This window comes from Vulpes vulpes, chromosome 1 (assembly GCF_048418805.1).
Source record: "Vulpes vulpes isolate BD-2025 chromosome 1, VulVul3, whole genome shotgun sequence".
NCBI classification, from domain to species: Eukaryota; Metazoa; Chordata; class Mammalia; order Carnivora; family Canidae; genus Vulpes; species Vulpes vulpes.
This window is the reverse complement of record NC_132780.1, coordinates 18,080,330-18,341,044: the sequence shown is the minus strand read 5'-3', so window position 1 is coordinate 18,341,044 and position 260,715 is coordinate 18,080,330. Positions and strand designations below refer to the sequence as shown.

The 260,715-nt window shown below is 41.1% G+C and overlaps 3 protein-coding genes and 1 pseudogene across 14 annotated transcripts; 1 reads left to right on the top strand and 3 right to left on the bottom strand.

The window, feature by feature from the left end:
- Positions 1–30,518: 30,518 nt before the first annotated feature.
- On the bottom strand, positions 30,519–168,330 carry LOC112912693 (uncharacterized). 4 transcript variants are annotated; one of them, XM_072757399.1, is made up of 7 exons: positions 166,338–168,330; positions 130,237–130,459; positions 85,198–85,318; positions 67,411–67,468; positions 52,476–52,602; positions 51,493–51,588; positions 30,519–33,797 (listed from the first exon to the last, which is right to left on the bottom strand). In XM_072757399.1, exons 4-7 carry the CDS (start codon positions 67,435–67,437, stop codon positions 31,351–31,353), a joined length of 2,697 nt encoding a protein of 898 aa, XP_072613500.1. In that variant the 5' UTR covers positions 67,438–67,468; positions 85,198–85,318; positions 130,237–130,459; positions 166,338–168,330; the 3' UTR covers positions 30,519–31,350. The 4 variants fall into 4 exon arrangements, with proteins under 4 accessions (XP_072613500.1, XP_072613483.1, XP_072613530.1 ...); XM_072757382.1 differs by lacking the exon at positions 85,198–85,318; XM_072757429.1 differs by lacking the exons at positions 67,411–67,468; positions 85,198–85,318.
- Positions 168,331–171,850: 3,520 nt separating this feature from the next.
- LOC140597765 (vomeronasal type-1 receptor 4-like) lies at positions 171,851–175,394 on the top strand (annotated as a pseudogene).
- Positions 175,395–179,390: 3,996 nt separating this feature from the next.
- On the bottom strand, positions 179,391–197,246 carry LOC140593670 (zinc finger protein 677-like). Of its 3 annotated transcripts, none has more exons than XM_072760462.1 (4): positions 196,508–197,246; positions 192,122–192,212; positions 190,621–190,747; positions 179,391–181,843 (listed from the first exon to the last, which is right to left on the bottom strand). In XM_072760462.1, the coding sequence occupies exons 2-4, from the start codon at positions 192,134–192,136 to the stop codon at positions 180,561–180,563; spliced, it is 1,425 nt and encodes a 474-aa protein (XP_072616563.1). In that variant the 5' UTR covers positions 192,137–192,212; positions 196,508–197,246; the 3' UTR covers positions 179,391–180,560. The 3 variants fall into 3 exon arrangements, with proteins under 3 accessions (XP_072616563.1, XP_072616585.1, XP_072616572.1); XM_072760484.1 differs by lacking the exon at positions 196,508–197,246 and adding an exon at positions 193,478–193,837; XM_072760471.1 differs by lacking the exon at positions 196,508–197,246 and adding an exon at positions 192,533–193,469.
- A 250-nt stretch (positions 197,247–197,496) lies between these two features.
- LOC112931419 (zinc finger protein 525-like) lies at positions 197,497–241,490 on the bottom strand. 7 transcript variants are annotated; one of them, XM_072759547.1, is made up of 5 exons: positions 214,956–215,326; positions 210,881–211,022; positions 209,532–209,622; positions 208,057–208,183; positions 197,497–204,261 (listed from the first exon to the last, which is right to left on the bottom strand). In XM_072759547.1, exons 3-5 carry the CDS (start codon positions 209,544–209,546, stop codon positions 202,724–202,726), a joined length of 1,680 nt encoding a protein of 559 aa, XP_072615648.1. In that variant the 5' UTR covers positions 209,547–209,622; positions 210,881–211,022; positions 214,956–215,326; the 3' UTR covers positions 197,497–202,723. The 7 variants fall into 7 exon arrangements, with proteins under 7 accessions (XP_072615648.1, XP_072615578.1, XP_072615528.1 ...); XM_072759477.1 differs by having other exon boundaries at positions 210,890–211,022; XM_072759427.1 differs by lacking the exons at positions 210,881–211,022; positions 214,956–215,326 and adding an exon at positions 240,849–241,490.
- Positions 241,491–260,715: the final 19,225 nt, after the last annotated feature.

The following is a 260,715-nucleotide window of genomic DNA, read 5'->3' as shown; positions in this document are numbered from 1 at the left end:
GATAGCTCCTGATGAAGTGGAAGAGCAAGATTCTTGTCTCAAGGAATCCAAGAATGAATCTCAAAGACAGAGGAGAGTGAATAAAGCCATAAAGTTTTATTAAGTAAGGATACAGAAAAAGCTCTCAAGAGTGAGAGGGGTCCTGACAGGATTGTCAACGTGAGTCTCCAAGGACAGTCTTTTATTTAGAACTGATTAGGTGGGACACCTGACTGTCTCAGCAGTTGAGTCCTGCCTTGGGCTTAGGGCATGATCCCAGAGTCCCAGGATTAAGTCTGGCATCAGGCTCCAGGCGTGGAGTCTGCTCCTCCCTCTGGCTATGTGTCTCTCTCTCTCTCTCCTCTCTCTCTCTCTCTCTCTCTCTCTCTCTCTCTCTGTCTCTCATGAATAAATAAAATCTTAAAATATGTATATATATATATATATATGTCTTATTTTCTGTAAGTATTGCTCTTTCTTGGTATAGCTGAACACAAGCACACAGCTATAAAATGAAATAGATTATTAGATTTCACTAAATGTCTGAATTAATCCTTGGCCCACCTGCCTCACATCCCTCTAATTTCAATTAAGAGGTCAGTGTGGACACTCTAGACACAACACAGGTGGAAAATTGTGATGCATATGCTGTAGCTTGGAAAGAAATTGAGGAGATACAGAAGAACTGGAGATAATTAAAAAATAAAACAAATACAATTTATCTTTGTGTACTCACAGTCAGGTATGCAACCCAGAGACAGGTTTCCTCTTTCCACATGAAGAATTCATGCAATTATTCTTCCTACGATTTTCCTCTCTCATGTCTTGCCTCATGTTGGAATATTTTCCTCCTACTTATGGGGTATCTATTACATACGCAGTTACTGCCATGTGTGGATATTCATTTAAACATCAAAAGAACCCCTCCATTCCGATGTGGGATTCAATCTGTTATTAGGATCCATGGGTAGAGTGCTTTGGAGTTCCTGGGTAAGTCCAGAATGAGCCATTGAAACAAAAACAGATTAAGTAAACTCTGTGGGGATCTTCTCTAAAGTGTGCACAGGGCAGCCCAGGTGGCTCAGCGGGTTAGCGCCTGCCTTTGGCCTGGGGTGTGATCCTGGAGTCCCGGGATCAGGATCGAGTCCCACATTGGGCTCCCTGCATGGAGCCTGCTTCTCCCTCTGCCTGTGTCTCTGCCTCTCTCTCTTTCTCTGTCTCATGAATAAATAAATATACCTTAAAAAAAAAAAAACAAACAAACACTGAGCACAGGGGGAATGCCTAGGATGCCTGGGAAGATGGTTGATCTCAAGGGGGTGGTTGAGGTATCATATCAGTAGTTATTATTATCCTGTGACTCTGCAGGGTGTTATTTAGGGAGTGCACTAGTGAAAAGGTCTTGTGTCAGTTCACGTCCCCTGCAAACCACAGAATGGATGTCAGGTAGCACTCTGCAGGGTGTTATTTAGGGAGTGCACTAGTGAAAAGGTCTTGTGTCAGTTCACGTCCCCTGCAAACCACCTGACTACACAGAATGGATGTCAGGTGCACTATGATGGAGGAGTTTACCTAAACTGCCAATAATACCTTTAAAATCATCTGTAATATATTCATCTTGTTGTCCCAAGTGTTAAAAGGAGGAGAAAATGATGCAATACTAAACTGTGGGGAAATATAGCTATGCCTTATAAAAAGTCTGAGGCCACTGCGAAAATGGATTATTAGTTGTATTATGTCACTCTGTTACCAAACGGGTGGTAGATACTGTCTGTGGTCTGCATTTTTTTTCTCTTAGAGACTTTATTTACTCATGAGAGACAGAGACACAGAAAGAGGCAGACATAAGCAGAGGGAGAAGCAGGCTTCCTGTGGGAGCCTGATGTGGGACTTGATCTCAAGACCCAGGGATCTTGACCTGCGCCAAAGGCAGATGCCCACTATTGAGCCACCCAGGCATCCCTGTGGTCTACATTCTTTTTTTTTTTTTTTTTTGATAGTCACACAGAGAGAGAGAGAGAGAGGCAGAGACACAGGCAGAGGGAGAAGCAGGCTCCATGCACCGGGAGCCCGACGTGGGATTCGATCCCGGGTCTCCAGGATCGCGCCCTGGGCCAAAGGCAGGCGCCAAACCGCTGTGCCGCCCAGGGATCCCTGTGGTCTGCATTCTTAAAGTAAGGTAGGGAATTAGTGGTGGCCAGATAATACATCATTCATTACATATCAGTGTTAACACATCAAAAACCATTATATTCTATTCATTAAAATACAGGAAGGGGCTGGGCTTTTGTGGGAAAATACAGGATGTAGCTGGTTTTGACTGGAATTGTGTCTGTGCTACCAGCTTTGTTCATCATGTTTTCAGGGTGGAACTGTTTTCCTGAAACAAAAGGCTAAGAAAGGGGAGAGGAGGTTTGCAGAACAGAGGAAAAGGGATGCTTAGTTTAAGTCCTGCTGATGTTTTAATGCAGCCATTTTTATTTTGTTCAAGTTTATGCTTTTAAGTGGTTTCAGTTTGAGTCATCAGGACAACTGTAGGAAGACCACTTCATATTTTATGGTGAGAAACCACTCAGTATTTTCTAGAATGACTAAAATGGAGAAAAAATTTCAAAGGAGAGTGTTAACAAATTAGAATTCTCATATATTGGTGGTGGGAGGGCAATACGCACATTCACTGTGGAAAACAGTGTGGCAAGTGGTGGGGACAGATAGCCAGCTGAGGACAAAGCACAAGCCCAGGGCAGCACCTTGACAAGTTCCTTGAAACAGGCAGAGGGACATTCCTCTATGGACACAACTCTCTCGGTGTTAATACTTTGCTAAGGGCAAAAGGAAATCTTAGCTTGACCCCCAGGACCCTAGAAGTCTACTTTTTTTTTTTTTTTTTTAAGACTTTTATTTATTGGGCAGCCTGGGTGTCTCAGTGGCTTAGTGCCATCCCAGGACCACCACCTGAACCAAAGGCAGACACTCAATATCTGAGCCAGCCAGGTGCCCCAACAGTTGTACTTTACAATTACAGTTTGTTTTTTTTTTTAAAGATTTTATTTATTTATTCATGACAGGCACAGAGAGAGAAAGAGAGGCAGAGACACAGGCAGAGGGAGAAGCAGGCTTCATGCAGGGAGCCTGACATGGGACTCGATCCTGGGTCTCCGGGATCACACCCCGGGCTGAAGGTGGCACTAAACTGCTGGGCCACTAGGGCTGCCCTACAATTACAGTTCTGCAAGCTTTGAAAATATACCCTCGCTGACAGATCCATAGAGAAGATATTGAGTCCAACATTCCTGTTGCTGACGGGGTCCTGGGATATCAGCCAAGGAAAACACTTGTCCTTTAGGGCCCACCTGAATGCTTATCAGCTCTGTGTAGGCCAGGAATAAGAAAACGCACAAATAAACGCTATTATATATATAAGGTCCAGGATAACACAGAATGCTCTTAAAAAAGAAGAGACTTGCTGTTTAGAATATGAAAAAGATTTAAAAAAAAAAAAAAGGAATATGAAAAAGATACTCTATTTAAACTATACTAGGTAGGGACGCCTGGGTGGCTCAGTGGTTGAGTGTCTGTCTTTGGCTCAGGGCGTGGTCCCAGAGTCCCAGGATCCAGTCCCATGCCTGGCTCCCCTCGAGGAGCCTGACTCTCCCTCTGCCTGTGTCTCTGCCTCTCTCTCTGTGTGTCTCGTGAATAAATAAATAAAAATTTTGAACATATGTAAATATATACTAGGTATTACAAGACAGTGAAAGTATATGTGACTGAAATTTGTATAAATCCACTGTGTTCTCAGAATTCAATTAATATTCTGGTTTTATATTTGAGGAGGACAAAAACATATCAGTAACAACAGTCTGATGAAGTTGATGGATGAAGCTGATGAAGTTTTGGAATATAGGTGAGGTCCAGAGCCAACAACCAGGAAAGAATTCTTGAGACGTTCTTTGGTGCTAATTGGTGGTTCTATTAAAGCACAAGGACAGGGCCTGCGGGCAGGAAGAGTCCCTGCCCTGGGCCTGTGAGGGGTGGCTGATTATACACCTGGGAGTTGGGAGGGGTTTGAGGATAGCATACTCTCTAAGGAATTTTGGAAGCAAGGTTTCCAGGACCTTGAAGGGACTGGCAATTATTGGGAAAAGGCCACGTATTACCGTCTAATAAAACCTGAGTCATGAGACCCTTCACAAGGATATATCTGTGGGTCACGTGCTGGGGGGATGATCGCCAACATCTACCTTGGGGGTGTAGAAATAAAGGACATTTCTAAAAGAAATTTCAAAGGTTAAAGTAGACTTACAGGCTCCTGGGGGTCAGGCAAAGATTGCCTTTTGCTCTACGCAAAGTGTGACCATCGAGACAGTTGAGTCCGGAGAGGAATGTCCCTCTGCCTGTTTCAAGGACTTGTCAATGTGCTGGCCCTGGCTCATCATTTGTCCTCAGCTAGCCCTCTGTTCCCCCATCTCTTTAGGCACTGATACTAGTTTGTTTCCTACAGCTAATGTTACCTTCCTTTCCTTGGCTTGCTCCTCTCTGCCAGACTTCTCCCTATAACATTCATACTTTCCTTCTTATCTTTCCTAAGGATCTTAGACAGGCTTACTGAAGGATGTGCAGAAACTATCACATTTAAAGAGGAAACTTCTGAATTCTCTCGCTTGTAGTTTCTAATGAGAACAAAAGCGAAAGAAATGTTCCCTGATAAATACTTGAGATGGGCAGAGTCTGAGAGGACTGAAGGAATTCACAACTGCCTTAACGTTAATGCTTTGTTAGAGGCCAAAAGCAACTTTTGTTTGGCAATAGCCAGACCTCTAGGATCCTGTAAGTCTTCGTTAATATATGAAATTCTCTTTAGAAATTCCCCTTATCTTTGCCCCCACCTTAAAAGTATATAATCATGGGCTTTTCAAAAGGATACTGCAGGTCTTTCTGTCCTCTAGTATGGTCCTGTCCCTATGTTTTAATACAAACAGCTTTTTGCAACAAAATATTCTCAGAATACCTTTTTGATCCTTAGCTCCAGGCCCACATCACATTAGTTTCCAGTGGACAATGAACGCACTCACGGTCATGCAGTGAGATATTTACTTCTGGGAGTGGAGGCTCTCAATCAGACCTCCATCTTGTGGGTTTCTTTCTTTCTTTCTTCTTTTTTTTTTTTTTTTTTAAGATTTCACCCATTTATTTATGAGAGACAGTAAGAGAGGCAGAGACACAGGCAGAGGGAGAAGCAGGCTCCATGCAGGGAGCCTGACGTGGGACTCGATCCAGGTCTCCAGGATCACGCCCTGTGCTGAAGGCAGGCGCCAAACCGCTGAGCCACCCGGGCTGCCCCATCTTGTGGGTTTCTATGTTACTCCATACTTAGTGTCATAGTTATCCTTCTTTTCTTTTTTTTTTTTCTAGGTTTTATTTATTTTTCATGAGAGGCACAAAGAGAGAGGCAGAGACCTAGGCATAGGGAGAAGGAGGCTCCATGCGTGCTGCAGACTCCATCCCAGGCCCCAGGAATCGTGACCAGAGCCAAAAGCAGATGCTGTAGCACTGAGCCAGCCACGCACTCCTAGAGTTAACTTTCTATTTACTTCTTTGTATTTAAAAGAAAAACAACACACAAGAATCACATAATTAGGGCATCTGGGTGGCTGAAAGTTTGAGCAACCGCCTTTGGCTCAGGTTGTGGTCCCGGGGTCTTAGGATCGAGTCCCGCATCCCACTCCCTGTACAGAGTCTGTTTCTCCTTCTGCTGATGTCTGTCTGTCTCTCTCTCTCTCCCCACTTCTCTCATGAATAAATAATAAAATCTTAAAAAAAAAATCACAAAATTAGCATGTTTGTCTTAAAAGCCTGAAAGGTAGTATAACAACAGATGGAAAATATACCAGGTGTGTTTGTCACCCAAAAGATACTTGATTTACTGCCAATGAGGAGATCATGGAGAATAATATCCCAAGCAGAGAGTCACAGAGCAAGGGGAAAGGTTTCCTGTTGATTAGGGTTAGGCTGGATGTTTAGAAAGAGGGGCCTTGTCATCATATGTAGAGCTTGGCATAAGGCCCCAACAGTTGTACACATACCTTGTGTGTTTGTGGGACCCAGGAAATCTAACAAAAAATCCCCTACCCCTGGACAAGCAGAGCAGGACTAACTCCATTTTGTGCTACACCCGCCATCTCATGTAAAACCCCCCACACGACCTGCCTATTGTTTAAGGCACTCCCTCACCCTAGTTTAGCTATTAAGTACACCCTTATCAGAAACCAGCACACCTAATTAGGAATGCGGGACCTCTGACCTTTAACCAGCCAAGGAATGAAAACCCCTCTTCTGCTCACCAAACCTGCCGGTAAATTCTAACCAGAATAATAGGCTAGTTCAAATGGTCACTATAGGGCGAATCGTGATTCAATTGGCCACCTGCGTGTGCACCATCATGACTGTGCAACTTTCTGCGTATGTTACAATCTCATTGGCCACTGGCCCCTATAACACTGCTGTGCTTCTTAGTCTCGGGGTCCAAGCCCCTGCTCTGCTGTATGGAATATACTTGGACCCAAGCTCGAACTTGTAAATAAACCCTCTTGTACTTGCATCGGTGTCGGCTCCTTGGTGGTTTCTCGGATTCGCAATCTTGGGCACAACATGTTATGTAACTGAGGTTTCTCCTCCTTGGCTGGAAATTTTGGTAATAGAATGAGGTAAAAGTAATTATAGGTTACCCCCAGAGGTTACTGTTTGTTACCTTTATAAAGAGTAAGTTAGGGGTTTAGCTCAATTGGGCTGGCTCAAGGTCTTCCTCAGGTGATGTAGTTTTACTTGATCAAGAAAGAATTCTTGAGAGGTCTTTGGTGCACAAAAGTGATTGTTTTAAAGCATGGGGTCAGGACCCACCAGTAAAAGGAGTTGCTGTTGCTGCTGCAGCCTGCTGCCCGCTGTCTGCTGGCTCCACTTGCCCAGAGACTATGAGGACCAACTGATCATATATTCTGCGGTTGGGGAAAGTAAAGATAAGGGAAGTTCCAAATGGACTTTGTCGACCACGGCAGCCCGGGTGGCACAGCAGCTTTAGCTCTGCCTTCAACCCAGGTCGTGATCCTGGAGACCTGGGATGGAGTCCCTTGACAGGCTCCCTGCATGGAGCCTGCTTCTCCCTCTGCCTGTGTCTCTGCCTCTCTCTCTCTCTCTCTCTCCCTCCCCCGCCCTCTGTGTCTCTCATGAGTAAATAAAATCTTAAAAAAAAAAAAAAAAGCACTCAACCTGACACAATGGCTTTGTTATTGTCAAAGTAAGGTTGTTTTTCTCACTAGTAAGGCATTCACCTTAAGAGAGTTGAGTACTTCCTGGAGGAACTTTATACTCTGACTTAAGTAAGTATTTGTCAATGGGTTGCATTCTTTTTTTTTAATGGGTTGGATTTTATAGGGACATTTAATGTTATACACATTTCTTTCTGCCTTTGTTTCCCACATCAAGATCAGTCCTTACCTTTCCTTGGATAGTTTCTGTTTCCATCACAGGAGACTCTGCCCATCCGTTGTTTTGCCTGAAGTAAAAGATGTGGTGGAAAGAGAGGGTAAGTAAAATGTGGGACAAAGGTTGGAGAGTACAAGCAGGAAAACAGTGAAGGTCAGGTCTTGGGGTCTAGCTGGTGACATTAATGCTGTCTTTCATCTTTAGGACCTTTGTGAACTCTGCCTACGGCCTCTTGGTAACTGTGGTATTTATTACAGGCACTGCTGACATTCAGGGATGTGGCCATAGAATTCTCTCAGGAAGAGTAGATATGTCTGAACGACACTCAGCGGATACTCTACAGGATGTGGTGTTAGAGAACTACGGACACCTCCTCCTCTTGGGTGAGGATCACTCCTTCCAGATTTTCCATATCACACAAAGAGTTTCCTTCCTTCCTTTGAAGAGTGTCTCTTGGAAGATTCCTCTTTGAATGATTGGAATTTGGATCTGGGCAGTGAAGGAAAAAAGTTGTGTTTTGTAGCGTGGGACCCAGGAAATCTAACAAAAATCCCCTACCCCTGGACAAGCAGAGCAGGACTAACTCCATTTTATGCTACACCCGCCATCTCATGTAAAATCCCCCACACGACCTGCCTATTGTTTAAGGCACTCCCTCACCCTAGTTTAGCTATTAAGCACACCCTTATCAGAAACCAGCACACCTAATTAGGAATGCGGGACCTCTGACCTTTAACCAGCCAAGGAATGAAAACCCCTCTTTTGCCCGCCAAAACTGCGGCAAGTTCTAACCAGAATAATAGGCTAGTTCAAATGGTCACTATAAGGTGAATCGTAATTCAATGGCCACCTTCATGTAGACCAACATGACTGTGCAACTTTCTACGTATGTTACAATCTCATTGGCCACTGGCCCCTATAACACTGCTGTGCTTCTTAGTCTCGGGGTCCAAGCCCCTGCTCTGCTGTATGGAGTATACTTGGACCCAAGCTCGAACTTGTAAATAAACCCTTGTGTACTTGCATCGGTGTGGGCTCCTTGGTGGTTTCTCGGTTTCGCAATCTTGGGCACAAAAGTAGTGGAGAAAAGTCTTCACATTGCCTCCTTTTCAGCTTTAACTTCTCCTTCCTTAAGGTAACATCATCACTTCTGCAGATGAATGGGAATTCTATACAGTGAGGGCAAAAAATAGTACTGTCCATAACTTAAACTCCAATTTACACCTTTTATTCTTGTGTCTAGTACTTGGCTGTGGAGGTCAATTCTGAACATTGGACATCTCTCCTGTGTGTTCTAAAGGGGCAGTTGGGGGACACCTGGGTGGCTCAATGGTTGAGCATCTGCTTTCGCCTTGGGATGTGATCCTGGAGTCCTGGGATCGAGTCTCACATCGGGCTCCCTGCATGGAGCCTGCTTCTCCCTCTGCCTATGTCTCTGCCTCTCTCTGTGTGCCTCTCATGAATAAATAAAATATTTTTTTAAATAAAATATTTTAAAAAGGAAATAATCCTTTTTTCTTAACTCCAGCATTTATAACATTAAAAAAAAATCAAATAAATCTAGACCCAGCGTGGAAGTCTAGTGATGAAAATTACCAGAAATAAACAATATAACTGATAACCAAAAAATAAAACAGGATAAAAATTAAAGTAGGAGCGGTTCCTGGGTGATTCAATCAGTTAAGCACCTGGCTTCAGCTCAGGTCACGATCTCAGGGATGTGGTGGGCTCCCTGCTTACTGGGGAGTCTGCTTTTCCCTCTCCCTTTTCCCTTCCCCCCAAACTCATGTATTGTCTCTCTCAAATAAATAAATATAATAAGAATAAAAATAATGAAAAGCTAAATAAAATTTAAAAAAATAAGGTTCTTTACGGTTTTCTATAAATTAAGTCATCTAGGAACAGAGAAAGGTTTAGTTTTTTTCCTTATTTTTTTTTTAAAGACCCCCAGGACACTGGGATCATGACCTGGGCCAAAGGCAGATGCTCAACCACTGAGCCACAGAGGCACCCTAGTTTTTCCTTACCAATTGGATTCCCTTTATGTATTTTGTTCTGACCTAATGTTTCAGACTAGAATATATAATGCTGTGTTGAATGGAAGTGGTGAAGTCACTTCTTTACCTTGCTTCTGATCAAATAGAATGTTCAGTCACTTACTATTGAATAAGTTAGACTTCACCTTTTGGTATGTACGTGGCCTTTATCAGGTGAGGGTAGTCTTCTTCTATTCCTATTGTTGAGTGTTTTTTATCTTGAACCACTGTCCCAAATGCTTAGATTCTTGTTCTGTGTGCGTTAATAGGATTATGTCATGTTTGATCTTCATTCTGTTAATGTGCAGTCTGAAATTGATAGATTTCCGTATCTTGAGACATCCTTGATTATCAGGAAGAATTACCACTTGATCATGTTGTAAAATAGTAAAATGTTCTTTTGATTCGAGTTGTTTAATTAATTGTGGACTTTGTAGGACTCCTTGTCACAGGTAGTACCTGGTCATCTTCTTTGCTTGTAGTGTCTTCCTTTGGCTGTGATAACCTATAAATGCTGATGTCACAGAGAGTGTTTGATGTTTCACTTCTCTTCACTCCTTGGAAATGTTGGAGGAGATCATGAAGTACTTTCTCATTAATTGTTTGTTTGAATTATCCGGTGAATTCATCTGACACAGGGCTTTTCTTTCTTAGGGTGTTATTTTATTTTACTTTTTTATTTTATTTTATTTTATTTTATTTTATTTCTTTTTCAAGCTACTCAGTAGTTGTAGATCAGTTGAGATTGTTTTTTTCTAATATTTCCCCATGGTGGAGTCAGGTAGGTTATACCTTTTTTGAAATTTATACATGCTTTTTTCGATACCTATTTACTGGCATAGTAATTATGGATCATCACCTCTTATAATTACTTTATTCCTATTCCTAAGGTATCACTGATACTGTGTCTGCGTTCATTTCTTCTGGTTTTAGTTGGTTTTCTCTCTTTCATTCTTACTTGATTCAGATAAAAGTATGTCATTTTTGTTGATCTTTTCTTTCAAGCAACTCTTCCTATCGTAGATATTTTACTGCTTTTACTACAACCTATTTGGTTGATTTCTATTTTAAGCTTAAATTTCTTTCTCTCTGCCAATTGTGAGCCGAAATGGTACTTTTCCTGATTTTTTTGAGGTGTAGGAAAGTAACGCATGCTACAGCATGACAACAGAAATACCTATTATGCCATGTGGTGACTACGTTGTACGCAAGTGTATTTGTTCAGGGAAGAATAAAGTCCTGGTGATTCCTTCTCAGCCATCTTGCTGAAGTTCTCTAATTTTAATTTTGCATTTTAGGAGTTTTCATTATACTCATCTGAAAGTAGTAAATGGGATGATTTTGCTTTTCTCTTATTTGATATCTTTCAGCTATATCTTCACATGCCACCCAGAGCTTCCCGCCAAAGCTGTGTGTAGACGCTTCTTTCCAAAAATTGGAAGTGTTTTCTGAAAGCTCCAAACTTATTGTACCTGAGAGTGTCCCTATGGGAGAGAATCCTCATAAATATAATGAAAGCGTGAAAGCTCTTAACCAGACCCCCCAGTGTTGGTGGTAATCAGAGAATTGATGTGTGGGGAAAAAAAACATACAGATGTAATAAACCAGCGAACACGTTTAGCCAGTCATCAAGACTAAATATACAGGACACCCGGGTGGCTCAGCAGTTGAGCGTCTGTCTTTGGCTTGGGGCGTGATCCCTGGGTCCTGGGATCCAGTCCCACATTGGGTTCCTTGCATAGAGCCTGCTTCTCCCTCTGCCCGTGTCCTGCTTCTCTATCTGGGTCTCTCATGAATAAATAAATAAGATCTTTTAAAAAGAAAAAGATACATTTGCAAGGAATGTGGCAAAGCCTTTGATGGGCCCTCAAACCCATGTTTGCTAACTCAACATCAGCAAATCCATGGTAGAGAGAAACCTTACAAATGTGAAGAATGTGGTAAAATGTAGAAGTACCTCTGATTATTATATGGACATAGGTGAATCCGTTCGGGAGAGAAACTTTACAGTTACATTTGCAAAAAGAATGTGGCAAGCTCTTTAACTATCACTCAAGCCTTACTGAACTTCAGAGAATCTACACTGGAGAGAAACCTTACAAATGTAAATACTGTGGCAAGGGCTTTAAATTCCACTCAATTCTTATTGGACATCACAGGATTCATTCACAGGAGAGAAACCTTACAAATGTTCAGAGTGTGGCAAGGCCTTTAATGAGCACTCAACTTTGATTCAACATCACAGAATTCATAGAGGAGAGAAACGTTACAAACGTAAAGAATATGGCAAGGCTTTTAGGCAGTACCCAAACCTTATTCAACATCACAAAATTCACACTGGAGAAAAACCTTACCAATGTCAAGAATGTGGTAAGGCCTTTAGTCTGCGATCAGGCCTCATGATACATTACATAATTTGTACTGGAGAGAAACCTTACCAATGTAAAGAATGTGGGAAGGCCTTTAACCGTCGCTCAACCCTTACTCAACAGAATTCATTCTGGACAGAAACCTTACCAATGCAAAAATGTGACAACGCCTTTATCCAGATCTCAGGTCTTATTCAACATCAGAGAATTCATTTGTGAGAAAACCTTACCCGTGTAAACAGTACAGGAAGGCCTCTAATCATATTTCAATACCTACTCATTATCACATAATTCATAACGCAGCAAACCTGAATATGTTTAAAATTTGAGAAAAGTTTTAAGGACTGCTCACCACTTAGTCCACATCAGAGACTTCATATTAGAGAATAACCTTAAAATGGTTAAGAATGGGGCCAGGCCTTTAAGCAATGCTAACACTGACTCCTGATCAGGGAAGGTATACTGGAGAGGATTTTTCCTGAAGCTCTCTGAAAACTATATGCAAATCATTGGATGTAAAGAAATCATCATAACAGTTCATGTAGAGACAAGCCAAGTGCTGCCCTCTATCGGCCAATGTAAAGATTACCAAAGGTATTTCAGCTGGAAGCCAGGAAGATTTGTGAGGTTGCCTGTGCTTGCCCTTACTCTATCTGAAGATCCTTCAAGACCAATAGCTAGAAATATGCTCAACTGGCTACCATTAGACCTCAGAAACTGCCTTAACATTTGGTCTAATTACTAACCATTCCCATTTAGTAACATTAATTCTATCAATGGGCTAACTTAAAAATACACCTGCATCGTCGCCTCTTCTTTCAAATTTATTCAAGTTACTTAACAAATAGTGTTTTATTCGCTCATGGGATAGAGTTTAGGGATTCATCAGTTGCATCTAACTCCCAGAACTCATTACATCTAGTGCCCTCCTTAAGGTTCATCACCTAGTTTACCCCATTCCCCTGTTGAAATGAGTTTGATTGAACTGACCTATTGTTAGGAGCAAAATACTGGATCAATGGCATGAAACAATCTACCAGGTCAACTTCTAACATGTGAGACTCTTGAAGTTTCAGATGGGGGAATTGCAGGAGTGCAGGACAGCCTCTATGCTGCCCTCATCACCACCTCCCGAATGTGCCACATTGGCCTTGTGAGGATTTTGAGTTGAAGGTACTTGGGATCCTGCAGGCTTGAGAACCTTTACTCCGTCCCTTAAACACACAGTAGATTCTAAATTGGGGGGTGATGTCTTTCCCAGAATAAGAGTTATTAACAGAGTTTATCTCAGTGACCCATCTCTAAGGTAGGACAAAGATGTCATTACCAAATATGTGCCCTTCTTATTGCCGTGTGAAATGTTTTCCTTTCCTCTGAAGCTCCAGGCCCCCAGTCCTTTTTCCTTAGTTCAGCATGACATTGGCACCTCATCTTGCCTGACAGTCTTTGGAATTTCCACATCTATGGAATTCCTGTTTGGATTCCTGTGGATTCCCTGTATGTACACCTATTAAGTTTGTCTCCTTTTAATCTGACGTCCATTTCATTCCTACTCCAGCTGGAAGGATCTTTGAAGGGACAAGAATTCTTGTTCCCAGACAGAGGATTTGATTTTAATGCCTCATTTCCGGACATCCTATAGAAAGCATAAAAAGATGGCAGAGTAGTAGGAGGTACATGTCCAGGAGTTGATATTTTTGAGCTCAGTTTTTGCCACTATTTCAGAAGGTCCCTTTTTGTTTCCTGCATGGATATTATATTGTGTTTGCTTTAAATTTTCTAAGTAGCAGTCAAAATATGTAACCCACTCAATTTGTTTAGTTGAATAGATCACTCTCTCTTGAGGAGCATATGTAAGTACACAAATTAAGTCTCTCAAGCAGTCCTCATTTAGGCCACTTGAGCATTAAATCGCCCTTCAGTAGAATTTTCTATTTATTTAGACACTTGCAAATAGGTAATCCGTATGTGTTAACATGACTCCCACCAGATGGTTGGAAGATGCATCTCCATCCCTTTTCTCCCTACAGTGATGGTTTATTTTCCATCCTAGTAGGTTGAAAGGTGCAGCACCTAAGGGAGTTTAGCTGGAAATGAGTGTGCTAATTAGAGTGATCTTACCCCTTCAAGTGTCCCTCTGGAGATGGTTGATTGTATTTTATGTTTTGTGTTTTCCTGGAGTTAGCCTGGCTAAATTCAAAGTGCTGAGAATGCTAAGTGGCTGATTCTTCTATGTTTTCCCTGATGGACCAGCTGAATTATTTGTGTTTTTTTTTTTTAATATTTTAAAGCTTGTGTGTTTTTTTTTTGAGAGAGAGGTTGTGTGTAAGCCAGGGTGGGAGGCGCAGAGCAAGAAGGAGAGAGAGAATCCAAAGCAGGTTGCAAGTCCTGTGCAGAGCTTGATGTGGGGCTCAATCTCACAACCTTGAGATCGTGATCTGAGCTAAAATCAAGAGTCAGACACTTAACATCTAAGCTACTGAGGCACCCTTTGAATCCACTTTTATTTCATTTTTAAGATTTTATTTATTTATTTGACAGAGCAAATGATAGTGAGAGAGCATGCCCAAGCAGGAGGATCGGCAGGCAGAGGGAAAAGGAGAGGGAGAAGCAGTCTCCTCGTGGAGCAGGGAGCCTGGTGTGGGGCTTGACCCCAGGACCCTTGGATCCCGACTTGGCCAAAGGCAGACACTTAACTGAATGAGTCCTTCAGGCACCGCCCCCCCTTTTTTTGGCACTCCCCATTTTTAATAACAAATATTGTACGGGTTGGGGAGTTGTACACCTCAGGCCAAAGCCATCCACACGATAGATTTATAATATTAATTCACCATTCTTCTATGTTCAAGACCAAAGCATAAGGGAGCGCCGGTGGCTCAGTGGTTTAGCGCTGCCTTCAATCCCGGGTGTAATCCTGGAGTCCGGGGATGGAGTCCCATGTCGGGCTTCCTGCATGGAGCCTGTTTCTCCCTCTGCCTCTTTCTCTCTGTCTCTCATGAATAGATAAATAAAATCTTTATTAAAAAAAAAAAAAAAAAGACCAAAGCACATAAATGCTACTGTAGTGCTCAGAGGCAAAATATATTTCTTCTGTATATTTTTTATAAGATTTTATTTATTGGGATCCCTGGGTGGCGCAGCGGTTGGCGCCTGCCTTTGGCCCAAGGCACGATCCTGGAGGCCTGGGATCGAATCCCACGTCGGGCTCCCGGTGCATGGAGCCTGCTTCTGCCGCTGCCTGTGTCTCTGCCTCTCTCTCTCTCTCTCTCTCTGTGACTATCATGTATAAATTAAAAAAAAAAAAAAGATTTTATTTATTGGGCAGCCCAGGTGGCACAGCAGTTTAGCGCCGCCTTCAGGCCAGGGTCTGATCCTGGAGACCCAGAATCAATTCCTCTGTCAGGCTGCCTGCATGGAGCCTGCTTCTCCCCCTGCCTGTGTTCTGCCTCTCTCTCTGTCTATCATGAATAAATAAATAACAAATCTTAAAAAAAAAAAAAAAAAAAAAAAGATTTTATTTATTCATGAGAGACTCACAGAGAGAGGCAATGATATAGGCAGAGGGAGAAACAGGCTCCTCACAGGGAACATGATTCACGAATTGATCCCAGGACCCTGGGATCACGACCTGAGCCAAAGGCAGATGCTCCACCGTGTGCCACCCAGGTGTCCCCCCTCCTGAGTATTTGAAGAAATGTTTCCTTTCAAGAAAATCTGAGAAATATAATAATCCTCCCTTGCTTTCACTAAAGCAAAAGGACCTCCTTCATTCTTTCATGCAGTGATTTACTGGTTCCTACTGATTTCCAGATTAGATCACTATAGTAAATTATCTTACTTTCAGATACCCCTGAAAGTAACGCCTGAGATCCATGTTTGTGTTGTGTTCTTAATTAAGCAAGAATAATAAATTTGATGATATGAAATTGGAAGTGTCAAAGGCTTTCTTTAGTGAATGAGCAAAATGATATTTATACTTTTATCATAACCCATTTTCACTATATGTGTTTTTTTTTAAAGATTTTCAATTTATTTATTCATTAGTGATACAGAGAGAGAGGGGGGCAGAGACACAGGCAGAGGGAGAAGCAGGCTCCATGCAAGCAACCCATGTGGGACTCAAACCAGGGAATCCGGGATCACGGCCTGAGCCAAAGGCAGGCGCTCAACCACTGAGCCACCCAGGTGTCCCACTATATGTGTTTTGTATATGTAATATTATTTCACTACAGATTCTTGTTCCTCCATCTGCATTTCTATATATCTAATATTTTGTTAAGGTGAAATTCTAATTGTGTCATAAAAATAAATCTAGTTTGGGGGCACCAGTGTAGCTAGGATGGTTAAACATCTACCGTCAGTTCAGGTCATGATATCTGGGTCTGGGGGTCGATATCTGGGTCTGGGGTTCGAGCCCCAGGTCAAGCTCCAGCTAACAGTAGTCTGCTTCTCACTCTGACTCTCCCCTCTGCCCCACTTATGCTCTCAATCTCTCTCTCTCTGTCTCTCAATTGAATAAACAAAAATATATTTTTTTAAATCTGTATTTAGGTAGATTTGAAAATGTTAGAAGAGAACATTTACAGGTGAAATTCAACTTTTTATTGCACTTCATGGCTTTATTAGAATAAGGTGAATTTGAATACTTCTATTGTCCTCAGCTCATCACAATTAATAGGAATGGTGTAATATTTTGATCTAAAGTGAAACTCGAAAAGAAAAATTATGGTGGATCTCTCTCTCTCAAAAAAAAAAATTAGAGGTACCACAGGCCAACAAAATCTACTCAGCAGTGAGTATCTCAATACTCTCCCCAAAACAAGCAGTCTGGGCAGCTAGTGCATGGTACCTTGAGATGCCCCCACTGGCTAGGGACGAGTGAATCATGGGAAGATTTTCCACATTGGACTGAGTTTCCTTTGTGCTTCCCAAAATCATAACTAAAGCAAATGAGAGTTTGTCTACCATGTGCAGTAAGCCAGTATAATCATACACTGAGCTTTTGTGGTGTATCTATTTAAGACATTTAAAGACATTAATTTGTATGGCCCCACCCAGGAGAAGAGGAAGCTAATGCTCAAAAGTGTTGAAATCCTCAATCGCTTGCAAGTGAAGACTTTTAAGGGGAAAATTTGGTTGGAGAGTCCTCTGATGTGATAGGGCAGGGACTAGACTGGGTCTTCCTCAACACTGAGCATGAAATCCAGCATTCTTTTGCTCCCTCCATAAGAAAGGAAAGAAAGAGAGAAAAAGAGAAGGAACAGGAAGGAATGGGAGGGAAGGAAAGGGGGGGAAGGAAAGGGTCGAAGGAAAGGGGAGGGAGGGGGGAGGGAAAGGAAATGCCTCCTGAGTAGTTTCTGTTGCAGGAATTCTTACTATGAATACTGGCAAAGCCTGGACCAAACCAAGTTGCACCATGATGGCTCTCCGGGACTTCTTCTTGGGGAGAGTCCCTGAGAACACTTTCCTTTGTGCTATCTCCCTCGTTCTCAAGCATATGCCCCAATAAAATCCTCACTGAAACTCTGATTTGCTGTTATCAATTTCTATGCTTAGAGCTCAAGGACAGGCTTAGTGTGGTGTCACTGAGAAGGTAGATGCTACTGATTAGAGACCCATGGGGCCATGTTAGCAGATGTTCTTTGATATCTTCTGGTGCTGTTTCACCTGGTACCCTGGAGGTGTATTCTATCTCATAAAACTTTGAATCAGAAAAAAATATCTTTCTTCGTCTTTATCTTAGAGGTGTGTGTGTGGTTTTTTTTAAGATTTTGGTTATTTATTCATGAGAGACACAGAGACATAGGCAGAGGGAGAAGCAGGCCCCCCGCAGGGAGCCTGATGCAGGACTTGATCCCGGGTCCCCAGGACCCCACCCTGGGCCAAAGGCAGCACCAGACCTCTGAGCCACCCAGGGATCCCCTATCTTAGAGGTTTTATTAGGTATATCTGGTAGTTACATCTGTAGGGTAGTGCCGATTAACCACTTACCTCATGAGCCTAGTCTCCATGTTCCTTATCTGGTACAGCTGGGCCTGAGGACAATATGACCTGTAGTGTGCATTTTTTCATCTGAACTGACAAGATCAATGCTGGTTTCATTAGATCAATGTTGTGTTGATCATACCAGGGAGCACAAATTTCTGTGCCCTTCAGGATACTTCTAGCTGGATTGAGAAACCCATTGAACAGAGACAGATTAACAGGACAAGATCAAATTAAATTTCATAGGTGTAGGGAACGCTCACAGACGCGGAAATTGCAAAATTGGGTAAAATGAGGTTCATATCCTGAAGTTAGGAGGAGGGCCTGGGACTTTGAAGTGGAGAAATGCACTAAACAGGGCAATAAGAATAACAGCAGATGTTTGGTAATTAGATGTTTGCCCTGCCACACAGATGGATGACTCAAATGAAATTTGTCCCTAGCAGTAACATTTATTCTGTGAAAGATGGCCAGTTAAGATTATTCTACACAGGGACGCCTGGGTAGCTCGGTGCTTGAGCGTCTGCCATTGGCTCAGGGTGTGATCCCAGGTTCTAGGATCCAGTCGCACATCGGGCTCTCCAGGGGGAGCCTGCTTCTCCCTCTGCCTAGGTCTTTGCCTCTCTCTGTGTGTGTGTGTCTCAGGAATGAACGGATAAATCTTTATTTTTTTAATGATTTTTATTTATTTATGCATGAGAGACATACATAGAGAGAGGCAGAGACACAGGCAGAGGGAGAAGCAGGTTCCATGCAGGGAGCCTGACGTGGGACTCGATCCCGGGTCTCCAGGATCCCACCCTGGGCCGAGGGCGGTGTTAAACTGCTGAGGCACCGGGGGCTGCCCTGGATAAATCTTAAAAAAAAAAAAAAAAGATTATTCTACATTATGAGGGGAGGGACAAAAACTTCTCTTCGCCCAATAGGATGTCAAGTGCCTTTAGCCCAAAAAAATGTTTATACCAAACTGTCCTATCTTGAGGCAGCCTGCCTTTGGCCGTTAGAGAACGTTGCTTTAAGGTAGTAGTCTCTGTATACAGATATGTATGTCATGTTAGATAAACTCTACATCAGATGACCTTGGTGAAAACCTAGTTCTTTCCATTTATTGGGTGGTTGGCAAAAAAATCCTTTTTTTTTTCTTTTTAAGATTTTATTTATTTATTCATGAGAGACCGAGAGAAAGAGAGAGAGAGAGAGAGAGGCAGAGACACAAGCAGGGGCAGAAGCAGGCTCTCTGCAGGAGCCTTACATGGGACTGGATCCCAGACACCAGGATTAGACCCTGAGTCAAAGGCAGATGCTCAACCACAGAGCCACCCAGGCGTCCCGGGCAAAAACTCTTATGAAAAGGAATAATGATATGTTTGGTCTCATCAATTATTTTGGTGTTTATTACTTGTACTAACTTATATAAAGTGTTATAATGCTATCTAGTACTAGCAAATGTTTAAAAAGCATTGCTGGGGTACCTGGTGGCTCAGTCTATTAACAATCTGACTTCAACTTAGGTCATGATCTCAGGGTTCCGGGATGGAGCCACCCCACCCCAGACCCTGCCACTGGGCTCCATGCTCAGCAGGAAATCTGCTTCTCCATCTCCCTCTGCTCCTCCCCCTGCTCAGGCTGTCTCTCTTTCTCAAACAAATAAAATCTTTTAAAAAGTAAAGTAAAAAAAAAAAAAAAGTAAAGCAAAAATAAAAAGGATTGTTGTTGCCGTTCTTGGTATGCTAGTAGAGCCTTTAAATTGATTGAGGGATGCCTGGGTGGCTCAGTGGTTGAGTGTCTACCTTTGGCTCAGAGCATGACCCAGGGTCTGAGGATCGAGTCCCACATCAGGCTCTCTGCATGGAGCCTGCTTCTCCCTTTGCCTATGTCTCTGTGTCTCTTTCTCTCTGCCTCTCATGAATAAATAAATAAAATCTTTTGAAAAATTGATAAGTAAATGGATTGACTGATATATTTATATATTTACTTATTTATTGATAACAGAGAGAGAGAGAGAGAGCTTGAGGGAGGAAGAGGGGCCGTGGGATAGTATCTCCAGTAGACTCTGCACTGAGCACAGAGCCCCATTTGAGGCGGGATCCCACGACCCTGAGATCGTGACCTGAGCTGAAATCAAGACACAGACGCTTAATAGACCGAACCAACCAGGCACGATAAGTAGGACTTTAAATGTCACTAAAATCATTGCATTCAAACTCATCAAATAACAGTGTTTTCAGAAATCATTTTCGAGAATTCTACATTGTCCTATCTTCTCTACTGAGACAATAGTGGGGTCAAAATTAGTGAATCTCCAACCAGACTCATATTCCTATTTTTTTATTTTTTAAAGATTTTATTTATTTATTCATGGGAGACACAGAGAGGGAGGCAGAGGCACAGGTAGAGGAAGGAGAAGCAGGATCTATGCGGGGAGCCCGATGCGAAACTTGATCCCAGGACTCTGGGATCTCGCCCTGAGCCAAAGACAGATGCTCAACCACTGAGCCACCTGGGCATCCCCACCCCCCTTTTTTTAAGTTTTGGGTTTTTTTTTTTAGATTTGTTTATTTATTTATTCATGAGAGACACAGACAGAAAGATTCTCCTTCTGCTCCCCTGGTCTTACATCATATTCACAAAGAGGGCCAAGGGACCCTTCCATGGCCTGCGAGGGCCTGCACAATCTGTCGGCTTTTCTATGGCTTTGGGGGGCCTGGGGAAATCTGTGCATATTTCTAAGAAACTCCTTGCTAAGCCATTTCTTCAGTTCCATTTTTGCCTCATAACAGGTGTTGTTACCATATTTCTTAACTATAATGATTTTCTAATTTTGTCATGTGTATATGGAGTTCCTTTGATTGTGTTCTGTTTTCGCTTTGGGATTAGTTTTTTGTGAAATTGAGCTATGATTTTAGATTCTAAAGTCTTTTTTTTTTTTTTTTTTAAGATTTTATTTATTTATCCATGAGAGACACACAGAAAGAGGCAGTGACACAGGCAGAGGTAGAAGCTGGCTCCCTGTAGGGAACCTGATGTGGGACTCCATCCAAGGACCCCAGGTCACAACCTGAGCCAAAGGCACACGCTCAACCACTGAGTCACTCAGATGCCCCAGATTCTAAAGTTCTGATAGAACATGCTTGACAGGGCAGCGGTTTAGCGCCACCTGCAGCCCAAGGTGTGATCATGGAGACCCGGGATCCAGTCCCAAGTCAGGCTTCCTGCATGGGGCCTGCTTCTCCCTCTGCCTGTGTCTCTGCATTTCTCTCTCTCTCTCTGTGTCTCATGAATAAATAAATAAAATCTTAGAAAAAAAAAAAGGACACGCTTGACGTACATGTGTTGCCTGGGGCGCTCAGTGGTTACGCATCTGCCTTTGATTCAGATCATGAGTCAAAGGTCCTGGGATGGAATCCTGCATCAGGCTCCCCATGGGGAGCCTGCTTCTCTCTCTGCCTATGTCTCTGCTTCTCTCTGTTTCTCATGAATAAATAGACTTTTACATCTTTAAAAAAAAAGAAGTGAGTTTGATAATTAGTAAATATCCCCGTATTTATTAAATGTTTTGTTCATAAATATAAATTTCCCTTGAGGCAAATCCCCTTAGAATTTTGATCTACTTTTCTCAAAATACAATTAAATTGTGGTATAATTTATACTCAACTGTATGTGCTTTTTAGTGTAGCAGTGATACTCACTATATTTTATAGCATTCGTGGTGTTTCTGTATTCAGAAATATCTTTTGTTTCATTACTTAAGTGAAATCATAGTGTATTTATCTCTGTGAATTATTTCAGTCACTGTTAGTTTTTTGTGCATGATATTTCTTTTTTCGAAGTATGTATATGCTACATTTTCTTTATCCGTTCTCGAACATTTTTGTTGCTTTCATTATTAATGGCTTTTCTGAACATTGCTGCTATGAAATCTGCTTGTGCAAGTATCTCTTGCAGATCCTACTTTGAATTCTTTTGGTTATATAGTCTCAAGTGGGATGGCTGAATCATAGGACAATACAATTTAAATTTTTTTGACAAAATCCCATTGTTTTCCATAGTGCTTGTGCCATTTGCATCTCATCTAGCAGTGCTTACGGGTTCTATGAGTTCTAAGGATTCTTGTGATTTACAACTCAGAGTAGCTTTTTTTTTGGTGTTATTCTCGTTTAATAGTGGGATCCGAAGAAGTAGTGAGGTATGACTCACTGTTTTGCTTGTATTTTTCTAATGAATACTGATTTTGAGCATCTTTCATGTTTGTCCATTTGCGTATCATCCCTGGGTTTTGCCCTTATTTATTTATTTTTTTTATGATAGTCACACACAGAGAGAGAGAGAGGCAGAGACATAGGCAGAGGGAGAAGCAGGCTCCATGCACCGGGAGCCCGATGTGGGATTCGATTCCGGGTCTCCAGGATCGCGCCCTGGGCCAAAGGCAGGCGCTAAACCGCTGCACCACCCAGGGATCCCCCCATTCAATCTTTTGTCCATTTTTTAATCGTACCAGGGTCTTTTTTGTTATCTTTTGTTTTGTTTTGTGGTTGTTGCAAGAGTTCTTTCTATACGATAGATATTCATTCCTTATGCTCTAAAGGTTCTAGAGAAAATGTCCTCTCATTTCACAGGCTGCCTTTTCACTCCACTGAATGTTTCTTTGGAATCACTTTCTCTGAATTCCATGTTTCAATATATTGAGTTTTATTTCATTAGTCTCAAGATAATTACTGGTTATTTTTTAAATTTCATTTTGACCATTGATTGTTCAAGAGTGTGTTGTATAATTTCAAACTATTTGTGGAATTTCTGATTTTCCATCTACTATTCATTTTTTAAAATTAAAATAAGTAGGGATCCCTGGGTGGCGCCTCGGTTTGGCGCCTGCCTTTGGCCCAGGGCGCGATCCTGGAGACCCGGGATCGAATCCCACATCAGGCTCCTGGTGCATGGAGCCTGCTTCTCCCTCTGCCTGTGTCTCTGCCTCTCTCTCTCTCTCTCTCTGTGACTATCATAAATAAAAAAAAATAAAAAAATAAAAAAATAAAATTAAAATAAGTAAAATTAAATTTTATTTTAGTTATTTGTCAGAGAGAGAGAGAGCACAAGCAGAGAGGCAACAGCCAGAGGGAGAAGCAGGTTCTCTGCTCAACGAGGAGTCTGATGGGGGACTCCATCCCAGAACCCTGGGATCATGACCGAGCCAAACACAGATGCTTGACTGATTGAGCCACCCAGGCATTCTTTTCTGCTATTCATTCTTAATTTCATTACGTTGTGGTAAAACAACAACAACAATGAAAAACTTCTTTGATTTTATTTTTTTAATAATGTTTTTAGTTTTTTTTTTTTAATTTTATTTATTTATTTATTTATTTATTTATTTATTTATGATAGTCACACAGGGAGAGAGAGAGAGGCAGAGACACAGGCAGAGGGAGAAGCAGGCTCCATGCAGGGAGCCCGATGTGGGATTCGATCCCAGGTCTCCAGGATCGCACCCTGGGCCAACGGCAGGCGCCAAACCGCTGCGCCACCCAGGGATCCCTATGATTTTAATCTTCATAAATTTGTTAAGACTTGTTTTGCAAACAGGTTGTCTATACTAGAAAATGTTCCATGTGTGACTGAAACGATTATATATTCTGCTCTTGCTTGGTGGAGTGGTATGTATATGTCTATTACGTGTAAGTGGTCTGTAATGTGCAAGTGCTCTCCTTGGACTTAATGTGGTCTTGCTATACAATTAAACTGAGGTATTAACCTCTGCTACTCTCATGACACCATTGAGTTCTTACTTCAGTTCTGTCTTTTGTATTTCACATAAATGGGTCCCTGTTGTTAGGTGCACATATATTTATTATTGTTATAGTATCTACAGAATTTCATTCCTTTATCTATAAATAATGTCATTTTTGTTTCCTGACACTCTATGAACTTAATGTGTATTTGCATATTAGTAAGGCTACTGGTCCCTTGTTTGGCCTCCATTTGCGTGAAAGGACTTTTCACATACGTTGGCATCTCTTGTGTGTTCTTAGATTTAATGTGACTCTCTTATAGAAAGGAGGTTCTTGATCTTGTGGTTAATCATTCAGCTAATTTACACCTTTTAATCTACTTAAAAAGTACTCACTGGATGGAAGGACCACTACTCCTGTTTTTTCATACTTTACTTCTTGTGGCTGTTTAATCCCACTTTCTCTCTTTTATTGTGCTCCATTATGTTTCTTTGACATTTCGTATTGACAGACTTTGATGCCATTCTCATTTCCTTTTTATGAGTTCTACAGGGTTTTCTCTTTTTGTGACCCTAGGGATATGATATCTAAAGCCTCTCAAAGCTATAATAAACCATTGTAACCTGGTATTGTCAACAGCATACAAAACTCTACTGTTTGTCATTTCTACTCCTTCACCCAATTTATGTCACTGATATCCCAAATTCCATCTTTTATGTGGTGTGGTCTATAATTTAGATATATCATTTTTCGCTTTAATCTTTTAAAAATCTCTGTCCCATAAGTAAAAGTGATTTGTGTTACCTCTTTACAATAGTCCACGTTGCTATATTTGTGGAGCTTTATATTTACCTGTGGTTTTAACTACTGTTTAGAACCTTTTATTGTAGGTAGAAAGATTTCCTTTAATATTTCTTATAAGGCAGGTCTACTGGTACACTTCTAGTAGTTTTTCCCCGGGAAAGTTTTTATTTCTCCATTTTTGAAGCATAGTATTGCAGATACAAAATCTTTGGTCGATATTTTCTGACTTTTCAGTACTCGAATATATTATCTCATACACTTATTTATAGAAATTCTGAAGTTCTGCTGAGAAACCATTAATATTCTTAGATGAGTCTGTTGCACAAGATGAGTTACTTTTATCATGCTGTTTCAAAATTCTTTCACTTGTGATTTTTGAGAGGTTATCTATCTATCTATCTATTCATTCATTACAGACACAGAGAGGCAGAGACATAGGCAGAGGGTGAAGCAGACTCCCTGTGGGGAGCCCAATGCAGGACTCAATCCCAGGACCCCGGGATCACGACCTGAGCCAAAGGCAGACGCTCAACCACTGAGCCACCCAGGCGTCCCCGAGAGGTTATGTTATTTATAGTGTATCACTGTGTTCATGTCTTGACATCTATCCTACTTAGAATTCACTGAGCTTCTTGAATTTGTATCTTTCTTTCCACAATTGTGAGAAGTCTAAGCCAAAAGTTCTTCATGTAAGTTCTCTGCTCTCTTTCACTCTCCTCTCCTTTGCGTGGTCCCCTTAATGTGTATATTGGTCCACTTGTTGGTGTCCCAATAAGTCCCTCTGACTCTGTCCTTTTCCCCATGTTTTTTACTCCCCTCAATGGATAATTTAAAACAAGGGATCTGTAAAGTTGTCTAATTCTTGCTTCATTTTGATTAATTCTTTTTTTAAAGATTTTATTTATTGATTCATAAAAGATACACATAGAGAGAGAGGCAAAGACACAGGCAGAGGGAGAAGGAGGCTCCATGGGACTTGATCCCGGGTCTCCGGGATCACGCCCTGGGCCAAAGGCAGACACTCAACTCCTGAACCAGTGAGGTATCCCATTTTGATTAATTCTTTTGCTGACCATTGTCTTTTCAATTCAGTTATTGTACTTTTTTAGCTTCCAATTTCTGTTTAGTTGTTTTTTTAGACTTTCTATCTCTTGGATTTTCATTTTGAACATGCATAGTTTACTGGTACCATGTAGTTACTTGTTTTCTCCTTCATGAACACTTAATGATCACTATTTTGAATTCTTTATCAGGCATTTAATACTTCTCTACTAATTTAGGGTCAGCTTTAGGGTTTCACTTTCTTCCTTTTGTTGGAACATGTTTTTCTGTCTCTTTGTTTGCCTGGTGATCTTTTGCTGAGATTTGGGAATTTAAAAAACAGCCTCTGGTCCCAGAATTTATGGACTTGCTTTGTAAAGGAAAACACAGATAGCAGCCACCTGTGCAGTAATTCTGGGACCTGTGAAACATATATTCTGGAGGTGTATAATGTCTGAGTGCTTGTAATTTCACAGTTAAACAATTGTTTGTTGTTTCATATTCACTGCATACGATCATTCCTCTCCTGATGTTCTTCAACTCTGCATTCTCTCTGGTGTTTGAACAAACACTTTCCTTTTCTCTGAGCAGACACCAGAGTACAAGAGGGTGTTCTCATTCCCTCAGCCCTACATGTCATGCATGACAGAAACAAGCCCCACCAGGCAGCTGCAGTGAAGCCAGATTATGGCTCACATAGGTCCCTCATGTTTTCTGAACAGTCTAGAGTTTTCTCACAGTCTTGCCATGAAGTTCCAGGTAGGGTGAGCAGCTATTGTGGGCAGTGTAACAAAATTTCCTTTCTTCAAACCGACTCTTCTTCACTTGTTCTTACATGAGGTTGCTGTGTTCTCCCAACTGGCTTGTGGAGCACTCAAAAAGGCAATTTGGTTAGTTCGTGTCTTCATGGTGGAGCATAGTCCTGGTGCTTCCTATTTCTGTATTATCCTAATATCCTATGTTAGGTATTCATTTTCTACATTAACATTTTATAGTATATACATGTAAGTGTAGTACGTGGGATCATTTATTGGTATCTTTCAGTTGTGGCTTCTCATTGCACCCTGGGATTGTTGACAAAGACAGGCAAAAAGATTTATTACATAAAGTGCTATTGGGAAGACATGGAAGCTGTGGCTTTGAGATCACAGTTAGTGAAAGACTAACAAGGTGATGGCAGGAAGTGAAGAGCAAAAAGAATATTATTTTTTTTTCCACGTTCCCGACATTTAATTCGGACAACAATCGCAAAAAGAATTTTATTATGGATATAACTAAACTGGGACGATTACCATTAATGGAATCCTTACGGCCTAAAGAAATAGAGAATAGAAAACATTCTGGAGGAAACCCCATTTGAAGACAGTTATGTTTGCAGGACGCCTGCGTGGCTCAATGGATGAGCGTCTACCTTTGGCTTAGGGTGTGATCCCGGAGTCCCAGGATCAAGTCCTACACAGGGCTCCCCGCAGGAAGCCTCCTTCTCCGTCTGCCTGTGTCTATGTATTTCCCATGAATAAATAAATAAAATCTTTTAAAAAAACGATAGTTATGTTTGCATAACAGTGTGTTTATAAACCCAATACCCAATTCCATTATTTAAATGTACTTATTCTCTGAAAAGAAATTTGGAACGTTACTTATTCTATGCTGAAAGTAATGATTTGAACCATTTCAATTATAGGAAGGATGGATTATTCAAACATTTATACAAATTAGAAATATTAAAATGAACATAAAAGGCTAGATATATTTGAGAGATCTCTATGAGAGTTCATTATTCTTGTAATAAAAAAGACTCCTGATTCCAAAGTCCCTAATTTTGATAAACAAGGGCTTGTCTTTATCCAACCATCACTGTTTGTTAGATATCACACAATACATAGTTTGTGGCTTTTAAAAAAGATTTTATTTATTTATTTATGACACAGAGAGAGAGAGGCAGAGACATAGGCAGAGGGAGAAGCAGGATCCTCACAGGGACCCTGATGCAGGACTCAATCCCAGACCCCAGGATCACACGGAGCTGAATGAAGGCAGACGCTCAACCACTGAGCCACCCAGGTGTCCCACAAAATTATTTTTTATTTATTTTTATTTTTTATTTTTTTAAAAGATTTTATTTATTTATTCATAGAGACACAGAGAGAGAGAGAGAGAGGCAGAGGGAGAAGCAGGCTCCATGCAGAGAGCCCGACCTGGGACTCATCCAGGGTCTCCAGGATCACACCCTGGGCTGTAGGCGGCGCTAAACCGCTGCGCCACCAGGGCTGCCACAAAATTAGTTTTTAAAACTGAGTCATATATATCCAAATTTTGAACCAATCAACAACAATCCAATGCACTGAAAGATTATGTAGCTCAGAGAGCAGAAAGCAATAAACAGAAATGTCTTATCAATACGAATACTACGTGAATATACATACTACAGCCTTAATGTAACAAAGAAATCATAACTATATGTGTTAGCTACCTTTCTGAAACATTAAAGGAGTATGCTTTATATTTTAGCAAATGCCTATGCAGTATATACAACTTTAAGGCATATGTAAGGTACACTGAAAGTCTGAACCAACTAGAATGTAAGGTTTTCTTATGTGAAGATGTAAATTTCAGAAAGAAACCAACTTGAAATAAGTCCACTATCACAAGTATTGCAAAGGTAACCCATACAAAGCCTATCATTTGCCAATTCTATACAAAGAAAAACAGCCCAGTCATAATACCAGAAATCTTATCAAAGCGCATTGTGGTAAGCTACTTGAAAGGATAAATAACTTATCTGAGGGATTACAATAGCAAATAACAATGCAAATTACATAACATGTGAGAAAAATATGCAATGTATATTAGCAAGAGGTTAGGAAGCTGAATAATGTGGGAAAGGTTTATAAGCCTGTACAAGTCGGTTTCGAAAAAGTATTGACTGCTTGTTATAGTAAATTACCAAGATTTTCACCGCAACAGTTTTTCCCCACATCAAAATCAGAAAGCAATAGGTCTTTCACCAATTGTTGTTCAGTATTTTGTTTTTTCCCCCAACCCTCAGAACACAGAAATCGATGTTTGAATGTTACTGATTTAAGGGACTCCTAGATACCGTGTCCATAAACCTTATATAAGCTGAAAGTGAGGTGCATGGACAAACACCATCAACATTTATGGGAAAAGGTGTTGTTGTTTTAAAGATTTTTATTTATTTATTCATGAGAGACACAGAGAGAGACAGAGAGGCAGAGAGAGAGGCAGAGGGAGAAGCAGGGTCCATGCAGGGAGCTCCACACGGACCTGATCCTGGCTCTCCAGGATCACACCCCAGGCTGCAGGTGGCAATAAACCGCTCTGCCACCCAGGGGGGCTGTCCTGTTGTTGTTCTTAAGTGATATTACCTGAGTTACATAATCACACTCTTCCTGTCCTTCCAAAACCAACATGTGGGAAATCCTCTTTACCACCCATGTAATTAAAAGCTCTGCACAAAGTGACCCCTTTATTTTATAAGGACTTTTTCCCACCCCTACACCTTCAATCTGCATATGCTTTTACAGCTGAAAGGAGTCTCTTGAAGACTACACAGCTCGGGTTTGTATTTTTTTCCATTCAGGCCATCTAGATCTTTGGATTGGAGAATTTAGTGCCTTTATATTTAAAGCAAGTATTGGTACAGGTATGGAGTTACTGTTGTCATTTTTTCCATTGTTTTCTGACTATTTAGAATTATTTATCCCTTTCTTATTCACTTGCTCTTTATCTTTGTTATTTAATGATTTTTCATGAGGGTATACTGCATGTTTTCATTTTATGATTACCAGGAGGCTTAAAGAAGACAGCTTAGAGCAGTCAATTTTAACTTGTTAACAGCTTACTGTTGCATACTAACACATGTTCAGGACTGTGCTAATTCTTTAAAAATACGGATGTACAGTTGGTTGTCATTTTAGGGAAGACTTAGCTACTCTCTGATTATCTGTGAGGATTTCTTCATTTCAACACATCAACTCATACTCTCTAACAATTGCTATTATGAAGATAGATCAGTAGTTTACTGAACTGCCATCTTTTTTTTTCTTTTTAAAGATATTATTTATTTATCCATGAGAGACACACAGAGAGAGCCAGAGATATAGGCAGGAGAAGCTGGCTCCTTTCAAGGAGCCTGATGCAAGACTTGATCCCAGGGCCCTGGGATCACAGCCTGAGTGAAGGCAGTCGATCAATCACTGAGCCACCTAAGTGCCCGTAGTCTGCCATCTCTTTTACCTTAAAAACTTACTAGTAAAACATTTTCTTTGAATTTTCAGAAATCTTTAAAATTTCAAATGGAGAATGATGCTGAACACGTACTTCATACCTGGAATCAATGTTATGACCACAAGCAGAATATCCATTTAGATTTTCTTCATATATTGGGATGCATGGGTGGCTCAGTGGTTGAGCGTCTTGCCTTCTGCTCAGGGTGTAATCCTGGAGTCTCAGGATGGAGTGCCACATCGGGCTCCCTACATGGAGCCTGATGCTCCCTCTTCCTGTCTCTGTCTTCTCTGTTGTCTCTCATGAATAAATAAAATCTTAAAAAATATATATTTTCTTCATATACTGCATGTTGTATGTCCTTAATGTTCCATGGAAAATTAGGTATGCATGAATCCCACTTAAGGAAGCAGGGCATCTCATATCTTTGATGCAACAAAAATCACTTACATAGTTTCACACACCCACTAGGAATAAATGAATTTTCTGAAGAGTTGTGACTGCAGAAACACAATTATTTGCAAAAGTCACAAATCTCATTTGGGTCAATGAAAACAAAAACAGGGACGCCTGGGTGGCTCATCAATTGAGTGTCTCCCTTCTGCCCAGGGCGTGATCCTGCAGGATCATCGGGCTCCCTGCATGAAGCCTGCTTCTCACTCTGCCTGTGCCTCTCATGAATAAATAAAATCTTAAAAAAAAAAAAAAGAAAGAAAAACACATGGCAATATACCCACGCAAAAATCCATCCCTTCTCTTTTAACACATAATTGCATAAACATGGTCTAACTCACTTTGTATTAGTCCCTTTTTAATGTGATGTCTGAATAGAGTGACAGATAAACTGCTTTGTACTATGAATTGTGACATTTATTGACATTTTATGTTCAACTAAATACATTTTTATTTTTACCTTTCAAGTTACTTTTCTTCTCTGAACTGTGAGGTTTCCTAAGGTGTAACATACTCTCTCCTCTTTCGTTATGTTGCTACACTTTGAACCAAGATTCTATTTTGGGATACTGAGTAAGGATTGGATTCCAGTTAAAGATTTGGCCACTTTCTTCCCACTTCAATTTTGTTTTTGTATAACTGTAATATGGAGCAAGTTATGACTTCCAGCTAGCAGACTGATTCGTTCAATTTTGTATTATTTTTCCTCAGTATGAACTCAGTGATGCTGAGTGAGGGTTGAACATCCTGAAACCTTTACCACGTTCTTTACAGTTGTAATATTTCTCTAGTATGAATTCTATAATTATGAGAGAGGCTTGAGCAATATCAAAGGGCTTGTGAATGTTTTTTTATTTTTTAAAGATTTTATTTATTTATTCATGAGAAACAGAGAGAGGAGAGAGAGAGAGAGGCAGAGACACAGGCAGAAGGAGAAGCAGGCTCGATGCAGGGAGCATGACGTGGTATTCGATCCTGGATCTTCAGGATCACACTCTGGGCTGAAGGCAGTGCTAAACCGCTGAGCCACCTAGGCTGCCCTAATGTTTATATTTATAAAAATCACTTCCACTATCCATCCTCTAATAAGGAATGAAGGTGTAACATTGCTTAAGGGTCTTGTCACATTCTTTACACATGTATTAGTTACTCTCCGACATCAATGCTCTGATGTAGAGTTAGGATTCAACAGTTCTTACAAATTCTCTCTTAAATTGGAAGAACTGCTCAGGTATGAATCCTGTGATGTCGAGTAAAGCTTGATTGATGGATAAAGGCCTTCCCACATTCTTTACATTTATAAGGTTTATCACCAGTATGCATTCTGTGATGCTGAGTAAGGCCTGAATGATGGATAAAGGCCTTCCCACATTCTTTACATTTATAAGGTTTCTCTCCAGTATGAATTATATGATGTCGAGTAAGGTGTGAGTGCTGCTTAAAGGCCTTAGCACATTCCTTACATTTATAAGGTTTCTCTCCAGTATGAATTCTCTGATGTTGAGTAAGGCTTGAGTGGTGGTTAAAGGCTTTGCCACATTCCTTACAATTGTAAGGTTTCTCTCCAGTATGAATTTTGTGATGCTGAGTAAGGTTTGATTGCTGGTTAAAAGCCTTGCCACATTGTTTACATTGGTAAGGTTTCTCTCCTGTATGAATTTTGAGATGCTGAGTAAAGTTTGATTGATGGATAAAGGCCTTCCCACATTCTTTACATTCATAAGGTTTCTCTCCTGTATGAATTCTGTGATGTTGAGTAAAGCTTGATTGATGGATAAAGGCTTTGCCACATTCCTTACATTTATAAGGTTTCTCGCCAGTATGAATTCTGTGATGTTGAGTAAAGCTTGACTGGTGGTTAAAGGTCTTGCCACATTCTTTACATTTATAAGGTTTCTCTCCAGTATGGATTCTGTGATGTTTACTAAGGTTTAAGTGGTGGTTAAAAGCTTTGCCACATTCCTTACATTTATAAGGTTTCTCTCTAGTATGAATTCTGTGATGTTGAGTAAGGCCTGACTGATGGATAAATGCCTTGCCACATTCTTTACATTCATAAGGTTTCTCTCCAGTATGAATTTTGTGATGTTGAGTAAAGCTGGATTGATGGATAAAGGCCTTGCCACATTCTTTACATTTATAAGGTTTCTCTCCTGTATGTATTCTGTGATGTTGATTAAAGCTTGATTGATGTATAAAGGCTTTGCCACATTCTTTACATTTATAAGGTTTCTCTCCAGTATGTAATTTGTGATGTCGAATAAGGTTTGATTGGTGGTTAAAGGTCTTGCCACATTCTTTACATTTATAAGGTTTCTCTCCTGTATGAATTCTGTGATGTTGAGTAAAGCTTGATTGATGGATAAAGGCTTTGCCACATTCTTTACATTTATACGGTTTCTCTCCTGTATTAATTCTGTGATGTTGAGTAAGGTTTGATTGACGGATAAAAGCCTTGCCACGTTCTTTATATTTATAAGGTTTCTCTCCAGGATGCATTCTGTGATGCTGAGTAAGGCTTGATTGATGTATAAAGGCCTTGCCACGTTCTTTACATTTATACGATTTCTCTCTAGTATGAATTTTGTGATGTCGAGTAAGGTTTGATTGCTGGTTAAAGACTTTGCCACATTCTTTACATTTGTAAGGTTTCTCTCCAGTATGAATTTTATGATGTTTAGTAAGGTTTGATTGCAAGTTAAAGGCCTTGCCACATTGTTTACATTCATAAGGTTTCTCTCCAGTATGAATCCTGTGATGCTGATTAAAGCTTGAGTGGTAATTAAAGGCCTTGCCACATTCTATACATTTGTAAGGTTTCTCTCTACTACACACTGTCTTATGTATGCGTATTCTTGATGACTGACTCAACAGGTTCCCAGGTTTAGTGTATGTGCATGGGTTTTTTCTCCCATGAATTGTCGGATGATCACCAACACTGGTGGAGTGGTTAAGATCATTTTCACAATCATTATATTTATAAGGATTCTCTCTCCTATGCATACAGTTATATACAAGGTTGGCTCTTTGATGAAAGACGTCCCCCCATGTATTACATTCAGAATGGGTCTCTGGAGAATGAGTCCTCAGATGTTTATCAACATTTGAGCCTTGATTACATTGTTCCTCAGATTCACTGCCTTGAGCAAGTCTGTCTTCACTGAAAATGGTCTGGTCATTTTGTAGGGTTGAGTCCTTGGTGAAGGACCTCTCAAATTGAAACCACCTAGCAGTTGCTTCTTCATTTATAAATCTCTGATGTTTAGACATATTTGACTGAAAGGTCGGTCTAATCCTATTTTCCAGATTGTTCAAATTATTATCTTCAGCATGGTAACTTTCCAGATTTTCTACATTATCTTTCCACAAATATGTATCTTTGAATATTTGATTTGAGCTGTTGCCTACAGAAACACTCTGCTTTATAGAACTAGTGGCCTTAAAAAGAAAGGTTTTACACAATGTTTTATATCCTTCACCATGTGGGGCAGTGAGATTCTTATTATGGGCAGTAGCCTCAATTTGGATATATCCTTTATGATCATTGTCCCAGTCTATCATTAAGTGTAACTTCTCAAGGACATTATGTTTATATGGACCCACTGACACATTTGGAAATGAAGCTTCTTTGCACAGCTCTGACAGGAAGCTTGGGGTGTCATGTGAAGATACAGCTGAAAAATATTGAATAACAGAAAAGGCAAGTCATTCCACTTACTACTTTCAGAAGAAAATACTGATGACATCTAATATACAGCCATCAAATCAGTCAGAGAATATCAGCAAGATGGTTGAGGAGTCCTCAGGACTTCATCCCTCCATGGACACATAAACTTGTACACAACATACTGACCACATAGCTTAACAGTTAATTCCATAGTGTGACACAAACCACTTTCCTGTAGCTCAAGTAATCATGAAAAGTACCATAGGAGCCCAAAATCAGCAGAGGGAAGGAATTTTTAAAAAACTATTTTACTTATCTGAGAGACAGACAGACAGAGAGAGAGAGAGAGAATGAGCAAGGGGAAGGCCAAAGGAGAGGGGCAAGCAGACTCCCTGCTCAGCAGGGAGCATGACACAAGATTTAAACCCAGGACCTCGAGATCATGACCTGAGCTGAACTCAAACACTTAACTGACTGGGCAATCCTGTCACTCTGTGGAAGAAAGGAAACTTAAACATAAAACAGAAATGAATAAAATAGGATTTAGGAAAATATCAACAATACGAGGATTTGGTTTTCAGAAAAAATAAAAATAAAAATTGATGGACCTAGAACTAAAGTAAGAATGAAAGAGGAAACCAACTAAAATAGCAAGAAATGGTATAATCAATACTACAGAAATGAAAATAATTAAAACAGGCAATGATACATATATATGCCAAGGAATAAATACCGTTGAATGGATATAAATACCCAAAAAGGGGCCAGCCTGGTGGCTCAGCGGTTCAGTGCCACCGTTGGCCCAGGGCTTGATCCTGGAGACCCAGGATCCAGTCCCATGTGGGGCTCCCTGCATTGAGCCTGCTTTTCCCTCTGCCTGTGTCTCTGCCTCTCTCTCTCTCTCTCTCTGTTTCTCATGAATAAATAAATAAAATCTTAAAAAAAGAAAAAAAAAAGATCTAACTTACCTGGACTCCATCATGAAGCAATCTCTAAAACAATCTCAACTGATCTACGCCTACTAAGTAAATTGACAAAGTAATTTAAAAAAACCTCCAAACAAGGAAAAATCCTATGCCAGATGAATTCACGGGATAATTCAAACAAATATATAATGAGAAAGTACTTCAAATATCCTCAAATATTTGCAAGGAGTAAAGAGAAGGGAGAAAATGACAACACTCTCTGTGACACCAGCATTAGCAGGTTATCAAAGCCATAGGAGAAACTACAAGTAAAGAAATCTACGAACTACTATCTGTGAGGAATGTTCATGCAAAGTCCACAATGAAATAATGCAAATGGAATCAAAAGCACACTTTACCATTTTACAACATGATCAAGTGAGAATTCTTCCTGGAATTCAATACTATCAATTTGAGACTGCACATTAACAGGAAGAGGATCATAACTAACCGGACACTTTGAAGAGATTATACAAAGATTTTACTCCATAGTAAAAGGAAGTAACTACAACAAAGCAAATAAAACCAAGAGTTGGTTATTCTCCTTCCAACCAGAAGCCTACTGTGAAAATGACATAAACTACCGAATTTTGGAAAGTATGTAGATAAACCAGAAATCTCATGTGCTGCGATGTGTGTGAAAAGTGGTATAAAGATTGTGGGATGGAGTTTCATAGTGTCTGTTAAAGCTGAATAAACCTATTTACCAAAAATTCACTCCCATACACACACACACACAGGCAGCAGATATATCTACATTTTTCACACTTAAAGACAAATCATAGATTTTACATGCCAGTAATAGTCATGACAGTCATACGCTGAGAACCATTCACTTGCCTATTAATACTAGAATGATGCAGTCAGTTGATATTCACACGATGGAACTGGATCCATCCAACTCTAATGAATGGTGCACAGCAACATGCAGTGATACATACATTTACAGGCAAGAGACAGAAAGGAAAAAAATGCCAATTACAAAAGAGGTCCCGTCACCTGATTACATTCATGTAAAGTACAAAAACGAGGACAGGCACCTATTCCTTACGTGTTAAAGGACTGTTGAGCTTTTGGGAAAATTACTAAGGACCTCAAGGGGAATTTTAGAGGACAAACAAAATAAAGTTTCTTGAGCTCAATGGATTATAGAGATGGGATTCGGTTGTGAAATCCCACTGAACTGTTCACCTACGATCTCCACATGTGACTTTAATTTTTAAAAATGTCAAGAAGAAGAGATGTATATTGAAAGATCAGCGTCAGGGCACCTGAGTGGCTCAGTGGGTTAAGCATCTGCCTTTGGCAGAAGTCATGATCTCAGGGCCCCAGGATCCTTGCTCAGCAGCAGGGAGTCTGCTTCTCCCTCTCCCTCTATTCTGTTCTCTCTCTAATAAATAAAGCCTTTAATCAATCAAACAAACAAACAAACAAACAAACAAATACTCAAATAAAAGTGTCATAATGTATGCTGACATGATGAAATTAAAGTTAGGAAGGAACTTCCAACTGTGACTAAATTTTCATGGCGTGCATGAATTTATAGCTAAAGCAATATGGTACTGAGTATACAATATTCACAAAAAAAGAAGGAAATATAGAATTATTTTCTTAAAATTCATATAGGAAAACACAAAAAAATTAAGCGGATTGAGAGTAAAGTAAAAACACGGTAATTCCAAACCCCAACATCTCCATTAGAATATTAAACATATATAAACTAAATGTTCCTGGTAACACTAAACTTTGCTTGAATATATTCCGTTGGAATTTTCCTAGAGTTGTAACTGAAACGTGAGGATGAAATTGGAAAAAAACTAAACAAAAAACAAAACCGTGTGTGATAACCAATTAAACACACTGCATGGCAAAAATAAGTATGATATCGAATAATTTTTAACACTGAAGGAGTTTGTCACTCTTCTTCATAATGTTGTTAAGTATCTAAATGTACTCCATTCTATCTCATCAATAACACATAATCAGTGTGTGCATATTTATATACACATATAAACATATACACACATACATACATGTATGTAGCAAGACATTCATTTTTACCTCACGAGATATAAAAGTATTCATCACAGAGGGTTGACATCATAAAGATGGTGACATAGGTAGATCCCACTTCTGTACTTCTCATAATAAGCTCAACTAGCAACTATACACATAAGACATCACTGGGCAATTCTCAGGACTCAGGGCTGATGCTGAGCACCCCCTGGACTACAGAGATCAATAGGGACAGCATCAGAAGGTTAAGTGGAGTCGTTTCCCTATGACCACAGTACACTTCCCCATGGGCCAGCACAGTGCCCCACCATGGGGGACCACCTAGAACTAGGGTCTTCTCCCAAGAAGAAAAGAGCCCAGAGTAGGTCAATGACACGGTGGGCATTGTGCCTTGGGGAGGATGGCTTTCCCTGAATGAATCATTATCCTTCAGTGGAACCACTTTAAAATATGAGTATAACATGATACCCAACTTTATTTTATCTGTTTTGACAACTGATAAAAATCCTCTTTCCACTCAGATCAGGAAGGGTGTTAAGGACTACCTGGGCTGTGAAACCACATAGGGATATCAAGACTAAAAACTGGGTGGGCCATTGGAGGCATCCATGGTCATCTGAAGCATCCATAACTGGTGACCTGCTCCTAAGATATGCAGTGCTTTGCACACAGTCAAGAACACAGAACTAGATTGATCATAGGGCTGAGTGGAAGTGAGGGAGGGAGGTTGTGCCAGCTGTGGGTCACCATCCCTGGAATGTCAAACATGTATAGTGAAGCAGATCTAGGTGGGGGTTATATACCTGGGATATAGTGTTTCTTCTTCTGCCTATTAGTATCCAAAAGCCTTCTTCATCATCAACATCGACTCTGCCAGATGACACCTTAAACCTATGCCCAAAATGTTTAATCATCCGGAATCCTCTCTCCACCCACTCCCACATCTGCACCTGGAAAGGTATAGTTATCTATGTCACCCAATAGCAGCTAGGTCTGAGGACCACCAGGGAATTCATTAACTCATGTGGAATGGATCTGACTGCCTTGAATCCCAGAAAAATCACCACATTCCTCAAGTCCCCATCTCTGTCAATTTATTCATCACTAGAAGCTACTTAAGACATTGCAGTGACCAAAGTGAGCTCCCGACCAGAACTTCCCCAAGTTTCAAGAGTTGTCCAGGATCACCTGGTTGGTATGGTTGTCTGGGCATCTGCCTTGATCGATCCCAGAATCATGGGATCGAGCCCCACACTGGGCTCGCCACTCATTGAGGAGTCTGCTTCTACTTCTCCTTCTCCCTCTGCCCCTCCCCTGACTCCTGCAAGCTCTTGCATGCTCTCTCTATGTCCCTTTCTCATATAAATGAAATCCCTTGGGAAGCCCGGGTGGCTCAGCGGTTTGGCGCTGCCTTCGGCCCAGGGCCTGATCCTGGAGACCCGGGATCGAGTCTCCCTGCATGGAGCCTGCTTCTCCCTCTGCCTTTGTCTCTGCCTCTCTCTGTGTCTCTCATGAATAAATAAATAAAACCTTGAAAAAAAATAAATGAAATCCCTTAAATTGTTCATACTTGCTTTCACTAAGCCTTCTCTCCCTCTCGAAGGATACCATTAGGATGTCTTATCTGTCCTAACAACTCTTAGTACCAAATGCCTGAAGTAGTCCTGTGGCCCACTGATGTGTTTTCCTGGTCTACCAAGGAAGTGGTGACAGCTTAGTATTTACATCTCAGATATGGCCTCAAATGATCCAGTTACCAACCATTTCTGACTCAATCAAAAAAAGTAAAGCTCCTCCTAAGAACCTACAACAGCCTGTGTGGCTTATGTGGGAGGGAGAGAGCAGTGACATGGGGTCTCCATAACATACAAAAGGAGGACAGCTGTGATGCCACACACTATAAAGGAGAGGAAGACATGGAAAAACTGGGAATGATTTGGAAACAAAACAAGTAAAATTTGTCTTTCTAAATTTACAGTCAGTAGTGCAGACTTGGACAGGTAGTCTCTCCCCCCCCGCCCCCCATGAAGAATTCATGTCGGTTCTTTAGCCTAGATATTTTTCATCTTGCCTTGGGCTGCATCATCACTCCCAATAAAATATTGACTTCTTATGTTTAGAACATCTACCATACCCCGAGCATTGTCCCAACTTGGTCTCTTCAAATCAATGTTAGAGCATCCCATGACTCATGAAGTCTCCACGTTTTCAACTAATCAAACTGTTATAGGAAAGTGACTAACTTGGATGATGTCACTTCCAAGAAGGGAAAAGAATAGTAAGTAAAGAAATCGTACTTAGCGTTCTTCTCCAATTAAAAAGGAAGAAATGAAATGTAGCAATTATACTACATGGAATTTAATATGCTCAGTGAGAAATTACTCCCACATTCGGATGAATTTTTGAACACCATGTTATTTCATGCAAACCATTCTTAAAATCTCTAAGACATACAAGCAGCAGTTCCTGAACATTCAAACAAGGAAAACAGACTAGATCCTACATGAGTAATAGGCAAGTAGATGAGACACAATTTGCCCGGAGAGATTTTCAAACCAAGGCATACGAAATTTAGGAGAAATAAATTCAACGCAATGTATAGAAAATTATTCCCATTAGGAATCTAGTAAACATTTTTGTTTACTAGGAAATCACGAAGTTTGAAAATAACCTTCTTTGCCCCAGTATTCCCTTTCCTTCTGGAGATATAGGTATACCCACACATATACACACAGGTACTTCTTCCTAGTTACTCTACTATTCTGAAATATATCTTGGGATGCCCGGGGGTGGGGAGGTGTTAGTGGTTCAACATCTGCCTTCGACTCAGGGCGTGATCCCAGATTTGCAGGATCGAGTCCCACATCGTGCTTCCTGAGGAGCCTGCTTCTCCCTCTGCCTATGTCTCTGCTTCTGCCTCTCTCTCTGCCTCTCGTGAATAAATTTTAAAAATCTTAAAAAGAAAAAAAAAGAAAAAAGAGATATATCTTTAGCTTTTCTTTTTTAAACGTTTTTTAAAAAGATTTTATTTATTTATTCATGAGAGACACACAGAGAGAGAGAGAGAGAGACAGAGAGAGAGACAGAGACACAGGCTCCATGCAGGGAGCCTGACGTGGGACTCGATCCCGGGTCTCTAGGATCAGGCCTTGGGCTGAAGGCAGCGCTAAACCGCTGAGCCGCCTGGGCTGCCCGTATCTTTAACTTCATATAACACTTTGCATTCTGTGGATACCAAACCCATAAATGTTGTCTTCTCTATGCTCACCAAAACAACATAAACAAAGAAAAATATAGAGTAAAATTTTATAAATAGCGATAGAAAATTCTGTAGATATGGCTTGTAATTATATGTGTATTGACTTTGTTCAGTTAACAGTTTTTAAGTAGGACCCCTGGGCATTGGATGATGAGCCAAGGTTCAATAAAAGTGAACAAAGAAAGGGAAATAAAGTTTACTACTCATAGGTACTGGAGGATGTAAATACTATGCCTTGAGAGACAGCATGAAGGGTTCAAGATTGAGTGCAGGCAGAGAAAATGACCAAGAAGTGGGGCAGATGCCATGTTTCGAGTCCATGGATGGAGTGCTTTCGAGTTCTTGGGCTAAATCTAGAATGCACAAATCAAACCAAAATGAGTAAGATCAACTGTGCAGGGATCTTCTCTAAGGGGAGCTTATGCTAAATACTGCCAGCAGACAGCTCTTTCACAAACACTATAGAGGAAGTCCTATCAAAAGTTACCTTTACTTGTGACTTGGGGCCTTTTATCTAGTGTATTTGCCACTGGGTAGAACTAGGGTCCGTTCAAAGCCCCTGCAGGCAGTGTGATTATACAAAATGCATTCCAACACAGCATTATCAAGAAATCATTTAGCCACACGCTCAATAATACATCTATATCATCCTTATTAGAAACATCATCCTGGGGTGCCTGGGTGGCTCAGTTGATTTAGCTTCTGTCTTCAGCTCAGCTCATGATCTCGGGGTCCTGGGATCAACCCTACATTGGGTTCCCTGCTTAGCAGGGAGTCTCTGCTTCTCCATCTCCCACTGCTGTTCCCCCTGCTTGTGATCTCTCTCACTCAAATAAATACATAAAATCTTAAAGGAAAAAAACCCATCATACTGCTTTAGCAGCAGTATAGTATAAGGAGGAAAATACACATCACGTAAACTTGGGGAAAATAACCTCAAATAGGGACGCCTGGGTGGCTGAGCAGTTGACCTTCTGCCTTTGCTCAGGGCATCATCCTGGGGTCCTGGGATCAAGGGATGGAGTCCCACATCGAGCTTCCTGCATGGAACCTGCTCCTCCCTCTGCCTAGGTCTCTGACTCTGTGTGTGTGTGTGTCTCGTGAATAAATGAATAAAATCTTAAAAACAAAATAACCTCAAATAATTTGAGGTTTAAGACCACAGGGAGGGATCCCTGGGTGGCGCAGCGGTTTGGCGCCTGCCTTTGGCCCAGGGCACGATCCTGGAAACTCGGGATCGAATCCCACGTCAGGCTCCCGGTCCATGGAGCCTGCTTCTCCCTCTGGCTGTGTCTCTGTCTCTCTCTCTCTCTCACTGTGTGCCTATCATAAATAAATAAAATAAATTAAAAAAAAAAAAAAAAAAAAAAACAACAACAACAACAAAAAAAGACCACAGGGAAAAAAGATTATTAGTCACAGCATCCCACTGCTCTAACAAATACAGGTGACTCCTGAATACAGCAGAGGTTCGTGCCAACACCCATGCAGTTGAAAATCCATGTATAATATGGACTCTCTAACACTTAATTTTAATAGCCTCCTCCTGGAGCAAAGGATGCTCAAAAAAAGACAATATTAAGAAGAGCAGAAGAAAGAGAAAATACATTTACAATACTGTACTATAAATAAATCTCACTATAAGTAGACCTACACGGTGTTCAAACTCCCATAGCACAAAGGTCAAGTATACTTTGTGTCCCTGTCTCCTTACCTACAACCTTGATGAAGTTGGGGCAGGCTATGGTTGGTATGGGATAAAACTTCAATCCAGGGCAGAGCCCGGTGGCTGAGCGGATTACCGCTGCCTTTGGCCCAGGGCATGATCCTGGAGACCCGGGATCCATTTCCCACACTGGGCTTCCTGCAGGGAGCCTGCTTCACCCTCTGCCTGTGCCTCTGCCTCTCTTTCTCTGTCTCTGTCTCTCTCTCTGTGTCTTTCATGATTAAATAAATAAAATCCTTAAAAAAAAAAAAAAAAAAAACTTTACTCCAGATCACTGTTGACACATTACAATCCATCCAGTGTTACTAATTAAAACATATAATTTCAAATGCACTCTAAAGACACCACTGCCACATCACCATGATTCTTAGTCAAAGTACCCATTATAAGCATTCAGACAAACAAGAATCATTCTTGTTCCTCAGAGGTAATTTTCTGTGAATTCTGTTCTCAATGCCTTTTTTAAATTTTTTTTAAGATTTTATTTACTTAATCATAAGAGACACAGAGACAGAGGCAGAGACCTAGGCAGAGGGAGAAGCAGTCTCACTGCACAGAGCCTGAGGTGGGACTCAATCCCAGGACCCCAGATCACGCCCTGAGCCCAAAGGCAGACGCTCAACCACTGAGCTACCCAGGCGTCCCTCTCAATGCTTTTTTTTTTTTTTTTTCCTCTCAATGCTTTTTAAACAGAGACCAGGGCAGCCCCCGTGGCCCAGCAGTATAGCGCCGCCTGCAGCCTGGGGTGTGATCCTGGAGACCTGGGATCGAGTCTCATGTCGGGCTTCCTGCATGGAGGCTGCTTCTCCCTCTGCCTGTGTCTCTGCCTCTCTGCCTCTCTCTGAATAAAAATAAATAAATAAATTTTTAAAATAAATAAATAAATAGAGACCAAGTATGGAGTAGAAGTGGACTTACAATAATTTTATACCCTTTACAGAATAGCTAACTATACTTTCCTCAGATGTCTGTGAAATCTCTTTATTTCAACGGGATAACTAATATTCTTGACTTCTACCAACTGCTAATATAAAGATACATCCAGATGTTTTTTTTTTTATTTTTCTTTAATTTTTATTTATTTATGATAGTCAGAGAGAGAAAGAGAGGCAGAGACACAGGCAGAGGGAGAAGCAGGCTCCATGCACCGGGAGCCTGATGTGGGATTCGATCCTGGGTCTCCAGGATCGCGCCCTGGGCCAAAGGCAGGCACCAAACCTCTGCTCCACCCAGGGATCCCGATACATCCAGATGTTAATGAACTGCCAGCATAGTCTCCTTAAACAGCTACTGGCAAATCTATTTATTTTTTTAAGATTGTTTATTTACTTAAATACCCACCATTTGCTTTGACATGGATGGAACTGGAGGGTATTATGCTGAGTGAAATAAGTCAATCGGAAAAGGACAACATTATATCGTCTCATTCATATGGGAAATATAAAAAATAGTGAAAGGGAATAAAGGGGAAAGGAGAAAAAATGAGTGAGAAATATCAGAGAGAGACAGAACACGAGAGACTCCTAACTCTGGGAAACGAACAAGGGGTGGTGGAAAGGGAGGTGGGCGGGGGGTAGGGGGTGACTGGGGGACGGGCCCTGAGAGGGGCACTTGATGGGATGAGCACTGGGTGTTATGCTATATGTTGGCAAATTGAACTCCAATTAAAAAAAAAATTAAAAAAAAATAAAAATAAAACAATTTGATGTCCGAAAGCCAAAAAAAAGGATTCCTTATTTATTTTAAAGAGAGAATGAGTGACCACGAGATGCGTAGAAAAGGATGGAATCCACAACACACTCCACCCCATGAGGAGACTATGGTGATGATGCCTGAGATGATGACCGGAGCTCAAACCAAGAATCAGATGTGTAATTCACTAAGCCACCCGGGTGCTCCTTGGTAAAACTATTTAAAATTCAGGATGTTTCTTTATCTTATGTTCCTTATATCTTAAAAATGATTTTATCCATTTATTTATCTTTTTTTTCCCAAGATTTTATTTATTTATTTTTGAGAGACACACACAAGAGAAAGAGAGAGAGAAAGAGAGGGGCAGAGACACAGGCAGAGGGAGAAGCAGACTCCACGCAGGGAGCCCAACGTGGGACTCAATCCCAGGTCTTCAGATCAGGACCCGAGCCAAAGGCGGTGACAAACTGCTGAGCCATCCGGGCTGCCCTCCATTTATTTTTTTTAAGATTATTTATTTATTTATTCATTTATTCATGAGAGACAAACAGAGAGAGGCAGAGACATGGGCAGAGGGAGAAGCAGGCTCCCCGCAGGGAGCCGGATGTGGGACTCCATCCTGGAACTCAGGGATCATGCCCTGAGCTGAAGGCAGATGCCTAACCCTTGAACCACCCAAGCATCCCTATCCATTTATTTAGAGAGAGAAAGAACATGTGGGAGATTAGCAGGGAGGGCCAGAGGGAGAGGGACAGAAAGATCCCTAGCTGACAGGGCTGAGCACTGAGCCCAACATGGCGCTCCATCCCAACTTCCCCGATCATGACCCGAGTTGAACTGAAGAGACAGATGCTTAAGTAACTAAGCCACCCAGGCACCCTTCTCTTACTTTAACGTAAATGATGACTCTCTGAACACTTACTTCATCATGATTTAGGTCATTCTTCCTCATGACCCACAAACAGCATCTCCATGTGGACTTTCTTCATAAATTGTAAACCATAGTCTCCTTCATCGTCAATGCAAAGTAGGCATGAATGAATTCCCCACCAAGTAAGAGCCCCTCATGTCTGTGAGACAGCCACAATCAAATCACCTTGATGCACCCACGCAATAAAGGCACAACACGAGATGACTTAAGAGTCAAATCAATACTATTTGCCATGCAAAAACTCTCAAATATGGTCAAAAGAAAATAAGACACACTAATACCCCTCCCCAGACATCCATCCTCTCTCGATCCTTTCAGGCATATTAGCAAATGCAGCTGACCATTGAATAAGTGGGTTTGAACAGTATGGGTCCACTTACACATAAGTTTTCTTGATACGTACTTCTTGAACAAGTACTGTAAACATGGTTTCTGTTCATTATGATTTCCTTAACATTTTCTTTTCTCAAGCTTACATTATTACAACAATGCCATATATAGGGATGCCTGGGTGGCTCAGCGGTTGAGCCTCTGCCTTTAGCTCAGAGTGTGATCCCGGGTCCAGGAATCGAGTCCCACATCGGGCTCCCTGCAAGGAGCCTGGAGCCTGCTTCCTCCTCTATCAATGTCTTTGCCTCTCTCTCTGGGTCTCTCATGAATAAATAAATAAAATATTTTAAAAAAAACAATGCCAGATATAGTACAGAAAACATACTAAGAATGGGATATTGACTGCTCCTCTTCTGGAAGGCTTCTTGTCAATAATAGGCTATTTCCATGGATAAACAGGTATGGTTTTATGTATGGGGGGTCAAAAGTGACGAGCAGATTTTCAACGGTGAAAGAGTTGACACCCCTAATACCTGCATTGTCCCAAGCTAAAATGTAATTAAGTGTTTGAACTTTGGATTTTACTCCATAATAAATACCCTAATTTAGAATCATGTGTGAAATAGACTGATCTTTTGCTTTCTACAGTGAATTCTTTGATTGATTGATTGAAAGATTTTATTTATTTATTCATGAGACACACACAGAGAGAGAGAGAGAGAGAGACAGAGACACAGGCAGAGGGAGAGGCAGGCTCCACACAAGGAGTCCCACATGGGACTGGATCCCGAGATTCTAGGATCATGCCCCTGGGCCCAAAGCAGGGGCCAAACTGCTGCGCCATCCAGGTATCCCCTCTTATTTATTTTAGAATTCACATTCCCATTACATAGTTTGACAATTATTCACATCTTCAATATTTCATCCTTCAGGAAGGCTTCCTTCTTCTGAAGTGTGTATTAAAAACAAAGGTTTTTCATCATTCATTACATTTCTAGGGTTTCTATCCAGTATGCTTTCTCCTGTATTGAGCAAGAGTTTGTTCCCTGTGAAGACTTTGCCAACATTCTTGACATTTGTACAGTATCTCCACAGGATGTATTATCTCATGTCGAATAGTTTTCATTATGAATTAAGTGTTTTGCCACATTCTTTACACTTGTAGGGTTCCTGTCATGAGACACTGTCTGATGTTCAGAAAGTTGTAGCTTCAGAACAAAGCTTAAAGGCTTTGCACATTTTTTTTACATTGCTCAGCCTTCTCACCAGCATGTATTACCTTATGACGGTAAGTTTTGAGTAGTGCTTAAAGGCTTTGCCACAATGTTTACATTTGTAAGATTTCTTCCCATTATGAAATCTCTGCTGTTGACTGAGTTTTGAAGACCAGTTTAAAGGTTTGCCAGAGTTACTACATTTGTAAGTCTTCTCTCCTTGAGGACACAATGATGTAAAATAAGATTTGAGCTTTCATAAAAGACTTTCCCACATGTATTACTGTAGACTAGTTATCTGGAAACTGAGTTTCCTGACCCTTGATTAATGTTTCTCCCCAATATATTCCACTGATAACGTTCTGTCTCGAGTATAAACACCTCAGTGATTATGGAAGATAGAAAGGCTTTTAGTGAGGACTCTAAGTGTATAACACATAAAGATAAAAAACGTGGGACACCTGGATGGCTCAGCGGTTGAGCGCTTGCTTCTGCCCAGGGCGTGATCCTGGGGTCCCGGGATCAAGTACCACATCAGGCTCCCTACATGGAACCTGCTTCTTTCTCTGCCTGTGTCTCTGCCCCTCTCTCTCTCTCTGTCTCATGAATAAATGAAATCTTAAAAAAAAGATAAATAACTTGCTCCAAATTATGTATTATCTGATAACTATTAAACATTCATGTCTGAATAAAGACCCCCCCCCCCCCCGTATTTATCTAAATTAAAGACATTGAAAAAGGATTGATTATGTATTGGTGGAAGAATAATGAACCCTCTGAAAAAGACTTCCCAAATCAGTCACATTTAGAATTTTTAAAAAGATCTTACTTATTCATGAGAGACAGAGAGAGGCAGAGACACAGGCAGAGAGAGAAGCAGGCTCCTCACAGGGAGCCCGATGCGGCCCCGGGCCCCGGACCCTGGGACCATGCCCTGAGCCAAAGGAGACTCTCAACCGCTGAGCCACCCAGGCGTCCCACATTTAGAACTTTTAGCTTTCTTTCTCCATGTCTAACTTTCAGACATGTCTCAGTGAATGACTGATCCAATCTTATATTTCAAATGGTTTGAATGATTATTTTCAGGATGGACTAGGGGGAGTTTCCAGAATTTCCAAATGTCCTTTCAGAGAACAGGTATGCATGAAAATGGAATTTGGCCCTCAGGGTCAAAGATACCCTTCTGCCAATGTGACTCACGTAAGGTGGGGTTTCCCCCCTAATGTTTTATATCCTTGACCTCTTCTGGTAGTTGAGATTTCATTACGGGTGATTTTCCTAGTTTGGTTAAATCCATCGAAACATCCTTCCTGCTTTTCCTTCCCCATCCCTTTCCCAGACATTCATTAATTATAAATACTCAGGGCCACAGCTTTTGGATCTTCCTATGTAACAATCTTCTTTGCCTGTCTCTGCTAACAAGCCTAGGGTGTTATGGAAAGACACAACTAAAAGATACAAAATAAGTTTTTCCACTTACAAAGCTCACATACATGTACATTAAAATGCTAATTTGCAAAATTAATACCTATCATAGGACATCAGCAACTGAGGAATTGGAAGCACTTAGGGCTTTGCTCTTCCATGGAGACAAAAAAGGACCAAATTACCTTTTAGAATGCTCCAGAAGCCAATGAGGAGAGCACAGCATCCCCAGGCAAGTACAAATGAAGAAAGGCGGAATCAGAGAGACAAAGGAAGTTTTTGACACTTGCTCCTTGCAGCTAGCTGCTCAACCTGTCACTCCATGGCAACATCGTGAGAAAACTCTTACAAAAGAGTGGCCTGTATGTTCAATGATCTGGCTCCATTATACCTGCCTGAGGAACTTGTTTCTGTCATGCATGACATGGAAAAAAGAGAGAGTGAGAACACCCTCTGGAAGCAGTGTGGTAGCTGCTCGGACAAAAGGCGGGCACTTGTTCAAACAATAGATAATAGGGCTCAAGGGAAAGAGCCAGGAAGATATCATGAGCTATAAAGCAGTAACTGCCCTTCTGTAACGTGTAAATAACAAAAACTCAGACATGACAAATGCCCAGCATATGTGTGACAGCTGCCAGGATTACTATTATGTGTGTTCTCTACAAAGAAAGTACATAATCCTGGGCCCAGAAGCTGCTTTTCTATTTCTTTTTTTCTTTTTCTTTTTTCTGTTTTCGTAATTCACAAATGTCAACAGAAGATCACATGACACAAAGAAATAGAAAAATGTCAGACAGCCCGGGTGGCTCAGCGGTTTAGTGCCACCTTCAGCCCCGGGGCCTGATCCTGGAGACCCAGGATCGAGTCCCACGTTGGGCTCCGTGTGTGGAGCCTGCTTCTCCTTCGGCCTGTGTCTCTGCCTCTCTCATGAATAAATAAATAAAATCTTAAAAAAAAAAAAGAAAAAAGAAAAAAGACAAATGTGTTCCAGTCACAGGAACAAAATATATACCCCAAACTGACCCTAGATTAATGAGGAACTATTAATTGGATAACAGAGAATTAACTATCATAAAGATGTACATGGAGAAATGAAGAGAAAACAGATACATGATAAATGATCCAGAAAACTGTGTGACCAAAATGTAAACAAAAGAGACAAAGTATAACTATCAACCAACCAGGAATTGGGAGCCGAAGAGTACAATCACTGAACTGAAAAATACACTAAGGAGGGATGCCTGGGTGGCTCCCCGGTTGAGCTTTTGCCTTTCGCTCAGGTCATGATCCTGAGGTCCAGGATCGAGTGGCACATCGGGCTCCCTACAGGGAGCTTGCTTCTACCTCTGCCTGTGTCTCTGCCTCTCTCTGTGTCTCTCATGAATAAATAAATAAATAAATAAATACAATCTTAAAAAAAAAATACACTGGGCACCCCAGGTGGCTCAGCGGTTTACGCCGCCTTCCACCCAGGGCATAATCTTGGGGACCCCGGATCCAGTCCCATGTCTGCCTTCCTGCATGGAGGCTGCTTCTCCCTCTGCCTGTGTCTCTGCCTCTCTCTCTCTCTCTCTCTCTCTCTGTCTCTTGACAAATAAATAAATAAATAAATAAATGCACTAAGGAGTGAGCAACACAGTTGCTCAAGCAGAAGAATGAATCAGGCTCTCCAAAGACCCTGTTTTGTTCTAAAGATTTTATTCACTTATTCATGAGAGACACAGAGAAAGAGAGAGAGGCAGAGACACAGGCAGGGGGAAAAGCAGGATCCATGCAGGGAGCATGACATGGGACTCCAGGATCACACCCCTGGCCACAGGCAGGGGCTAAACCACTGAGGCCCCAGGGATCCCCAAGACCCTTTGTTTTAAATCACCTACTAAGAACACCAAAGAAAAATCTGGAAAAGGACATGGCCTGGGGATCCATGGGACCCCAACAAGTGGGATGATATGTACATTAAGGGGACCCCATAAGGAGAGGAGTGAAAGGGGGCAGAGAGTTTACATGAAGAGCTAAAGGCTTCTACTTCACACATATGTGGAAAGAGGCAAATTCAATAAGCTCAGTAAACTCAAAGTAGGATAAATGTCAAGACAGAAACACAGTGACACATTACAATTAATCGATCAGAGATGCCTGGGGGGCTTAGCGGTTGAGCGTCTGCCTTTGGCTCAGGACATGATCCCAGGTCCGGGGAAGGAGTCCCACTCTGGGCTCACTGCGAGGAGCCGGCTTCTCCCTCTGCTTATGTCTCTGCTTCTCTCTGTGTGTCTCTCATGAATATATAAATAGAATCTTTAATATATATACATATTCATGTGTGTGTATATATGTAAAACTCATCCATCAAAAATCAGAAGTGAAAAGAGAATTTTAAACCAACATGACAAAATCTACTCATCTTCTACAAGGGAGCCTCTATAGTATACTACTGAAATTCTCCGTAGACGTTACAACATAAAACTCTGCTCATGTGAATATTTAAAAGGGTACCTGGGTAGCTCAGTCAGTTACCCATCCACCTTCAACTGGGGTAGCGATCCCAGCATTCTGGGATAGAACCCCATGTCATGCTCTCTGCTCAGCAGGGAGTCTGCTTCTCTGTCTCCCTCTCCCTCTTCCCCTGCTTGTGGGCTCTCTTTCAAGTAAACACATAAAATATTTTTTTTAATAGCATAAAATTAGAAATCTACATACTAAACTGAATTAAAGTATGGGATGCCTGGGGGGCTCAACGGTTGAGCATCTGCCATTGGTAAGGTCGTGATCCCCGGGTCCAGGAATGGAGTCCCACATCGGGCTCTCCACAAGGAGCCTGATTCACCCTCTGCCTACATCTCTGCCTCTCTCTCTCTCTCTCTCTCTCTGTGTGTGTGTGTGTGTCTCTTATGAATAAATGAATAAACAAACAAACAAACAAACAAATAAATAAATAAATAAATAAATAGGGCAGCCCAGGTGGCTCAGCGATTTGGCGCCGCCTTCAGCCCAGAGCACGATCCTGGAAACCCGGGATCGAGTTCCCACGTCGGGCTCCCTGCATGGAGCCTGCTTCTCCCTCTGCCTCTCTCTCTCTGTGTCTCATAAATAAATAAAATCTTTAAAATAAATAATAAAAAGAAAAAGAAAAATAAAGAAATAAAACTTAAAAAATAAATCTTTTAAAAAAAGAATTATTAGAAGTAAAATTATTCTATATGCAAAACATTTTTTCAATATGGGAATTTTACTATCTACTTCACTTCTTATAAAGCACATACATGCCCAAGTCATATCAGAACTTTTGATCTAGGGATGCCTGGGTGGCTCAGCGGTTGAGCCCCTGCCTTCAGCTCGGGGCATGATCCTGGAGTCCCGGGATCGAGTCTCACATCGGGCTCCCTGCATGGAGCCTGCTTCTCTCTCTCCCTATGTCTCTGCCTCTCTCTCTCTCTCTCTCTCTCTCTCTCTGTGTGTGTGTGTGTGTGTGTCTCTCATGAATAAATGAATAGAACCTTAAAAAAATAAAAAATAAAGTGCTAGCAAATAAAGGTAGAATAAATAATGTAACTGGCCAGGACTAGTATGCAAATCTTAAATAATTCAGGCAAGGATCATCAAGGGACTTTATCTGATGAAATCACTGAGTTTCTAATTTTGTATGATTAAGATTAAAGCCTCCATAACAGTGGAATGCATAAATCAGAAATCATGGGATGTCTGTCTCTAGTGTTCCTGGGATGTCTGCACCAAAACCCGTATGCCCACCACAACTCTGGCACACTTCCCACACGAGGCAAAACAGAACTTAGAAAAGAGTTAGCATCAAGTTCTTCAGAAACACGGAGATTCCCCCAAGGTCCTCAAAACGATGGAGAAGCTCTCAGATTATGGAGGCCCTCCCACTCCCATGGGAGTCTCCTGGCCCTCCCTGTGGATGTGATGGACCATAACTGGACCTGAAGGAGAATCCTTAAGAGAATAAAAGAGCATGATAATGTTGCGTAATAGATGTCCCTTGGAAGAGACAGAGAAATACAACTGGGCTTCCCCAACTGACTTTGATTCAAGGAGACCTACTGGAACTGCACTTTAGGGTCTATCGTCCTCCTTTAGATTTGGACCTCAACTTCTGTCATCTGCTTCACATATTCCCACCTACCTGGATGGATGGCTACTGTCTTCTTTGTCTGCAGATCCCAAGGTTCCCTCCTTTGCTCCAAAAAGGAGACCAAATCTGGCTTTGATACAATTAGACCTGTTTATTAGAGAAAGGGAATAGAAGTATTGCTGGAGATTCTTTCAATCCACTATTGTGCTCAATAGAGAAGAGAGGCCATTGTAAAATAACAGAAGATGATTTCCAAACACTGTGGACCAACAGCCACTTTAGAACAGGTAGGGTTTCAAATATTCACATCCTGACTTCCACTTCCAAGTACTACTGATATAATAATGAGTAAAAATTAGAGTTTAAATGTGGGCAATAAGGGCAGCCCGTGTGGCTCAGTGGTTTAGCGCCGTCTTCAGCCTAGGGCGTGATCCTGGAGACCTGGGATCGAGTCCCATGTCGGGCTCCCTGCATGGAGCCTGCCTATCCCTCTGCCTGTGTGAGTCTCTGCCTCTCTCTCTCTCTCTCTCTTTCTCTCTCTCTCTCTGTGTGTCTCTAATAAATAAATAAAAATCTAAAAAAAAATGTGGGCAATACCATTTTATGCTGCTCAATGTTCAGAATTGCCACTAATCTACAGAAATGATGTTACCTTAAGGAAGGGGAAGCTAAAGCTGAAAAGCAAATATCATTAAGATTTTTCTCTAAACCTACAACCCCAGGTTGCCTGGGTGGCTCGGCGGTTGAGCATCTGCTTGAGCATCTGCCTTTGGCTCAGGGTGTGGTCCCGGAGTCCCGGGATCAAGTCCCACGTCGAGATCCTTGCATGGAGCCTGCTTCTTCCTCTGCTCCCCCCTCCCTCTCTCATGAATAAATAAAAATAAAAACAAATAAATCTAAAAACCCCAACTTATGTTCCTTACTGCATGGACTGGATTCCAGTCATGCAATGAGGAATCACCCAAGAGACAGTCTTCAAAGGAAGGAACGAAACCTTGAGTTGGTTTGGGAAATCTCAAAGCAGTTATTCTCACCCACGAAGAGGAGGTGTCCATAGTTCTCTAACATCACATCTCTGTATAATTCCCGCTGAGTATGGTTCAGACATCTCCACTCCTCCTGAGAGAATTCTACGGCCACATCCCTGAACGTCAGCAGTCCCTGCAATAAATCCCACAATTACCAAATGGCCATTGATAAGAGTTCACAACGTGCCTAAGATGAAAGAGGGAGTTAGTGTCACCAGCTAGAACCCATGATCTGACCCTTTCTGCTTACCTGCTTATAAATGCCAACCCTAGTCTCTCACATTTTACTTAACCTCTTCTTTCCACCTTAGCCTTTACTGAGGCCAAAACACCTCATGGGCAGTCTCCAGTGGTGAAACAGAAACTATCCAATGAAGAAGGGGAATGACTGCCCCGAGGAAGTGTTTGGCCTGGCGCAGGTTGAGGCAGACAGACTAAGGTGTAACCCATGGAGTCATCTATAGTTACTTTTACCTCATTATAATACTAAAATTCTCCATGCATGGAGGACAAACATCATTTACCTAAAGTACAAAGTATTTTCTTAACGTCTATATGCAACCTTATGCCAGCTCTACATAAGGTAACAGGCTACCCTTTCTAAATATCCACCCTAACCCCCCATAATAGGAAATCATTTATCATTTCCCCTTGCACTGTGAGTCTCTGCTTTGGAAGTTATGCCCTATAATCTTATTTGTGGCAAATCAAGATCCCTGTGGGTGAGAACCCCATGTAGTGTAGTTTCCATCTGTGACTCACCAAGCAGTGAACTCATGTCATTTGAGCTATTTTAGAACTAGTTCTGTCTTACGGGCGTCTCCTGCTTTATGCAGCAAAATAGTATTTAACATGGTATTAGGCTCTAATGTACTAACTTTGAGGTCAGAGGATAGCATGTGATCCACAAAACTTATAAATACTGTGTGTTGGGGATCCCTGGGTGGCTCAGCGGTTTAGCTCCTGCCTTCAGCCCAGGGCGGGATCCTGGAATCCTGGGACCCAGTCCCGAATTGGGCTCCCTTCATGGAGCCTGCCGCTCCCTCTGCCTGCGTCTCTGCCTCTCTCTCTCTCTCTCTCTCTCTCTCTCTCTCTCTCTGTGTCTCTCATGAATGAATAAATGAAATCTTTAAATAAATACATAAATATATAAATACTGTGTGTTGATCCAATTGAAGTTGTATATTGAAAGCATCAACATAGGTATACACGTTATTGAATACTATGTTTATATCATACAGTTAAGTTGTGTCTTTTTCTTACAGGGAAAGTTTTGGGGGGCTACAAATGTAGTCATCAACTTTTTTTTTTTTTTTAAATGGTAGCTCTCTCTGCTACTCCTACTGCTTGTGCTCACACGAGCTCTCTCTCAAATAAATAAAGAATCTTTAAAAGAAACGTGACAGAGCAGCAAATTGTCATGGTGACGAATTTAAGAAACACTGTCAATGACCTGAGACTTATAAATCTCTTTGTGGATAATGTTGTTTCTTTCATTCACCCTATCTATACAAAGACATGAGATAGATACAAAACAGCTATTATTTGAGTCTAGCACAATGAGGGAATACAAGCAAAAAACGTTTGCCTTTAAACCAGAAGTGTGGGACACCTGGGTGGCTCAGAAGTTCAGCCTCGGCCTTTCGCTCCAGACGTGATTCCGGAGTCTCAGGATGGAGCCCCAGGATGGAGCCCCAGGATGGAGTCCCAGGATGGAATCCCAGGATGGAGTCCCAGGTCGGGCTCCCCTCAAAGGGTCTGCTCTCCCTCTGCCTATATCTCTGTCTCTGTGTGTCTCTCATGAGTAAATAAATAGAAGCTTTTAAAAAAAAGGAGTATGTCAGTGACATAAGTATGGAATATAATAAAAACTCACAGGACAGAAGTCTGGTTGATGGAGAACCTCCACTCCCTGAAGTCGGTATGATCAACTACATGAAGCTGAGTTTTCATTTGTCCAGTGGAAACTGCTTGGTGTGGGCTGGGAGTAAAAGGTCAAGAAACTATCCATGAGACATTTTTGGTGAAAAAAATCCTTTTCTTATTAACGCTCGGGGATATGACCCATGGGCAGAAAAAGCTGCAGTGTGATTTTGAGGAAGCACGGATTATATTGCTTTTAAGCTGGGGGGGTGCACAGTATAGATAAAATAAGTTTCTAAAGGGATTTACATCTGTTCAAGAGGACTTCTAGGATCCAGGGAGTCTGGCTACCATCAAGCTAAGGTTGCTCTTTGCCTCAAGCAAAGCATTAACACTAAGGCAGCTGTGAATTCCCTGAGAAAAGTCAGACTCTGCGTGTCTCAAGTATTATCAGTGAGCTGCAAATCTCACTATGGACGTTTCATTTTACCTACGTTTCTTTTGCTTTGTTCTCCTAAGAAACTACAAGCAAAGAGAAACTCAGAAGAAAGAAGTTTCCAGGTGAAAAGGGATGGTTTCTGCACATTGCTCAGCAAATCTAAGATCCTTACAAAGAGAAAAGGAAAATAGGATCATTGCAGCAGAGACATCTAGCAGAGCATCAAACCAAAAGAAGTTAACACCAGCTGTAATGAAACGTTGATATCCGTCCCTAAGGAACACTGAAGGACCCATTACTACTGGTGTTGAGGAAGGGACAGGCAGGGCTCACCAAAAATCCCAGAAATGGGGAGCCGTAAGAAAACCACAGATAAGGGAACATAAACAGACCAACTCGTTTGTTTTAAACCACAGAGATGAGATAGCGAAACGAGAAGTAAGAGAAGTAATCCTGGTGCTATCAGTGGTGATGTCAAGATTTAAGTCCCCGGGTCACGTGTCTACAAAAGATCAAACATAAAAGCCTTCATTGGCAACCAGTTCGAAACCCCTCTCACTCTAGACAGCTTTCTTTCTGTTCTCACCCTCACTTGGTAAACTATCACTTCACCCTTTTGTGTCCACGAGAGTCATTCTTCCACTCGGCAGACAAGAACCCTGCAACAGTGTGTTCTTCGTAGTCGCTGCTCTTAGGCAAACAGGCTTGAGCAATGGAATGCAGAAAGAGCCAGTGACCACCTGGCTGAATGCAGACAGGCCCATCAGACAACCCACCCTGAAGTGTCCAGAGGTCTGAACTAGCCAATGGGCTTCTTACAACCAGGTACACTTCCCCAAAAAAGGGAAGATTCCATTTGTTGCCATATCTCCTCATCTTCCCCCTTTAACCACAGCCCCCACGCTCTATACCTCTTTGCAGACAGCCTCTCCTCTGTGGTCCTACCTGCAGCTCCCTCCAGCTCCCTCGCTGTCTATTCAATGTGAACTTCTAGCTCCTTTGTTCTGCCTCAGGTGAATTCTCTCACTTCCTCTGCTACCAGCTTCTATCTGATGGTCGCCCTGTATTTGGGGGCCTGCATCCAATCAAGAGACGCCCCATTTAGGCACCACATTCTTGTGGCCCCTAAAGAGTAAATCAGACTTTAAACTATGAATACTCTTCATTTATACAAACTTCAGTTGTGGAGGCCAAGAAAAATTAAGGCCATTCCACCTCAAGTTTAGCATTAGCACAAGTACAGCTATCTTAGGCCCCTAGGAATAAGAGGTGAACTTTACAGGAAAAACTGCAGAATGTCCTAGGCAGGGAATCCCATATGGGAAAGACCATAAAGCCCAGAATGCCCTCGGCAGAGAATCCCGTATCAGATCTTAAGAACGCCCCCCACCCCCAGCCTTTCCCCATATTGGAAAGAAAAACAAAAATTCCTCCACCCCTTCTGAAAATCCCCTAGACCAGTCCATAAAAAAACCAGCTGTAACCCACTTCAGGGTCCAAGCCCCTGCTCTGCTGTGTGGAGTATACTTGGACCCAAGCTCAGGCTTGTAAATAAACCCTCGTGTACTTGCAACCGTGTCGGCTCCTTGGTGGTTTCTCAGATTCGCAGTCTTGGGCCCAACAGAGTCACAGACAGTTTCCATTTCCTGTAATATCTAGTATATTTTAAATATAGTACCTTCTCCATATTCTAAACAGTAAGCCTGGGCCCCTGTTTGTTCTCAGACAATATTCCCTTTTTTGGGGATCTTATATCCACTGTGTTTATTATTTAACTTGGGGGATTCCTGGGTGGCTCAGTAGTTTAGCGCCTGCCTTCGGCACAGGGCGAGATCCTGGTATCCTGGGATCCAGTCCCACGTCAGGCTCCCTGCATGGAGCCTGCGTCTCCCTCTGCCTGTGTCTCTGCCTCTCTCTCTCTGTGTCTCTCATGAATAAATTCATAAAATCTAAAGGGAAAAAAAGGATTCTTTAACTCAACACCGTCCCCGTCCCCGTGGATCTCTCACAAAGGAACTATTTTCAATACTTGCACGCAGGTCTGTAATTCAAAGTGACAACTGTTGATGGCCTACTGAGAGCCAGATTGGGGAGAAGGGATAAAAGGCTCTGGTTAATAGGGAGAAGTGGTCTAAAGACCTGATCTTGAAGTGTCATTTCTGAAAAGGTTTAAAAATTAGGTGCTAACATAAAGCAGAAACATCAGAACTAGAAAAACCAATGTTTGCAATATCTAAATCTGAGGAATTTGGGGAGAAAAAGAAGACATGGCCTCTGACCTGGGATGCAAGGCTTACCTGACAACTGGCCATTTCGTCTGTCACCTCCTTTTCTAGAGCTCTTTCTCAGAAGAGATTGCAGGAGAAATCACAGCTGCGTCAGGAAAAAATGCCTTTAAAGCCACCAGCAGAGCCTCTCGTAAGCTGCTCGCCTGCAGGTAGGACTTTGAAATGCAAAGGCGCAACTTCCTCATCCTTTGTGTCAGGAGCAATTCAGAACTGATTCTCTCCCTGGAGACCAATCTTTGAGTTTTTCCTTCTCTGCTTTTCAGGGGGCCTACTCTTCAACAGATGGAGACAGATTCCACTGGAGGCTAGGAAAAGTGTGCTGCATGGAACTGACCCTCCCAGGCTCATGTGCATTTAATTAAAACAACACTGTTGTTTCCACCCTCACGGAATGACAGAATGCGGGGGGGGGGGGGGGGGGGGGGGGCGTGAGGGGAGGGGGGCACTAGATATGATTCTTTTTGAAACTCCACACATGATCCTATTGGGAAGCATTTGGAGAGGTGACCAGGCCAAAAGGAATGACCGTTCTTTTGGTTGTTATCCAGATTTAAATCCATGTCTTCTCCAGTGATCAGTTTCTGGAATTTACACTTTCTCCCTCTTGCAGCTACGCGGAGGAAAACACCCTTACAAGTGGAGCTTTCCCTTATAAATACAAATGTGTGTTGCAAAAGGCACCTTCTACTGGGTTTCAGAGCTTTTCCTTAGTTTCTTTAAAATAATCCTTAGGTGGGACCCCTGGGTGGCTCAGGGGTTAAGCGTCTGCCTTCCCCTCAGGGTGTGATCCTGGAGTCCCGGAAACCAGGCCCGCATCCCGCATCTCCTGCATTGGGCTCCCTGCATGGAGTCTGCTCCTCCTCCCTCTGCCTCTGCCTCTCTGTGTGTCTCTTGTGAACAAATAAAATAAAATAAAATAAAATAAATAAAATAAAATATATAATATAATAAAATAAATAAAATAAAATAAAATAAATAAATAAAATAAAATAAAATAAATAAAAAATAAAATAAATAAAAAATAAAATAAATAAAAAATAAAATAAAATAATCCTTGGGCCAAAGAGACATGTTTTGTGGTGACAAAATGCTCCCCTTCCATAGGAAAGTTTATTTTCATAAGTCCCTGCCAAATAATGTTACAAATTGAATGTACTTTTTAAATTCCCATTGATGGGACACCTGCGTGGCTCAGGGGTCGAGCTTCTGCCTTCCACTCAGGGTGTGATCCCCGGGTTCTGGGATCAAGTCCTGCATCAAGCTCCCCACAGGGAGTCTGCTTCTCCCTCTGCCTATGTCTCTGCCTCTTTCTGTGTCTCTCATGCGTGAATGAAAAAAGAAAAATCTTCAAAAAAAAATAAGTAAATAAAAAGAAATTCCCATTGATGTAAAGTGTTGGGGTTTGGAGCCAGTAGCCAAGAAGGAATTCTTGAGACATCTTTAGTGCAGAAAGGTGGTTTTGTTAAAGCACAGGGACAGGACCCGTGGGCAGGAAGAGCTGCACTGGGGTTGCAACTGGTGACTGATTATATAGTTCCAAGTTGGGAGAGAAGAAATGGCCCGTTGTCAGGAAAGCCTGGTGTCCTGGGTCAGAGGCCATGTCCTCTTTTTCTCTCCAGAAATTCCTCACATTTAAAAATTGCAAACACTGATTTTTCTAGTTTTGATGTTTCTGCTTTATGTTCGGGACAGCATGAGCCTCCAAAGCACTTTGGAAACAAGGCTTCCAGGATGTCGACAGTGCTAGCTATTTTTTTTTTTTTAAGATTTTATTTATTCATGAGAGACACAAAAAGAGGGAGACATACACACAGAGGGAGAAGCAGGCTCCCCACAGGTAGCCCGGTGTGGGACTCAAACCCGGGACTCCAGGATCACGCCCCCAGCCTAAGTCAGAGGCTCAACCGCTGAGCGACCCAGGCGTTCCAGGGGCTAGCTCCTTTGAAGGAAAGGACACTTAGTACTCTTCAATAAATCCGGTCACGAGACACCTCAGATGTATATTGGTGGGCTATATGTCGGAGGAAAATTGCTAACATATATCTTGGGAGGTAGAGATAAAGGTAGTGTCTAAAGGAATTTTTATATGTTAAAGTAAACACAAAGGAGACACTTGGGTGGCTCAGTCTGTTAAATGTCTGCCTTGGGCTCACATCATAATCTGAGGGTCCTGAGATCTAGTCTTGGATGGGGGCTTCCTGCTCAGTGGGGAATCTGCTTCTCCCTCTCCCTCTGCTTCTACCCCCAGGTCACTCGCTCTCTCTCTCTTTCATTATTTATAAACAAAATCTTTACAAAAATAAAGAATAGACTCATAGATGGGGTGGGGGGAGAAAAGGACAGGAGGAGGGGTGGTGGTAGAATAATGTTATTGTACGATTGTCTTTTGCCCTAAGCAAAGTGTCAACATCCAGAGAGTTGAGCTCCCAGAGGAAGGTCACTCTACTTAGTTGAGGACTTGTCAATAGGCTGCAGGCAGTAAGGAAATTTAATTTTTTCTTTTGCCTTTGTTTCCCACATCACCACCAGTAGTAAATGAGAATTCTAATTCATCCATATTTTTATTAAAATTGGGTATTATCTGGGGCAGCCTGGGTGGCTCAGCGGTTTAGTGCGGCCTTCGGCCCAGCGCCTGATCCTGAAGACCTGGGATCGAGTCCTGCGTCGGGCTCCCTGCATGGAGCCTGCTTCTCCCTCTGCCTGTGTCTCTGCCTCTCTCTCTGTGTCTATGAATAAATAAATAAAATCTGAAAAAAAAAAAAAAAAGACCCATCTTTATAAAATAAAAAACAAAAAAAAAACCATCAGTGAGGCATGATGTTAAACCTGGTAACCCTTTTTCTCTTTTGGGAATCCTCCCCTCCTCCCTTCTTAGACTTTTTTTTTTTTTTTTTTTTTAAGGAATCTGATCCTAACTGAAAACATTATAAACTGAGCTTGTAGCACAAACACAATTCCTATTGAAACTAGATAGCTCCTGATGAAGTGGAAGAGCAAGATTCTTGTCTCAAGGAATCCAAGAATGAATCTCAAAGACAGAGGAGAGTGAATAAAGCCATAAAGTTTTATTAAGTAAGGATACAGAAAAAGCTCTCAAGAGTGAGAGGGGTCCTGACAGGATTGTCAACGTGAGTCTCCAAGGACAGTCTTTTATTTAGAACTGATTAGGTGGGACACCTGACTGTCTCAGCAGTTGAGTCCTGCCTTGGGCTTAGGGCATGATCCCAGAGTCCCAGGATTAAGTCTGGCATCAGGCTCCAGGCGTGGAGTCTGCTCCTCCCTCTGGCTATGTGTCTCTCTCTCTCTCCTCTCTCTCTCTCTCTCTCTGTCTCTCATGAATAAATAAAATCTTAAAATATGTATATATATATATATATATATATATATATGTCTTATTTTCTGTAAGTATTGCTCTTTCTTGGTATAGCTGAACACAAGCACACAGCTATAAAATGAAATAGATTATTAGATTTCACTAAATGTCTGAATTAATCCTTGGCCCACCTGCCTCACATCCCTCTAATTTCAATTAAGAGGTCAGTGTGGACACTCTAGACACAACACAGGTGGAAAATTGTCTGTGATGCATATGCTGTAGCTTGGAAAGAAATTGAGGAGATACAGAAGAACTGGAGATAATTAAAAAATAAAACAAATACAATTTATCTTTGTGTACTCACAGTCAGGTATGCAACCCAGAGACAGGTTTCCTCTTTCCACATGAAGAATTCATGCAATTATTCTTCCTACGATTTTCCTCTCTCATGTCTTGCCTCATGTTGGAATATTTTCCTCCTACTTATGGGGTATCTATTACATACGCAGTTACTGCCATGTGTGGATATTCATTTAAACATCAAAAGAACCCCTCCATTCCGATGTGGGATTCAATCTGTTATTAGGATCCATGGGTAGAGTGCTTTGGAGTTCCTGGGTAAGTCCAGAATGAGCCATTGAAACAAAAACAGATTAAGTAAACTCTGTGGGGATCTTCTCTAAAGTGTGCACAGGGCAGCCCAGGTGGCTCAGCGGGTTAGCGCCTGCCTTTGGCCTGGGGTGTGATCCTGGAGTCCCGGGATCGGGATCGAGTCCCACATTGGGCTCCCTGCATGGAGCCTGCTTCTCCCTCTGCCTGTGTCTCTGCCTCTCTCTCTTTCTCTGTCTCATGAATAAATAAATATACCTTAAAAAAAAAAAAAAAAAAACACTGAGCACAGGGGGAATGCCTAGGATGCCTGGGAAGATGGTTGATCTCAAGGGGGTGGTTGAGGTATCATATCAGTAGTTATTATTATCCTGTGACTCTGCAGGGTGTTATTTAGGGAGTGCACTAGTGAAAAGGTCTTGTGTCAGTTCACGTCCCCTGCAAACCACCTGACTACACAGAATGGATGTCAGGTAGCACTATGATGGAGGAGTTTACCTAAACTGCCAATAATACCTTTAAAATCATCTGTAATATATTCATCTTGTTGTCCCAAGTGTTAAAAGGAGGAGAAAATGATGCAATACTAAACTGTGGGGAAATATAGCCATACCTTATAAAAAGTCTGAGGCCACTGCGAAAATGGATTACTAGTTGTATTATGTCACTCTGTTACCAAACGGGTGGTAGATACTGTCTGTGGTCTGCATTTTTTTTTTCTTAGAGACTTTATTTACTCATGAGAGATAGAGACACAGAAAGAGGCAGACATAAGCAGAGGGAGAAGCAGGCTTCCTGTGGGAGCCTGATGTGGGACTTGATCTCAAGATCCAGGGATCTTGACCTGCGCCAAAGGCAGATGCCCACTATTGAGCCACCCAGGCATCCCTGTGGTCTACATTCTTTTTTTTTTTTTTTTTTTTTTGATAGTCACACAGAGAGAGAGAGAGAGAGGCAGAGACACAGGCAGAGGGAGAAGCACGCTCCATGCACCGGGAGCCCGACGTGGGATTCGATCCCGGGTCTCCAGGATCGCGCCCTGGGCCAAAGGCAGGCGCCAAACCGCTGTGCCGCCCAGGGATCCCTGTGGTCTGCATTCTTAAAGTAAGGTAGGGAATTAGTGGTGGCCAGATAATACATCATTCATTACATATCAGTGTTAACACATCAAAAACCATTATATTCTATTCATTAAAATACAGGAAGGGGCTGGGCTTTTGTGGGAAAATACAGGATGTAGCTGGTTTTGACTGGAATTGTGTCTGTGCTACCAGCTTTGTTCATCATGTTTTCAGGGTGGAACTGTTTTCCTGAAACAAAAGGCTAAGAAAGGGGAGAGGAGGTTTGCAGAACAGAGGAAAAGGGATGCTTAGTTTAAGTCCTGCTGATGTTTTAATGCAGCCATTTTTATTTTGTTCAAGTTTATGCTTTTAAGTGGTTTCAGTTTGAGTCATCAGGACAACTGTAGGAAGACCACTTCATATTTTATGGTGAGAAACCACTCAGTATTTTCTAGAATGACTAAAATGGAGAAAAAATTTCAAAGGAGAGTGTTAACAAATTAGAATTCTCATATATTGGTGGTGGGAGGGCAATACGCACATTCACTGTGGAAAACAGTGTGGCAAGTGGTGGGGACAGATAGCCAGCTGAGGACAAAGCACAAGCCCAGGGCAGCACCTTGACAAGTTCCTTGAAACAGGCAGAGGGACATTCCTCTATGGACACAACTCTCTCGGTGTTAATACTTTGCTAAGGGCAAAAGGAAATCTTAGCTTGACCCCCAGGACCCTAGAAGTCTACTTTTTTTTTTTTTTTTTTAAGACTTTTATTTATTGGGCAGCCTGGGTGTCTCAGTGGCTTAGTGCCATCCCAGGACCACCACCTGAACCAAAGGCAGACACTCAATATCTGAGCCAGCCAGGTGCCCCAACAGTTGTACTTTACAATTACAGTTTGTTTTTTTTTTAAAGATTTTATTTATTTATTCATGACAGGCACAGAGAGAGAAAGAGAGGCAGAGACACAGGCAGAGGGAGAAGCAGGCTTCATGCAGGGAGCCTGACATGGGACTCGATCCTGGGTCTCCGGGATCACACCCCGGGCTGAAGGTGGCACTAAACTGCTGGGCCACTAGGGCTGCCCTACAATTACAGTTCTGCAAGCTTTGAAAATATACCCTCGCTGACAGATCCATAGAGAAGATATTGAGTCCAACATTCCTGTTGCTGACGGGGTCCTGGGATATCAGCCAAGGAAAACACTTGTCCTTTAGGGCCCACCTGAATGCTTATCAGCTCTGTGTAGGCCAGGAATAAGAAAACGCACAAATAAACGCTATTATATATATAAGGTCCAGGATAACACAGAATGCTCTTAAAAAAGAAGAGACTTGCTGTTTAGAATATGAAAAAGATTAAAAAAAAAAAAGGAATATGAAAAAGATACTCTATTTAAACTATACTAGGTAGGGACGCCTGGGTGGCTCAGTGGTTGAGTGTCTGTCTTTGGCTCAGGGCGTGGTCCCAGAGTCCCAGGATCCAGTCCCATGCCTGGCTCCCCTCGAGGAGCCTGACTCTCCCTCTGCCTGTGTCTCTGCCTCTCTCTCTGTGTGTCTCGTGAATAAATAAATAAAAATTTTGAACATATGTAAATATATACTAGGTATTACAAGACAGTGAAAGTATATGTGACTGAAATTTGTATAAATCCACTGTGTTCTCAGAATTCAATTAATATTCTGGTTTTATATTTGAGGAGGACAAAAACATATCAGTAACAACAGTCTGATGAAGTTGATGGATGAAGTTGATGAAGTTTTGGAATATAGGTGAGGTCCAGAGCCAACAACCAGGAAAGAATTCTTGAGACGTCCTTTGGTGCTAAATGGTGGTTCTATTAAAGCACAAGGACAGGGCCTGCGGGCAGGAAGAGTCCCTGCCCTGGGCCTGTGAGGGGTGGCTGATTATACACCTGGGAGTTGGGAGGGGTTTGAGGATAGCATACTCTCTAAGGAATTTTGGAAGCAAGGTTTCCAGGACCTTGAAGGGACTGGCAATTATTGGGAAAAGGCCACGTATTACCGTCTAATAAAACCTGAGTCATGAGACCCTTCACAAGGATATATCTGTGGGTCACGTGCTGGGGGGATGATCGCCAACATCTACCTTGGGGGTGTAGAAATAAAGGACATTTCTAAAAGAAATTTCAAAGGTTAAAGTAGACTTACAGGCTCCTGGGGGTCAGGCAAAGATTGCCTTTTGCTCTACGCAAAGTGTGACCATCGAGACAGTTGAGTCCGGAGAGGAATGTCCCTCTGCCTGTTTCAAGGACTTGTCAATGTGCTGGCCCTGGCTCATCATTTGTCCTCAGCTAGCCCTCTGTTCCCCCATCTCTTTAGGCACTGATACTAGTTTGTTTCCTACAGCTAATGTTACCTTCCTTTCCTTGGCTTGCTCCTCTCTGCCAGACTTCTCCCTATAACATTCATACTTTCCTTCTTATCTTTCCTAAGGATCTTAGACAGGCTTACTGAAGGATGTGCAGAAACTATCACATTTAAAGAGGAAACTTCTGAATTCTCTCGCTTGTAGTTTCTAATGAGAACAAAAGCGAAAGAAATGTTCCCTGATAAATACTTGAGATGGGCAGAGTCTGAGAGGACTGAAGGAATTCACAACTGCCTTAACGTTAATGCTTTGTTAGAGGCCAAAAGCAACTTTTGTTTGGCAATAGCCAGACCTCTAGGATCCTGTAAGTCTTCGTTAATATATGAAATTCTCTTTAGAAATTCCCCTTATCTTTGCCCCCACCTTAAAAGTATATAATCATGGGCTTTTCAAAAGGATACTGCAGGTCTTTCTGTCCTCTAGTATGGTCCTGTCCCTATGTTTTAATACAAACAGCTTTTTGCAACAAAATATTCTCAGAATACCTTTTTGATCCTTAGCTCCAGGCCCACATCACATTAGTTTCCAGTGGACAATGAACGCACTCACGGTCATGCAGTGAGATATTTACTTCTGGGAGTGGAGGCTCTCAATCAGACCTCCATCTTGTGGGTTTCTTTCTTTCTTTCTTCTTTTTTTTTTTTTTTTTTAAGATTTCACCCATTTATTTATGAGAGACAGTAAGAGAGGCAGAGACACAGGCAGAGGGAGAAGCAGGCTCCATGCAGGGAGCCTGACGTGGGACTCGATCCAGGTCTCCAGGATCACGCCCTGTGCTGAAGGCAGGCGCCAAACCGCTGAGCCACCCGGGCTGCCCCATCTTGTGGGTTTCTATGTTACTCCATACTTAGTGTCATAGTTATCCTTCTTTTCTTTTTTTTTTTTCTAGGTTTTATTTATTTTTCATGAGAGGCACAAAGAGAGAGGCAGAGACCTAGGCATAGGGAGAAGGAGGCTCCATGCGTGCTGCAGACTCCATCCCAGGCCCCAGGAATCGTGACCAGAGCCAAAAGCAGATGCTGTAGCACTGAGCCACCCATGCACTCCTAGAGTTAACTTTCTATTTACTTCTTTGTATTTAAAAGAAAAACAACACACAAGAATCACATAATTAGGGCATCTGGGTGGCTGAAAGTTTGAGCTACCGCCTTTGGCTCAGGTTGTGGTCCCGGGGTCTTAGGATCGAGTCCCGCATCCCACTCCCTGTACAGAGTCTGTTTCTCCTTCTGCTGATGTCTGTCTGTCTCTCTCTCTCTCCCCACTTCTCTCATGAATAAATAATAAAATCTTAAAAAAAAAATCACAAAATTAGCATGTTTGTCTTAAAAGCCTGAAAGGTAGTATAACAACAGATGGAAAATATACCAGGTGTGTTTGTCACCCAAAAGATACTTGATTTACTGCCAATGAGGAGATCATGGAGAATAATATCCCAAGCAGAGAGTCACAGAGCAAGGGGAAAGGTTTCCTGTTGATTAGGGTTAGGCTGGATGTTTAGAAAGAGGGGCCTTGTCATCATATGTAGAGCTTGGCATAAGGCCCCAACAGTTGTACACATACCTTGTGTGTTTGTGGGACCCAGGAAATCTAACAAAAAATCCCCTACCCCTGGATAAGCAGAGCAGGACTAACTCCATTTTGTGCTACACCCGCCATCTCATGTAAAACCCCCCACACGACCTGCCTATTGTTTAAGGCACTCCCTCACCCTAGTTTAGCTATTAAGTACACCCTTATCAGAAACCAGCACACCTAATTAGGAATGCGGGACCTCTGACCTTTAACCAGCCAAGGAATGAAAACCCCTCTTCTGCCCACCAAACCTGCCGGTAAATTCTAACCAGAATAATAGGCTAGTTCAAATGGTCACTATAGGGCGAATCGTGATTCAATTGGCCACCTGCGTGTGCACCATCATGACTGTGCAACTTTCTGCGTATGTTACAATCTCATTGGCCACTGGCCCCTATAACACTGCTGTGCTTCTTAGTCTCGGGGTCCAAGCCCCTGCTCTGCTGTATGGAATATACTTGGACCCAAGCTCGAACTTGTAAATAAACCCTCTTGTACTTGCATCGGTGTCGGCTCCTTGGTGGTTTCTCGGATTCGCAATCTTGGGCACAACATGTTATGTAACTGAGGTTTCTCCTCCTTGGCTGGAAATTTTGGTAATAGAATGAGGTAAAAGTAATTATAGGTTACCCCCAGAGGTTACTGTTTGTTACCTTTATAAAGAGTAAGTTAGGGGTTTAGCTCAATTGGGCTGGCTCAAGGTCTTCCTCAGGTGATGTAGTTTTACTTGATCAAGAAAGAATTCTTGAGAGGTCTTTGGTGCACAAAAGTGATTGTTTTAAAGCATGGGGTCAGGACCCACCAGTAAAAGGAGTTGCTGTTGCTGCTGCAGCCTGCTGCCCGCTGTCTGCTGGCTCCACTTGCCCAGAGACTATGAGGACCAACTGATCATATATTCTGCGGTTGGGGAAAGTAAAGATAAGGGAAGTTCCAAATGGACTTTGTCGACCACGGCAGCCCGGGTGGCACAGCAGCTTTAGCTCTGCCTTCAACCCAGGTCGTGATCCTGGAGACCTGGGATGGAGTCCCTTGACAGGCTCCCTGCATGGAGCCTGCTTCTCCCTCTGCCTGTGTCTCTGCCTCTCTCTCTCTCTCTCTCTCTCTCCCTCCCCCACCCTCTGTGTCTCTCATGAGTAAATAAAATCTTAAAAAAAAAAAAAACAAAAAACCACTCAACCTGACACAATGGCTTTGTTATTGTCAAAGTAAGGTTGTTTTTCTCACTAGTAAGGCATTCACCTTAAGAGAGTTGAGTACTTCCTGGAGGAACTTTATACTCTGACTTAAGTAAGTATTTGCCAATGGGTTGCATTCTTTTTTTTTAATGGGTTGGATTTTATAGGGACATTTAATGTTATATACATTTCTTTCTGCCTTTGTTTCCCACATCAAGATCAGTCCTTACCTTTCCTTGGATAGTTTCTGTTTCCATCACAGGAGACTCTGCCCATCGGGTGTTTTGCCTGAAGTAAAAGATGTGGTGGAAAGAGAGGGTAAGTAAAATGTGGGACAAAGGTTGGAGAGTACAAGCAGGAAAACAGTGAAGGTCAGGTCTTGGGGTCTAGCTGGTGACATTAATGCTGTCTTTCATCTTTAGGACCTTTGTGAATTTTGCCTAAGGCCTCATGGTAACTGTGGTATTTATTACAGGCACTGCTGACATTCAGGGATGTGGCCATAGAATTCTCTCAGGAGTAGATATGTCTTAACCACATTCAGCAGATACTCTACAGGGATGTGGTGTTAGAGAACTACGGACACCTCCTCCTCTTGGGTGAGGATCACTCCTTCCAGATTTTCCATACCACACTCAGGGTTTCCTTCCTTCCTTTGAAGACTGTCTCTTGGAAGATTCCTCTTTGAATGATTGGAATTTGGATCTGGGCAGTGAAGGAAAAAATTTGTGTTTTGTAGCATGGGACCCAGGAAATCTAACAAAAAATCCCCTACCCCTGGACAAGCAAAGGAGGACTAACTCCATTTTGTGCTACACCTGCCATCTCATGTAAAATCCCCCACAGGACCTGCCTATTGTTTAAGGCACTCCCTCACCCTAGTTTAGCTATTAACCACACCCTCATCAGAAACCAGCACACTTTGGAATGCGGGACCTCTGACCTTTAACCAGCCAAGGAATGAAAACCCCTCTTTTGCCCACCAAAACTGCGCACAAATTCTAACCAGAATAATAGGCTAGTTCAAATGTGAATCGTAATTCAATGGCCACCTGCGTGTGCACCAACATGACTGTGCAACTTTCTGCGTATGTTACAATCTCATTGGCCTCTGGCCCCTATAACACTGCTGTGCTTCTTAGTCTCGGGGTCCAAGCCCCTGCTCTGCTGTATGGAGTATACTTGGACCCAAGCTCGAGCTTGTAAATAAACTCTCGTGTACTTGCATCGGTGTCGGCTCCTTGGTGGTTTCTCGGATTCGCAATCTTGGGCACAACATTTGGGGGCTCGTCCGGGATCCCAGAGATCCCCAGGACCCCATCCGGAGGGTTTCACGCGTGGTGAGTGCACTCAACTTTTTCCACCTTTTGCGTGCATATTCTCTGAGAGCTCTAAAGTGTACTTTTACCTGTAGGAATTCCAATCTGTATTGGGTCGGCATTGGCTTAGGCGGAAGCGCTGGTGGGCCGTCGATGGGGGATCTTGAGGAGATGTTCCTTGCCCCCGCCGGGAGGACGGTGTCCTCATCTGTAAGGAGGACTGAGATCCTCATCTGTGAGTAGGACAGGGTCTTCAGCTGTAAGGAGGATGGAGGTCCTCATCTGTAAGGAGGGCCAGCTGCCAGCCCTTTGGGTAGCTTTCTGTTTTGTCTCCGCGGCCGCACTGGAACGTTTGTCTGTTTCTGTGCTCTTGTTAACTGCACGCTGGTCTCTGTTACCGTGTTCTTGTTAACTGTGCGTTTGACTGTGTTATTTGTTAACTGTCATAACTGTGCCTTGGTGTGGACAGGGGACATAATGGGGCAGACGCAAACCACACCCTTGTTCCTTATGCTCTCCCACTTCTCGGACATCATGAAAAGGGCTCACAATCTGAGCACAGACATATGGAAAGGGAAATTTCAAACTTACTGCGCGTCAGAATGGCCAACCTTTCACATGGGATGGCCCCAAGAAGGAACTTTCCACCTACCTATTATCTTACAGGTTAAGGCTGTGATCTTCAGGGATGAACCGGACGGCCACCCTGACCAGGTGCCCTACATCCTGGCCTGGCAGGACATGATCAAAAACTCCCCTCTTTGGCTAAAACCGTTTTTGTCCCCCCCCCTCCCCCCCGCCAGGCAGGACCTACCAAGATTCTAGCCCTGCGGACAGGCCGAGAAGGAGACCGACTCTAAGACAAAAGCGCCTCTTTATCCAGTTTTACAGGATTCCTCTTCGGAGGACCTGATCCTCCCGCCGCCCTAATGGGCAACCCCTCACCCTTCCGCCCCCCCATCAGAGGTATGGGGCACTTCACTGGGCAGTGAAGGAAAAAATTTGTGTTTTGTAGCATGGGACCCAGGAAATCTAACAAAAAATCCCCTACCCCTGGACAAGCAAAGGAGGACTAACTCCATTTTGTGCTACACCTGCCATCTCATGTAAAATCCCCCACAGGACCTGCCTGTGGCAGGGCATCAGAAGGGGCACCCCCCCCCCCCCCCGTCCCAGATGAGGGGATTCCTGTGCCAGCAGCAGGGACTGGCAGAGAGACCCACCGGGTGGCCCCAACCCCCTAACACAGGGCCGGTGGACTCCACCACCCTTTCCCTCTGCGTCATGAGACCCTCCCCCCCAACAAGACTGGAGGACAGCTAATGCTGTACTGGCCATTCTTCACCAGTGATTTATATTATTGGAAAAATGTTAAGTTCTAAATGATAAGTTCTCTGATAATCTGAAATTGGAGAAAGATCTAATCGGGCTTTTAGATACTGTTCTCTTTACCCACCAGCCTACTTGGGATGACTGCTGACAGCTCTTACAGGTTCTCTTCACCACCGAAGAGAGGGAACCAATTCAGGTGGAAGCCTGGAAGTCTGTCCTGAGAGAGGACAGACAGCCGACTCAAAACCCAGACCTCATAAACGCTGCCTTCCCCTTATCCTGCCCTACCTGGGACCACAACTTGGCTGAAGGTAAGGAGAGACTCTGGGTCTACCGCCAGACTCTAGGGGCAGGTCTCCAGGCTGCCGCGTGCAAGCCTACCAATCTGGCCAAGGTATATGGTGTGAAACAGGGCAAGGACGAGAGTCTAGCAGCCTTCTTAGAGTCATAGAGGCTTTTAGGCAGTACACCCCTATGAACCCAGAAGCCCCGGAAACAAAGGCCGCAATTATCAAGCTTGGCTTTTGTTAACCAAGCCGCTCCGGGCATTAAAAAGAAATTGCCAAGAGTAGAGAGATTGGGAGAGAAGAGCTTGCAGGACTTAGTAATAGTAGCAGAAAGAGTCTATAATAACAGAGAAAGTCCGGAAGAACAACAAACCAAACTAAGTGACCGGCAGACCCGAAAACTGGCCAAGATCCTGCTGGCCACAACCATAAACGACCTACAGGAAAGATGGAGCCACCTCAAGAAGCTGGCTTCAGGGACAGGTAAGGAGGATGGCCCTGGTCCCCGTCGGGAGCGCCCTAAGATGAACAAAAACCAATGTGCCCATTGCAAGGAAGAGGACCGCTGGGTGAAAGACTCTTAACAAAAGACTAAGGCCCCTGCCAAGATCTTGGAGATGGAGGACCTGGACGATTAGGGGGGTCGGGGTTTGGCACCCCTCCCTGAGCCCAGGGTAACTCTCGGAGTGGAGGGGCAACCTGTTGAATTCCTAGTGGACACTGGGGCACAGCAGTCGGTTTTATTACAGACCCAAGGGAAATTGGCAAGCAAGACTTCAGGGGTGCAAGGGGCCACGGGCACCAAACCGTACTCATGGACTACCCAAAGAACTGTGGATATCGGCATGGATCTCTTCCATTCCTTCATGGTCATCCCTGAGTGCCCCTACCCATTGTTAGGTCGGGATTTGCTCACCAAGATGGGGGCACAAATTTGCTTCTATTACGAAGGAGCAAAAATCCTAAACAAGGAGGGGCACCCAATTCAGGTGCTTGTCCTGAGCTTAGAAGACAAATAGCAAGAAGACCACCAATTACTTAACACTACCCCCTCCAGATTCCCCCACCAGTGTCTCAGATAAAAATTGATGATGGGGAGCAAATTGATTGACTTTAAGTGGATCCAGACATGACATAGCAAATAGGTCTTGAAAATTATCACTACTAAGCCTGAAACTTTTATTCTATTGAGGTTAGCTGAAGGTCACATAAGTTCTGTTATTTTTTTGCAATTTGCTAGTAAAAAAAAAAATTGGCCAGACTGATGTTTAATTGTCTGTTTCCAAGTTTTCGTAAGTAATCGTTAAGATACCTTTCAAAGTCCTTGGTAACCTGAAACCTTAGTTACACTTTGATGATAAATAGAATTAAATTCATCGGACATCTAGGTCTTTTCCAAACAGGAAGAAGTGCTGAAATGTTGATTTGAATCTGTTGGTGAACATGCTTTGTACTTAACTGTTTCATAAATTTGCCATCTAAAGAGTTCTGGTGTTCAAAAATCGGTTACTCCTTAGTTTTCACTGGACACTAAGGTTCCTAAGAATGGAAAAACTCTGCTAAAATAAGACTGATGACTGATAAAGAAAGCAACTCTGTATGTAGAAAAGGAGATATGTAAGAAAACTGTAAGGAATGGGAATATATTTTTGTTCAAGGTAAAAGAAAGTAATTTTGTCCTAAATGAGACTGACTGGAAAGAAATGGCTTGGGACAAATTCTGAATGCAGAGGAAGGTATAAAAGGGTTGTGAAGGGAAATCCTTGGAAAGGAATTTTAGATGTGGTCAGGACAGACTGAGATCACAGTAAATGGATTTTAAAGTATGAGAGTATAAGATTAAAAGTCTACTTTCTGGGATCCCTGGGTGGCTCAGCGGTTTAGCACCTGTCTTTGGACCAGGGCGCGATCCTGGGGCTCCAGGATCGAGTCCCACGTCGGGCTCCCGGCATGGAGCCTGTCTCTCCCTCTGCCTGTGTCTTTGCCTCTCTCTCTCCCTATATCTATCATAAATAAATAAAATATTTTTAAAAAATTAAAAAAAAAGTCTACTTTCTGTTCAAAAGTTTCCTTCATTTGTTGGTCTACTCTTGATAAGAGCAGCAGTTTTGTCAGATACGCGCGGGGCAGCCATAACCACGGAAACGGAGACCAGCTGGGCAGAGCCTTTGGCAGCCAGAAGGTCGGCTCAACGGGCAGAACTGATCGCACTGGCCAAGACACTGACTGGGGGAGAAGGTAAACGAATAAACATCTACACCGACAGCAGGTACACCTTCGCCACCGCTCACATCCATGGAGCCCTTTACAGAGAGAGAGGGCTTCTGACAGCAGAGGGAAAAACTACTAAGAACAAAAGAGAGATCCTTGAACTCCTGAGGGCCCTCTGGCTGCCCAAGGTAGCCAATGGACTAACTATCGTCCATTGTCCTGGACACCACAGAGCAGACACACCAGTAGCCAGGGGAAACTGGCTAGCCGACTCAAAAGCTAAGGGGGCGGCCCTCATGGTGACCCAGGTTTTAACAACCACATTACCCGATCCAGGGGCACCGAGCCTGCCTGACACCCCCAACTATACTGACGCTGACTTACACTGGATCAAACGCCTGCCTATGACCCAGTGCTTGCGTGGCTGGTGGAGGGCCGCAGACTCCAGCATCATCCTGCCAGAGGAACTAGGATGGCGAGTCCTACCAAAATGCATTGGAGTACTCACATGGGAACAAGGAAGATGGAAGACCTCATACAACATGCAAAGATCACTATTAAAGACTCTTGAGCAAAGATGGAGCAGATTGTGGCAAGTTGCCACGCATACCGGTTAACTAATGCCACCGCCCATGGGTCTAACTCAGGCACCTGGCTCCGGGGGGACAGCCCAGGAGTCTACTGGGAAGTGGACTTCACTGAGGTAAAACCTGGAAAATATGAGTACAAGTATTTACTAGTGTTTGTAGATACTTTTTCAGGATGGACAGAAGCATTTCCTACCAAACATGAAACAGCACAGACCGTGACCAGGAAACTGTTGGAAGACATTTTACAGAGGTATGGTTTTCCTGTTAGAATTGGATCAGACAACAGACCAGGATTCGTCTCTAAGGTAAAATGGGGAGTGGCACTAGTACTTGGGGCAGATTGGAAATTACATTGTGCATATAGGCCCCAGAGCTCAGGACAGGTGGAGAGGATGAATAGAACAGAAGGAGACCTTAACTAAATTAGCCCTGGAGACTGGCGGGGACTGGGTGACTCTCCTCCCCTTCGCCCTATATAGGGTGGGGAACTCCCCACATAAGATGGGACTGACTTCCTACAAAATCATGTGCCGTCTTCCTCCACCTATTATCCCCAATTTAAAACCTGAGGTGCTTGCTGAATTTGATGATCATCAACTCCTTTTCTCCCTCCAAATGTTACAATGAACCCATGAGCAGGTATGGCCTAAGCTGAGGGCCTTCTACGAGACTGGGCCACCCCCAGACCCCCATTGATATCGGCTGGGTGACTGGGTGTAATGTGCAGAGATACCAACACCAGACACTTCAACCTCGCTGGAATGGACCCTACATCAAGATCCTGACCACTCCCACCGCTCTCAAGGTCGACAGGATTACTCCCTCGGTCCACTATACCCACGTACGGCCAGCTGACCCACACGCTGTTCTCAAGGACTTTGTTCCAGAATGGAAAGTCAGACTTGCAAGAAGAGTAAAAGAAAAACAAAAACAAAAAAGTAGTAGGTATGCAGATAAAGGCAAATAGGCCTTAACTATAAAAAGCAGTGGTAATGCTTTCTTGTAGGGCTATGAAATACTTAGTGTCGTCATGATGGACTGGGTAATTTAGCACCCTCCTGTATTCAAGTAGAAAAGCTGAATAAACCATTCTTAGCCATTTGCTTGAAGACTTCGGAGAATTCATGAGCAATAAGAATTAAGACGCCAGGCTCTGGAGGAGCTAGAAACTTCAGAATGTGAATCTGGAATTTGGGGCTGCTTCATTGTGGGTATTGTCTGTACATTCTGGAGGAGTCACATGGGAAGCTGAACAGACTTTTTTATAGTGTCATGGGGTCAAGTGGCCCCAGCTACGCCATAAGAAGTTCTAAGGATCCCTAAATGGAGTCCTGGAAGATGAGGAGAGAGAATAGGGCAGAAGCAATATTTGAAGAGACATTGGCTGAGGATTTTCCAAAGTTGGCAAGAGAACTCAAGCCATGGACTTTTAATAAGTCCTCTGAGCTTCAGAAAGATAAGAATATACACTTTCAAGTTTTGTGTTCAAATTTCACCCCCAAAGTGGGATAGATTTGCTTACATTCTTAAACAGCACTGTTGTGACCTGAAATGTTAATTTGTAAAAGAGACATGAATACTGTCTGTTAGATTTATATTGAATGTTCTATATGTTCTCTTTCATTGTTCTCTTAGCTTCAGTTTACTTCTGACCCACGTTACCGCAACCTTTGACTCTAAAGTTTTCCTTCTTTGGAAGTGTATTTGCAGTTGGCGAGTGTATTGCTAACCTTATGAATCTTATAAATATTATTTGTTGAGTTCTGAAGTTGACCTAAATTTTGACTTTTCCCAGGAAGACAGATTAAAAAAAAAAATTCGGTGTGTTTAGGACATTGTAAAGTTGGTTGGAAGGAATGACACAAACTGAGTTGAATAGAAATGTCGATTATGGAGCTCCCAAGAGTTAGTGGGTTTTTCTTACTGACATTTAAGATAGGAATCTCTTTGGCCACCACACACTATGCTCCACTACCTCTGATTACATAATTTATTTGTTTCTAATGATGCATGTGAGTTTCTGCCAGCCTTCCTATGGATGTAAAAAAAAAAAAAAAAAAAAGAAAAAATTATGTCTCCTTTTCCCCAGCACAGAGCAGGAGAGGGAGAAGGAAAGTGTTACTCTGTAAACGCTAATTGAGAATTCAGTAAGAGCCACACATACACTGTGCAAAGTCCACAGACAGACAACATCCACGGCACAGCTGGATCCTCGATGATTCTGGGTGAGGTGTGTCCCCGGATGCCTGTGTCAACCATGGTCCCACAAACTCAGCGTGATCACATCTCTGCATCTAGGACCACCCTGCCTGGCATCACCGTGACTTCACTCTCAGCACTTTTGTGAAGCTCAGTCGTGAGTGGAGCCCAGAACATGTGTTAAGCCTAAGAGAACCAGAATTTAAGAGCATGAAGTGCTTTAGGCCACGAGGTTTGTCCTCCTTGATTAAGTCTTGAAAAGCACAGGCCCAGAGAGTTTAAAGTACTTTGACTAACGCTGCGGGACTGCTTCATGACCAGACCTACCATCCTGGCCACCCGAGGAATTGTAGCAAAACATCTGAGCCCATGTGGCTCTGGGCTGGTGTGAATCTCACAGCTGTTCCAATGTATGCCCTTGCGTTAGATGCACTGTGGCCAGGCCAGGTCAGGTGCCCTCTAGCAGAGATGGCTGTAATCCCAAAGGAGGATTGAGGTGTTTGTCCTGGGAAAAAGGAAAACAACCCTGGGCAACTCACGCCTGTGGAGGTCGAGAAAAATTTAGACCATTGCCTTTGTCAACAGAGGCCCAGGACCTTGGGTCCTGCAAAGGATCCTCTGAAAAAGGGGGGAATGTGGGACCCAGGAAAAATAACAAAAATCCCCTACCCCTGGACAAGCAGAGCAGGACTAACTCCATTTTGTGCTACACCCGCCATCTCATGTAAAATCCCCCACACGACCTGCCTATTGTTTAAGGCACTCCCTCAGCCTAGTTTAGCTATTAAGCACACCCTTATCAGAAACCAGCACACTTTGGAATGCGGGACCTCTGACCTTTAACCCGCCAAGGAATGAAAACCCCTTTTGCCCACCAAAACTGCGCACAAATTCTAACCAGAATAATAGGCTAGTTTAAATGTGAATCGTAATTCAATGGCCACCTGCGTGTGCACCAACATGATTGTGCAACTTTCTGTGTATGTTACAATCTCATTGGCCACTGGCCCCTATAACACTGCTGTGCTTCTTAGTCTCGGGGTCCAAGCCCCTGCTCTGCTGTATGGAGTATACTTGGACCCAAGCTCGAACTTGTAAATAAACCCTCGTGTACTTGCATCGGTGTCGGCTCCTTGGTGGTTTCTCGGTTTCGTAATCTTGGGCACAAAAGTAGTGGAGAAAAGTCTTCACATTGCCTCCTTTTCAGCTTTAACTTCCCCTTCCTTAAGGTAACATCATCGCTTCTGCAGATGAATGGGAATTCTATACAGTGAGGGCAAAAAATAGTACTGTCCATAAATTAAACTCCAATTTACACCTTTTATTGTGTCTAGTACTTGGCTGTGGAGGTCAATTCTGAACATTGGACATCTCTCCTGTGTGTTCTAAAGGGGCAGTTGGGGGACACCTGGGTGGCTCAATGGTTGAGCATCTGCTTTCGCCTTGGGATGTGATCCTGGAGTCCTGGGATCGAGTCTCACATCGGGCTCCCTGCATGGAGCCTGCTTCTCCCTCTGCCTATGTCTCTGCCTCTCTCTGTGAGTCTCTCATGAATAAATAAAATCTTTTAAAAAGGAAATAAACCTTTTTTCTTAACTCCAGCATTTATAACATTAAAAAAAAATCAAATAAATCTAGACCCAGCACGGAAGTCTAGTGATGAAAATTACCAGAAATAAACAATATAACTGATAACCAAAAAATAAAACAGGATAAAAATTAAAGTAGGAGCGGTTCCTGGGTGATTCAATCAGTTAAGCACCTGGCTTCAGCTCAGGTCAGGATCTCAGGGATGTGGTGGGCTCCCTGCTTACTGGGGAGTCTGCTTCTCCCTCTCCCTTTTCCCTTCCCCCCAAACTCATGTATTGTCTCTCTCAAATAAATAAATATAATAATAAAATAATGAAAAGCTAAATAAAATAAAAAAAAATAAGGTTCTTTACGGTTTTCTATAAATTAAGTCATCTAGGAACAGAGAAAGGTTTAGTTTTTTTCCTTATTATTTTTTTTAAAGACCCCCAGGACACTGGGATCATGACCTGGGCCAAAGGCAGATGCTCAACCACTGAGCCACAGAGGCACCCTAGTTTTTCCTTACCAATTGGATTCCCTTTATGTATTTTGTTCTGACCTAATGTTTCAGACTAGAATATATAATGCTGTGTTGAATGGAAGTGCTGAAGTCACTTCTTTACCTTGCTTCTGATCAAATAGAATGTTCAGTCACTTACTATTGAATAAGTTAGACTTCACCTTTTGGTATGTACGTGGCCTTTATCAGGTGAGGGTAGTCTTCTTCTATTCCTATTGTTGAGTGTTTTTTTTCTTGAACCACTGTCCCAAATGCTTAGATTCTTGTTCTGTGTGCATTAATAAGATTATGTCATGTTTGATCTTCATTCTGTTAATGTGCAGTCTGAAATTGATAGATTTCCATATCTTGAGACATCCTTGATTATCAGGAAGAATTACCACTTGATCATGTTGTAAAATAGTAAAATGTTCTTTTGATTCGAGTTGTTTAATTACTTGTGGACTTTGTAGGACTCCTTGTCACAGGTAGTACCTGGTCATCTGCTTGTAGTGTCTTCCTTTGGCTGTGATAACCTTTTAATGCTGATGTCACAGAGAGTGTTTGATGTTTCACTTCTCTTCACTCCTTGAAAATGTTGGAGGAGATCATGAAGTACTTTCTCATTAAATGTTTGTTTGAATTATCCGGTGAATTCATCTGACACAGGGCTTTTCTTTCTTAGGGTGTTATTTTATTTTACTTTATTTTATTTTATTTTATTTTATTTTATTTCTTTTTCAAGCTACTCAGTAGTTGTAGATCAGTTGAGATTGTTTTTTTTCTAATATTTCCCCATGGTGGAGTCAGGTAGGTTATACCTTTTTTGAAATTTATACATGCTTTTTTTGATACCTATTTACTGGCATAGTAATTATGGATCATCACCTCTTATAATTACTTTATTCCTATTCCTAAGGTATCACTGATACTGTGTCTGCGTTCATTTCTTCTGGTTTTAGTTGGTTTTCTCTCTTTCATTCTTACTTGATTCAGATAAAAGTATGTCATTTTTGTTGATCTTTTCTTACAAGCAACTCTTCCTATCGTAGATATTTTACTGCTTTTACTACAACCTATTTGGTTGATTTCTATTTTAAGCTTAAATTTCTTTCTCTCTGCCAATTGTGAGCCGAAATGGTACTTTTCCTGATTTTTTTGAGGTGTAGGAAAGTAACGCATGCTACAGCATGACAACAGAAATACCTATTATGCCATGTGGTGACTACGTTGTACGCAAGTGTATTTGTTCAGGGAAGAATAAAGTCCTGGTGATTCCTTCTCAGCCATCTTGCTGAAGTTCTCTAATTTTAATTTTGCATTTTAGGAGTTTTCATTATACTCATCTGAAAGTAGTAAATGGGATGATTTTGCTTTTCTCTTATTTGATATCTTTCAGCTATATCTTCACATGCCACCCAGAGCTTCCTGCCAAAGCTGTGTGTAGACGCTTCTTTCCAAAAATTGGAAGTGTTTTCTGAAAGCTCCAAACTTATTGTACATGAGAGTGTCCCTATGGGAGAGAATCCTCATAAATATAATGAAAGCGTGAAAGCTCTTAACCAGACCCCCCAGTGTTGGTGGTAATCAGAGAATTGATGTGTGGGGAAAAAAAACATACAGATGTAATAAACCAGCGAACACGTTTAGCCAGTCATCAAGACTAAATATACAGGACAACCGGGTGGCTCAGCAGTTGAGCGTCTGTCTTTGGCTTGGGGCGTGATCCCTGGGTCCTGGGATCCAGTCCCACATTGGGTTCCTTGCATAGAGCCTGCTTCTCCCTCTGCCCGTGTCCTGCTTCTCTATCTGGGTCTCTCATGAATAAATAAATAAGATCTTTTAAAAAGAAAAAGATACATTTGCAAGGAATGTGGCAAAGCCTTTGATGGGCCCTCAAACCCATGTTTGCTAACTCAACATCAGCAAATCCATGGTAGAGAGAAACCTTACAAATGTGAAGAATGTGGTAAAATGTAGAAGTACCTCTGATTATTATATGGACATAGGTGAATCCGTTCGGGAGAGAAACTTTACAGTTACATTTGCAAAAAGAATGTGGCAAGCCCTTTAACTATCACTCAAGCCTTACTGAACTTCAGAGAATCTACACTGGAGAGAAACCTTACAAATGTAAATACTGTGGCAAGGGCTTTAAATTCCACTCAGTTCTTATTGGACATCACAGGATTCATTCACAGGAGAGAAACCTTACAAATGTTCAGAGTGTGGCAAGGCCTTTAATGAGCACTCAACTTTGACTCAACATCACAGAATTCATAGAGGAGAGAAACCTTACAAACGTAAAGAATATGGCAAGGCTTTTAGGCAGTACCCAAACCTTATTCAACATCACAAAATTCACACTGGAGAAAAACCTTACCAATGTCAAGAATGTGGGAAGGCCTTTAACCGTCGCTCAACCCTTACTCAACAGAATTCATTCTGGACAGAAACCTTACCAATGCAAAGATGTGACAAGGCCTTTATCCAGATTCAGGCCTTATTCAACATCAGAGAATTCATTTGTGAGAAAACCTTACCCGTGTAAATAATACAGGAAGGCCTCTAATCATATTTCAATACCTACTCATTATCACATAATTCATAACGCAGCAAACCTGAAAGTGTTTAAAATTTGAGAAAAGTTTTAAGGACTGCTCACCACTTAGTCCACATCAGAGACTTCATATTAGAGAATAACCTTAAAATGGTTAAGAATGGGGCCAGGCCTTTAAGCAATGCTAACACTGACTCCTGATCAGGGAAGGTATACTGGAGAGGATTTTTCCTGAAGCTCTCTGAAAACTATATGCAAATCATTGGATGTAAAGAAATCATCATAACAGTTCATGTAGAGACAAGCCAAGTGCTGCCCTCTATCGGCCAATGTAAAGATTACCAAAGGTATTTCAGCTGGAAGCCAGGAAGATTTGTGAGGTTGCCTGTGCTTGCCCTTACTCTATCTGAAGATCCTTCAAGACCAATAGCTAGAAATATGCTCAACTGGCTACCATTAGACCTCAGAAACTGCCTTAACATTTGGTCTAATTACTAACCATTCCCATTTAGTAACATTAATTCTATCAATGGGCTAACTTAAAAATACACCTGCATCGTCGCCTCTTCTTTCAAATTTATTCAAGTTACTTAACAAATAGTGTTTTATTCGCTCATGGGATAGAGTTTAGGGATTCATCAGTTGCATCTAACTCCCAGAACTCATTACATCTAGTGCCCTCCTTAAGGTTCATCACCTAGTTTACCCCATTCCCCTGTTGAAATGAGTTTGATTGAACTGACCTATTGTTAGGAGCAAAATACTGGATCAATGGCATGAAACAATCTACCAGGTCAACTTCTAACATGTGAGACTCTTGAAGTTTCAGATGGGGGAATTGCAGGAGTGCAGGACAGCCTCTATGCTGCCCTCACCACCACCTCCTGAATGTGCCACATTGGCCTTGTGAGGATTTTGAGTTGAGGGTACTTGGGATCCTGCAGGCTTGAGAACCTTTACTCCGTCCCTTAAACACACAGTAGATTCTAAATTGGGGGGTGATGTCTTTCCCAGAATAAGAGTTATTAACAGAGTTTATCTCAGTGACCCATCTCTAAGGTATACAAAGATGTCATTACCAAATATCTGCCCTTCTTATTGCCGTGTGAAATGTTTTCCTTTCCTCTGAAGCTCCAGGCCCCCAGTCCTTTTTCCTTAGTTCAGCATGACATTGGCACCTCATCTTGCCTGACAGTCTTTGGAATTTCCACATCTATGGAATTCCTGTTTGGATTCCTGTGGATTCCCTGTATGTACACCTATTAAGTTTGTCTCCTTTTAATCTGACGTCGATTTCATTCCTACTCCAGCTGGAAGGATCTTTGTTTTTTTTTTTTTTTTAAACTATTTTTTTAAATTTTTATTTATTTATGATAGTCACAGAGAGAGAGAGAGAGAGAGGCAGAGACACAGGCAGAGGGAGAAGCAGGCTCCATGCACCGGGTGCCTGATGTGGGATTCGATCCTGGGTCTCCAGGATCGCGCCCTGGGCCAAAGGCAGGCGCCAAACCGCTGCGCCACCCAGGGATCCCTGGAAGGATCTTTGAAGGGACAAGAATTCTTGTTCTCAGACAGAGGATTTGATTTTAATGCCTCATTTCCGGACATCCTATAGAAAGCATAAAAAGATGGTGGAGTAGTAGGAGGTACATGTCCAGGAGTTGATATTTTTGAGCTCAGTTTTTGCCACTATTTCAGAAGGTCCCTTTTTGTTTCCTGCATGGATATTATCTTGTGTTTGCTTTAAATTTTCTAAGTAGCAGTCAAAATATGTAACCCACTCAATTTGTGTAGTTGAATAGATCACTCTCTCTTGAGGAGCATATGTAAGTACACAAATTAAGTCTTTCAAGCAGTCCTCATTTAGGCCACTTGAGCATTAAATCACCCTTCAGTAGAATTTTCTATTTATTTAGACACTTGCAAATAGGTAATCCATATGTGTTAACATGACTCCCACCAGATGGTTGGAAGGTGCATCTCCATCCCTTTTCTCCCTATAGTGATGGTTTATTTTCCATCGTAGTAGGTTGAAAGGTGCAGCACCTAAGGGAGTTTAGCTGGAAATGAGTGTGCTAATTAGAGTGATCTTACCCCTTCAAGTGTCCCTCTGGAGATGGTTGATTGTATTTTATGTTTTGTGTTTTCCTGGAGTTAGCCTGGCTAAATTCAAAGTGCTGAGAATGGGGAGCTCGTGTGGCTCAGCGGTTTAGTGCCACTGTCAGCCCAGGGTGTGACCCTGGAGACGCGGGATTGAATCCCATGTCAGGCTCCCTGCTTGGAGCCTGCTTCTCCCTCTGCCTGTGTCTCTGCCCCTCTCTCTCTATGTGTGTGTGTGTGTGTGTGTCTCATGAATTAATAAATTTAAAAATCTAAAAAATACAAAAGAAAAAAACCCCCCACAAAGTGCTGAGAATGCTAAGTGGTGATTCTTCTATGCTTCCCCTGATGGACCAGCTGAATTATTTGTATTGTGAATGGGAACCACGGTGGGGTGGCCGTGTTTTGCTAAAGATGACTGTGCCACTGTATTAAGAGGAGCTAATGTCATTTGTCTCTGGATTCATTCAGAGACTCATCTACAGAATGCAGCAAGCATTTAAATTTGCCAGATTGTGATGAATTTTAAATTTTTAAGGGGAAGATTCATCTCTGCCACAGACATGTAATCTGTGCTTCTCCTGACTCTAAAGTGTATTGTGCCCATGTAATATTAGAATAGAAAATCACCTTCACTTTGGTATAGTCATAACTGAACACCAACTGATTTTCCAGTATGCATCCTATTGTCCCAGGCTTCCCCTGATCTAGTAGCTGAATTATATGTATTGTGAATGGCAGTCCATTTGGGATGGCTACAGGGTGCTGAAGTTGACTCTGCTACTCTGTATGATTTTGCCAGTAGGGCCTGTTTTGGGAACCTGCTTTGAGTGACAGTCTGGGGGTATTGTTAGGGTTGTCATTTTTGATAAGGACATTAGCCCATGAAAATGCAATCAGATACACAAGTGATCATGAATTGTTTTAGTTGGACTGTGGTCCTTGTTCGCCAGAAGTGAAATTTGGCTCATGTGTGGGATGGTTTCTCCTGTTCTTTAACCCCGAAAATGTCCTGTGTACCTAGTCCTCAGTAGTCAGTTAAATACCCACCGCTGCTGTGTGTGTGTGTATCCAGGGCTGGAATTTACACTCTGAAGTCTCAGACTATGGAAACTTTTCTGTGTGAAGTCTTCTGAATGAAGAATTGATTGTCTAACAAAGGAGAGACTCCACGGACATGTCTTTTTCTGGAAGGGCATTTGAATTCCTCCTATTGCTTTAGGTACATAGGTTCAAATATTGACTCTACAAACATTTCGATAATCACTAAACCTTTCTTAAAAACTAAACTATTTTTGTCATTTGTAAGGGGAAAAAAAGTATTGTTTCTTTTCTATAAAGGGAAAAATCAGTTCTTCCCTAATGTGTTTCTCTGCTCTGTATTCCTCTTACTACATACACAGAGCAGTTAATTTCTAACACTTCTCGTCACAAATATGTGGTAATAGTGCTTTCCCGCCAATTATCACATTGCCAATACCACTTGGATGTCCTGCAATTTAACAAAATTTGAACACTATTTACCAAGATATATTGTCAAGTCCCACAGGTAAGAGCTCAGTCCCTCAAGACTGCCCCCACCCCAACACACATTTTTACTTAAAAGCTCAGGCTATTACCCATATTTGTGAATGACTGGGTATAGAAGTTCCAATAAGGTCTCTCTGTTCAATTAATTTGCTAGAATGGCTTGCAAACCTCAGGGAGGTACTTATTAAAGCACATGATAAAGGATATAGATGAATAGCCAGGTGAGGAGATACACAGCATGATTTCTGGGAGTATCTCAAAAGCTTTTGTGCTCTGTGGAATTAGTGTGAATCACCCACCCTGTGTGGATATGTTCACCAGCCTGGGAGCACTTCAAACTCCATGCTATTGGGATTTAATGGAACCTTCTTCATGTAGCCAAGACCAGTCATTAATTCCATTTGCAGCCCTTCACCCTTCTCTGGAGTAAGGAGGGTGGGGAGATGAAGCTCATCATTCCAAGCTTCTGATCATAACTTGGTCTTTCTGGTGGCCAGTTTCCACCCAGGAATGCACTCTGAGTCACTTGCATTGGACAAGAGATGCTCTTAGTGCTGTTATCATTTAGGAATTTACAAAAGTGTTAGGAGTTTTGTGCTAAAACCAGCGGCAGTCCAAGTATTCTATTATCTAACAACAGTTAAAAAAAAAAGTAATGATACCAGTCCAAAAGTATAAAATTATGTACATTAAATCATTTGAATAAAGCAATAGTTACACAGAGGACCATACATTATAAATACTATAGAATGACTTCACACTTTGGTTAATATTTTATATTTCATTTTTCATGGAAACAGTAGCCTAGAACTCATGTTTCCATGCTGATTTCTCTTCTTTTTTTTTCTTAGAGTTGTATACATTTATTTATTCATTCATGAGAGGCACAGAGAAAGGCAGAGACATAGGCAGAGGGAGAAGCAGGATCCCTGTGCAGAGCCCGATGTAGGACTCGATACTGGGACTCTGGGACCATGCCCTGACCCAATGGCAGATGCTCAATCACTGAGCCACCAAGGTGTCCCTGATTTCTCTTTCTGAACCTAAATCTTGAACCCTGGAAAATGGCAATGGAGTATTTGACAGTGGGAATAATCTTCTGACTTCTGGTCCAGATTTTCCCTGGAAACCTGCAGGACTTCTACCTCTTACATCATCATTTTCCTTTACCCCAGTGGAACCAAGGAGAGTTTGAGAGTTTTTTCTCAGTCATCTGAATATTCCCACTTGTTGGTCATTTCTTCTAGTGCAACCCCTAACATCTTGGCAGCTTTTGATTTGAAATGTTTAGTCCATTATTTTGGATGCAGATGTTATTTTCTAGTTTCACAATGCTCAGAGGTGTCTCCATTGGCAACTCTGGCCCCCTTGAGTGTCTTCCAGGCCACCATCAGTCCCAGATCTCCAGGTGGGATTATGTTAGAGTTCCACATTCTATGGGCCCCTTCTATGTCCTATGCTAGATTCTACATGAGCTGGTCAATATCAGAGTTCCTACGTATTTGTGTTACAAGAAGAACAACAACAACAAAAAAAAAACCACATAGCAAACATTATAGGCTTTGGATAATGTTCTGCTATATCTCATGAGGAACACATAGACTTAGTCTATGCAGCATACAGATGTACCTCCAATGTTTTGTTTTTAGGACTCATGGTTGTTATTTGGTGAGTGCACAAGTCTAGGTGCCAACACCTTCATAGGAACAGTATCTCACCTAGATCCTTCCCTGAGAGAACAAAATAATAAACCTTCTTGTCCTCAAGAGCACCTTTGTAACTTTTCATGCCCTCTCTGCCATCATTGTAATTTCTCACCTTTTATTAGACCACGTGGGGGGAAATGAACAACTCTGTCTTAATCAATGAATGTTTCCCAACAGCCATACACTTTATTCTGCTGAGTGATGACCATTGTATTCAGTTCCGTCTGTGTATCCTGGAAGAATTACAAAACCTCATCTTATGAGAGGAATGCAGTCGTTTTTTTTCCATATCAATCTATACATTCATGCCTTACAGTGTTACATACAATTATAAGCTAGTCACATTGTAGGTGAAATGTTCAATAAGATCATCCACTCTAGTAATGAAGATAAATTATAGCCATAGTATGAATCCATTTATAATTATTATATAATTATGCACATAGTTATCTTGTGTTAATGGTCCCAGTACATAAGGTCAGTTCAATCAAGAATGAAACTGTCATAAAAAAGAAAAAAAAAAAAAAAAAGGAATGAAACTGTCTCCTGAAAGAATGTAGAGATACTCAAAATATCTTTGAATGTGTATCTTTCAATATGAGATATTACATTAGCCAAACATTTATCTGGGCATGGGGTTATGAAGACAGTTCCACAAAAATGGTTAACAAGTTTGATGTTCCTTTAAGAAATGGCACTCCTGATGGTCAGAGCAGAATGTCTACATGGCAACAAGCAGAATGTCTATGTGGCAACAAGCCTATGTGCCACAGTAGGTCCTGCCTTAATGCAATTTCAGGAGGGAAGATCCTTTAACAATGCAGGGTTAAGACCTCACAAAATATCAAAAATCATGACCAGGACTATAGCTAGCTATTACCTGAGTTAACTGAAGTAAAGGTTTCTTACTTCTGAGAGCCCTGCTTAGAGACAGGATACATTACACGTGCATCAGAGGATACTGCTCCATCAAGACAGGTCTGTGCTCTACCAGGTGGCACAGACTCAGCCTAAGGTTTCTGTTCTCTGGATCCCTACAAAGGGCATTAAGTCAGTCTCACCGGGGATATTCTCTCCAACACCAGGGACTCTCTGTAATATTTGGGGATGTCCTGTATAGAGCATTAGGCCGGCACCAGAATCTGAATTTGCTTCCATTTCAGAGAAAAAGGAGTGAGTCATCCAGGGTCGTCTTCTCCCTCCATAGATGGAATCTTCTCTGTGGTACCCAGGTGGGAGTCCCTTCTTTGGTTAAAGAACACTGAGTAAGTGTGGAGATGCAAACACATAGAAAGTGATTGTTTCTGTGGCATCTGGTCATTAGAAAAACAGAAGCATGATCCGTACCAAGAACTTTTAGACTAGGAAATGGGTATGCTGTGAATTCAGGATTGTGGAGTCAATGTGAGGAGAGGTGGTATACAGGGGACTTTCCTTGTGGTATGGTAAAGATCATTAGGCAGTTGTAGAAATGTAAAGAAACAGAAACTGATGGTTTCCATGGCATCTGGTCATTAGAAAAGCGGATGAAGAGTCATGATCCTTACCTTGCAGGAATTTTTAGGCTAGGGCAAATGGTACATTGTTGAATTCAGGATTGTGGAGTCAACATAAAGAAGAGGTGGTCCTTTGCTTCAGTTGGGCCAGTCTCTTGCCTGTGTTGTGGCGTGAGTTCTGGTATCATCCCTGATGGTTCATTCCACTGACCAGAGTTTATTTATTTATTTTTTTTAACCAGAGTTTTTATTAGCATTAGTAGCATTTATTTTACATCTGTGTTAAGAATAACGTTTTCTAATATAATTGTCCCAGGATATTCTAAGTGCTTATATTAAGTTGCTTTCTATTTTATTTTATGAAATAAACAGTAAAAAGACTAGATAAATTAAGATGAACTCTGGGTGTTGAATTTCTTTGGATGGGCTTAGGAATGACAGAGCTGGAATTACCCCCAGAGTCATGGAGATCAGCCTACAGCCAGCTCAAACCAGATCCACCCTCTTCTGAGGTGGTGTCCAGGTCTGGCCTGGCTCTGGGATTTCCTTCCTTCCCAGGACAGATTGGAGATCCCTTTTTTTTCTTTTGAGATCCCATTCTGAGTGGCTGGTCCTTTCATCTCTCCAGGGCTAGAGCTCACAATTTCCAAAACCCAGAAGCAGATAAATGGGAGCAAAGGACTAAATATTTTAGCATCTTCATTTTTGTTTTTATCACTAAATCCTCCACTTCTTCAGCAAATATTAAGTATAATAATATATAATTATCTGTAGTCACCATGCTGTACTTTGGATCTCCAGAATTTATTCATTCTGCAGGAAAGAAATTTTGTACCACTTGACCAACATCTCCTATTTCATTCTCAACCTCCTGGCAATCACAATTCTACTTTGCTTGTAGGAGTTCAACTTCACTAGATTCCGGACATAACTGAGATAATGCAATATTTGCCATTTTGTGTGTCTTATTCCACTTAGCATAACATCCTTCAGGGTCACATACGTGTCCCAAATGGACTAAAGGCTAAATTTTATATAGATAGATACTATATTATATATATTATATATTTATGATACATAATATATTCTATGATATATAATTTATATCATAAAGTAAATAAATAAATAAATAAATAAATAAATAAATAAATTTTCTTTAACCACTCCTAAAAAGCAGGGAACTACAGGGAGAGGATACTTCCTATTTGCTAGAATGACTGAATTTAAGGGAAAAAAATTAGTAACACCAATATGGAGGAATTAAAATGATCATATATTGCTAATGAGCATGTACAAAGTACAGGAAAACTGGCTTTTACTTATAAACTCAGATATTTATCTAGTTAAAAAAATGTAAACACAACAATGAAAACTCTCAGAACTACTAATCTATTCTTCCTTTCTGTATTTTTCTGTTCATGGATATTTAACTCTTATACAGTTTTTTTTAAAAACAGGAAAACAAGATGAAGCACATAGGTGGGGCCCAGTACCAATATCTTGGGTTATTATAGGACACAGTGCCCAACTCACAGGGTATTACAGGGATGAAATCGCATTATATATGTGAAGTTGCCAACAGGGTGCACCATAACTTCCCTGGAAACACAAAATTAGTGTTCAAGAAATGTTGCAGTAATCAATGTATACACATTGTTTCCAAATAGAGACTTGCTTAGACATTAGTGCATTCACCAGCCTTCTTTCTGCAAACTTTAAAATGCTGTGAAAGCATGTGGCCCTTCAGGATGGTGATAATGATCTTTGCTAGGAACCCACAGTAAACTACAACAAAGAAAAGTAAACTCTTTTCTGGGCACTAACCAGGGTTGACATAAGATGGTGGGTGTGGGGGGCTCAGGTGTGTTGTGCCTGTATTCTCTAGTTAGCGCCACTAAATGTGGGTCTCCAGGAGCAGCATCAGCACTAACAAAGAACTTGTGAAAGATGCTAGTTCTCAGGCTCCATTTCAAGCCTGCAGAAACACCATTTCTTCAATGGGACCTGGAACACAAAGATGATTTCTATGCACATTAAAATTTGAAAGCACATCATTGCTTCTCAGCCTGGGGTTACAGTAAGGATCTCAGGGTGAGTTTTAAGAACCACTATCACCGGGTCCTCTGTCAGAGTCTGTCTATGGGTAAGGGTAATAGCATCAGTGCTGCTTTAAATATGTGCTCAGGTAGGCGGGAGTGAAGCACAAGGATTAAAAGATTTATTTGTGAAGGCTGAGACCAGGTTTCAGTTGAAGAGAAGCTATCAAGACTGTTCGGTCTGGGGCAGGTCAGTGCAGCCAAAGTTCCTCATGGTGTGGCAGGATTTGTGGCTGTCTGTGGGAGGGGAGGACATTTGAAACCAAGAAGAAACCTCACATGCAAGTGTCCATGTAGGAGCTCTATTTTTTCTGGATCTTCTCTATGAAAAATTAAGAGAGAATGTGGTCTTTTATATATTTCAAGATCCTTCTGCCACTATGCTGATGATCGCAGGTGAAGAGGCCATACTGAGGCCACTAAGGGCTTACAGGTGTGATTTCTCTACATAATATCTTTTTTTTTTTTAATTTTTATTTATTTATGATAGTCACAGAGAGAGAGAGAGAGAGAGGCAGAGACACAGGCAGAGGGAGAAGCAGGCTCCATGCACCGGGAGCCCGATGTGGGATTCGATCCCGGGTCTCCAGGATCGCGCCCTGGGCCAAAGGCAGGCGCCAAACCGCTGCACCACCCAGGGATCCCTCTCTACATAATATCACCCAAGAAAACAATCAAAGCAGAAAGAGAGGACGAAATGGCTGCTTCTCAGATAAATCTTGACTTGGCTCAGGGCTGTGTCCTCATTTCTTATCCAAATGCCATGTATTTAGAATTTGCACACATTTACTTCTCTACCTCTGGTGGTCCTGCCTAGCAAATGTTTTGGACTACTGTTTATCGTTTTAATGACAGTCAATGTCAGCCCTTTAAGATACTCCTCTTTCTATCCCTGGGGCTGTTTATTCTCTCCAACTAGGCTTTCTACGCAGCATGAAGAATTCCTACCATGAATTCATAACCTGCAACTTTTGAAAACAGTCCCTCTGTGATAGATCAACCTGGGGATGTGTTGATACACATGATTCTCACTGGAGATGGGTCGGGTTTCAGGACCCAAGTGAAGAAGGAGAATATATAATATTTAGGTTCTTTCTGGATGTGGCCTGAGTCTATAGAAACTAGATGAACATGAACAAACTAGATGGCTTAAGGCCCAGAATAAGTCAATGTTCTGAAAAAGAGCCTTGCTGACTAGAATGCTTCAGAGAAAGACTAACTACTTGGAATACATTAAAAATTACAGGACATGGGAGCAATCTGTGAAATTTCATAACTTCTATAGTCTCACAATTGCAATCATATGATTTGCTTTTTAAAAAAAGTAATAGGGGTAGCCCTGGTGGCGCAGCCGTTTAGCGCCGCCCGCAGCCCAGGGCGTGATCCTGGAGACCCTGGATCGAGTCCCCGTCGGGCTCTCTGCATGGAGCCTGCTTCTCCCTCTGCCTGTGTCTCTGCCTCTCTCTCTCTGTCTCTATGAATAAATAAATAAAATCTTTTAAAAAAATAAATAAAAATAAAAAAGTAATAGCAACAATGATGAGTCCGATGTGCTTCAGACCAATAATTGCAATTTTTCTCATTAGAGCTGATGTTAACTTTTTTCACTTTGTTCAGAGTCTCTCTGCCAGATTCCCCCAGAAAATGAAGGGTATGACCTTTGTTTACTGGAGAACCTGGCCTTTGCAAATAAAGATTATAAATTAGCCCTAGACCTGTAAGTTTCCATTTTATTCTGCACAATGTCACAGATATGTTCTTTATTTTTAGCAAAAGGAAACAAGGACATAATTACACATGTTGACATGTCTTAAAAGTCTATAGTGTAACTCAGCACAAATGACATCATTCAGGAAATCATCAGGTGTTTGTTGGTATAAGGAAGGATTTATGATATTTTATCTTGGCTTTAACCTTCCCCTTCCCTGATGTTATCTGCAACTTTCACTCTACGTTTGTGGTAATTCTAGAAACTAAATGGCACAGAATATTTTTACATCTTAAAATCAGATATCTATTCCTCATTTTTGATTCAGTAGTACTTGGAAGTGGAATTAGGGAGCTGAACATTGAAAATGCTTCCTAAGTATTCTAAAGAGGCCATCAGAAAATAGCGTTTGAAGGAATAATTTTCTATATCCTTCTGTAATGTGCTCTCTTCTCTACCAAGTATGGTGCTGGATTTGAAATTTTACATTCTCCATTGAGTCGTTTCTTTTTCTTATAAACAGGGCTTTGCTGTCTCTAGACTGTATGTAGACTGCATCTGGTAGTTCTTTGGAAAACTAAAGAGCCCTGGCACATGAAGAGAAAGGAGACAATAGCCACACACCCAGGTAAGTGGCAGTCCATGAAGCAGATGACACAAGTGAGGGCCAATGGTTAATGGAGAAAACATGACCTTAATTTGTGGTTTGGGAAGCTCTTCTCGAATGGAATGATTCTGGAAGCCTAGGTACCTCTCCTGTCTCACTCTTCACATGCTCCTCCATCCTATAAGGACTTACCTTTGTTCCAGTTTTTTTTTTTTTTAAGATTTATTTATTCATGAGAGACAGAAAGACAGAGACATAGGGAGAGGGAGAAGGAGGCTCCCTGTGGGGGGGAGGAGGACCCCAGGACCCCGGGATCACAACCTGAGCCAAAGGCAGACGCTCAACCTCCGATCCACCCAGTTGCATTGTTTCAGTTTCTTCTATGGCATTCACAGTGAAATCCAAAAGCCTCCCCTTGGCCAGTGAGGGTGTATGCCATCTGATTGCTATTCCATTGCTTGTGGAAACATGTGAAAAATCTATACACATTGGGAGTTTCTAAGTGGAGACCCCAATGTAATTAACTTATGTCTTATTTTGAAGTGTACTTCTCCTGGAGACGCACACAGTCTGGTATAAAATCAGGAATGTGGTGTACACGGACTCTCCCCTACCAAATATTATGCAGAGCAGTCCTTCCCAGTGACTAGACCCTATGCTCCATCCTCAGAAATGTACTTGAGGGGATGCCTGGATGGTGCCAAACAGTTGGGCATCCAACCCTTGGTTTCAGCTCAGGTTTTGATCTTAGGGTCTGGGATCAATTTCCCCGTTGGACTCCACACTCATTATAGAGTCTGCTTACAACTCTCTCTGCCCTCCCACCCTAACATAAATGAATAAATCTTAAAAAACAAAAAGAAAAAAAGAAGGATAAGATATGTACTTGAAAGCTTCAGTGTCTACACTGGTGTCACAGTGGAATGAGTTGGGCTTCTTCATTAAGACCTAATTAATACTAGGCCTATCAACGACCAATACAAGAATCTTTGGAGTTGGGACACTGGAACTGGTAGTTCTAAAAACTACACAGGGGATCCCAATGTGAAGCCAAACCCAAGACTAACTTTTCTAAACATTCCTTGTCAAAATTTCACGTATATACAAACCATTTTAAGGTTTCCATTAAAAACAGACTCTAAGCACCCACAGTCACGTATCTGAGTGAATGAATGCATGAAGCCCATTAATGTGTACTTTTAACAACCATTGAGGTTGCTGTCCCCAGACTTCAATTCCAGTTGCCCTGAGCTAGAGAGCACAGAAGAGCACACCTGAAAACCAAACCATTCTATCTCAACACAAGTACGTCTTCTGTTGCCAATGAAGACTATTAACAGCTTCCAGAAAGACCACATTCTGTCCATCCCCTGCAAGTTCAGAAAGGACTAGGTAAGTCAGTGGTGAGAGCAAGGGGTAAATAGTATGTACTCATTCATAAAGGAATGCTTATTGAGTATCTACTACATGCTCTAGGTATATATGAGTATGCACTGGGTCCTGGACACAGTATGGGGAATCATACATATATTATGTGAGTTAATCTGTCTAAAGTTCTAGGGATTGGATATTACATGTTCATTTTTTTCCAGGAGGATGTGAATGCTGGTTTTGCCTCCCTGGGAGTAGAATTTCTGTCTCTTCTTCATTATCAGCAATCTTAAAAATAATGTTGGATGTGATGGCACATCTATAGAGAACAGACTGGGGGAGAGAAAGGAAGGGGGGATTAGAGGCTCTGAGGAAAATCTGAAGGGCCAATTTATTATGTAAATTATGTAAACACTGAACCAAGTGCAAACCAAGTACACAATTTCAAGTGAAACTTCCTATTTGCTCTGATTGCACAAGAGGATACACATCAAACTGATGAGCTGTTATGTCTGAAGATCAAACTATTACTGAATGCAGGCAATTAATGGAGATTTTTATTATTTAAATATTTTAAATGTTTAAACTGTACAATTTTTATTTTACAATTAAAGTCATGCCCTATGTTAGTTGTTGTTATCTCTACTATAACCACTTTCCACACATTTAGGAGTTAAAAAAGAATACTCTGAATTTTATGTTTGAATTTCAGTGGGCTTGACTGGGTTTTCTTTTTAGGATCCTACAAGGTCAAAATCAAGGTTTCATGAGGTATTGGGCTTTCTCTGCAGCTTATGGTGGGGAATCTACTTCCAGGACCATTCAGATTTTTGATAGAATCCATCTCCTTTTATGGTTGCCACGTGACCCCTCAATGGTCACACCTTGTACGTGGTATCCCCAAAGAAAAGAGAAAATATTGACTTTCATTGTGGACTCAAAATTTTACCTGTGGTCTTTTACTGTATATTCCACTGAAAAGCTTACTAGGTGGGGCACCTGGGTGGCTCAGTGGTTGAGCATCTGCCTTTGGCTAAGGTCGTGATCCTGGGGTCCTGGGATCGAGTCCTGCATCAGGCTCCCTATGGGAAGCCTGCTTCTTCCTGTGCCTATGTCTCTGCCTCTGCCTCTCTCTTCCTGTCTCTCATGAATAAATACAATCTTTAAAAAAAAAATGAAAAAAGAAAAAAAAGAGAAAAGCTTACTGGGTATATTATATAAGTACGGTTATTATCTCATGGGCTGAAATTAGAAACTGCTGACAATTGTGAATCAAAGGCAAATCAGGGAATCAATGAGTAGAAGAATGAATGACCTCCAACTGAATCCCTGCAACTTCATCACTCCCAGATGTATTGCTCCCCTCCCTCCATTTTTGTCCCCCATTGTGACCTCAATCTTTCCACCCCTATGGCTGTAAATATCCATGACACTCTCTAACACCCTAACACTCTCTCTCCAAATGATCCTTCTACAATTCCTCATGCTCTTCTATGTTCATCTTCTCCACTTTAGACCTATATAAACTATCAAGCCTTTTTGCCTGATTCTACAATCCTTAGTCCAACCTTGCTTCCACTGCCCACAAAACGTCCATTCTCCATTATCTGCACCTCCTCCATTGTCATTTAACTTCCCCACCCCATTCTAATGACTTCAGCCCATTTATTGTGTCTTTTATGTCCACTGTCCTCAATGTCAGAACCACCATTTATCAGGAGTCCTTAGTTTCCTGATGACCTTGCATGCATTACCCCCCACCCTACACTCCCTGATACTTTCTCATCAGCCCTTAAGCCTATTGATGCTCACTGTTTTCCCAGCTCCAGTGATCCCCCTCCAACTTCATTAACTACCTATGCTCCCATCTTTTCTTCCCACTATTCATTCCTAGTTAGAGCACTGAATACCCCCAGGACTGTACTCACAAGCAACTATCCCTCTTTTACCCCTATGTTCTTTAAATTTTTTTTTTTATTATCATTTATTTATGATAGTCACAGAGAGAGAGAAAGAGGCAGAGACACAGGCAGAGGGAGAAGCAGGCTCCATGCGCCGGGAGCCCGATATGGGACTCGATCCCGGGTCTCCAGGATCGCGCCCTGGGCCAAAGGCAGGCGCCAAACTGCTGCGCCACCCAGGGATCCCCACCCCTATGTTCTTTAATCCTTCATAGGCAATAAGGTTTGCATGCCTTTGATGAAACCTTGCCTTTGAACTGCCTTTTGCCAACTAATTCCTCATCCATTATCCCCTTCCTTCCTATGATTTCCATCACCCTCATTCCCTCAACACACATAGGCTCATATCTTTAATGTCTCTGCATAAATCCACCGTCAACCTTAAAACCTGTAATGTACTTTAATCCCTTAGGGACGCTTAAACTGCCTAGTGCCCTTTAGCCCTGCTGTGGGTTACACAGTGTGCCTCAAATAAATATGGTCAAGTCCTAATTCACAGTACTGTAATTGTAACCTTACTGGGGATTCGCAGATGTAATTAGGTTGATATGAGCTCATACTGGATTTGGGTAAACCTGAATTCAATGACTGCTATTTTAATGAGATGAGGGAAGTTTAGACACACACAGAACAGTGTGTGATGATGAAGGCAGAGGCTGAGTGATGCATCTACTAGGTGAGGAAGGCCAAGCATAGCTGACAGTTTCCAGAAGTTAGAAAGAGGGAAGACTCCATTCTTGAGATAAAGTATGGCCCTACTAACAGCTTGACTTCAGACATCTAAGAACCTCCAGAACAGTGAGACACTAATTTTTTGGTTGGTTAAGCTACATAGTTGTGGTAATTTGTTACAGAAACCCTAGGAAACTAACATAGGTTCTGTTCTCTCTTCCCCTGTGGCTCTGTTACTCCAAGCCCTCGGACTCTCTGCAGCTCCATTTATCCCTGTGCCCTATTTCTTATCCAACTGTGTCACTACCTGTATTCATGCCAAGCACCTCGACCAAAGGTGGCAGTGCTCCTTACTCTTTCAGTGACACATATTATGAATATGGTTCTTGTGGAGTTTTGCTGTGTTGAAAGGAGTATAAAAAGTGGAAAGAGCTTTTGTTTTTAGATACCCAGAGGACTGTAATTAATCCTTTTTTTTTTCCATATAAAAACACTTCATGAAGATACAGTGACTCTTGTGACTCGCTGAGATTTTATGAATCCAAGTGTGACTGTGTGAACTTCTGTTATCATGTGTTTCATGATGAGTCTGTATGTTGCAAGGGAGTCGTATGTGGTAGGTGTTTCTGCGTGGGCAGAATGTGGGACTAAGTGTGTGAGTATATGTGATTGTGTATTTGAATGTCTGAGTGTTAATTCCAGTTTGTGTTTGTACCTGTAAGGGTTAGATGTGGTCCCTTTGTGAATATATAGAATATAAGTTGTTCTCATTATAGGTCTAATCCATGCCTTGGCAATTGTGGTGGCTTTGGGAAGGTGACAACAGTCAAATGTGGATTTGTTCATTTGAAATCTGAAAGGATCAAGTAAGTTTTAATATTTGTTCCATAACAAGGAAATTAATGCCTGTTACCAAAAAAATCCAGAACCAAGGTAACCATTCAGTGCTCTTCAAGTAGAAATGACTTCACCGATATTCTTTTATTTATTATTATTATTATCATTTTTTGATATTCTTTTAATTGACAGAATCTGTTTATTAAACCTTCTTTTCCCGAAACTTTTTTTTGGTGAGAGGCTCTTTTATAACAATCCCAGTCTTCATAGATATTGTTCTGTTTAGAAATGCTATTAATCCTGGGATCAATATTGTTAATTATATTTTACCACCAAATGTCCTTATTAACTTTGCAAACTGATTTTCATTAGTTGCACAAATTAGCAAAACAGAAATTGTCATTTCATCTTAATTGTTATCACTGGTCTACCAAGTCATTTGTCTGATTTCTTTTCTCTGCTTATGAATTATGGCACAACTCAGTGGTCTGAAGATTTGGAAGGAACTGTAGTTCCACTAGAGGAATTTCTCAGAGAAACATAGAATCCAATGAAACATGCAAGCTTCATGCCCGTGTCAGACTTTAGCATGGTATGCTTTCCTCCATATGGCAGCATTTTTTTTCTCCAGGGATGTTAGAAGAGAAACACTCTTTTGAACACACTTAACAGTCTGCTTGCAGGTGTATGACCTCATAATAGAAACTTGTATTGCGGGCAGCCCCGGTGGCTCAGCGGTTTAGCGCCGCCTGCAGCCCAGGGCGTGATCCTGGAGACCCTGGATCGAGTCCCACATCAGGCTTTCTGTATGATGCCTGCTTCTCCCTCTGCCTGTGTCTCTGCCTCTCTCTCTCTCTATGAATAAATAAATAAAATCTTAAAAAAAAAAAAAAACTTGTATTGGTAATTAGCAACTGAGAAAAATATTTTTCTAAGTATTCTCAGCTCCAAAGTCTCCAACCTCATTATGGCAGAGGGTCATATATAGATCCTATATATAACATTTTATAGATATAGATGCTCTATATATGATTTTATAAATAAAGATCACATATATATATATATACATATACATATATATAGTTGTGTACCTATGTAAACATATCATATGTATGTATTTATGTAAACATATCAGGGGCGCCTGGATGGCTCAGTTGGTTAAGTGTCTGACTTTTGATTTTGGCTCAGCTCATGACCTCAGGGTTGTGAGATCGAGCTTTGCATTGGGCTTTATGCTCAGTGCTGAGCTGCCTTGAGGTTTTCTCCCTCTGCCCCTCCCCCTACTCACTTGTGTTCTCTCTTTCTCTAAATAAACAAAGTCTTAAAAAGACATGTTAATATTAGTAGGTCAAGGTCTGTTATTTTGAATGTTTAATATATATTTTAAAGATTTTATTTATTTATTCATGAGAGAGACAGAGAGAGAGGCAGAGACACAGACAGAGGAAGAAGCAGGCTCCACGCAGGGAGCCTGATGTGAGACTCGATCCCGGGTCCCCAGGATCACGCCCTGGGCGGAAGGCAGGCGCTAAACCGCTGGGCTTACGGGGCTGCCCGAATATTTAATATTTTGAATCTGGCTTATGATGTTATTAGAAAGAGCCATATTAAAATATTCCTTAAGAGTGGAGGAATATCCATTATGCTCCTATAGGAATCCAAAAGTCATAAACTCCCCATAAACAAGCAAAAACTTCCTTTCAGGATGCCTGGGTGGCTCAGTCAGTTAAGTGTCTGCCTCTGGCTCAGGTCACGATCTCAAGGTCCAGGGATTGAGCCCTGCATCAGGCTCCTTGCTCAGCAGAGAGCCTGCTTCTCTCCCTCCCTCTGCCTGCTACTCCCCCTGGCTTGTGCTCTGTCAAATAAATAAAATATTAATAGTCATTTAAAGAGAGGAAGTTTTTTGTATAACCTACTCCAGATTTAATGACAACTTCATTGTAAACTTTTTGACTTTCAAGAGTGAACCCCTAAGAGTCGTAATACCAATATAGTCAATTGATATAATCACTAAGAAAAAATTACCATTTATAGATCTCTGAATTATGCCTTTTGACCCAAGACCATGTATACACTTTTCATATTCACTGGTTATCTTTAAAAATTAGCAAGTACAGGGGATCCCTGGGTGGCGCAGCGGTTTGGCGCTTGCCTTTGGCCCAGGGCGCGATCCTGGAGACCCTGGATCGAGTCCCACGTCGGGCTCCCGGTGCATGGAGCCTGCTTCTCCCTCTGCCTGTGTCTCTGCCTCTCTCTCTCTCTCTCTCTATCATAAATAAATAAAAAAATTAAAAAAAAAAAGATGACTCTTTAAAAAAAAAAAATTAGCAAGTACATCTTTTTTTGCCCTTCTTTAACACACTTCAGGTTCATATATGCCCATTTTCACATGAGTATAATTTAAATATACTAAGGTTCTTCCATAACTTGCTATTTCGAGTGAATACCATCTCTTTAGGATGGATTGTCCAAAGGTTGTCATTGACCCACCATTTCTCTGCTCCCCCAAACTGAGTTTGCCATCCAGCTGCACCCCAACCTACTTCATTATTTTGTACATCCATTGGTTTCTTCAGCTTCTTTTATGGCCATATGTGCCTCCTTATTGATAAATTTGTCCTAAACTCGCATCTGACTTAACATCTGGAAGATCTTCATTTGTTGTATTGAAAGTTACACACTCAAATATTTCTCTATAACCTGCAGATTGTTTTAGCATCTAACATTTCATTAACACATAGACTCTGAAACTTTTCCACTGTAAACATTAATAAATTTGAATTATACAAGTCTACAATAAATACATAGCATTTTCCTTACAATTGCTATTACAATTTACTTTATTGGAACAAAGCTCAGTCTGTCTTGGTTACTACTTGCCTGTAATGTGTTGAATAACAGAGGTTATGACTTGATGGAAGATGAATGTATAAACATCTGAACATTGTAAAAAAAATAGAATTTACATCTCTGTCATTATATTAAGGGACTTGCATTCCTTATTCTGCCCCAGCAGAGCCCAGATAGACTGAAGTCACGACTCATGAGAAGAAAGGGGCAGACAGTTGGGAAACTTAAAGCAAATAGTGCAGAGATGCCCACCATCAACTATTGGGGTTATTGACAAGAGCACTGCACACCTAGAAGATGGAGGTGAGAGTGTTCAATGACATAAAAGTGTTCAGCAGGACAAGGATGTTCTGGGTAACTGTGGTCTCCTGGGAGGATCTGGGGAAAACCTAATATCCATGAATGTGTTGGACCCCTGTTTCTTTTGCCTTTCCAGGGACTGATCATGATCTCCTGAAAAACATTCAAGAGGCAAGTGGTGCCAACAGACACACCCCTGCCCACTTTGTCAACTTAGAACACAAGTTTGTATCCAAAATCATTAAGAATGTCTTTCAGCCCCAAACCTACCATTGTCTGGATGACTCCTTTAGAAAGACTATTAAGGAAGGAGCTGGCTATGGTCAGGTGTTTGAGAATCAGATCTATGGACTTTACCTGTTCCCAGTGAAAAGAAAGGAAGGTATAATGGTAAAGAAGAGAGAAATTCTTCAGGTTTTCAACAATACCCCATAATAGAAATGTTACTCTTATTGTCAAGTGTCTGGAGGCCATTCTATTGGTTTCCAGATGACTGCTATTCACCTTTGTCGCCAGAGAATCCTGCATGGAATTAGGAGGCAGGATTTATATGGAGCATGTCAGCTGAAAGCCAAGAGTTTGCATTTTTTACTAGTTCCTACTCAAAGAAAATTATGAAAATAAAGGTCCTTTTGGTTAGAGGCTTTCAATCCTTGATCATACTAGGTTTTACATAACAATTTCTTTTTTTTTTTTTAAAGATTTTATTTATTTATTCATGAGAGACCCACAGAGAGAGAAGAGAGGCAGAGACACAGGCAGAGGGAGAAGCAGGCTCCATGCAGGGAGCCTGACGTGGAACTCGATCCCAGGTCTTCAGGATCATGCCCTGGGCTGAAGGTGGCGCTAAACCGCTGAGCCACCGGGGCTACCTTTATATAACAATTTGTATGAATCACTGTACATGCGTTAATTTTTAAAATCTTAACTCTTTAATAAGGGCTCATATGTAGAGTTTTTAAAAATATTTTTATTTTTTAATTTTCATTTTTCAAAAGATTTTATTTATTTATTCATGAGAGACAGAGACATAGGCAGAAGGAGAAGTAGACTCCCTGCAGGGAGCACGAAGCGGGACTCCATCCCAGGAACCCGGGATCACAAGCTGAGCAGAAGGCAGATGCTCGACCTGAGCCACCCAGGTGCCCTTTTTAAAGATTTTTAAATTTAGATAGAACAAGCATAGGCAGGGAAAGCAGCAGGTAGAGGGACAGGGAGAAGCAGGCTCCCTGCTGTAGGGCTCGATCCTAGGACCCCAGGATCATGACCTGAGACAAAGGCATATGCCTAACAGACTGAGCCACCAGGTGCCTCCATACATAGTTTTTATTTGCAGAGGAAAACAAAGTAGGCATAGAATGTTTAACCAAATGTGAAAATGCACAAACTGCTTGGGGCAGAGTGTTGGGGTTGTAGCAAAGATGGTGCTTTCTGCTATACTAATAAAATTATAACACCTGGGTTTTGTTTCCTATATCTTGACAGTTTAATTAGGCTGACAGGTTTTTTTCCCAATAATTTTAGTTTTTACAAGTTTCTTTTTTTTTTTTTTTTGTCGCAATATTCTACAGTTCAGTGTCAACTATGAAAAAAGATTTGGGGTTCTTATTATGTTGTTAGGTGAACTACTGAGTATAATAGGAAAAAGAATCTTCCGTATGACCAACTTGGATTTAATGAAAACAGAATGACTCAATTATTAGACAAGACTCCTTCACTTGTATGCCAGTGTCAAAGTGTAATGTCAGATATAACAGTAAGTGAACAGTAATGTCACATTATGGAACAGTTGTCATGATACCCTAACTATGAAACCTTAATCTTTGATACAATATTGTGTAGAAATGAATGTTTGCTATTTTCAGATCATTTGTATGTTCACACCTGAGTAAAAGGAAACTATTAACAATAAAATGAGATGTGTGAAATCTTCTGCATGGCAGAAAGTTGTGGAGAAACGCATGTTGAGCTTAGGCTTGACACTAAAATATTTTTAAACCAGAGAAAATGTCACAAAATGCATTTAAGGCTGACAGCTGCTCTATAAAACACAATACAGAGCATTTTAAAATACTCTTTACTTCCTCACTTCAACAGGCTCTCCACAATCATCAGAAAACAGATGTTCCAGTATAGAATCACTATCTTCTTTACGTACATCATAACCCAGTTAGAAAAAAATATATATATTCTTAGAAACTGTTATTCAGAGACTGTTCTTGTATAAGATTATGTGATTCCAAGAGATCTACCTTACGCATTATTACAAACATGGATGTATTGCCAGCACCCTCCAGTAATCCTGAAAAGTTAGTCTAGATAAACTGAAGAGGATTGATTTAAGGACTGTAATCCTTAAGCATCTTATTTTTAAAAAGACTTTATTTATTTAGTTGACAGAGAGAGAGCAGAAGCAAGGGGGAGCAGCAGGGAGAGGAAGAAGCAGACTCCCCGCTGAGCAGGGAGCCCAGCATGGGGCTCGATTCCAGGACCCTGGGATCACAACCTGAGCTGAAGGCAGGCACTTAACTGATGGAGCCATGCAGGCACCCTGTAATCCTTGAGTATCTTAAAAATCAGATTTCATTATTACTTGGATTAAATACCAACAAACACTGCCAGTAAGGAGTACAGAAAGTTACACTGAGAGCCATCAGGGATTGGTGTACTGTCAAAAGCTACATTTCTACTGCTCAGCTCATGCCTCAGGGGTTTTCCTCATTCCTGTGTAGCTTTCAAACTGGAGTTGTCCCCAGAATTGCATTTACTTGCATGATCACTTGCTGACTGTTGATCTGCCTCCTTCCCTTACAGACTGTGCCCCTCACACAGAAACAGAAAATACACAATGCTTTTTTGCTACCAGGATGGTGGACTGAGTGTGAAGGTTCCAAGTGTGAAAACTACATGTGTGACAGGAAGGCAGCTGGACCCTGAGATATGGGTTTGTGTTTCTATGACCCCACCTTCCTTCAAAACTGCAAATTATCATTTCACCTGTAGTGGCAATGTTTGGTTATAATAGAGACAGTCTGTCTGAGTCTGCACGGTTTAACAGAAAACTGTCAGATCACGTTTCCTCTGGAAAAATTCCAAGACGAGGCAGTGGCACCACCCTGACCCATCTCCCACTCCCTCCCACTACTCTGTCTCCGGAACAACTGAGAGAACAGCAGAGTTCAGAGTAATAATACGTTCTGCTGGTCCAGGGCTGATAACCACTATTTCTGGACACCTGCACTCAGAGAGAGGACTTAAATTTGATAAGCCAATTTCTATCTTCCTTGTTAAAATGTGTGCCTCATGAGAAACTTGCAGCATTCCACCTTCCATTTCTGGGGAGTATACTGATTGTCCTTCGTGGTGAAAACAAACAAAATACATGAATGAATGCAAGTGAATAATCTACCCAAGAATGGCTATTCTCTCCTTTCTATCTTTTTTTCTTTTTAGACAGAAAGGCCTTTCTCTATCCTTCTCTTCTCACTTAGTTGCTCTCTCATGCAGGATTATTCTTAAAATCAGTAAGGTAAGCAAAGAAATACAGAGAATCCTTTGTTCCTGGAATTACAAGGACTAGCATCTATAACCCCTTGGGAAAGATATAGATACATAATAACCAACTCCCAGAGTATTTTCCAATTGGCTCACAAAATGTGAAGTTCCTAGCACAAAACCCCACAGTATATGCACCCTACCATACATCTGAGTACATACTAGATGCTCTAGAAACATTTACCTGTTTTACTGTAGTATAGTCAACACACAATGTTACATTAGTTTCAGGTGCACAACTAGTGACTGTACAAGTCTGTATGTTATCCTATGCTCAGCATTAAGTGTAAATATTATCTGCCATCTTACAACGCTATCACAAAATCATTGCTTCTATTCCTTATGCTCTACCTTTCACCTTCGTGACTTTTTCATTCTGTGACTGGAAGGCTGCACTTCCTACTCCCTTCACCCATTTTGCTATCCTCCCACTCTACTCCATTCTGGCAACCACCAATTTGTTCCAGAGACATTTATTTCATAAATAAATGAATGTTTTTTCCAAATAGTCTCGTTCAGATACTATGGTTGTCTCTAGTCCCCTCTCAGGCTAACAAGGGACAACTGAGGACATAATCTCTCAGGGAAGTCTATACTGGGAACAAATAACATACTACAATATGTGTGTCAGAACCATCTGAAGATGTGTACAAGTTCATTAGGTCTACTCCCTTAGTAAAAATCATTTGTATAGCTTTTGTGTATACGAAAAAAATCTTTTGTATAGCTTTTGTGTATACAATTTTTCTGGTTAATCATACTTTAAGCTGAAAATAAATAAAATGTTTCAGAGTTGCAACAGGAGAAAATATAAATTTACGGGCCCTACCCTGGACCAGCTGAATCAGAATTTCTTTCTTTTTTCGGTTAAAGATTTATTTATGTATGAGAGAGAGAGAGAGCGAGAGAGAGAGAGAGTGTGTGGGGAGGTGGGAAGAGTGGCAGAGGGAGGGAAAGAAGCAAACTCCCTGCTGAGTGTGGAGCCCTGATGTTCAGGAATCTGAGATCATGATGTAAGCTGAAATCAAGAGCCAGATTCTCAACCGATTGAGCCACACAGGTGCCCCTGAATCATAATTTCTATGTGCAGAGGCTTATAACTTTTATTAAAATCTCCAAGTGACTAGCACACACATTTTAGGTTAAGAAGCAATATATAAATACATGTTTCTTAGTCTTTGTATCTGTGGGGATCACATGGGTAGTTTTAAAAATTACCCTCATCTGTGACCATCTCTAAATAACTCTGTCTTTGCATCTGGGGTGAAACCCAGTTTCAATGTTGTTTTAATAAAATGTCCCAGGTAATTCTAATATGAGGAAAGGGTGAAGCACCAGGGCTCCCAATTACACTTCTGAAAGCTGAGCCCTGGCTCTGGTCCAAGAGGTTACAGGGTCTGTGCTATAGGAGTTTTGTAGAGGAACTTCAGTCTAGCCCACATCCCCATTACTGGAGCAGAATTTGGGGACATTTGTAGGTGAGGAGGGCACCTGAAGACACAGGGGAGAAATCTGCATTTTGACCTCCAGATAGAAGTTTGTTGTTCCTGCATCTTTCTTGTGGCAATGGAAAGAAAGGGTGGCTATTTGTCATTTCAAAGTGCTTCTAAATCATTACATAACTTGAAATCAATGATCAACACTGCCCTTAAAATCATATGCCAGGGATGCCTGGGTGGCTCAGCGGTTGAGCGTCTGCCTTCGGCTCAGGGCATGATCCTGGAGCCCCAGGGTTAAGTCCCACATCAGGATCCCTGCACGGAACTTGCTTTTCCCTCTGCCTATGTCTCTGCCTCTCTCTCTCTCTCTCTGTATGTCTCTCATGAATAAATAAAATCTTTTAAAAAAATCATATGCCAAATTTGATTTGTTAAAGAATTAATTTTTAAAAATAGAATCAACCACGATATCTAAAAAGTAGAGGTCTGTGAAATAATCCATACCTCAATCACTGAACTGAAGGCTAGTTATAAACTGAGTAACTGTTTGGTTACTGGTGGCTCAGTTGGTGGAACAACCGACTACTGATTTCAGCTCAGGTCATGATCTCAGGGTGGTGAGATCGAGACCTGTGTCTGGCTTTGCACTGACCCTGAAACCTGTTTGAGATATTCTTTCTCTCTCTTTGTGCTCCTCCCCCACCTTTTGTGAGAGAGAAAGAAAGGAAAAGAAAAAAGGAAAAAATGCTTACAATTCAATTGAAAAAGCAGAATAGAAGTTTGGCTTTTTGAGTAGCGTTTCAAGTGTGGTTCCACTGTTTTGTTACCAATGTAATATTTCTTTTTGTGGGAAATATTTGAAATATTTCTAAATAAGAAATAAGTTGTGTTCTTCACTTTTATATACCAAATATAAATCCCTCTGTACAGAAACATAATCCAAATTCGTCCCTGGCTGTATAATTTTAAATATTTTATAAATACACATATTGGGTTAAAAGTTGCCTGTCATTTTATGTACACGTTGTGTTTTATATAATGTTATGCAGCTTTTCTCAACATTTATGTGATATATTGTGGAGATGTTTTATTATCAGTAAAAATAAAATTAGTACATACCTAAAATACTCATGTAAACAATTGCTTATTGATCACATATACATTATTTTCAAAAAAAATTTTTTTAAAGACTTATCTATTCATGAGAGACACACAGAAAGAGAGAGAGAGGCAGAGAACAGGGAGAGGGAGAAACAGGCCTCCTGCAGGGAGCCCAATGCGGAACTAGATCCTGAGTCCCGTGAGCCAAAGGGGCTCAATCGCTGAGCCACCCAGGCATCCCTCAAAGTTTCTTTCATATAAAGAATGTTTTATTTGTTTCAGGCAGCTTCGTGAGTGTTCATTTTTATGGGTTGTAGGATATGAACTGTAATCACTGGCTCAAAGACGTATGTATGTAACGTTTTGATAGATGCTTTAAGGAATCCTTGAATTGATGTAGTCTTTGATATTTATAATACTGAGTCTATTTAGGAAGTATTAAGTTGTTTTTGTTTTTTTGTGTGTGTTTTTGTTTTCTTAAACAAAAACATATATGTATATACATATACACACACACTACATTTTCTTATTGACTTGTCTTACAATGGACACTTAGGTTGTATCCATGTCTTGGTATTGTAGATGCAATGAACATGGGAGGATGCAGATATTTCTTAAAAATGATGATTCCCTTTTCTTTGGATATATACCCTGAAGTAGGATTGCCTGATAATAGGATAGTTCTATTTTAATTTTTTGAGGGGCATTCATATTCTTTTCCACAGTGGCTGTACCAATTTACATTCCCACCAACTGTGCACAAGGGTTCTTTTTTCTCCACATACTTGCCAACACTTGTCATCTGTTTTTTGATGACAGCCAATCTAACAGGGAGAGTAGGATTTTCTATATATATCATACCATCTGCTAATAGAAACAACTTTACTTCCTCCTTTCCAATATGTCTACTTTTAATTTCTGTTTTGTACAAGATTTTTCCGGCTAAAATTTCCAGTAGTAATTTGACTGAAAGGGGCAAGAGCAGGTATCCTTGTTTTAATCCTCATCCAAAGGTCTTGTCATATATGGCTTTTATTATATTGAGGTATATTCTCTCTATGCTCAGTTCGTTCAGTTATCGTGAATAGATGTTGAATTTTGTAAAGGCTTTTCCTGCATCTATTGAGGTGACAGGATTTTCATCCTTCATATTGTTAATGAAGTACACCATATTGGTTGATTTATGGATATTGAACCATCCTTGCACCCCTCAAATAAATCCCACTTGATCATGGTGCATGCTCCTTTTAATGCCCTGTTAAATGTGACATGCTAATATTTTGTTAAATGTTTTTTGTAGTTATATTCATACTACTATTGGCCTGTAATTTTATTTTCTTGTAGTATCATTGTCTTATTTGGTATCAGGCTAATGCTGGCCCTGAAAAATGAGTTTGGAAATATTCTGTCCTCTGTGATAGTTTGGAAGAGTTGGAAAAGAGTTGGTATTCTGTAAATGTTTGACTGAATTTACTAGTGAGCCATCTAGTCCTCTGGGCTTTCATTTGTTGAGAGGTTTTTGATTACTTTTTCAATATCTTTACTAGTAACTGGTCCATGTAGATTATTTTAGTTCTTAATGATTCAGTCTTGGTAGGCTGTAGTCTTTGAGGAATTTCTTACGGATTCTCCAGTTTCTTACATAATCATTCATAGTGTCTTTTGATCATTTATATTTGTGTGCTGTCAGTTGTAATGTCTTCTCTTCCATTCAAATTTTATTTCTTTGAGTTTTCTCTCTCCCCCCTAAATCTAGCAAATCTAGCCAAAGTTATTATATCAACTTAGTTCTTTTAAAAAAAAAAAATAGATTTAATTTTCACTACTGTCTTTTTAGTGTCTATTTCATTTCTTCTTTCTCTGATCTTTCCTGTTTCTTTCTTTATACTAGCTTTGAGCTCAGTTTGTTCTTATTTTTCTAGTTCCTTGAGGTGTAAAGTTAAATTGTTTGAGATCTTTTTTTTTTTTTTCTCAATGTAGTTATTTGTTGCTATGATGGTTCTTTTGTTGTATCCCAGAAGTTTTGGCATTTTTTATTTCCATTTTCAATGGTCTTGGGCTATTTTTTCTCTTTTGAATTTTTTCTTTGACCTATTTTTTAAAAAAGATTTTATTTATTTATTCATGAGAGACACAGAGAAAGGCCAAGGCATATGCAGAGGGAGAAGTAGGCTCTCTGGGGAGCCCAATATGGGACTCGATCACTGGACCTAGGATTATGACCTGAGCCAAAGGCAGATGCTCAACCACTGAGCCACCCAGGTGTCCCTGACCTACTTTTTTTTTTTAAAGATTTATTTATTTATTTGAAAGAGCACATGTGGGGAGGAGTGACAGAGAGGGAGAGAACAAATCTCAAGCAGGCTCTGCTGAGTGCAGAGCTTGGTGTGGGGCTTAATCTCATGACCATGAGATCATGACCTGAGCTGAAACCAAGAGTCAGACACTTAACCTACTGAGCCACCCAGGCACTCCTTCTTTGACCTATCAATTATTCAGTGGCAATGTTGTTTAATTTCTACAAATTGTGAATTTTCTTGTTATCTTCTGCAATTGATTTCTAGTTTCATGCCATGCTGGTGAGAAAACCTGCTTGATATTTCAATCTTCCTATATTTTTGGAGACTTCTTTAGTGACCTAACACTTGTTTTGTGATCTATAAAGTGTCCCATGTGCACATGACAAGAACGTGTTTTCTGCTGCTGTTGGTTCGGATGTTCTAAGTCCATCTAATCAATGAGTAGTTGAAGTCAATGTTTCCTTATTGATTTTTCCATCTTGGTGATCTATCCATTGTTGAAGGTGACATATCAGCATCCCTTGCGATTGTATTGCTATTTCTCCATTCAAATCTGTTAATAGTTTCTTTATATATTTATGTACTTTTCTAATGTGTGCACAAATATGTATAAATGTCATGTTGAATTGACCCTTTTATTATTAGTCTTTGACAAAAAAAATCTAATTTGTCTAATTAACCACACTTTTTTTGTTGTTGTTTCCATTTGTATACAATATTTTCTTCCATGTCTTCTTCACTTTTAGTCTCTGTAGTCTATAAAGCCGAAGTGGGTCTCTTGTACAGAGCATATAGTTTTGTCATGTATTCATATCCATTCAGCCACTCTGTATATTTTTTTTTTCACTCTGTATATTTTGATCAGAGAATTTAGTTAAATTACACTTAGTCCTTGATGGATATTGACTTACTATTGCCATTTTTTTGGATGTTTTTATAATTCCTTTGTAATTTGATCATTTTCTATAGTCATATGCTTACAATCCTTTCTATTTGTCTTTTGAGTATCTAAATAAAATAGGTTTTTGCTTTGTATGTAGCTTAAGTAAAACATCTTAATTTTTTTATACCATGCATTTGCTCACTTTAAAAAATTTTAATTCCAATATAGTTAATATAGAGTGTTATATTAGTTTCAGGTATACAATATAGTGATTCAACATTCCATACAATACCCAGTGTTCATCATGACAAGTGCACTCTATTTTTTTTTATTTTTATTTTTTTATTTATTCATGAGAGACAGAGAGAAAGAGAGAGAGAGAGAGAGAGAGAGAGAGAGAGAGAAGCAGGTGCCATGCAGGGAGCCTGATGTGGGACTTGATCCCGGGTCTTCATGATCATGCACTGGGCCGAAGGCAGGCACTAAACCGCTGAGCCACCCAGGGATCCCCAAGTGTACTCTTTAATACCTATCACCTACTTTACCCATCATCCCACTCACCTCCACTCTGGAACCATCAGTTTGTTCTCCATAGTTGAGTCTGTTTTTTACTTTCTTTTTTTTTCCCACTTGCTCATTTGTTTCTTAAATTCCACATGTGAATGAAATGATATGGTGTTTGTCTTTCTCTAACTTATTTCACTTACCATTATACTATCTGGCTCCATCCATGTCACTGCAAATGGCAAAATTTCATTCTCTGTTATAGCTGAGCAATATTCCATCATATATATTTATCACATCTTCTTTAACCCTTCATCAGCTGATGGATACTTGGACTGTTTCCACAATTTTTCTATTGTAGACAATGCTGTTATAAACACCAGGGTGTACGTATCTCTTTGAATTAGTATTTTTGTATTCTTTGAGTAAAGACCTACTAGTGCAAGTGGTGGATCATAAAGTAATTCTATTTTTGACCTTTTGAGGAACCACCTTACTGATTTCCACAATGGCTGCAGCAGTTTGCATTCCCATCAATAATGCTCAAGAGTTCCTTTTCTCCACATTCTCACCAACACTTATTCTCTTATGCAGTGTGATTGCTCATGGTGGTTTTGATTTACACTTCCCTGACGATGAGGGATGTTGAGCACCTTTTCATGTTTCCATTGGCAATCTGGATGTTTTCAGAGAAACGTTTGTTCATGTCTTTTGCCCATTTTTAAAACTGGCTTGTTTTTTGAGTGTCAAGTTGTATAAGTTATTTATATATTTTGAATATTAACCCTGTATCAGATAGATCATTTGCAAATATCTTCTCCCATTCCATAGGTTACCTTTTAGTTTTGTTGATAGTCTCTATTGCTGTGCAGACCTTTTTCTTTTGAGAAGTCTCAATAGTTCATTTTTTATTTTATTTCCCTTGCCTCAGTAGACATTTAGAAAAACATTGCTAAAATTGAAGTCAGAGACATTACTGCCTGTGCTCTCTTCTTGGAATTTTAAGTTATCAGGTCTCATGCTGAGGTCTTTAATACATTTCGGGTTTGTTTTTGTGCATGGAGTAATAAAGTGGTCCAGTTTCATTCTTTTGCATGTAGTTCATCAGTTTTTCCAATACCATTTGTTGAAGAAATTTTTCCCATTGGATATTCTTTCCTGCTCTGTCAAAGATTAATTGATCATACAGTTCTGCATTCATTGCTTGGTTTTCTATTCTTTTCTGTTGATCTATGTATCCATTTTTGTGCCAGTACCACCATGTTTTGATAACTATAGCTTTGTAATATGACTTGAAGTCTGAAATTGTGATACCTCCAGCTTTGCTTTTACTTTTCAAAATTACTCTGGCTATTTAGGGTCTTTGGTGGTTCCAAATTTTAGGATTTTTTGTTCTAGTTCTGTGAAAAATGCTGTTGGTATTTTGATAGGGATTGTGTAGATTGCTTTAGTTAGTATAGATTTTTTTTTAAAAAAGATTTTATTTATTTATTCATGAGAATACACAGAGAGGAGAGAGAGAGAGAGAGAGGCAGAGACACAAGGAGAGGGAGAAGCAGGCTCCATGCAGGGAGCCCGACGTGGGACTCGATCCTGGATCTCCAGTATCGTGCCCTGAGCTGAAGGCGGTGCTAAGCCGCTGAGCCACCGGGGCAGCCCCAGTATAGATATTTTAACAGTATTTGTTCTTCCAATCCATGAGCATGGAATATCTCTCCATTTCTTTGTGTTATCTTTAGTTTCCTTCATCAATGTTTTACAGTTTTCAGAGTTTCACCTCTTTGGTTGGGTTTATTCCTAGGTATCTTATTATTTTTGGTGCAATTCTACACAGGATTGTTTTCTTAGTTTATTTTTCTGCTTCTTCATTATTAATGTTTATAAATGCAATTGAATTTCTGGACATTGATTTTGTATCCTACAACTTTACTGAATTCATTTATCAGATCTAGAAGTTTTTTTCCATGGAGTCTTAGGGTTTTCTGTATATAGATGATGTATTTCATCATCTCCAAATAGTGAAAGTCTTACTTCTTCCCTACCAATCTGCATACTTTTTATACTTTTTTCTTATTTAATGTTTGTGTCTAGAACTTCCAGTGCTATGTTGAATAAAAGTGGTGGGAGTGTACATCTTCATCTTGTTCCTGGACTTAGGGGAAAAGCTATTTTTTCCTATTGAGTATGATGTTCACCTGTGGTTTTTTCATATATGGCCTTTATGTTGAGATATGTTCCCTCTAAACTTACTTTATTGAGGTCTTTTATCATGAATGATTGTTGTAGTTTGTTAAATACTTTTTCTGTGTCTATTGAAATGATACTATTTTTATCCTTTTTCTTTCGTTGTTTTAAATTTTTATTTATTTATTCATGACAGACACAGACAGAGGCAGAGGACACAGGCAGACGGAGAAGCAGGCTCCATGCAGGGAGTCCGATGTGAGACTCAATCCCAGGACTCCAGGATCACGCCATGGGCCGAAGGCAGGCGCTAAACTGCTGAGCCATCGGGGATCCCGTATCCTTCTTATTGATGTGACGTATCACATTGATTGATTTGAGTATTGAACCATCCTTGTGACCCAAGAGTAAGTCCCACTTGGTCGTGGTGAATGATTTTTTTTTAATGTATTGTTGGATTCTGTTTGCTACTATTTTGTTGAGGATTTTTACAGGTATGTTCATCAGGGATGTTGGCCTATAGTTCTCTCTCTATGGTGTCTTGATCATGTTTTGGTATCAGGGTAATGCTGGCCTCATAGAATGAACTGGGAAATTTCATTTCCTTTTCAATTTTTGGAATAGTTTGAGAATAGGTATTAACTTTTCTGTGTTTGGTAGAATTCACCCATGAAGCCATCTAGTTTTGGATTTTTGTTATTTGGTAGTTTTTTGATTACTGATTCATTCTCCTTTCTGGTAACTGGTCTGTTTAAATTTTCTATGTATTAATGCTTCAATTTTGGTAGATTATATGTTTCTAGGAAATTATTCATTTCTTCTAGCTTGTCCAATTTGTTGGCATGTAATTTTTTGTAATATTTTCTTATGATTGTTTCTATTCCTGTGGTGTTGGTTGCTATTTCTCTCTCTTTACTTTTAAAGATTTTATTTATTCCTGAGAGGCACGTAAGAGAGAGGCAGGCTCCCTCTGGGGAGCCTGATGTAGGACTTGATCCCAAGACCCCTGAATCATGACCTGAGCCAAAGGCAGACACTCAACCACTGAGCCACCCAGGTGCCCTGCATTTCTCTTATTTGTGATTTTGTTCAATCTCCCACCCCCGCCATGGTCTGGCTAGAATTTTTATCAATTTTGTTGCTTTCACATATTTCTTGTTTGTTGAGGTTGGCCTATATTGCTATAAACTTCCCTCTGAGAACCTGCTTTGCTGCATCCCAAAGGTTTCGGATCATTGTGTTTTCAATGTATTTGTTAATTTATTCTTTGCTTCCTTGGTCAGCCCATTCATTGTTCAGTGGCATGTTATTTAACCTCCGTATATTTGTGGTATTCCTAGATTTTTTTCCTTGTTCTTCAAGTTTTGTGGTTAGAAAAGGTACATGGTATGGCTTCAGTCTCTTTAATTTGTTGGAGCTTGTTTTGTGACCTAATATGTCATCTATTCTGGAGAAGGTTGGGTATGTATTTAAAAAGAGTAAGCATTCTCCTGTTTCAGGATGGAATATTCTGTATAAACCTCTTAAATACATCTGGTCCAGTGTGTCATTCAAAGCCACTATTTCCTGGGACACCTGGGTGACTCAGTGGTTGAGTATCTGCCTTCAGCTCAGGATGTGATACTGGGATCCAGGATCAAGTCCTGCATCGGGCTCCCCACAGGGAGCCTGCTTCTCCCTCTGCCTATGTCTCTGCCTCTCTCATAATAAATAAAATCATAAAAAAGAAAAAAAAAAAAGCCAGGATGCCTACGTAGCTCAGTGGTTCAGCGTCTGCCTTCAGCCCAGGGCATGATCCTGGAGTTCTGGGAAAGAGTCCCACATCTGATTTGGCTTCCTGTATAGAGCCTCTTTCTCCCTCTGCCTATGTCTCTGCCTCTCTCTCTGTCTCTCATGAATAAATAAATGAAATCTTAAAAAAAAAAAAAGCCACTGTTTCCTTGTTGATTTTCTGATTGGATGATCTATCCAGTCCTGTACTATTATAGTATTATTTCTTCTATGTTTGTTATTAACTGTTTTATGATTTGGGTGCATCCACACGGCAGGGTGGTGGTGGTGGTGTCCATAAATATATACAGTTGTTACATCTTTTTGCTGGATTGTCTGCTTTATTATTATATGTCTCTTTTTACAGACTTTGATTTAAAATCTAGTTTGTCTGATACCAATTATTGCTACTCCAGCTTTCTTCTGACATCTATTTGCACAATAAATGTTTCTCCACCCCCTCACTTTCAATCTTCAGGTGTCATTAGGTCTGAAATGAATCTGGTGTAGATAGCATATAGATGGGGTTTTGTTTTTTTTAAAGATTTTTAAAAATACATTCTGTCACACTATGTCTTTTGACTAGAGGAGCATTTACTCCATTTACATTCAAAGTAATTATTGGAAAAAAAAACAAAGTAATTATTGGTAAAGATGTATTTATTGTCATGTTGTTACTAGTTTTGTGACTATTTTTGTAGACTTTCTCTAATGCTTTCTTCTCTCTTTCATGGCTTGCTGGTTTTCTTTACTGCTATACTTCGATTCCTTACTCTTTAGTTTTTCCAGATTTCTTACTGTTTGCTGATTTGTAGTTATCATTCAGTTTATATGTAACATCTTCTGCAGTCTGTATTAGCTAGATAGCAATCTATATTAAGCTAAAACATCCCATATTGTCTATTTTAAGCTGGTAACAACTTTGAATGCACACTAAAAATTTGTGTTCTGGTCCCACCTACATTTCATGTTTTTTTTGTTTTTTTTTTTTTTTTTTACATTTCATGTTTTTGACATCACAATTTCCATCGTTTACTTTGTGTATCAATTAACAAATCAGTATAGTTCTGGTTACAGAAATATATTTGTCTTTTATCTTTTATGGTAGAATTTAAGTGATCTGCCTACCAACATGTTAGTCTCCTGAATTTAGCTACGTATTCACCTTTACTATAAAGTGAGATTTATACTTTAATATGTTTTACTGTACTAACATCCTTTTGCTTCAATTTGAAGTGCCTTTAACATTTCTTTAAGGCCAGCTTAGTACTGATGAACTCCTTCAGTTTCTCCTTATATGGAAAACAATGGGATGTCTGGTGGCTCAGCATGTGATCCTGAGATCAAGTCCTGCCTGCATCAGGCTCCTTGCATGGCACCTGCTTCTCCCTCTGCCTGTGTCTCTCATGAATAAATAAAATCTTAAAAAAAAAAGAAATAGAAAACTATGGACTCCCTCAAATTTGAAGGACAATTTTCTTTTTTTTTTTTTTAATTTTTTTTTTTTAATTTTTTATTTATGTATTATAGTCACAGAGAGAGAGAGAGAGGCAGAGATACAGGCAGAGGGAGAAGCAGGCTCCATGCAAGAGGGAGCCCGATGTGGGATTCGATCCCGGGTCTCCAGGATCGCGCCCTGGGCCAAAGGCAGGCGCCAAACCGCTGCGCCACCCAGGGATCCCTGAAGGACAATTTTCTAGGTAGAAAATTCTACTTCAGTTTTGTTTGTTCAGCCATTTGATTGTATTATGCTACCTACTTCTGGCCTGTGAAATTTGTTGAAAATCTCATAGTCTGGGGAACCCTGGGTGGCTCAGCAGTTTAATGCCTGCCTTCGGTCCAGGGCATGATCCTGGAGTCCCAGGATCGAGTCCCACATTGGGCTCCCTGTATGGAGCCTGCTTCTCCCTCTGCCTGTGTGTCTGCCCCTCTTTATGGGTCTCTCATGACTAAATAAAGTCTTAAAAAAAAAAAAAAAAAAAAGATGGGATGCCTGGGTGGCTCAGCAGTTAAGCGTCTGCCTTTGGCTCAGGGTGTGATCCAGGAGTCCCGGGATTGAGTCCTGCCTGCACCGGGCTTCCTGCATGGAGCCTACTTCTCCCTCTGCCTGTGTCTCTGCCTCTCTCTCTCTCTCTCTCTGTCTCTCATGAATAAATAAAATCTTTTTTAAAAAAAAAAAAAAAGAAAGAAAGCATGTCTTTTTTTTTTTTTTTTTTTTTAGAAAGCATGTCTTTTTGGATGCTTTAACTGCTTTCTTGAGATGATGACAGAATTTTTTAAAAATATATTTATTTATTTATTTATTTATTTATTTATTTATTTATTTATGAGAGAGAGAGAGAGAGAGAGAGAGAGAGAGAGAGACAGGGGAAGAAGCAGGCTCCAAGCAGGGAGCCTGATGTGGAACTTGATCCTGGGTCTACAGGATCATGACCTGGGCTGACAGTGGTGCTAAACCGCTGAACCACCCAGGCTGCCCCAGAATTTTTTTTTTTTTAAAGATTTTATTTATTCATGAGAGAGAGAGAGAGAGAGAGAGAGAGAGAGAGAGAGAGGCAGAGACACAGACAGTGGGAGAAGCAGACTCCCTGCCAGGAGCCTAACGTGGGACTTGATTCCAGATCCCAGGATAACACCCTGGGCCAAAGGCAGATGCTCAAACACTGAGCCCTCACCCCTTATTTTTTTATCACAGAATTTTGTATCATTCTATGAATGTGGGGTATCACATTTATTGATTTATGTGTATTAAGGCATAAATAGGATGTGGTCATGGTGTATATTGTTAATGTGTTGCTGAATTTATTTTGTAAATAACTTGTTGAGAATTTTTATATTTACATTCATCACACATATTATTATTATTATTATTTAAAGATTTTATTTATTTATTCATGAGAGACAGAGAGAGAGGCAGAGTCACAGGCAGAGGGAGAAGCAGGCTCCATGCAGGAAGCCTGATGTGGGACTCAATCCTAGGACCCCAGGATCATGACCTGAGCAGAAGGCAGATGCTCAACCACTGAGCCACCCAGGCATCCCACATCATACCTATTAGCCAGTAGTTTAGCTTCCCTGTCCTTATCTGGTTTGGGCATCAGTATAAGTTTTTTTTTTTTAATTTTTATTTATTTATGATAGTCACATAGAGAGAGAGAGAGAGAGAGGCAGAGACATAGGCAGAGGGAGAAGCAGGCTCCATGCAGGGAGCCTGACGTGGGACTCGACCCCGGGTCCCCAGGATCATGCCCTGGGCTGAAGGGCGTTAAACCACTGAGCCACCTGGGCTGTCCGAAGCCTACTTTTTCTAATAAAAATATTGCTACCACTTCTTTCTTTTGGTTTCTATTTGTATGAAATGTCCTTTTTCAAGGCTTCATTTTGAGCTTATTTTAATCTGGAGTGAGTTTTTTGTAGGCATCATATAGTTGGTCTTGTATTTTTATCCATCCAACCACTCTATGACTTATGAGTGGAAAATGTAATCTATTTATGTGTAATTATAGATAGGTAAAGACTTGGTCAATGCCATTTTGTTTTCTGGCTATTTTGTTGTTTCTTGTATTGTTCTTCTTCTGTCTCTCTTTTTTTTTTTTAAGATTTTATTTATTCATTCATGACAGACAGAGACAGAGAGAGAGGCAGAGACATAGGCAGAGGAAGAAGCAGGCTCCCTGATGGGAGCCTGATGCAGGATTCGATCCCAGGACCCCAGGATCACACCCTGAGCCAAAGGCAGATGCTCAACCACTGAGCCACCCAGGTGTCCCTGCTACTGGTTTTGAATTAATTTTCTGTAATGGTATGCTATGATTCTCTTTTGTATACTTTGTGAATGTAACGTAGATTTTTATTTTGTGGTTCCATGAGGCTTACATAAAACATCTTATAGATGTAATAACTTATTTCATGCTGATAAGAATTTAACTTCAAATGGACACAAAAATTCTATCCGTTACTTCTTCCCTCTTATTTTTTTGTATATTTGTATATAATCACAATTTACCTCTCTGTATAGTTTATGTACTAAAAATTGTTTTAACTGGGGATCCCTGGGTGGCGCAGCGGTTTAGCGCCTGCCTTTGGCCCAGGGCGCGATCCTGGAGACCCGGGATCAAATCCCATGTCGGGCTCCTGGTGCATGGAGCCTGCTTCTCCCTCTGCCTATGTCTCTGCCTCTCTCTCTCTATCATAAATAAAAAAAAAAAAAACTAAAAAAAAAATAGTGTTTAAAAAAATTGTTTTAACTATACTTATGTTTTTTAAAGATTTTTATTTATTCATGAGAGAGAGAGAGAAGCAGAGACACAGGCAGAGGGAGAAGCAGGCTCTCTGCAGGGAACCTGATGCGGGACTCAAACCAGGACCCCAGGACCACAACCCAAGCCAAAGGCAGACGCTCAACCACCAAGCAACCCAGGTGCCTCTTAACTATACTTATTTTTTAGCTATAGTTATTTTAATAATCTTGTCCCTTAAACTTTATACTACTGTTAACTGTTAAGTGGTTAACATACCACCTTATATTATCAGAATACTCTTAATTTACCTATATACTTACTCCATTTGTCTGCTGTATATTCTCATATGTGTTTATATTACTTGTTGTCCTTTTATTTCCACTTGAGGAACTCCTTTTAGCATTTCTTGTAAGGCAGGTCTAGTGATGATGAATTCCTTCAGCTTTTGATTTCTGAGGAAAGGTCTTTATCATTCCCTCATTTATAAAGGACTACTTTGCTGAATATTCTTTTTTTCTTTGAAGATTTTTACTTATTCATTCTTGAGAGACAGAGAAAGAGAAAAGGCTGAGACACAGGCAGAGGGAGAAGCAGGTTTCATGCAGGGAGCCCAATGTGGGACTTGATCTTGGAACTCCAGGATCACGCCCTGAGCCAAAACCAGACAGGCTCAACTGCTGAGCCATCCAGGCATCTCATACTTTGCTTAATATTCTTGTTTGGCAGTTTTTATCTTTGAGTAGAGCATCCTATTCTCCCTTGGCCTGAAGGTTTCCTTTTTGAGGGTTTCCTTGTAAGTTAAAAGTTTCTTTTCTCTTACTGCTTTTAGGATTCTTTGATTTTGTCAGTTTTATTGTAATGTATACTGGAGAAGAAGTCTTTGAGTTTGGTGACCAATGAGCATCATGAACTCAGGGTGTTCAAATCTCTGCTCAGATTTGGGAATTTCTCAACCATCATTTCCTTAAATAAGGTTTCTGTCCTCTTCTTTCTACCTATCCTCTGAGACTCCGGTAATTTACCAATTGTTTTTTGATGGTATCACATAGTCTTTCTTCATCCTTTTTCACTTTTTTCCCCTTGTTCTCTGGGTATTTTCAAGTTCCTATCTTCTAATTCTCAGATTAATTCTTCTGCCTGATTCTTATATTGTTGTTCTCTATTACTTTTCTTGAAATATATTTGACATATATAACATTGCGTAAATTTAAAGTGTACAACATGTCAATTTGATATATTTATATATTGTAATATATATTTATACATTACAATATATAAATTGTAGCAACTAGCTACATTGCCATTGTAGCAACTATCACCTCTATCATGTCACATAATGATGTCCTTTATGTGGTTGGGAAAATTAAGATGTAGTCTTTTAACAGGTTTGATTATTAAAATACAATATTGTCTATATTCACTATGGTGTGCATTAGATCTTCAGGGCTTATTTACTTCTAGTTTTAAGTTTCTACCCTTGAACAACATCTGTCCTAATCCCCAACCCCCTGCAACTGGTAATTACCATTCTGCTCCTTGTTTTTGTTTTTTTTTTTTAAATATATATTTTATTTATTCATGAGAGATCCAGAGAGAGAGAAAGAGAGGCAGAGACACAGGCAGAGGGAGAAGCAGGCCCCATGCAGGGAGCCCGATGCGGGACTTGATCCCAGAACCCCAGGGTCACGACCTGAGCCAAAGGCAGCCGCCCAACCGCTGAGCCACCCAGGCGTCCCCTGCTCCTTGTTTTTATGAGACTGGCTTTTGAATTTTTAAAAAAGATTTATTTGACACACAGAGAGAGAACACAAGCAGGAGGAGCAGCAGGCACAGGGAGAGGGAGAAGCAGGCTCCCCACTGAGCATGGAACCCAATGTGGGGCGCATCCCAGGACCATGATCATGGCCTGATCTGAAGGCAGATGCTTAACCGACTGAGCCACCCAAGCACTCTAAGACTGGCTTTTTTTAGATGCCACATACAAGTGATATCATAAAGTATTTCTCTTTTCTGACTTATATCACTCAGCATATCCTTAAGGTGCAACCATGTCACAAATGGAAGGATTTCTTTCTTTTTTATGGCTGAATAATATTCCATTGTATATGTACACTGCATTTTCTTTAATCATCTGTCGATGTATACTTAAGTAACACTGGAATGAACACGGGGTGCAGATTATCTTCTGAAGAAAGCAATTTCATTACCTTTGAAAAAATACTCAGAAGCACATTTGCTGGGTTATATGCTCAATTTTTAATGTTTTGAGAAACCATCATATTGTTTTCCATAGTGGCTGTACCTATTTACCTTTGCACCAAGCGTACAAGTGTTTCTTCCATATCTTCAGCAACACTTGTTATTTGTTGTGTTTTCAAGAATAGCCATTATTATTGGGGTGAAGTGATCTCATTGTGGTTTTAAATTATATTTCTCCTATGATTAGGAATGTTGAGCACCTTTTCATATACCTGTTGGCCATTTGTACATGTCCTTGGAAAATTTTTTGTTGATATCTTCTGTCCATTTTTTAATCAGTCTGCTTGGGAGTTTGAGGTTTATAAATTCTTCATATATTTTTGGCATTCACCTCTCGTTATCAGATATATGATTTGGAAATATTTTCTCTCATTTCCCAGATTATTATTACTTTTTTTTTTTTTTTTTAAGATTTCATTTAATTGTTCATGAGAGAGACAAAGAGAGGCAGCAACATAGGCAGGAGAAGCAGGCTCCTTGCTGGGAGCCTGATCTGGGACTCAATCCCAGGACCCAGAAAGTGATAAATACAGAAACTAAAAGATCTCATATGTGCAATTTAAGAAACAAAACAGGAGAGCCTAGGGGAAGAGAAGGAAAAATAAAATAAGATAAAAGTAGAGGGAGGCAATTAAGAGACTCTTAACTATAGGGAACAAACTGAGGGTTGCTGGAGGGGAGAAAACTAACAACAATAAAGGTGTATCATACAATGACACCCCAGAAATATAAAGGACCATAAGAGCCAGCTATTAATCATCACATGCCAACACGTTGGATTACATAGAAAACAATGAACAATTCCTAGAAACATACAACCTACCAAGACTGAATAGTGGTAAAAGAGAAAATCTGAAGAGATCAATAATGAGTAAAGATACTGAATTAGTATTCAAAAGACATGTTCATAAGTAAAACCCCAGAACCAAATGGCTTTCCTGGCGAATTATACCAAACTTTAGAGGAACTAAAGCCAAAACTGCTCATTCTTCTAAAAAAATTAAAGGAGAAGACATTTCCAAACTCATGAGGCTAGCATTCCCCTGGTAGCAAAACCAGACAAGGGTACTACAGAAACAATATAAGTCAATAGCCTTGGAAAACATAGATGCAAATATCTTCAATACTGGCAAACAAAATTCCACATCACATTAAAGGATCATACACCATAATCAAGTGGGATTTATCTGTGAGGTTCAAGGATAGCTCACCATCTACAAATCAATAAATGTGATACACATTAAGAGTGAAGTGGAAAAAATTTTATTATATTAATAGATGCAGAAAAATTATCACTTTCAATATTCCCCTTTGAATTGCTTTTGCTGCATTCCATAAGTTTTGGTATACTGCATTTTCATTTTCTTCAAGATATCTTTTGGTCCTTCCTATGACTACTTTTCTGACACACTTGTTCAATTCTCACATATTTATCAATATTCCAGTATTATTCTTGATATTGATTTTATGGTTAGAAACAATCCTTGATAGGAATTCAGTCCTTTTGTATTTTTGAAGGCTTGTTTTGTGGCTTAACATATGATCTATCTTAGGGAATGTTCTCTGTGTACTTGAGAAGAACGAGCATTATACTGCTGTTGGATGGAATGTACTGTATATGTCTATTAGGTACACTTGATCTAAAGTGTAATTTCAAATCCAATATTACCTGTTTAAGCAACCTACCCACTAATGAAAGTTGGGTACTGAAGTCCCCTCCTATTACTGTAAATCTGTATATTTCTCCCTTTATAGCTCTTAATATTTGCTTATATATTTAGGGACTCCAGTCTGAGTACATACAAATTTATAATTTATAATCTCCTCGTGAATTAACCCATCTATCATTATAATAGCCTTCTCTGTTCCTTTGATGGATTTTAACTTAAAGTCTAATTGTCTGAGTATAGTTAGGCTTGCTCTCTTTTGATTATCATTTGTGTGGAATATTTTCCAACCCTCCAACTTTATCCTACATGTGTCCTATATTATGTCCTCAAAGTTAACATGAGTCTCTTGTATATACAACATAGGCTTGGATTTAAAATATCATTCAGCCACTCTATGCAGTTTATTTGGGAAATTTAATCCATTTATACTTTTTAAAGTATCTTTATTGGGGATCCCTGGGTGGCTCAGAGGTTTGGCACCTGCCTTTGGCCCAGGGCACGATCCTGGAGTCCCCAGATCGAGTCCCACATTGGGCTCCCGGCATGGAGCCTGCTTCTCCCTCTGCCTGTGTCTCTGCCTCTTTCTCTCTCTCTCTGTGTGTGTCTATCATAAATAAATAAATTTTTAAAAAAATAAAGTATCTTTATTATTTTTTATATTTTATTAAAATTAATTTGCCAACATATAGTATAACACCCAGTGTTCATCCCATTAAGTGCCCTCCTTTAGTCCCCGTCACCCAGTCACCCCATCCCTCCATCCTCCTCTTCTGCAACCCTGTTTAGGAGTTAGGAGTTAGGAGTCTCTCATGGTTTGTCTTCCTAATTTTCCCTCACTCAGTTTCCCTCTCTTCCCTTATAGTCCTTTTCACTATTTCTTATATTCCACATGTGAGTGAAACCATATGATTGTCTTTCTCCAATTAACTTTTTTCACTCAGCATAATACCTTTTTGTTCCATCCACATTGAAGCAAATGCTAGGTATTCGTCCTTTCTGATGGCTGAATACTATTCCATTGTGTGTGTGTGTGTGTGTGTGTGTGTGTGTGTGTGTATATATAACACATCTTCTATATCCATTCATCTATCGAAGGAAATCTTGGCTCCTTCCACAGTTTGGCTATTATGGACATTTTGGCTATTGTGGACATTTTATATACATATGTGTGTGTGTATAAATTTGATACATATATTTATATAATATTATATAAATAATATATAAAATGCATAAAATTTATACTTGTATAAAATGTATAAAATTTACACACACACCTATATACATACAGACACCACATTTTCTTTATCCATTCATCTGCTGAAGGGTATCATGGCTCCTTCCAGTTTGGCTATTGTGGACTACACTAATTTTTAAAGATGAAGACTCATTATTTCCATTTTGTTAGTAACAAAAGGACTACAATACAGGTAGAAGGTAACTTTCTTCCTCTCTTACTATCTTCATTTGTGGTTTAATAATCTTTTACTAGAAATATCCTTTGATTCCTTTTTCTTGGTATACTGTGTGTCTACTACAGGATTTTTATTTGTTTCCCATGAGGCTTACATAGAACTAGTTGTAACAGTCTAGTTTAACCTGAAAAAACTTAATTTTGATTACATACAAAAATTCTACAGTTGTACTCCTCCCTTCTTCCAACACTGTTACTGATGTTACAATTTACATATTTTAGTATATATCTACTAACAAATTATTAAAGTCATTGTTTTTAATTCTTTTCACTTTTATACTCGAAAAGAAAGTGGCTTATGAACCATCATTACAATATAACAAAATTCTGTATTTGATTATATACTTACCTTCACTAGCGACTTTTTGTTTTCATGCTGCTAATTAATTAGTGCTCTTCTGCTTCAGTATGAACGACTCCTTTTAACATTTTTTGTACGGCAACTCTAGTGGTAAAGAAATCTCTCAACATTTACTTGTCTGGGAACATCTTTATTTCTTAAGGATAGCTTTGCTGGTATAATATTTTTTGTCCATGGTTTTTCACTTTCAACAGTTTGATTATCCCACTCTCTTTTAATCTTCAAGGTTCTTGTGGAGCTCCCTCGGATATTATAGATCTCTTCTCTGCTGCTAACAAAATTTTTACTTTGTCTTTTGACTTTTTAATGTGTCTTAATGTAAATCTAAACTTTCAATCTATTTGGGATCCTGTGGACTTCACATATATGCACTTTCTTTCCCCAGATGTGGTAAATATTCTTTTTTTTTTTTTTTAAAGATTTTATTTATTTATTCATAGAGACAGAGAGAGAGAGAGAGAGAGGCAGAGACACAGGCAGAGGGAGAAGCAGGCATCAGAGAGCCCAACGCGGGACTCGATCCAGGGTCTCTAGGATCACGCCCTGGGCCGAAGGCAGCGCTAAACCACTTCGCCACCGGGGCTGCCCAATGTGGTAAATTTTCAAGACATTATTTCTTTACACACATTTTTTTGCCCCTCTCTCATTCTCTTCTTCTGACTTCCATAACTCATGAGACCACATAGAAACAATGTACAAGTCTTTTTTTTTTTTTTTGTACAAGTCTTTAAATGCTTTCTTCATACTCTTTCATTCTTTTTTCATTTTGCCCTGAGTAGATATCAAATGTTCTGCTTAAGTTTGCGGATTCTTGGTTCAGCTTGCTCAAGCCTGCTTTTGAAAGCCTGTATTACACTTTTCAGTTCAGGAGCACCTGGGTGGTTCAGTCAGGTAAGCATCTGGTTGACTCTTAGTTTTGGCTCAAGTCACAATCTCACGGTCATGGGACTGAGCTTCACACTGGGCTCCACACTCAGCATGAAATGTGCTTCAGATTCTTTCTCCTTCCTTCTCTGCCCCTCTATGCTTGTGCACTCTCTTTCAAATAAATAAAATCTTTAAATTTTTCAGTTCAATTATGGTATTTTCCAGGTGTACCTTTCAATAGCTTGCATCTCTCTGTTCAGCTTCTCATTTTGCTTATATATTGTTTCCTATATGTTCATTTATCTGTATTATCTTATGAATCACTGTGCTTTTTAAAAAATATTTTATTTATTTATTCATGGGAGACACAGAGACAGGCAGAGACATAGGCAGAGGGAGAAGGAGGCTCCTTGTGGGGAGCCAGATGCAGGACTTGATCCCAGAACCCTGAGATCACACCCTGAGCCAAAGGCAGATGCTTAACCACTGAGCCACTTAGGTACCCAATCACTGTGCTTCTTTAAGGAAATTATTTTGTTCAGGAAGAAACTCATAGATATATGGTAAACTAATTTTTGATGTGTCAAAAATATGCAACTGGCAAAGGACAATTACTTTAACAAATGATGTTGGAGAAATTGGATAGCTACATGCAAAAAATGTAAGGTCTGAAACCACCAAACTCCTAGAGGAAACAGGTAGTTCTTGACACCAAAAGCAAAGGTGTAACAAAAGCAAAAATAAACAAGTTGGGACTACATCAGTATCAAAAGCTTACATCCGGCATGTGAAACTACAAAAAGTGAAAAGGCAACTTTGGGAATGGGACAAAATAGTTGCGAACAACATATTCGATATGAGATTATATGCAAAATATACAAGGATCTCCTACAATGCAATAGCTAAAATAACCTCATTAAAGAATTGGCAATGGACCTGAATAGACATTTGTCCAAGGAAGACATACAAATGGCCAACAGTTACATGAAAAGGTTACTAATCACAAGGAAAAAGCAAATAAAAATCACCATGAGATATCATCTTACACCTGTTAGAATACCTATTATCAAAAGACAAGAGAGGGGCACCTGGGTGGCTCAAATGGTGAGGTCATGATCTTAGGGTCCTGGGATTGAGCCTCAAGTTAGACTCTCTGATCAGTAGGGAGCCTGCTTCTCCCTCTCTCTCTGCTGCTCTCCTCTGTTCATGTTCTTGCTCTGTTTCTCTCAAAATGAATAAATAAAAAATCTTTAAAAAGACAAGAGAGTAAGTGCTGGTAAGGATGTAGAGAAAAGTGAATGCTACACAATGGTGGGAATGTAAACTGATATAGTCATTATGGAAGATGGAGTGGAGGTTTCTCAATAAACTAAAAACAGAATTACCTTATGATCTAGCAATTTATCCAAAGGAGGGTGAGAACTCTGTCAATAACAGATCTCTGTACTGGAGCATTCATTGCAGCATTATTCACAATAGCCCAGGTATGGAAACAACTTAAGTGTCCATGAACAGATGAATGAATCAAGAAAATGTTATATATACATATGAATATTATTCAGCCTTCAGAAAGAAGGAAATCCTGCCATTGTGACCACATGAATGAACCTGGGGTGATTTAATAAATGGAATCTTAAAAATAAATAAAGTCAAACTCCTAGAAATAAATCCAGTATTTTAATAATCCTTGTCAGGCATTTCACAGATTTCCATTTCTTGGTAGTTGGTAAATGAGGAGATTTCGTTTTTTTCTTTGATTGCACTTTCTGGTTTCTTCATGCTTAAGTTTGCATTATTTCTATCTTGAAAAGCAGCTGCCTGTCCTAGTCTTTATGGATGATTTTCATTTGGAGAGATACTCATCAATTACTAGTACTCAGTAAGTGACAAAATAGAGATGGAGCTTTTGAGGAATGCACTGGAAGGTGGGGGAAGACCCCTTAACACGTCCTCTCCCTCTTGAAGAAAAGCCTGAGTCCCTTGCTTTTTCTCAATGCAGAGCAAAGCTAACTGTAAGAGGATATCAAAGTTTTTGCTTCATTACTAATTTTCCCAGGAATCAAACTCTCTTGTTTAGTGCTAGGATGGGGCAACATAGACATCAACTCCATGTAGGGCACTCAGAAATGTTAAGGACAAAAACTTTTGTTGCAGAAAAGTTCTTAGTGTAAGAAAATCTCAGTTTTGTATTTATTCTCAATCTAAGCATCACAAGATTTTAGTAAAGGGCATGCCTACCCATCTCTTTGATCCTTTCTGACCCAAAAGACTGGCTCTGCAGGTCATTCCGTGTTCTGTATGATGTGAGATAAAAAAACAGCACTGTGAAGAAAAAACTCTAATACTTGGGATAAGGTCATTTTGCTTCCTTCCCTTTCCTGTAAAGGAAAAGCTTTAGCTCTGTGCCTATTCCTAATTGTGCAGACCAATGGTGGATATAAAGGGCATGCTGTGACTTTTTCTTTGTTCCTGTCTTTCCCAGAAGACCAGGCTCTGCAGGCTCTCATTCTGCACTTAGTAAGAAGCATGACAGAAAACGACTTCACAGAGGATGCATGGAGAGGTAAGGAGGCCAGGCACACACTACCAATCTTCACTCCCCTTACCCCATGGGAGAAATCACACCCCAAGGTATTAAGCTTGGTGCTGAGCTAAGGAGACTTGGAGACAAGCTGACATAAGTAAAGTAAATTGTTCTTCTTAACCCTATAAATGCAACTACTATCAGTTTGTGCTAAGAATTGTGAATTTCTCTTTGAGGAATTTTGGAACCAGTATCATTATATGGATTTGTTTGTGGAGGAATGAGAGCTAAGGCTTCCTACTCAGTCATCTTGCTGCATCATTTCCATAATTTACTTTTTTACACTACAACATTGGAATAGAAACGAAGTCAAAGAATTTGACAAAAACCCAACAAAACATTCAGGAATATTGAAATACTCTTGAATCTCCAGAAGTCTTTCATTAAGTTGTTTCTAATATTCTCTTAAAAGGGGTGTCTAGGCAGCTCAGTTGGTTAAACATCCAAGGCTTGATTTCAGGTCAAGTCATGATCTCAGGGTTATGGGACTAAGTCCCACATCAAGGTTGTCACTGGGCATAGAGTCCGCTTGGGGTTCTTTCTCTTCCTTTCCCCCTGGCTTGCTTGTACATGTGTTTGTTCTCTTAAAAGAAAAAAATCAATCATGGATCCAAATATCCTATGTGTGGGATATGGAAAAATACAAGATGAGTTTGGAGCATCTCATACTGGAATGAGAAAGAAGTCTTCAAAAAAGAGAAGTCGGTTAAGCATCTAACTTTGGCTCAGATCATCATCCTGGGGTAGTGGGTTTGAGCCCCATGTTGAGCTCCGCATTCAGCAAGGAGTCTACTTATCCTTTTGCCTCTCCTCCTGCTCATGCTCTCCCTTTCTCTCATATAAATTTTTATCAGGGTAAATTAAAGGGACATATGGTTTAATCTGAAACAGCTACAATTTGCTCCCAGTTGCAAAAGCTGAAACAATTTGAGCAACAAAATTAATATCATGGTGTTGGATTAAAAATGTTACAACATAACACAATGTGTGTTGTGGGGGGTATATATGTATATATAAATGTAAAATTATATATATGTAAATATGATATATTTATATCATATAAACTCTCTCTCTCTCTCTCTCTCTCTCTATATATATATATATATATATAAAATAATTGAATAGACGAGACAAATCTTCCTGGCAGAAAAATACAAATTAATATGGGAAGATATTCCTGTTCCCAGGAGGTGGAGATTAATTTAACTATTCCCTCCCCTGTGGCTGGGCTGGACACAAACATATAATAACTTTATCTAATGTAGAGACCTGGAAAACACTACCTGAGCCAAGTGTTCAAGGTTAAAACATCCAGTGATGTATCATTTACCATGAATCTAATCATAAGAAAAACAGTCCCTACTTAAGAGATGCACCTGACCAGTTTCTACTTAATTATTCTGCCCAAAAAAAAAAAAAAAAAAAAAATTCTGGCAAAGACATTTAGTACTATGTTGAAGAAAAGTGATGAGAGTGACACATCCTTGTCTCATCCTTCATCTTAGAGGAAAAGTAGTCACCTTTTCACTGTTGAATACTTTAGCTATGGGTTTACCATATATGGCATTTCTTATGCTGCGGTACATTCCATTTATAACCATTTGGTTGAGAGTTTTTATCATGCCTGGGTGTTGAATTCTGTCAAAGGCTTTTCCTGCATCTACTGAGATGACTGTAGGAGTTCAATACACTATTTTGTTAATGTGCTGTATCATATCTATTGATTTGTGGATATTGAACCATCCTGCATCCCTAGAATACAACCCATTTGCTAATAGTGTATAATCTTTTAAATGCCCCGTTGAATTCAATTTGCTACTATTTTCATGAGGATTTTCACATCTCTGTTCATTAGGTAATTGGCCAGGAGTTTCCCTTCCTTTTCAGGTCCTTGTCTGGTTTTGGTATCAGGGTAATGCTGGAAATGAGTTTGGAAGTGTTCCCTCCTCTTCCATTTTTTTGGAATACTCTAAGAAGAATTGGTCATCTTTAAATGTTTGGTAGAGTTTGCCATGAAGTCTTTTGATTCTCAACTTTTGCTAGGGTTTTGATTACTATTTCAGTCTCTTTACTAGTAATTTTTCTCTTCAGGTTTTCTATTTCTTTGTGATTCAATCCTGGTAGGTTAAATATTTCTAGAAAGTGTCCAATTCTAGGTTGTCAAATTTGTTGGGATATAAAAGTGTTGTAGCACTTTTCTTCCTAATATTTTATTTAAATTCAATTTGACAACATATAACACCCAATGCTCATCTCATCATGTGCCCTCCCTGTGTGCCCATCACTCCATGCCCCCTCACTTCTCCCCTTCTGCAACCCTTTGTTTTTGTTTTTGTTTTTTTAAGATTTTATTTATTTATTCATAGACACAGAGAGAGAGAGGCAGAGACACAGGCAGAGGGAGAAGCAGGCTCCATGCAGGGAGCCCGATGTGGGACTTGATCCTGGGTCTCCAGGATCGCACCCCAGGCTGCAGGCAGCACCAAACCGCTGCGCCACCGGGCTGCTCTTCTGCAACCCTTTGTTTCCCAGAGTTAGGAGTCTCTCATGGTTTGTCATCCTCTCTAATTTTTTCCCACTCAGTTTCCCTCCTTTCCCTTATAGTCCCTTTGACTATTTTTTATATTCCACATGTGAGTGAAATTATATGATGATTGTCTTTCTCCAGCTGACTTATTTCACTCAGCATAATACCCTCCAGTGTAGCAGTCTTTTAGATCTTTGTGTGATGTCTGTTGTAGTGTCTCTTATTGATGTCTATTGTCTCTTATTTCTAATTTTCTTTTCTCGAGATCTTCTTTTTTTCTTGCTAAGTCTAGCCAAAGAGTTTGTCAATTTTCTTAGTTTCATTAATCTTTTCTTTTGGTCTCTATTTCTGCTCTAATTTTCTTCCAACTTTGGGCTTAGTTTGAATTTTCATTTTCATTTGCCTCAAGATATTTTTTTAATTCCTTTAACAGCTTATTCTATGTTGTTCAATTACAAAATATTAAGTCCACAAATATGTGGAAATTATCTAGCTTTTTTTTTTAATTTATTTATTCATGAGAGACACAGAGAGAGAGAGACAGAGATACAGGCAGAGGGAGAAGCAGGCTCCATGCAAGGAGCTCGGTGTGGGACTCTCCCGGATCACGCAATCACACCCTGAGCCAAAGGCAGACGCTCAACCACTAAGCCCCCCAGGCATCCCTCCAGCATTCTTCTCATCCTTGATTTCTAGTTTTAACCACTGTGTTTAGAAAAGAGGCTTGATATAGTTTTCTAGCCTAGCATATGTTACATCCTGGAGAATGTTCCATGTGTGCCTAAGAATTTGCATTCTGATGTTGTTGGATAGAACGTTGTACAATTGTCTGTTGACGTCATCTCGTATAATATAATTTAAGTCCAAAGTTTCCTTATTGATTTTCTGCCTGGATGAAGTCCCCTATTGTTTTATTCCTGTCTCTTAATACTTGATATATGTATTTAGATGTTCCCACTATGGGTGCATAAGTATTTATAAATGTTATATCCTCTTGTTTGACATTGTTATCATTATACAATGACCCTCTTTGTCTTAAAGTCTTTTATAACTCTGGCCACACTTTCATGGAAGATCCTTTTGCAATATTTCATTTTCAGTCTGTATGTGTCTTTAAGGCTGAAATCAGTCTCCTGTACATAATATATATTGTATTTATACCCATTTAGCCACTCTGTCTTTTGATGGGAGAATTTAGTCCATTTACATTTAATGTAATTATTCATAGGTACGTGCTTACTACTATTGCCATTTTGTCCCTTTATGATTTGCTGTCTGGCATACCTAAATCTAATCCAAGTTTTTGATTTGCGGTTACCATGAAGATTGATAAGCTGAGAAAATTTTACATTTTTTACTTTCCTCCCCCATGTTTTGGTTTTGATGTCACAATTTACATATTTTACCTTATATATCCATTAACATTACTTAAGTTATAAATATTTTTAATACTTTTGTCTTGCAACTTTCATACTAGAGTTAGGTGATTCACCCACCACCAACACAACATTAGAGTATTCTGAATTTATGTATTTACCTTTACTAGTTAGTAGCAGAAAAGCTTGAAGTCCCTTTAAGATTTCTCACAAGGCCAGTCTTAATGAACTCCTTCAGACTTCACTTGCCTGGGAAACTTCCTTCTGAAGGACAATTATGCCAGGTAGAGTATTCTTGGTTGGCAGTTTTCTTCTTTCAGCACTTTCGGAGACTTTGGGTTTGTGATTCTGTGAACTCCTGGCAGAAATGCAGTATCGCTTCACCTGTAGTTTCAGAGATACTAAACATCAAAAACTAAAAAACAAAACAACTTTCCCAATCCCCATAAGTGATTAGATTTTCTACTATGTATTCAAGGTCAAGTATATAGGAAAAGTTTTCTTTTTCCAAAATAACTGTAAGCAGACAAGTTCCCACATGGTGGAAACAGAAAATATTTAGATGCTGTGATCTGCTAGATGAGAGAACCACAGGAAGCATGTGCATTTAATTGAGAAGTTCACTGTCCCCAACATATAATTATCTGTTCACCCTTAGTCTCCTAAACTTTAAAAAAAGTTAGCCACAGAAACAAGGAAGGATGCAAAAGGCTTGAGAAAAATTTTCCAAGAAGAGTGAAAGTAAAAGTGAAGGAGACATGCCATGAACTTATATTAAAAATCACTGGACATGATTTATACAATTGATGCAAATAGGAAAAGTCTATTTGACATATTTGTTCTCTAAAAGTGCGTATTTTAATAATGTTGATGCAAGAAGAGGCACAAATTCTGAACTGAAGATTCATGCCATTTAGGCTATTCAAAATTTCCCAAACCATAAAAAAATTCTCAAATATATATTTAACAAATCTCATATATGCCTTGATGTCCAAAGTTATTAAATATAGTTTTAGCAAATTTAAGAGTTTCTAGTGAGGTTAAGTGAATCTTATACTAGGACTACAATATTTTTTCATTACTAGAAAATATCACTTCTAAAGTCATAAAAATAAGATATGAACACCAAATAATCAACCTAATCAAAGAAATGTCACTGACTTCCAATGCTAGTTTAACTCTTGAGAAATATATCAATTCTCTGTAAAGTCAAAAAGAACACTAGGAAATCCTAACACCTATATTATTTAGCACCTTGAGGTATTAGTAAAGAATTAACCACTAGAAAATCATCTCTGTTTAAAGAGTATGGCCAAAAAATAAAAAATAAAAAAAAATAAAGAGTATGGCCAAAGAATCAATGGGCAAATATTGTAAGAAAATTGGACAAAATATTATAAATACTATGACAAGCATATAGTACATAGTTTATGCACATTCTAAGCACCCAGAAGATATTTTAGAAATGAGGCTGCAGTTTAAAATAGGAGCAAATCTAACAAGACATGTGGAAAGTGTATATTAATAAAAATTATTGCACACTACCTATATAGGAAGTACAGATTTAAAGAAAAGAAAAATTTCCTTGGGTAGAATAATAAATCTTACATAGAAGCACACATAAATACACATGTATATTATACAGAAGAATAAAAAGCAGTAACCTTTCGGAGTTATAAATATACATGTATATTATACAGAAGAATAAAAAGTAGTCACTTTTAGGAGTTATTTACAATACATATGCACAAAGATAATAGCAAAAGGAAGTTGCCAACAATAATCATACAAAATAACCGTAAGAGACTGCAAGACCACAATGAGATACCACCTCACATCTAAAACATACACACACGAAAACAGCAACTGTTGGTAAGGGTATGGAGAAATTGGAGCCCTGTGCATTGTTTATAGGAATATAAGTTGGTACTGCTGCTATAGAAAACAGTATTGATACCCAAAATAATTGAAAGCAGTCTCAAAGAGCTATTTGTAAACCTATGTTCTTAGCAGTATTATTCACAACAGCCAAAAGGTGGGAAAAAATTCAAGTGTCTGTCATCATTACATTAATTGGATATTCTGATACATACTTACAATAATTATTACTGATTACTGAGCCTTAAAGGAAGAAATTCTGACACATGCCACAACTTGGATGAAGCTTGAAGACATTAAGCCAAGAGAAATAAGCCAGCCACGAAAATCATTCTACTTATATGAGATACCTAGAATAATCAAATTAACGGAGGTAGTAAATAGAATGGTGGTTGACAGGGACTGGAGAGAATAGGAAAGGAGTTATTGTTGATGGGTACAGAGTTACAGTTTTTTTAATGATTCAGTTCAGCCATTTCTATGAGTCAAATAATTTCTTAATGTTTTAAAAATATGTATCCTTGGGCAGCCCGGGTGGCTCAGCGGTTTAGCGCTGCCTCAGCCCAGGGTCTGATCCTGGAGACCTGGGATCAAGTCCCACGTCAGGCTCCCTGCCATGGAGCCTGCTTCTCCTTCTGCCCGTGTCTCTGCCTCTCTGCGTCTCTCATTAATAAATAAATGCTCAAGGATTACAGTTCTTAAATCAATCTCTTCAGTTCACCTAGACTAACTTCTCAGGATTATTGAAAGGTGCCTGCAATACACCTGCGCCGGGCAGCCCAGGTGGTTTAACGGTTTAGCACCACCTTCAGCCCAGGGCCTGATACTGGAGACCCAGGATCGAGTCCCGCGTCGGGCTCCCTGCATGGAGCCTGCTTCTCCCTCTGCCTGTGTCTCTGCCTGTTTCTCGAATAAATAAATAAAACCTTTAAAAAAAATACATCTGTGCCTGTAATAATGAGTAAGATCGATCTCTTAGAATCATGTAATCCTACATACAAAAACAGTTTGAGTGACAGTTTCTGAAATAGAAATATTTTTCTCTAATTATGGGTTAGGATGCACATAAGGGAGACATTGATTCTGTCTCTACTGGAACATCTGTTTTCAGATTATTAGAGAGACTTGAAAATAGAATTTAGGGGGAAAGTATTTAAAAAACACTGTGTTGTATGTTGCATAGAGAAGTTTCCAAGTTCAAATGCATTAAGAGATTTTCTCTGGTTTAAAAATATTTTGGTATCAAAATTAAGCTCAGCATGTATTTCTCTACAACTTTCTTTCTTTTTTTTTTAACTTTATTTACTCATGAGAGACACAGAGATATAGGCAGAAAGAGAAGCAGGCTCCCCATAGGGAGCCCGATGTAGGACCCAATCCCGGGACTCAGGACCACGCCCAGGATGGAAGGCAGATGCTCAACCCCTGAGCCACCTAGGCGTCCCTCTCTACAACTTTCTACCATGTACAAGATTTCACACATCTCATTTTGTAATAGTTTTATTTAACTCAGATGTGAATAGAGGAACAGGTAATCTGATAATGCTCATAACTTCATTTTTTTTTAAATTTTTTAAAAAGATTTTTTTTTATTTATTCATGAGAATATACACAGAGAGAGAGGCAGAGACACAGGCAGAAGCAGGCTCCATGCAGGGAGCCCGATGTGGGACTCGATCCCGGGTCCCCAGGATCACGCCCTGGGCTGAAGGCGGCACTAAACCACTGAGCCACCTGGGCTGCCCCATAACTTGATTTCTATACAATATTGTTTCAGAGACTAAAGTTTCATGCCTCACAGTTAGGGTATCGCATTGTTTCATAATGTGATATTATTGTTCATTTACTATGATATCTAACATTGCACTGTGACCCTGGCACACAAGCAAAGAAGTCTTGTCTAATAATTGAGTCAATCTGTTTTCATGAAATCCAAGTTGGTCATGGGGCAGACTCTACTGTTATATATATCAATAGTTCACCTAACTTAAGAACTCCAAATCTCTATTCATAGTTGATACTGACCTATAGAAAATATTTCTGCATAGGAGCACCTGGGTGGCTCAGTGGTTAAATGTCTGCCTTTGGCTCAGGTCGTGATCCTGGGGTCCTGGGATTGAGTCCCACATCAGGCTCCCTACAGGGAGCCTGCTTCTCCCTCTGCCTATTTCTCTACCCCTCTCTCTGTCTCTCATGAATAAATAAAAATAAAATCTTAAAAAAATTTTCTGCATAAAAACTTGTGAAAACAAGAAATTATTTAAAACACTATCAACCTAAAATAAAATGTCTGTCTAAAAAACAGAACTAAACACAGCTCAGAATTATTTGAAAAGCCAGTTCTTATTAGTACAGCACAACAGTTAAGAATTGTGTTAAAAAAAAAAAAAAAAAGAATTGTGTTTACTACAATCCCAGCCACTCTGCCCCTAAGCAGTGTGTGCATTTTCACAAATGGGCTAAACATTGTGTATCTACTTTCATTTTTATCTGCAAATAAAACCATGTGTGTACCTGTATCTGAGAGCTATAAAGATTTTTAAAATACTTGTGGAGTATTTCATAATAGTCATTCATACAAATTGTTAAAGGTTACCGTTGTTAAGGAATGGGACCCTCTTAACAGAAGAACCTAAATTTTAGTATATTTCTTAAGTAGGAAATAGTAGTAAATGAAAAATATTGGTTTTTCAGCTGACATGTCCACATAACTCCTGTCTCTTACATCCATGCAAGGATTTCTGGCCATAAAGAGGAATATCAGTCATCTGGAAACCAGCACTATGGTCTCCAGACACTTCACAACAGGAATATTTCTAACTATACTATAGTTCGAATTCTGGAGAATCTCTCTCTTCTTTACCATTAATAGACTTTTTTTCCCCCCTAGGTGCAGGTTAAGGTCTACAGATCTGTTTTTCAAATACCTGACTATAACCAATTCCTTGGTTATTCTTTCTAAAAGAGTCATTCAGGGATGCCTGGGTGGCTCAGTGGTTGAGCATCTGCCTTCAGCTCAGGACATGATCCGGGGGCCCTGGGATGGAGTCCCACACTGCGCTCCCTAAAGGGAGCCTGCTTCTCACTCTGCCTAAGTCTCTGCCTCTCTCCATGTGTCTCTCATGAATAAATAAAATAAAAAAATAAAAAATAAAAAGTCACTCAGACAATGGAAAGTTTGGGGATGAAAGATTTTAATGGTTTTGGATATAAACTTGTGTTCTACATTCGCAAAATGGGCAAAGGCCTCTTGAGTGTCTTTCAGGCAATCGTAGTCAGTCCCTACAACTACAGGTAGGCAGAGTTTAAGGAGAAGTCTCCTGAGCACACTGAATTCTATATGTTCCTTAACAGCTATTCATGCTGTTAAATTTTATTTTTCATATATGACTGGCAAATTGAGCAGCAAAAACATCACAAAGAAGAAAGATTTGGATACTGTTCTGCTACAGTTCAAGGAGAAATCACAATGCCAATATTTGTACATGGCTATTATTTCCTGATGTTTTACCTTTGGGGCTCATGATGTGGAGCAGCGGCTTCATGATTTTCATGCTGTCCAGGCAAAAGAAAGTCAAACACATTCAGAGAAATAGTGTTTTCCCCAGATCTTTCCCAGAGACCAGAGCTACCCAGAGCATCCCTGTCCTGCTAAGCACCTTTATATCATTGTACACTGTTTCCTCCATGTGTGTATTGTTCTTGTTAATGATCCCAACTGGTTGATAGTGAGTTATTTCTGCACTATTTGCTGCAAGTTTCCCACTGTCTGCTCCTTTCTTCTCATGAGTCATGACTCCAGTCTATCTGGGCTCTGCTGGGACAGGATACGGAATGCCAATCCCCTAATACAATCAGAGAGATGTACATTCTGTTTTATATAATGTTCAGATGTTTATTCATTTATCTCCCACTGAGTCCTAGGTTCTAGCTTTGAACACATTAAAGCTAGCTATATTGATCAAGACAGACTAGCTTTACCTCAAAAAGTAAGCCGTAATAGCAGTTCTGATGGAAATGTTATTTATTACAGACTTGTATAATTCAGATTTTATTAATGTTTAGCATGGAAAAGTTCAGTCTTATGCGTTCATAAAACATTAGGTCCTACAACAATCTGGAAAATATAGAGAAATACTTGAGCACTATAACTTTCAATGTAACAAATGAAAGTTTTCCCAATGTTAACTAGGTATGAGAATTTAAGACAATTCTATCAATAAAAAGGCATATATGAGATGGTCATTCAAGCAACTGAAGAAAACAACGGAGCCATGGAACAAAGACATAAGTAGGCTGGGGTTTGGCTGGATGGCAAATTCAGAAGTGCCTACCACAGAATGGTGGGTCAACAAGTTTTGCACAATCTATCTATACTCAATCTTAGCCAAAAGGTTGAAAAGTGATTGCACAATCCATCTTAGAGAGAGGTTATTCATTTGAAATATAAAGTTATGATAAAATATTATTAGGTATTTAAATTATACTCATAAAAAATGGCCATATATATCAAAGGAGAACACACAAAAATGTGCTTGCTGATCTTTCAAAGATATCCAATTACTACCAAAAATGTACAAGTGCACAGTCATGGATCAAATGGCATAATTCAGGGATCTATAAAAGGTAATTTTTGGGGATCCCTGGGTGGCTCAGTGGTTTAGCACCTGCCTACAGCCCAGGGTATGATCCTGGAGACCCAGGATCGAGTCTCATGTCGGGCTCCCTGCATGGAGCCTGCTTCTCCCTCTGCCTGTGTCTCTGCCTCTCTCTCTCTTTCTCTGTGTCTCTCATGAATAAATAAATAAAATCCTAAAAAAAAAAAAAAAGGTACCCCCCCCCCCCCATTTAGTGATATGTCAATTGACCATGGTCGTTTTATGACTTCCTGGGTTTCATCCTCATGGTCTTCAAACTAATAAAGGTTATAATGAAGTTTGTCATTAAACCTGGAATAGGTTCTAAATAGCCATTTAACTAGAAGACATTTTGTTTATGGGGAGCTTGTGACTTGTGGAATTCTATGGGAGTATAATGGATATCCCTTCAATCCTAGGAAATATTTTAATACTGCTCTCTCTATAATAACATAATAAACCTGAATCAAATATAGGCACTCAAAAAAGACAGAAAATTTAATTTCACATAATGATAATCATTTATGTCATTATTACAAGTATACATGAACATATATATGTGTATAGATCTGTATATATATATATATGTATTATATATATTTATATCATCCAGTGCCATAAAGGAAAAACACAAAATGAGTTTGGAGACATACAAAGCCAAATTAAATTACAAAGTTTCAATCATAAGGTCATACACCTCTGAACAGATTGTTAGGATTTGCAAAGTAACGCCATCCTTTCCATCATCCCTGGAAAGCAAAAGGCTTCTCATACAAAGGGGAGCAGACCATGCTGAGGATGACATATGAGGGGTAAGCAAAAAGCTTGTGTGTTTTACTGGATTCTATATTTCCCTGATAAATTCTTCTGCTGCAACCTGAGTTCTTTCCTCATTTTCCAACCACATACTTGTGCCATAATTCTTCAACAGAGAAAAGTAATCATACAAACATTCTGAGTGGGAATTTCAGTACCAATACAATGAATATGAAATGACAATTTGTTATGCTGATTTGTACAATTCCATGAAAATCAGTTTGGAAATTAAATAATATGGACATTTGGTAGGAAAATATAATCTAACAATATTGATCCTAGGATTAATAGCAATTCTAAACAGAATATCCATGATAACTGTGAATGTTACAAAAGAGCCTCTCACAAAAATGAACTAGGAAAAAATGGTTTAATAATCAGGGGGAAAAAAGCTGATTCTGCTATTTTAAAAAATATCATTAAGTCATTTCTACTGAGTTTAAGAGCACTGAATGGTGCTCTTAACGTGGGTTCTCATATTTCTGTAATAGGCTTTAGTTCTACTTACTGAAATTGAAGAAATAACCTTCAATCCTTTCAAATTTCAAGGAAACATATCTACATTTGATCCCTGTCTCCTTCCCAAAGTCACCACAATTGCCAAAGCATGGATTAGAGCCATAATAGGAAACAATTTATATTCTATACACACAAACAGAGACCACATCTACACACAGGTACAAACACAAGCCTGAATTAACATTCAAATACATTATCACATATACTCACACACAGTCACTTGCATACTCACACAATCCACATTCACAAACACCAATGCAGAAACACCACATACAGACTCCTTCTCAACATACCCATAATGAAACATACTTATGATGACAAACTCAGAGTCACGCTCAGGTTCACAAAAATCTCATCCAATCACATGATAGAAGTGTTTGTATATGGAAAAAAATAGGATTAACTACAGTCCCCTGGATGTCCAAAAACAAAAGCTCTTTCCACTCTTTATACTCCAACATAGCAGAACTCCACAAGGACCATATTCACGGTGTGCCACTGAAAGAGTAAGGAGCAGTGCCACTTTAGGTTGAAGTACATGACATGAATACAAGTAGTGATATGGGGTGGGGGTAAGAATGAGGGGCACAGGGATAAATGGAGCTGCAGAGAATCTCAGGGCTTGGGGTAACAGAGCCACAGAATAAGAGAGGACAGGAAGTATGTTAGTTTCCAAGGGCTGCTGTAACAAATTACCATAACTAGGTGGCTTAACAAACCAAAAAATTAGTGTCTCACAGTTCTGGAGGTTCTTAGATATCTGAAGTCAAGCTGTTGGCAGAAGTCAAGCTGTTGGCAGGGCTACACTTCATTTCAAGAATGGAGTCTTCCATCTTTCTAACTTCTAGAGACTGTCAGGTATCCTTGGCCTTCCTCGGCTAAGTAGATGCATTACTCAGTCTCGCCTTCATCGTCACACACTGTTCTGTGTGTGTGTCTAAACTTCTCTGTTATAGGACACCAGCCACTGAATTCAGGCTTACTCAAATCCAGTATGACTTCGTATCCACTTAGTCACATCTGGAAAGATACTACTTGCCCAATAAGGTATAATTACAGGTACTGTGAATTAGGACTTGAGCATATTTGAGGCACACTATGTAACCCACAACAGGACTAAAGGGCACTAGGCAGTTAAATGTCACTGAGAGATTAAAGTGCACTACAGGTTTTAAGGTTGGGGGTGGGTATATGCAGGAGCATTAAAGATACGAGGCATATGTGTGTTGAAGGAATAAGAGGGTGATGGAAATCATGAGAAGGAAGGGGATAATGGATGAAGAATTAACTGGCAAAAGGGAGTTCAAAGGCAAGGCTGGGTCAAAGGCATGCAAACCTTATTGCCCATGAAGGGTTAAAGAACAAAGGGGCAGAAGGGGGATGGCTGCTTATGAATGCAATCCTGGGGGTATTCAGTGGTCTAACCAGAGATGAATGGTGGGAAGAAAAGATCAGGCCTGAGGAATATAATGGGCACAGGGATTTAACGTGGGTAGAGAGGGATCATTGGAGCTGGGAGAACAATGGGAATCAGTAGGCTTAAGGGCCCATGAGAAAGAGGGAGTATAGGGTTGGGGGTAATGGGTACAGGGTCATAAGAAAACTAAGGACTCCTGATAAATAATGGCAGTGAACATAAAAGACACAATAAATGTGCTGAAGTCACGGGATGGGGGGGAAGATAAATGGCAGTGGAGAAGGAGGAAAGATCGAAGGATGGAAGATTTGGGGGCAACAGAAGGGGAGGAAGTTTAAGTTGAGGCCTCTAGGATCAGGCATAAAGTAGTTTATTGGTATAGAGGTCTAAAATGCACACGATGGACTAGAAGAGCTATGAAGAAGACTAGAGGGTCATTTGCAGGGCAAGCCTGAGGTCTCATAGATATCTAAAGTTAGGAGGGTGAAGATATTGAGGTCACAATGGGGGATAGAGAGGAGGGGTGGAGCTGGACCACCCATGTGTGTGTGTGTGTGTTAATTGAAGTTGTAGGGGTTCAAATGGAGGCTACTAATTCATTTTCCTACTCATTTAATTCTCTGATTTGCACTTGATTCACAATTGTCAACAATTTCTAATTTCAGCCCATGAGGCAATAACCTTACTTATATAAAATACCCAGAAACCCGTCCAATTGAATATACAGTAAAGGACCATAGGTCAAATTTTGAGAAAACAATGAGAGTCAGTATTTTCTCTCTTCTTTCAGGATAACCATGCATAAGATGTGACCATGGAGGGGGTCACATGGGAACCATTAGAAGAAAATGGTTTTTACCAACAACCTGAATGATCCTGGAAGTGACTGCTGACCCAGAGGTTCTGAGAAGATTCAATGTCTCATGAAACATTGATTTTAGCATTATAGGCCCTAACCAGAAAGTCCAGCCAAACCCACGGAAATTCAGATATATAAACAAAATATGTTTTTGTTATCTCCTATCTCCTGCAATTGGTTATGGAAGTGATAGAAAAAAAACTAGAAATGGACATATCATTAATTTTAAACTAAAAAAAATTAAATATAAATTTATAAAATATTTAAAGTAAAAATCCGCATTAAATTACCCCTAATCAATAATAGTTTGATGTTCAGTAATAATAACTTGTCAGGTTTAGGTGGATCCTCCCTCTTATGCAACTTCAAAGTATAACACACACAGGCACTAAAATATTTTATACCTGGTTCAATGTTTACATAAATATTTCATATCAAACTTAATGTCGATCAAATTGCTCTCCTTGGGATCCCTGGGTGGCGCAGCGGTTTAGCGCCTGCCTTTGGCCCAGGGCGCGATCCTGGAGACCCGGGATCGAATCCCACGTCGGGCTCCTGGTGCATGGAGCCTGCTTCTCCCTCTGCCTATGTCTCTGCGCCTCTCTCTCTCTCTCTCTCTCTCTGTGTGTGTGTGTGTGTGACTATCATAAATAAATAAAAATAAAAATAAACAAATTGCTCTCCTTAAACAACGCTACATGGAGGTGGCATTTTTACACCTAGAAATTGATCTGCAGCAACACAAAAAACACATCATATCCCACAATAATTGTAAATGTAACAACCTTGTTGAAATACTCTTGTTTATACAATTACATAGTTGAATGTTATCTATCTTCTGCTATTACATACATCATGAAATGTGGATCTTTGATTCGTACACATGTGACTTACCGGGTGGTTCTGGGACATGAGATTGTTGCACCATCATGACTGTGCATTCTTACAGTAGATGGAAAAATGCTGAACTACCCTTGCAAATGGGTTTAAAAACCTTTAATATTCTGGGACACCTGGGTGACTCAGCAGTTAAGTGTCTGCCTTTGGCGCAGGGTGTGATCCTAGAGTCCTGGGATTCAGTCCCACATAGGGCTCCCTGCATGGTGCCTGTTTCTCCTCCCTCTGCCTGTCTCTGCCTCTCTCTCTGTGTGTGTCTCTCATGAATAAATAAAGAAAATCTTAAAAAAAAAAAAAAAAAAAAAAACCTTTAATCCCTACCAACTGTGTTTCCACTGTTAAAGAAATTAAACAGAAAAGCCATTAGACTCAACTGGCTCTAATGGCCTAGGTAGCCTCAGTAAGCAAACCACAGCTTAATTCACAGTCACTGCACTGGAATGGAAGAAAATGAACTTATAAACAGATAATTAGGGGATGCCTGGCTGGCTCAGCAGTTGAACATCTGCCTTCAGCTCAGGGTGTGATCCTGGGATCTGGGATTGAGTCCCACATCCAGCTCCTTGCAGGAGGCCTGCTTCTCCCTTTGCCTGTGTCTCTGCCTCTGTGTATGTCTCTCATGAATAAATAAATAAAATCTTTAAAAAAACAACAATAGGTAATTACAGTCAACTAGGCCTTCCAAAAATAAGTCAACTGCCTAAGGTATATCCAATGAGACGCTGTCTTTGCTTTGCTTCCATATCTTCTCTGTAAAAACCTTACTGCTGGGCAGCCCAGGTGGCTCAGGGGTTTGGTGCTGCCTTCAGCCCAGGGCGTGATGCTGGAGACCTGGGATCGAGTCCCACATCGGGCTCCCTGCATGGAGCCTGCTTCTCCCTCTGCCTGTGTCTCTGCTTCTCTCTGTCTCTCATGAATAAATAAATAAAATATTACAAAAAAAAAAAAACCTTACTGCTATCTCCTACAGGTGGAGCATACCTAACCATTTGAATATACAGATTAACTGGCCAAATTAATTCTTAAAAATCTGAATGTACATCATTAGTTCATCTTTTAATACTACCTACCACCTTTCATTTTGAATGCTTTACTGATCTGACCTTATAGACATCTTGCCCACTCGCAATGTGTAAGAAGACTCAGTAAGCCGTTTTTCCCTGTGCCACTCCACCCGCTTGTGCACATGCGCACAACACACCAACACGATTGCTGTCAACTTGCTCAGATTTCACTCTTGATAATGGCTCCACAAAGCTCCTGTGCAGATAGTTTCCTACCATGTGCTGCACATGTGCACAGAGGACTTCTGGCAGAGATGCCTTCTGGGTCTCGGAGGGCATTGCTGTTCTCAAAGCCAAATTCTGCAGTCATACTGCAGGTTTCCTTCCTTCACCAGCCCAGGTTCTCCAGAGCACCAGCTCTGAATCCCATCTTAACCAAACCCACACACTTAAGTTCACAGTTTAGGCAATCTAGGACCAGAGTCGATGGATGGACCAGTCCTCCCTTTGACTAATGCTATTATCATACCCAGAGTTTCTGATGCCCTCTCCCGTTTCTGTCTTCCTAGTGCCAAAGCCACACATGCACAGAGAACACAGGTGAACACCTGAAGAACAGGAATCCCACACATCCACAATGCAGGGGACCTCAGAGCAGACGGGGGATCTGGGACCAGCCATCCCGTGTCACTGTGCATTTAATATAAATGCACAAGGCACCCATCAATCCCATCTTATAATCACGCTGGACTTCTGTTTCATAGTTCGGGCTTAGCATTGTGGGCACAGAGCTCAGCTGCCCATAATTTTCATCCAGATACATCCTTGTATCAAAATGGAGTATGCAGAGCCTAAGAGAGAACTGTCAGTTCAAATTCTGTCGAAAATGACCTCAGATTACAAAACTGCCCCCCACAGCTCCATCACAGCCCCTGACCCTCCCTTCTCAGAACAGCTCAGGGAACAGAGTTCCTGCCAGCTCCACCTCCTAGGTGGCCTGAGTTGGCATTCACACTTTTCTGAGGCTCAGACTCAGTTAAAGGTGAACAAAGGACTTAAAATTTGGTGAGTCAGTTTCACCTTTCTTGTTAAAACAAAACTTCCAAAGTAACAGGTAGCATCCCATCTTCCATTACTGGGGTGTCCACTGGTAGTCCATACGTAAAAAATGAACAAAATACACATATACAAATGAATGAACCATCAAATTTCCCTCAGAACCTCTAATCTACCCTTTATCTGCCAGTGTAATGTCTGTATTTCTGCCATTAAATCCAACACAATTTTTATGATTACTGATAATGAAAAGGGAGAGCATCTCTACTCCCAGGAAGGCAAACTCAGTATCCTAATCTTCCTGGGAAAAATGGACACATAATACCCAATTCCCAGGGTATTTCAAAGATTAACTCAGATAATGTATTTATGACATCCAGCACAACGTCCTGGACACAATGCATCCTCAAATACCTGTGAGCATGTAGTAGATACTCAGTAAACACTAAACCCATAAAGGAGTACAATTTTTTTCCCCTAAAAACAGCCTATTTAAACTTCCCAAACTGGGATCCCTGGGTGGCGCAGCGGTTTGGCACCTGCCTTTGGCCCAGGGCGCGATCCTGGAGACCCGGGATCGAGTCCCACGTCGGGCTCCTGGTGCATGGAGCCTGTTTCTCCCTCTGCCTGTGTCTCTGCCTCTCTCTCTCTCTCTCTCTCTCTATCATGAATAAATAATAATAAAAAAATAAAAATAAAATAAATAAACTTCCCAAACTGCAGCAAGTGAGTAGAGTAGCTGTTAGTGATCTTTACTGGGAATAAGCAGTGTATGTGTTCAGATAGGATGCTGATATAATAGGACAGCTTTCTCTCGCTTAGGGCTACTGGAAATAAAATCAACCTCAACGGCTGTTAAAAATACCAATTAATGAGGGATGCCTGGGTGGCTCAGCCGTTGAGCGCCTATCTTTGGCCCAGGGCCAAAGATCCTGGAGTCCCAGGATTGAGTTCTGCATCAGGATCCCTGCATGGAGCCTGCTTCTCTCTCTGCCTATGTTTCTGTGTGTCTCTCACAAATAAATAAAATCTTCAAAAAAATCAGTGAGCCTATCTCAGATCTAGGAAATCAAAGTCTCTGAGTGTGGGAATCCAGACTGCTTTTAATGGGAACCTCAAGAGATTCCTATGTTCATGAAATTCTGACAAGCAATGTTTAGCAAAGTCATTCTCACTTTTGGCTTCCCATTGGAATCCCCTATGTAGTTTTCACAACTACCATCTCCAGTGTTCCAACACAAGATAAGGGCATTTGGTACTTGATGGGACCTAGCATCATTTAAATCTTCATGATGTGACCCGGGATACTCCACTGTGAGGCCAAAGTAAATACTGTGAGGCTCCCAGGTACATTTCTGAGGATGGAGTACAGGGTCTGGCCAATAGGGAAGCCTCCATGGGGAGGGTTGCTCTGCATAAAATTTGATAAGGGGGGGGTTAATCTAACCCATATTCCTGATGTTGTATCAGAATTTGTGTCTCCAGAAGACAAATACACCTCAAAATAAGAGAGGAATAAATCACATTGGGGCCATCACTTAGAAACTATATATATATATATAGACACACACACACGCACACACGCACACACACACACACACACAGATTTTCATATGCCCCCAGAAACAATGGAAGAACAATCAGATCATATAGACCCTCAGTGGCCATGGAGAGGCTTCCAACTCTCACTGTGAATGCCATGGAAGACACTGGAACAGAAGGTAAATCCTTAGAGGATGTAGGAGCTTGTAAAGAGTGAGATAGAAGATGTTCCTCTGTTACCACCTGAGAATTAAACCTAGGCTTCCATTCCAGAATCATTCCATTCAAACAGAGCTTCCCAAACCACATTTTAAGGTATAGTTTTCTCCTTTGACTTTTGGCTCTCACCTGTGTCATCTGTTTCATTTATTCTCACCATCTAACGGGTATGTGGCTACTGTCTCCTTTCTGTTTATGTACTTTCTTTTTCCAAACAAGGTGACCAGATTCAGCCTAGAGACAACAAAACCGGTTCATAAGAAAAAAAGAAAGAGGACTCTTGCTGGAAAACCTTCAATTTCAAATCCAACACTATGCTCAGTAGAAAGCACATTACAGAAGGTTATAGAAAATTATTTCTTCAAACACTGTTTCCTGATATACTCTTTAGAGATTTTTTATTCATGAGACACACACTGAGAGAAGCAGAGACATGGGCGGAGGGAGAAGCAGGCTCTGTGCAGGGAGCCCGATGTTGGACTTGATCCCCGGACTCTGGGATCACGCCTTGAGCCAAAGGCACTCAACTGCTGAGCCACCCAGGCATCCCTGATGCACTCTTTAGAATACTTAGGAAGCATTTTCAATTTTCAGTTCCTTAACTCCACTTTCAAGAACTGCTGAATCAAAAATGAGGAATAGATATTGGCAACAATATTCTATGCCATTTAATGAATTCTCAGTAATCTAGAGTGACAGAGAAACCCTAAAAAAGGGAAAGATTCATGATGTTTCACCTTAGCATTTCTTTCTTTTCACCAACAAATGCCTAGTTATTTCCTTGAAATGATTTCATCATTTGTACTGAGTTACACTATAGAATTTAAGATACTTGAACATACAGAAATTATACAATGCTGGTTTCCTTTTGCTGGAAATAAAAACAAAATAATAAAGAAGAGAACATACATGACATTTCAGGGAATAAAATGGAAAACTAGAGGATCAATGACTAATTTAGAACCTTTACCTACAGGGTAGCCCCGATGGCCCAGAGGTTTGGTGCCACCTTCAGGCCAGGGTATGATCCTGGAGACCCGGGATCGAGTCCCACGTCAGGCTCCCTGAATGGACCCTGCTTCTCCCTCTGCCTGTCTCTCTCTCTCTATCTCTCTCTGTCTCTCATGAATAAATAATTAAAATCTTTAAAAAAAAAATTTCAAGCTGAAATTTCTTATAGAGTTCCAGCAAAGCAGATTTAAAAGAACCTATATAACCAGTCACTATTCTTGCTGCACTTCTGTGAATAATTAGACCAAGTTTGTCAAAACTGGGCTTATTTTACAAGCACATTAGTCTTAATAGTCTTAATTTGACTAACTTTGGTAAAAATGAGGATGATTTTAGAGAGAAAAATTATATTTTACTAACACACTTTTGTGCATGGCAGATTCCAGTTCTGGTGTACTATTTTAAAATTTTTGTTGCTTGTCTATAAAACTGGGCTGGATCCTGAATTCTGGTTTCCTCAAGTATCTGGCTGTGACTCTTCAAACTAACTTTTCCAATTTTCTCCCATTCTTTGGACTTGGGATCACTGAGAACTAAAACTGCCCTTTTTCCTGCAAACTAGAAGACTCCAGGTCAACTTCAGAGAAATTTCCACAATAGCCCATGTTTACACAGTCTTCTTGCCTGTTACCACATGTACCACTCAGGAAGCTCACAGACACAGTCTAACTGCACAAGAGGAAAATCTCTCAGATGATCACTGCCTGTACTCACTCCATCTAAGAGACATTAAGCCTGACGTCTAGAAATCTTCCCATTGATGGCATTTAGGACTCAGACATTGATTGGGTTTACCATGTTTCAACCATTTACCTGTGTGTTTTGTTTGTTTTTTAAGTAGATTCCATGCCCATCACGGGACTCAAAATTAAAACCCTAAGATCAAGAGTGTCATGCTCTTCTGACTGAGCCAGCCAGGTAGGCACTCCTGGAATTCTTTAGATCAGAAATTTATGAATATCTTTTATAATTTCTAGAAACATATGCTTTTCAGAGTACAACTTTCAATAAAACATAAAATGTTTACTAACAGACTCAAATATCTTTAGTTTCTCTACAATAAGAAGCCAAAAGCAGATAAACCTATGTTTAGTAATTGTTTCATTATTTTACTTTATTTGGAAAAGACTTAGATGTCCAATGAGTTTCAGCCATTTTATCACTTAACTAGCAAAACTTCAAAGTTTTGGGTTACCAAAGGTTTTGGAAGCTATAAACCTTTTACCTATTCAACCTACTTGCTCTTAACAATTACCCATGAAAACGTCATAAGACAGACAAAATGAACCATTATTTCCATGACATGGATAGTAACAGAGATAAGACTAATATAACTAATAATTTTAGGTATAATAGAATTTTTTAAGACTATTTATTTGAGAGAAAGGGAGACAGAGCATAAGCAGGCAGGAGGGGACGAGTGAGAGGAGAAGCAGGGTCCCCACGGGGAGCCCAATGTAGGGCTCCATCCCAGGATCCCAATGGGTACATGCAGGATCAGGACCTGAGCCAAAGTCAGAGGCTTAACCAAGTGAGCCACCCAGGCACCCACAACATAATTTTTATATTTAATGCTGATAACTATAATGAAACAGCTATTTTAATTAAATCAACAAACTTGAATAGGCTTCAATACCAAATATGTTACATCTATGACTACTAAAAAAGTCAATTAATTTGTTCCCTATTGTCAGTTTTACCTTGGGGCTCTTGTGAGGAAATCTGAAGTGGGAGGTATAAGTCCAGGAGCGCCTCTGGGCCTATTCATGTTGATCTGAGAAGTGCTTCCATTTGAACCTCAAAAGGAGGTTTCTGTGAGGGTAGAATAGTAAGGGGAGGAGGTACAGAAGCTAAGGTTGTTGGAGGTGCTGGGGATGGTATAAAGGCCAACAATATGAGCAGCACCAGAAGGACGGGGAGGCAGAATCAAAGACCATGTTTAATTTGGGGCTAACATTCCCTATGTCTGTCTACTGTTTCTCCCTCTTGCAAAACAGGCTTTTTCTCAGGTTCCTTTTTGGCTTTCTGCACCATTCATTCAAAAATATGTCCAAATGGCCTTACTATGGAAACAGAAAGAACATTCCCCCTCTAACTAGGCAAAAGTTCAAAAAGAACACAGAAGAAAGAAAACTAAACTAAATGAAGCGCGGAGAGTATCTTATAGCACTCCTTCTTCCCCAAGAGCTGGGAGATTCACCAACTGAACCAAACAGCTTCTTAGAAAGCTAAAAGAGCCAAAATAAAACCCTGTACTTGAAGGCACCATATTAGGAGGAAGAAATCCAAGAGATCCACTAAGTGGCCATCTTTCTTCTAAGCATAACATGATAAGGTGGAGTTACAACAACAACAACAACAACAACAACAAAAAATCACTTTTTCTTGGTCTTGGTTTAATAACTAAAAGACAAAAATACGAAGAACCCTCCCTCCCAAAAGCCTCTCCCAAACCCCACCAATCAGCCGGTATTCTCCCTAGGAGGTTTGGGAGAGGACAGTTACCATTCCCCATTTTCATTCTCACACACACACACACACACACACACACACACACACACACAATTTCCAACAGAGATCTTCCCAAATGTATACCCTACATTCCCATTTATGCCACATCCGTTCCTTTTTCCAATGGTATCTTACAAATTACTATGGTCCCTGCCACAACCCAAGCTATGGAAGCCTGAACAAATGCATTACAAAAACCTGAAACAAATGGTTCACTAAAATCCAAAACAAGTGATTCAAAACCACACAACAGCAGGGAGCCAAAGAAGGGCAGAGTTCTATGTATACTTATTGAGGGAACTTACCAGGAGCCAAAACTTTAGGACCCACTACTTATAATTCCATTTTCTGTTTGACCAAATGTGGTTAAGGAGTCAATGGCAGTTCGGGGCACCTAACTGAAACTTGAAACAAAACAAGTTTCAGCAGCTGCAAGGGTCTGTTCTCATCCCTCAACCCAGGGTCAATTAGCCTCAAGTAGCTAGCTCTGATCCATTATTAGCTCAGGAAAGAAATGAGTGAGTTTTGGCATGCTGTTGTGGCCAACTGCTCCATCTGGACAATCTCAAGGGAGCTGGACAAATCAAAAGCACAGCCCTGGCTGGTTCAACAAAAATTGTAACCAAAGCTTAAGGTGCAAGAGCATCTGGCTCCAGAGGTCTCAAGCACAGTAGGTTTGGCCACTCACCATTAACAAAATCCAAAGGCAGAGAGACTAGTGGTGGTGAAACAAGAAAGGAATTCACTTCAGTGAGGCCAACACTAGGAAAACAAAATAGCATGCTAAAGGCCACCTCCAGAATGCTGAAAATACTAATAGGTTTATATAAGAAAAATGTAGGACCAAAGTCAATGGGGACATGCAGCTGAGCACTAAAGATGAGGTTGATCATTGTCTTGGGATGAATCAAGAGGATTCTATTACTTAAGGGGTAGTTTTGGTTCCTATCAGGAAATGTTTTGCCTACCTGGTCTTTTCCCTGAGTTAAAAGATAAGCTTGAAAGAAAAAGTAATTAGTCAGGAGGTATAGCCTGAGGTAGTTTAAGTCGTCTTTCACATAGACCCATAATCAAAGCACTAAACTAGAGAAAACAGACACAGCACATCTGATCTTCTCAAACTCATCGCAATACAAATACTCTTGGTTCCCATTGAAGACTACTAATCACAGTCTTGAAACATCACATTCTTTGTTGGCCCTTTGGCGCTAACAGAAGGATAGAGAAAAGACAGTAATGTCTAAGTAAGTCTATATTTGGAAAATAATAGAGATCCATCATTAATGCAGTGTTTATTGAGCATTTACTCTGTGCAGGCGCAAAGGGTATCATGCAATATGCTGGAAACCTCAGGCAAATGTATGTGAATTAATCATCCTAATACTTTAGCAGGAGTTGGTACTAGGTGTCTCATATTTCCCTGAGGATGTAGATGCTGGGCTCAGCCTTTCTGTTCCTTCTTTTTCTCTAACACTGATTATATAAAATAGGATCTAAACAAAGGTAGATGGGAGGAATACAGAAAGCAAGCATGGAGTGGTACTTCAGAGGAAATTCTCATTGTTTTCTTTCTTTCATTTTTTGGTAATAATTTAGTGCAGGGAGGAAAAATAATTTTCCCACTGCCCTTCTGGGTTCTTGGCTAAAAAAGATTGACAGGAGAAAAACAAATTAAATGTCTTAAAGGAACCCCAAACACATTAGGCTCAAAGACATGCAACTTACATTTATATACCATTCTGACCTCCAGATAAAGGGGTAGGGATTTAGAACTTCAAAAAGGGAGAAGTCTGTAAAGAGGAAAATGACAAGAGCCCGTGGTAAACTAACTTTGTCATGCCAGGCAGGTAACTCTTTCTGATATATAAAGTTATCTAGGGGGCACCTAAGTGGCTCAGTGGTTGAGCAACTGCCTTTGGCTCAGGTTGTGATCCAGGGGTCCTGGGATCAAGTCCCACATCAAGCTCCCCACAGGGAGTCTCTGCCTTCTCTCTGCCTATGTCTCTGGCACTCTGTGTGTCTCTCACGAAGAAATAAAAAATCTTTTTTAAAAAAGTTATCTCTGGTATCAGCTCTTGTTCCTATACAGATTCCTGTTTCAAGCACACTATAAAGACACATACATGAATTGTGTCTTTCTACGTCCGTTTTATTCAACTATCAAGCAAGATTAACGTAATTGTAAAGCAGGTTGAGAATTCCAAACTCAGTAACATTTCACTAAGCACTGAACTTGGCTTTATACACCTCACACAAAGCAAATAATACAAAGTCACACAAGAAATATGATACAATAAGGGGTAAGAAGTTAACAAACCAAAGGTGAAGTCAGTCTCTTGAGCATGCATATGGGATGGGGACTCAGGTCCGTTTTGGGTCAGCCCTTGGCACATAGTGCTTACGGTCTTCCAGCAGTGGAAGATCTCTATTACATTCAGATATCAATCAGGCAGAACCTTTGGTGGAGGTTGCCTCTCAAATGCAATCAGACATGGAAGGGTTTGCTTCAAAACTGTTTGCAGTTTGCTACATAACTTCCTTCCTTACTGAAGGATTTCATCAGTCTTGGATCTTTGCAGGCCTCTTCTCATTCCAGTGGTTATCAGCGCTCAATATTGCCAGGACTATCAGTCCCAAGTACTGCCAATCTGTATTGGTATGAGTGATATCAGGTCTTAGCTACAATGTCCTCCACTACTTACATCACTAATTGACATGACTGGTTACTTCACATGAGTGACTTCATCTTAACCTTTACAGTTCCCCATCTAATTTCTTTTAAATAATAAGGGAGGGCAGCCCGGGTGGCTCAGCGGTTTAGCGCTGCCTTCGGCCCAGGGCCTGATCCTGGAGACCTGGGATCGAGTCCCACGTCGGGCTCCCTGCGTAGAGCCTGCTTCTCCCTCTGCCTGTGTCTCTGCCTCTCTGTGTGTGTGTCTCTCATGAATAAATAAATAAAATCTTTAACTAAATAGATAATAAATAAATAAATAAATAAATAAATAAATAAATAAGAAAGAGGGAAATTTTTTCTGATCCTGCTATGTCCTAACTGCCTTCTGGTCAAACCAATCCATATGCACAATAATGTATTTTGGAGTCAATTATTCTGCTTCCACTCAAATGCATTTTTTTTTTAAATTTTTATTTATTTATGATAGTCACACACACAGAGAGAGAGAGAGAGGCAGAGACATAGGCAGAGGGATAAGCAGGCTCCATGCACCGGGAGCCCGACGTGGGATTCGATCCTGGGTCTCCAGGATCGTGCCCTGGGCCAAAGGCAGGCGATAAACCACTGCGCCACCCAGGGATCCCTCAAATCATTTTTTAAAATGTTACATACAGATAGAAAGATAGAAATACAGATAGAAAGTTTTTTTGAAGATACCAACCTATCTAAGGGAATTCTTCCATTTGCAGCAGCAGGATGAACTTTGTTTGGCAACAAAAATCCCTGTCCCTTTCAAGGTTCTTCTAGCTTGTCTAAGAATCAAATTGACATGAGACAGATTAACAGGAGAAAATAAAATACAAGGACATATGTATGGGAAATTTTCACGGACATGAAAATTCCAATGACAGGCAAAATGATGCAAATATGTCATTCGGAACTAAAAAGAAAAAGGTAAAGGTCTGGGACTTCAAAGGAAGAAATGCAATTCACAGGAAGATGAAAAAGAATACACGTGGGCAGCCCAGGTAGCTCAGCGGTTTAGCGCCACCTTCCGCCCAGGGTGTGATCCTGGAGACCTGGGATCGAGTCCCATGTCAGATTCCCTGCATGGAGCCTGCTTCTCCCTCTGCCTGTGTCTCTGCCTCTCTCTGTGTGTCTCTCTCATGAATAAATAAATAAAACCTTAAAAAAAAAAAAAAAAAAAAAAAGGATTCACGTTTGGTAAATAAATGTTTGCCAGCCACTCAGAACAACGGGACACAGAGGACTCTGATCAAACAGGGCTTGGGTTCTTCCCTGTCCACAATACCTAGATTATACCCTAATGTAATTATCTATGGTGACAACTCTTCCTGGGGCAGCTTTGCTAGTTATTATTTATTTAAAGGCTCTTCTTGGGACACCTGGGTGGCTCAGCGGTTGAGTGTGTCTTTGGCTCAGGGCATGATCCTGGAGTCCTGGAATCGAGTCCCACATCAGGCTTCCTGCATGGAGCCTATTTCTCCCTCTGCCTGTGTCTCTGCCTCTCTGTGTGTGTGTGTATCTCATGAATAAATAAATTTTTAAAATCTTTAAAAAGAAAAAAAAATAAAGGCTCTCTTGAATCTGCTGGGTTTTGATTGCTTTTTAACTCAAAATAATCTTCATGCAAAAATAGCCCAATTTGGGAGAGGCTGCACTCGGCCCCTACAACTTGAAGGACATTTTATTTTATGAAATAAGCCATATGCAGAATATACATATATATATATACACACACACTGTATGAAACATATATACACACATAAATAAATGAATATATATACATATATATCTCCCATATATGTGAAATCTAAAAAAAAAGTTAAAGTCATAAAAATAAAGAGAAGAGTGTTTGTTGCCAGGAGTTAAGGATAGGGAAAATGTTGAGATGTCGGTCAAATGGTGACATGGACAGTAGTAACAGGAAATCTCACTAAAATGAACTCTGAAGGTTTCCACAAGTAGAACTCTCATGCTCTACTATTCCTAGTCAACTGTAGACCCAACAGGAAGAGGAAAACTTGACCTTACATAGATCTTACCTTGTATATGGATACTACTCCAGCCAGAGAAAGAGATAATTCCTTTATGCTTCGCATGCAACAGCTCAGAAAATGAAAAGCCACCATACTTCCAACTTCCAGTATACTCCAAACAACTTTTACAACAGCCTTCTCGACTCCTTTTTCCTCTTTTTGTTACCCAGACTTGCCTTTGGTTTTGCCACAGCCAGGTCGTCCCTGTTTGCAATATCCAATATTCCCAATTTTAAAAATCCAAATTCATCCAAATGGGAAAGGTGTGTTAATAAGCAGGTATTAACTCAAGCAAAACAGATGAAGGAAGGATAAATATGATTATATTTTCCCAAAATTCTAGAGATTACATAGGTTTTGGGAAAACACCTGCTCTGCTATAACCCTTAACACTCAAGAAGGAAGTCTTGTGAAATATATGAAACAACATTCATTCCCTGATCAAACAGTCCCACAAATTACAGGTATAAAACAAAGAACTCTGATGAATGTCATCAAAAGTACATAATCAATGATTAAATACATAAATAATAGGTTCATTTGTAATACATGGAAACCTGCAGATCAAAGTAATAGCATTTTCAACTACAGAAATGGGGTAGAGTTCAATAAGGTACACAACATGAACTCATAATTCCTCAACATAGTAAATCAACATCTTATTTGTTGAAGAAAGAGCAGCAACACACACACAGAATGAATACTCTTGCATGAATAATAGTTGGTCAGCATAGATGGGGTTATGAAGGCAGGGAATTTTCTACCTAGAATAAATTCCTGTACTTGTTCACACCAAATCAAGGAGAATAATGCTTAATGTACTCCATCAACATTGCCATAATACCCTTGAGAGACACTTCTGTGACACTCCAAAAACCAGAACTGGAGCCATAAGCCAGGCTCTCAGACTATAATCAGTAGCAACATCTGGAATATGCTGACCGCTCTACTCAGGTACTTCAGGGACCATGTCTCTACTTAGCAGGATGATGCTGTGACATCTAAATAGAAGTATTCTCCATCCAGAATGCTCTTTGATCCAGTAAAACTCCTCATGGGAGACACTTCACCACAAGCTGTCCAGCACCTAAAGGCTGGGTTATCACAGCAGAAAATATGAGAATAAACTTTCAGACACTGAGGAACTGTAGTTCAGAACCAAGAAAATTTCAGAGGCAAAACCTTCCAAACTTATGAAACCAGGAAATCAGAAGAGCCAAGACTTTCCCACACTCATAGACTAAAGACGAACTGCAAAAGGGAGACAAAGAAAAAACAGTAAACTAAAATAAAGGGGTTCGACTCTGTGGGATATTCAAACAGGACCTGGGGTCTGCCTGTAGTCTTCAGGCTGAGGGCCTGAAGCCTGAGATATACTCCCCTTGAAGGACTGGGAATCAAACTAAGATTTTCCCCACCCATTGTCTATACAGCACTGCTGAGTAGCAATCTCAGAAGAACGACTCTATTCCTAGTACACATGCCGCTGAGGGGTGAAAGTGGACATGAGGATATGGTGGAGGCGCAGCACAGGCAGAGTGCTTGAGAAAGCCCATGCACCTGCCTCGAGCCCTAGACGCAAAAGAGCAGCCAACGTTTCTATCATGATAGGTCACTCAGCACATGAAACTGAATGCAAGCTGGAGAAGACCCACAGTCAGGGTGAGGGGTGGCATCAGATCAGATATGTGTGACTGACCAGAGAAGGAGAGGCCAAAGGAGGAAGAATGGCCCTCACAAAGAGCACTCCATGTGCTCCCCAAGGTTGAACCAGTAAAGGAGCCCAGGGGGCAGAGACCAGCATATCTGGTCAGGATGAAGACTGCCCTTGTTGTGGACAAGAGCTGCAGTACCACCGAGGAGCGCAGGAAACATACATACAAAGAAGAGAGTAAGGGAGGGATAGAACGGGTTCCTTTGAGAGTCCATGAAAAATCAACTCTTCTTTTCCAACCACCTATCCCATCTGGGGAGAATATCCCAAATGGCATTTCAGGAAGTCACTTCCTCTCTGCCACCTGACCCTTACTGGCGTTCACATCTTTGACGCCTTCCCACGCACCTGGGTTTTGCTGCTAGTTTCACCCCACTCTTGAGGTTCCAGAGCTCTCCCGTGCTCCACAATGGAGTTCATATTCAGCTCAGAAAGAGATTCCTGCTGACATGGAAACCGGTAGATGATGTCCTGGGGTTTTACCAGCCCTTTGTCAGCTGAGACCAAGGACATTCATTACAGATGGGTCTAGAATAGCACTTCACAAATTTGTTCACTGACACTTTTCTTCCAAATGCTTAAAAATGTTTGACACATACAGATATCCAGCTCTCTTCCCAGAGCTACTGAATCAAAATTACAGGAGTAAAACCAGGCAATCTGATATTTTAAAGTTTTGACATGAGGTCTTGTTCCTCGTCAACCTCTAGCACCACCACTAACCTGCAAGTAGTGAGCAGATCATCTGATAAAAGGGTGGGGTTGAAATTCAGATGCGGTTGAAATTCAGATGCTGCAGCATTTCATTTCTGAATCAACAGGGCTTTAATTTCAATCAAGCAGGGCAGGGGCTCCCAAGAAACTCTCAACAGAAACACAAAGATAACTCAGGCAGTTCCCAATCTCTGTAGGGAAACTAATCTTCACCCAGGGAGACCAGGTTCCTCTACCTCTCCAATATCACATCCCTGTACAAGACCCTCTGAGCAAAGTCCAAGCACTCCCACTCCTCCTCAGAGAAATCTATGGCCACATCCCTAATATAAACAGTTCCTGAAATGAAAGCACATTTCACCAAGAGGCCAGCAGGAAAGTACTTATTTCACAAAAATGAGAGAAGGAAAGAGATTGAAGGGTCAGTTAGAAATGAGTGCTCAGATACATCTAAAGAAGATCATTTCAAGTCATACATCCCATATTTGGATTTTTTAGACTTTTCCATCAGAGAATTTCCATCCGCTAAACTACTGAGATTTTACAATATTGTGCAAGATAAATTATATACATACAATACTGCATATGTGAAAATTGCTGAAAATAGATCTTAAAAGTTCTCATCCAAGAAAAAGAATTCTTTTTTTTTTTTTAAGATTTTATTTATTTATTCATGAGAGACCCCAAGAGAGAGGCAGAGACATAGGCAGAGTGGAGAGCAGGCTCCATGCAGGGAGCCCGATATGGGACTTGATCCCAGGGACTGCGGGATCACGTCCTGAGCCAAAGGAAGACGCTCAACCGCTGAGCCACCCAGGAGTCCCAAGAAAAAAAATTCTTGTAACAATGTTTGTTAACGGATGTTAACTAGATTTACTATGGTGATTGTTTCACAATTTATACAAATACTGAATCATTATTTTGTACACCAGAAACTTATATATGTCAATATTCCTAAATTTAATAAAATGATTAAAACAAAAGGGAAATAATGAACTCTATATATACCTAATGAAATGGAGAAGTGAAGTAGAGGGTGTAATATGATGACTGAATGGAAAAGAAAGGTACTTTTCACGGTCACTTTAGGTAGTATTTTAAGTACAAAACCAGAGTGGAATGCTGTGGCAACCTTGCAGAGATAGGCTATTTTCAGCCCTGACAGATGAACTAGTCAGTCTGGGCTTTGAGTACCATAAAGACCTCAATAGTAAACAATACTGGTCAGAAGTAATCCCAAAAAAAGGGAAGGAGAACAACAGAAGTTAAGCAGTTTGCCTGAGGTCACCACATGAGTCTCTGGAAGAAATATTAGTGCTATTCCAGATTCTAGACACAAGGACTTTCTGTGGTATACCATGAGGATATTTTCATTTACAATTATCACCTCAAATGATGCTCTTCCAGAGTTATAAAACTCACAGAAAGAATGCAAAGCTTGGAACCTCAATGCAATATATGAGTAAGCAAAAAGATTTTTTAAAAAGCCAAGAAACAAAACGTGAAATAAGAGAAAAGGAAGTTGATATTCAGAAGATGAATATACTTTTGTAAATAATGTACTGACAAGCAAAGAATATCTAAGAAAATGTATTTTTCTACTTTTAAGAGAATACAAGTAGAATTTCATGAAATTAAAATACATTAGAAAAAAATAATGGTACAGAAGAAAAAACAACATGATCTTCTACATTAGGACAAAGAAAAATTAAAAATGCCTGAGATTTAAGGATGTTTGCTCACCTTCCACTGATATATTCATGGAAGATAGGTCAACAAACCGACATCACACTAGCATTGGAAGTTAGTATCACCGGTCAAGAGAATGATTTTCTAGTCACCAAATTACTAAATGGGCCTCTAAGAGACAATAGTGGGCCCAGGGAGAATAGAAGATTTATATTATCTCCACAATACATTCATATACAGAGATGACATTATTATTTGAAGGAAAGGAAAAAAATATACACAATGAAAAGATGTTGACCAGTGGTAGACTATATATGAGTTCTACATAGTATGTTGTACACATTAAATGACAGCTAACGTCTGCATGAGCTAGAGCATGAATCGTGTCTTCAGGATGACGAAGTGCACAGTAGCATCAACGAAAGGTGAAAATTGGAAAAATGGGAAACTGATGATATCAGAACAGATCAGAAGTTTTGAACACTCCCCATATGGTAAGCGTTACTCTAATGCTTTACAAGTGTTAACTTGTATAAAGACATAGCATCCAATTAAATTAGTATTTGTTCCGGGATCCCTGGGTGGCACAGCAGTTTGGCGCCTGCCTTTGGCCCAGGGCGTGATCCTGGAGACCCGGGATCGAATCCCACGTCGGGCTCCCGGTGCATGGAGCCTGCTTCTCCCTCTGCCTGTGTCTCTGCATCTCTCTCTCTCTCTCTGTGTGACTATCATAAATAAATAAAAATTAAAAAAAAAATCTTCTAAAAAAAAAATTAGTATTTGTTCCCATCTTACATTGGACCCAACTCTGTCACACACACTCTAAGGATGTGCCTCTGGTCGAACAGGTCTCTGGCAGAGCTTGCACCAGAACCAAAGGGTCAGGCTTTATTTAGGATGGAACCCACAGCACCATTATTAAAGTAACGCATACAACAGTAAAAGTCTGTTGACAGAGAGTTTCCTAATGAAGAATACCTGAAACAAGTTCAAGGGTGAAACAGAAACCTGTCCCCATAAGGAGGTGATATTACAACAAAGACCTGGGGAAGGAAGTTCACCACATGCATTTGAAGAGTCAGAGAATTCTAGGCAGAGGGACCACCCTTGGAAAAGCCCTGAGGCAGTGCTGACCCTGGTCCCAGCAACAGCAAAAACAACTTGTGCCTTAATCCCAGTGAGGGAGGAGACAAGCAGGGGGTCAGGTCAGAGAAGCAGATCAGGAATGGGTGGCCATGGTCTTCAGAAACTGTTCTCCCCTTTCCCAAGTGAATTTTGGCAGCCATGTAGTCTCTGACCCATCTTAAGTTAATATCTAAAATTTTTTTTACCTATCTTAAGTGAAAACACACACACAATGTATTTTGCTGTAATATTTTGAAAACATGCTGTGTACTTCGAAAATATGCCAAGATGATCACCCCAGGAAGATGGCACTGCTCTTAACTGAGAGGTGGAGGACTGCAGGGAATAAAATTGTGGGAGTTCAGGAGGTCATGTTTGGACACTATAAGGTGGAGATGCCTGTTAGATGTGCGAGCACAGGAGACAAGGAGACACCTGGAAAACACAATCTGGCATTCAGGGTGGAGGTCTGAAATGGAGTGTGGACCTAGGAGACCTCAGGGTGTTCAAAGCCCTGAGATGTGGTACCATGGAAAGTCAACAGGTATAGATGGAGAAGAGGCCCAAAACTAGCTTTCCTCCAATCAGAGAGCAGGGAGCTGAGAAAAAAATCAGCAGAGCAAACTGAGAAGTGAACAAGGTAGAGAGAAGAAAATTGAAACAGACATACAGATGACAGATTTGTCAATAGTGGGATGTTCTAAAGCCATGAAAAAAACGTCTTTTAAGGAAGAAGGAGTAATCACTATTCAACATGTTGCTCATCAGACAGTTGAGGACAGTGAATTAACCAATATTTCTAGAGAACAGGACATCACTGCCCCTGACAAGGAGAGTAGAACAGTAGATGGGAAAGCCTGATTGGATAAGGGTCAAGTATACACTGCAGGCAACACTGAGGAGAGAATATAATGACGATTTTTGCATATTTTGCTCTGAGTGTGAGCAAAAAAAAAAGGCTCTTATTAAAGGAGAAGACATCCATAAAAGAAATTTTTTGTTGTAAACATGAGAGAATGTAGTGAATAAAGGGCTTTGTTAAGGTTAGGCTATACCACAGTCTGTGTATGATAACAAAAATAAGTCTCTAGAGGTAAAAATGGAGCACATGTGGTCAGGATGCAAATTTCACCCTGGGACCTGAAGGGTGTGGGAGGTAGTGCACACTCTCAGGATGGGGGAACAGCTGGGTGCAGGGATAGTCCATTCCTTATTCATAGTGAAGGAGATCTAGACACTGAGGCAGGCAGAGGGCCCAGTCAGGAAGATCTCTTTCCCATCATTCCCAGGTGCTCAGACAGATGGTCTTGGACTGAAAATGAAGATGGGAAAGAAGGAGCTGGCTTTCTCAGGGGCTCTAGAGGAAAAGGTATGGTAGGCAAATACGGAAATTCCAGACGAGGTAGTCCAGAAATTGAGTTAAGACCAGTCAACCTGAGGGATCCCTGGGTGGCGCAGCAGTTTGGCACCTGCCTTTGGCCCAGGGCGCGATCCTGAAACCCGGGATCGAATCCCACATCGGGCTCCCGGTGCATGGAGCCTGCTTCTCCCTCTGCCTGTGTCTCTGCCTCTCTCTCTCTCTCTCTCTCTCTGTGTGACTATCATAAATAAATAAAAATTAAAAAAAAAAAAAAAAAAGACCAGTCAACCTGGATCCCTGGGTGGCTCAGCAGTTTAGTGCCTGCCTTTGGCCCAGGGCGTGATCCTGGAGTCCTGGGATCAAGTTCCGCATCAGGCTCCCTGCCTGGAGCCTGCTTCTCCCTCTGCCTGTGTCTCTGCCTCTCTCTTTCTCTCATGAATAAATAAAATCTTAAAAAAAAAAAAAAAAAAAAAGACCAGTCAACCTGGGTTTATGTTTTCCTCCAGCTGTGATGGAAGACAGAACAAAGGCAGGGCTGGATGAGATGATGTGGAGGCGAAAGGAAGGAAATCTAGGGAATGGTTACATCAGTCCTTTGTTTGGGGGGCATTTAAATTATGTGGCTGTTAGTAAGTGAAAGATTTGTCTGTCCCCATCTTTTAAAATAACCTATATAAGGAGGAGGAGAGTATATTCAGGATGTTTACCATTTATAACCCTAGAAGAGGAAAAAGCCTGCATATAGTCCAGACCCCACATGTACTGCATGAATGTTTGGAGGTTTCAAGCATAACCTTCATGCTCTGGGCTGATGTATGCAAAGGTCCTGGTTATCCTTAACACAGTTTTCTCACAAGTGTAGGGGAAGCTGACCAGGGACAGCAGAGAAGGACAGAGCCACAGGTCCTTCACTGAGGCCACTCTCCTCATTCCCAGCAGGTAAGAAGGGCACATGTAAAAAACCCATGGAGTTGAACTGTTGCCATAGCTACCTTGGGCTGAGCACACCCACTTCAGTAGTAAAGGCACCTGAAGGCTGGGAGGAGAGGTCTCTGGGCTGCTGAGACTCACTGATGGAAAGACAATCCTGGTATCTAAGATTTTTTTTTTTTTTTTTTTTTGTATCTAAGATTTCTGACTTTGCAATGACATTTTGGCTGAAATATTCATGGCCCCAGATCCTGAATTATTTGGTCTAAGACTGTACAAACTGAGAGTAGAGCAGGAAGTGTCTGTGAATAGCACAGTAGAGGGAAAGCTGAAGGACTGGCAGGAGGGATACAGTAGTGGCGCCGACTGACCAACTTTTCCCCTTAGGTCACCCACCTGTGGAAGCACCCACTTTGCCATTCCAGAAAAGATGAAGGATGAAGGGGAAATCGTGTAGATAGGGCGAGCGTGTGCCTTTGGGGAAAATAACGTTTTTTCTAAATAGAATGGCATTTCATCAGCCAGTCTTTATAAACTTCAGAGCACCGAATCACCCAGGAAGGAGAACTTCTTTCTCCAGTTCCCGAGCCTCCATTCCAATCCTGGAGCTTTAACTCATGTAAGGGCAAATAAATAAACAAATTATAATGATAAAATTCTGACAAAAAAAAATAGTTAAGAGGCTTTCTTTCCCTCTCTTTTCATAGAGCATTTACTAAAAACAAGAACATTTTCAATTATAAATTCTTTCTCTCCTCCATAAGTCTCTGGCCACTTTTACAGCCCAAGACTGTTTTTCTCAAGGATCTAGGAGCTATTATCTTTGAAACATAAATATCAAGGAAGACTGTGCCCATCTGCCATTACAAGTAAAAAGACAAATTCAATCAGGTATCTGGTGCCAAGGTATAAAAACGCTGTCACAGAGCCAAGAGAATTTTTACTTTTACCTTGAATCAAGACCATTTGCTAACACAAAATCACCACACAATTACCACAATGATACAGGATGAACTATGCCATCAATCCTCTTGAGACTAGTTGTTTAGTTTGCAAACATGGGTATAACATGTACCTGGTTGGCAATAAAGAAAGGATGAAATAAATAAAACCTTAAAAAAAAAAAAAAAAAAAAAGATCTCATTGATCCAGGGCAGCCCAGGTGGCTCAGTGGTTTAGCGCCACCGTCAGCCCAAGGCGTGATCCTGGAGACCCAGGATTGAGTCCTACGTCGGGCTCCCTGCATGGAGCCTGCTTCTCCCTCTGCCTGTGTCTCTGCCCACCCCCCTCATGAATAAATAAATAAAATCTTTAAAAAAGAAAGAAAAGAGAAAGAAAGAAAGAAAGAAAGAAAGAAAGAAAGAAAGAAAGAAAGAAAGAAAGAAAGAAAGAAAGAAAGAAAGAAAGAAGAAAACGGATTTCTTTCTGCTTTTGAAATCTTGTTGGCAATTCCCTGTGATGTGCATCATATTCTGGCTTAATACTCACTCAATAAGAAAACTGTTTTGTCTTCAACTTTGGTGGAGAGGTTTCTCTGGGTAGCCAGAAATATTGTCTTTACTGTATTTCTCCAACACCCCACCCTTAGTGTTTGCCATCCTTTCCAAATGCTTCCCAGGATGCAGTGACCTCTTCCTTCTTGGAGAAACATGTCCCATATTTAGTTTAAAACATCTGTCCCTCTGCTCTCCAGCTACCTTGTGATTCTGCATGTCTGTGTACACGTGTGCACACACGTTGGGAAGGGCAGGGAGAGGCCAATATGGAGAAGCCAGCACTGGCTTGGCAGAAAAGAAGTAGTAGCTGCATCTTTTCCTCAAGCACAATCCCAAGGATAAGCCTTTGAGCAGCAGATCACTGTAGTGGGGTCTATGCTCTGATTCCTGGGATAATATGCCTTTATATTCACAGCCTCTCCCCAGCTGTGCCCAGAGATTCACCTTTGGAAAGCCCTACCTGCCACCTGCCTCCTGGGCACCTTTTTCCCTCCTGGACTCAGACACTCTTACAAACCTCCCATAATCTCCAATGTATTCCCTGAAGATTCCATCAGGATCCCTCTATTCAGCTATGGAGTCCCACAGCACATTCCGGACCCCAACAACTCCAGTATTTATGATGGAATAATACACATAAAGATGTCCAAGGACCCACTGACCCCTGATGCCATATTTTCATTTACAATGACCTCACTCCAAATGCTGGCACTTCCATAATCTACTAAATAAAATAATGTCTCTAATGACATACATATTCCAACAAGATCTGGCACCTTCTATGGAAGCACCCCAAATTATCATTTACATACCCCCAAATGCATGTAAAACCTTGGCTTCCAACCTAGTGACAGTTCCCCTAAAATACCAAAAGTAACCCCCAAATCTTCTCTATTTTTCCTATAATTCCACTATCAGCTGCATAATGAGTCTTGCCCTCAAGAGACCCTACAGAAGTCACTTGTGGAGTGGAAGCTGCAGTGCAACTCTTGGATCCACCCACTTAAGACCAAGGCACTCATGTCCATGTAGACTGAAGGGTAAAGAGCCAGTCATGATGCCCAAGGAACAAAAAGTTCAGTCCAGTACAAGAACAAAGACCTGAGACAGAAAAGGTTTTGGTGTTTGGTAACAGAGGAAAGGCAAATGTGACTAAGACACAGGTAGCTCTAAGAGGGTAAGCTCTCAATATGAGGCTGGCAGGAGTCCTAATGACACAGAGCTCAGCAGCCTCAGTAAAGAGCCTGGATATGCAGGGATGGGGAAGTGGGAGGTAAAGGGGTAAAATATACATTTCTTAAAATTTACCATTTTAACACATTTTACTTACTATATAGTGCAGTGGTATTAAGGACATTCACACTCTTTTTTTTTTTTTTCTTTTTAATGATAGTCACAGAGAGAGAGAGAGAGAGACAGGGACAAAGGCAGAGGGAGAAGCAGGCTCCATGCACCGGGAGCCCGACGTGGGATTCGATCCCGGGTCTCCAGGATCGCGCCCTGGGCCAAAGGCAGGCGCCAAACCGCTGCGCCACCCAGGGATCCCGGACATTCACACTCTTATGCAACCATCACCACCTCTATCTCTGGAACTTTTTTATTTTTTAAAAGATTTTATTTGATAGAGTGAGCAAGAGCACATGCACACACAAGGACAAGGTGGTGGGTAAGGGGAGCAGAAGGAAAAGGAGAAGCAGACTCCCTGCTGAGCAGAGAGCCCCGTGTGGGGCTTGATCCCAGGACCCTGGCATCAAGACCTGAGTTAAAGGCTGACGCTTAACTGATTGAGCCACCCAGGCACCCCATCCCTGGAAATTTTATCTTCCCAAAACAATAACTGCCCAATAACTGCCCATACCTCCTTGTCCCCAGCCACTGGCAACCACCACTCTACTTTTCTGTATCTATGAATTTGGCTACTTTAGGTAATTTATGTAAGTGGATAAACACATTTGGCCTTCTGTATCTGGCTTTTTATGCAATTAGCATATTTCCAAAGTTTATCCATGTTGTAGACTATTTCAGAATTACCTTCCTAAATTTTTAAGGCTGAGCAATGTTCTCTGTTGGATGTATACACCACCTTCATTTACCCATTCATCCACTGATGCACATTTGGGTTGTATTTATCATTTTGGCTATTATGAATGCTGTAATGAACACAAGTGTAAAAATACCTATTGGGGTCCCTGCTTTTTATTTCATTGGTACATACTCAGAAGTGATATTGGTGGGGGATCCCTGGGTGGCTCAGTGGTTTAGCCCCTGCCTTAGGCCCAGGGCGTGATCCTGGAGTCCTGGGGTCGAGTCCCCCATCAGGTTCCATGCATGAAGCCTGCTTCTCCCTCTGCCTATGTCTCTGCCTCTCTCTCTCTGTGTCTCTCATGAATAAATAAAATCTTAATAAAAAAAAAAGAAGTGGAATTAGTGGGTCAATGGGTAATTCTATCTTTAATGTTTTGGAAATCACTACACTCTTTTTCATAGGGGCTACACCATTACATTCCCAAAGGATTCGATTCCTTCAGATCTTCTCCAACACTTATTTTGGTTTTGTTTTGATAATAGATATTGCTGAGAGTGTGAAGAGTATCAAGGGTATCTCAATGTGGTTTATATTTGCTTTCCAAAATGATAACTGATATTGAGCATTGTTTCATTGGCTTACTGTATGCCTCGTCTTTGAAGAAGTGTCTAATCAAGTCTTTTGCCCGTTTTTTTTTTATTATTATTTTTTTAAAGATGGGATGTTCCCATTTTTATTATATATTTTTAAAAGATTTATTTATTTATTTATTCATGATAGAGAGAGAGAGAGAGAGAGAGAGGCAGAGACACAGGAGGAGGGAGAAGCAGGCTCCATGCCGGGAGCCGGATGTGGGACTGGATACTGGGACTCCAGGATCATGCCCTGGGCCAAAGGCAGGCGGCGCTAAACCGTTGAGCCACCCAGGGATCCCCCCTTTTGCCCGTTTTTAAAAGTGAGTTGTATGTTTTAGTAATTCCTGAATTGTAGGTCTTCATATATTCTGGATATTAGTTCCTTATAAAATATGTGATTGGCAAATATCTTCTCCCATTCTGTGGAGAATTGCTTTTCCCCATCAATAAATTTCTGATGTACAAAATGTTTAATTTCGATTAAGCCCACTTATCTATTTCATCCCAAGCTGCCTATGCTTTTTGGTGACATATCCAAGAGCATGGATTTTTTTATGATGGCAGTGGGAAACCTGTGGAGAGTTTAACGCTGGAACTGACAAGCTCTGACTTCAGATTTACTCTGTAAATTTATTGTCTGAGCCTTTGCCCTGCTTCTTTCCTCAGTTTTTATCATTGTTGGGCTGGGGCCATCTTTAGCTTCTAAGTACCACTGTTACCCTCTTGCAGAAAAGTGCCACACAGACACACATACAAAACTGCCAGTCACTTCAGGGTTCAGAAACCCTGCTCTTGTCCATCATCTCCACGCTGCAGCTGGGTTCACTAAGGTGCAGAAGGAAACCTTTTTTCACAAATTCCCTCAGAACATCTGACTTCAGGGAGAATTGCGTGTAACTGAATTCTGAAAGCGCGGCCTAAATGAAGCAGGGGGCACTTTGTCTTTATCAGCTCGTAACCTTTTAAAAAAATTCCAGGATCAGGAGGTTCTACCTGTAACTCTCGATCGGATCGAGAGTTCAGGCCCCACGGAGTCCTGGCCTCCCTCCCGCAGCCACGGCTTCCACGAGGCCCCCCAATCCCCACCTGGGGGAGGGGACCCGCTCCGTGACTCCCCGCCGCCTCCCGGACCTAAGTCCCTCCTGAGAGCCCGCCCCGAAGACAGGGCCCTTCCCGGGCATCGGTCCTCTCTCCACAGGCGGGGCTGCCCCGCGGAGACCTCAGGAGGCTGGGGGTCTGCGCAATCCCAGGGCCAGGGGCAGCCGCCGGGCCGGGCTGCGGGCGAGGCGCACGCGCCCCTCTCCCTGTTCTCACGCGGCGCGAGGGGCAGGGCGCCGGGGACTGCGTGGGCCCGAGGCTCGGAAGACCCCAGGCGGGGATGGCCTCTGAACTCGCGGAACCAAAACCAGCCGGACCTCCGGGGCCGCAGCGCCGCCCGCAGGGATCCGCGTCTCTCGGCGACGCGGGACTTACCGCGGTGGAGGCGCAGGTGAGGGGACGCTAACGTGCGTGGAGAACCCGGAACAAGGGGTGCAGGCCTGAGGACAGAGACGCTCACGTGGAGAACAGAAAAGACCGAAAACAGTCGAAACCTTGGCGATCTTCTAAAGGCTCTAGCCGCTTGGGGGAGGGGAGGCTGTAAAAACTGCGCGTGCGCGCCGGTAGAAGGGCGGCATGAGGCGTGGCCTTGGGGGGAGCGCTTCCGGCAAAGGGTCGGGGTAAGGTGGGTTTCGGGAGAGTGCGAGAGCTTGGCGGACCAGGGCTGCGGCGTGTCTCTCCCGGCCATAGCCCGGCCGGCTGTGAAGAATGGGCGGGCCTGGACGCTCTCCTACTGAGGGTGGGGTTGAGGCGGGGCCTGGGAGAGGCGCTTCCGGCAACGACCGGGACGCGCGCTCCGGCAAGACCTAGGCCGTAGTTCCCGGGGCTGGGGTGGGGCGGAGCTTTGGGGAAGCGCTTCCGGTAATGGGAGGGAAACGGATAGGACTCCTGGAGAAAGGAAGGCGAGTGGGGCGGTACCCAGGCGGAGGGCTTTTAGTACTGGGCGCCCACAAGGGTCCATCTGGCTGGACGTTCAGGAGCGAGGCCAGGACTGTTGGGCGGGGTCTTGGGTGGGGCTTGGTTTCCTCCCGACTCGCCCCCAAGGTTCGGAATTTCCAGCCCTTGGGTTTGTGTCGTGTCGAGGATTGCTGCCTGCGTATTCTAAATTGATGTCTGACGTAGAGCTGTAGTCGTTTGGGCCGATTGTGTTGAAACCTAACATGTTTACGTTTTCTGAAAGTGAGGCGAAAAAACAGCCTTATCAAAAACAAAAAACAAAGAACAGCTTTATCCTAGAGGTAGTTATGTGCTTCCAGGGAGAGGCGAGCCAGACTCGGTGGTCTGGGACCTCGTCTTCCATGGGGAGTGGATGTGGGGCCAGCGCTGGATCCAGAATTTAATTTAAGCAATTTAGTTAAGCGAGAAATGAACCCATCTGTACTAGAGTTGCAAACTGGAATGTGAAGTGTGAAAACTGATGCGAAATGTGCCATTTTTACCAACATTATTTGGTCAGAATTCAACTAGAAATCCACCATAAGGAAAATTCTGGAAAAAGCACAAATTCGTGGAGGTTAAATAACATGCTACTAAACAATAAGTCAAATAATAAAAAGATCAAAACTTACATGGAAACAAATGAAAATTTAAAAAGACAACTGTCTAAAATCTTTGGGATGCAGCAAAAGCCATTGTAACAGGAAAGCAATACAGGCCTACGTCCAGAAGCAAGAAAATCCCAAATAAACAACTTAAACTAGAGGGAGCTAGAAAAAGAACGAACAAAACCCAAAACCAGCAGAAGTGAGGAAATAATAAAGATTAAGACAGAAATAGATGAAATAAAAACTAAGAAAATAATAACACAAATAATAAAACCAGGAGCTGGTTCTTTGAAAGGATCAACAAAAATCAATAAACCTCTAGTTGAGTTCATCAAAAAAAGGAAGAAAGGACTCATAAAATCAGAAATGAAAGAGGAGAAATAACAGCTGACACCACAGAAATATAAATATTTGTAAAAGAATATGAAAAACTGGGGCAGCCCCGGTGGCGCAGCGGTTTAGCGCCGCCTGCAGCCCGGGGTGTGATCCTGGAGACCTAGGATCGAGTCCCACATCAGGCTTCCTGCATGGAGCCTGCTTCTCCCTCTGCCTGTGTCTCTGCCTCTCTCTTCGCTCTCTCTGAATGAATAAATAAATAAATCTTTAAAAAAAAAGAATATGAAAAACTATATGCCAACATATTAGACAATCTAGAAGAAATGTATAGGTTTCCAGAAACATAAATTACCAAAACTGAAGTAGGAAGAAATAGAAAATTTGAATGACCAATTACCCCCAATGAAATTGAATTAGTAATCAGAACACTCCCAACAAACAAAATTCCAGGAGTAGATGGCTTCACAGGCAATACCCTGATACCTAAATCAGATAAAGACACCACAAAAAAAAAAAAAAGAGAGAGAGAGAGAGGCCAATATTCTTGATGGACATAGATGCAAAAATCCTCAACAAAATACCAGCAAACCAAATCCAACAATATATTTAAAAAATCACTCACCGCAGTCAAGCAGAATTTATTCCCAGGATGCAAGTGTGGCTCAATATTCACAAATCAATGTGATAAGTCACATCAGTAAGAGAAAGTATAAAAAACATGATTATTTCAATAGATGGAGAAAGCATTTGACAAAGTACAACGTCCATTTATGATAACCCTCAGCAAAGTAGGTTTAGCAGGAACATACCTCACCGTAATAAAAGGCATAATAAAATAGGGATAAAGTTAACAAAAGAGATGAAACTCTTCTACTCTGAAAATTATAAAACATTGATGAAAGAAACTGAGGACAACACAAAGAAATGGAAAGCCATTTCTCACACATTGGAAGAAAAAAAAATTGTTAAAATGTCTACACTACCCAAAGCAATCTACACATCTAATAAAGTCCCTATCAAAATACCAACAGCATTTTTCACATAGAACTAGAACAAGCAACCTTAAAGTTTGTTTGGAAACACAAAAGACCTTGACTAGCCAAAGCAGTCTTGAAAAGGAAAAGAAGAGAAGGGGAAGGGAAATAAAAAATTAAAAAAAAAAACAAAACCCGGAGGTACCACAATACTGGACTTCAAGTTCTATCACAAAATTTTAGTAATCAAAACAGTATGATACTAGCACAAAAATAGATACATCAATAGAACAGAATAAAAAACCCAGAAATAAACCCAAAATTAAATGGTCAATTAACCTCTGACAAAGGAGGCAAGAATATGCAATGAGAAAAAGTCTCTTCAAAAAACTGTATTGGGAAAACTGGACTACTTAAATTATACACACACACACACACAAAAACTCACAATGGATTCAGAGACCTGAAACCATAAAAATCCTAGAAGAGAGACAATGGTTTCTCTGGCATTGGCCAGAGCAACATTTTCCTAGGCAAGGGAAATAAAAATAAACTATTGGGACTATATAAAAATTAAAAAAAAAAAAACTTCTGCACAGTGAAGGAAACAATCAAAAAAACTAAAAGGCAGCCTATAGGAATGGGAGAAGATATTTGCAAATGGCATATCTGATAAAGGGTTAGTATCCAAAAAATATAAAGAACTGATACAACTAAACATAATCCAATTTTAAAAATGGGCAGAAAGCATGAATAGACATTTCTCCAAAGATGACATCCAGATGATCAATAGATACTTGAAAAGATGCTCAACATCACTGATCGTCAGGGAAACACAAGTCAAAACTACAATGAGATAGGAACTCACACCTGTCAGAATGGCTAAAATGGAAACTAGGGGCAGTCTGGGTGGCTCAGGGGTTCAGTGCCTGCCTTGGGCCCAGGGTGTGATCCTAGAGACCCGGGATTGAGTCCCACGTCAGGCTCCCTGCATGGAGCCTGCTTCTCACCTCTGCCTGTATCTCTGCCTTTCTCTTTCTCTGTGTGTCTCTCATGAATAAATAAAATCTTTAAAAAATAATAAAAATAAGGGGCAGCCCGGGTGGCTCAGTGGTTTAGCGCTGCCTTTGGCCCAGGGCCTAATCCTGGAGACCTGGGATCAAGTCCCGCGTCAGGCTCCCTGCATGGAGCCTGCTTCTCCCTCTGCCTGTGTCTCTGCCTCTCCCTCTCTCTCTCTCTGTCTCTCATGAATAAATAAACAAAATCTTTAAAGAAAATAAAATAATAAAATGGAAAACGAGTGCTGGTGAGGGTGTGAAGAGAAAAGAAATCTCTTGCCTCTGTTGGTAGGAATGCAAACTGGTACAGCCACTGTGAAAAATGGTATGGAGGTTTCTCAAAAAGTTAAAAATAGAACCACCCTATAATCTGTGGGTTGCACTGCTGGGTGTTTATCCCCAAAACTCAGAAACAGTAATTTTCAAAAGGACACATGCACCCTGATGTTTATTGCAACATTATTTACAATGGCCAAATTATGGAAGGAGTCCAAGTATCCATCAATAGATGAATGGATAAAGAAGATGCGGTATACATACATACAGTGGAATATTATTCAGACATATAAAAGAATGAAATCTTCATTGTTTGTAACATGGATAGAGCTAGAGAGTATAATGCTAAGTGAAATAAGCTAGTCCGAGAAATACAAATAGCATATGATTACATTACTATGTGGAATTTTAGAAAACAAGTGAGCAAAGGGAAACAAGAAAGACAAACTAGGAAATAGAGTCTTAAGTATTGAGAACAAATTGGTGGTTACCAGAGAAGAGATGGGTAAGGGGGTGGGCTAAATAGGTGATGGAGATTAAGGAATATATTTGTCCAGATGAGCACTGGGTGAGGTGTGAAAGTGTTAAATCACTATATTGTACACCTGAAACTAATATTACGCTCTATGTTACCTAATTGGAATTTAAATTTTAAAAATTTAATAGAATAGTAAAAAACAAAAAAACCAGCAGCAAACAGTATCAAGTTTCTATCTTTACAGGAAGAGGGGAGGGAAAAGAAAGGAACATTGATGCTAGTTTATAAGACAAATACATAACTTTTTTTTCTTTCAGCTCTTAAAAATCTGCCTGAAGACCACAAAGAACACCACCACATATTTAAAAAATCAGCCTGGTTCTCCTGCCCACTCTCCATGCTATGAACTATAATTGAAGGCAGAAGGGTGGAGGTTTGCAAGGGTGAGAGGAAACTGGGCACAGTTGGCCTTTGAGTGGCAGGTAACCTCTGAAACCTGATGGTCCATGGCAGTCAATGATTGCACACCTACAGGACCTTTCTGCCTCACCCCAAACTTGCAGAAGAATGCTCATTGAAAAGAAACCACTTTCCTTTCAGGGTTTATCCTCTGGTTGCTCCAGACTTAGGATTTCGAAGGAAGGTGAACGGAGGTAAGAGGACTTAAAAAAAAGAGGATGAAAAAAAAAAAAAAAAAAAGAGGATGGAGTAATTAAAAAGAAATGGTATTTCCAAAGCTATATAGCCTATGCCCCCAAAGTGATCAAATCCGTATTAACTTGAGAAAAAGTGTTAAGAAGAGCTCCATCTAAGGCACCAAATGACTACACCCGTGAGAAAATACAGGAAGACCAAAACATCAGTTTGATTTTTAAGAAGCGTTACTCCAGTGGTGTGACCCAGACGCCACCACCCAGCACCTAGCCCGCGCTGTTCCCTCAGTGAAAGTGGGAAAGGAACGATGTGGAAGTTCCAAGTGCAGACTGTGTGGCCTTGAGCTCCCTGGCCTCAGGTAGGAGCCAGGTGGGGAAACCACATGCCAGTGGAGGTCGGGGACTGGAAGGTTCTACCGCCCCGGATGGGAAATGCAGTGGAGCCACCTGCAGCCAGAGGCTGGTGGCACAGTGCAGTCTCCGCTGGCTCCCTGCCGACCTCGACCTGGGGTGTCTCCCAGGCGGGCTGAGTGTCCTGCACTGGCTGCACAGGACCCTTCTCTGCAGGGATGCATCCACCGGCAGCAGCCTTACCCCCAGCGTGGCTGAGCACCCAGTGCTTTGGGACCCGCCCAGCACATACCCCCTACTCCACCTTCTTGTCCCTCAGCTTTGGCCTGTTTCACCACAACACCCCAGGAGAGTTTCCCACAGATACCCAAACTGCCCACAGAGATTCACCCCCTGAAGACTGGGCAGCCTCTCTGCGCCATGCTGTGCAGTGGCCTCAGTGGCGCTCTGCATCTGACCGGGTAAAAGCTGGCCTCCCAGGGTGGCTTGGGCCACCCGAGGATCATCCTGTCTGCTTGCATAGGCCTCGGTGTGTGTGGTGCCAACTTAGCTGCAGGTCCTATCTGCGGAACCACTTTGAGAGCTGGAGACTGAAAGGAGGCATCCAATCAAGGGACGGGAAAGGGGGCAGTGACAGTACTTACTCTGTGAAGGTTCCAGCTTGTCACTGCCTTGCCCTCCTCACGGTCTGGCCCACACCCTGGGTTCCCCCACCGGATGGGGCCAGGGTGTGGGGAACCAATCAGCGAGTAAGCAGAACCGAGATGGAAGTGGTGCTTCAGCAGCTGCAGGGAAGGGGCTCAAAAACTTTTGGTTTCGCTGAGTTTTAGGGGGACCAGGAGGCTGAAGGAGGCCTGGAGGAAGGCACCTGAGCATGTATATAAGTAGATAATCTTGCTTGCAGGGAAAGCCAGGGCAGGTGGGGTGTGGGGAATCACACACTTTTGTATTTGAACTGTGTGAGTAAGTTGGACGAGTCTGGTGCTTGGAGGTTTTCCATGAAGTGGATATGTCTACATCACAGAACCAAGGACCTACTTCCAAAGTAAAAGGCCTGGGAACAGAAGGTGTTTAATGGTGACCAAAGGGGAAGATTCATTAAGGGATAGAAATCAGCTCTAGGTCATGCTTCATGCTCTCACCAGGTTTTCTGTTGTTCCTCTTCTTACCTGGTGGTTTCTCTAACCAAAGTGAGAGAAAGTCCAGTCCCACTGATGTCCAGCCACCTTGCACCCAGCCCCAGGGCCCACGTGCAGCTAAAGCTGGGGAGGCAATCCACTAAAATCAGATGTGCTTATCTGGCAGCACTTAGCTGCAGGTTTCCATCCCAACAGCGCTCCCTCCTTCACAGGAGCCCGACTCCCCCTCAAGGCACTGCCCTCCCCCATCTTTTTCCAAAACGCCTGGCTTTCAGCTAAGTTCTCAGGAAACAGTCGAACTTTCCCAACACCAAGCCTGTCCTCAGGGCTCCCAGGGGTGTTAGGTGTGGGCAGGCATAGCAGCTCCAGGTCTTCTCTGAGGTGCAGCCAACACTGGCTATCATGGTCCCTCAAGTCCCAAAATCCCAGGCAGCTTGGGTGGCTACTGGCAAGCTCTCCGGGATTCAAGTGGCTGCATCTAGAAAGCATTTACACAGCCACTAGGGTGGGTGGTGTGCCTACAGGACTCCAAGAGAGCATGCAAAGGGTACTGTGGATGTGCTCCCAGAGTCCCATTGTGAGAAAGGGAGAGTCTGATATATGGACCCATCCCATGCACTGGAAAGTGGGAGCTAGGGGGAAGTTTCACCTGAAAGTGAGAAGTGCTGCTACCTGTGGGAGCTTTTCCTCAGGATAAGAATAATAGCAGAGTATTAAAAACTTAGACTAGTAACAACAATAAACATGTCCAGGAACTTGATAGATCTTTGAAATGGCACTTTAATATGGCTGTTGTCTGTTCCTGTCATGTACAAACACATTACTAAGTTGAGAGATGTTGCTAAAAATTACAGAACTATGATCGTCTAACTAACCAATGGTGAATATTGTGAAGAATATCCCACTGCAATGGACATGATAAATGTAGCCTGTACATCATATTCCCATGCAGGATCCTCTGACTCTGAAGTGAAAACAATTAACAGTCACTGCAAGCTGGCAGAATGGCTTCAGGAATGTGACCAACAGAACAATCCTTATCACAGACAGTATTCAGAATCGTAGATCTCTCTTCTCTACCATTATCTCCTCTTTTACTCCACTGGGCACAGCGTGAGGTCCACAGATTTGACTATCAAGCACCTAATTATGGCCTACTCCTAAAGGAGTCTACCAGACAGTGGCAGTTCTTGATTTGAAAGGTTTCTTTGATGATGTCAGATACAAACTTTTCTACCTTCACAGTGCGGGTGTGTCCATCAGCAGCTTTTTTTTTTTTTTTTTAAGCACCTGCCTCTTGAGTAAGTTCCAGGCCATCACAATCAGCCCCAGAAATTCCACATGGGCAGACCTTAAAGTGAGAGCTCCCAGGCACATTAGCTTTGTTTTCTTGCACTGGATCCTGCCAGTACTAGGAAATAGCTTTTCCTGTATTTGACTGACAAATGGAATAATGCAAACCTCACAATGAAAAAGGATTTGGGATACTGTTCTGGTAGATAACCACAAAACCATGGTCACTACAGGCAACATTTTTATTATCCTCTGATATTTGCTGCTTGGTGCTCATGCTCTAGGGCCAGCGGCTCCATGGTTTCCATCCTGCACAAGCACAAGTCAGACACATTCATAGCAACAATCTCTCTCCAAGACCCTCCCTCGGGTCCAGTCACCCCAGGAATCCTTCTCATTGGGCGCACCCTTGTATCATTTTATATCATGTCCTCCACCTCCAAGTCTGCATTCTTCTTATTAATAATCCCAGTTGGTTGCTGGTGAACATCTCTACCTTAACGGATTTTTCCCAAGTGTCAGTCCCTTTGTTCTCCTGAGCCATGGCTCCAGTGTGTCCAGGCTCTGCTTTGTCTGGAAAAGTAACAAAATCTCCTGATCTCATCAGAAAGGAAAAGTGGGGCATCTATCTGGCTCAGTCGGTAGAGCTGCAACTCTGATCATGCTCAGAATTCAAGCCCCACATTGGGGACAGAGTTCACATAAAAAAAGAAATGAAACAGTTGTTTATGCACAACATCTATTGTTTATTCACTTCTCTTCACAGAGTTCTACAGTGAAGACACAGTCACCTTACACAAGATGTTGGATAGACAGTTGTGTCCAATAAACCATAATCACAACTGTAAATGTAATTTTACATTTATAATTATGTAATTACATAACTCCTCACATAATTGTAATGTTTATAGTGAAGTAGTTCAGAGTCGATGAAATAAAACGTGGGTACTGCCATAACCTGGAATTATGATGTCTTTGAGTGTGTAACTTTCAACTTGACATAACACATTTATCTAGAAATTAGCATGGAATAACTAGTAAAGTTCATGGAAAAGGAACAGTATGTGAGATGGCCATTCAAGAAACTGAACAAAATGCCCTCTGGGAAAAATGAAATAGAATGGGGTGAAACGGAAGTAGGAATCAGGTTCACGTAGCAGGTATATTTGGGACCACGTTATGAAATTAGTACATTACATTACAGAGATAGTGGTCACTGGAAAGATAATTTTATGGAGGGAGAGAATAATTTTTTTCCTGTAGAAACATCCAGATTAAACTGCAGTGGGAAAAATGAAAGTGCAAAGATGTATGGCTAATTGCTTAAAAGACATCAGGTGAGTGAGAGACAAAAAGGCAAAATGTCTAGGAAAAAGTGGCATGAGTTTTGGCAACTGTGGAGAATAGATTTTTCTGTATAATGTGAAGATGACAATTCTCATGTTGTAAAGAAAGAGACCTGGGGGCATTCAGTGGAGTTTTTGACTAAACCTGTAGCAACAGGAACAGTCATTTAGAGGGAAAGTCAAGAATCCTGTTGGAGTTTGTGGCAGGAGGATTTCCACAGGGGCAAAATAGTTACTCAAGTAGAAGAAACATTATAATATAGCTATCTCTGTGTTTACCAAACAAAGCTGTACATACTAAGAACTTGTACATACTAAGGATTCAATAGTTTTAAGAGAATTAGTTTGACATAATGAATATTATTATAATAAATTTTGTGGCACACTATTTTTAAGATGATAAGGGACACTTAGAAATATTTACCACACATCAGATCACAAGTCAAGATGCAATACACAAACACATTTGTACATGTCTGTGCATGTGTGAATGTGTGGTGAGTTGTCAGCCTGATTGTTATTGAGTAATAGTATTAAAAAGACCTGTACATTAATAAATGGAATAGTACCACTTACAATTATCATAATGATAACCTATGTTGAACCCTATTATACAGTCCTGTTGGCAGTTTACTAGGTTAAAATGCCATGAAATTGTATTTCATTAATTTTATTTAATACTAATATTTTAACTTATGAGAAAACCCTCACTGAATAGAGTCCAACAATGTTAGAATGTAACAAGAGCTACACATTTATGTTCAATATAACTGTGTTTACTTGGGATTAGATTTACCAATTTATTGCATGTTCTTCATTACCCATGGTCTATTTTATTTTTCTGTCTTCTGTGTAAATTTTCGATTATTCTCTACCCTTTATTTAGGTTTTATACTATCTGCATGTTTCACCTAGGAATTAGAATACATTATTTTAAAAACAAATTACAGTAGTATTTAATGTCTTTACAAGAACAATGTAAGGACATAAAAACAATCTACTTACCTTCTACTGAATTTTTAAAAGTTGGTGATAGGCATTTAAAAACAATTTTTAAAGATACATGTATAGGTCTTAAGTACAAAGCACAGTAAAATGGCACAAAGTGAACACATCTCTGTATCCATTTCCTAGTTCAAAAAAAAAAAAAACCCAGATTTTCAGCCCCCAAAACCTCCTTGTTAAGCCTCCCAGTTACTACCCACCACAGTAAACAGTAATGTGACATTTAACATAGATCATTTTTTGGCACTTTATAGAAATGGACCTATATAGGATGGACTCTTCTGTATTTGGCTCCACATTCTAAATGTTGTGAACTCATCCTTATTATCACATGTTGTAGGTCATTTATTAGCATTAGTTCCACTGTGTGGACTCTAACATTTAATAGAATTCCATTGTGTAAACATTTAGCAATTACTTTAATCTTTCCACTCTTGATACACACGCGGGTGGTTTTCAGTGTGGAGCTACTATGAACAGCTCTGCTATGTAAATTCTAGAGCTTGTGCTTTGGTGACACATGGAAGAGTAAATTTCATGGTCATAGGCTTACATCTATTCAGCTTTAGTTCATACTTGCAATACTTTTCAAAATGTCTTACCAATTTTCACAACCATCACCATTTGTGATTCCATATTTACCCACATTCTTCAGGATGAGCTGAAAGTAGAGCAGTCCTGGTGAAACAAACTCCCAGGCATTTGTCATCAGTGCACAGGTGAGAATATAGCACATTTGTCTTGACCCTGCTGTCAATGTTTCACTATGTAGATGAATTCTTTGTTGGAAAGTTGGAGACATTAGTCTCAATAGCCCTATCTAGGACATTCCTTCTCTAATAGGTAAGTCTGATAAAATGTAACAAATTCAGAGTCCTTTTCCAGTTAAAGTTTATCGGAATTATGTGGGCAATGTGCAATGCTCATTCCGGCAATAAAGAAAAATACACTGTTGTGTCTTCCCCACTACCAGCACCCAAAAAAGAAAGGAAGAAAAGAAGGAAGAGAGGGAAGGAGGGAAGGAAGAGAGGGAAGGAGGAAGGAAGGAGAAAAGAAAAAAGAAAAAGAAAGGACCCAGCCCCTCAACAGACTTCTGGAGTATAAGAAGTCTAAATGCAAAAACTGTGCCAGATTCTGTCATTTAGAGTCTCTGAAGAAGGCAAGCAGTTTCCCATCTTGAAGACTCCTTTGGGGTTTGGACTTAGGTTTGACATAAATTGCTTTGGAAAACAGCCATTAGCTTGCTACTGAACATTTGTAAAAAATGAAGCCTGACCCATTCAGGACTTGTGATTGTCTACTGTAACATTCCTATGTTGATAAATCAACTTGGACCCTACAACCAACAAGGCAGAAAGATCCTAAAAGACTTTGCTGGCCAGAGATGGTACTTAAGAATGAATCCCGATTGGCATCAGCAACATATCAACTCTACAGGAATGAATCGTATCCACAGCCTGAAGCAAAGCCCCTGGCACTGTGAGGACCTCGGTGATCCTAGATTCCCCGGACACTGGTCTACTGACGGTTCACCTACGCTGAAACCTCATGGGTTCACTGGGCTGGATGTCTGGCCTCTGCATCGGACATGTGGAAATGATAGCTGATGCGGTTGTTTTACTCAGTGGTCAGAATCCAGGATCTTGGGCTATTGCCCATGTTGGAACTATTTGACATACCACTTGAAGAACTATACGCTGAGATTAAGGGCACCAATCTTGGTGTAAGATGCAGAAAACATCATTAGTGCTGTTAAGGGAAAGATGGAAGCTTCATTCATTTAGACATGAAGAGAATTTCAATGGTGCTTCTGTATTTGTTGTCCCCTTTCCTCAGACCATCTGCCCACTTTATGCAGGATTAGAAGTGGCTCCAGAACAAAGTATCTACCAATGCATAATGAAGCCAACACTGTAAATATCCAATCCTTTGGTTCTACTTGTGTGCTTCTGATGATTCAGTAGTTAAAAGCAGAGTAAACTGCACATTATATGGGGTGGAGGCATAATCCATTACAGTTCCAGAAATTTACCAAAGAGATGACAAGTTTTAAGAATTTCAGTTTTAAGAGCGACTTTTGGACTTACCTATAATGTCCTTCATTCCTAGATGAATAAAGAGCTGCACCTGAACTTTCTAAAAGCCACAGCACATCATGCTGCCTTTTTTATTTTGAAGTAATTTTCTATACACAAATTGTGCAAAGATCATATGAAAAAGTCCTTGTAAACTTCACCCAGGTCCCTCAGATAGTTTACATGTTACATAATATACTATGGGATCACTCTATGACCCAGCAAACAAATTTACATCCAAAATCAGGGAGAAAATGTTTCTACCCAAAAGCTGTTACTGTGCTGGAGATTCCTGTAAAGATGACAACTAAGGAGTCAGCTATAGACAAGTGCTTGACACTCAAATCTATGGACCTTAATCTTCACCTATGACAAAAAGGAAAATTTACTGGTAAAGAAAGAAGAAATTCCCTAGGATTCTAATCAGCATCTGTGATAAGAAGACCATTTCTACTGTCAATAACCGGTAGGCCATCTGAGGGTTCATTCACAATGAGTGTTCTTCCTTTGGGGGATGCTGCATGGGAACCTGAGGCTTCACCTATATTTACCATTTCAAGTGAAATCCAGTATTTTTCACTTACACGTACTTCCCATTAAGAAATATTTAATGTTAGCTCCATTAAGAGACTTCTGAGAGTTAACTGAGCAACTCTAAAGAACACTCATAATATAAGAATCTCTGATGTCAAGGCACTTAAAAGACTTCATTCCTCCCAAAATCAAGGATGGGACTACTACTACTACACTCATTCTAAGGAGACCTTAGGCACACAGGGTTAGGTGATTTCACTATCTTCCCACTGTGTTTAGCAGCAGACTGGGGACTTAAACTTACTGGGGGAGGTACCAATGCACATGATTTAACCATTATGATTTTTTTTTTAATAGCACTGCTTGTTTTTTTTTTTTTTTAAGATTTTATTTATTTATTCATGAGAGACGCAGAGAGAGAGAGGCAGAGACACAGGCAGAGGGAGAAGCAGGCTCCATGCAGGGAGCCCGATGTGGGACTCGATCCCGGGTCTCCAGGATCACGCCCTGGGCCAAAGGCAGATGCTCAACCGCTGAGCCACCCAGGCGTCCCAACCATTATGATTTATTGAAAAAGCTGGATGGTTGTACTCATACTTTAGATTACTAGTAAATTATTGATAATTCTGTCTGTGATCCAATTTCCATTTATGTGCAAAGATTTTAAATGCTAATACGTAGATGCATAAAGCATCTGAGATCTTAATATAACAGCAGATACTCTGATTGTACAGAAGACATGGAAGACATCCAGAATTATGCCCCATGACCAAGTTGGACTTAATAACTGCAAGATTCATTTGGTATTAATATGGTAACAGAGAGTCCTTTGTTTTTATGCCAGGAACAAAACAGAGTGGCACCTGGCACCAGAACTTCTGAACTATTGCATGCAATGCCCCCAAGTATGGTAGATAAAATACTAATGTGCAATTATACCAAGGCTGCAGGATCCAAGGTTACAGTACAAGTTAACTCTCTTCCTAGATACCACCAATGAACAAGTAAATTGAAAATTTAAAAAAAAGAAAGAAAATTAAAAACAAAACACCATTTATGTTAGGACCCAAACAAAAGGTTCCATCACAGACACAACTGTGGCAACACATGGAAGGTCTGTGATGATTCAACAATAAAGTAACCTCATCAAGAATTCTAAAAGGACAAATGACTGTATAAACTGAAGCTAAGTGGGCATTTCCACATATGCCCCTGCTCCTTTGACATCAATTGTCTCAGGAATTTTAAATCATTTTGAGTTTTACTTTTCCTGCAGAGTTTAACATCTTAACTTGATTAATCAAGAACTAGTCTTAGTTCTAAGAAGTCTCTCATACACAGTACATCATACAACCTACTTAAGCAATTTATCACATGTTGTATTTGTAGGGTTTTCTCCAATGTGAAATCTTTGGTGATTCTTGAGGTTAAGTCATGGCATGAAGGCCATGCCATTCTCTTGTAGTTTTTTTTTGCAGTATGCATTCCCTCATGACTCCAAAGGTGAGAACATCTAATAAAACCTTACCACAGGCTCTACATCTGTATCTTCCCTCTATGTATATTTTGATGTCTATTCAAGCTTGAATACTGCTTAAAGGCTTTGCCACATTCATGACATTTGTAAGGTTTCTCACCAGTATGGATTCTCTGATGAACGATAAGGCTTGAATTCTGACTAAAGGCCTTGTCACACACATTACATTTATATGGTCTCTCTCCAGCATGAATTCTCTTATGTTGAGTAAGGTTTGAACTCCCGGTGAAGGCCTTTCCACACTCATTACATTTGTAAGGTTTCTCTCCAGTATGAATTCTCTCATGACCCCAAAGGTGAGAACGGGTGATAAATTCCTTACCACACTGATTACATTTGTAAGGTTTCTCTCCAGAATGGATTCTTTTATGTTGAACAAGATTTGAACACTCAGAAAAGGCTTTGCCACACTCATCGCATTTGTAAGGCTTCTCTCCAGTATGAATTCGCTCATGTCCCCAAAGGTGTGAACGTATCATAAAATCCTTACCACATACATTACATTTATATGGTTTCTCTCCAGTATGGATTCTCTGATGCCTTGTAAGGTTTGAGAATCTGTTAAAGACTTTGCTACACTCATTACATTTGTAAGGTTTCGGCTCAGAATGAATTCTCTGATGATTAGCTAAGGTTGAGCAATGGCTAAAAGTCTTCCCACACTCACTACATTTATAAGGTTTTTCTCTTTTGGGTGTTTTCTGTTGTGTCTGTAATGAAGGATGCATAAGAACCTTCTCATATTTATTTAAAATGTTGGTTTTGACACTAGAAGGAATTCTTTGAAGTGGTGAAACTGAGGACATTTTGGTAGACTTCTCAACTTGATTATTTTCATAAACTTCCTCATGGGTTTGAAATCTCTGCAGTTGAGCTACATGTGAATGAGAGCTTAATCCAAGCCTACTGTCCAAACGATTTTTGTACTTGCTTCCTGAATAGCCTACCTTGCTTTTTAGTGCCTTATTCATTATATCATGTTTGTAATATTGAGATTTACTACTTTTTATGGAAACACTATGCTTTACAGAGAAATTATTCCTGAATTTTTGATGTTCTTGGTCTTCTCTACAAGTGAGATTTTTGTAATGGGATACAGTCATTCCTTCATTTTTTTCTTCAGATAGCCACTGAGTCTTACATCTGTTCACATCTTGCTGGACTTCTCTCAAATCAAAGTCATGACTTCTATGTCTTTCCAAAATCAATGTTTGGAATAATTCTCCATTATTAATGTCATCTTTTGGTGGTAATTCTTTCCTCATACATCTAGTAGAGAAATCTGTAATATATAAAAAATGATAAGTTTCATATTAACCAGTTTGAAGATGGATATTTTATACATGAAAAAGTATTATACCAGGGGCACCTGGGTGGCTCAGTTGGGTGTCTGCCTTCAGCTCAGGTCATGATCCCAGCATCCTAGGATCAAGCCCCTCGTCAGGGTCCCTGCTCAGTGGGGAGCCTGCTTCTCCCTCTACCTCTGCCACTCCCCTTGCTTATGTGTGTGCTCTCTCTCTCAAATAAATAAAATCTTTTTTTAAAAAAGATATTATACCAGAAGTATAATTCATAACTAACAGAGTTATTAAGCTTCTCAACCATGATGTGCAAATGTTTAGAAACACAAGATGCCTCAGCAATGAAAAAGTAATTACATATAGTTCAAATTATTTTCTGGAAGCTTATTTTCAAATGTTCTGTGATCAAAAGTTCAACTGCCCTGAAGTACAGAAATTTTTCACAGGCATCCCAAAACTTAAAAACCTCATAGGAGGGACATAGGTGAATCATACTTGAAAAAACATGTTAAATTCAATTACTGAATATGTGTTGTATACGATATTAAAATAACATTTAAGGATAATAAAATATTCTTCTGAATACTTCTTACAAAAAATATATCCATGCAAAACAGGCATACTGCATTGTTAATAACCACTTACCTGTGGTTACATGCTGTAATATATGTAGAAATTAATTAGGTGTTAATCTTAATAAAAATCATAAACATGTTAGTAACCCAAGGCAAATCTAGAAGTAATTAATAAATATGTTCATTTATAAAGTGTATATAGACTTTAGAATTCTAGTAATATGTGCTGCCGAAGTGAGCACATAGACTTCAGAATTCTAAAGACCTCATCCATAAGAGAAAAAGAGGCTGATTTTCAGAAGCAGCACACATTATCATAAATAGGAAATATGTTAAGTCACCCATTTTTAAATAGAAGTTCTGATAAATATTTAATATTATAGAGATTAACAATGGGACTCTGTGACATGGAAATGGCAAAGTGGCAAAGAAGGGAACTCTAGGAGACTCCAGCAGGAAATGAACTACCAAAACCCATCAAAACCAACTTTATAGGAACTCTAGAAATTCATCACAGGATTCCAGCAACCAGGCACACTTTTAATCAAGAAAAAGGTAGCTGTTTTAACTTGCCCTGACTCTGTGCTCTGCACCACAGTCAGGAAGTGGCCGTGAAGATGGGAGTCTACAAGAAGTATAGGCTTCCCAAGCCAGAGGGAATAAATGGGACCTTCAAACGACTGTGACTGGTTATTTGTTTCTTTAATCTGCCTGCTGGCTCCCTGAAGGACTGGCTCAAAATGCTTGCCTTTCTTTGGTCTACCTCAGATCTCTAAGTAGGTGATAACCAGGAGCCATTTGTCACAAACATTTATTTACTTTTTATTTTTTTTAAGATTTTTTAAAAATCTTTTTTTTTAATTTTTATTTATTTATGATAGTCACAGAGAGAGAGAGAGAGAGAGAGAGAGGGGCAGAGACACAGGCAGAGGGAGAAGCAGGCTCCATGCACCGGGAGCCCGATGTGGGATTCGATCCCGGGTCTCCAGGATCGCACCCCGGGCCAAAGGCAGGCGCCAAACAGCTGCACCAGCTGCGCCACCCAGGGATCCCCTAAACACGTACTTTAAATCAACTATTCAAGCTAAAGAGAACGATAGACAAAGAATTAAAAAGCAATCCAGAGAACACTGTTTAAATAAACAGTATCAACAAAGAGAAGATGAAAAAGAACCTAAACATTTTCCGAAGCTGTAATGTAAAATTCCTGAATTGAAAAATTTCATAGGCAGGCTCAATATCAGATCTAAAGAGGCAGAAGTAAGATTCAGCAAACTGATAGGGAGATTGGCTGAAATTACTGTCTGAGGAGCACAAAGAAAAAGACTGAATATAAAGAGTCTAACAGTCCTGCAGGACAACATCATGTGGGCCAACATATGAACAATGGGAGTCCCAAAAAGAAAGGAGAAAGAAATGGAGGCAGAAAAAATATTGGAAGACATATTTCTCAAATGTTATGAGACAAGACTCTACAAATCTAAGAACTCAGTGAACATACAATTTGGAAAAATTCAGAGGCACACATTGCAACAAATCATAATACGTGAAAGACAAAGGTAAAGAGAGATGAAAGCAGGAAGGGAACATCACATACAAAGGACGCACACTGGTTTTCAGAGGTGATTTTTCAGTTAAACCATGATGTCCAGAGACAATGGGATGACATTTAAAGTGCTGACAAAAAAAACAAAACAAAACAAAAATCTGTTAATTTTTTTTAAGATTTTATTTATTTATTCATGAGAGACAGAGAAAGAGAGGCAGAGACATAGAGGGAAAAGCAGGCTCAATTCCTGGACCCAGGAATCACGCCCTAAGTCCCCTAAGCCAAAGGCACTTAACCACTGAACCACCCAGGTGTCCTTGTTAATCAGTTGTCTCTAGAAACACTGTCCTTTGAAAATAAGGGAGAAATTTAGGCTTCCAATAGAAACAAAAGGTGAGGAAGTTCCTTGTAAGTAAAAGAGCACTACAAGATATGAAAGATGGAACACTTCTTAATTTATTCTCTGAAGCCAACATTATTCTTGGCCCCCCCAAGGATTTATTTATTTTAGAAAAAGTGAGTGAGTTCTGGGGGAGGAAGAGCAGAGGGAGAGGCATAGAGAATCTGAAGCAGACTCCATGCTGAGCATGGGGCTTGATCTTATATCCCTGAGATCACGGCCTGAGGTAAAACTGAGTCAGACCCTTAAACAACTACACACCCTAGATGCCTCTAAGACCAGCATTTTTCTGATACCAAATCAGGCAAAGACATCACAAGAAAACTACAGAATAATATCCTTTATTAATATAGAAGTATGTCTTCAACAGAACACCAGCCAACTGAATAGAAAAGTTTTTTTTTTTAAGATTTTGTTTAAAAAAAAAAAAGATTTTGTTTATTTATTCATGAGAATACACAGAGAGGTGAGAGAGAGGCAGAGGCACAGGCAGAGGGAGAAGCAGGCTCCATGCAGGGAGCCCAATGTGGGACTCGATCCCTGGTCTCCAGGATCACGGCCTGGGCCAAAGGTAGGCACCAAACCGCTGCGCCATCCAGGGATCCCCCTAGAAAAGTATTATTAAAATTACACAATATAGGGGCGCCTGGGTGACTCAGTTGAGCGTCTGCCTTCGGTTTGGGTAGTGGTCTTGAGGTCCTGGGATGGAGCCCTGTGTTAGGTTCCCTGCTCAGTGGGGAGTCAGCTTCTAACCCTTCCTCTGCCCATCACTCTCCTGCTGATGCTGTCTCTCTTAAATAAATAAATAAAATCTCAGGAAAAAAAGGAAAAAAAAAAAACCTTACACAACATAAATAAGAACTTGTTCCAAAAATTCAACAGTGGAAGATTCAACATATAAACATCTATAAACGTAACGACCCATATTAACAGTAAGACAAATGGAGAACACCTCCAGGAAAAAAAAAAAAAAGAAAGAAAAAAAACCACCTCCAGAATGATCTCATTGTATACAGAATATTTGAAAAATTCTAGAACTCTTATGACATCCTTTTTTTTTTTTTTAATTTTTATTTATGATAGGCACACAGTGAGAGAGAGAGAGGCAAGACACAGGCAGAGGGAGAAGCAGGCTCCATGCACCAGGAGCCCGACGTGGGATTCGATCCCGGGTCTCCAGAATCGTGCCCTGGGCCAAAGGCAGGCGCTAAACCGCTGCGCCACCCAGGGATCCCGAACTCTTATGACAAAAACACTCAGCATACTCAGAAAAGAAAGGACTTTTCTCAACCTCTTAAAGATTATTTATGAAAATCTACAGCAAATATCCTAGATGAAACAGTACAAATTTCCCTCTGAAGTAAGAAATGAGACATGGGGGCAACCTGGGTGGCTCAGTGGCTGAGTGTCTCCCTTTGGCCCCGGTCCTTGGGTCCTGGGATGGAGTCTAGCATCAGGCTCCCCACTTCTTCCTGTCTCTGTGTCTCTCATGAATAAATAAATAAAATCTTTAAAAAAAAAGAAAAAAATCATGGACATCCTCGTTCACTAATGGTATCTAGCACTATTCTGCAAATTCTAACAAGAGTAATATAACAACAAAAAAAAGTACAGATATTGGAAGAGAAAAAGGAAAATGATCTCTGTGTGAGTATGTCATAATGTATACATAGAGAATTCTATGAAATATCCACTGAAAGACATGTTATAAATGACGTCAGGAAAGTTGCAGGATATAGTATCAACACTCTGATGTGCTTTATATACTGTAATGAACACCTGAAGAGGAAATTCAAAAAGTGGTATCATGTATAATGTACCACCCAAAGAATAAAATACTGTGAAATAAATTTAACCAAGGAGGTGAAAGACCTCTAAGACTGAGAATTGTAAAACACTGCTAATAGAAATTAAACATATTTAAATAAATGGAAAAGACACAGCATACAATAGACTGGAAGATTTCATATTTTTAAAGATGGTAATATTGACCAGAGATTCTATAAGACACTATCAAAATTCTAAAAACCATTTTTGTAGAAGTGGAAAACATGATCCAATAAATATGGAACAGCAGTGGGCCCAAAGGGTCCAGACAATATTGAAAAAGAAGAATTGTATAGAATGGATAGACAAAAGGCAGGCTGGTAGTTTCCAGGGACTGGGGACAGAGGAAAATGTGGAGAAACTGCTCAATGGGTAAAACAGTAAATTGGAGTGCTGGAAATGTACAACAAGATAGAGGTAGTAGGGGGGTCCCTGGGTGGCTCAGTGGTTTAGTGCCTGCCTTTGGCCCAGGGCATGATCCTGGAATTCAGGGATCGAGTCCTACGTCAGGCTCCCTAGATGGAGCCTGCTTCTCCTTCTGCCTGTGTCTCTGCCTCTCTCTCTCTCTCTCTCTCTCTCTCTCATGAATAAATAAATAAAATCTTAAAACAAAAACAAAGATAGAGGTAGTAGGTGAACAATTGCTAAATGCATGAAAGCCAATGATTTACTTTAAAATTAATTTAATGTTAATGTTAATTTTATGTTATGTGAATTCCACTCCAATAAAGTGTTCTTTTTAATTAAAAAAAAAAAAGTTTTTTTTGAAGACTTCATTTGAGACAAAGAGCACGAGCAAAGGGAGAGACAGAGGTAGAGCAAGAAGCAGACTCCTGGCTAAGCAGTGAGCCTGACATGGTGCTAGATTCCAGGACCCTGTGATCGTGACCTGAGCTGAAGGCCTAACCAAATGAGGCACCCAGGCACCAGCTAAAGTATTCTTTTTAAACTGACGATCTAAGTCATTAATTTTGGAAAATATCTAAAAATAAATATTTTCCAATTGTAGTATGTTAAAATTAGAAACTAAGTCTGTTACTATTATGGAAAAATAATAGTTTCTCTTAGGATGGCTTCCTCTCATTACCTGAAATTCTATCATGGATATCTCAACATAATTCCACACATGAAAAAGACATGAGGTGAGGGATCCTTTTACTATATGTAATAGTAAACATATAATTATCATGAATAAATAAAAAATCACTATGCATTTGCCCAAAATTAGTAAATCCTGAATTAATGAAGATTATCAAGAGACTACAGATAGAGAGATGATTCTTAAAAGAAAACATCTGGGGCAGCCCCGGTGGTGCAGTGCTTTAGCGCCGCCTGCAGCCTGGGGGGTGAACCTGGAGACCTGGGATAGAGTCCCACGTCGGGCTCTTTGCATGGAGCCTGCTTCTCCCTCTGCCTGTGTCTCTGCCTATCTCTCTCTCTCTCTCTCTCTCTGTGTTTCTCATGAATAAATAAATAAATAAATCTTAAAAAAAAAAACATCTGAAACAAAATTTAAAAATCTATAAAATTCATATAAAGTCAAAAAAATTATGTTTAGACAAAGTAAAATATACCAAAGAAAAACGAAGGTGTTTTAAGTAACTAATTATGGATGAATTGCCTCTAATTCCGGGATGAACAGTCACTTACAAACAAAAATATATTCTCAAGACATCCAATATTCCCAATTTAAAAAATCCAAACTCATTCAATGAGAAAAGTCTTTTTAAAAGTTTTTTTTAAAGTAATCTCTATATTCAACATGGGAGTTTGAACTCGTGACCCTGAGATCAACAGACTCATGCTCTTCCAACCAAGCCAACCAGGCAACTTGAGGAAAGGGTTTCTTAATAATTAATTATATATCAAGAAACACTCCTAGAGAAAGGATAACTACAAATATATTTTCCCTATTCTAGAGGTAATATAGGTTTTGGGAAAACACCCAATCAGCTATAACCCTTAACATTCAGGAAGGAAATCTTATAAAATATATAAAATAACATTCATTTCCTGATCAAATAGTCCCACAAACTACAGGTATAAAATAAAACCACTGATGAGTATCATGAAAACACATAACCAATGATGAAATACATAAATAAAAAGATCATTTGCAATACATGCAAATCAAAGGAACATGCAGATCAAAGGAACAGCAACTACAGAAATGGGGTAGAGTTCAACAAGGTAGGCATCATGAATTCATAAATTCACTCAAAACAATAAATCAACAACTTATTTGTTGAAGAAAGAACAGCATACATACATATGGAACGAACACTTACATGAACAATTGTTCAGTCAGCAGTATCACAGATGGGGTTATGAAGGCTGACAATTTTTTTCCCTAAAATAAACTCCTGTACTTGTTCATGCAAAATCAAGAGGGATGATCCTTAATGTACTCCATCAACACTGCCACAATGATCTTGAGAGATACTTCCATGACACACGAAAAGCCAGAGGAACAACTGGAGCCATAAGCAGACTCTCAGGCTATATTCAATATCAGCATCCAGAACATGTTGACCATTATGCTCAGATGCTCCAGGCCCCATATCTCTACTTCAGAGGATATGCTGTGACATCTAAATATAAGTATTATTCAACCAGAATGTTCTTCGACCCAGTAAAACTCCTCATGGGAGACACTTCACCACAAGCTGTCCAGCACCTAAAGGCTGGGTTATCACAGCAGAAAATATGAGAATAAACTTTCAGACACTGAGGAACTGTAGTTCAGAACCAAGAAAATTTCAGAGGCAAAACCTTCCAAACTTATGAAACCAGGAAATCAGAAGAGCCAAGACTTTCCCACACTCATAGACTAAAGACGAACTGCAAAAGGGAGACAAAGAAAAAACAGTAAACTAAAATAAAGGGGTTCGACTCTGTGGGATATTCAAACAGGACCTGGGGTCTGCCTGTAGTCTTCAGGCTGAGGGCCTGAAGCCTGAGATATACTCCCCTTGAAGGACTGGGAATCAAACTAAGATTTTCCCCACCCATTGTCTATACAGCACTGCTGAGTAGCAATCTCAGAAGAACGACTCTATTCCTAGTACACATGCCGCTGAGGGGTGAAAGTGGACATGAGGATATGGTGGAGGCGCAGCACAGGCAGAGTGCTTGAGAAAGCCCATGCACCTGCCTCGAGCCCTAGACGCAAAAGAGCAGCCAACGTTTCTATCATGATAGGTCACTCAGCACATGAAACTGAATGCAAGCTGGAGAAGACCCACAGTCAGGGTGAGGGGTGGCATCAGATCAGATATGTGTGACTGACCAGAGAAGGAGAGGCCAAAGGAGGAAGAATGGCCCTCACAAAGAGCATTCCATGTGCTCCCCAAGGTTGAACCAGTAAAGGAGCCCAGGGGGCAGAGACCAGCATATCTGGTCAGGATGAAGACTGCCCTTGTTGTGGACGAGAGCTGCAGTACCACCGAGGAGCGCAGGAAACATACATACAAAGAAGAGAGTAAGGGAGGGATAGAACGGGTTCCTTTGAGAGTCCATGAAAAATCAACTCTTCTTTTCCAACCACCTATCCCATCTGGGGAGAATATCCTAAATGGCATTTTAGGAAGTCACTTCCTCTCTGCCACCTGACCCTTACTGGCGTTCACATCTTTGACGCCCAACCACGCACCTAGGTTTTGCTGCTAGTTTCACCCCACTCTTGAGGTTCCAGAGCTCTCCCTTGCTCCACAATGGAGTTCATATTCAGCTCAGAAAGAGATTCCTGCTGACATGGAAACCGGTAGATGATGTCCTGGGGTTTTACCAGCCCTTTGTCAGCTGAGACCAAGGACATTCATTACAGATGGGTCTAGAATAGCACTTCACAAATTTGTTCAGTGATACTTTTCTTCCAAATGCTTAAAAATGTTTGACACATACAGATATCCAGCTCTCTTCTCAGAACTACTGAATCAAAATTATAGAAGTAGAGACACCTGGGTGGCCGACTGAGCGTCTGCCTTTGGCTCAGGGCATGATCCCGGGATCCAGGATTGACCTGTGTTGGGCTCTCTGTGGGGAGCCTGCTTCTCCCTCTGCCTATGTCTCTGTCTCCCTCAATCTTTCTGTATCTCTCATGAATACATAAATCAATCTTTAAAACAAACAAAAAAAGTTATAGGAATAAAACCAGGCAATCTGGTATTTTAAAGGTCTGACATGAGGTCTTGTTACTCCTCAACCTCTAGCACCACCACTAACCTGCAAAAGCGGGAGGTGCAGAGGTAGGCTAAAATCCAGATGCCGCAATGGGAAGTTTTTCATTTCTGAATCAATAGGACTTCAATCTCAGTGAAGCAGGGAGGAGCTTCCAAGAAACTCCCAAGAGAAACACAAAGATACCCCAGGACAGTTCTCAACCTCTGTAGGGAAATTAATCCTCACCCAGGGAGACCAGGTTCCTGTAGTTCTCCAACATCACATCCCTGTACAAGGCCCTCTGGGCAGCGTCCAGGCACTCCCACTCCTCCTCAGAGAATTCTATGGCCACATCCCTGAAGGTCAATAGTTCCTGAAATGAAAGCACATTTCACCATGAGGCCATCACCATGAGTACTTATTTCACAAAAATGAGAGGAGGTAGAAGGGTCAGTTAGAATTGAGTGCTGGAATAGATTCACTAAAGACCATTTGAGCAAGTCATAAGTCCCTGATTTTGATTTATTAAACTTGTCTATCACAGCATTTTCATCAGCTAAACTGAGGATTTTACAATATTGTGACAGATAAAACACCCAAATGCAAAAATATTGACAAGTGGTAAAATATATGCAAGTTCTAGGTAGTATGTTGCATATACTAAATGACAGGTAATTTTTGTGTTAGCTACAGCATGAGTAGTGTCTTCAGTGATGACTATACAGTCTATATAACAGTGTAAATGAAAGGTGTAAATTGCAAAATGGGAATCTCTTGATAGAACCATCTAAAGTTCTGAACACTCCGTATATAGTAAGCATTACTCGAATGCTTTACAAGCCTTAAACTGTATAAGGACATTGTATCCAATTAAATTAGTATTTGTTCCCATCTTACAGGACACAAGTCTGTCACATATACTCTAATGAACATGCCTCATATGAAACAGGTAATAAATTGCAGACCCTGCACCTGAATGAACCAAGGGGTCGGGCTTTAGGATGGAACCCACACCACCACACGGTGAAGTAAGAAACACAACAGTAAAAGTCTGTTGACAAAGAGGGCTTACTAATGGAGAAAACCTGAAACAAGTCCAAGGCTGAAACACAAACCTGGATGAAAGGTCAATATACATACATGCACACACACATGCATAAACACACTATTTTTACTGCTATTAACTTTCTAATGGGTGCTATAGAAAATATTTAAAGCCATGAAAAATATCTCAGACATACTATCAAGATAAAATAAAGGTTATCTATGAGATGATGACATCTTTTTTACATAATACAGGCTCTGGCCCATAAACACTTTTGTGGACACAGGAACAAACACATACTGAAAATAACTGAGATCAAAGCTGTAGTCTCTAGATGACACCTATTTTTAGAATATCTCTTTGTTATCCTTTTTTATTCAAGTTCATTTGAGTATTTCTGGTACAATAAACATGCATAAATTGTATTAAACGTAAAGAACACTGTCAGTGTTACTCTATTTAGCCTGCTTACACAAATAACCCTGTGAAAAAATTTTTTGGAATAACATTTCACTTCTACCTCCATTGAATAAATGTACGGAAGTGTATGAGCTGGAATGCGCATGCAGAGAGCTGCTGAAGAAAGGCTCTGGGGTGAATGTGAGCAAATATATCAGGAGAGACACTTGAGAGGGAAAAGAGCTAGTCCAAGTGGAGGTGAGGACGCAGCGGACAGAACAAGGAACTGAGCTAGGACTTTACCTGAGAAAGAGTCATTCCTGATTCTTAGGCTTTCCTCCTCTGCCTCCTCTGGGCTTCTCTTCCAGGCGAGATGGGCCTTGAGACAACAATCCTGAGTGTCAAATATACACTGTTTAGCGCTTAGAGTCAACGTACATGTTTCTGTGCCACAACCACACACACAGGAAGATTTCCCCACGTGGTAGTCAATCCTCTGCTGCCCACTGCCACAGGAGGGATCCAGGGACAGTAAACTGCTACACAGAGACCAGCAAGTGAGCATTCTGGCCTCTTAATGCAGAACTCACTTCCCTCCTGGTGAAGCACACACCTGAGCTGCAGCAGTGGGGATCTAGGCACCCTCCCTTTAAAGTCCCAGACCCACCCTGCTAACCCCCCATACAGAGGACGAGGACACACAGCACTTTCTACCTCTCTCTAGATCAGGGGCTGCTTTCAGTCCTCATTAATGGAGGAGCCAGAGCCCTGGGGCTTGATGCTGGATACAGAGGCTGGCCTCTGTTGCTCCCAAACACAAGAAGAGAAATCTCTGTGGACTGGGCATAGGAAGATTATGCAAAATGCCTCAGCAATGCAATGGCAAGTCAGGGTAGAGCACCACTCCGAGGAAACCAGCCCACCACCCCACCCACCTGTGGCTCTGCTACCTCCTAGGGCCCTGTCCCCTGTATCCAGATGGTGCAAGAGGAAGGAGCAGAGAGACTCATGCTGAACTCATGTAATCTGACTCAGATTACAGGCCAGAGCATGGAGTGGGGATGAGGCTGGAATGGGACATGGCAGTGTGCGAGATGGCCTCACTAGAAGGTGATATAACAAAGACCTGGAGAGGAAGTTCACCACGTACATTCGAGGAATTTGAGAATTCTACACAGAGGGACCACCTTAGGAAAGCCCTAGGAGGGAGTCCTGACCCTGACCCCAGGAACAGCAAAGATATCTGTGGGCCTCAATCCCAGTGAGGGAGGAGACCAGCATGGGATCAAGTCACAGAAGTAGATCAGGAATGTCCAGTGTGGTCTTCTGACACTGTTCTCCTCCACCCCGGGTGAATCTTGGATGCCGTGTACTCTTTCACCAATATTGCCTTTTTTTCCCCCCTCACTATGTATTACAAAAAATGTAATGTGCTAATGTATTTTGAAAGCCTGCCAAGATGGTCACCAAAGCCCAGGAACATGGCACTACTCTGAACTGGGAGGTGGAGGACCACAGGAAACACAACTGGAACACCTGTAGGAAACAGGAGGTCATGTTTGGACACTGTAAGTGGAGATGTCCCAATAGAAATGTCAGAGACACAGTTGGACAACACAATCTGGCATTCAAGGCAGAGGTCTGAAATGGAATGTAAACCTGGGAGACCACAGGGTGTTTAAAGTCCGGAGATAAGGGGATATCAAAAGTCCCTGGGTGTACAGAAGAGGTCCATGACTATCCTATGGGGTGCTCTTCCCATCAGAGAACAGAGTTGAGGAAAAATCGGCAGAGGAAGTGAATCAGCTGAGAAGTGAACAGACTGGAGAGAAGAAAATTAAAACACACGCAAATAAAAGATGGCATCTGTCAATACTCGATGTCCTGAAAGTCAGGATAAAATATCTTTAAAATAAGGAGAGATTACTGTTCAACATGTTGCTAATTAGATAGAAAAAGACAGTGAGTTAGCCAGTTTTAGAAAACGTAAAAGCACCAGATCAGTTTCCTGTTCACAATTTTTTTTTTTTTTCCACAATTTCTTTGGGTAGGTACCCACAGGTGGATCTGGTGGATTATCTGAAAATTCTGTTTAATTTTTTAAAGAAATCCCTAACATTTTTTCAATAGGGAACACACCATTTATAGTCCTTGGAGTAGTGCACAATACTTTCAGTTTCATCCCATTCTCTCCAGTGCTTATCATCTTTTGAACCGTATCCATTTTTTTTTTAGCATAGGCCCACAAGGGGGCATGATTTGAGTTGCAGTCCCCTAATCATTAGGAACATTGAGCATGTCTACATGAGTTTACTGCCCATCCATCTGAAGAAATATCTTTTGTGGTCTTTTGCCTACCCCCCCCCTTTTTTTTTTTGCATTAATCTATTTTTCTTTTGTTGTCTTGCTTTCTGCTGTCATATCCAGGAGTCTGGATTTTTATACATGAGGGTGATGGGAAGCCAGTGGAGAGTTCAATGCCAGGGTTTGACAAGACCTGACTTCAGATTTACTCTGTAAATTTATCCTCTGGCTCTGAGCCTAGGCCTTGCCTCTTTCCTCACAGTATTTTTCATTGTTGTTGGGTTAGGACCAACTTAATCTTCTAATCACAACTGTAACCATCCTGCAGAAAAATACCGCACAGACACACATGCAAAATTTCAGTTGCTTTAGGGATCATGGTCATTCAGATTTCCTGCTCTTGTCCTTCATCTCCATGCTGCAGCTGGGTTCACCGAGCCCTAGGAGGAAACCTTTTCACAAGTTACCTTGAGAACACCTGAGTTCAGTGGGAACCACACGTAACTGAATTTTGGAAGGGTGGCCTAAATGAGGCATGGGGCACTTTGCCTTTATCCTTATCATCTCATGTCTTTTTCAAAAAGTCCATGTCTCAGTAGGTACAGCATGGGACTCGAACTCCGGATCCAGAGAGCAAGCCCCATGTTGGGGTGGAGCTCACTTAAATAAATTGGTAAATAAATATAAATAAAGGGCAGCCCAGTGGCACAGCGGTTTGGCGCCTCCTGCAGCCTGTGGTGTGACCATGGAGACCCATAATGCAACCACCTAATATTTAGAAAAGATTCACAAGATCTGGCTTAAGATGTCGCCAAAGCTTTTTGCAGAAGCTTGTAATGATTCTTTACAGAATAGATGTCCAATACACTTCAATTTGGTTTAAAAAACTAAATGTAAACGAAGTAGCAAGAAAAAGTAAATCCATTTAAAAGAAAAAGAAGCACTTTTAATGTTGCTTTAAAAAGCATCATGCAGGGACTCATTCTGTAATTTGTAGGTCTAGGCCATCTTCCCATGCCATCCCAGGATAGGAGGGTGACCCATAAGACTAAGACAGTCTCCCTCCTCTCTCTGGCCAATTAAAGGTAGCAAATACAAGCTATCTTATAACGCTAATAATTATAAAGCACACGAGCCTTACAAGCAGTTCTGTAATTTTCTTTCTCCTCTGTTCAATTCAACCAAGCACATTTAAAGTTGAATGCATTACATTATGGAGACACAAGTCCCTGCATCACAACTTAATCACCATGTCCCATTAGCCAGCACCCACCCAGATCTGGGCTCCCCTGCTCTCTCTCTCCGAAGGATTTCTATTCATCTGCTCGGGTCTTTCTCTCTCCTGATTCTGGCCACTGGTTCTCCTTTTCTGTGATTCCCGTCTCCTCTCTTGCTTTCTCTCCTTTTCTCTCTTCCTTTCCCTACACCAACACTTTCTGGGGAACTCTGGAAATCCCTACTGCTGCTTCCAAGCGCTCCGACCGTTGGGATCTCTACATATTTCGGCCTCGCCCCCCCGCCCCCCCACCCCCGCGGTGTCCCTCTGCTCTCCCCGTCCCCTCCCCTCTTTCCTCTTACACCTCCCCCCAGCTCCAACCCACTGGCTCCCCGTCTGGCTAAGCTCTCGCACTGCCGCCGCTTTCTGTCCCCGCATCGCCTGCCCACAGCGTTTTCCTCCTTCCCACCGTGCGTGGGAAGTTCCTCGCCCTTGTTGCCCCCCTTCTGTTCACCAGGGACCCCTCCTAGGGGGTCCCCTTCTTCTGGAGCGCCTCCCTTTCCTCCACATTTCGCGGCGACGTTCCCGAGTTCCTGTCTTCCGCCCTTAGGGCCTCGTCGCCAGTCCCTCCCGCATCCTCCAGCTTGCCGTATCCTTACGGACCCTCTCTCTGATCGCTCTCCTCTCTCCCTCTCTTTCTCCCGCTCCTCCTCTCCCTCGTCGGCCGCTGTCCTGGCCTCCCTCCCGCAGCCACGGCTTCCACGAGGCCCCCAATCCCCGCCTGGGGGAGGGGACCCGCTCCGTGACTCCCCGCCGCCTCCCGGACCTAAGTCCCTCCTGAGAGCCCGCCCCGAAGACAGGGCCCTTCCCGGGCATCGGTCCTCTCTCCACAGGCGGGGCTGCCCCGCGGAGACCTCAGGAGGCTGGGGGTCTGCGCAATCCCAGGGCCAGGGGCAGCCGCCGGGCCGGGCTGCGGGCGAGGCGCACGCGCCCCTCTCCCTGTTCTCACGCGGCGCGAGGGGCAGGGGCGCCGGGGACTGCGTGGGCCCGAGGCTCGGAGGACCCCAGGCGGGGATGGCCTCTGAACCAGCGGAACCAAAACCAGCCGGACCTCCGGGGCCGCAGCGCCGCCCGCAGGGATCCGCGTCTCTCGGCGACGCGGGACTTACCGCGGTGGAGGCGCAGGTGAGGGGACGCTAACGTGCGTGGAGAACCCAGGCCCCAACGCCGTAGTCCTGGAGACTGACACTGTGACGCAGAAGAGAGAATGTTAAAAAAAACCCATCTGAAACCTATTTGACCTTCGCTCCCGTGCAGCTACATCCGGGTTGGCGGAAAACTGCGCGTGCGCGCCGTTGGAACGACGGAACTGGAGAAGGGCCTGTGGGTAGTGCTTCCGGCAATGGCGCTGGCGAGCGGTGGCGTGACTCGGAATCGTGAGGCCTATGGCCCGGATTAGGGCGGAGTCTAGCGGAGCGCTTCCTGCTGCGTGGGGAAGCAAGTAGCGTCCCGGCCTCGCTGTGGAATTCGGCCGGCAGGATGGGGCGGATCTCCTGGAAGCGAAGGAAACCGTAGGGTTTGGAGCCAGTAAGACCGCAGGGAGGAGCCGGGCGGAAGTTGGGGTTAGAGCTTCCAGCACTGGGGAGCCGGAAGGGTATCTGTGTGGGCCATCAGGTGTTAGGCCAATACCGTTTGTCCCGGCCAGGGTTGGGCATGCACGGATTGTTGCCAGCGTTCAGCGAGCCCCAACGACCCCAGGCAGAACGGGGTCTGGATGGGGCATGGTTTCCTCGCCCCCAAGTACATGTCTTTGGAATTTCTGTCCCTTCCAGTTTCTGTCAGGTCTAGTGTAAGGGGAATGCTGCCTGCCCTTTTAAGTTGATGTCTTCAACGGTTTGAGATAAAGGTTGGCCTTGTGTAAGCCTCTTGTGAAAGCTGAGGTGGTTACGTTTTATCACAGTGAACGTGGCCTCTCTCAAGAACTGTTTTGACAAAAGTTTTGGATGTGGAAAAAAAAGAACCCTCCTGCACTGTGGGAATATACATTGGTACAGGCTCTGTGGAAGACGGTATGGAGGTTTCTCAAATAAAAGTAGAACTACCTTCCTACCAGTGGGGGAGCTACGCGGTATTTTCCCAAAGAATGCAAAAATGCTAATTTAAAAGGATATATGCACTCCTGTGTTTATTGTAGCATTATTTATACAGCCAAATTATGGAGAAGTGTCAATTAATAGAGGAATGGAGAAGATGTGGTATATATACACACACAATGAAGTATTACTCAGCCATAAAATAGAGTGAAATCTTGCATGTCTATCAACAATGATGGTGCTACGGGATATCATGCGGAACAAAATACATCAGAGAAAGATAAATACCGTACGATTCAACCAACAAAATAAATGAAGAAAGGAAAAACATAGATAAAAAAAAATTCTTTGAACTACAAGGTACACACTAAGGGATGCCAGAGAGGAGGTCGTTGGCGGTGATGGGAGAAATAGATGATGGAGATTAAGAGCACAGTTATGATGACCACTGAGTTATGTACACAATTGAATCATTGTAAGTGTACCTCAAGTGGTATCACATTGAATGTTAACTATGTTAGTATTAAAATAAAAAAACTAGGGGTGCCACGGTGGCTCGATTAAGTGTAGCTCAGGTTGTGTGATCCTGGAGTCCTGGGATTGAGCTCCATGTTAGGCTCCCTGCTTAGTGGGGAGTTTCCTTCTCCCTCTGCCATCCCTCCCCCACTCAAGTGCGCACTCTATCTCAAATAAATAAAAAATAAAAACACTTAATGCAAATAAACTTCATTAATTGATAGACATGTGCATCCTCAATAGGCGATAAGTACTTCATGATCTGGGACAAGGTCCTCTGTGGGGAGTGATGTGGGTCCATGCCTGAATCCAGGAATGTCTTCCGAATTAAAATGTGAACAATTTACGAAAGGAGCGAACCTGTCTTTGCAAGGGAATGAAAACTGAAATGTGAAATGCAATACTCTACTAATGTGAAATATGCCATTATTGAGCAACATTTTTCAGAATATCATTTTCATTTCTATCCCCATTCACCAAGTGCTCAATCCTGTGTTCTTTCTAGAGCCAATTTTAGGCACAAGATCTAGGGTGTGGGAGATGGGGGTTTAGATTTGATATTTAGGTCACCAATTGCTGCTTTAAAAAATTTATTATTTTTAAGTTTTATTTTATTCGTATGAGAGAGAGACACACACAGAGAGGCGTAGAGACACAAGCAGAGGGAGAAAAGCAGCCTCCATGCAAGAAGCCCAACGCAGGACTTGATCTGGGGACTCCAGGATCACGCCCTTGGCCGAAGGCAGGCATTCAACCGCTGAGCCACCCAGGCTTCCCTTAACTTTTTTTTTTTTTTTTTTTAAATAGGGCCAACCCTGGTGGCTCAGCGGTTTAGCGCCACCTTCGGTCCAGGGGGTGATCCTAGCGATCCTGGATCGAGTTCCATGTCGGGCTCCCTGCTTGGAGCCTGTTTCCCCCTCTGCCTGTGTCTCTGCCTCTCCTCTTTTTGTCTCTCATGAGTAAATAAATAAAAAAAACTTTAAATTAAAAAAAATATATATATACCTAAAGAGTTATTCTTTATCAGTGTATTCCACACCTGAGGTGTCTGATAACTTGAAGTAAACCTTTGTGACATCATAATTCATTTCTCAGTAATTTCTAAATATAATTGCAAATTCCATTTAGGTTTTTTTTTTTTTTTGCGATTTTTTATCTGTATTGAGAAAGTTAAGACTTGGGTATGTAAAATTAAACCCCATTTCTGAGGGAAAAATGAAAACACATAATAGAAAAAGTAAATACTGTTTGGGCCATAGCAGAACCCAGAGAATACATTGTTTTAATTGACAAATTCTGGGTATTTCATAATTGACCTTTTGGTACAACATGACCTATTAAATTTACTTTTATCCAAAGTAATATATTTTCATAAAAGATTATATTTTGGCACTTTTGTTTCTCTAATTGTAAATGTTATGTCAGGTGTGCATTACAGTCCTGCTCAAGTATATATTCTTTAGAAGACTTGAATTTGTCATTTAAATTTTGCAATATTTTAGGGCCATTAATAGGCATGTGAGTTTTCTTTATATGAACGCTAAGGAAAGTGAAGCTTGAATATCAGTTTTCCAAATCTGATTTATACCTTCAATAATCTTGAAGTCAATATCCGTGAGTTAATATCTACATATGTTTCTCTAAAACCCATGTGTTAAAGATGAATTCTACAGTAAGAATTGATGATAAAGGCATTTTGGATAAAAAGACTTTTAATATGTAAATATGTAAGGTTTCACTTCTGTGTACATTATGTGTTTCATAAGTGATAGCCTCTGATGTTCATATTTGAATATATACTAAAGTTTGAGTATCATTACTCAGAAAATTAAGTTTTCATTTGAAAATTAATACTGTGGTGATCTCACAAGGATTGAATTTTGGATGAAAACTTTGCCACATATATTACATTATAAGATTTTGCTGAGGTATTTATTGATGTCTAATATTTGACTAGGTTAAATACAGTGCCCCACTGTGTATAATCTTAAGATTTCCCCAGGATGAATTTCTGATTAGTGAAGAATCATCCTGTCTAAAGACTTTCCAAGTTCATTACTTTTAGGGTTTCTTTGTAATATGTAGAACTGTAGTTATCAACAAAGAAGGGATCAAAACTTTTCCACCTTTATGCAAATGTTGGCTTTGATACTAGGAAGCATTCTTTCAGGTTGTGACACTAAGAAACCATTTTGATAGATTTCTTTCTTTGATTTCATTTACAATGTGTATCCTGTTTTAAATGTCTGTGAATAACCTAGATATAACTGGAAAAGAATCTCCTTCTATAAATCAAATCATTTCATGCATCTGTTTCCTGTACATTAAAAAAAGATACAGTGCTGTGGATAGATTTGAGGACCTTTAGAGGGTAATTATACAGATTATGCTGTATTACATAATACTGCCTACCAGCTATATTGGCATGAAAGAAATTTCACAGCATGGACTCCCATGATCACAAACAAATAAGTAACTTGTGGAATTTTCATCAAACTCTCAACAGTTGGGGAGAAGGCAATTATACTTGAAAGTCATGGGTCCATTTTGTTTATGGGGAATTTTCCTGTTTGTAAAATTTATTTTATCCTGCATTGTAAAGCTTTCCATCATGTTACATTCCCTATGGATTCTATCTCTCATGACAACTCCAGGCTGTAGTACAGTCATGTTGCTGCATCAGCCATGTATGGAAAAGGGATACAGGAAAAATTAATCAGGTTTGACTAAGAAATAGCAGCTACCATGTTACCTTTCTCCCCCCTCAGGCAAACCCTTCAGGAAAGGACAATTAACACAACATAATAATCTGTGCTACAAGGACAGTTAATGTCTTTATTCCTCACAAATCTGAGGGTGTAAACTACTACTTCCATTCTAAAGTGGACTAAGGTACAGTATTGATTTGAGTAACTTCACATCCTGTTTAGTAGCAGACTGGGAACTTAAACCTACTGGAGGTGGGAACAAATCATACCATGTTTTCAACACAATATATGGAAAAAGGTGGTTGATGGTGTTCTTCCTATAATCTAGATCTACATTTAGGTGTTTTCATAAGCTGTCCTTGTTTTTTTTTCAAAGATTTTATTTATTCATTCATGAGAGACACACAGAGAAAGAGAGGCAGAGACACAGGCAGAGGGAGAAGCAGGCTCCATGCAGGGAGCCCGATGCGGGACTTGATCCTGGGTCTCCAGGATCAGGCCTTGGGCTGAAGGCAGCACTAAACCGCTGAGCCACCCGGGCTGCCCAGCTGTCCTTGTTTAGATTCGGGTATGCTATTTATAATTTTGTCTGTGTCCAAGTCCCATTTATGTGTAGAGATTTATCCTATATGGCAATACCAGTTATGCATAAAGCTTCTGAGTTTTTTCTTTTTTTAACGATTTATTTATTTAGAGGGAGAAAGAGACTGAAGAAGGGAGGGGCAGTGGGATAGGGAGAAAGAGCCTTAGGCAGACCCCACACTGAGTGTAGAGCCAGATGCAGGGCTTAATCTCACAACCCTGAGATTATAACTTGAGCTAAAAGCAAGAGTTGGACATTTAAGTGACTGCCTCACCCAGGTGCCCCAGCTTCTGAGATCTTAATAAACTGCAGAAACTCTGGTTGCCACATAGTACAATAGTAACATGTCCTCATGACGAAGCTGGACTTAATAACTATAAGATCTGCTTGATATTAGTACAGTAACAGAGTGCATTCTTTTTATTCCAGAAACAAAACAGTGGCACCTGTCACCACAGCATTGAAATATTATTTTATGATGCCCTGATGTATGGTAGATAAGACACAATATGAAACTGTAGCAAGGCAGCAGGCTACAAGGTTAAGGATCAAAAATTAACTGCCTTCCTAGATACCAAGATACTTAATGTTTAAGTGAATTGACGATTAAAAATAAAGTACCATTTACATTAGGACCAAAACAAAAGGTACAAGCACAGACACTCATGAAGACATAACATCATTAACAGATTTTCAAGGCCAAAGTCCATAATAAAGTAATCTCATCAAGAAATCTGAAAGACTGGGACGCCTGGGTGGCTCAGCAATTGAGCATCTACCTTTGGCTCAGGGCATGATCCTGGAGTGCCGGGATCAAGTCCCCCATCAGGCTCCCTGCATGGAGCCTACTTCTTCCTCTGCCTATGTCTCTGCCTCTGTCTCAATAAGTAAAATCTTAAAAAAGATATGTAAAAGACTAAAAAATATATATAAAAAGATTAATAAAAAGATCATATAAACTGAAGATTAGTGGGTCATTCTACAGATATTGCTGCTCCTTTGACACCCATCACCCATCATTCTAAAACATTTTGACTTTTGATTTTACTGTAGAGTGTAACATTTGATTTGATTAATCTTCAAGTAAACTTAGTTCATACTGCTAGAATTCTCTGATGCATAGTACATTGTGAAACCTGCTTAAGCAAGATACCCAGCATTTTATTTGTAAGGTTTTCTCCAACATGAAATCTTTGGTGAATATTGAGGCTAGGCCATGGCATGAAAGCTGTGCTACATTCTTTGGTGAGGTTTCTTTTCAGTATGATTTCCCTTATGATTCCAAAGGTGAGACTATTTAGTAAAAGCCTTACCACACACATTACATCTATGTCTTCACTGTATGTATGTATATTCTGGTATCTGCTCAGGCTTGAACAGTGGTTAAAGGATTTGCAACGTTCACGACATTTAAAAGTTTTCTCTCTGGTATGAATTCTCTGATTCCCAAGGTGTAAACATTTAATAAAAGTCTTACTACACACTTTATACTTGTATTTTTACTCTATGTGTATTATGGTGTTTGTTGATGCTTGAGTAGTGTTTAAAGGCTTTACCACATTCTTTACATTTATAAGGTTTCTCCCCAGTATGAATTCTTTGGTGAACAGTAAGGCTTGCATTCTGACTAAAGGCCTTTTCACAAACATTACATTTATAGGGTTTCTCTCCATCATGAACTCTCTTATGTTGAGTAAGATTGGAACTCCTGATAAAGGCCTTGCCACACACATTACATTTGTAAGGTTTCTCTCCAGTATGAATTCTCTCATGACTCCAAAGGTATGACCGTGTGGTAAAATCCTTACCACAGTGATTACACTTGTAAGGTTTCTCTCCGGAATGGATTCTCTTATGTTGAGCAAGATTTGAACCGCTAGAAAAGGCTTTGCCACACTCACTACATTTGTAAGGCTTCTCTCCTGTATGAATTCGCTCATGACCCCAAAGCTGTGAAGGTATCATAAAATTCTTACCACATACATTACATGTAAATGGTTTCTCTCCAGTATGAATTCTCTTATGAATACAAAGGTGTGAACGTGTGGCAAAATCCTTACCACACTGAATGCATTTGTAAGGTTTTTGTCCAGAATGGAAGTTCTTATGTTGAGCAAGATATGAACCATCAGAAAAGGCTTTGCCACACTCATTGCATTTGTAAGGCTTCTTTCCAGTATGAATTCGCTCATGACCCCAGAGATGTGACTGTGTGGTGAAATCCTTACCACACACATTACATTTATATGGTTTCACTCCAGTATGGATTCTCATGAGATTTGAGAACCTCTTAAAGGCTTTGCCACGCTCATTACCTTTATAAGGTTTCGGCTCAGAATGAATTCTTTGATGATTAGCTAAGGTTGAGCAATGGCTAAAAGTCTCCCCACACTCACTACATTTATAAGGTTTTTCTCTTTTGGGTGTTTTCTGTTGTAGTGTCTGTAATGAAGGATGCATAAGAACCTTCTCATATTTATTTAAAATGTTGGTTTTGACACTAGAAGGAATTCTTTGAAGTGGTGAAACTGAGGACATTTTGGTAGACTTCTCAACTTGATTATTTTCATAAACTTCCTCATGGGTTTGAAATCTCTGCAGTTGAGCCATATGTGAATGAGAGCTTAATCCAAGCCTATTGTCCAAAGGGTTTCTGTACTTGCTTCCTGAATAGCCTAGCTTGTTTTTTAGTGCCTTACTCACCATACAATGTTTGTAACATTGAGATGTACTTCTTCCTATGGAAACATTGTGTTTTACAGGAAAATCATTATAGAATTTATGATGTTCTTGATGTTCTCTATAGATGAGATTTTTGTAATGGGTTGCAGTGTCTTCTTCATATTTTTTTTCTTCAGATAACCACTGAGTCCCAAATTTGTTCACATCTTGGACTTTTCTCAAGTCAAAATCATCAAACTGATGACTTAAGTGTCTTTCCAAAATTAAAGTTTGGAGTAATTCTCCATTATTTAGGTCATCTTTTGGTGGTAATTCTTTTCTCACACATATAGTAGGGATATCTGTAAAAAATAAAATCATAAATAAATATATAAATATATTATATTTATTATATATATAATATATATAATTATATAGATTTAATTAATATAAATATATTATAAATATATTTATAAATATATAATTAATATAAATATATTTATAAATATATTTATAAATAAATATATAAATATAAAAAATCATAAATTCCTATTAATAAAAGTTTGAAAATGGACATTTTATAATAAAAAGTATTACACCAAAAATAAAACTCATAATTACAGAGTTATTACATTTGTCAACCATGGTGTATGCAAATGATCAGAAATGCAAAGGATGTAAGATTTCTCAGTAAAGAAAGGCTGATTACAGGTAGTTCATATTATTTTCAAGGAAGCCTATTTATAATGCTCTGTGATCAAAACTTATGATAGCCCTGAACACTTAGGAATTTTCTACAGGTACTTCAAAGACCATAGCAACCCTACAGGAGGCATAAAGCTGGCTCATATTTATTTTTTTAAAAGATTTTATTTATTTATTCACAAGAGAGGGAGAGACATAGACAGAGGGAGGAGAAGCAGGCTCCTTGCAGGGAGCCCGACACAGGACTCGATCCTTAGTCTCCAGGATCACACCTCAAGCCAAAGACAGATGCTTAACTGCTGAGCCACCCAGGTGACCCAAGGCAGCTCATATTTAAAAGAAACACATATACAGTAAAACAAAGCTTTAAGAATAACAAAATATTCTTCTGATACTGCTATAAAACTACATCCAGGGATCCCTGGGTGGCGCAGTGGTTTGGCGCCTGCCTTTGGCCCAGGGCACGATCCTGGAGACCCGGGATTGAATCCCACATCGGGTTCCTGGTGCATGGAGCCTGCTTCTCCCTCTGCCTGTGTCTCTGCCTCTCTCTCTCTCTCTCTCTCTGTGTGACTATCATAAAAAAAAAAACAAAAAAAAAAACTACATCCATGCAGAATAGGCATACTGCAGTGTTAATATTCAGAGTCATGTGCTTATATTCCATAATATATGCTATAATTATTTATTCATCATGAAAAAATAAACATTTTAGTAACCCTAGACAAATATAGCAATTATTAAGGAATGTGTATATTTGTAAGAAATATATATAAATGTTAGAATTTTAAAAATTAGCCTATAACAAAAAAAGAAAGGTTGTGTTTCAGAAGACACATACAATATCATAACTGGAAAATATGTTGAAATCACCCATTTTGAAATAGAAGTTCTAATAAATATGTAATATTACAAAGATTAACAATGGGGCTCTGTGACATGGAAATGGCAAAGAAGGGAACTCCAAATGTACCTCCTCTACAAAGGCAGAAGTGAACTACCAAAACATTTCAGAATCAACTTTATAAGAACTCTGGAAATTAATTACAGGATTCCAGCAATATGGCACACTCTTTTTTTTAGAGATTTTATTTATTTATTTGAGAGATAGCATGAGCAGGGCAGGGGCAGAGGGAAGCAGTCTCCCTGCTGAGCAGGAAGCCCAATGTAGGGATAAATCCTGAGACCCTGGGATCACGACCTGAGCCAAGGCAGATGCTCAACCACGGAGCCATGCAGGTGTCCAAATAAAATCTTAAAAAAAAAAATTATGCATGAGTTTCCTTGTATTTCTGAGGTGACCACAGTCACTTCATAACAAAAGCACAGTCTCAAGATAGCCAATATGCTCAATTTTATATATCCAAATTCATTCAAATGAGAAATGTATTTGTCAATAAGCAGGTATTAACTCAAACAAAACAAATGTAGGAAGGATAACTATGATTATATTTTCACCAAATTCCAGAGGTTATATAGATTTTTGGATAAAGCCTGCTCCTTCATACCCCTTAGCACTCAGGAAGGACATCTCGTAAAATATATGAAACATTCATTCTCTAACCAAACAGCCCCACAAATTACAAGTATCAAAGAAAGAACTCTGGTGAATATCATCAAAAGTACATAATAAATGATTAAATACATAAATAACTTCATTTGTAATACATGGAAATCTGCGGATCAAAGTAACAGCATTTGCTATATGAACTACAGAAATGGATTAGAGTTCAATAAGGTAAGCAATGTGAACTCAAATTCCCTCAACACAGTAAATCAACATCTTATTTGTTGAAGAAAGAACAGCAGCATACATACAGAATGAACACTGTTGCATAAACAATAGTTTGGTCAGGAGTCTTTTAGATGGGGTTATGAAGGCTGACAATTTTCTCCCTAGAATAAATTCCTGTACTTGTTCACACCAAATCAAGGGGGATGATCCTTATTGTACTCTATCAACACTGCCACAATGCCCTTGAGACACACTTCCATGACACCAAAAGCCAGGACAACTGGAGCCATAAGCTAGAATCTCAGGCTGCACTCAATTTCAGCATCTGGAATACTCTCTACTCAGGTGCTTCAGAGCCCACGTCTCTACTTAACAGGATGATGCTGTGACACCTCAATGTAAGTTTTCTCCATCCAGAATGTTCTTTGATCCAGTAAAACTCCTCATGGGAGACTTCGCCACAACCTGTCTAGCACTGAAAAGCCGGATTATCCTAGCAGAAAACACAAGGATAAAATTTCAGACACTGAGGAACTGTGGTTCAGAACCAAGAAAACTACAGAGGCAAAACCATCTAAACTTAGAGGAGACAAATCAGGAAAAAACCAAGGTTTTTCCCACATTCACAGACTAAAAAGGAGCTGCAAGAGGAAGACAAAAACGAAAGTAAAGTAAGGGGGTCTGATTTTTGTGGGATGTTCAAAGAGGATCTCGGGTCTGACTACAGAGTTCAGACTGACGGCCTGAAGCTTGAGGTACAGTCCCCACGAAAGACTGGGAATCAAAGGTTTTCCCCAACCCACTATCATATACATAGAAGAGAGTGAAGGAAGGGGAGGACAAGTTACTTTGAGAGTCCATGAAAAATCAACTCTCCTAACCACTGCTCTCATCTGGGGAGAATATCCCAAATGACAATTCAGGAAGACAGTTCCTCTCTGAAATCTGACCCTAACTTCTGTTACATCTTTGACACCTTCCCACCCATCTGGGTTTTGTTGCTAGTTTATTGTTTGTTTCTTTGTTTTTTAAGATTTTACTTACTTATTCATGAGAGACACAGAGAGAGGCAGAGACATAGGCAGAGAGAGAAGCAGGGTCCCTGTGGGGAGCTCAATGAACTCTATCCCAGGATCCTGGGATCGTGGCTAGAGCCAAAGGCCATCACTCCACCACAGAGCCACCCAGGTGCCCCTGGTTGCTAGTTTCTCCCCACTCTTGAGGTACCAGAGCTCTCCCCTGCTCCACAATCAAGTTCATATTCAGCTCAGAAAAAGATTCCTGCTGACATGGAAACTGGTAGATGATGTCCTGGGGTTTTCCCAGCCCTTTGTCAGCTGAGACTAAGGACTTCAATTACAGATGGTATAGAATAGAATTACACAAATTTGTTCAGTGACACTCTTCCTCCAGATGCTTAAATGTTTGACGTACACAGACATCTAGCTCTCTTCCCAGAACTACTGAAATCAAAATTACAGGAGTAAAACCAGGCAAGCTGGTATTTTAAAGTTTTGACATAAGGTCTTGTTCCTCCTCAACCTCTAGCACCACCAATTTGCATGATTATCTGGGTTTAAAATCCAGGAACCACATCGTGAAGCTTTTCATTTCTGAATCAGCAGGGCTTCAATATGAGTCAAACAAGGCAAGGGCTCCCAAGAAACTTTCAAGAGAAACACAAAGATAAACTAGGGAAGTTTGAAACTAATCTCACCCAAGGAGACCAGGTTCCTGTAGTTCTCCAACATCACATCCCTGTACAGGGCTCTTTGGGCAGGGGCCAGGCACTCCCACTCCTCCTGAGAGAATTCTATGACCACATCCTTGAATGTCAATAGTTCCTGAAATGAAAGCACGTTTCACCAAGGGGCCATCAGGAGAGTACTTATTTCATAAAAATGAGAGGAGGACAGAGTAGCCAGATAAATACATAAAAGATAATTTGCACAAGTCATATATTGCCAATGTTGGCTTCTTACACTTTCCCAATAGCAAATTTCCATCAGCTAAACTACTTAGTTTTATAATATTGTGCCAGATAAAATACACGAAAGAAAAACTTCAACAAACGGTAAACTATGTGTAAGTTCTAGATAGTATCTTGTAAATACCATATGAGAGCTAATTTCTACACAAGCTAGAGCATGAGTAGTGTCTTCAGGGATGACCAAGTACACAGTAGCATCAATGAAAGGTGAAAACTGGAAAAATGGGAAGCTGATGATAACAGAACGACCAGAAGTTTTGACACTCCCCATATAATAAGCATTACTTTAATACTTTACAAATGTTAACTTGTATAAGATATAGCATCCAGTTAAATGAGTATTTGTTCCCATTTTACACAGGACCCAAATCTGTCACACACACTCCAAGGAATTTGCCTCTGGTCAAATAGGTAATAAATTGCAGACCCTGCACCTGAACCAAGGGGTCGGGCTTTAGGATGGAACCCACACCACCACATGGTGAAGTAAGAAACACAACAGTAAAAGTCTGTTGACAAAGAGGGCTTACTAATGGAGAAAACCTGAACAAGTCCAAGGCTGAAACACAAACCTGGATGAAAGGTCAATATACATACATGCACACACACATGCATAAACACACTATTTTTACTGCTATTAACTTTCTAATGGGTGCTATAGAAAATATTTAAAGCCATGAAAAATATCTCAGACATACTATCAAGATAAAATAAAGGTTATCTATGAGATGATGACATCTTTTTTACATACTACAGGCTCTGGCCCATAAACACTTTTGTGGACACAGGAACAAACACATACTGAAAATAACTGAGATCAAAGCTGTAGTGTCTAGATGACACCTATTTTTAGAATATCTCTTTGTTATCCTTTTATCCAAGTTCATTTGAGTATTTCTGGTACAATAAACGTGCATAAATTGTATTAAACGTAAAGAACACTGTCAGTGTTACTCTATTTAGCCTGCTTACACAAATAACCCTGTGAAAAAATTTCTTGGAATAACATTTCACTTCTACCTCCATTGAATAAATGTACGGAAGTGTATGAGCTGGAATGCGCATGCAGAGGGCTGCTGAAGAAAGGCTCTGGGGTGAATGTGAGCAAATATATCAGGAGAGACACTTGAGAGGGAAAAGAGCTAGTCCAAGTGGAGGTGAGGACGCAGCGGACAGAACAAGGAACTGAGCTAGGACTTTACCTGAGAAAGAGTCATTCCTGATTCTTAGGCTTTCCTCCTCTGCCTCCTCTGGGCTTCTCTTCCAGGCGAGATGGGCCTTGAGACAACAATCCTGAGTGTCAAATATACACTGTTTAGCGCTTAGAGTCAACGTACACGTTTCTGTGCCACAACCACACACACAGGAAGATTTCCCCACGTGGTAGTCAATCCTTTGCTGCCCACTGCCACAGGAGGGATGCAGGGACAGTGAACTGCTACACAGAGACCAGCAAGTGAGCATTCTGGCCTCTTAATGCAGAACTCACTTCCCTCCTGGTGAAGCACACACCTGAGCTGCAGCAGTGGGGATCTAGGCACCCTCCCTTTAAAGTCCCAGACCCACCCTGCTAACCCTCCATACAGAGGACGAGGACACACAGCACTTTCTACCTCTCTCTAGATCAGGGGCTGCTTTCAGTCCTCATTAATGGAGGAGCCAGAGCCCTGGGGCTTGATGCTGGATACAGAGGCTGGCCTCTGTTGCTCCCAAACACAAGAAGAGAAATCTCTGTGGACTGGGCATAGGAAGATTATGCAAAATGCCTCAGCAATGCAATGGCAAGTCAGGGTGGAGCACCACTCCGAGGAAACCAGCCCACCACCCCACCCACCTGTGGCTCTGCTACCTCCTAGGGCCCTTGTATCCAGATGGTGCAAGAGGAAGGAGCAGAGAGACTCATGCTGAACTCATGTAATCTGACTCAGATTACAGACCAGAGCATGGAGTGGGGATGAGGCTGGAATGGGACATGGCAGTGTGCGAGATGGCCTCACTAGAAGGTGATATAACAAAGACCTGGAGAGGAAGTTCACCACGTACATTCGAGGAATTTGAGAATTCTACACAGAGGGACCACCTTAGGAAAGCCCTAGGAGGGAGTCCTGACCCTGACCCCAGGAACAGCAAAGATATCTGTGGGCCTCAATCCCAGTGAGGGAGGAGACCAGCATGGGATCAAGTCACAGAAGTAGATCAGGAATGTCCAGTGTGGTCTTCTGACACTGTTCTCCTCCACCCCAGGTGAATCTTGGATGCCGTGTACTCTTTCACCAATATTGCCTTTTTCCCCCCCTCACTATGTATTACAAAAAATGTAATGTGCTAATGTATTTTGAAAGCCTGCCAAGATGGTCACCAAAGCCCAGGAAGATGGCACTACTCTGAACTGGGAGGTGGAGGACCACAGGGAACACAACTGGAACACCTCTAGGAAACAGGAGGTCATGTTTGGACACTGTAAGTGGAGATGTCCCAATAGAAATGTCAGAGACCCAGTTAGACAACACAATCTGGCATTCAAGGCAGAGGTCTGAAATGGAATGTAAACCTGGGAGACCTCTTTAAAGTCCGGAGATAAGGGGATATCAAAAGTTCCTGGATGTACAGAAGAGGTCCATGACTATCCTATGGGGTGCTCTTCCCATCAGAGAACAGAGAGTTGAGGAAAAATCGGCAGAGGAAGTGATCAGCTGAGAAGTGAACAGAGTGGAGAGAAGAAAGTTAAAACACACACAATTAAAAGATGACATCTGTCAATACTGGATATCCTGAAAGTCAGGATAAAATATGTTTAAAATAAGGAGTGATTACTGTTCAACATGTTGCTAATCAGATAGATAAAGACAGTGAGTCAGCCAGTTTTAGAAAACGTAAAAGCACCAGATCAGTTTCCTGTTCACAACTTCTTTGGGTAGGTACCCACAGGTGGATCTGGTGGATTATCTGAAAATTCTGTTTAATTTTTTAAAGAAATCCCTAACATTTTTTCAATAGGGAACACACCATTTATAGTCCTTGGAGTAGTGCACAATACTTTCAGTTTCATCCCATTCTCTCCAGTGCTTATCATCTTTTGAACCGTACCCATTTTTTTTAGCATAGCCCCACAAGGGGGCATGATTTGAGTTGCAGTCCCCTAATCATTAGGAACATTGAGCATGTCTACTTGAGCTTACTGCCCATCCATCTGAAGAAATATCTATTGTGGTCTTTTGCCTACCCTTTTTTTTTTTTTTTTTGCATTAATCTATTTTTCTTTTGTTGTCTTGCTTTCTGCTGTCATATCCAGGAGTCTGGATTTTTATACATGAGGGCGATGGGAAGCCAGTGGAGAGTTCAATGCCAGGGTTTGACAAGACCTGACTTCAGATTTACTCTGTAAATTTATCCTCTGGCTCTGAGCCTAGGCCTTGCCTCTTTCCTCACAGTATTTTTCATTGTTGTTGGGTTAGGACCAACTTAATCTTCTAATCACAACTGTAACCATCCTGCAGAAAAATACCGCACAGACACACATGCAAAATTTCAGTTGCTGTAGGGATCATGGTCATTCAGATTTCCTGCTCTTGTCCTTCATCTCCATGCTGCAGCTGGGTTCACCGAGCCCTAGGAGGGAAGCCTTTTCACAAGTTACCTTGAGAACACCTGAGTTCAGTGGGAACCACACGTAACTGAATTTTGGAATGGTGGCCTAAATGAGGCATGGGGCACTTTGCCTTTATCCTTATCATCTCATGTCTTTTTCAAAAAGTCCATGTGCCTGGCTGTCTCAGTAGGTACAGCATGGGACTCGAACTCCGGATCCAGAGAGCAAGCCCCATGTTGGGGTGGAGCTCACTTAAATAAATTGGTAAATAAATATAAATAAAGGGCAGCCCAGTGGCGCAGCGGTTTGGCGCCTCCTGCAGCCTGTGGTGTGACCATGGAGACCCGGGATCCAGTCCCACATCGGGCTTCCTGCATGGAGCCTGCTTCTCCCTCTGCCTGTGTCTCTGCCTTTCTCTCTCTCTCTCTGAGAAAATAAATAAATCTTAAAAATAAATAAATAAATAAAGTGCACTCCCTAAAACACACACACACACACCCAAAATCCCAAAACATTAAAAAATGAAAAATTCCAGAATCATCTAAAATATGCCTGAGCAAAAGAAACTTCTTTCATGGTCTTAATCAATGGGGAAATATTTTTAACATGATAATTCAAAAAATGATAAATCAGAGATTTAGTACTGAATACTGTGAAAGTGGATCAGCTACGGAAACAAACTCTGAGCCTATTACTTCACCATGAATAGATCAGTTCTACTGGAACAAAGTTCATAGTCCTTCCAGCCCAGCTTCATACAACGTTCATACAACGGACCTGAGGGACCTGAAGGGAACATCTATTTTGGAGCTGACATCTTACTAATTAGACCAGTCACATCAAGGAAGGAGAGATGCTGTCGAAGATTACACTAACTTACTAAGCTAGGTTCTGATTATTTAGATCATGGACACCCTTACCAGATACACACTGTAATAGTTCAAAATCATTTACTAGGGATCCCTGGGTGGCGCAGCCTGCTCCTCCCTTTGCCTGTGTCTCTGCCTCTCTCTCTCTCTGTGTGACTATCATAAATAAATTAAAAATTAAAAAACAAAATCATTTACTAACCGCAAAGGAATACTCCAACATATGGTAACAAGTAGAAAGAACGCAGGGCTTCTCACTTGAAGTACATAAAAAATATTTTTTAAAAACCAGGTGGAAATTTTTTAAAAATCTAGTATCTTCTGGGGTCAAAGCTTTATTTTTATTTTATTTTATTTTATTTTATTTTATTTTATTTTATTTTATTTTATTTTATTTTTTTGAGAGGGAGAAGGTGAGAGAGTATCCCAAGCAGACTCCACCCCCAGCACGGAGCCTTAGCTGGGGCTCTGATGACCCTGGGATCATGATCTGAGCTGGTATCAAGGGTGTCAAGAGTCAGATGCTTAACAGATTCAGCCACTGAGGCAACCCACGGCGGTCAAAGCTTTCACCATAATGCAACCACCTAATATTTAGAAAAGATTCACAAGATCTGGCTTAAGATGTCGCCAAAGCTTTTTGCAGAAGCTTGTAATGATTCTTTACAGAATAGATGTCCAATACACTTCAATTTGGTTTAAAAAACTAAATGTAAACGAAGTAGCAAGAAAAAGTAAATCCATTTAAAAGAAAAAGAAGCACTTTTAATGTTGCTTTAAAAAGCATCATGCAGGGACTCATTCTGTAATTTGTAGGTCTAGGCCATCTTCCCATGCCATCCCAGGATAGGAGAGTGACCCATAAGACTAAGACAGTCTCCCTCCTCTCTCTGGCCAATTAAAGGTAGCAAATACAAGCTATCTTACAACGCTAATAATTATAAAGCACACGAGCCTTACAAGCAGTTCTGTAATTTTCTTTCTCCTCTGTTCAATTCAACCAAGCACATTTAAAGTTGAATGCATTACATTATGGAGACACAAGTCCCTGCATCACAACTTAATCACCATGTCCCATTAGCCAGCACCCACCCAGATCTGGGCTCCCCTGCTCTCTCTCTCCGAAGGATTTCTATTCATCTGCTCGGGTCTTTCTCTCTCCTGATTCTGGCCACTGGTTCTCCTTTTCTGTGATTCCCGTCTCCTCTCTTGCTTTCTCTCCTTTTCTCTCTTCCTTTCCCTACACCAACACTTTCTGGGGAACTCTGGAAATCCCTACTGCTGCTTCCAAGCGCTCGGACCGTTGGGATCTCTACATATTTCGGCCTCGCCCCCCCCCGCCCCCCCCCCCCGGTGTCCCTCTGCTCTCCCCGTCCCCTCCCCTCTTTCCTCTTACACCTCCCCCCCCAGCTCCAACCCACTGGCTCCCCGTCTGGCTAAGCTCTCGCACTGCCGCCGCTTTCTGTCCCCGCATCGCCTGCCCACAGCTTTTTCCTCCTTCCCACCGTGCGTGGGAAGTTCCTCGCCCTTGTTGCCCCCCTTCTGTTCACCAGGGACCCCTCCTAGGGGGTCCCCTTCTTCTGGAGCGCCTCCCTTTCCTCCACATTTCGCGGCGACGTTCCCGAGTTCCTGTCTTCCGCCCTTAGGGCCTCGTCGCCAGTCCCTCCCGCATCCTCCAGCTTGCCGTATCCTTACGGACCCTCTCTCTGATCGCTCTCCTCTCTCCCTCTCTTTCTCCCGCTCCTCCTCTCCCTCGTCGGCCGCTGTCCTGGCCTCCCTCCCGCAGCCACGGCTTCCACGAGGCCCCCCAATCCCCGCCTGGGGGAGGGGACCCGCTCCGTGACTCCCCGCCGCCTCCCGGACCTAAGTCCCTCCTGAGAGCCCGCCCCGAAGACAGGGCCCTTCCCGGGCATCGGTCCTCTCTCCACAGGCGGGGCTGCCCCGCGGAGACCTCAGGAGGCTGGGGGTCTGCGCAATCCCAGGGCCAGGGGCAGCCGCCGGGCCGGGCTGCGGGCGAGGCGCACGCGCCCCTCTCCCTGTTCTCACGCGGCGCGAGGGGCAGGGGCGGCGGGGATGGCCTCTGAACCAGCGGAACCAAAACCAGCCGGACCTCCGGGGCCGCAGCGCCGCCCGCAGGGATCCGCGTCTCTCGGCGACGCGGGACTTACCGCGGTGGAGGCGCAGGTGAGGGGACGCTAACGTGCGTGGAGAACCCAGGCCCCAGGGTTACAGGTTTGGGGAATGCGACGCTCAGGTATAAAAGAGAAAGTTAAAAACCCTCAGAGGCCGATTTGTCGCCCGCTCCAGTCAGCCGCTTCCGCGTCGGTGAAGAGCGGCGCCTGCGCGCCGAGGGGACAGCGGGTTAGGCGCAGGCCCGCGGGTGGTGCTTCTTCCTGCAGGGGTTGGAGTGCGAACGCCGCCCAGACCGCGAGGAGCACAGCGGGTGGGCGCGACTGGGGCGGGGCCTCAGGGTAGCGCTTCCGGCAACAGGAGGGACGCACTGGCTTCCAGGCCTGGGCCCTGAACCGCGGACAGGTTGGGGCGGAAGTACGCACCAGCGCTTCCGGTAAGGAGAGAAAATCCGAAAGGACCCGCGCAGCTGAGGTGTGGGGGGGCGTGGCCAGGCGTAAATTGGGTGGAGAACTTTCGGTGCTGGTTGAGCGGGAAGGTTTGCCCTAGCTAGGATTTCCGGAGGGAGGCCAGGACCAATCAGCGGGGTGGACAGTGCTTGGCTTCCTCTGCGCCCCCCCCCCCCCAGGAAATGTCTTTTTTTGGGGAATTTCTAACCCTTTCTGTTTCTTTTGCCTCCAGTGGGAGGAGACTGCTTCATGCCTATTTAAGTTCATGTTTGAACAGTTTGAGGTAAAGGGTGGTTTTGTGTGGGATATATTGTTGAAAGGTAACCTGGTTACCAGGGTGAAAGAGGCTTTCCTCAAAACTTGTGAGAACACTAAATAGCTTTTGGCAAGAATGTGGAGAAAAAGGAGCTCTCCTAAACTCTTTTTCCTAATGCAGACTGGTGCAGATACTGTAGAGGACATTGTGATTTTATTCCAAAAGTTGAAAATACAACTACCTTACTTCCCAGTTATTGAACTATTGGGTATTTACCCAAGGGATTGGGAAACACTGAATTAAAAGGATATTTGCACCCATATGTTTATTGTAGCATTATTTATAATAACAAAATTTTTTTTTAAAATTTTTATTTATTTATGATAGTCACAGAGAGAGAGAGAGAGAGGCAGAGACATAGGCAGAGGGAGAAGCAGGCTCCATGCACCGGGAGCCTGATGTGGGATTCGATTCCGGGTCTCCAGGATCGCGCCCTGGGCCAAAGGCAGGCGCCAAACCGCTGCGCCACCCAGGGATCCCTATAATAACAAAATTATAGCAGCAAAGAAGTGTCCATCATCTGATGAATGGATGAGAAGATGTGGAATGTATACAACGGAATGTTGATCATAAAATGGAGTGAAATTTTGGCCTTTGCAACACCATGGATAGAGTTAGATAGTATAATGCTAAGTGAAATAAGTCAGCCAGAGAAAGACAAATACCATATGATTTCACTCATATGTGGAGTTTAAAACCAAAAAAAGAAAAAAAGAAATGAATGAAAAAACAGACTTTTATCTACAGGGAAAAATTGGTGGCTACCAGCAAGAAGGTGGAGGTCAGGGATGGGAGAAATAGGTGATGGGGATTAAGACTAAACCCATCATGATTAATGTACAGAATTGTCAAATCACTATATTGTACACCTCAATATAACACTGAACTATCTTGGAATTAAAATTAAAAACTTAATTTAAAAAAAACCTCTTTCGATGAAGAGGTAGAGGTGGACTCTAGTTGGGACCAGGTCCTCCATGGGGAGTTATGTGAGACATGGCTGAATCCAGTAATATTTCCTGCTTTAGAATTTAAGCAATTTAGGGATCCCTGGATGGCACAGCGGTTTGGCGCCTGCCTTTGGCCCAGGGCGCGATCCTGGAGACCCGGGATCGAACCCCACATCAGGCTCCCGGTGCATGGAGCCTGCTTCTCCCTCCGCCTGTGCCTCTGCCTCTCTCTCTCTCTCTGTGACTATCATAAATAAATAAAAATTAAAAAAAAAAACCCGCAAAATATTAAAAAAAGAAAGAATTTAAGCAATTTAAATAAGCATGGAATGCACCTGTCTATGCAATAGATGCAGACTGAAATGTGCAAAACTATACCAATGCAAAAATGTGTCATTATTTATTTATTTTTAAATATTTTATTTATTATTTATTCATGATAGACATAGAGAGAGGCAGAGACACAGGCAGAGGGAGAAGCAGGCTCCATGCCGAGAGCCTGACGCGGGACCCGATCCCAGGACCCCAGGATCATGCCCTGGGCCAAAGGCAGGCGCTGAACCGCTGAGCTACCCAGGGATCCCATAATGTGGTATTATTTAATAACATTTTTCAGAACATAATTTCCATTTTTGTCCCCATTCACCATGTACTCAATCATGTATTCATTTCTATAGATGGTCATAGACATAAGACCTGGGGTGTGGGAGATGAGGGATAGATGTGATAATTTAGGTCACCAACCATTACTTTAAAAAATTTTTTTTTAGGTAAGCCCAGGTGGCTCAGCGGTTTAGTGTCGCCTTCAGCCCAGGGTGTGTTCCTGGAGACCCAGGATTGAGTCCCACCTCAGGCTTCCTGCATGGAACCTGCTTCTCTCTCTGCCTGCTTCTCCCCCTGCCTGTGTCTCTGCCTCTCTCTCTGTTTCTCGAATAAATAAATAAAATCTTTTTTAAAAAGTTTTTTTTAAATATAGATCTAACTTGAGTTGTTCAATATAGTTGTGAACATATTCCACACTTGAGGTGACTGATAAAAATTACTTTCAGATAAACCTTTGTGACACCATAATGCATTTCTAAATACAATTTCTAAACATAATTTCAAATTCACTTTATATTTATATATAAATATAAATATATACAATATAGTGATTCAACAATTCCATTAATCACCTGTGTTCATCAAGACAAAAAGCACTCTTTAATCCCCATCACCTATGTAACCAGTCCCTCGCCCACCTCCCCTATGGTAAGCATCAGTCTGTTCTCTATAATTAAGAGTCTGTTTCCTGGTTTAACTCTCATTTTTTCCCTTTGCTCATTTGTTTCTTAAATTCCACATAAGTCAAATCGTATGGTACTTGTCTTACTCTTTTTTCGTTTATTATTATACTCTACAGCTCCATCCATGTCATTGTAAATGGCAAGATCTCACTATTTTTTATGACTGAGTAATATTTCATTTTGTGTATATAGAGAAATCAATATATAATAAACATATATCTCACATATTGATTCATCAGTTCTCTCTCTCTCTCTTCAAGATTTTATTTATCTATTCATGAGAGACACAGAGAATGAAAGGCAGAGACATAGGCAGAGGGAGAAGCAGGCTCCAATGCAGGACTCGATCCTGGGTCTGTAGGATCACACCCTGAGCCAAAGGCAGATGCTCAACCGCTGAGCCACCCAGGAGTCCCCTGATTCATCAGTTCTCGATGGATACTTACACTGCTGCTTTATCTTGGCTGTTGTAAATAATGCTCCTATTATCATCTGGGTACATGTAGCCCTTTGAATTAGTTTTTTTAATATATTTTTAAAGATTTAATTTATTTATGTATTTATTCATGAGAGAGAGGCAGAGACAGAGGCAGCGAGAGAAGCAGGCTCCAAGCAGGGAGCCCGATATGGGACTCGATCCTGGGACCGTGGGATCACACCCTGAGCTGAAGGCAGATGCTCAACCGCTGAGCCACCTGGGCATCCCAGTTTTTTTTTTGTATTCTTAGGTAAATACCCAGTAGTGTGATTGCTGGATTATTGGGTATTTCTATTTTTAACTTGAAGAACCTCCATACTGTTTTCCACAGTGGCTGCATTAGATTGCATTCCCACCAACAGTGCACAAGGATTCTTTTTTCTCCAAATCCTCACCAACACCTATTGGGATAGAAGAGCACAGGTGGGGGTGGTCTCTGAAAGATTTAAAACCAAACTAACTGAGACCCACAGCTGCCAGCACCAGCAGCAGGGTTCTGTGTGTCTGTCCGACCCAGGACTTACCTCAGTGGGAGATGCAGGTGAGGGGACTCTAACGTGCTTAGAGACTCCAGACTCCAGAGGTGTAGGACTGGGGACCCTGAGGTAGAGAACAGAAAGCTGAAAACCTTCAGAAGCCAATTTTATCTTGGCTCCCTGCCAGCCACTTAGGCGTGGGTAAAAAAACTGCTTGTGTGGGCAGGTGGAATGATGGGACTGGGACAGGGACTGTGGAGAGCATTTTCGATAATGGGTGGGGTGCAAACAGTGGCCTGGCTGGAGGAGATCCACTGGTGGGCTGGGTTGGGGCAGAACCTGGGTAGAGCGCTTACCACAAAGATGGGAGATTGGCACTGGCCAGGCTGTGGCCCCACACTGCTGGGTGGGAGAGAGCAGTGCTTTGGAGGAATGCTTCTGATAATGGGAGAGAAACTGAAATGGCAGGTGGAACCAAAATGGCTGGAGGGCTGGGCCAGCACAGAACCTGGGTGGAGAGTTCCTCCAAGATGTCTTTCTCTGGCATTTCTAATTGTTTGAATTTGTATGTTCTGTGGACTGCTCCCTCCCCATTTTAAGTTTATGCTTTCAACAGTTTCTGTTAGAGCTTAGAGTTCTATGGCTACTTGTGTTGAATGTTTATCAAGGTGAAAATGGCTTTCGTCAAAAACAACTTCCATGACAAGAAACTGAAGTGCTGGCAAGGATGTGCAGAAGAAGGACCTCTGGTCAACTGTTGGTGGGGATACAAAGTGGTGTAGCCACCATGGAAAAACAGTATGGAGGTTGCTCAAAAATGTGAAAGTGTATCTACTTTATGACCCAGTAATTGCACTACTGGGTATTTACCCATGGAATATGAAAATACTAACTCAAAATGATACATGTACTGCAATGTTGCTAGCAGCATTATTTACAATAGCCAAATTATGGAAAGCAGGTAAGTGGCCATTGGTAGGGGAATGGATAAAGAAGATGTGAAATATATATATATATGGAGTATTATATATAAAATGGAGTATTGTCATTCAGCCATGAAATCTTGCCATTTACAATGACATGGATAGAGCTAGAGAGTATGCAAGTGAAATAAACTAGTCAGAGAAAAACTACCATATGATTGCACTCATGAAATTTAAAAAAAAACAAAAGAACAAAAGGGAGAAAAGACAAACTAAAAAATAGATATCTTAAGTATAGAGAACTGGTGGCTACCAAAGGGGAAGTAGGTGGAGGATGAGAGAAATTGGTGATGGCAATTAATAGGAGTTCTGGGAAATACAAATTTGTGAAATCACTATATTGTACATCTGAAATATAACACTGAATGTTAACTATGTTATTATTAAAATTAAAAACTTAATTAAAAAATATAAATGGACACTTGTGGGCAGCCCTGGTGGCTCAGCGGACTGGCGCTGCCTTCAGCCCAGGGTGTGATCCTGGAGCCCTAGGATCGAGTCCCACGTCGGGTTCCCTACATGGAGCCTGCTTCTCCCTCTGCCTGTGTCTCTGCCTCTCTCTCTGTCTCTCATGAATAAATAAATAAAATCTTAAAAAAAATAAATGGACACTTGTGCTGCTGTGATATGTTGGCTACTATGGAGAAGACAATGCTGCTAGAAACATCAGGGTGCATCCTTCCCTCTGAACTAGTGTTTTTGTATTCTTTGGGTAAATACCCAGTAGTTCATTTGCTGGATCATAGGGTAATTCTATTTATTTATTTATTTGTTTGTTTGTTTGTTTATTTATTTATCTATCTATCTATCTATCTATTCATTCATTTATTTGAGATACAGAGAGAGAGACAGAGAGACAGAGAGATAGAGATACAACTCCATGCAGGGAGCCTGACTTGGGACTTGATCCCAGGTCTCCAGGATCACGCCCTGGGCTGGAAGCGACGCTAAACCGCTGAGCCACCCAGGCTGCCCGGGTAATTCTATTTTTAACTTTTTGAGGAACCTTCATACTCTTTTCCACAGTGGTTGTACCAGTTTGCATTTTCACCAACAGTAGTACACAAGGGTTCCTTTTTCTCCAAGTCCTTGCCAACATTTCTTATTTCTTGTGTTGTCGATTTTAGCCATTTTCACTGGTCTGAGGCAATATCTCTTTGTAGTTTTGATTTGCTCTTCCCTGATGGTAAGTGATGATGAGTATCTTTTCATGTATCTCTTGGATATCTGGATCTCTTCTACCAAATTCACTTTACTTTTATCCAAAGTAACTAATGTATTTTCATTAAAATATTACTTTATATTTTAGCACCTTTGTTCCTTTTCTATTTCATTTTGGATAAAAAGATTTTTACTATATTAAATTCGTAAGGTTTCACTGCCATATACATTATGTGGCATTTCATAAGATTTAAAGTAAAATTTAGAGTTTTGATGTTCATTACATTTGAATTCCTTAGTATTTACTAAGGTTTGAGTATTATTGCTCATAAAATCTTAACTTTTCATTCCAAAATTGTGATGATCTCACAACGATTGAATTTTGGATGAAAATGTTGCCAAATATATTACATCTTAAGACTTTTCTGAGGTATTTATTTACTGGTGTTTAGTAATGTTTGACTTGCTTAAACAGTGCCCTATTCAGTATAATTTTAAGATATTCCCAGTATGAATGACTGACAAGTGAAGATTGATCTTGTCTAAAGACTTTGTAAGTTTATGACTTTTGCAATTTTTCAAATAAATATGATAATTTGTTATCAATAAAGAATGGATCAAAAGTTTCCCACCATTATGCAAATGTTGGTTTTGATACTAGGAAGAATTTTTTCAGGTTGTGACAGTAAGGAATTATATATATTTTTAAGATTTTTATTTATTTGAGAGAGAGAGAGAGAGAGATAGAGTGCATTAATCAGGGGAGGAGCAGAGGAAGAAGCAGACTCCCTGCTAAGCAGGAAGCCAGATGCAGGGCTCAATTCCAGGACCCTGAGCTGAAGGCAGATGCTTAACTGACTGAACTGAGGTGCCCCAGTAAGGAACCATTTTTTTTTAAGATTTTATTTATTTATTCATGAGAGATACAGAGAGAGAGAGGCAGAGACACAGGCAGAGGGAGAAGCAGGCTCCATGCAGCGACCCCGATGTGGGACTCGATCCCGGGACTCAAGGATCACGCCCTGGGCCAAAGGCAAGGGCCAAATAATTAAGCCACCCAGGGATCCCCAGTAAAGAACCATTTTGATAGGCTTCTTTACTTGATTACATTTATAATGTGCATCAGTTTTAAATGTAAGTCACCCAGATATAACTGAAAAGAGAATCCAATCACATTATCAAATCATTTCATGAATTTGTTTACTGCACATTTAAAAAAATTCAGTGTTGGGGATAGATTTGGGGATTTTGCAGAAGGTAGATTATGCTGTACTATGTAATAGTAAATATTTATGCACCCAACAGAGGAGTATTATAATACATAAAACAATCACAAACATAAAGGAACTGATAATAATACAATTATAGGAGGGGACTCTAACACCCAACTTACATCAACAGACAGAACTTAAACAGAAAACCAACAAGGAAACAATGGCTTTGAATGACACACTGGAACAGATGGATTTAACACATATATTCAGAACATTCCATCCTAAAATAACAAATACACATTCTTTTCAAGTGCACACAGAACATTCTCCAGAATAGACCATATATTGGCCCACAAAACAAACCTCAACAAATTCAAGAAGATAAAGTTCATACTATTCATATTTTCTGATCACAATGCTGTGAAACTAGAAGTCAACCACAAGAGACTTTTTTCACAAGAAAAAATGTGGACAGATTAAAAATACACAGAGGTTAAACAACATGTTACTAAACAATGAATGGGCCAGGAAATAAAATAATAAATTTAAAAAGTATATGGAAAAAAAATAAAAAAATAAAAAGTATATGGAAATAAATGAAAATGAAAGCATAATGGTCCAAAACATATGGGATACAGCAAAAGTGGTTCTATATGGAAAATTTCATAGAAATACAGGAGTACCTCAAGAATCAAGAAAAATATGAAATAACATAATATTACACCTAAAAGAGCTAGAGAAAGAACAATACACAAAACCTAAAACAAGCAGAATGAAGGAAATATTAAAGATTAGGGCATAAATAAATCATACAGAAACAAAAAAAAATAGAAGAGATCAATGAGACCAGGGGCTGGTTCTTTGAAAAAAAAAAATCAATAAAATTGATAAACCTCTAGCCAGACTTATCAAGAAGAAAAGGGAAAGGACTCAGATAAAATCAATGAGAAATCACAAATGAGAGAGAGAAATAACAACCAACATCACAGAAATACAAACAATTATGAGAATGTTATGAAATAACTATATGCCAACAAATTGGACAACTTAGAAGAAACGGATAAATCCTTAGAAATACAAACTTCCAAAACTGAAGAAAGAAATAAAAATAGACTGGTAACCAGCAAAGAAACTGAATTAGTAATAAAAAAAAAAAACTTCCAACAAACAAAAGTCCAGGCCAGATGGCTTCACAGGTGAATTCTACCAAACATTTAAAGAAGAGTTCATACCTATTCTTCTCAAATTTTCTGAAAAAGGAAAAGGAAAGAAAACTTCCCATATTTAATCTGTGAGGCCAGTACTATCATAATACCAAAACCAGATAAGACAGTACTAAAAAAGAGAATATAGGCCAATATTACTGGTGAACATAGATGCAAAAAAAAAAAAAAAAAAAAAACCTAAATAAAATACTAACAAACCAAATTCAACAAACTCAAAGAATCATACACTATGTCTGAGTTGCAAGGGTAGTTCAGTATTTGCAAGTCAATATGATACATCACATCAATAAGAACCATATGATTATTTCAATTAATTCAGAAAAAGCATTTGACAAAGTAAAACACCCATTCATATTTAAAAAAAAAATCCTTCAACATAATAGGTTTAGAAGGAATATATCTCAACATAACAAAGACCTTATAAAAACCTACAGCTAACTTCATCCTCAATGGGGCAAAATTGAGAACTTTCCCCCTAACATCAGAAACAAGACAAAGATGTCCACTCTCACCACTTTTATTCGACATAGCATTGGGGGTCCTAGCCATATCAGACAACAACAACAGCAACAAAAATAAAAGGCATCCAAATTGGTAAGGAAGAAGTAAAACTTTCACTATTTGCAGATGACATACAATATAAAGAAAATGCAGAAACTCTACTAAAAACCCAGTAGAATTGATAAAAGCATTCAGTAAGGTTGCAGGATACAAAAACCAATGTACAGAAATCTGTTGCATTTCTATACACCAATAATGAAGCAGGAGGAAGAGAAATTAAGAAAATAATCCCAGTTACAATTGCACCCAAAATAATAGGATACCTAGGAATAAACCTAATAACCAAAGAAGTGAAAGACCTATAAGATCTGTACTCTGAAAACTATAAAATACTATGAAAGAAATTGAAGATGACACAAACAAATGGAAAGACAACAACAACAAAAAAGACATTCCATGCTCATGGATTGGAAGAACAAATATTGTTAAAATGTATATACTACCCAAAGCAATCTACACATTTAATGCAATCCTTATCAAAATACCTGTAGTGTTTTTCACATAACTAGAGCAAACAGTTCTAAAATTTGCATGGAACTGCAAAAGACCCTGAATAGTCAAAGTAATCTTTTTTAAAAATATTTTATTATTTGACACACAGAGAGAGAGAGAGAGAGCACAAGCAGGTGGAACAGCAGACAAAAGGAGAGGGAGATCCAGGCTCCCTGCTGAGCAAAGAGCCCAATGCGGGGCTTCATCCTAGGATCAATACCTGAGCTGAAGGTAGACACTTAACTGACTGAGCCAGCCTGGTGCCCTGCCAAAACAATCTTGAAAAAGAAAACCAGAGCTGGAGTCATCACAATTCTGGACTTCAAGTTATATTACCAAGCTGTAGTAATCAAAACAATATGGTATTGGCACAAAAATATTCACATAGACCAAGGCAAGAGAATAGAAAGCCCAGAAATAAACCCACAACTATGCGGCCACTAAATATGAGACCTGAAACTATAAAAATCCTCAAATAGAACACAGGCAGTAACGTCTTTCACATTGGCCATAGCAACTTTTTCCTAGATGTGTCTGCTGAGGCAAGGGAAACAAAAGGAAAAAAAACAAGTGGGACTTCATCAAAATAAAAAACTTCTGCACAGAAAACAAAACAGTTAACAAAACTAAAAGGCAAAAAAAACAAAAAACAAAAAAAAACAAAAAAAACAAAACTAAACTAAAAGGCACCCTACAGAATGGGAGAAGATATTTGCAAGTGACATACCTGGTAAAGGGCTAGTATCCAAAATATATATAACGAAGTTATAAAACTCAACACCCAAAAAGCAACTAATCCAATTTAAAAATGAGCAGAAGACATGAATAAACATTTCTTTAAAGATATCCAGATGCCCAAAACTCATGAAAAGATGCTCATCATCACTTCAAAACAACCATGAGTTGTCACTTCACACCTGTGAGAATGGCTAAAATCAACAACACAAAAAACAACAGGTGTTGGCAAGGAGTCAGAGGAAAAGGGACCCTGGTGCACTACTGTTGGTGGGAATGCAAAATGGTACAGCCACTGTGGAAAACAATATGGAGGTTCCTCAAAAAGTTAAAAATAGAGTGCCCTATGGTGAGCACAGCATGATGTACAAAAGTGTTGAAACACTATATTGTACATCTGAAACAAATATAGCACTGTATGTTAACTAACTGGAATGTAAAACTAAAATATTAGTCTTTAGTTTACTTGATCTATTATTTTTTTTCTTGTCTCTATTTCTGTCTGATCTTTGTTAGTTCTTTCCTTTTGCTAACTTGGGTTAATTTTTTCTTCTTTTTCTTGTGCCTAAAGCTAGATTGAATTCTTTTCCCTTAATGTAGGTATTATCAACATTCCTCTTAGAATTTCTCCTGATCCATCCCATAAGTTTAGGCATGGTATGTTTCTATTTTAATTTGTTTCAGAATATTGTTTTTTTTGATTTATTCTTTGACTTATTGTGAGTGTGAGTGCAGTGTGAGTGTGTGAGTGGAGTGTGAGTGTGAGTGTGAGTGAGTTGAGTAGTGTGTTAATTTCCACATATTTGTGAACTTTCCCTTTTTAAATCCTGTTATCTTTTTATACCATTGTGTTCAGAAAATAGAACTGGTATGATATCACTCTTATATTTACTAAGATGCCTTTTTTAGACCTAACGTAGGACCTATCCTGGGTAATGTTGTGCACTTGAGAAGAATGCATATTCTGGTTCTGTTGGATGGAATAATCTGTATATGTCTTAGGTCTTTTCTGAAGAATAGCTCAAGTCTAATGATTTTGTGTTGATTTTCTGTCTGGATATCCTATCCATTGTTGCAAATAGGATATTGAAGTTCCCTACATTTATTGCTATTTATTATTGCCTTTAGATCTGTATCTGCTTGATATATTTAGGTGCTCCAATGTTGGGTGTATATATATGTTTACTTACAATTGCTATATCCTCATGATTAATGAATCCCTTTGTTATTATATAATGACCTTGTCTTGTTATATCTTTGGAATTTAAGTTTATTGTGTCTGATATAATTATAGGGACTCCTGCTCTCTTCTGGTTTCAATTTTCATGGAATATCTTTTTCCAACCCTTAACTTTGAGACTGTGTATTCTTAAATCTTAACTCTTTTGTAAGCAGCATTAGTAATTACTAGTCTTTCTTTTTAAGCTGTCCACTCTTTCTTTGATTGAATAATTCATTCACTTACATTCAGACTAATATTATTGATAGGTAGACTTACTAATGCCATTTTATCAATTGCTTTTCTGGCTGTTTTGTAGTTACCTTATTCGTTTCTTCTTCCCTCTGACTTCCATTTGGAATTGATAATATCCTATAGTGGTATGCCTTAATTCCCTTCTTTTTTTTGTGCATTGTAAGTTTTTGCTATCACAAGGCTTACATAAACCATCTCATAAATTAAGGTCTATTTTATGCTGACAACAACTTAAATTTGATTGCATATAAAAACTTTACTCTTTGGGGCACCTGGCTGTCTCAGTCAATAAACTGTGCAACTCTTAATCTTGGTTCTGAGTTCAAGGCCCACAGTGGATGTAGATATTACTTGAAATATTTTTTTTTAAATAGAACTTTATTCTTTATTCCTCTCACATTTTGTTTTTGATATCATTAGCTCTTTTTACATTGTATGTGCTTTAGCAAATATTGTATTTTTTTTTGTATATTTATTTTTATTACCCTGACCTTTCACTTTTACATTTGATCTCAGTGGTTAACACACCACTATATTACAGTATTCTGAATTTAACTATATACTGTACCAGTATGTTTTCTAACTAATTAGCATTCTTTCATTTCAGCTTAAAGTACAATGTCTGAGCGTCCTCAAAACAGTTTCTTTTAATTTCTTCTTCTTTTTTTTTTTTTTGTGATTCAGCCATACTTTTGCTTCTTTCATTCCTCATAATCTTGTTGAAAACTTGCATTTAAAGTATTATAATGTGGAACTCTGGAAATCAGATTCTCCTTCTTGAGGGTTTGTTTTTGCTGCTTGTTGTGAGTTCTAATTTGTTTAGTGACCTTTCCAAACTAATTTTGTTTTGTTTTGTTTTTTAATTTTATTTATTTATTCATGAGAATACACACAGAGGAGAGAGAGAAGCAGAGACACAGGCAGAAGGAGACACAGGCTCCATGCAGGGAGCCCGATGTGGGACTCGATCCTGGGTCTCCAGGATCACACCCTGGGCGGAAGGCAGCACTAAACCGCTGAGCCACCGGGGCTGCCCTCCAAACTAATTTTGTAAAGGCTGTATTCATTATCATGTGTGATAAATGTAGTCTCTTCCATTAGCTTAGTTATCATATTGTGATTTGACAAAGATTTCACTAAATGTCTAGAGCTAAAAGAAAAAGACGAAAGGAAAGGGAAGAGGAAAAGAAAATAGATCATTCTCCCATTGTTGGTAGGTTTGCTTTTAGTTGTGACACTCCAACTCTTAGCCAGGCCATTAGCACTCTGCCTTTGTCTTCACTTTCTATTTGTGCAGCACCAGAGGAAATAGCTTATGGTTTTTTCAGGTACTTTATTGTCCAGTGTATGTGGGCTTTATCCTACACAATTTTTTTTTCAGCCTTTCCCCATACTTTTGGTTTTTTTATTGCTTATCCCATTGGGCCCTGTCCTAGTCTGCTGTAGTCCATACTTTTGCTTTTAAATGCTGTATGATTTTTACTGAAGTATGCCAATGAGAAAAACCTATATGGAATGTGGAAGGCAAAAGTAAGTAGAAACTGTTAATATATGAGATACCTAACTCTGATAGTGGAAAGGGAAGTGGGTGGGGGGTTGGGGTGACTGGGTGATGGGCAATGAGGGGGGCACTTGGTGGGATGAGCACTGGGTGTTATATGTTGGCAAATTGAACTCCAATAAAAAAAAAAAAGAAATTGTTAATATCAGGAGAAATAAGTGACCAGATAAAGACTTTGCAGACTTCCCCACAAGCTCTAAAATTACATATTTAAGGCAACCAGACACAGTAACTTCTCAGACATATGTATGATCTTTGGCTACTCTATCCACTATGGGCTTTAGGATGTAGTTGTGACTAACTCTATGACCCATCAGTCTTTCAAACATTTCACTGCTCATATTCCTTCTAAACTGTTGACTTAATTTATATGGTAATTCTTATTCTCAAATAATTGTATGTATATGTTTTCCTGACCAAACACAAATGTTACAATCCCTCAGAATATTATTATTTCTACACAAAGTCTAAACATCTGAACCAAGAAGACTATATTGCTTCCATGGCCCACTGATCCTAGAATTTCTTCTCAATGAAAGAGCAATTTTGATATTTTAAAGTCTAGTAAAGGAACTCTGATGATTAAATATTGAATAGATGGGACAACTGGATATTTACATGGAAAAGAATGAAGTTGGACCCCTAGCTAACACTGTATACAAAAGTCAGGTGGGGTGGGGCAAGATGGCAGAAGAGTAGGAGTCCTCAACTCACCTGGTCCCACCACTTACCTACATAACTTCCAAAACACCCTGAACACCTACGAATTCGACCTGAGATTTGAAGAGAGAAGAGCCTGAACACAAAGCAGTTTTCACTTCTAGCAAGGTAGGAAGGCAGAAAAAATAAAGAAGAATAAAGTGGGGGAGGGGCCCCGCAAGGAGCCGGGCTAAAGAGGTGAGGCGAAAGCCTCCGGGACAGGATAGGCCAGCTCTGGAAAAGCGGGAACTTTAAAAATCCGAGCCAGGGGGTCCCTGGGCGGCTCAGCGGTTTAGCGCCTGCCTTTGGCCTGAAGCACGATCCTGGGGTCCCGGGATCAAGTCCCACATCGGGCTCCCGGCATGGAGCCTGCCTCTCCCTCTGCCTGTGTCTCTGCCTCTTTCTCTATCATGAATAAATAAATAAATAAATCTTTTTAAAAAAAATCCGAGCCAGATTTTTTTCAGGATGAAAAGGCGCTTAGCAGGGAAATAGGACCGAATCACAGGGGGGCAGCGAAGCCTCCAGATTCTCTGAGTTACTAATAGAGGAAGTGCGCACGGGGAAATTGCACTGCAAACTATGGACCATCTCGGTAAAGGGCTGGAGTGCTGTAGCCCTCAGGGCATTTGGGAGAAGCCAGGGGTTTAGGCAGGCTGGCTCCAGACGGAGTTGGCTGTGCCCTGTTGCCTTCCAGAGCCGTGGCCCCAGGGAGCACAGTTCTAGCAGCACAGGTCCCCGGATCCCATGGCAGCCAAGCAAAGTTGGCGATCCTGCATTCCCCGAGACAGGCGGAAGCGGGGAGGGCACAGGACAGTGAGAACTCTCCTGCTGCTGGGTGCCCTGCAAACTGTGCAGATCAGTGCACCTGTGCCAGCCCCGGGAGAATCTAGGCCAGTGCAGACTGGGAGACTGTATTAGTTACTAGTGGGGAGCTAACTCCAGAGCTGGAAATCTGGCCACTGCCATTGTTTTTTCCTCCTCGTTTCACCGAGTGCCTGGGAGAGGTGGGGCCACCAGGGAACAAAGGCCTCACAGGATAAACAGCTCACACAGGCTAGCACCCAGCAGGGGGCGGGGCATCTCTGACCAGGCACACACACTTGAGAATCAGCACTGCAGGAAGACCAGCTGGAAGAACAGGGGAAGAACAAGGGAAGAACAAGGGAAGAACAAGTTCTTGACCAAGCAGCACTGGAAAGCTCCAGGACTGAGGGAAATAGTATATAGAACTAGAGAGGGTTCCCCCCCCCTTTTTTTAAATTTTTTCCCCTTTTTTCCATTACAACTCATTTTTATATCAGCCTAAAAATTTCCAATATTTTTTCTCTTTTCCCACCGTAACTATAATATTTTACTAGATCTTCATTTTTAACTTTCTTCCTTTTTGACTTTCATATTTCTACATTACATGTCTTAGATATATTTTTCACTTCTGGATTCCCTTCAACATAATTTAATTGTGGGAGATATACAAAATATGGGGTTTTGTTTGGTGTTTTTTGTTTTCTCTGCCTTGTTTTGTTCTACAATGGCAGAAGTTAATACCTTCTAAAACATGACCAGCATGCACCCAGAACCAAGTGGTATACAGTGCTGGTTCATTCTGTGAGATTATATTCTCTCTTCATTTCCATTCTGCCCCTGTCTTTTATCTCATTTATGTCTTGGTGGTCAATGTTGGGGCTTTCTGCAAGTATTGCTGGTTTATATAAACTTGGGATTAAGAATATTCTAACAACAGAAAGTAAAACACTCAGAACCAAGAGGATCACCCTCTAGGGCCCCTCAGGTAGACTACATTCTCCTCCACTACACTTCTTCACCACCACTATCTGAGTCCACCTCTCCGTTTTTGTTTTTTTTTCCTTTTTTCTCTTTCCTCTTTTTTTCTTTTTCTTTTTCTTTTTTTCTTCTTTGGGATTTTTGCCTTTTATTTTTTTACTACTTTGTTTTACAATTTGTTTTTCACTTTTGTGGTCCTTTTATTTTGTTCTGATTCTTTGTGTTCATTTTCTGGTCTCTGACCTCATCAGAATCATCTAGGGTGAAATTTACTTAGGCCCTGGTTGATATTCTTGAGTCAGCCTGTTCATACTACCACACTACACTGAGCAAAATGACTAGAAGGAAGAATTCACCACAAAAGAAAGAAGTGAAAACAGTACCCTCTGCCACAGAGTTACAGAATATGGATTACAATTCAGTGTCAGAAAGCCAATTCAGAAGCACAATTATAAAGCTACTGGTGGCCCTGGAAAAAAGCATAAAGGACTCTAAGACTTTGTTACTGCAGAATTTAGATCTAATCAGGCCGAAATTAAAAATCAGTTAAATGGGGATCCCGAAATAAAAAATAAAAAATAAATAAAAATAAAAAAAATAAAAATCAGTTAAGTGGGGATCCCTGGGGTTTAGCACCTGCCTTTGGCCCAGAGCATGATGCTGGAGTCCCGGGATCAAGTCCCACATCAGGCTCCCTGCATGGAGCCTGCTTCTCCTTCTGCCTGTGTCTCTGCCTCTCTCTCTCTCTCCCCCTCCCCCCCCCCCTCTCTCTCTCTCTCTGTGTCTATCATGAATAAATAAATAAAATCTTTTACAAAATCAGTTAAATGAGATGCAATCCCAAATGCATGTCCTAACAGCTTGGATTAATGAGGCAGAAAAAAGAGTGAGCAACATAGAAGACACGTTGATGGTAAGGAAGGAAGCTGAGGAAAAGAAGAGAAAAAGAATTAAGAGACCACGAGGAAAGGCAAAGAGAAATAAATGATAGCCTGAGAAGGAAGAATCTACATATAATTGGAGTTCCAGAAAATGCCAAGAGGGGCAGAGGGCCAGAAAGAGTATTCGAACAAATCATAGCTGAGAACTACCCTAATTTGGGGAAGGAAATAGACATTCAGATCCAGGAGATAGAGAGGTCCCCCACCAAAATCAAAACCTTTCAATACATCAATATTTAATAGTGAAACTTGCAAATTCCAGAGATAAAGAGAAAATTCTTAAAGCAAGGAGAGACAAGAGATTCTTAACTTATATAGGGAGAAATATCAGATTAACAGCAGACCTCTCCACAGAGACATGGCAGGCCAGAAAAGGCTGGCAGGATATATTCAGGGTCCTAAATGAGAAGAACATGCAGCCAAGAATACTTTATCCAGCAAGGCTCTCATTCACAATAGGGGAGATAAAGAGCTTCCAAGATAGGCAGAAACTGAAAGAATACATCACCACCAAACTGGCTCTGCAAGAAATATTAAGGGGGACCCTCTAAAGGAGAGAGGAAGTCCAAAGAAATAATTCACAAAAAAGAGGGACTAAATAGGTATTATGATGACACTAAATTCATATCTTTCAACAGCTACTCAGAACATGAATGGGCTAAATGATCCTATCAAAAGACTCAGGGTTTCAGACTGGATTAAAAAGCAAGACCCATCTATCTGCTGTCTGTAAGAGGCTCATTTTAGACCTAAGGACACGTCTAGCCTGAAAATGAAAGGTTAGAGAACCATTTACCATTCAAATGGTCTTCAAAAGAAACCTGGGGTAACAATCCTCATATCAGAAAAATTAAAGTTTATCCCAAAGACTGTAGTAAGAGATGAAGAGGGACACTATATCATACTCAAAGGGTCTATCCAACAAGAAGACCTAACAATCATGAATATTTATGCCCTAATGTGGTAGCTGTCAAGTATATCAAACAATTAATAAGCAAAGTAAAGACATACTTAGATAAGAATACACTGTGAGTAGGAGATTTCAACATGGCAGTCTCAGCAGATGACAGATATTCTAAGCACAACATCACCAAAGAAACAAGGACCTTAAATGATACACTGGACCAGATGGATTTCACAGATTATATATATCTGAACACAACTGAATACACATTCTTCTCAAGGGCACCTGAAACTTTCTCCAGAAGACACCACATACTGGGTCACAAATCAGGTCTCAACTGATACCAAAAGATTGGGATTCTCCCCTGCATATTTTCAGACCACAAAGCTTTGAAACTTGAACTCAGTCACAAGAAGAAATTTGGAAGAAACACAAACACGTGGAGGTTAAAGCGCATCCTACTGAAAGATGAATGGGTCAACCAGGAAATTAAAGAAGAGTTAAAAAGATTCATGGAAACTAATGAAAATGAAGACACAACTGTTCAAAATCTTTGGGATACAGAAAAAGCAGTCCTAGGAGGGAAATACATCGCAATACAAACTTTCCTCAAAAAATTGGAAAAAACTCAAATACATAAGCTAAGCTTGCACCTAAAAAAACTGGAGAAAGAATAGCAAATAAAATCTACACCCGGCAGAAGAAGAGAAATAATAAAGATTCGAGCAGAACTCAATGAAATAGAGACCAGAAGAACTTTAGAACAGATCAACAAAACCAGGAGTTGGTTCTTTGCAAGAATTAATAAGATAGATAAACCATTAGCCAGCATTAAAAAGAAAAAAGAAAAAAAAAGACTCAAATTAATAAAATCATGAATGAAAGAGGAGAGATCACAACCAATACCAAAGAAATACAAACAATTCTGAAAACGTATTATGAGCAGTTATATATAACCAATTAGGCAATCTAGAAGAAATGGATGCATTTCTGGAAAACCACAAATTACCAAACCTGGAACAGGAAGAAATAGAAAACCTGAGCAGGCCAATAACCAGCAAGTCATCAAAAACCTCCCAAGACACAAAAGTCCAGGGCCAGATGGTTTCTTATGGAAATTCTATCAAATGTTTAGAGAAGAAATAATACCTATTCTACTAAAGCAGTTCCAAAGGATACAAAGGGACAGAATACTTCCCAACTCGTTTTATGAGGCCAGCATTACCTTGATTTCAAAACCAGACAAAGACCCCACCAAAAAGGAGAATTATAGATCAATATCCCTGATGAACACAGATACAAAAATTCTCAACAAGATACTAGCCCATAGGGCCCAATATTACATTAAGAAGATTATTCACCATGACCAAGTGCAATTTATCCCCGGGATACACCCGGGATACAAGGCTGGTTCAACCGTAAAACAATCAACGTGATAGATCACATCAACAAGAGAAAAAAACAAGAACCATATGATCCTCTCAATAGATGCAGAGAAAGCATTTGACAAAATACAGCATCCATTTCTGATCAAAACTATTCAGAGTGTAAGGATAGAGGGAACATCTTTTTTTTTTTTTTCTTTTTAGAGGGAACATCTTAAAAGCCATCTATGAAAAGCCCACAGCAAATATCATTCTCAATGGGGAAAACTGAGAGCCTTTCCCCTAAGATCAGGAACACGACAGGATGTGCACTCTCACCACTCTTATTCAACATAGTACTAGAAGTCCTAGCCTCAGCAATCAGGCAACAAAAAGAAATAAAAGGCATTCAAATTGGCAAAGAAGTCAAACTCTCCCTCTTTGCAGATGACATGATACTGTACAGAGAAAATCCAAAGACTCCACCCCAAAATTGCTAGAAGTCATACAGAAATTCGGCAATGTGGCAGGATACAAAATCAATGCTCAGAAATCGGTGGCATTTCTATACACCAACCATGAGACTGAAGAAAGAGAAATTAAGGAGTCAGTGCCACTTACAATTGCATCAGAAAGCATAAGATACCTAGGACTAAAACTAACCAAAGAGGTAAAGGTTCTATACCCTAAAAACTACAAAACACTTCTGAAAGAAATGGAGGAAGACACAAAGAGATGGAAAAATATTCCATGCTCATGGATTGGAACAATTAATATTGTGAAAATGTCAATGCTACCCAGGGCAATTTACACATTCAATGCAATTCCTATCAAAATACCATGGACTTTCTTCAGACTTGGAACAAATAATCTTAAGATTTGTTTGGAATCAGAAAAGACTCCCAAATAGCCAAGGGAATATTGAAAAAGAAAACCAGAGCTGGGGGCATCACAATGCCGATTTCAAGTTATACTACAAAGCTGTGATCATCAAGACGGTGTGGTACTGGCACAAAAACAGACACATAGATCAGTGGAACAGAATAGAGAACCAAGAAATGGGCCCTCAATTTTATGGTCAGCTAATATTCAACAAAGCAGGAAAGACTATCCACTGGATAAAGGACTGTCTCTTCAATAAATGGTGCTGGGAAAATTGGACAGCCACGTGCAGAAGAACGAAACTAGACCATCCTCTTATACCACACACAACGATAAACTCAAAATGGCTGAAAGATCTAAATGTGAGACAAGAATCCATCAAAATCCTAGAGGAGAACACAGGCAGCACCCTTTTTGAACTTGGCCATAGCAACTTCTTGCAAGATACATCTATGAAGTTAAGGAAAACAAAAGCAAAAATACTACTGGGACTTAATCAAGATAAAAAGCTTCTGCACAGCCGAAGAAACAGTCAACAAAACTAAAAGTCAACCTACAGAATGGAGAAGATATTTGCAAATTACATATCAGATAAAAGGCTAGTATTCAAGATCTATAAAGAACTTAAACTCAACAGCAAAGAAACAAACAATCCAATTGTAAAATGGGCAGAAGACATGAACAGAAATTTCACCAAAGAAGACCTACACATGACCAGAAGCACATTAGAAAATGCTCCGCATCACTTGCCATCAGGGAAATATAAATCAAAACCACAATGAGATACAAGCTCACCCCAGTGAAAATTACAAGATAGGAAACAAGAAATGTTGGAGACGATGTGGAGAAAGGGGAACCCTCTTGCACTGTTGGTGGGAACATGAACTGGTATAACCACTTTCGAAGACAGTGCAGAGGTTCCTTAGAGTTAAAAATAGAGCTACCCTATGACCCAGCAATTGCACTACTGGGGATTTACCCTAAAGATACAGATGCAGTGAAAAGCGAGACACCTGCACCCCAATGTTTATAGCAGCAATGTCCACAATAGCCAAACTGTGGAAGGAGTCTCGGTGTCCATCGAAAGATGAATGGATAAAGAAGATATGGTATACACACACACACACAATGGAATATTACTCAGCCATTAGAAATAATGAATACTCACCATTTGCTTCGACAGGTTTGGATCTGGAGGGTATTATGTGAGTGAAGTAAGTCAATTGGAGAACAATCATTGTATGGTTTCACTCATGTGGAACATAATAGTGACAGGGTTTATAGGGGAAAGGAGGGAAAATGAGAGGGAAAAATTAGAGGTTGAGCAAACTGAGAGACTTCTAACTCTGGGAAACGAACAAGGGGTGGTAGAAAGGGACAGGGGATGGGATGTCTGGGTGATGGGCACTGAGGGGGGCACTTGATGGGATGAGCACTGGGTGTTATAGTATATGTTGGCAAATCAAACTTCAATTAAAAAAATATATATTTACATATAAATATATATATATAAATATATAAATATATATAAATAAATAAATAAATAAATAAATAAATAAATAAATATATATATATATATATATGAGAAAAAGTCCATTTGGAATACCTGGGTGGAACGAAAAAGTCCATTTGGAATACCTGGGTGGCTCAGTTAAGCATCTAACTCTTGATTTCGGTTCAGGTCATGATCTCAGTGTCATGAGATGGAGCCTTCTGTGGGTCCTGCACTTATTGCCAAGTCTCAGGGAGATTCTTCTTTCAGCTCTGTTTCTTCCCTCACTTACATGCATGCTCTCTCTTTAATTTTTTTTAATCTTTAAAGAAAAATCCATAATCCTAAGAAGTAGGTTTTAAATTAAGTCAATTCAAAAAAAGATCAAAGAACTTAAAGCAAGAATTACAACTATAAAATACTTGGAATAAAACAGGTATAAATCTTCCTAACTTTGGGTTAAGCAATGGTTTCTTAGATTCAACACCAAATCATATATTCTGAGTCTCATAAAAAATATGTAATTAATGATTAAATTTTTTAAAGTTCATTTTTAGTCACAGAAATGTACATGATGTGGCTTAAACATAAATTAGAATTTTAAATAAAGGCATAATATTGGATACCTGAAACTAATGTAACACTATATGTTATCTACCATGGAATTAAAAAAAAAAAAAAAAGAAGGCATCATTTAGCTACATAAGTTCCCTCAAGACGCATCGCAGTTATATTTGTTTATAGGAAACTGAACAGTATTGCATGCAGTGGAACAGTTTGGCATGAACCATAGTTTGGTCAAAGCCTCACAGATAAACGGTGGTGACAATGTTCTCCTTGGCATAAGTTCATATATCTTTGATTGCTAGCTCAAAGGCAATGATCATTAGATATTTGATCAACATTGCCACAGTACCCTTGGGAGACACTGTGACACCCCACAAAGAGCAAAAAGATAACTACTTATCAATCACTTATCAGTCAGAATCTCCTGATACCTTCTATCTCCGCATCCCTAGGACTTGATGACTGCTCTACTCAGTGGCTTAAATGGGCACGTCTGTTAAATAGCAGGACAGCACTGTAATGCATTAATCAAAGTGTTCTTCAAAAATTTTGTTACCTAGGGGGATCCCTGGGTAGCTCAGCGGTTTACCTAATAAACCCTCTCCATGGGTTAGTCTACCAGAAGTTTTCTATTTTCTAGAAGTGGGTTATCGCAGCAGAAAAAGGATATCTCAGACCCTAGGAAAACATGTTTCACAAGCAAAATTGCAGAAACTTAGGAAAATACAAAATCTGGAAGAGCCAAGTTTTGTCTGCATCCCTAGCCTAGGCAGAGTGCAGGAAGGAGAATAATGTAATACAAAAGAAGTAAAGCAAGGCAGTTAAGATTTTTCACGGTCTTTGAGAAAACTAAGACATGTTTCCCATGTAGAACTGGGTTTCAAAGAGACAATCTCTCTGTCCATTGTCTGTATAGTACTGCTGACTAATAGTCTCAGAAGATCCACCTACTGCCTCGTTATACTCCATATGTGGCAAAAGCAGGCATGACAAAATGGCTATGAGGCCTCGAGACAGTCACATGCAACCTTCAGGCCCCAAATGCAATAGAGGAGCACCCAATGCCTTCCTATCTCCTAAGAAGGTCTCCCAAACACAGGAACTGAGGAGAAAACCAGCAGAGGTCCTGGAGTCAGGACTATGGAAGAACTGATGGATCAGTTGGAAACACATGGAATCAAGGGTGGAAGGAGAGACCAGAGGGAAAGAGGACCCCTATGAAACAGCCCTCTCATTCCTCTCAAAGCCAAGGCACCAAAAAGGTCAGAGCAGCCAGATAATAGTGTTGCAGGTCATGATAAAGACTGCCTTTGTCTTTGCATCGGCTGGAATGCCACTGGGGGGTTGGAGGATATGTTTCTGCATGTCTGCAGAGTAATGGGGAAGATTTCTTTTGAGTGCTCACAAGTACTTTTCTTTTCCCACAGACCTCTCCTCTTTGGAGTTTCCCAAGCAATATTTGACAAAGGAGTTTCATATCTGACTATCTCAGCTGTTACCAGTGTTCACATCTTTGATATAGTCCCACCTACTATTTTCAATTTGCCCTCCACAGATAAACGGTTTTTATAAGATATACACCTAATCTTCCACAGAACAGGCAACACTGATTACAAAACTGGTGAGTGGGGGATCCCTGGGTGGCCCAGGGCGCGGATTCTGGAGTCCGGGGATCAAGTCCCGTGTCGGGCTCCCGGCGTGGAGCCTGCTTCTCCCTCCTTCTGTGTCTCTGCCTCTCTCTCTATGTCTATCATAAATAAATAAATAAATCTTTAAAAAAACAAAAACAGGGATCCCTGGGTGGCGCAGCGGTTTGGCGCCTGCCTTTGGCCCAGGGGGCGATCCTGGAGACCTGGGATCGAATCCCACATCGGGCTCCCGGTGCATGGAGCCTGCTTCTCCCTCTGCCTGTGTCTCTGCCTCTCTCTCTCTCTCTCTGTGACTATCATAAATAAAAATTAAAACAAAACAAAAACAAAACTGGTGAGTGATGAGTGAGGACATGACAGGGAAGATGTTTTACTTCTTAGTCCAAAATGTGTAATACTGTTCGGAGTTTAACCTTAAAACAAATATATACATTACAGCATGTGATATTTAAAGTAAAAGAAGGGGGCAGCCCCGATGGCTCAGCGGTTTAGTGCGGCCTTCAGTCCAGGGCGTGATCCTGGAGACCCAGGATCGAATCTCAAGTCCGGCTCCCTGCATGAAGCCTGCTCCTCCCTCTGCCTGCGTCTCTGCCCATCCCCCCATGAATAAAAAAAAAAAAAAACTTTAAACTAAAATAAACAAACAAACAAATAAAAAAATAAATAAATAAATAAAGCAAAAGAAGGGGCACCTGGGTGGCTCAGTGGGTTAAGCATCTGACTCGATTTCAGCTCTCAGGTCTTGATCTCAAGGCCATTGAGTTCAAGCCCCTACTGGGTTCCATGCTGAGTGTGGAGCCTACCTTAAAGCAAAAGAAATGTAGTATTTTAGTAACAATTGGTGGAAATGGAATTTGGTTCCAGCCACTATGATGCCAAAGACCAAGTTTTTTGCTTCGATATAATGGCTGAAACATTTTTACCTAAAATGTCTGCTACACAAAAGTCCCTGAATGAATGAGCATGGGGTGGTCATGCTGTGAGTGATGTTAAAGCATTTACTGTTAAAACAAATTATACATGGGAACGCTGGGTGGCTCAGTGGTTGAGCATCTGCCTTCAGCTCAGGGTGAGATCTTGGGGTCCGGGATGGAGTCCTGCCTCAGGCTCCCTGCGAGGACCCTGGAACTCTGCCTATATCTCTGCCTCTCTGTGTCTCTCATGAATAAATAAATAAAATCTTTAAAAAAATAACCAAATTATACAATAAAACATCCTTTATCATTGCAATGTTTCAGAACTTTCCATCCTAATCCAAATCAGTAACATTCTAGAGCTGGAAACATGCTGACTCACTTGTGTAGCTTCAAATGCCTCGCAAAATCAGGGACAACAGGTTACCCCTTCTCAGTCTTATTTTCCAGCTGTTCCTGCACATTCATGCACGTAAACATGAAGTTCTTTTTTTTCCTTTCCTTTTCCAAATTTGTATTTAAACTCTAGTTAGTTCACATGTACTGTAATACTGTTTTCAGGAGTAGAATTTAGTGATTTACGTATCAACAGGACAAGTGCCCCCCTTAAAACCCATCACCCACCTCCTTTCCTCCCTCCACCAGCCCTGTTTGTTCTCTATCCTTAAGAGTCTCTTAAGGTTTGTTTCCCTCTGTTTTTTCTCCCCCCTTCCCATATGTTCAAGTCTCATTTCGTCAATTCCCCATATGAATGAAACCATATGGTATTTCTTTTTTTTTTTAAGATTTTATTTATTTATTCATGAGACAGAGAGAGGAGAGAGAGAGAAAGAGAGACAGAGAGAGAGAGAGAAATGCAGAAGCAGGCTCCATGCAGGGAGCCCGACGTGGGACTCGATCCTGGGTCTCCAGGATCACGCCCTGGACTGAAGGCGGCGCTAAACTGCTGAGCCACCTGGGCTGCCCCCCATATGGTATTTCTTTCTCTGCCTGACTTATTTCGCTTAAAATGTGCAGTTCTTCTAAATGCTGCTCTTCAAGGAACTGACAGTGCACTCATATGCAACGCCTAAAACAATCCCCTCTGCCAACCTCGCTCACACGCAAGACCCACTTACGGGTTCTTATTCACACCTGAGTACCAAACCCTCCCCATGATGATCCCCCAGCAGGGCCTCTTCACAAGTTCCGAGTCTCTGGGTGGCGGTGAGATGGAATGTAAGTGGAGATGAAAGGCACTGAGGAAGATATGGGAAAGTCCGAGCAAACGTTATGGAGATCCCTTGAGAGTACACTACGAAGTCCAAAAAAAAAAAAAAAAAAAAAGCATTTCGGGAAAGAGAGAAGAAACAACCAAGACCGTGCATTCTACCTGGGAACGAGTCATTTCTGCCTCCTCTTCCTCTGGGCTTATTTCTCGGATAAGATCAGTCTTGACAAATGGACCTTGAGTGCTGAAAACAGGCTGTTCAATGCCTGGAATGAACTATGCCTCTTTCCTGGGACACAACCACACACAGAGGGAGGATCTCAACACGTAAGAAGACAGTCCTCTGCCGCTCGCTGCCCCCCGAGGGGCTCATGGACACAGAGACGAGCCATGAGTCTGTCTCCCCGCTTTTCTTCACGGCTTACTGCCCTGCTGGGAAGCCCATGCGTTCTGTAGCTGCAGTGGCCCTGACCCCACGCCGCACAGAACAGAGGCCCCCCAGCTTTCTGGATCTTGGAGCAATGGGAGCACAGGAAAGCATCCGAAGCAGCGGTCTCCACCAATCGAGGGGCTGTAAGCGGACGCGGACGCCGCGACCCGGGGCTGCCGGGACTCACGGTGGGCGGGAAGGCGAGGACTGCAGTAGTAACCTCCACAGAACCCCGGTGTGGAAGACTGGAGGCTGTGGGGCCGCGAAGCACGGGTCTGAAACAGAATATCCGAAATTCACTCACTCGAGCGTTTCTCACTCAGCTCAATTCACTTCCGAGTCTGCAGGCAACTGCGCAGGCGCGGGTGGAAGAGGCGGTTATAGGGGCGGGGCTTGGGCGGGGCTGCGTCCGGCGAGAGGCGGGACGTGGAGAGGGGTTGGGACTGGGCAGGAAGTGCGCGATAGGGGCGGAGCCAGTGTGGGGGCGGAGCCTTGAGTCCAGTCGCCCCGCCCCGCCCCTGGAAGTTTGTGGGTCTCCAACAGTGCTTGTTTCTCGGCTTTTTGATCGTCGTGGAGCAGAGCTGCTTCCTGCCTGTTAGAGGTTAATATTTCTAAACTTAAGGTGAAAGAGTAGAGTTATGAGGGGCAGTTATATTAGAAGCTGAGAGATCTCAACAAGCTGAGAATGGCTGAATTGAAAAGCTCTTGGTGCGAGCAGTTGGAGATAGAGTCTTGTAAGTGATGGAATGTGGAATGTGATGATGACTCCAGTGATCTGTCGGGGGGGCGGGTGGCGGGGAAGCCTCTCCGTGGACCTGCTTACAACAGTGGTTCAGGAAAGAAAGAACGAGACTCAGGGGGAATCCAGAGTCTTATAACTTAGCCTCAGAAATGACAGGCTGTTACTTCTGCCAGTTTCTGTTGGTGGCACAGATTTTCCTCTGATTGCTGCCCTCCGGCAACCAGTCGTCCTGCTTTTCCCTGGCCTGGCCAGGTTTCTGAGAAGCGGGATTACCGGCTAAAACTGGGAAAGTCCTGGCAGTGGAGCACACTAGCAGCTGTGCCTTCCCAGCCACTCTCCACCAGGTCTGCTCTTCTTCCCTCCTCCTCCTCTTTTCCCCACCTCTACCCTTTTTGTGTTCTTTCTCCTCCTATGTTCCTCTCCTCTTCCTTTTTCATTACTTCCAGGTGTGAAGAGAGTTTGGAGAACACATTCCTGCCATGGGTCCTAGTGACAATTTTGGTCCACAAGAAATGGAGATGGGTGTCACCCTCAAGTGTGTGGAGCTTGTTAGGTGGCATGACAGGAGATGAAGCCGAATATGAGAAAGTCCTCAGGAGTTCTTCCAACAGTGAAAACAAACACAAACCAGGTGAATATAGACAGGCTTCTCTCACTTTGGGTCATCTTTGTGCCCCCAATACCTGCAGTTGTTACCCCCCACCCCAGGACTGCTCACAGATATTTATTACCTGGGATGGGGTGGGTGGTCAATTACCAACTAACTCATCAACTGATGGAATTAGTGAAATAACGTAAGGTGTTTCCTGGAAGTCCCCAAACAGAGTGAGGTGATAAAGGGTCTGTCCACTGTAGCAAACTGACAAATTTGAAAAGGAATATACTATGGGCTTTAAGACAAGGTTATACCTATTTGGCTAGCAGAAATCTCATCCATTAGACAACAGCCAAAGCTGTGCTTGTTTAGATGCTGTGAAAATAATGAGAAACCTTACTAAAATGGAGTTAGGAACTTTTGGCAGGGGGAGCCCTAATGGAGTCCTACCCATCCTAATCAATTGCAGACCCAATAGGAAAACATGGACTTGCCCTTGCACTTGGATTCTACTCTACTACTCCAGCCAGAGGAAGAGATGCTTTCCTAATCCCCTCAGTCTGGGCAACAGTTCAATCAATGAAAAGCTGCTATACTTTGAACTCCCAGTTTACACCAGTGGACTGAGTTTGTCATGGCCTTCCTAAAATAACTCTTTTCTCCTTAAAAAGTGTTCCTCTCCAAACAGTGTATGTTCTCATTCATTTGGGGTATATAAATAATAGTGAAAGGGAATATAAAGGAAGGGAAAAGAAATGTGTGGGAAATATCAGGAAGAGAGACAGAACATAAAGACTCCTAACTCTGGGAAACGAACTAGGGGTGGTGGAAGGGGAGGAGGGCGGGGGGTGGGGGTGAATGGTTGACAGGCACTGAGGGGGACACTTGACGGGATGAGCACTGCGTGTTTTTCTGTATGTTGGTAAATTGAACACCAATAAAAATTAATTTATAAAAAAAAAAAAGTGTTCCTCTCCTGGGATGCCTGGGTGGTGTAGCAGTTAAGCATCTGCCTTCAGCTCAGGTCGTGATCCTGGGATCCGGGATCCTGTCCCACATTCGGCTCCCTGCAGAGAGCCTGCTTCTCCCTCTGCCTATGTCTCTGCCTCTCTCTCTGTGTGTCTCTCATGAATGAATAAATAAAATCTTTTTTAAAAAGTGTTCCTCTGCTTTGTTCCCCATTCTTGTTAGAGTTTTGTGGCAACTTGTTTGTCCCAGACAAACAGACTGGTAAAATCCAGTCTACTAGTCTGTTTCTAATGTGAACATGGTGGAGAAATGTGGAAAGATGATGAGGCTAAATGGCCACGAGCCACCCTGGGACTATTGTGGACTTTATCTTCACTTAATCTCAACCTACCAGCTAGAAAACAGAACAATGAGAAACCTGACCTTGAATCACTGGGGACCATTTCAAATTAATTACGGTGAAGATTGAAGCAATATAGATTATATTGGTGATGTGTGAGAAACTGGTGTACTGATTCCAACAAATTCTCTGTACAATAGCCCCTATGACACTTGAAAAGAGTAGATGGCTCATGGAGACTAACAGGCTATTGAAGCTTAAATAAAGCAATGCCACCCATGGCATTAGCAGTCCCTCACATTATCCCAACAGCGCAAGAATTTCAGCATGCCTAGGGAGACTGGTTCTCATTGACTGTGCAAATGCTTCTTCTCTCAGCCTTATATAAGAAAAGGGCTAACTGCAGTTGAGCTTTGAGTAAGAAGGACCTTAGTTTACATTTACTCTATTGCCAGTTACCTGAATTCACCAGTGTGCTGTCTCAATTTGATTAGGAGGGATTTGACTTTGATATAGGTACCAAGTGTAATAATACGCTATCTTGATGACATCATAAGAATAGCAGAAACTGAAGAATAAGCTACATAGAACTATTCTAAATGCTTTAGTGGCACCAAAAGAGACGTTGTTAAATGCAGCAAAGATCTAGGGGCTTGCACAAATGGTGAAATTGTTAGGAATATTCTGGGCAGAAGCCACCCATGATGTTCCACATGAGACTAAAAAGAAACTGGCATTCTTACCTTACCTACCCTTAGAACTAAACAAGAAGCCCAGTGTTCGACTGGTCTATTTGGATTGGGGAGATGCATGTTCTACATCCAGGGATATTGCTAACTCATATCCATGAAACTATGCCAAAGGAAGCCATATTTGAATGAGGACCTAAGAAAGAACATTTCTGGTTTGCAAAAAGTGCTGTCTCTTAAGCTCTTGTCTATCCTTGGCCCACTGTGATGGATTCAGAAATGATTTTGGAAGTGGCTCTAATGCTTAGTAATGCAGCTTGAAATTAATGGCAAAAGCCATTGAGTGCCACCTAGTGACAACCACTAAGATTTGGGACCAGAAAATGTTTGGATGTCTGGGTGATATATACCTACTGAGATACAGTTTAGCTTGCTACTGAGTGTTGATTAAGACTGTCCCTGGGAGGGCTGGCAGGATATACTCAGGGTCCTAAATGAGAAGAACCTGCAGCCAAGAATACTTTATCCAGCAAGGCTCTCATTCAGAATAGAGAGATAAAGAGCTTCCAAGATAGGCAGAAACTGAAAGAATATGTGACCGCCAAACCGGCTCTGCAAGAAATATTGAGGGACTCTGTAAAAGAAAGAGGAAGCCCAAAGAAATAATCCACAAAAATAGGGACTGAATAGGTATTAAATGACAGTATAAATTCATATCTTTCAATAGTAACTCTGAACGTGAATGGGCTAAATGATCCCATCAAAAGACACAGGGTTTCAGACTGGACAAAAAGCAAGACCCATCTATGTGCTATCTACAAGAGACTCATTTTAGGCTTGAGGACACCTCTAACCTGAAAATGAAAGATTGAAGAACCACTTACCATTCAAATGGTCCTCAAAAGAAAGCTGGGATAACAATCCTCATATCAGATAAAGTTTATCCCAAAGACTGTAGTAAGAGAGGAAGAGGGACACTATATCATACTTAAAGGATCTATCCAACAAGAAGACCTAACAATCATGAATATTTATACCCTAATGTGGGAGCTGCCAAGTATATCAATCAATTAAACCAAAGTTAAGACATACTTAGATAATAATACACGAATAGTAGGAGACTTCAACATGGCACTCTCAGCAAATGACAGACCTTCTAAGCACAACATTACCAAAGAAACAATGGCCTTAAATGATACACTGGACTAGATGGATTTCACAGATATATACAGAACTTTCCATCGGAACACAACTGAATATACATTCTTCTCAAGTGCACATGGAACTTTCTCCAGAATAGACCACATACTGGGTCACAAATCAGGTCTCAACTGATAACAAAAGATTGGGATTGTCCCCTGCATATTTCAGACCACAAATTTTTGAAACTAGAACTCAGTCACAAGAAGGAATTTGGAAGAAATTGAAACACGTGAAGGTAAAAGAGAATCCTACTAACAGGTGAATGGGTCAACCATGAAATTATAGAATTAAAAAGATTCGTGGAAACTAATGAAAATGAAGATACAACCATTCAAAATCTTTGGGATACAGAAAAAGTGGTCCTAAGAGGGACCACTTCACAATACCTCCTTCTAAAAATTGGAAAAATCTCAAATAAATAAGCTAAGCTCACACCTAAAGGAACTGGAGAAAGAACAGCAAATAAAACCTACACCGAGCAGGAGAGAAATAATAAAGATTCGAGCAGAACTCAATGAAATAGAGACCAGAAGGACTTTAGAACAGATCAACAAAACCAGGAGTCAGTTCTTTGAAAAAATTAATAAGATAGACAAACCATTAGCCAGCCTTATTAAAAACAAAGGAGAAAAGATTCAAATTAATAAAATCATGAATGAGAAAGGAGAGATCACAACCAATACCAAAGAAATACAAATGATTTTAAAAACATATTATGAGCAGCTATACATCAACAAATTAGGCAGTCTAGAAGAAATGAATGCATTTCTGGAAAGCCACAAATTACCAAAACTGGAACTGGAAGAAATAGATAACCTGAACAGGCCAATAATCAGCAAGTCATCAAAAAAAAACCCCAACACACATAAGTCCAGGGCCAGATGGCTTCTCAGGGGAATTCTATCAAACATTTAAAGAAGAAATAATACCTATTCTTACTAAAGCTGTTCCAAAGCATAGAAAGGGATGGAATATTTCCAAACTCGCTTTATGAGGCCAGCATCACCTTAATTACAAAACCAGACAAAGACCCCACCAGAAAGGAGAATTATAGACCAATATCCCTGATGAACACAGATGCAAAAATTCTTAACAAGATACTAGCCAATAGGGTCCAACAATACATTAAGAAGATTATTCACCATTACCAAGTGGGATTTATCCCCAGGATGCAAGGCTGGTTCAACACTCCTAAAACAATCAACATGATAGCACATCAACAAGAGAAAAAACAAGAACCATATGATCCTCTCAGTAGGTGCAGAGAAAGCATCTGACAAAATACAGCATCCATTCCTGATCAAAACTCTTCAGAGTATAGGGATAGAGGGAACATTCCTCAGCATTTTAAAAGCCATCTATGAAAAGCCCACAGCAAATATCATTCTCAATGGGGAAACACTGAAAGCCTTTCCCCTAAGATCAGGAACACGACAGGGATGTCCACTCTCACCACTGCTATCCAACATAGTACTAGAAGTGCTCGCCTCAGCAATCAGGCAACAAAAAGAAATAAAAGGCATTCAAATGGCAAAGAAGAAGTCAAACTCTCCCTCTTTGCAGCTGACATGATACAGAGAAAACCCAAAAGACTCCACCCCAAGATTGCTAGAACTCATACAGCAATTGGCAGTGTGGCAGGATACAAAATCAATGCCCAGATATCAGTGGCATTTCTATACACTAACAATGAGACTGAAGAAAGAGAAATTAAGGAGTTAGTGCACTTACAATTGCACCCAAAAGCATAAAATACCTAGGAATAAACCTAACCAAAAGGGTAAAGGATCTATACCCTACAAACTACAGAATGCTTCTGAAAGAAATTCAGGAAGACACAAAGAGATGGAAAAATATTCCATGTTCATGGATTGGAACAATTAATATTGTGAAAATGTCAATGCTACCCAGGGCAATTTACACGTTCAATCCAATCCCTATCAAAATACCATGGACTTTCTTCAGAGTTGGAACAAATAATCTTAAGTTTTGTCTTTCTTAAGAAAAGACCTTGAATAGCCAGGGGTAATATTGAAAAAGAAAACCAGAGCTGGGAGCATCACAATGCCGATTTCAAGTTATACTACAAAGCTGTGATCATCAAGGCAGTGTGGTACTGGCACAAAAACAGACACATAGATCAATGGAACAGAATAGAGAACCAAGAAATGGGCCCTCAATTCTATGGCCAGCTAATATTCGACAAAGCGTGAAAGACTATCCTCTGGATAAAAGACTGTCTCTTCAATAAATGGTGCTGGGAAAATTGGACAGCCATGTGCAAAAGAATGAAATTGGACCATTCTCTTACACCATACACAAAGATAAACTCCAAAACGGTTGAAAGATCTAAATGTGAGACAAGAATCCATCAAAGTCATAGAGGAAAACACAGGCAACACCCTTTTTGAACTTGGCCACAGTAACGTCTTGCAAGATACATCTATGAAGGCATGGGAAACAAAAGCAAAAATGAACTATTGGGATTTAATCAGGATAAAAAGCTTCTGCACAGCCAAAGAAACAGTCAACAAAACTAAAGGAAAACCTACAGAATAGGAGAAGATATTTGCAAATGACATATAAGATAAAGGGCTAGTATCCAAAATCTATAAAGAACTTCTTATGCTCAACACCCAAGAAACCAAAAATCCAATCCTAAAATTAGCAAAAGACATGAACAGAAATGTCATCAAAGAAGACATACACATGGCCAACAAGCACATGAGAAAATGCTCCACATCATTTGCCATCAGGGAAAAACAAATTAAAACCACAATGAGATACCACTTCACACCAGTGAGAATGGCTAAAATTAACAAGATAGGAAACAATAAATGTTGGAGAGGATGTGGAGAAGGGGAACTCTCTTGCATTGCTGGTGGGAATGTGAACTGGTACAGCTACTCTGGAAAACAGCATGGCGGTTCCTCAAAAATTTAAAAATAGTGCTACCCTAAGACCCAGCAATTGCATTACTGGGTATTTGCTCTAAAGATACAGATGTAGTGAAATGCTGGGACACCTGCACCCCAATGTTCATAGCAGCAATGTCCACAATAGCCGAACTGTGGAAGGAGCCTCAGTATCCTTCAACAGATGAATGGATAAAGAAGTTGTGGTATATATATATATACAATTGAATTGTACTCAGCCATCTGACGAGATGAATACCCACCATTTGCTTCGATATGGATCGACAAAGAGGGTATTAAGCTGAGTGACATAAGTCAATCAGAGAAGGACAATCATCACATGGTTTGACTCCTACGGGGAATACAAGAAATAGTGAAAGGGATTATAAAGGAAAGGAAGGGAACTGAGTGGGAAAAATTAGAGAGGGAGACAAACCATGAGAGACTCCTAACTCTGGGAAACAAACAAAGGGTTGTCAAAGGGGAGATGGGCGGAGATGTTGAGTTAACTGGGCGACAGGCACTGAGGAGGGCACTTGATGGGATGAGCACAGGGTGTTATACTCCTATAGGTTGGCAAATAGAACTTAAATTTAAAAACTGAAAAAAATTAATTGCCATTTCTGACGTGGATTCCCATTTTGTCAGGAATGTGTAGAACCATAAACTTCAGAAATAAAAGAATACAGGAAATACATTTTAGTGTCAAATATTAAGCAAGGATGATACAAGATTGGTCTCAGCAGATAGAGGAAACCAGTATTTGTTCATCCAGAGTCATAAGGTTTTGTATTGAAAACAGGGAGAGTAGGGGCACCCGGGTAGCTCAGTGGTTGAGCATCTACCTTCAACTCAGGTCATGATCCCAGGTTCCTGACTCCTCATGATCCCAGGTTCCTGACTCAGTGGTTGAGCATCTACCTTCAACTCAGGTCATGATCCCAGGTTCCTGACTCCAGAAGGAGTCTGCTTCTCCCTCTGCCTGTGTCTCTGCCTCTCTCTCAGGGTCCTCATGAATAAATGAATAAAATCTTTAAAAGAAAAACCAAAGAGAATAGAGAGATGAGGGCTTTTATTGCAATTTGGTTGAAACTACAATCTTTTATGTTAAAATATTTTCCTTTATGCCACTGACGTTGAAGTTACAGATTGGGAGCATTGCAGGTCTAAAAATTTGTTTTAAAAGATTTATTTATTTATTCATGAGAGAGAGAGAGAGAGAGAGAGGCAGAGACACAGGCAGATGGAGAATCCCCACTAATTTCGGGATCCCTGGGTGGCACAGCGGTTTAGCGCCTGCCTTTGGCCCAGGGCACGATCCTGGAGACCCGGGATCGAATCCCACGTCGGGCTCCCGGTGCATGGAGCCTGCTTCTCCTTCTGCCCGTGTCTCTGCCTCTCTCTCTCTCTCTCTCTCTCTCTCTGTGTGACTATCATAAAAAGAAAGAAAGAAAGAAAGAAAGAAAGAAAGAAAGAAAGAAAGAAAGAAAAAGAAACCCACTAATTTCACTTGCTGGGTGCTTGCAAGTGAAGGGAACACTATTCCCTGGTCTTAGGCTCCAGGAGAAGGCTGTGTCCTAAAAAGTATGTTCAGTGCTCCTAATGCAGATCTCAGATGATTCTGGCAAATGGCATTAACGGTCTTCCCATTAATTCACCATTTGACCCCGCTGTAGGAATTTCTGACGTTGTCCTAAAGGAAATTATCCATGAATTTTCCAGAAGGGTCATCCAGATTATGGATCTTCCATTTATATATGAAGATCCTCAGGGATTTTTTTTTTTAATTTAGGTTGGTCTTAAAAAGAAGTATCATAGACACCTGGGTGGCACAGTTGGTTAAATGAATGAAGAAAGTCATTTTAAAAAAAATGGAAATATACCTTTTAAAAAAATTTATTTATTTATTGGAGTTCAATTTACCAACATAGAGCATAACACCCAGTGCTCATCCCATCAAGTGTGCCCCTCAGTGCCCGTCACCCAGTCACCCCCAACCTCCGCCCACCTCCCTTTCTACCACCCCTTGTTCGTTTCCCAGAGTTAGGAGTCTCTCATGTTCTGTCTCCCTCTCTGATATTTCTGACTCATTTTTTCTTTTTTCCCCTTTATTCCCTTTCACTGTTTTTTATATTCCCCAAATGAATGAGACCATATAATGTTTGCCCTTCTCCGATTGACTTATTTCACTCAGCATAATACCCTCCAGTTCCATCCACGTCGAAGCAAATAGTGGGTATTTGTCGTTTCTAATGGCTGAGCAATATTCCATTGTATACATAGACCACATCTTCTGTATCCATTATCTGTCGATGGACACCGAGGCTCCTTCCACAGTTTGGCTATTGTGGACATTGCTGCTAGAAACATCAGGGTGCAGGTGTCCTGGTGTTTCACTGCATCTGTATCTTTGGGGTAAATCCCCAGCAGTGCAATTGCTGGGTCGTAGGGCAGATCTATTTTTAACTCTTTGAGGAACCTCAACACAGTTTTCCAGAGTGACTGCACCAGTTCACATTCCCACCAACAGTGCAAGAGGGTTCCCCTTTCTCCACATCCTCTCCAACATTTGTTGTTTCCTGCCTTGTTAATTTTCCCCATTCTCACTGGTGTGAGGTGGTATCTCATTGTGGTTTTGATTTGTATTTCCCTGATGGCCAGGGATGCGGAGCGTTTCCTCATGTGCTTGTTGGCCATGTCTATGTCTTCCTCTGTGAGATTTCTGTTCATGTCTTTTGCCCATTTCCTGAACATTTCATATAACAATGAATATTTTCTGCTGTATCAATTTTTAGTTAGTATGGTTTCCTGATTTATACCAAATATTTTATTTTTAAAAAGTTTTTATTTATTCATGAGAGACACAGAGAGGCAGAGAGAGAAGCAGGCTCCATGCAGGAAACCCGATGTGGGACTCGATCCCAGGACTCCAGGATCATGCACTGAGCCAAAGGCAGACACTCAACTGCTGAGCCACCTAACCATCCCACCAAATAAATATTTAATTTAATTTAATTTAATTTAATTTAATTTAATTTAATTAATTTTTTTAAAGATTTTATTTATTTATTCATGAGAGACACACAGAGAAAGAGAGGCAGAGACACAGGCAGAGGGAGAAGCAGGCTCCACGCAGGGAGCCTGATGTGGGACTCGATCCCGGGACTCCAGGATCAGGCCCTGGGCCGAAGGCATGCACTAAACCGCTGAGTCACCCAGGGATCCCCAAATAAATATTTTAAAACTATTATCTGTTGTTACCTTCTTATCTCATTTTTGTAGTTTCAATCCTTAACTCTCTTCCTATTTAAATTCTTGCCACAATAACTAGGTTCAAACTCAGTCTCATCAGTTCACTAGATGTTTTATACAATATTCTCATAAAATGGGAATTATAAAAGCTCATAGATTAATTAGTGGTTTTATACATCAGTGTAATGATAATGTAATTATTTATAATATAAACAAATGTTTATAATAATAAACAGTTAAATGATACCTAATGTATAAGTGTTAAATTATTGTTATTATTTTAGACCTTTTCATTTGTGTAAACTTTGTTTTGCAGCTGCCAAAACCCAGGCACAAACCATAAACTTCTCAATTTTAAAGTTATCCAGGGAGTGTTTTCTTAATGTTCTAGCTCCTTGCCATACAAGGGGTGATTTATGGACACATAATGTTGGTATCACTAGATCCAATTAAAGTATGGAATCTCAGGGCCCATCACAGACTTTCTGAAATAGTCTGCATTGTAGCAAGACCCCACTAGCATCTTGTGCATTTTAAAATTCGAAATGTGCACTTTCAACTAACCCTGACTTCTCCCATGTGTGAAATGTAGAGCATGTTGTCTCTATGAATGATGTTTTAAATAGTTATTCACATGTAGAAATAAAACTTTTTAAATATAGAAAGGGGAACAGGGGCACCGGGTGGCTCAGTTGGTTAAGTGTCTGCCTTCAGCTCAGGCCATGATCCCGGGGTCCTAGGATTGAGCCCCATGTCTAGTTCCCTGCTCAGTGGGGAATCTGCTCCTCCCTCCCTCTGCTCTTGTGTGCACTCTCTCACATTCTCTCTCTCTCTCTCTCCCTCTCAAATAAATAAATAAAATATTTTAAAAAGGGGGAGATGCCTGGGTGGCTCAGTGTTTGACCATGTGCCTTCAGCTCAGGTTGTGATCTCGGGGTCCTGGGATGGAGTCTCATATCAGGCTCCCCTCAAGGAGCCTGCTTCTCCCTCTGCCTATGTCTCTGCCTCTCTCTGTGTGTCTGTCATGCATAAATAAATAAAATCTTTTTAAAAGGAAAAGAGGGGACAAGTATCTTTCAAATGTATTCACTCCCACATTGGTCCAACTGACGAGCTGGGTAATAGAGGGAAAGAACATCAAATGCTGGAAAGTACACTCCAGACACAAAACGCATACCAGGTGAGTTTTTGAGTCAAGATTTGCCAGTGGGTTTTTCTTAGTCCTTGTTTCTAGATCACCTACCTGAAAAACACCCAGGACATTAACACAGATCACAGGTTCCTGAATCAACGTCATGAGAATTTCTTTAGTGGAACCTGATTTTCACATTTATCAAAGTATCTCTGGTGATAGTAGGGCCCATGTTTCTAGCTGCTCTTAGCTTTCTCCAACATGCTGAGCTGGCCTGGGACAGAGAAGCTTGGAGACTCACTGAGACTTGGAAGCTTAGGTCTGTATCATATTGTTATTCTGAGTTCCCAGTGGGGGTCCTGGAAGTGTTATTTCTATTTCCAAGAACCTCTTATTAAAGCAACCTGGGAGCCCCAAGTGAAGAACAGGCACTGATGCAGAGTCTCTTCATTTCCCTCTTTTTCTGGGTTTTGGTTCCTTGAGCAGGAGGTGGCCAGAACAGTCCTATCACATTGTCTCTTGGGGGTAGGGCCCTGGCAGGACAGGGAAGGTCTCCTGAGACAGAAGCTCACAGGGAGAAAGGGGGACATCTGGTTTGCTCCCCACAGTGAAATCCCACTCTGGAGATAATGTGAAAGTTGAAATGACACAGCAAGACTTATGTCCAGGGGTTTTCAACTGGAGCCTGGAAGCCATAAGCCTGGAAGCCTTATGCCCATCCTTACCTGGTGGAACCATGAACTTTGAATGGGGCCAACCCACAAATATCTCAAGGACTGTGCAAAAACATACCGGCAAGTTCCTACAGTAACAGATTTTTGCTCAGTTAAAGCCTTAGCAACCAGTTGGATTAAGCCAAGATTAGTTTTCTGCCACTAGTACCAATCAAAATTCTTTGTAAGCAACATATTCAAGCATTCCTTTTTTTCCTTAAAAACCTCTGACTTCTGCTCCCTAGCAAGACAGTATTTGGGTTGCCACTCAAACCTGTGTACCCTGCATTACAATTCTTTGATTCCAAATAAACACTTTTGCTTAAATATTGCCTCCTGACAATTTTAGGTTGGCAGGAGCCATTTGCTCTTTTTGATTCAGGAGAGAGTTCTCCCCCAAACTGAAAGAGAACACGGGCTAATGGAGTGTTTTCTTTTTTACTTAATTTATTTTTAAAGATTTTATTTATTCATGAGAGACACAGAGAGGAAGAGACATAGGTCGAAGGAGAAGCAGGTCCCCTGTGGGGAGCTTAATGTGGGACTCCATCCCAGGACCCCAGGATCACGACCTGAGCTGAAAGTAGACACTCAACCACTGAGCCACCGAGGTGCCATCAGAGCATTTTCTTTGTGCTGTTCCTAACCTTTGCTCCATGTTACAAATAAGCTCAGTCAGTCAAGCATCTGACTCTTGATTTTAGCACAGGTCATGTTCTCAGGGTTGTGGGATATAGACGGGCATCCGGTTCTAAGCTTAGCAAGGAATCTGCTTGGGATTCCCTCTCCCTCTGACCCTCTGCTCCTCCCCCTGCCCTCTTGCTATCTCTCTAAAATAAAATCTTTAAAAAACAAAAAGCCCCAAATAACCACAGAGAATTTGACACCCGACATCCACACAGGTAAGAAAACAGTTCCCACTTCCTGTGTCTCCTGTACTGTCATCCAGAGCACTTCTGATGTTTTGGGTCTCGCATTGCAGGGAGGGGGGAGTTCCCATGCCAACAAGCAAGTCTCCAACCCCAGCTGGGTGTCCAAAAATTCAACTCAGTTCTGCCACCATCTACCCTGAGACATCTTAGGTCCCATTGGCAGGACTATTCCCCCATGAGACTATTCCCTCCCACCCCCTGCAATTCAGACACCTGCTGCCACCTGGGCTTCTGAGCAACCAGCTATAGATCAGACTTTCCATCAACCACCATCTTGAGTTTGATTAATTTGCTAGAGCAGCTCACAGAACTCAGGGAATCACATTTATCAGTCTATTAAAGAACTGGTGTGGGGATTCCTGGGTGGCGCAGTGGTTTGGCCCCTGCCTTTGGCCCAGGGCACGATCCTGGAGACCCGGGATCAAATCTCACGTTGGGCTCCCGGTGCATGGAGCCTGCTTCTCCCTCTGCCTGTGTCTCTGCCTCTCTCTCTCTCTCTCTCTCTGTGACTATCATAAATAAATTTTAAAAAAATTAAAAAAAAAACTGGTGTGTCACTCCTCTAGTGTGGATGTGTTCACAGCTTGGAAGCTCTGGAAAGGCCCCACTGCTAGGATTTTATGGAGTCTTCCTCTTGTGATTGATCATTAACTTCATTTCCAGCCCTTCCCCTCTCTGGAGAGGGGGGCTGGGAGTGAGAGCCCGATGCGGAACTCGATCCCATGACCCTGGGATCATGCCCTGAGCCGAAGGCAGACACTCAACCACTGAATCACCCAGGAGTTCCTCGATGAAGATAAATAATAAATTGACCTGAGGTGATAAGGAAGAATAAAAAAGCTGTAATACATGTTCTGTTTCAGAGAATTTTATTAATACTGAAAGAAAGTAATAAACTATAATGTTGTAATCGTTTTTAAAAACAAGATATATGAGGTTAAAAGAATATTCCTCATCCCCCAAGGCAAATAGAATTTCCACCGAAACACTCCTTCAAAGTTGAAAACTCTACACCCTGGAGTGTACAGATGTGCAGCACTTCTCCACAATCATAAAGAGACCTTTTGCCCATTTAACCAAACTTTAGTCATTTACCCACTCACACAGGTGAATTCATAGCTTTTTCTGATGCCTCTAAGATGTGAGGGCTCTGACTATCCTTGCCCCCACTGGCCTGGAACATGCCTGGGTGGTAGAGGTTAGGGATGGTACAGGCCTGGATTGGGCTCAGAAGAGGTGACTTGGGGCATGGGGTCAAAGCTACACATCAGGGCTGGTGTCTTCCTGGGTCACTCGGGGCATCTGTTTGGATCCAAGAGAAGTGTACTGGGGAGAAGCTGAAGAGCCAGGACAGTCCCCAGACCAGATCACTGAAAACTCAGCTGGGAGGTTTAGAAGAGGCTAAATCTTGCTTTCTTTGAAGGGTTCTGGCAAGTCTGGATAGCAACCTGAGGAGACTTCTTACCCGGTGCCTGGATGCTGAGTTTGGAGTTCTGGACACAATTTCCTGTGGCAGGCTGAGGGATAGCTTTTGAGTCCACATGAGGACACTTGGCTTGTGCCTGCGGTTTACACCCACAACCCAGGGCCAGTGTCTTCCTGGCGGACTGGGGAAGATCAGGTGAGAATACATCAAGCCTGCTGGCTGTCCACTTGGTAGAGAGAGGCAGGCCCCTCTCTCTACCAAGAGTGAGAGTGGAGCTCTTTAGGCCTTGGCAGGGCGAGTCCACCTCATATCTTTGGGCGGGTTTCCAAGCACTAATTTTAGGGGCTTCATTGAGAGGACGTGTAGGGCAGAACGAATGCATGTCAGGTGTCTTGTCGGGTGGCTGACTTGTGGGGACCGGGCCCAGAACAGATCGCTTCTTATTCGTTTGGATGGGCATTGGCCTGGTGGGGCGCTGTGGGAGAAGAAAGCTCCTATTAGACTCGGCAGGAGTCAGAACCAACAACAGTACTCCACAGAAGACTGACACATTTAGCCGTATCATAATAGAAACCATGGAAATCAGAAGCACTGGGGTTCAAAGGCAAAAGAGCAGACCAATATAATAAATAGGGAGGAATAATATGCATTAGGATTTTCAGAAGGGAAAAAAGGGGGCAGCCTGGGTGGCTTAGCTGTTTAGCGCCGCCTTTGGCCCAGGGCGTGGCCCTGGAGACCCAGGATGGAGTCCCACATCAGGCTCCCTGCATGGAGTCTGCTTCTCTCTGCCTCTCTCTGTCTCATGAATAAATAAATAAAATCTTTAAAAATAAAAAAAGGAAAAAAAGGAGCATAAACAGCACATACAAAACTAAATGTCACAGGAAAAGATGTGCAGTCATTGCACATTTGCAGAGATAAGCTCCTCCGAGATGGTCGGAGGAGACAATACCCATCTGGTTTTTGTTGCCTATCAGATACGACAATAAAATTTTCCTTATCTTGGGACGCCTGGGTGGCTTAAGATGGTTAAGCATCTGCCTCCAGCTCAGGTTATGATCCTGGAGTCCTGGGATCGAACCCCCCCACCCCAGTCTTCTTGCTCAGCAGGAAGCCTGCTTCTCCCTCTCCCTCTGCCCCTCACCCTGCTTGTGCTCTCTCTCTCTCTCTCTCTCTGTCAAATAAATAAATTCTTTTAAAAATCCCCCAAACCTGGGACATCTGGGTGGCTCAGTGGTTGAGCGTCTGCCTTTGGATCAGGGCATTATCCCAGAGTCCTAGGATTGAGTCCCGCATGGGGCTTCCCGCATGGAGCCTGCTTCTCCCTCTACCTATGTCTCTGCCTCTCTCTCTCTCTCTCTGTGTCTCTCATGAATAAACAAATAAAAATAAAATCTTAAAAAAAAACCCCAAACCTTTCCTTATCTTATTCGTTGTTAAGATCCAGGGAACATACAATATGCAAAGTGTAAATGGCAACTATCCTTTTGAAGGGTAATTTGGGAGTATTTACGAAAGTTTAAAAGATGCCTCATCTTGATACGAGATTGCAGAAGGCATTTGATAGAACCCTTGGCCTGTGCACAGAAACGCCTCTGCTAGCTTCTGCCAGTTGACTTGCACCAAACAGAAGAAATATGTATTTCAAATCAAGAAACTGGAATCTGAAAAATACTAAGGACTCCTGAGGCAAGCCTGGCTTTGAACATAATTCCACAGCCCTGAGGAGCACAGAAATGTAGCGAGACACAGAGACACAGGGCAGGGAAGCCAGAGCGACACTCACCCTCAGGGGGGCAACCTCGTCCATGGGTTCCTTGCAGCGGTTCTGCTGCTTCTGTGGTGGTCTCACAGGTAATGTTTGTGGCAGAGCTTTCCTCTCCTGCTCTTCTTGCCTGCAGAACAAATCCCGTGAACGGTCTGGATGCCCCTGACTTTCCTGCCTACACAGTGACTAGGAGACAAGAACGTTCACAGAGCCCAGTCCTTGCCCTTGTTTTCAGGGGAGGAGCATGGAAAGCCCTGTGAACCTTGCAAAGGCAGCTCATTCCATGACCTCAGAGGCAGTCTCTGCTTGCAGGAAGCATCCCCTTCCCTCCAGTGGCTTCAGCCTTAAAAGCTCTCATTCAGACTCTATTGCTTCTCCACCTGCCATGCACAACACCCCCAGACATTCCTGGCCCCACTCCTCAAAACTCCCTCACACTGGAATGAGCCCTGATGTGAAGCCCAAGGCTGTACGGAGCACCTACCTACTTCTCTGAGCTTCCCTGTTTGTGCCTGAGACAGCCGTGCCTAGAGAGTAGAGGCAGGGGCACTGGGCCCTGGGGCTCCACTGCCCAAGAATCGCTCTAACCCTATGAGTCCTCACCTCTGCCTTTGCTCTTTCCTGCTGCCAGTCCCGTGGAAGGACCCTGGGGTCTGGAAGTCCTGAAGCCTCCTGGGTTCCAGGTTTTCATTCCTATTGCAGCCCAAGGGCTGGGGGGCAAGGGCCCCATCCCAACACTTCATAGGGCACCTTTTGCTGCTGGCCAGGTGCCCAAAGGCCCCGCAGTTCTTGCACTTCACCTGTGGATAGAGGGAGAGAATGCTCGGTGAGTCAGCAGAAATCAGGGGCAGCTGTCAGAGGTTAATGTCAGGACAGATGTTTTGGAGTTGGATATGGGTTTGCGGGGAGAGGACAGAGACCCAGGGCCCAAGGCCCCTGCCTCTACTCTCTAGGCAGAGAGAGTTTTTTTTTTTTTTTTTTTTTTTTTTAATTGAGAGCTCCTGTGCCGGGACTGGCTAAGAGCTTTGTGTAATTACCTCCTTTAATCCTCATAAGAGCTGGTAGGAGAACAGAGGTAGGTAGGTCCTGTGAAGTAGGTATAATTATAATCCCCAATTTTTTTTTTTTAAAGATTTTATTCATTTATTCATGATAGTCACAGAGAGAGAGAGAGAGAGGCAGAGACACAGGCAGAGCGAGAAGCAGGCTCCATGCAGGGAGCCTGACGTGGGATTCGATCCTGGGTCTCCAAGATCGCGCCCTGGGCCAAAGGCAGGCGCCAAACTGCTGCGCCACCCAGGGATTCCCCCTATAATCCCCAATTGACATAAAACAAGCTTGAAACTTGCTCAGGGACGTCGGATGACTCGCTAAGGGTGACAGTCTCTAAGTGGTGCGGCTGGAGGTGCGGGGAGTGGTGCGGGGAGAGGACAGAGACCCAGGGCCCAAGGCCAGGAAATTCATAATATTATAGCCCTATCCAGAACCCCTTTGATAGAAAGTGATCTGAGAGGAAGGAAGTTAGCATCTAGAGGGGATGTCTACAAATTGGATTTGAGTATTGCAAAGACATCAAGCTGAACGTGATGCTCAACAGGGAATAAGTTTGCTCCTTGGAGGATCTGAATGGGCCAATCCCCCAGGTTAGGACATCAGAAACAGGCCAGTCTCTGATAAGTCGGAATCCCTGGGTTACAGACACTCAGGTTTCTGGGTGTAAGCTCAGTCTTTGGGATCCATGCAGATCCTCTGGTTTTGAAACACTCCAGCTTCCACTTACCCTGGCATCCTCCCCTTTTGGGGAGGGATTCCTTGGTACTGCGGGTCCCCTCTGTAGCTTCTTCAGGTTCTGAGCCATATGGGGTTTTGGGGGCTGCTGGTATATGCAATGACCTGTCATCTGCCTCACATCCTTGGGCTTCTGGTCTTTCTCCCCCAGGGATGGATTGTGGGATGCCCTACTCACAAGAAAAGGACAAAAAAATTATGTAGACATAGAGACAGAAGTCTCTCATACCCCTACTTCTCTGCCTGGATTGGATATTGGAGACTCACTGATCACTTAATGACACCCACAATGATGTGGTCTTCTCATGAACTGATGTCCCATCCTGTGCCACGTTGTGATCTTTTTCCATCATTACTTACTCTCAGAATAGGACACTGCCTGAGAAAAGGCCACTTGGTCTATAAATTGTGAAGTTAGATTTGCAGGTATGGATGCCTGTACGGGTCCTCCCTGAAAACATGAATGTAACTCAGGCAAGTGTCCTGGATTTTTGTCCTGCCTCTCCATCCAAGCTTAAAGCATCTACCCATATTTATCAAAACCAATGAGCAGGCCAACAACTATTGGTTCTTTCCCTACATATTTCCAGAAAACTCACAATTTTCATAGAACATCTTGCTGAGAAAACCTGCGACTTCCTCCGACAAAGGTTTGCAGAGATTTGATGTGAAGCTAATGAACACCTGTGAAACTGCATGCGTGAGCCCCATAACCACATGTGGGTTTTCAGGAGAGGCATGCACGAAGCCACACAGGGACACACAAGCTGAGGATGCTGTGCCAGCTTACATGTACATGTAAAGCTGACAAAGAAAAGCCTGTGTGACCGTAAGGGAGACACAAGTCAGAAGCCTCCGGGACCCACAACTCCACCACAGAGGGAATCCCCCCATGTCCTACTCACATTACTCCCCGACATTTGTCCCACTTCTCCTCTTGGTGTTCATGTCTTTGAGTGGCTGTGAGAGGCTGGTCAACTGACGGCTGATATTTCTTATTGGAGACACAGCGGGCACTTGGATCCTCTCCTGGCATCAGAGGAAACCGTAACAGAGCCTCCACAGCAGCATCAACGACCCATTTCTCTGTCATCAAGTCAATCTGACAGAGAGAAAAGAGAATCAAGACATAGAG

Bases quoted from the DNA above. Each gene is read 5' to 3' on its own strand.
- LOC112912693 (XM_072757373.1), bottom strand. From the start codon at position 68,707: ATGAGGACACCGTCCTCCCGGCGGGGGCAAGGAACATCTCCTCAAGAT. The intron at 67,469-68,588 runs GTAAAAGTACAC...CTTTTACTTCAG, and splicing joins ACAGATTGGAATTCCTACAG to GCAAAACACCCGATGGGCAG. The intron at 52,603-67,410 runs GTAAGGACTGAT...GATTTATTGCAG, and splicing joins CAGAAACTATCCAAGGAAAG to GGACTGCTGACGTTCAGGGA.
- LOC140593670 (XM_072760462.1), bottom strand. The intron at 181,844-190,620 runs GTGAGGATTAAT...TATATATTACAG, and splicing joins CAGGAACCTGGTCTCCCTGG to ATTTCTCTACTAGATGTATG.
- LOC112931419 (XM_072759427.1), bottom strand. The intron at 204,262-208,056 runs GTGAGATTAGTT...TATTTTTTACAG, and splicing joins CAGGAACCTGGTCTCCTTGG to ATATCCCTACTATATGTGTG.